Here is a 248,022-nt window from a genome sequence, read left to right on the forward strand (position 1 = left end):
GCTAGGTAAATTATGGATATCTTACTGACAAGTGAATGATAGAGAGACTAACTAATGCCTTGTCTCTTATCGACAAAAATCCCGTTAGGCTTACACCAGCATCATATGTTTTTTTAAAGGTGTACCTCAAGGAGGCATCATAGGGCCTCAATTTTACCTTGTCATCCCAAACATAAATATGACCCATAACGATACAATCACAATAATCGGATAAAATGGAATGACTATGAAGTTATACTCGCCATAGAAATTAAGTTTGTGCTTAAGAAATTAAATATAAAAACTATTGTTAACATTCACGGTAGTTTTGCACACATGTATATAATTATTAAATCTTATGGGAGTCTATTGTTCCGTTATCTATTTAAGTTCGAGTAGATTTTTAAACGTTTATATTTGCCATTTAAAACCTTCGAGACATAAGGTACCAAACACGGACGATGTCTTAATTAATACTAAATGCAGCTATTTTAGAATAATAAAACTTGTAACAAAAGTCTGTAGCGAGAATTAAGTAGCTATATGACTTCAGTCGGTGGTACTTTTACATCTAGAATATTTTATAGTCACGAGCGTTACACTGACGTACAAAAACAATATTTACATATCCAAGTCTCATCTGAAAGTGGATATTCCACCAAGCACCCTGCAAGGTATACTGACAGAGGTATCTATTGCATATAAGAGCGATACAGAGGCAGATAACGAAAATTTGTTTTTCGTTTTCGTGGTAGACCCTCAGGGCTCGGTAGTAAGACCCTGTTGCAAGAAAATGTTCTCGTTTTTTGCTAAATCACCTGATAATAAGATAGGGTCCCTAAATAGTATATATGTAGTATAACACCTCTAAATGTAAACAATGATTCGTATGATATTTAGGTCATACAATTTCATATTGAACAACAGACTCCGTGTAAAGTAAAATGTTAGGAAAAGCGCATTTCATATTTAACACTTCAGTTCAGTCTTAACAATAAATTAATAAAAATTATATTGCGAAATGTCTTTTTAATTAAAAATAATAAAATGTACTTAATCTAAAAAAATCCCGAAATTGACTGTGCCGTTCATGTTTTAATCTCAAAAAGTATTAAGTAGCTAGTTTTACTATTCATGATTTATACTCATTCTTTGTCAAAAAAACCACTCATAGAATTTCTAAGATTGGTTTTAATATTCCAGCAAATTTCGAATAAAGTATTTTATTTTAATTATAATTATAGCAATAAATCAACCTGAGTGTTTATGGTCCTATTTCTATATTAACAATTCATTTAAAAAAATGCTTGTTTAATGTCTCAGGAAAGGAACAATTATTTGCAACATCCTCTTACCAATAATGGCAAGATTGGAGATCAAAATAATCGCCTATAACCTATTGAGACAAGCTTTCCATCTGCTGGATGTATAGCCGGTCAAACAAGTTTGTCAGTAGGAAAAGGCGCGAAATTCAAATTTTCTATGGGACATTTACCCTTCGCTCCTACATTTTTTTAATTTGCCGCTCTTTTCTACTGACGGAAATTGCTTGACAGAGTATAGTTTCAACAGGTGGCGTTACTAAAGTATTATATTGCTATACTATTTGACACTGGCGCCACCAACCACCAAAACACTCAACGTATATACAGTATACGTAGTGGCATAAGAATTGGCTATGGAATTTAGTTATTTGACAGAAACGAGTAACTAAAATTTATAACAATTAAAATCTCCACTGAATTTGCCACGGATCCTAGAGCATATTTCTAACTTCTTGCAAGTTGCAACACAATATAATTATGTCAGCATACGGATATAAAGATATAATATGTTCTTCCACAAATCAAGTGACACTAAAGCATTAATTAACATTTTTATTAATTTGTCATTGGTAATAAAATAATACCTAAGTGAAAATATTTTTTTCCCAAAATCAATGTTTTATTACCGGTAAAATGTTTACTAGTGAAGAAAAAAGGCACTTTCCAAAGGCCAGGTACTTAATTAAGGCACAGTTCAAATATAAGTAATTAGGTACATTCGTCTGTATTGCAAAACAATTTCACATACCTATGTGTACATCATTAAATTACCTACTCGTGAAATTATCTAATTTAAAAATTAATACATATTGTTTTAACCTAGTGATTAATTTATTTTATTCTAAATTGCAGCAGATCATGTAATTCGTATTCTGTATTGTTTCTGTAAATAATAATATGGCTATTTCAAAATAGTGGATCAGGGCGGCAAAAATATTGTTAGATTTTTTTTTACTATTTTTTATCAAAGCATATCCGTTTGACACACTAGGGTTCTGTTGCACCAACCACATTTGACAGACTGATCAACATCACTCGACAGAGAACTATTCCTATACAATAAAAGATTTGCAAACGCTTTAACGGTGACAGGCCCTAGGTAAGTAATGGCTACAAATATAATGACCACCAAAAAATACTTTGGTACCCTAAATAAAAAAATCATGCTTACCAAAAAAAATTACTGAACACCAGAAAAATAAGGCCTAAAAATACAAAAGTACCACCATTTTAATTACGACTGCACTTCAAATTGTATTCAAATACCAAATATATTGAATGATCACCAAAAATCATTAATGATCACCAAATCTTGAAGACCAAATTAATGCGATATTTTCACCTAAATAAACCACTATGATTACCAAAAAATGTATACATATTACCAAATAAAGTAAACTGATGCCAAAATTACTAGCCCCTCCCGCTCAACCCCCCGTTTGCCCGCACCGCATATCTACCTAACCTAATCTACTTTTCTAGTAGCATTTCGTTATGCTACTAGAAAAGTAAGTTAAACTGCTATCAGTTAAGTGGGTTAGGTTAGGTTAGCACTGCGACCCTTACAGAAACGAAATGGTACTAGAAAAGTAGGTTAGGTTAAGTTTCTACTGCTACCCATACAGATACGAAATGCTACTAGAAAAGTGGGTTAGGTTAGGTTTGAACTGCGACCCTTACAGAAAAGAAATGCTACTAGAAAAGTGGGTTAGGTTAGGTTTGAACTGCGACCCATACAGAAACAAAATGCTACTAGAAAAGTGGGTTAGGTTAGGTTAGAACTGCGACTGTTACAGAAATAAAATGCTACTAGAAAAAGGTGACGAAGTGGATTAATTAATTTAATAGGATAACGATATATTAAATATTTGCACATTTTTAATTAAAATGTGGTTACAATTTTTGTGATCATTTACTATTTTTGCGTTTACAATGATTATTTTGGAGTCATTTGCTTTAATAGGATAGCAAGATTTAAAAATTTGGTTATCATTTTACATTAAAATGTAGTTCTAATTTTGGTGGTCAGTTACTATTTTTGGGTTTACAATGATTATTTTGTTGTCATTTTCTTTAATAGGATAGTAAGATGTATAAATTTGGTTATCATTTCACATTAAAATGGGGTTTGAAATTTGGTAATCATTGACTATTTTTGGGTTAATAATGATTAGTTTGGTGTCATTTCCTTTAAAAGGATAGTAAAATGTAATAAAATTGGTTATCATTTCACATTAAAATGGTGTTATAATTTTGGTGATCATTCATAATTTTAGGGTGGTAAAATAGATTTTTTTGGTATTAAATTTTACTAAATCTGGTGATCAGTTAAATAGCAGCCGTAAGTAATATGTAATTATATATATGGTAATTTGATGTAGTACTCAAATGCCATATGAAATAAAAGAATGTCGAAAGTCATGCATTTCTAATACAATATGACAAAATTTAAAAACGCCGCCCTTCTCGTTTCATATAATTATTTTATTGTAATAATTTTACTACGCTATGGGTGCAACTGTTTTCACTTTGAGTGAAATGTTAAAACTATACGTAGGAATGGTACGTACAATCTCAAAAAGATAAAATACTACAGATATTTTTGAGACGATCGTCTTTACTGGACGAGTGTACCAAATAATTTTAAATATTTTAACGAAATACATGTCAGTGGTATAAAATTGGGACCTAGAAACTATGTATACCTATTTAGTTCGTTCATATTCCACTAGAAGCGCTACTATCGCTACCTACTCGTACATTATTTAGTTTTAACTTTAAGTAGGTATATTAAAGTGGTCCTTAAAAGAGATCGTCTGAAAAATATCCATAAATACAATTTGTTAAACCTATTTTAAATTCAGTTATATACACATTAAATTTAATGGGAATGTTAGTTAAGGAATGGATTGCGAACTTCGAGCAACACGGAAGGGAGGTGGCATTCGCACTATTTCCCCTCTGCCGAGGTACAAGATTAGCGCGTCAATCTAATCTAGCGCGGGTAATAAAACTAGTTGCACTTGGATTTTTCACTAGACCGAGTCCAGACGCGCGCGGGAACACTGCTGCACAAAAATGCCTGTTTGCTCGGTTTTTTGTTATAAAAAGAGGTCGGGGACATCAAATTTACAAAAAGAAAGTGTTACATTTCAGATGTAATATTTTTTTTTACATATCATACGTTTAATTACATTCAAACACAATTATTATATTTTAGTCTCATGTAATTGTTGGATTTATCGATTTTGCTCGCTCAGTACAAATTGCGGATCGGTCGAGCGACAAATCCGACTTCTCATCTCTCAGAATACAATAACATACTTCAACGAAAATGTGTTAGTGTGCGTGTTGTGACACTTGTCACTCGTCCGTACACAAAAAGAGATCGAGGTTTGCAAGATTTGTCTTTGACGTGTGTCATTTTCTATGTATTTGTGTCGTCATTACAGATTGGATTTTGTATGTAAGTGTGTGAGAAGTGCGACTGTGTGCACCTTTCCCCCCGCGAAAAATGGCAGAAAGATTTGTACGGTGAGATATCGCTTGGGCCCCTCCCTTCCGACGTGTCGGAAGCCGGTGTTGCTCGAAGATTGCGAACGAATGGCGAATTAAGGTATTAAATAAATATTGTAAATTTAAGTAAAAAGTGATACTTTTGAAATGCATTAAGCGACATGATTTTCTTACTTAAAATTGTCATTACTGGACAATCTTGGAAAGGCAAATCAAACGCTGTGTAATAAAGGTATTGTAAAAAAAAAACAAGCAGATATGTGAAGTCAAGTGGAGGTTACTGAAGATCGAAATGATTAGAAATTGAAATTATTTTAATGATACTACTATTACTAGTAAATTATTTTATACGGACGTAAAGATGTCAATTCTCTTGGTTCAGTCCGTATTCAGTTGAATCTGTTGTACCAAAACCGCCTACCATTCCAAAACTCACATCCGATTCGCTAAGAAATAATACAGCATGTCGTTTATAAATAAAATCATTGCATTAACGTGCAAATATACTCTACACTCGGTAATTTAAAAATAATGTGTACAGTTATAATTAAAAACCTAATTAAGACACTAACTATCACTGCCATGGTGTACACATCACACGGTTTGGAAAATAAAATCAGAACGCACCCTAAGAATTCTAAAATGGCGCCACGATTCAAGATGGCGGCGAGGATGACAATCAAATTTCTGTCGTAAAAAGTCAGGCCGAAAGCGGCGATGAAATTAAATGTAAAGGGGTCGTATTGTTGAACGATTAACAGTGTGATAGTTGATATGGTTTTGTCTATGGCTAGAGGCCCCAAGAGCGTGCAACAGATCACCGTTGAAAAAATCCGAGGAGGCGCGAGGCGCGCGTCGGCGCCGGCGGCTCCGGCAGCTTGCGGCGCTTCTCGGACGTCAGCTTGTGCTTCATCTGCTCGTCGATCAGCTCTTGCATGTCCATCTGTAATTATTTGTGGTTTTATAGAATCAAGTGTTTATAGGCGTTTAAGTTCTTGTGAAACTAAAGCGTTAGAGTTAGACCAAGAAAAATCTGCAGCGATTTTGATAGCCCACGCAGTGCAAGACTCAAGTGTTATTTATACGTCATAATTTTAATTTCATAGACGTTTGACGTTTAGAATTACACTTGCACTGCGTGGGCTATCAATATCGCTGCAGGCTTTTCTTGGTCTAACTCTAGCTTGCAAAAATGTATTTAGTTGAATTGGCTTTGCTTTGCTTTTAGTATCTATTCTAAGATGAATAGTTAGAAAATTATGCACCGGAATCATTGTTGCTATAATCATTTAACCATCTATAAGCGGTACTTTACAATATGTTCTCGGCATCCATTAATGGCTATCTTGGCTTGGGGATGTTATCTACAGTGATTTATTCACACATTAAACTAAATTATATCCAGGGCTATGAACAAAATGTTCACGTCTGAAAATTGTCGGCCGAAAGCTATAAATGGATTCTCAATCCTCAATCAACAGATCTGATATCAGTTTAGATGACGGGCTGGCGGGATAACGCCACAGCGGGCCTAAAATGGTTGCGCTTTTATTAATTTTTTTATTTAGTTTAAAAATTTAAATCAGGCAACAAGGCCCATATTACAAATACCTTACAGACTAACATACATATGTATTTTATAAACTTAAAACTAAACACTATTTAGTCGACAAAACGGCGTGGCTTCGTTGCATCGGCTGCTCTTGCGTTTATGTTTGCGCTAACTGATTCTAACTATTAACTAATGGCAGGCGTGGCTCACTCCGCGATTTAGTCGCTTTGCAACAGGTAGCTACAAGTACATCCGTGTCCTAATCGTAACAGACGCGTTTTGTTAGAGAGTGAATATCCTGTACCTAGTACTAGTATTTATTCTATGCTAATGGTTGCAATTTATGTTGTTATACTGACCTGCCACTGTTCCAGCTGCTGACCCAAGTCCACCTTCTGCCGCACCGCCTCGTACAGCTGGCTGTTGGCCTGCATCAGCTCCACTCGGGTCTTGGCGAGCGATACCTGAAACAACACACATGAAATGATTAGCAGATTCCTTTTGGTTCAAACCTGGTAATTTGTTTTACTACAGACTGACCAATTGACCCTAGTTTGTCCTGAAGACCTGAACTGAAGACAGACTAAAATATGTAGCTCACTTATTCAGAAATTAAAGCATTGGTTTAAAAATACCGAAACCGTATTAGTGAGGGAGTACTTGTGCTGTTTGTGAATGGTTAGGTATATTTCCAAAATCACATTTTTGTTTTAATGTTCGAAATAAGAAGCATATTTTTTGGTTTTCGGTTTTTTAAAAGTCACGTGAACAGTTCAGGAGTTCGGCGGTTGTTCGAAGATTACCCAAATAATTAAGTACATAAGTGCTTGACATTATGTAACAAAATGTTACTTACTACTCGTATTCTTTAATAAAATTATTTATAGACAAATAGGTAAGTAGCTTACTATGTCCGACATAACAGATAGACACGACAAATATAACTCTGTGGGTGACAGGAAGTCTCTAGCCCCACCCTGAAGGTTTTGGAGTCCTTCTTAAAGGCTTGTCTCTCCATGTAGTTTTATTTGATCAAGTGGTTACCTCAGCTGTCTTCTTCCTCTCTATCGCCTCGTCCCTCTCCCGCCTGGCCTGAGTGACGGCCTCGTCGTTCTGGAGGCTGCTGTAGTTGGCGTCGTTGAGCAGTTTGTCTCTCTCTTCAGCCGCAGCGCGCAGCTCTACTTCTGCCACGGATAACTGAAATCAAACAGAATTGCCAGTTAGCTCGATATCTCATAATTCGTAATAGATAGTTCAAGAGATTTTTGCGGATTAAATAGTTTTATTTTCGGTATAAGTAGTGCCCGAACAAACGCCGCACACGAACAAGAACCAATCATCATCATCTTCCACGCGTTATCCCGGCATTTTGCCACGGCTCGTGGGAGTCTGGGGTCCGCTTGGAAATTAATCCCGAGAATTGGAGTAGGCACTAATTTTTACGAAAGCGACTGCCATCTGACCTTCCAACCCAGAGGGTAAACTAGGCCTTATTGGGATTAGTCCGGTTTCCTCACGATGTTTTCCTTCACCGAAAAGCAACTGGTAAATATCAAATTATATTTCGTACATAAGTTCCAAAAAACTCATTAGTACGAGCCGGGGTTTGAACCCGCAACCTCCGGATTGAAAGTCGCACGCTCTTACCGCTAGGCTACCAGCGCTTATTGCTTACCAATATCACCAAAATTTCGACGGGTACCTTTTTCGCAGGCCACAAAAGTTTGGGCACACGTCGCGAAATCGAGGTGTGAAAAATGTGTGCATCGGCTTCGCCCTTACGGTTCTCAGCTTCGTGAGCAAATTTACGTTTTGGCATGTTTTTAATTTTGGAGAAACAAAGAAGAAGTAAATACTTTTTTTATCATCAATATTCAGTCTTATATGCTTAGTTTGAGGTTGAGACATGTCATCGCCACGATAACAAAGCGTGTTACTAACAAGCATTCAATAATTGCCTGCAAAAACTATTACATTCGATGCACAAAGTCTCACGCAAGAAATAAAAACCAATCGTCGTTCGCAGAAACAACTTCATTCCGCGTTGGGTGACCCAATTACTATTGTAAGGTGTGCCGCATATTTACTTGCTATTGTTTAGTGCGATTGTCTTGAGAATAACTAGTGCTTCATTCCGAAAATAAATTTTACTTCCTACTTAATCCTTTTTTGTACCTATAATCATCATCATCATAGGCCTTTTCGTCTATTGCAGACGATTTATGGTGTAACACCGGAGAAACACCGTTTTTGGTGGCTGAATAGACCGATGCGAGGCGAGACCGAGATGGTCTACCACAGGTCTGACAAGAGAAGTTTGCGGAAACCGGTACTGAGACACCTTTTCATCGTTTTTGCCTCTTGTCAGCGAGTGCGGCGAACCAGGTCTCATCACAAAACTGCGACCCTCCACAACACGTTTGCGCCATTCCGTTCGCTGTTCTGCGAGCCTCTCCCAGTCTCGGTGGTCGATATGGAAGGCAATCATGTCTCTCTTTGCACAATCTTCAAAGAAATGGGCTCCCAACGTTACCTACCGTGTACACCTATAAGGATTGTTGATAATGTTGATACAATAAATTGACTTATTGCCGTGCAAGAATCCGTTACCATTAAGTTACTGCCTTTCAGACCTTGAGTTCCACATGAGCTCCATGTTGCTCATCTTAGCACTTTCTCAGTCAAACCTAGGGATTAACCCGACTAATAAGACTTCCGAACTCTTCTCAGCTCTTTCATTTACTTTTCGTATTAGGAACGGAGTTAATTCCGGTTTTAGTTTCTTGATTCCCGTTTATCTCTAGGCTAGGGGTTTACAAATAAAATATTAGATAAACTGCTTACAAAGTTAATTGCCATTGCGTCAAAGGAATCTGAGTGGAACTGCTTTTAAATACCTATACCAGGTTAATGTGTGTGTTTATTAAACATTGCAAAACCCCTATTTAAAAACAATGAAGATTATGCGACCTTATTTGAGACGTAACAAACACTGTTCATACTTTCCTTTCCTCTGCGGAAGTAAGATCGTGAGAAATAAAAAGATATTCTTATTGTCAATTAAGTAGTTTATGGTAGTTATATCTCGTGCGAGATCCGCCTTTTAATATTGTTTTAATTTCAATGTTGCCAGTTGCGAATGATCGTTAATTTTTATTTCACATTGTACAGTTGATTTTATTGTAATTGTTTTAGGTTAATGCTTATAGAATGTAAGGATGCGATGACAATCTTAAAAATCTGTAGTTATAGTAAAATATGTCCTTTAATTTGATTTTAAATAACTATAGCCGGTCAACAACTTTGTCACTAGAACAAAGCGGGAAATTAAAATTTTCTATGGAACGATAAGCCTAAATTTTTTAAATTTGCCGCTCTTTTCTACTGACGGAAATGGCTTGACAGACTATATTACATTAATGGATATTCAAAAATTATGTTCTCTGAGAGTGTGTGTTTTAAGAATGTACCTATATTTTATTATCTAATTCGACTTAAATAATATTATGGAAATATTACTTCTGGAATAAATTAATCATGTACTTACATACATTCATTAATATTTAAATGTTGTTACACTTATTTAAACATTATTAATTACAAAAACATCTTCAATTACGATTACATTTATTTTAGTTCACATTTGCGTAAGTTTGTAAATGAGAATGGGAGAAAAATTGCAATAACTCGTGATAAATTAAATATAATACATTCTTAGAGCATTTAATAACTGGGGTCTCCTTTAAGAGCTTACGCCTCTGTCGAAAAACTTGCACAATTGTGCAAACTTTTGTATGCACTGACATGTCATGTAGAGATAGAAAAGAAAAGAAAACATTTATTAGTAACATCGTTACAAGTCGGTTTGTAAATTTACATTTAAAGCAATACATTTGTCGTCTCCTCCCTCGCAAAAATCGGCAGACTACTGTTTCGTACAGAAAATGACAGCCATGACGTCTACAGTTACTAAATGCTCTAAGAATACATTCGATTCAGAAGTTAAACAGTAGTATAATAGAATTTCGGCCAGATTCGAATTTTAAAATACGTCAGTTAATAGATCTAGAAACGATATGGATTAGATATGTCAGTGTAAAATGTGACGTTACTTCAAACAAAAACGCCACTTTTGACACTGACACATCTAATCCATATCGTTTCTAGATCTATTAATTGACCTATCTCATAGTTCGAATCGGGCAGATGTCTGCCGTCTGTGGTCTAATAGGTCAACCATAACAAATTCTCTAATCAAAAATTCCTTTCCATCATGCACACCTAATGACCTTTCACATGCAGCAATCTTTTAGTCAGATCGGTGCCCAGAGTCGCGGAAAGAAAAAGAAAGTAGAGCGTTGCGTGCTCTATGCCCGTTGAGCATTGTAAACGACTAATGTGAGAACTCTATGCTCGATTAAAATAAAAAGTGAACCTAGTTTTTTAGGCTATTTTGACGCTCAATTATGATGACGCGATTTCTAAGCAGTTTCATAAATATAGTTGGTCAAACTAATTTGTCAGTCAGTAAGAACCAGGAAAACTATATACTCATCCTTTTCTTTTGGGTGCTAGTACTAGTGTAAGACAAATATAGTATGATTCTCCCTGTCTATGATTGAAATGAGACAGTCCTTTGACAAACTATTAGCATTATGTATTTTTACTTGCTAAGCTTAGCGAGAATACTCGCATTGTTGTTATGTTAACTCCTTTTATTTGATTTCCATAAAATACATGAAAGCGAAAGAGGTATGTCAAGATCGTAGAACGAGGGTCAAACAAAGATTCTGTACCATCGTCGACTCGACATACATAATGGACCACTTGTAAACTTTATTGCAATGAGATAAGGTCTACTATCGGTTAAGTGTTACTGTTAGTACATTAAACCAGTAACCGTGCAAGGGTTGCATGACCCGCGTGACGTAACACGGCACTCCGCCCAGATTAATGACCTGCACTGTACCTGCTTAGTATTCGCTACGTGATTCACTCACTTGAAATTAAATAAAACAGGGCTTCCATGCGAGAAGATACTTACATTCGGCAAAACTATTAGCTTGGCACTGCTGTAGAGTCCGTCTAAGCCAGGGGTCTCCAAACTTTTTTACCTGAGCGCCTCAGAACTTTCGCGCGGGCCACCGTCGGCACCGCGGGGGGAGGAAGGTGCTGTATCTGGTTGCTGTTGTTAGGGTTGAACCCCTGGAGCCGGGCTCCCGCGGGCCGGATTGGAACACTGTCGGCGGGCCGGATTAGAACGCTTTGCGGACCGAATTTGGCCCGCGGGCCGGGGTTTGGGGAGCCCTGGTCTAAGCTAACTCTGCAGTCTTTGCACAGACTGAACAGAACAAGTGGTACCGTAAAACGGGGTGAAAAGACACGATTTACAACTTCAAGGACGATTTTCGCCAATAATCCAAATGATAAAAGTAATAATTTTGATATCTTGAGTCTTGGTTAGTTCTTCAATTTTGCATTTGTGAAATAAATTTTTACCAACCCAGTTCAGAGAAAATCAAAGAAAACTACCTGTTTTCTCCATATCCTTAAAACGGGGTCGATAGACACAAGAAAGGGGTGAATAGAAATATGTCGGCATCGAATTTGGTCATTATTATGTGGATACTCTATTGGCAAATAGTATATATGTATATCTGTTAAACAGCTATTTGACACAAAATTATTTTTTCGTGTCTTTTAACCCCCAAGGCGTGTCTTTACACCCCTTTGTTGTATCTAATCACCCCCTATGGCGTAACTGTTCACCCCATATGCGTGTCCATTGACCCCTTTATCACGTAAATTTGCTTGTTATTGGTTTATTGCAAAAAAATGCTTTATTATAGAGAAAATTAGTGATATTATTTATTATTTAGGTAGGTACTAAAGATACTATATTATCAGGTTAGCTAACTTTTACTTAGTTAATGTCAAAACATTTACCGCTAGAACAAAGTTCAGACAGGCTTCATTTCTTACCTCGGCGAGACCTTACTTTAGAGTAAAAAAAACCCCGCGATTTCTGTTGACCCCGTTTTACGGTATGCAGAATAATTACGAGTAGAGCAAACTGATATTTACGAATATGTATAGTTTGTCAAAGGACTGTCTCATTTCTATCATAGACAGAGATAAACATACTGTCTTTGTCTTACACTAGTACAGTCAACAACAGAGCTATGAATACAGGCAGTGTCAAAAATATGTATCCAGTACTTTATTGCCTGTACATTAAGGTCGTGTATACATATTTTTGGCACTTTGCCTGTATTCATAGCTCTGTAGTTGACTGTACTGTACTAGCACCCAAAAGAAAAGGATAAGTATAGTTTTCCTTTACCTGAGAGGGGGTTCTTGCTTAATTCACGTAGTAAAAAAAAAAAAAACAAATAACAACATGTACCTAACATAAGTGACCAAATATTTACTTAAATTTGACTATTTGAAAAATGAAACAAATTGTATTGCAGATTTTATTTATGTTTGACATTGTAATATGCAAGAAATAAAAGGCTTTTTTATTTTTTATTTATTTTATAGTTTTCCTGGTTCTTACTGACTGACAAACTGGTTTGACTAACTATATGTAAAAAATATCGAGATTACCGCGTTAGGTTTTAAATCCGTCTAAGCTAGCTTAATTAGTTAGCAAAGTCATTACAAACGAAACGTCATATTTTTATATAAATTTGACATTAACTTCGAGCAACACCGGCTTCCGACACATCGGAAGGGAGGGGCCCAAGCGATATCTCACCGTACAAATCTTTCTGCTATTTTTCGCGGGGGGAAAGGTGCACACAGTCGCACTTCTCACACACTTACATACAAAATCCAATCTGTAATGACGACACAAATACATAGAAAATGACACACGTCAAAGACAAATCTTGCAAACCTCGATCTCTTTTTGTGTACGGACGAGTGACAAGTGTCACAAAACGCACACTAACACATTTTCGTTGAAGTATGTTATCGTATTCTGAGAGATGAGAAGTCGGATTTGTCGCTCGACCGATCCGCAATTTGTACTGAGCGAGCAAAATCGATAAATCCAACAATTACATGAGACTAAAATATAATAATTGTGTTTGAATGTAATTAAACGTATGATATGTAAAAAAAATATTACAAATGTAACACTTTCTTTTTGTAAATTTGATGTCCCCGACCTCTTTTTATAACAAAAAACCGAGCAAACAGGCATTTTTGTGCAGCAGTGTTCACGCGCGCGTCTGGACTCGGTTTAGTGAAAAATCCAAGTGCAACTAGTTTTATTACCCGCGCTAGATTAGATTGACGCGCTAATCTTGTACCTCGGCAGAGGGGAAATAGTGCGAATGCCGCCTCCCTTCCGTGTTGCTCGAAGGACATTAATGATGACATTGGCTCACTTTGTCACTGCAAATGCCATGAGAATTAGCATAGTTCGACTCTACACCATTTTCCATATTGACATACAGTCTTTATTCAGAACAAACACAAAGAAAGTTGTAATATAAGAAACAAAAGCCGTTCCCAATGACATAATCCCGGGGTCACCCATCCGCTTTCACCCCGAATGGCAAGCGACCCGTGCTCTTACCAACCAGAGCGATACGATCCGTCAGTTGAATCGATAATGGAATTAATCGATAACCGTAGGACGTCTCTATGATAAACAAATAAAAATTATCGGTATTCGGTGGTCTATGACCAAAATAAGTTGTTTGGACTCGATTCCCTTTGCCAGTTGCATGAAAAAAAATGCATAAACCTATTAGTGATAATTAACTTAATTATGAAGCAATTATTTAACTAAATAGTTAGTTTTCGGAATTATTAATATAGCCGGTCAAACAAGTTATACGAATAACTCACATTCGAGTTGGTCAAGCAGATCTTGTCAGTAGAAAAAGGCGGCAAATTTTAAAAATGTAGGTGCGAAGGGATATCGTCTCATAGAAAATTTGAATTTCGCGCCTTTTTCTACTGACAAGATTTGCTTGACCATCTATACATAATTGTATAATAAAAAAATATAAAATTGGCATTCCGGCTCTATGACCTGAACGTCAATTTTCCCGCCGTTTTTTACTTTTTCTAATCATCTTATAATCGGCCAGCATTTGCGTGAAAGTTACAACCTTGTAATGTGGTACTTTAACCTTGTGTCACCAACCAAGGCTAATCGTCTGAACTCTGCAGTTAGTACATTTTTTTACTCAGTTCATCAGATAAGAATCTTATTTTGTAATAGTTTAGGTTAAAACTACAACTTAAACATAAAGAATATACTAAATTGGCCATAATGGATGTAGATGGGATTCAAGCTGGTAAATTTAAAAAGGTAACCTCGAAAGAAGTGAGGGCGTTTTTTCACGTTTAAGGCTTCGCCCTTGGCGGTTTCGTTCTATTGTATTTATAGTTAGTCCAATAATAGTGACGCGTGGAGAAAGATCCTATTTGTGTAACTAGCTTGGATTTAAAAGTTTTGAATTGAAAAAACAACTGAATATTCCTTTATACTTTATATTTGTCAATAATCAAAATTAAGTACCTAGTAGGTGCGGTACGTTATACGTACCTAGTACCATTGAATAGGGCTTGTGGTTCAAAATTAATTCCAACAACGAATTATATAAAAGGTATATCCTTTTATATAATTCGTTGTTGGTGAAATGACCGATGAGTATTTAGTAGGTACATAATTCCAGTTTGCTACAATGACATCTAATAGTAATAACACTTGTAATTCATTCTGTAATAACTTTATTGGCTACTGTAGATTGGCAATTAGAATAGAATAGAATAGAATAGAATAGTTTTTTATTCGTAAACACACAGACAACAGACATACATTGAAAAAACATAGTGAAAAATAAAGTGTCACGAAATGGTCCCATCTCAGCATGTTGCTGGCGACTTCCAGCGCTGATCTTCCGATTAGACCATCAAGTGAGAAATAATCACGGAAGGTAACAGACAAAAAAATAAGTAAAGAAACATAAAATAAACCGAAAAATAGATTACACACATTTTACACAGCTAATACAAAAAAGAGATGAATTAAATACACGGATTAACCGATCGAACTTGTACCATCCGGTCGGGTCACATCGTGGCGCGGCATTAGGCGCGCATAACTAGCGCCAGCGGTAGCTACACGAAATTAAATTCGATTCAATTCAATTGTTATTGTGATTGTTTTATGAGGATCGCAGATGTCGGTCTCGCATCGGTCTTTTTAGCCATCAAAAACGGTGTCTCTCCGGTGTTACACCATAAATCGTTTGCAATAATCGTTTTTGTTATAAGGCCGATGATGATGAGATTGATGAGGATCGTAATCAAGCGTTGTTTTAAAAAACCGGCCAAGTGCGAGTCGGACTCGCGTTTCTAGGGTTCCGTACATAAGTCCGACATTTCTAATAGGTTTTCCTGTCATCTATAATAGGTAAAGAACTATTTTGTGTATTTTTTTCAAAATTTTAGACCCAGTAGTTTCGGAGATAAAGGGGGGGGGGGAATGGTAATTTTTTGGCTATTTTCTTAAATAACTTCGAATAACTATGTATTTTAAAATTATAAAATAACATGTTCATCTTTGGGTCACTAATTTACATATGTGTACCAAATTTCAACTTAATTGGTCCAGTAGTTTCCGAGAAAATAGGCTGTGACAGACGTACAGACAGACAGACGCACGAGTGATCCTATAAGGATTCCGGTTTTTCCTTTTGAGGTACGGAACCCTAAAAAGTAACCAAGTTATAAAGTAAATGCTTGCAATTATTGTTACAAAGTAACGAAACTTTGTCAGAAAACTGCGAAAATTCGACTGATTTCTACGTGAGGCAAAAACTTGTACTGACGGTACATATTATGAAGATAAAAAGGCGGCTTTGTTCTCTAGTTTATGATTTATGATCTTTAGTAGTTTATGAAGTTTTCAGTCATTAAATTCAGCTACAGTAAAGTTGTTCATCAAAACACGTCAATAATAAACTTTGACGTCACAGCTCCCATTTTGAATGAAGAAACAACCCCGGTGATAAAGGAAGCGTTTAAATTTGTTCCCAGCCGTTTGCTATATCCAACGAGGTTTAATAGCGACGTTAACTTCCTTTACGGCTGTTTAATATGGCTTCTAGAATAGGAGAAACGTCTGTCGATACCTACTTTAAATAACTATGTAACATAGCATTGAATAGTATTTCATAGAATAAGTATATACAGAATGCACACTTTCTTTCGACAGGACATAATCTCAGTTCAATTATTCATCGATCGAAGAATTGAGTGCTCATACTTCGGATAATCGAGGTTCTACTGTCTACAGCTACACTGTTAACAGACAATTAGTAAAGGATTCGTAACTGGACTACAAAAAAAATGTTATGCTAAGCAGAAAAATCAGATAATGAACAAGTGTAACGTAACCCTTACTGACCTGACTGCATCGTGCCAAAAATGTTTATATTTGCCACTTTTTCTACTGACGGAAATGGCTGGACAGACTATAGAACGCACCTCTCACCAGCCTTTGTTCGGTTTCCATAGTCTATGGTCAAATATGGCGGGCAGTCGTTATATTATAGTGACCATGATGGTGACCAGAACGGAGGCGGCGTGGGAGAAGCTGAGTCAGCCTTTATAACCCGATTCGGCAAAACACGGTTGTTATGTTACTAGAGTGTTTTTTTGTGACATTCTAAAACAAACGCGTCCTTACTGGCGTAAATACAAGTTAAGTACTTACTGTAATTTCTTTTAAATAGATACACTTTATAACTGACTGTGCTTCCTGCCTTTCGCACGGATATCATGTACATATTTCTCGAGAGTATATTTGTAGTATTCAAGGCCATCACCTTCTAATCGCATCATCAGATCAGCTCCTTGTTAGTCATCAAAATTGCGAAACTTTAGGTGTACTTTAGGTTAGGTGTAACTACCTACCTGTGATGTAGCACAGAAAATGTGTTCAATAAAACTATTAGTAATGCCAGTGGTAACCTTAATTAATATAATTTCTGAAACCAATAAATTACGTGAAATTCCCTGCGCTACGCTCCGAATACTCACTAGTTCGTGGTGCTATGAAACTTTATGGACATAAATTGCCAGCGTTTCGTTTCGGCAAATATTCGACACTAATATGTAGTAGCAACGCGTTTCGGTGATAACATCAGTAATTTAGTTTATGGCCATGGAATTATATTGGTCAGCGTAAGAACATGTGGTATTGTATAAGCTCTAACACGCCTCTTACACTTGAATTCATCTGACTTTACAAAAATCTGGAACGCTTTGAACTCTTCAGTGTACCAGTAGGTATATATTTCAATTTCAATTCTTTATAGATAAAATAACAATTTTACATGTTTAATACCTAAGTACAGTGCTGAGTGCTAAGTCTTATAATTAATTAATTACATATTAAATTTACATAATTGGACAGGCAGGGCCGAGCCCGCGAACCGGTTGTTTATTTTTATTTGATGAATAAATATGTATATATAGTTTTACTTAGGAACTTGTTACAGTGTTAGGTCTCGAAAAAGGCATCCATTGAGTAGTACCTACGCGTCAGACTCCAGTTTAGATTTAAGATTTTTATTGAAACATTCGTCGCTAGTGGTTTCATTCAACTCTAGCGGGATTTTGTTATCTTCTTTAGGTCCTAAAATTATATTGAAAATGATATTTCTGAGCTTTATTATATCTAAGTTTTAACATTATGAGGGATAGAACACACTGCAAGAGTCCTAGTTGACTGCCTTGATTTTGTTTTTTGTTAAATGTGACTGCTCACGTGTCACAATGTTTCCCTAATACGGATTATCCGGACAGCCAGATTAACAAAGATCGACTGCGTAATCTCCTTAATCTGTGGCTCACGTTTTGCGAATTTGCCAGTTCACCTTGCAGACCAAAATTGAAGCGAGACCATTATATTTTTTAAAGTCACTGTAAAAAATAACTTCATATGTTGAAAATAGAGCCCAAATTAAACTTGAACGTAGGTATTACAAGTGGATAGCTAAAGTAGGATATAAAGTTGCGAGTCAACAATGAAAGTTTTATTGAACTGCTGTTTAAATGTATGAGACTGCCCATTCATTACCCACGGCATTGTTAATATTGTTATGAGTATTTGTAACAAAAATATCAATTCATAGGTTTTGTTTGTATGTCATTGTTACAATGTACTATTGTTCTGTCATTACATGCAATAACATTGTATGTATTGTTCGATTGAGCGTTTATCTGCCTTAGGTTGCAGGTCAAAAGACACGGCTTGTAAACCACCTTATTTCATTGCAATAAGTGTAAAAAAGTATACCTACAGAAATTAAGTAGCTACAGGAATGATACCTATGTAGTCATACTTATTTGTAAATAAAAACAGTTTTGATTTAGATTCCAGTTTTTTGGCAATAGGTATTATAATATAAATATAATATTAATATATAATATATAATATAAATTGAAGAATATCTTTGTCTTAAGTGAGCAAGATTTTGTTTATTGGTAGGTAATAGAGACCACGGAAAAAGCTTTAATGATTTCGACATAATTTGTTACAGGAGGTACCATAAATACAATGGAAAGACCTAGAAACGGAACGATGTTAGGATGATAATGTTAAATACAATGTGGTTATCATTATTGGAAAACTCATTTAAAATTTTCTGTCTAGTATTAACCGGCAATGTGTGAAAGGTCAAACTATATTGCCCCTAAAATGTTAGCCAGACGCCTTACCTACAGCAAACGCATTAAATGTCAAGTTAGTACTAGAACTCGGTTTCCGCGGTGCTTGAAACATCGTTAGCAATCGCAATCGATTCGACACCGAGTCGATAAGAAACGTTGGACTCTCGTTAATTTTCACACGGTGGCGACGGTCTTGACATCAGATCAAATCAGATTTATTTGCAACGTGACATCGATGATGTAACCGATCGTAAAAATCGAATGAAACAATGCATTTGCAATATTGTATATTAAACTTAGATTATTACACTGTTATTCAACTCTTGTTAAGGTTGAATTGTAGTTGAATGAGTTTTAGATACCTACAGTGAGAGTGACTTAGCTCTAGCCAGGAAAAGCATTCAAGTATCATGAATTCGCAATTGAAACGCACATGCATATATCGTACATAGTGGCGCATATATCATATTGGCCGGCAAGCCAGGGTGAATGCCGTCAATTAAGGAACGGTATGAAAGTCAGCCCTTACTCACCTTTAGTTAATGACCGATTACTTTTTAGGCTCGCTCTCTACACGAGCGGAATTGACGAAGACAAATATCAATGAAATCTCAATGAAAACTGACATCTTTTCATCGATCTGACTCTCTATTTTTCAAACGCTCTATACGCATGCGCGGCAATGGAGTCGCGCACTCTAGATCCTTAACAGCGTTGCGTACGCGGCGACGGTGTCCGCACTGACTTTCTGAGTCATGTAGCCGTCGAGGAAAGATATGGAAAAGCCCTTTCCTACAGTTAATTATCCGTTATTTTACAATGAAGACTCACCTTAGACGATAGATCCGCGATCACTTCGTTCTTCTCATCAATCTGCCTCTCTCTGTCTAACGCTCTACGCGCATGCGCGGCGATGGAGTCGCGCACTCTAGATCCCTCCAACGTTGCGTACGCGGCCACCGCGTCCGCGCAGGCGGCGAGTAGGGCGCCGCGGCGGAGGGTCGAGGCTTCGTCGCCGTCGAGAGACGAGATGGATAGGTCGGAGTGTAGGCCTGCGGAAGACAGAAATGTCATTTTAGAAAACTTTTTACAAAGGTGGTGTCTTGCAGGGAGTAAACAAAAAAAAAGTTGGTGTCTAACCGGTAGTATGGTGCACACTGTTAACTATTTGTAATCGCAAAGATATTGATAAGACCCAGCGATAGTCAGTCGAAAGTTCTGATGTTAGCGGACAAACTTGTGGTTTGCGTGCAATAACGAGTAGAAGTGGTACCCGCATACTATCTGTACTAATCTGTACATCAAAGTATCCAAACCTAACCTATAGTCTATATCTTTAGGTATTTAAAAAAGAGTAAACAATATCTACCCTCAAATGGCTTCTTAAGCCAGTTGAGGATAGATGAAAACATTATATACATGATCAAATAATGTAGGTTAAAGTCAGGTCGTTCATTGACAAATCCAGGTGGTTTTGTATTTGGTTGGTTAATCAATAAATGTTATAACTACCCGACAATGTACAAATTATTCGTTTACTATTTAAGTAGCTAACGACACAGAGTACGATACGAGATACGGTGTAGAGTAGAGTAGTAGAATTAACATTTCCTAAAGAACTTATTGACCCAACTACTTAACGATTATTTCCACTTGATCTCTCCCGATAATTGCCAACGTCACTGTTGGTTCAGTTTCGCCATAGTGATTAGCTCTAAACATGGGAATGTGGCGAAACAATGAACAATTAGCACTCAGGCTTGACCGACTTAAAACAACGAGGTTATGGTGTTTTACGGGATAACTGGCTTGTGTGGAAAGTGAATTAATACGTATGTTGTATGTTGTTAGTGCTGCGTCATTGAGCAAGTGATTCTTTGTACGTTAATCATCAAGGAAAGATGTAGCTTACCGTATCAATACCAGTAACGTGATACATTTAACCTTTTGGACGCCAATGACCGATATATCCGCACCGCAGGTCCAACGCCAAAGACCGATTAATCGGTCACAGACCACAGAGCAACATAGACCTACGTGCATATGCATAAAGTTCAATTTCAGTTTTGACACTTCGGTGATGTGGCGTTCGAGTGACAGCTTTTGTGTTTGACACGGCGTCGAAAAGGTTAACTATATTTAGGTACCTATACAAACGATGGAAGCTTATTTTCGACTTTATTTTTTACATAATAGCGACCCACCCCGGCTTCGCACGGGTAAACCTTAGCAAATTATACACCTAAACCTTCCTCAAGAATCACTCTATTGATAGGTGAAAACCGCATGAAAATCCGTTCAGTAGTTTATAAAGTTTACCGCGAACATACAAACACACAAACAGACAGACGCGGCGGGAGACATTGTCTTATAAGATGTATAGATAGATACATGAAACCTAAATAGTTTCTTAAAGTACTTTTAAATGCACACGGAACTAAATGTTTTAACTCATCCTTATTTTGCAGCCGGATTAGCCCCATCGTATTAAATGCATAAACCGCACAATGACTGCATTACCGCTGTTGCATAACGCCGTCCAGTGTTGCAACTGATAATGCATTGTGATGCAAGTGATAAACGTGGAGCGAACGTGTATAGAAGCCAGGAATTGCTTAGTTGCGTTTAAACATAGGTAATAGGTACCTACCTATTGTTTATTTATTATATACTAGCTTCTTCCCGTGACTTCGTGACGATTGATGTAAACTATCCTATGTTCTTCCTCGGGCCTCAAACTATCTCCATACCAAATTTCATCAAATTCGGTTCAGCAGTTTAAGTGTAAAGAGGTAACAGACAGACAGGCAGATATAATTACTTTCGCATTTATAATATTATATTAGTACCTAAGGATTCTTCTTCGTCTTCCTCCTAGTTGCCACTGTAATGGGAGGCTGGGATACGCATGGAAACTAATTTTAAGAATTAGCGCAGGCACTAGTTTTTACGAAAGCGACTGCCATCTGACCTTCGGGTTTGTCACGATATTTTCCGTCTCCGAAAAGCGACTGGTATGATACTTTTCGACAAATGTTCCGAAAAACTCACTTAAAATATATTCCATATAAAATGGCTTCTCTTTTTGGCAACGGTGCGGTGTTAATAAACCCAAACACCTGGCACATAGATTAGTCACAAGTACGTCAACTGCTTAACTAATCCTTACTAGGTATCTCATCTCTATTCACCCCGCGCACGGCCCATAACCTGCGCTGTCCATCTCGCCCCCGATTAGGTGCGATTGCGACGATATCTGCATTCGATGGTCGTCGCGAAAATGGACACGAGAAAGTTTATATTAAACTAATGCGTGTGTAGAAAATTCTTACAAATATTGTGTATACCTATGCAAGAGGATGGTAATTTTACAGATGTTATGCTTTAAATACCGAGACTTTGTGCCGGAGAAGTGTCCGAGGTTCGAGGAGGAATCGAACCAGCATTAATATTTACTCGTGAGTCGAAATTTAATAATCGTTTGTCCCTTTCATCATTTCGACATTTACTTTTCTTCACATTAATAACAACTAATGATCTATTAGGTACCCCATAACATAACTCTTAATGTAAACCATTTTCATCGTGTTGTCTAATTTATATTTTTAAGCACTAAGAACTGGTAACCAGTCGACGTAGAAGCGGGCTTCTACTTTCCGCTCTAAAGATCTGGTTTCCTAGGATAGCGGTGCGTCATATAGCGACCTCCATACAAAATACTACTACATCCATATTTAGCCGTATTATATATTTTGTATGGAAACGGCCGCTATATAGCGGCACCGCTATACTAGGAATACAGAGCTTATAGGGACAAAATGTGCCTAGAGAACCTAATCTAGGTGACAGTACCTACCTCGGTCGCACGGTTTATGTGTTTTAATGCCCCCGGGGTTTCTCGGTTAAACCGTTAACCCAGTGTCAAATTGTACTGGTAACCATGGTAACGCCAGGTTTAACCCGTTAGTCTCGTGTTAATTAGTGGGATGGTGCAAGTGGTGCTAAGGAGATAATTTACTAGTTTACAAAATGGCCAACGGGTTCACACATCGTTGATTAATGTCGAATAAAAGAAACCTCACACGCACCCAGATCCGCGTCGAGATGAAACCGAACCGCGACCGCAACCGCAAGGGCGTCGCATGCGCATTGTGCAACGCGGTTTCTTTCCCGTATCGAGTAATATTTATGTGACGTAAGCTGAGGTCATGGTAGGTATAGTCATACTTAATAGTAGTTTGTGTTACAAGGGATCAAAATGATATGTTTCCGTCAAGGGCGTACATTGAATCCTGAGCGTAATGAGGGATTCAAGTGTTAACGCCAAAGACGAAATAATTTTGATACCGTGTGACACATACTGCTTTTCACATCAAGTATGAGGAGAATAAAAAGGTATATATATTCCTTCCACTGGCTTAAGGAGCCATTTGAAGGTAGATTTTGTCTAATTTTATTTAAATACCTAAAGAAAAGATACAGACTAACATACATAGGTAGAAAAAACTCACGCACCACCAAAAAAATATTGCGTTTATAAAACTTAATTACGTGTTGAAGTTGAGGGTCATAGTTGTAGGTACTGGATTATAAGTAAGTGGTTTTACGGAATATGTTTTTTATAAAATTGTTCAACGTCCACGCATAGCCTTTCTCCCCAAACAAGTAACAATAAACACAATATCAAATGTAGGACAGCGGCTAACAACCAACAACAAACTCCTTACAAGGCTAGTAGGACACACTTAACACACTTTACTTTACCTGTTTCTGAGTAAACATATCGGAATGCTTATCGTATAACAAATGCAAGTTGTAGGCAGGTATGTGACGACCAACACAATACTTGGGAAAGTGTTCAGGAAGAATATGTGTAAACACTACCCCCTTATAAAACTTAGCAAACATCTGTTTATTTTTTTCCCTGTCTAACAAAAACAAATGCCAACATCGACGGATAAGGACAAACGATTTCCAATGGGACTTAATATTTAGGCGTTTATGAATAACTCCATAGGCATATTCTACCACGTCTTTCAATACTCTTAGAGCGATTAATTTTCCACGACCTTGTACAGAACGGAACAGGAACCACAATTCATTGTACTAACCCTTCCTACAACGAACAAAGTTCCAACACATTTACATGTTTACCAACATCGACTGTACCACCGCGAGCCATCTCCGATACCATCGCATGGCATTCTGTACATTTCGGCACCACGAAAAACATGCCCACGGAAACGGGGCAGGTCACGAGTTGAGGGTCATGTTTTTACTACCAAAAATATTGACACGACTGAAAATTATATGGAAAAATTTACCGAATCGAGCGAGATTCAAATTCGTGACCTTTTGGAAATTGTCGGGTCAATAGCTCTAACCAACGGAGAGACATCCGGTGAGTTATTTCTTCCTCTTGTGTTAAAGGCAGCTATCTGTTAGATTGTGGTGGTAATTGGTAAGTAACACTTAGTTGCCTTCCATTCTTGCAGGACTTTGAGTCCTGCAAGAGCGGAAGGCAACTAAGTGCAGTATCATGACTACTGAATTCTAGGAAAATATTACAATAACAAATTGCGAAATTGGTGACAATATTGCTGTCAGAACGTACAACTACACTGAAATCAGTACCAATCAACAAACGCAACAACCATTCAGGAAGAAGCGATATATCCCAAATCTAAACCGTTTTGTAACGCAAAGATTAGATCACTGTCGTGCCGCGTCACACTTTATCGTGTTATAGTCTAAGGTGCTATAACGCCAAAGGTCGCAAATCTATTTGGATCACGTCATAGCTTTAGTACCCTACTCACTCACGCAACTATAGCGGAAGCCACTTGATTAAAGCATTTATATTTTATACTATACGCAACGTGTGTTTTAATTATTTTTAATATTTTCTAGCTAATCTTAGGAAATCTTGGATTGAAGAGCTGTTAATAAAAGGGCAATATGATATTGCAATATCGCAAAAAGACATGGGTTAATTCCCACTTTAAATAGTTAGTGTAGCGGATAGACTTTGAGCATGCTGAAAACTGTTTTGACAAATGTCTTTATTGTTCCTATTCAACTCAAGAAGTAGTGAACCATGTCTTGTTTTAGTAATTAAACCAGTTTCACCACATCTCGAGAAGTTGAAATTAAGTACCTACCTATATTTGACCGAGTGTTAGCGAATTTATTTAGTTTTAAGTTATGATCGCGAGGTCTACCTCACAGAGCCACTAAGTTAGTTATTTGAGTGTTACACTGTTTGACGTCACAATGTTACAGCCATGGAAAAGTACGATACCATATTATCCAACTGCACATTAAGGAAGTGAACTTTGTAGTATTTGCTTGCTCCGTAACCGGGTTCTTTCGGCAATCGATAGGAAACACAATAAGTGTGAAATGGTTGGTAGGCATGCCATATTTAAACTATACCTAGTGTTGAAACGCAACACTAAAAGTTTATAGGCAAAATAATAATGTGGGACTATGTGGTGATGCTCTGCAAAATTCTAAAGCAAAATATACGATAAAAAAAAAACAAATGCTGTGTGTTATATATGAAAGTATACTTTAGAAGGAATTTTTAATTTTGGCCTACAATATATCAGGCATTTAATGCGGTAATTCTCTTAGTTATTATTTCCTTTCGGGACTCGCTGATCCCTTATTGAACCAGACACCCAAAAACCCGTGTCGTTTTAAAAAATGATTTTAAATTAAAATTGATTTTATGGACAGCCTATGGGAACCAGCGGCGGTATCATGATCGCATTTTTATCACTTGTCATGTCACGCGTCACTTTCGCACTTACATACTTGTTAGAACGTGACAGACATGATGACAGATTATAAAAAAACCGACCATATTAGCCCTACAGAAAGGTCTCAAAAGGTGGTAAAATTTCAAAAAATGTTTTGTGGTGCAGTTATATCAAAATAACTGTACATATGTAGGTATATGACTAACAACAGTGACAACAGTCCTAATACCCAGCTACATTGTCGTACATGATACCATTTACCAAAACATCGATAAATTAACAGCGACAGTAAGACCACCTCGAGTAAACAAAACCCTAATAACAACGCAACCGTACAATTTTAAAACGTATGAAGTACAGTCGCCATCAGATATATCGGAGCGGCCAAGGTGTTCACAATACCTGAACACGCGCTCTAACGCCCTGACAATAGAGGCGTGTTCCGATATTTGTGAGCACCTTGGCCGCTCCGATATATCTGATGGCGACTGTACATTCCACATTCATAGTTTAACGACTTTTAAATTTTGTGCTAGTATACAAAACAATGGAATACGTACTTGAAAGAACTAACAATACAACAGCTGTTCACACTGGTACGCTACGTCAGGCTGCATTCGGCAAAACAACAGAAATACGTAAATGGTAAAACTCTCAGGCTTGCCGAAAGAAAATGAGCAAGGAATTTTTTTGGACAACAAATTAAAAAAAAAATCTATATAAACCATACGAACATTAAGTTGGTAAATTTGTAGACGTTTGTAATTAGGTAAAGACATTATTTAATTGTCTTTTATAACTGCATACAGCGTATACAGCCCATTCATACACCTCCTAATAGTTATAGTATTAAAAATAGACAGTAACTGCTAAATGATGCCGGATCCCGGATTTCTTAATCTTGTGGTATCTAAGCTATTATTGTATAAATGTATAAATATATTTTATATTAATAATGCTGTTTCAAAAGTGATTGCCATTCGCAATAAATACGAGTTTATGACTAATCAAGGTTCCTCGAGTGCGATTTTCATTGTCCGTGGAATCGCCGACCGTTGCTCAATGCTAGTAATGCTACCGAATTATCGGAATTAAAGTTTTGCAAGCTGTAACGATATTGTGTTTAATGCCATTTAATTTTGGGTTTTACATCCCTACAAGATAGGATGAGAAAGAAAGGAGTGCTGAGGTGACGAAAGACAGAGGAGAATGGAAGAGAAAAACATGTTGTGCCGATCCCACATAACGTGGGATAAGGGCAGAAGAAGGAGAAGAAGAAGAAAAGATGGTAGGAGCAGAGGCAGACCAAAAAGCAGTTGGAATATCGACTTCGACACATATAGCAAAGGCTGGCGGGATTATGCTCTCCACAGAGGCGAATTTCAGGAAAAGGGAAGCTCTTGTTCAGCAGTCGAACACTAAAATAGGCTATATTCAGTTTTAAAATTCAAATTAGAAATATGCCTGCGTCTGTAATGGCGGACATTGTGTGAATCTATAATGTTACACACGTGGTAATATCTAGTAATAATATCTAAGGTCTAGTTTCAGTATTTAGTCGAGAGGTTTGGTTAGATTCAATCAGCTTCATAAAATATCACGCCTACGCGATCTGCGTATGAAAAATGTATTTAAAATTTACTAGGCAGTCTAACCAGACTAAATAGATGGGTTACAACCGCTACAGCTAGGAAAATAGCTACTTTAATACAGGTAGGAGGTACAGTCAGCAGCAGAAGTTGCTAAGCGGGCGAGGTGTTCAAAATGATCTTGACGCGACTTAATTGTTAAGAGAATAAGAGCGTCTCAAGGTAATTTTGAACACCTCTCCCGCTTAGCAACTTCTGCTGCTGACTGTACATCTCTCAAAGATTCAACACACTTCACTATTGACAGATCAATACGAAAGCATTATCGTACATAATACTGCGCAATCGTTACAAAATCGAACAGTTTCCACGTAACGCAGTGGCGTGTCAGTACGGCGTGTATCAGCAACACTGACTATAGATATACCTTATCGCTTGGTAATAAGGTTTACGGCTGGTAAGTAACAGTGTGGACGATGGTAACAACAACATAATTAATAGCCCATTAATAGACTTTATGTGATAGGAGTAAGGTTCACGAATGGAACTGTGGTGACGATGGCAGTATGGGTCGATGGCGTGACGTCGGTGGTAGGCTGTTATTGGGGCTGAATTTTAACATCGAGGACAGCTTATGCGTGCTAATTACTTGATTGAAAATTATTAACGACGAAATAACTCTTTTGGTATAAAATTAGATAAGAAACAAAACGGAGCACATTTTTCGTTTAGTTACGGCAGGTTACGGTAAGAGGAAAGTTAATGGATACCATCGTCCACTCTATTAATAGTAAAGTAGGAAGCCTTATTGAGGAAAGAAAGGAAGAAAATACAGTTATTGCAAATACATAAGGTTCACCTGCGGCCAGAAAAAAGTTTTGCTGTTAAGTAGACTCATTCTGTAACGCAGACCGACCACGTTGGATCTTTTCTATTCTAACCTGATTTACAAATAAGGGTATAGAGGCGCTCTCATTAATTCAGCGGAAAATGTAACATATAAGTAGGTAAAGTTTTGTAGGTGGCTTGTTTATTTTTTAATCCCTGCGAGTGCTCAGACAACCTACTTTGTACTAAAATTATTTCGGCGTCTTCTTTTACAGAAAGGCTTACGTCTTTTTTGCAATGGTTTCTTAACAACAATCTTGTGTTAAATTCGCACAACCTTGAAACACCTAACCTGAATATGGAAGTGTAAACATCGTATTTCTTACCTGAATCATCATCATGCCCCGTATTCAACTGCAGCGACAGCGACCTCAACTGCTTATAAACCTGCACCGCCTCCTTCCTTAGCCACCCATCATCATCATCATCGTCTGGCTCAGTTTCCATCTCAGCATGTAGGGATCTGGCTGATTCAGTGACATCTGTGGCGTCTGGGGTGCCGATCCTCTCGGCTAAGGTGTCGTGCGAGCGTTGGAGGCGTTCGAGCTCTTTGAGGGTGTTGTGGTAGAGGTGTTCCTGGGAGAAACAGTTGGGTTAGTAGAAGTTTAACATGATACTCAAACCATAAGCCGGAATGATCCATACGCGAAATCAAAACTGCGATAAAAGGATTTTGACGGTATTACCCCTACATGATATCGAAAAACAGTAAATTGTTTAAAGTTAAAACAAAACAACTGGTTGCACTCCGGGAGTGCCGTCAGAAGTGAAAACTCAATGACTAGTCCAAAATGTCTGCAGCACTATGTATAATTGACCCATCCTCCTTTCTATTGAAAAACTTTAGTTCCGAAATTGCTGGCCAGTGAGCTTAAATTTGTAGCGTTAATTGTTTAAAATTCGAATAGAAATTGTAAAGTTACCTTGCAGACCTCGCATTTAAATATATTTGGTCATGATATTTTGAGTTTTATTCACCAGTACTAGAGTTCACTTTTATTAGCGATTTCATCAAGATGTAGCTTTATTGAATTATATTGGAGTATCGTATCGTATTTCGTATTTCAGCCCGTACAAGATTAGAACATTGAGCTTTATTGATTAATATTAAAGTCCAGTTTTAAATAATTTACCTGATTATGATACGTTATGACTAAAATTCTTTGGTGAATAACATTGTCCGTCACACATAACATAACGTCACGCAAGCGCCCTGCGCCGCCTAAATGAAACAGCAGGCTCAGGCATACATTTTCGTCGTGCGGTAGAAAGAGAGGAGAGACGCCTTACGCGTTACGCTGTCTCGAGTTTATAATTTTTTCCCCATCTCAAAAAGTGCTCAGCACCGCTAAAGAAGTTTTCACTTCAATAACATGTGTATATTACGTATAAGTGCTGGATTTCTTTATATTTTCATACAGGTACAGTATTAAATTATCTATAAAAATAGAAAGATGTTTCCAATAGTAAAAATCAATCAAGGTAAAGCAAAGATTGCGAGTTACAATTTGAAGAATGATAAACCAAATTCCGGTCAAGGCAACGCTCAAGTTTCAGCTCCCAACCAATCAGATAACGAACTGCATAACAGCTATTAACCACAATTTCAGATCAGATTTTAAATTAAAAAGGACCTTATTACAATGGAAACAAAATTGCTTTTAAAATGGCATGATAAAGACGGTTTTAGAGTAAAGTAAGGCATAATGACGTCATTGCTTAATGTACTGTAATGTTGTAGATGAGGTTTTAATTGCAAAAAGATGGTTCTAGCGTTTTTGTTATTTTTCTTAGATAAGCAAACATAAAGAAGTGATATATAGAGAAAAAATATAATGTTTTTTTTTGTAAATTATAGTGAAAGAGAAAGTGGTAACTATAGAAAAGTTTTTTAATAATACAGAGCACATAAAACTCAACGAAGAATAAAAGAATAACCGTATAAAGCTTGAAGATGATTACTGATACTGTTTTATAAAGGTAAACACATTAATGCAAATGATAGTAAAGTAAATTACAGTCACGCACGTAGATTTTATTTATGTATTTGAAAGGTGCGATATGTCTCTGATTGTAATGCTCATCAGAACTGTGATGTTGCGGTTTTTAATAAGAATGAGCGTCCTTCACATTACAATAGGCCTATTGCAAGTAACAAAGAATCATGGAAATAATGGTTTCAACGAAACATATATGTTAATATGATTCTAAAAAATGGCCCAATCTCAGTATAAACTCAAGGATTATTAATATATTCAATAAAATAAAAGTGCAAAATTCTCCAATCGGCCATTTTTACTGAAACGCCAATCAGAAACGTTCTAAACAGTGACGTCATCAATCCATAACATATTTCTTAGAGCAACATAGACAACCTCATTGACCGAAATCTATACGTGGGCACCAAAGAGTTCGAAAGGTGCAAAAAAATGTTATTTCGCCACTAAACATTTATTACGTCCAAAAAATATTATTACACGATATAAAGTAGATATCTATTTGCTATTATTTAAATAAAATGCTATATAATACGATATTTCAACAACAAACTTTTTTAATTATTTGGCTGAATGGAACTATCATTGCCATGTTGGCTGTCGTAACTAGAAAAAATGAAAAATTAAAAAGTAAAACCGGCGTTCGGTGATTTTCACTCAAAATTTACATTTTATATAAAATATCATAGCATGTATCTAAATAATTCATCTTAAACTGCAACCGTGTGAGAGTTTTTGTGTAAAATTAGTTATTGTGATAAATTTTTGTAATGTATTTATCATCCCTAATCGTAATATATGGTGCTAAATTAACAATATCATTCGGATTCAAGGGAAATTCGTAACTGTAAGTATGTAAACAATATCTACCACCCTACCACCAACTAAATGATGACGTCACAAATAGCATGGGAGGCGTTTTCGCGCGAAGTTTAAACTAGCTATAATAAAATGCAATTATCTATGTTAAATCTTATGAGTATAACTGAAATATAGTGTTTTTCGGAACTAATACAAGTGTACCGACGATATTAAAAGGGTTTTCAAAATTTGTCATCAGGCCTATTATGAAATATCTAGAAAGCCAAATGCAAAATTCAATTTCGAACCAACATGTGCTGTATACGATGACATGTCATTTTGAAATTGAAGAGCGATTTTTAACCAAAGATGATGCTGTGATCTCAATACTCTACATCACGATAAACAGTCATTGTATAATAAATACTGTACTTATTGGTTTCGTAATATCCTCACTAAATCAACAGTATCTTATCAGATCTCGTCTGACAGTTCGACCGTGGCTCTCCGTGGCTGGATCTCGAGATAAACGTTATGTTATCAGATCATACGCTATACAAATGTCAACAATTTGCAACGTATATGATTGTATTTTAATTTCTTAATCAACACCATGGACACAAAGAATAAATCATAATGTTTAATGAATTTCATAAATAAAATCAGCACGAGGTACTTCTAAATCGCCTTCCAAAGTTTTATTCGAAAAATCTTTTATCACGGAGTTCCTATGGCCTCCTCCTGTGTCCATCATCAGATCAGTTCGATGGTACCATAATATTGCATTGTCACCCAACTTACATATTTATATTGTGAGGTTTCAGCTCAATCGAATTGGGAAATGGGTCTAATTTAGCTTGAAAGATTTAACCCGAACATGCTTGCAAGATTTGACAAAACATTGCAAGGTAATAAAAGCTTGTAAAAAGCGTTAAACGATACCTGTTCCTTGAGTTGCCTCTTGAGAGCCACGATCCTGTCGTGGGCTTCTTCTAACTGCTGCATGAGGTTTTCCTTGTCCTGCAAGGACCCCGTCAGTGTCCGCTCCGAATCCTCACCAGATCCAGCTTTGTCTTAAGGGACAACAGGCTTTGCACATGATCCTATGGAGGAATGTTTAGTGTTTCAAGCCATACCTGTTCTTTGAGTTGCCTCTCGAGAGCCACGATCCTGTCGTGGGCTTCTTCTAACTGCTGCGTGAGGTTTTCCTTGTCCTGCAAGGACCCCGTCAATCTCCGCTCCAGGTCGGCCTTCTTGTCGCTCACCAGAGCCAGCTCTGCTTTGAGGGATGACAGGCTGTGTACGTGGTCCTGTTGAGAAGGACAACCTTAACGTAATAATACTGGATCGTAAGCCAATAAGCTTTAAAATATGGCTCCTAAGAACTCTACACTGTGATCTGAGTTTTAAATTCTAGTGAAGCTTGAAGAATGCTATTTTAGCGTTGGGATGAGGTAGGAAAGACGTTCCCGAGAAGAAGTTTCGAGAGGAAATTTCTTGCGCATCAGAGAATAAAACAAAAATACCTATCAGAAGTTGTCAGCAGGTAAATACATTATACAGTTTGTGTGATGTTTTTAGAACAGTTAAAATAATAAAGTGGAACATGACCAAACATGGCATTGACGAGAAGATAACCTACTTATACCGAGGATACTTTGTAGTGCTGGTATTTGCTTAGGCTTTGATTTGGTTATGTTTTCTTGCTCACCTGCAGACTTGTCTTCCTCATGGAACACTGATCCTTCAGGCCCTCCAGCTGTGCCATCAACTGCGCCTCCGTTGCAGAAGATTCCTTCAGCTGTGCGGTCAGCCGCGAGTTCTGTGCCGTCAGATCCGCAATAAGGCTGGCTTTCTCTTCATCGCGCTGTTAAAAAGAGATAGAATTACAATTTAATATTTTGTCATAATAATCATCAGTCTTTTTACGTCTAACAAACACAGGCCCATCACTATCGTCATTTCTACCTCTTTTCGGCCAATGCTGACCATTGTACGCTTTTGTCCTATAGTGCCATCGCTTGACACAATGACAGTCGGTAGACCTTATCTCGTAGCAGTATAGTTTACAAATAATTAGCTCATTGTGTCGACGAGGGTATTTGCTAGGTGATATGGAATAGCAACAAAAACTAATAAACCTAAGGTAATAATAATGTTTTATTTTACGCTTACGTTTTAATGTCCTAGATTATTCTACTTTGAACTTGCAACAGTCTTCTAAAATATCTATGTAGATTAGAAAACTCGAACGACTATAAACTAATATACAAATTTGAATAACTAATCAATATTAACAGGTTCAATCGACGAAAGTTCAAAGCCAAGGCTGCCTTAAAATAAAAGTTTGGCGGTGACTCGCGATCATTAAAATTTTACGCTTCATGTCTATAAAAATCACCATATGCCAACATTGCCAACAAGGCATCATAAACTTACATAATATAATGCATATGCTAACGACGGTATTCATAACTGCATAACTATAATAAATTGCTTAATTGTTAGTGGGTAACTTTAAATAAGGTGTTGACGGCTACGAAAGCAAAGATAAACTTACCTAAATAATCATACCATCATCTACAATTGCTTTTCTTTAACCTGTATATTTTTACTGTACCTACGAAAGATAGATAGAAAGAGTGTTATATCGAAGTATTTATCTTTCATACCTACTGAATAATATACTTATTTTGAAACAACTGACCATTAATTTGATAAATATAGATGGTCAAGCAAATCTTGTCAGTAGAAAAAGGCGCGAAATTCAAATTTTCTATGAGACGATATCCCTTCACGCCTACATTTTTCAAATTTGCCGCCTTTTTCTACTGACAAGATCTGCTTGACCAAGTATAGGTATTAGTATTATGCTATTATGTAGGTATATTGGCAAATTATCTCAAATATTATAAAAATACATTACATCATTTGAAGAACTGGAAAAAATTGCTAATACATATGACGGTTAATTAGAGGTGTACCTCAACTCAAGGTAGCATGCTCGGACCTAATATTTAAAAATTATAGCCCGCGAAAAACTGTCGGAATATCCCATTAAGCTTCCGTAAATGTTTCTTATTGCCCAATTTAAGACGGCGTAGACTGTTTAAAGATTTCTAATAACAGCCCTTGGTTTCAAAACATGGTTTATGCAAGCCCATCCGAGATCCGAACCTTAAAATCTTGATCTAAACATCAAGCGTGGTTAATCGTATTAATGGGTGTAACTAATTTTGCGTTATCCGCCAGGGGAATGTAGCTTTAAAGTTCTTGCTGATAATGTTGACTTTGCTATGAATTTGTTTTGCGAAAGAGTTTTTTAACAAGACGGTCTGGAGGACGTCGCAAGCCGTGACGGGTTGCGACATTGTCGGCACAAGATATAGACGAATTGCATAATGAGGTAAACAAATATTGTCAACGTGATAGTTTTAATTGGGATCAGGTATGTTCTGTTGACATACATCATTACTACCATTAGGCTACTTGAGGTCACACTTTCAATCGTAGTCGTAGTGATAGTGACATGAGCTAATACACTTAAGGGGCCCACTGATTAACAGTCCGCCGGACGGTATCGGGCTGTCAGTTGTTCGGAATTGTCAAAATTTTGTTCTAACTGACAGGCCGATACCGTCCGGCGGACTGTTAATCAGTGGGTCCCTTTATAATCAACGAATTCAAACCAGAAAGTAATGAGTTTAAGGCCGATAGTGCGTCTAAAATGCAGGTCACTATAGAAGGACAATAGGTCTTGATCATGTCTTAAATATGTGAAATAATCCAACGACTCCTTCAAATCCGTCAAATTTTAGAGCAGAGAGAGAGATTGCAGAGCATCTTTAAAATAAAATAGTGCAACATGAAATAGTAGAAATAAAATAAAATGGAACTAAAAAAATCATTACTAAATTGTTGCCATTTTTAAGCATTTTACGTCAAAAATGTGACAGTTACGTAGGTAGTGGCGCCCTCAATAATTTTCTCCAATTTCTTGTCGGATTATAGACATACTTCTCCTGAGAAGTAGGAACTCTACCTTTTTCAAAAGTAAATTGAAGCAACCGAATCTACAACAACTAATTAATTATAGTCCAACATAAAGAGTAAAGTAAGTAAATATTCAACATTCAAAAAGGTCCCAGTGAAATAACGTCAAATCTCTGTCGCCCATAGTTTAAAACAAATACCGGTAGCTGTAATGATTAAGGATGTATTTACAGACGGAAAACAAATGTTCTGGCATCCTCTGTTGATTGTTGACTAGCAGGGACAGTACGGTTGTTTCGACATCCAACTTGTCAATTTAATAATGTTCATGCTACTCGGCAATCAATGTTGACTGAGAAGGTTGTCGCAGAGATATGGCAACACCTGATGCTGCAATTTAAAGTAAATAGTGGACATTGTAATAGAAGTTTAGTAGGTAAGTATTATCCGTTAAAACCCAACTAATAATCAACAATGTGTTTAACTATGACACTCCAAATACTGACACATTTATGTAATGAGTGATTGCCTTAGAAACCATTCTCATTCTCAAGCACTTTAGAGTCTAAAGTTTAGACAAACGTGGAAATCGGTAGGTAGATAAAGTCTAAACGATTTAATTGCCACTTAATTTGTCACTGCTAATCGAAACAAACATAAAATACCTATTAAGCATTTCATTATAATTCCCAATAGTGCTGTTAGATCCAGCAAGTCCATTATAAGCTAATTTATGGGTGTGTAACATTGACCGTGTGTTTTTGGGACGAATACGTGGAAATTACGCAATTTGAGTTATGAGGCTTGCCCTTGACTGAAACTGTATGTCACCTTGCGTGGAAAATGTTCACGGAAGGTACATCATAAATATTAGTTCATACGCGCATTTCTATTTTTAAGCCTGGCAAATATAACTAATTACTAAGTGATTGTTTTCCTTTTTTTGATTGTCAATACGATTTCCTTTGTCTTTTTCATTCTGTCTAATACTATTTTATAATACAGCCTTGTGTGCTGATAAAACGAGACTTTCATTCATCGAAACCCATTGTCCGAAACGTGTAAACAAGTTTGGCTTCACTTCAGCAACCCCCTCAACTGCTACAAATCGGATTACAGTCACCGAAATGTTAATTACCTGGAAAAGTGGACTTTTGAAGGGTTTCTCCGAGAATCTACTTATATTATTGTAATCCCTTTCTAGAATCTTTGTTAACACTTGAACCCTTATCTACATGTGAATAGCCATCTAATAAGCTTTCCTATCTATAAGTAGATTTCAGAGGTCGCCGGACTTTGATTGCGATGAGCTTTGTTATTTTTGATTGTCTTATTAAATCTGTTTCAAACTTATGACTCAAACAAACTAGCAATGTTGAAAGTTTAATAGATCATGTAAAATAAGTTTTTGTCAAAAATGTAGTTTCTTAAAACTACATTTGACTGTCCTTTACGCCCCCAAATATTGGTCATATATCAAATCAAAATGAACCCAGTGAGACAAAAGGAGGGGTTTATTTCCAACAACTTCTGGCTCCATGATCAGCTAGATGATACCAATGTATTGCCATCTGGTTTGATAGGTAGGTACTCGCAAAGTTTCATTTCCATACAAATATTAATCTTTACAATTAAAATATAATACTTACAGTTTAAAATTTACATGCATGATTTTATGATATTGTTAGTTCAATACTCAGTTACAAATAAAGATTGCAAGTATCCTTTGTAACACGTTACGTCGTGTATTTACCCCTTCAAGTACTCTTTTCATTATTAAAGTCCTATACAAGTGATACAACTAACCAAAACACATAACCTCGTTTTGATATTGTCCGAACCCGACAATGCCTGGCCTTGGCTCGGTTCGCGCGATATGGCCGGCCCACGATGCTAATCACATTTAGCTTTTTGTCGATTCAAGGGCCAAGGATAGAGGTACATTGTTTTGGCGGGTTTCGGACAAATTAGGGGTTATTGTAGTCTGGTCTTTGTTTAGAATCTGTCTATTGGACGACTAAAATTACCGTCAAAAGAGTAAATTCACTATTAAAATTTGTCAGTCGTCATCTGTTTATTTAGTAATTTTAGTTAATTTAGTATTAATTATCTCACTGGGTCAGCCGCCTCCGGGAACCAAAAAATCACAGCTTTCTTATGGATTAGGTTGAAAACAAACGATTGCCGAGTTTCTGCGTATAACTAGTAGTTGCTGCATTAACTACCGCACCTACATAACAGTCAGCAGCAGAAGTTGCTAATCGGGCCAGGTGTTCAAAATGATCTTGCCGCGACTTTATTGTTAAGAGAATAAGAGCGTGTCAAGGTAATTTTGAACACCTCGCCCGCTTAGCAATTTCTGTTGCTGACTGTTCCTATACTTTTACAATTAAGTTTACGAATTGCCAGTTAACCGTGTGGATGGTATATAATCTTTTCACTATAAGTACATGTATACACTCGTTTATAACTTATTATATTATGTACTGATAAGTAATTGAATATCGGACATAAAGTCTGCACTGTAACAAGTGACGTCCAGACGTAACAATGTGCAATAGATGCTCATTTTAAACGGTATACCTGTACCTATGAATAACATAAAAAATTTAAAATCGCGTGTATATAATCAGTCTGCATCTAAGCTATAGTATAGTGGTATTACCGTGTAGGGTTAGTAGACTAAGTGAATCATATAAAGATAGAAATCATAGACACTACCAAAGTTTGCACGAAATGCATCTTGCAATCAAGAATTGTGGTTTACGTTGCAAAAGCAGATGCAAAAAAGGAGAGAAGGGAACGCATGAAAATGGAGGCTTCGTAAATGTGTTTTACCTAATCTTGGTTTATTTAAAATGTACTCATATTGGAACATCGTAGTTATCCGGCTAGATGATGTTCATTATTATTTTGTTTTATTTACATCATGAACGTAAATGATCGGATTCCTAACGTCCGATACAATGATTGAAAAATCTGTGTTTTAAGTCCATTTTTGAATGTCTAAAACTTAAAACCACTTTCTGACCCATTGGTCTATGAAATTTGAAATTCTACGCTACTACTTACTGAGTTTTACTTAATAAAATATTACTCTGACTAATTTAATAAATAACCGCGCAATATTCGTAATATACCGGAAGTTAGCACTTAAATTCTAAAATAACTTCATTCCCATCCCTATTTGTTGTGATTTTAAGCCTTAAACATATTACGATAAGATTGACTTCACATTACATTCATTCTCCTTTTACTTCTTTTAGTTGCAGACGATTTTTGTCTAAGAAAGTTTCAACCGCAAAGTAAAACCGAATCAATTTCTTCGACCTATGACCCCACTACTATTGCGTTAAATAGCCGCACGTAATAAGAGTATCACAAAAAACTGGAAGAATTCGCTTTTTAGTTACAGTCCGCATGGTCTTCTCTATATAAAGAAAGACTTTAGTAAAAAAGGTTTGGTTTTGACAACGTTTGCGCTTTAATTTTTTGTTATAGGTACCTAAGAAACGTTATTTTTATGCAATTTTGTACTAGTTATAAACGAGACAGAATAGAGATCGGTATTATGTACAAAAACACCATTGGAGCTTGTTCAAGCAGGAAATCTACTAATCCATGGCGACCAAAGACGCACAGTAGATTTTTGCACTTACTCGTAGTAGGTAAGACACATAACAGATGCCGAATGGTACTTAGATAACCCATCTGCCAAGTTGTATCTTACGTTACCTATCTCTAATTATAACTTATTATAAGCCAGCTTTTAGAGAAAAACTTCCCTTAATAATTAGTTACATATTAGGTGTTGATTCACATATGTTATGTAACCGAAAGGTCACAAATCGGCGCCTGTTTTAAGCGATGTAAGTCACAACCAGAAATTAAGCTTCAGAATCTTTAACTTTCGAGTAGGTACAGAAAGCGTATTTTCGGTCTATGCATGACCCGGCTGGTCACTGATCACCTGCTACAACCTTTCGGCTGCTGTACCTGATGTAATGTATGGTTAAATATGTAGGTAGATGTGCATATTCTTGCGACAGTCAGTCGAAACAAATCTGTAAACCTAACGGACGTTTCCTTTAGCCACAAATCCCAAAACATTGGCGACGAGGATGGGACCGAATCGCTCATATTTCGAAGCAGTTAAAAGTACTGTACCTGTTTGACCGAAGTGTCCCTTGAGCCGATCTTGGTGGTGAGCTCCCGAATGTCATTCTGCAGTTCCAGTATGCGCGCCTCATATTCGCCCTGTGTCGTGTCCAGCCGACATCTCAGCAGGTGCTTCTCTTGCTCCAACTCCTGTGAAGAAAAATATATGGTTAATATCATATCAAGCGAGATATAATACCCTTGGCCCGTGGGGTCCTAATGCAACAACTTTTTGGAGTCCTATCAAAAAGACTAATCGACTTCACTGGTGACTGAAGAGCTGGCAGCTTTCTCGCATAACGTATTAGCATCGCGATACAGCGGGGAAATGCCGCCAGCGTCCTCGGCACCATGCCAAAGGGGCCCAATTTATTAGATATATTTTAATTTTATTTAGCGATATTAATTTTTAGGGGAGGCATAGAATAAAAAAAGAAATTTAATAAAATGCGTTTGTGATGCATGTTTAGTTAGACTGGCTTAATTTGTTATTTCTGATTTGGACAAGCCTCTATAACATATCTGGCATTGTCTATAATCTTTACAATTTAAATTTAAATTATTTTTGTTATAGTAATGTGCTAATAACTGTTTGATCATTTATTGAATGCATCAGCCTTTTATATTGTATGGATATTACATAAAAAGTGATGAGTTGTCCTTGCTTTCGAATGTATATTACTTATGTCATTTACATCCATAACATTTTGTTTTGCCACCGCAAAAAAACAAAGACAATCGCTAGAAATCACCGCATATCAATGGCACATTGTGACATTGTCACCAATGCCAACATTAATGACATTCCTGAACACCATAACTAGAACCTTTCCACCATAGACAATAGCCGGGAAATGTACAAAGAAGTTACTTCCTCTGCCGGTGCCGGTTTTTTGCTGGCAATCAATTGACGATTTGATCTGATGAGCATTTGTTTTGCGGGGAAAACTAATTAAATTAAAGTTCGCTTAGCGACTGAGGCTATTTAACCTTTTCGACGTCATGTCAATGCAGTCTCATCATTACCAAGAAGCAACAAAGTTAACGTAAGTTGACTAATTCAATGGCGGTGAAAAGGTTAATCTTTAATAAAGCTGTTTAAAAAGCGCCTCTACTTTACGTAAAAATGACCTATCTTCGCAAGTTTCAGGTATTGGTTTTATTAAAAAACATTGGGAATATTTACGGAAAATAATATTACAAAAAATCTTAGTGGCTTAGGAAATAACAATTTACCTACCGGACAAAGCCTGCGTTGCGGATTTCTTATTGCAAACATATGTAAGTACATTAAGTTAAATAAGCTTGATATGTTCTAAATAAAATATTAACTTTTTTTATTTACCTACTTCAGTTTGAACTTTCAACATATTTATAATGATTAAATCGATTAAAGCTAGTAGGTATTGTACAAGCGCGTAGGCTCGTATACTATCAATATGTACGAGTATGCTAGATGCTGGATGTATTTCAGACTATGCAGAGTAAGTCACGACTTGTCAGGAGTACATGTCAAAAATAACTGATTTTAATGAATGAGTATGAACTTTTAAACAGCACTGTACCATTTTAGTACCAGCGGCCTTCACTTGGTATTTACCACCATCTCACACTTCTAAAACACACGCCAACGTCATTAATCAAATCGTATAAGAAAGAAGAGTAGCTTTGGGAAACTATCAAAGCAATTAAGTTAGCTTAGATTAGATCATTCGTTAACAAGTAGCAGTTATAAATTACCGTATGCAATTACCTCACTTGAGACAAACTGGTCGTGTGATTAGTTGCGCGAGCGCAGACATTCGTAGTTTAAATATCTGATCTTGAGTTGACATTACTCGCAGTGCATCGGGTGCCTAGGCAAGACGCCAATCGTTTGCGCTACGGCAACGAAACGCTATCTGTCTCCCTATCGCACTAATATGTAAGAGGTATAGAGAAACAGAAAGCGCTTCGTTGTCGTAGCGCAAACGATTGGCTTCTTGGCGACGCCCCCTGACCCTTATTAGGCCAAGAAAGGTACGCTCGGCTAGTATGGCGGAATGGAAATAATTAGTAATAGCTGAAATTTTCGGTGTATGGGACAGATAATAAATCTAGTGATTACGTCGACACATAATCCAAATAGATATATTACATTTAGGTATTTAAAAAAAAATGTAAAAATATAAAAAATCACAGAAAGTTTGTAAAAAATATTAATAACATTTTTTAAATTTATACTCATAGAGAAATATTTGCTTTATGACATTAAGCATGAATCACACAAAAAATAATTCTGTATCCTACATTTAAAGTAAGTAACCTACGGTTATTATTAAATTCAGTATATTTCCGTCCTCAAAAATGGTAATAGGCTATTTTTTCTCTCATTATTTCCAAATTACAATAAGTACAAGCGTTGCAATTTAATCGTACACTAAATAATACCGTATGGGAGGTTTTATGGGGTTGTGCATTAATTGCCTGGTTAAAAATGGTAATAGATCAATATCATATAGGATTTTTATTATGAGTTCTCCTTCATCGAATACTGTAAAAATCGGCTTGAAATATGATTTGTAACACAAAAAACCATCAAAAACGTTATCGTTGCTTTAAAGTTGCCGCGCACGAGCCAGCGAGCTAACGCGATTGGTCGTTGCATGGAGCGGGGCGACGGAACGATGAAACTTCCATCGCCCCGAGCGCGAATATTTAAAAAAGTATTTAGTATATTTACTATTTACTCGGTCAAAACATATGTACCAGTGAACGTAAAAAATATGGGAGACTAGATTCGAACTAATTATCAGCTTTAATCTGGGCAAGAGTGCTGTAAATAAGAAAGTAAATTTTACGTAATTGCAGACTTTCCGTCTTTGCGTGCGCGTTAAATTTAATACAATAATAGGCCAATTATATAGGGCTATTATACTGACACACACCCAATTTGATAGCAGAAAAAGACGCGAAATTAAAATTTTCTTAGGGAAATCAAATCTTCGCGCCTATAAGTTTAAACTTTAGGTTTCAATAGCGGTCATTTAAGTACCACCCCTCACCACTAAAATGTAATTATCAAAAACGACAGTTGCTAATGTTCCCCAAAGTAAGCATTTCTAGTTAATGCTGCAATACAGTGGTACCGGGCACCTTGCGACGCAAGGCCGAGCAGGAATCGCAAACCTTAAAATATTTGCACTAATTAATTGAGTTAGGATTTTGTTAGTACTCTTTAATTGAATAGCAAAAAATATAAGTTATGCATTAGAAATACCGTTTTTATTCGATTTTTAATTAAGTAATTATTGTTAAACTTATTTTTACCGTGTGGTGTCGGTTAAAATTTCACTAGTAACATCATTTGGCGACTAGGGCAATAAAAGTCGACACCACAACCAACAAATTAACAAACAACAATAACCAACAAATTAACAAACAACAATAACCAACAAATTAACAAACAACAAAAATTTGCAGTAATATTCCAAAACTCGACTGAACGCAAGCGCACCGAACCGTGTCGCTCCCCTGACGCGACTCAGTGTCATAAAACGTAAGGCCGTGGTATTAACGACAGCGGATAGCTGAGCGGCGAGCGGTGACTGCAGGCGGCAATAAGGTGTTCAGTTAATGTTTTTATAATTTGAAATGACTTCGTTTCCATGTAGAAATAACCAAACAGACTTTAGAAGCATTTAATATTTTATTTGTGGCCGTATAAATTATGTTTTATTGGTAAATTAACTACAATTATTCATATTTGTGGATAAAACAATATACATACTATAATTAATACTAAATTAACATTAAATAAATACATTATTTATGACATAAAAATACATTGCGCGTATTTAACTACTTAGCACTGTTTAATTACGATACTTGCAAGCAAGTAGTAAAGTATATGGCTCCATCCTATCCTGTACCACGATATACAAGCGATAACATTTTTGCGACAGTTTTGTATAAATAATGGATTTGTCGCTAGAAAATTACGATATCGAGATAAAAGTCAGGTCTCTGAGCGCTATTGAAACCTAACGCTATACATGTTTTAAATTTGCCGCGCTTTTTCTAGTCAAGCTGAATGTGTTTCACTATAGAATAGTAATCGAATTGGTTCAGATTTAACGTTTAATGCATATAAATAACATAATTAGTAAATAACATAATTAGTAAATAACATAATTTTGGACTAAGTACATTATACATACCTACATGACATCAGGCTATGGTTTGGCGCACCGTGACCCTGAACGGCGCGGTAATGTGTTACGGCTGTTAAGTGAAGTCCAGACGGGATGATCAAATCGACCGATTTGATCAGAAATGAAATTGGGGTCAATCTCCAAATTAAGCAACAATTAAACAACTGTACCGATATTTGGAACCTCAGAATAATATACCCGGCCGGATACCGGATAGTAACTTTGCTTGATTTCAGAGTAAACAAATTGGATTTAAGAAACAGTCACGGTCATATTGTACATTACTCGTTTATTATTTCAAAACAATTTAAACATCCACTCACTTGCACGCGTAGGTACCTACTCATTTCGAACATAGAAATGAGTCCGCGCCAATGTTCACCACGAAACAGGTTAAAACCTGCACAATGCGCACCTAAAAACCGAAATGTAGGTATTGTTAAATTTAGTTTGTAGTTAATTAGTTTTTTGGTGTAAGTGTATGAACCAAGGTCTGAAATAAATGATTTTTTATTTTTTTTATTGTTCCGCCGGCCGAAGATTCGGCGGTCGGATACCGAATATTTGGCCGACGGTCGGGCCGAATATCCGGTATCCGACCAAACAACTATCCATTGCATTTCTAATTGAGAGTGGCAACACTATCGTAGGTCGTATTGCCCTTTTCTAGCATATACGTCCCTCGCTCCTACACTCCCACCACACAGGCAGGTTGCTTTGTCAGTTATACAAGGCAAATTTTCAAGTCATTGGCATGCTGTTTTTCCATCTGGAAGGTCGTGAAGCTAAACTGCTGGTGAGTTTTTGAATTTGTACCTCAGTTTAGCTGACTATATTGAAATAGTTATTTGTACAACAAGAGATCAAAGTTTGATATTTCTTCGAGTGCTTATTTTGAGTCCCGTGCAAGCGAAAGATTCTATAATAGATTCACGAGCGTAGCGAGTGAATCTAATTTAGAATCTTGAGCGTAGTAAGGGATTTAAAAGCGCACGAGATGTAAATAACTTTGATCTCGTGTAGTACACAATATTTTTCACCCTAAGCAGTGAGAACATACCTAGAGGGACAGAGATAATAGAACCCAAGTATATCGAACTTGTATTAGACCCCGCATGTTGAAATGACATTTGACTATAAAGGTCACTTGAATGTCATTTTGTCTCACTCAGTGAGCAAAATCGCATTTTGTTCACTGTTTTTAAGAAGCAAAATACCCTTGTTCGAGCTGCTGAGGTGAAATAGTTATTTATTTTACAAGGGGGCAAAGTTGTTGTTTAACCGCTCGTGCTAATATTGATACTTGAGCAAGTAAAACATTCGAAACATGGAATCTTGAGCATTGCGAGGGTTAAACAAAATTTGCCCCAAGTGAAACACAAAATGTTTCACCACACCAACCCGAAGCAAATATTAAATGTAAAAATATCATACAAAATCAAATACAAATGAATTTTATTAAATATTTATGATTTAAAAGTCAATTCTACCAGCAAACATAAGAAAACAACTCAAAATTTGCATTTGATTCCTTTGCCTCACTTGTGAATAAAATGAAACTTTGCTCTCAGTCTTTGAAGTGCAAAGTAAGCCTTTCCGAGCTGGTGTGAAATAAATAATTAAATTTTTCACGCCACTGTTCGGAAATGTGGCAATAGATGGTCTAAAACCAAGCTGGAAAGTAGGCAATAGCTGTAGCACTTGAACCACCACTACTACACTCGCGTGCAAAAGTATTGCATCACTTTGCATTTTTTCGTCCGCACCCAATATCTTTGTAATTCTATACCCGATTCTGAAAATTTTGGTATCAACTGAAAGCTTATAATGTAACGCATTAGAAAAATGGTAAATTCAATGAAATTTCGAATCTGAAGACTATAAAAAATCATAAAACTGAAAGTAGTCGCATAATGCTCCAAAAATAAATCCGGAAACTTGAGAATAAAAGTCATTTTTTTAATACAATATCGTTTATTATTATTAAATTAATACTTGGTATTGCCACCTACAGGCCTCCTTTCACAAACCAAGTGGTTTTTCATAGACGTAATTAATTTTCTAATGTGATCATGAGGAATAGCGTCCCACTCCTCCAGCAAGGCTCCCTTCAACTCCTCAACATTGACCAGGGCAGGATTCCGCTTTCGAACCCGCCTTTTTAGGTAGTCCCACACGTGTTCAATGGGGTTAAGGTCCGGGCTCATCGCTGGCCAGTCCATTGTGTCGATGCCCACTTCGAGAAGGTAGGCTGCGGTGGCCCTAGCGGTATGACACGGGACATTATCCTGCATTAGGATGAACCCCTCATCAAAAATACCGGCATAAGGAACAACATGTTCCTCCAGGATATCAGTGATGTACTTGGCAGCGGTCAATCCACTGTCACGGCCCCCGCCAGGCACGAAAACCAGTTCTGTCCGCCCGTCGTAGGAAATGCCGCCCCAGAACATTACGGATCCACCGCCATAGGCGACCCTTTCGGAGAAGAAACATTGAGCGAACTGTTCTTCTGGCCTTCTGTAGACTCTTCCTTTTCGGTCACATCCATTCAAACATATTCTGCACTCTTTCAAGAAGAGAACTGGGGTTCATTGCTCAATGGTCCAGTCCTTGTGATTTTCAGTAAACTCTCTTTAGGCTGTACGGTGTCGCGCCAGCAATCTGGGCACCGCTGCGGGCCTCCTGGGTGTCAAGTTCGCTTTCTTAAGTCTTCTTCTTATTGTCTACTCACTGGCAGCCACTCCTCGTACCTCACGCAGACGCTGCTGGATGGCAATGCTGGTCTGGTGTCGATCTCGGAGAGATGTTGTGACAAAGAAGCGGTCGTCCCTCTCTGATGTACACTCTCTGCGGCCGCTTCTTGGTCTTGAAGTAAAGGATCCAGTCCCCTGGAACCTCTGGTAAACTCTGCAAACTGCAGATTGGCTTAAATTCAGCTCGGCAGCTACTGAACGTTGGCTACGCCCCGCTTGCAGGGGCTGGATGATTTGGCGGACTTCAGCTTCAGTGGTTTCCATTTTTCCAGGTCTTTTTCACGGGAAAATACGCGGAGATATGTAACGATCGACTTCTGATAAGTGACTGATAACAACCCCTTCTCTACCCCCGTTTTATAAGGGTCAAGGGTAACGCAACTCGTGCGCGTGATAACGTGAAACCGCTCACAAATCGGGAAAATGCCGATAATTTGAAAAATACTGGGCCGATTTCCATGTTTTTTTACTTTTCGTAAAGCTAAAACTTCAAGGAACATGATTACATTAAAATAATTTAGAGAAATTAACCAGTTTACAAATATATTGGATGCGGACGAAAAAATGCAAAGTGATGCAATACTTTTGCACGCGAGTGTACAATGTTTCATTATTATCATCATCTGTCATTGGTGACAGTTCGCTACAGCAATGAGTATAATTTAAAACATAAAAATCAATAAAAGGTCTTTTTTGGCGCAACTTTTTCCTTCAAAAATAAATTTAGGTTATTTATAGGACCAATTTCTTGTTTAAAAAAAACGAAATGTCAAACTATTCATTCATTCAGTCAGTTCATTCGATTCACGCTTAAGGCGTTTTTTACTTTTGTAGCTGTTTGTGGTTTTTTTAGCAAAAACGCTTCTAAGTTTAGAGTCCGTTTGAAGCAAACAACATAAAAACGCCTCTTAAATGTGATAAAAAAGAAAAAAGGCGGGATCGGAAAATTCTCACTGAATTGGATAGTACTATAAAATATAAGAAACACGTAACTATGCTCGCTATAAAAATGAGTTCTTCTAGTGAAGAAAATTATATTCTTACGCTGACGCCTACCGAAATTCAAGAGACAGCAGAGGCAGTGGCTAGTAATTTGCTACCAGAGAAATCGCGGGCTAGTACTTATAGTTATCCAAATGTTTCCTTATTTCCTCGCAGTAGTCGTGAAAAGCACTATGTAATGCCTCGGCCGGAAACGCTAAAGATGGAGTCGTATTATTCGAGGGCCTCCACCAACGTGTCGGCCCTCAAACTCACTCGTCCATCTTTTAGCGGTTTTCCGTCCTCTCCTACAATGTACTATAGTTGTCCGTTAAATTATCTAGCAAATAAAAACGATCCGGAATAGTGATGTGAAAGTGCAAGAGGATATTAGAAAGAGAGATGCCTAAGAGTAGCATACCATAATGAATACATGTGTCTTAGCTGTATATTGTATTGTTATAAATAATGTTAAAAATGCTTTATGTTGTTAATGTGTTCCAAATTGTGCTGCTTTGGCATTAGCTGTAAGGTGCAATTTGTTATTTGAATTAATAAATAAATACAATAAATGTTAATTTTACAAAATGTACCTATTAAATTGTATACTTTACTAAATATCTCTCTCCTCACAGGTGTTACAATAAAGGGTGTACGTACTACATTATTAATTAAACACTCATAATATAATTATATTACATACACATAATAAGTATATCATAGGATATGTATAATCACATTGGTTTGGCGTCTTCCCACCACCAGGCGATAACAAACATGTTTCAATATTCGCTCCTTGAGAAACACAGTGTCATTAAGCGAAAAACGTGTTTTTTGGGTACAGAGCTTTAAAATTTTCGAAATCTTCAAACGTCTAAAACTGCCGTACTAGAGATAAAAGTAAGAGTTTTTTGCTATATTTTGTTAGATTTTAAACTAATCTTGTGAGTCATTTGAGTAAACTGTGTTTTTTTTGTTTAATTTCTAAGATAAATCAATTAATAGAAAATTGTAATGTCACTATTCCGTTTAGTTTTGCTTAATGTCACATGACGACTTCGCAATATTGATTCAATTTATGGAACAGTGACACTATATCCAGTTATTTGATATAACTTAACGTTTATTTCAAAGAAAAAGCGCAATTAGAATCATTTTACATGGATGTTAATCAATATTTACTAAAGTAAGCGTCTTTCAGTCTTAAAAAATTAGCAAATAAGACTAGTTTTTCTTTAAAACTAGAGTATTCTTAGCTTGTTTTGTTTGGCTATATTTTTACGATCAAAAATTACCAAAGTAAATAAACAAAGGGGAGGATAATAATTGGGGGATGCGATGTAAGGGGCCCGAATGTCATGTAACGGACCCCAGACCAGCCTCTCCTGCACGTGGTCACCCTGTGGAATACCAAACAAGCCTCTGGCGATCCACCAACCCACACTGAACCAGCATGGTGGGCTTATGGCCCAATCTCATTTGACATGTACGACTCCTCGTTACGGCGCTAAGTACCCTGTAAAAGTGGTGCTAAGAATCCCCGGGCGGAAGATACCCACGTCATCATCATACTGCTAGGCCTTGTTCTCATTTACTTGGTGTCGGCCTTCCCTGTTCTTTTCCTCCATTCTGCGCGATTGAGTGCAACGTCGGCGTCTATATTGAGGTCTTTCAGGTTTCGCTGAACCGTCGTCAGCCAGGTGGCGGGTGGTCTTCGACGTCCTCGCTTCGTCGTTGAAATATCGAGCGCTACCTTAACCATGTAGTCTACAGGACGCCTCTGCGGCGGAAGATACCCACACGCTTTGTCGTCAAAAAGAAGTGGCAGGACAACATTGTCGGATTATCAAATTACTCCGACAAGGTGGCTGAGTTGACGTTAAGCATATCCCAAATCCCAAAGCTATATACCTACCTTAACCGCAATCAAAGCCTACGCATCAACATCTACACATTGCAATGATAAGATTGAAGAGTATTGCGAGATTATGACCCTCTAAATAAATCTACTGATGAAAAGCAGGAAACATGGACCATTGTCCTTGGTGAAGTCAGATCAAGCACACATACATAGTTGGACCACATATGGCCTTGGCAGCAGAAACGACCGTAGTTCTAGGTCTATTCCATTTGCCTTTGGTCGAAACATGAACGTAGATAAGTAATTCCTTCTTTCTCAAAAAAACTTCAAAGTCGCTGGACCTGGACTTCGCCTGGCGGAATATCACACACGAAATTGACTACTTATATATATAATAATATTTTCATCTGACAAAAGTTTAATTAGATATTTATTTATGTAGGTACATCAATAGGTTTAAATTTAGTTCCGATCACAGACCCGTGAGAGCAAAAATAAAGTTTAAGACTTAAATCCACCGTAAGCAATTAATTCATAAATAGGCAAAACACCTAAACAGAAACACACTCTTATTTGTAACCACGATCAGTTTAACTTAGAATTACGAAGTAATTTTGACACCTTACAAGAAGAGATACCACAAATACACATTCAGAAGTTCAAATTCAAAATAACAACATTATAAATACTTTAGAAACAGCCAGTAGCAAAATTAAACCAACCCGGAAAAACAACAAAAAACTCACAAGCGACACATTACGTTATTAGAACTAGCTCTTCTGAAGGAGGTACGAATTCTTCATCATCATAAGTATTAACTTTATTAACAGTTTCAACTAAAACAGTAGTATTAACTTTATTAAAATTGGTTTATACTTTTTTGTCATTCAAGACACATTGAGACATTTTCTACTGTAAGAGAACAATAGTTTTATGGGTAATTAATAGGTAAGTACCTACCTAGTGATAATAATAATTAATGTGTGTTTTGTGTCACCTTGTCAGAAATAAAATTGGAACATAACAGGCATCACAAAAATAACTTGCTAATTTTGATGAATGAAAAAGTATCACACAACACATAAATAATATTATAATTATTATAATTAATAAATATGGGAATCTTACACATACCAACCTAGTTCCACAGTTAGATCAATAGGGCTCGTAATGTGGCTATATCTATCTAATTATAAATAGTCGTCTAGCTAGTAGGTACCCATAATACAACTCTATTATGAACCTTATAGAAAAAATACAACACAGTGACATTAAACAACGAGTGACATTCATTAACCACACCGTTATAAGCGTTCTGTACTAGTTGTAGTGGCTTTAAGCTTAAAACGACATTTTTAACTTAAGCATGCCAACTGTCGCTATGGTAAATTAAGCTAGCATATTGACACTACACAGATAATGACGATCGACCTGCTAAAACTTCTGTCAGCTTCTTAAAATCACAATGTCACTTAAAGTAAAAGAACAGTACATTTTTATTTTTAGTCAGCATTATGGCTTTAAGTTTTAAGCAAAACCGTCATTATAGGTATAATGTCACTTTACTTATTTCAAAACGTTATTCTATTCAATTAAATTCAAAAGTACAAGTGTCCTTAAAGGGAAAAGTACGATATTGCTTTAAATTGAGTTTTGATTTTGATACCATATTATAAGTTTAAAGTGACATAGTACGTATAGATACACTATTTCTTATGTAAATTGACGTACTTACCATTGAATCTCATAGAAAACCGTCACTAAGCAAAAAAATACAATTTACTTCCCTTTAATGACATTGTTCCTATGAGACAGGCACCTATTCCCTCTATTCGCCATAACGACATTAGCGCCCTCTGGCGGTTCTAATAGAGCTAGGGCGATAGGTGTCTTCGTATTGCGTGCGTTACGATCATACGAGCTAGATGGCGTTATTAACTCAAAAACCCCATTTTTTGGATAATGACGTTATGTTTCTCAAGGAGCGATATTATTCTTAGGTTCCGAATATCGGTACAGCTGTTTAATGACAGCATTTACACAAAAATAAAACGCTAATTAAATAACTTATCATATTCGGAACTACAGATGCAACGGATAGTTGTTTGGCCGCATACAGGATACGGGAGGTACGGCCTGACCATAGGCCGATTATTCAGTATTCAGCCGCCGAATATTCGGCCGGCGGAAATATTCAGGTTTTTCAGGTGCGCATTGTGGAAGTTTTGGCCTGTTTCGTAATGAACTTTCGCGCGGTATATAGGTCTATCACTAGGTACGAAATTAGTGCGCGAGCTAGTGAATGGAACGTTTAAATTGTTTTAAAATAATAATCGAGTACGATTATATTCCGATATCAAGCATAGTTATTTAGTACCCTTATTTTAGTATCCGGTATCCGTCCGGATATTAAAATAAGGGCGAGATAGGATACCGGATAGTAACCGAATATCCGGTGCATCTCTATTCGGAACTTAAATTTTTAATCCTGCATGGTGCAAGTATGTATAATATTGAGACAATGACTTGAAAATTTGTCTTGTATAACTGACAAAGCAACCTGCCTGTGTGGTAGGAGTGTGGGGTAGAGAGGGAGGTATATGCTAGAAAAAGACAATACGACCTAGGGGCTGTCCATACATGACGTCATCTATTTTTGACGATTTTTGTCGCCCCCCCCCCCCCCCCCCATAAAATCATCAAAAAATCATGCTTCGAATGACACCGTTTCCACCTGCGTCATGCTACCATCATCCGATGTCCAGACCCCCCCCCCCCAAATTTGAAATGACTTAAAGTTATGAATAGCCCCCTACGACAGTGTTGCCACTCTCAATATTATTTATTCTTAGGTTCCGAATATGGTAAGTTATTTAATTAGCGTTTTATTTTTGTGTAAAACGCTGTCATTTTAAAGCCGTACTTTTCGCCTTATTGCAAAGGAGTAAGGTGCAAAAGTGTAAACATATATTTCACGTCGACTCTTATTATACTATGTTATACTTATTATGGAACTTACTATGTTATACTTATTATGGAACGTAAACTATGAATTGAAAGAGCACGAAATAGTCAATATAATACGTTTGTTGAAAAAAAAAAGTCTACAGACGCTTAGGCGCGAAGGGTTATTGTCTCATAGAAAATTTGAATTTCGCGCCTTTTTCTACTGACAAAGTTGTTGGATAGACGTTAATATCAAATTAAAGAGTGGGCCTACACACTTCGCTGTGACAGAATGTGAAAGTGTCACCAAAACTGTCAAATGACTACGATAATAAGTATTCCTTTTATAATGCCACTCCACACTATGCCATTCTGAAATTAAATAAGAACGATAGATAGTCATGCGCAATTTTTATTTTTGTAGTGGGTCATAATTGACGTATATAATTACGAATATAATTTGAACATCAACCAATAATATTGGATATGATATCAGTTATTTTTAATCAGCTATCATTCACGCGCGCGTTCATTTTGCTCAGACTTGGCCGCACAAATATTTGGTGCGAGCGAGACGCCCGCGCACGTTCGAATTGGCCTGTCACTTGTAGCAACTTGTAGGTAAGTACATACTTACCTACATACTATCCACGCGTCCTTGGCACGAACTCCCGCCACCGCCCGCATTGAAACTGTCCCCGCGCGCCGCAAGGAAATGTAATCCTTAGCATTAGCGCAAAGAGTTCAAATTTGGTAGTTTCATTTAGCGAATTTGATAAAATGCACATATTTATTACATTGACCATATTTTTGTGTGATTATGTATTGAATATCACTTTGAACGTTATCAGAACAAAGTCTGCAAGAAATTATATCTATAACCATTTTTTCTAGCATGTTTAAGGCGTAAATATATATACAAGTGATACAAATAATATTGATGTCGGATTCTCGGATAAATAGCTTAATGAGGTAGTTTTATGGTAATTCAATCAAAGACCTAATTATTACTTTTTTTTTATATCAAGTCACGACGTATATCCGTGAGGCCCCGCCATTTATTGAATGAGTTATTTTCCGTGTTAATATTTTGACTGATTCCATTGTCGACTCATTATAAATATTATTTTCGTCACGTTTACGAACTAAAAATACTATTACTATTTTTAACAAACAAGAACGGCTCTTTTTTTTAACTATTTTTTTTTACCTACTTCCGGACAGAAAGTTTTTTGGATTCGAAAATAAAGTATCTTAAAATGATCTAAAGAACAGGAATAAATAAAAAATTGCCTATTACTAATTAATGTTTAACGTAAGCGTATCTTTACTGGAGTATATACTTACTATACTTAGTATGTACCATGTATTACTACCTAACTTACTTAAAGTTGGTAAGTTTATTGCACAAAACATGTAGATAGCAGTGTTGGCCGAAAGTTAATGCCAATTGAAAATGTTGGCCATTAACCATTATAAATTGAACCTTAAACCGTAACGGACGATTACAGATTACGGTTCAATTTATAATGGTTAATGGCCAGCATTTTCAATTTGGATTAACTTTCGGCCAACACTGGTAGATAGGTTACGGCTGTCTGGTCTGGTCTGGGCTGACGACGCCCAGACTGCCAAGTGCCGCAAATACGCGTTGCTGAAAAATAATTACGAATTTGCGGCACTGGCGGTCGAGACTTTTGGGCCTTGGTCGACACGTCAGACACCAAAACCTTAATAAAGTAATAATAATCCCGAAAACTTGTTGGGGTATCTAGCGACCTACGAGCAGGGTCATATTCAAAGGCTCAGCTTAACCATACAGCGGGGAACTGCGGCCAGTGTCCTGGAGACTATGCCCCAGGTGACATTAGGTTTCGTCGAAAATTGATGAAGTACTTACCTATGTAAATATTGTAAATATATATTATAATTAATTTTATATTAATAAAATAAATACAAAGCAAAAAAATAGCGAGCGCGAAATGCACTGCAAGTACTGGTAAATTGAAATCAAATCAAGATCAGATTCTGGAAATTCGAATGCTGCACAAGGAGAATCGGGAGTCAAGATCCGATCCGATACACATAGACAAGATTATTGATGGTATTTTCTATGATACTGCACTGATTGCTGAACATATTACCAACAGACTTCGTTCTTAAGGCGTTTTGCTTGTGACTATTTCTGTTGTAAATAGCGAATTTAATTAAAGATACTTTACTTGTAAAATATTATTATTTTTTTTTTTTTTTATGAAATAGGAGGCAAACGAGCAGACGGATCACCTGATGGTAAGCGATTACCGCCGCCCATGGACACCCACACACCCAGACCACACACACCAGAAGGGTTGCAAGCGCGTTGCCGGCCTTTAAGATGGGAGTACGCTCTTTTCTTGAAGGTTTGTAGGTCGTATCGGTCCGGAAATACCGCTGGCGACAGTTCATTCCACAGTTTGGCTGTGCGAGGCAGGAAGTTTCTGGAGAAACGCACAGTTGAGGACTGCCAACCATCCAAGTGATGAAGATGGTAATGTTGTCGCGTAGGGCGATGGCGAAAAGAAGCGGCAGGGATTAATCCGAACAATTCCTCGGAGCACTCCCCGTTATACATGCGATAGAAAATGCAGAGCGAGGCTACATCTCTACGCAGCGCCAAGGAGTCAAGCCGTTCCGAAAGACGCTGGCAGTCAACAATTCGAGCCGCTCTTCGTTGGATGCGGTCCAGAGGGAGAAGCTGGTATTGGGGTGCCCCTGCCCACAGATGAGAGCAGTATTCCATGTGTGGGCGAACCTGCGCCTTATAAAGCTGTAGGCGCTGGGCCGGTGTGAAATACCGTCTCGATCTGTTGAGCACATCACCGAGCTTCTTGGAGGCTAATTTAGCCTTACCCTCTAGATGACCGCGGAACTGGACTTCACTCGAAATGTCGACACCAAGGATTCCGATACTGGCTGCGGCACTCAGGGGAGTGCTCTCAAAACGAGGTGACGCGACAAACTCTAACTTTTTTGCGGTAAACGCGCAAACTTGTGTCTTGCTAGGGTTAAAACGGACTAAGTTAAGTCGACCCCATTCAGAGACTTCCTTTAGGGAAGTCTCAATTTCAGACACAAGTTTGTTCCGGCTCTCGATGACGTTTTCCCGAGAAATATTGGTGCGGCCGGTGTAAAAGGCATCACCTGTACTATCATCAGCATAACAATGAATGCCGCTGATTTGCAGCATGTCATTGATATGCAGAAGGAATAGCGTGGGTGATAGCACACAGCCTTGGGGGACACCAGCATTCACAGACATGAGACATGGGTTCTGAGCATTCACCGTCAACTACGACCTTTATGCTTCTGTCTGCTAGAAAGCTACTGACCCATACACATAATTTCTCGGGAAGCCCATAGGATGGTAGCTTCGAAAGAAGTGCTTTGTGCCAAACGCGATCGAAGGCCTTCGCAATATCCAAGCTAACAGCCAATGCTTCACCCTTTGTCTCGATCGCCTGTGCCCAACGATGTGTCAAGTAGACTAGAAGATCACCAGCCGAGCGGCCTCTACGGAAACCGTATTGTCGGTCACTAAGCAACTGGTGATCCTCTAGGTACCGAAGGAGCTGGCAGTTGATAATGGACTCCATTATCTTCGAGAAAAGGGAGGTTATAGCTAACAAGTTACGTAACTAATGTTACGTAACTTGCCACCGTTTCTATTAAAATAAATAAAACTATTTTTAATATTGTCTTTCAATACCGCGATAATTACTCATCATGAAATAAGACTATGTATGTAAGGGCCACTTGTACGTTCTAGGGTTAGCCAACTAACTTGGAGTTAACCGTTCAAGGATTAAACTGTACTGTTAACTCCGAGTTAGTTGGCTAACCCCTGGAACACGTAAGTGGCCCTATTAAGCGGAATTACATCGCGTATGCGTATTTTAAATTCATTATACGCGATATAATTAGTTTAAGTACATAGTTTTATATCACAAAACCATTTTACTTTACAAAACATACTACGCACAATGTAGGTACATAATGTAGAGTAAAATATGTTAAAACTTTTAAACAACTTACAAATTGTAGGTAGTTCAGTAAACAGCTGGTTTCGATACCAAACAAAAGAACATACGTCATTGTCTATGTTTGCCAACAATGCATTTGAGTAAACGTTTAGAGTCGGACCAAGAAAAGTCTGCAGCGATTTTGATAGCCCACGCATTGCAAGTGTTATTTTAACCGTCAAACTTCGATGAAATTATGACGTATAATTAACACCTGCACTGCGTGGGCTATAAAAATCGCTGCAGACTTTTCTTGGTCCAACTTTAGGAAATAGGTAAATGAGCATGTACATGTTCATGTATGCTGTTAAGTGTAATGCACCTTGCAATATTTTCTGCCATTCTGATGTCAAGTTTACAACACAACAATACTTTCAAACGCCCAACATCCGTCAATCAACCAGATACAATAATAACCCCAATAACAATAATATTATGTCTTCAAATTCCTTGACACGTCAGTTCTCATCCCGAGTTGACATTCGAACAAAAAAGCGTATTGTTATGAGTAAAAGTAACAGACAAGACTTGTGAAAACGTCCTAGTTTTGTACAGTCGACGTCAAACACATGTTTACATCTTATTCCAAAGGAGTAAGGTGCAAAAGCGTAAACATATTTTTGACTTCGACTGTACTTAGATCTGTCACTCTGGTTAACCTTAAAAATACCAGCATAAGTAAGAGCTCCTGCCAAGCAGACTTTTTACGGATGTGGAGGTCTAATTATATTGGTTTTTAAATGAGAATAGTTAGTTTCTGGTCCGGATCTTCACATAAGTTGATAATGCAAGAATGTAAGTGGGCCGTCTCTCAAGCGTAAGATGATAAGGCAAATTTCTAATGTCAAATTTTCTATTTTCTAATTGTTTTGTTAACCATTGTTCTTGTATCATATTGTAAAGTAACGTGACTGTGTTATTTTGAATAACTTTTGCCTTTTGTTCATTATGGTTCACATGTCATAAGTTACAAGTATGTTCCTATTGCTTATTAATCTTATTATGCCGAGAAATTCTAAGTTTCACACTGATGAATTAGCCTGCCTCTCCTAATGTAAGTATTAAGTACTTATAACAATTGCACCAAAGGAAGAGGCCACGCACACAACAATTCAAAAAGACAAAAAAACTGCAGAAGTTGCAGAAGTCAATGACATATTCAGTTTCCTTTCATTTGTTTGGGTCCAGACAGACAGACAGACAGTATAGGTCAGTTAGAATAGTGAAAGTGCTCGCGATAGTCCGGTGCCCATGTGTGGTGCGCATTAACATACAACTGCGCGCGCAGGGACGGACTGTGTGAAACGGTGGAAACTACCGGTCTGGCCTAGTGGGTATAGTGACCCTGTCTGTGAAGCCGCTGGTCCTGGGTTCGAATCCCGGTAAGGGCATTTATTTGTGTGATGATATCGCCCATCGTATAAGTGGTCGAACTATAAATTCAAAATCTTCCATCGATCGATATTATAAGGACACGTCAACTAAGTTGGTCTCTGAGTTTTTTTTATGTATGGATCGTGGACATCTTAGAGCAACTTAATACAATCTGAACCATCCCAAAATTATATACCTAACTACGTGTATATATTTGCATAAGCATATAAAATTTTACTCTTCATTAGACTAATCAGTACATTTCAGTTCTGCAACTATTTTAAAAGGCTTTTTTTTTATTTATTAAACTTTACTTACACACGTTAACAGTATTACACCAAAGCACTTGTGTGGTATACATAAGGCTTGCTCGATAATAAGTGGTACCTATAGAAAATTTTCCTTACGAGTTTCGTTTCGTTCTTTAGTTTAAACAAGGATTAAAGTCGTATGTGTAAACGATTAACCTAAAATTAAAAAAAAAAATAGAGATATAAAGCCTGACCAGTAATATATGATCATTGTCAAGAGGGCGCTGTTATTCTCATGTGTAGGGTGACAGTTCAGTATAGTATGAAAAAACCGGGCAAGTGCGAGTTGGACTCGCGCACGAAGGGTTCCGTACCATAATGCAAAAAAAAAACAAAAAAAAAAAAGCAAAAAAAAAACGGTCACCCATCCAAGTACTGACCACTCCCGACGTTGCTTAACTTTGGTCAAAAATCACGTTTGTTGTATGGGAGCCCCATTTAAATCTTTATTTTATTCTGTTTTTAGTATTTGTTGTTATAGCGGCAACAGAAATACATCATCTGTGAAAATTTCAACTGTCTAGCTATCACGGTTCGTGAGATACAGCCTGGTGACAGACGGACGGACGGACGGACGGACGGACAGCGAAGTCTTAGTAATAGGGTCCCGTTTTACCCTTTGGGTACGGAACCCTAAAAAATAGTTCCAGTGAAATGCCGCAACATGGCGCGTGATCATATATTTCTGGTCAGGCTTTACAATTGCATGAATTTTTAAAACGTGTTCCGACAGCGACAGTCGTGCACCACCCTATAGTCTGTATCTTTAGGTATTTAAAAAAGAGTAAACATAATCTACCCTCAAATGGCTTCTTAAGCCAGTTGAGGGTAGATGAAAACAACACATGATCAAATAATGTGGGTTAAAGTCAGGTCGTTCAGTGACAGATCCAGGCGGTTTTGTATTTGGTTGGTTAATCAATAAATATTATAACTACGCGAAAATGTACAAATGATTTGCTTGCTTTTATATAAGTAAGTACTTAAAGATACAGAGTATAGTCCGTGCCTGCGCGCATTAGGCGCAATCGTGACAGACTCTTGCGCATGGCATTGTGCGCATCCTAATCGATCATGTGCGCTCGTTTGTACACAGTATAAATATTATATCAGTGGTTTAAGTTCATCAGACATGCCAAATTTATTGATTGAATTCATTGAAATAAATAAAAAAATCAGCGTTTAGGTAAATTGTGTAACTTTTGACTACGGTCGCAGAAGCCAAGAGGACAACCGTCAACCGAAAATTTAAAACAAACATAAATGACAGGTTTTTAAACGAAAATTGATGTCTGATCATTTCCAAGTTTCGACTAGCAATTGTTATCTTTGGTATGCCAATATTTCTACAAAACAAGTAATTATTAAGATGTAGAATCTAAAAAAATAACAAATTTTAGTGAAAAAATAAAACACGATTAACTTCACAGTCATTATTATGCGCGTTCCATGCAAAATAGCCACCTGACAAATACATACGTCGCTGGTCAGCACATATCAATATACTGTATTCAATATTTCTATTGTGCCTACGCTACGTAGGTCATTACGTAGCCTAATGTCTACTAACATTTAAGGACCTTTTGATGTGACGCTCGAGGACAAGTGATAGCCATAATGATATGTGGCATCTATAGACAAATGACGGACATTATTTAGATTGTGTAATAAATGATGGACCTTAGTAAATACGTAGATGATCAGCACTAGCACAGAATAAATAATAGTACCTACATGCTAGGTACAGAAGACTCACTCTCTAACAAAACGCGTCTGTTACGATCAGGACAGATATGGCCGCTAGGTGGCGACAGCGCCACGCGCGGTTTATGGCTAGCCACCAAAATTGGTGTGGAACGGATGTACTTTTAGCTACCTGTAGCAAAGCGACGAAATCGCGGAGTGAGCCACGCCTGGCACTAGTCGCAAATGTATGCTGCGAGAAACCAAAAATATTTAGAAACAAACAAAAAGTGGAAAATTTCACTGTCTTGGGCGTATTGGGTAAGGTCTTGGTTAGCTCAGATGGAAGAGCATCATCGGCCTCGCGATCCGGTGGTCGTAGGTTCAAGTCCCACCCAAGACAATTTTTCCACTTTAAATTTATTTCTAAGCTTAATAGCATCGTTCGCAGACGTTTCAGCTTGATACAAAATTAATTCAATAATGTTTAACCTCAAGAAATGTTTGTTACAAATATTCGGTTCATGAAACTACTGGTTACCTAACCCAAGAAATAAAAAATAAATTAATTAAAAATTAAAAAACACGCCTGTGAAAAAGCGAACTGAAACGACAAAAATAATTTTTAGTTGTGTTAGTTTAGTTGAGTAACTTAATGAATGTAAAAAATAATTAGAATATGAGTGTTTAGTGAAGGTTATAAACAACAAACGCAAAAGTTTTATGCTCATTTAGGATCGTGACTGTACCTGTGTATTTTATTTCAATTGCAGTCGGGAACCTATTAAATGGGAAAATGACAATACATCAAGGTCCCCGACTGCAATTGAAATAAAATACACAGGTACAGTCACGATCCTAAATGAGCATAAAACTTTTGCGTTTGTTGTTTATAACCTTCACTAAACACTCATATTCTAATTATTTTTTACATTCATTAAGTTACTCAACTAAACTAACACAACTAAAAATTATTTTTGTCGTTTCATTTCTCTTTTTCACAGGCGTGTTTTTTAATTTTTAATTAATTTATTTTATTTTATACTTTTTAGAATTTTTACATTCATTAAGTTGAGTAACTAACACAACTAAAAAATATTTTCATCTTTTCAGTTCGCTTTCTCGAAGTCGTGTTTTTTAATTTTAATTATTTAATTAACTTTGGGGTCATGATTTCGTTACTAACCATTTGAAGTCACTTTATATTACTTTTGCGAGGGCGTCCTCAGTACAGAAAGGCACGCAGAGCGCCTCATATATCGGGCTACGCCCGACTCCTTTGGAACGCGTACAGTGCGCCACGAACGTCGGGCTACGCCCGACGCTTTGAGTGAGAGGGCACTGAAGGCGTCTTGGTAAGCGTACAGCGTGTCACGTACGTGGGCCTACGCCCCCGACACTTGGTATGAGAGAGTCGAAGGCGCCTGGCTTTGGACCGAGTGCAGCGCGCCACGTACGTCGGGCTACATCCGACTCTTTTACTATTAGGGCGCCGAAGGCGCCCGGCCTTAGAACGCGTACAACGCGCCTCGTACACGCCCGACGCTTTGAGTAAGAGGGCGCCGAAGGCGCCCGGCTTTGGTATGCGTACAGCGTGTCACGTACGTCGGACTACGCCCGACACTTTTAGTATGAGGGCGCCGAAGGCGCCCGGCTTTGGAACGCGTACAGCGCGCCACGTACGTCGGGCTACGCCCGACGCTTTGAGTATGAGGCCGGCTTTGGTAATCATACAGCGTGTCACGCTACGCCCGATACTTTTAATATGAGAGATTTGAAGGTGCCTGGCTTTGGACCGCGTGCAGCGCGCCACGAACATCGGGCTACGCCAGAACCTTTAAGTGTGAGGGCGCCGAAGGTGCCCGGCTTTGGTATGCATACAGAGTGTCACGTACGTCGGACTACGCCCGACACTTTTAGTATGAGAAAGTAGAAGTCGCCTGGCTTTGGACCGCGCGCAGTGCGCCACGTATGTACGTCGGGCTACGCCCGACTCTTTTAGTATGAGGGCGCCGAAGGCGCCCGGCTTTGGAACGCGTACAACGCGCCACGTACGTCGGGCTACACTCGACGCTTTGAGTATGAGGGCGCCGAAGGCGCCCGGCTTTGGTAAGAGTATAGCGTGTCACGTACGTCGGGCTACGCCAGACCCTTTTAGTGTGGGGGCGCCTTTGGCGCCTGGCTTTGGACCGAGTGCATATACTTGGACAAGTTGCAGGAAGCGCACATCTTTCTTACGCTCTGAGTAATGTCATCATCATAAATGTTAAAATTAAATTAAACCATACGGTTATAATGATACTTTCACGATTTGTTCTGCCAAAGTCGGTGCAGAGTTAGCTTAGACGGACTCTGCATCGTATCGATTAATAAATAGAAGTTATATTTTAAACTTTCCGATTCCATTAGCGCAATTACGAACATGTTTTAAAAACTATGAGTAGTATGTACCTAATATAATATAATTATATTTTTTTATACTACTACTTTACTAGAAAGTCTTCGACCAGTGTGTGTTGCCAGTGATGACATATGGAACTGAAACGTGGCCGCTTACTGTGTGCCTCATAAGAAGGCTCAAAGTCACCCAAAGTGCAATGGAGAGGGCTATGCTTGGAGTCTCTCTGCGTGATCGCATCAGAAATGAGGCCATCCGCAGCAGAACCAAAGTAACCGATGTAGCCCTCCGAATCGCTAAACTTAAGTGGCAGTGGGCGGGGCACATTGCCCGTAGAACCGATGGCCGTTGGGGCGGAAAGGTTCTCGAGTGGCGACCACGTACCGGAAGGCGCAACGTGGGTAGACCCCCCACAAGGTGGACTGACGACCTGGTAAAGGTCGCGGGAGTCCGCTGGATGCGGGTGGCGCAAGACCGGTCATTGTGGCACTCTTTGGGGGAGGCCTATGTCCAGCAGTGGACGTCCTCTGGCTGATATGATGATGATAATGATGATATTTTTTTATGATCAGCGGTCAAACTCTTTCCTTTTATTTTAATAAGTATCCCATTCAATAATAATATTTGGTTTTATGAGATTAGCTTCTCTTAACATATTTTGTCAATTCTTACTTTCTCAAAATGAAACTTAAACCCACATGTTGCATATATTTTGTCAATTGGCTTTCAAAGCCCTTCATTTTGATACCCTACTCGATAGGTTTGCACGATATTTTTTTCTAAAGGTTGCGTAATATGGCGCATTAAGTCCGCCATATTGTTTTTATAATGACGTCATATAGCCTATGTTAGCCGGGATGACGTAAGGATTCTAATGATGTATCATACGTCTAAATCGGTTAAGGCATTCAGAAGTTAAGGTGGAATAAAGAAACTCACATACATACAAACATGAACGCTGAAAACAATACACTCTTTTTGTTTGGGCAGTCGTGTAAAAATAAGTCTGCAACAACAGGTAAAAACGTGGATGTTGCTGAATTTGTTTCTACGTATAACTCAAAAAAAAATACAAAATAATAGGGCATACAAGTGGACGTGAACTTACCACGAGAAAGCACCTCTCCAGGTAAACTAATGAGCAATAACCCGAATAGTAGTGCCAGCTAAACGATAAACTTTAGACATATATTACAACCATGACAAACAGACTGATATACGACAGACACATTAGATATGCACCGTAGAAACGCGCTAGAAAGTTGCACAAATGTTGAATCGAAAGCAATTGCAGTAGCATCCGAGGCATTACACTATCTACCATGTAATCTCTTTACAGCATGCACGGCTCAGTTTGTATAGGTACATTTATTACAGGGATCCCCACTTAAATTAGATTTATTTCATAAATAAAATAACACATAATCCAAACATAAAACTAATTAAAAACTAAACTTAAATATAAATATAAACTAAATAATAATGACAAACCAAAAAAAAAACTAATAACTAAACATTTGTTTTCTGTGAAAAATATTTAGACTATTATTTCGAATTTAGGATTATATCTCATATCGAAAAAAATTGAAATAATATAATTGAAAACATTGTAACATAGGTTGAATGTCTCAAAGTATGTTAGACTGTTGTTGAATAATAATTTAGTCAATGACAAGCATATGTAGGTATATTGTATAGAGGCACAATTGCACATCGTTGTCATACTTGTAAAATTGTGAATACCTAAAAAAAATATCTTTACTTTGTAGATTACCTATTGTATGCGAAGATAACTTAAATCTTCTTATTGCTACAGAAAGATCATATGTAAATAAATGTATAATATTAACTTGAGGTGGAATGTGCAAATATCTTTAACATGAAATTAAACAACAAATGACGCTTTTATATCACTAATTTATACTGCAATGTTACAGTAAAGATTTTATTATCCATTTTATTATAAAAAACACAACATAAATTGAAATAATAACATTAATACCAAATACCTAAAAGACCGCTAATAAAGCTTTAATGGGACTGGGCGGGACATGTCTGCCGCATGCACCCTGAAAGGTGGGCCAAGCCAAAATAGTTACCGAGTGAGACCCACGGAACACCATAGATGGTGCAGGCCGGGGTTCAGGCAGACCAAAAAGGAGATGGCGGGACGACTTCCCAGACAAATGAAAAACCGCGAAAATTAAACCCATCCTTAAACCTGGAGGAAACTCGCAAGACCCCAGCCAGTATAGACCCATAGCGATTATACCGGCTATATCTAAAGTGTATGAGAAAATAATGTCAAATCGCTTATATAGTTTCTTTGAAAAATATAATGTCTTGGATCCCAGTCAACACGGCTTTAGAAAAAATCATTCAACCACGCTAGCAGTTTACAAATTTATACAGGAAATCCTAGACTTTATAAATCAAAAAAGATACGGAGTAAGCTTACTACTAGATATGACCAAAGCATACGATAGGGTGTCCCATAAAATATTGCTTTCAAAATTATATAATATGGGGATACGTGGAAAAGCACACAACTGGCTTAAATCTTATTTAGAAAACCGCGAACAATGTGTGCAAATAGAATACTTTAACCACGCAACAGGGGAAGTAGAAGAAGTAAGATCCAAAATGCGACGTACCACGTGCTCCATACCACAGGGAAGCGTTTTGGGATGTATACTATTTATTGCATATATAAACGATCTACCAAAGGCCATAAACGATAGATGCATACTTTTCGCGGACGATATATCCATACTATTTGATACTACCAGCGACCAGGAATGTAATACTCGCCTAAAAACTATATTAGAGTCCGTTTCAAATTGGCTAAGTAATCATAACCTTGAAATTAATTATAAAAAAACCAAGGTCATCCAGTTTAAACCTTTTCAGAAGAAACCTCTCAATATTGACTTATCCATAAATAATAATCATATCGATATAGTTAGCGACTTTACCCTTCTCGGTTTAACAATAGATACACATATAAACTGGAAAGACCACATTAGTAACGTAAAGACAAAACTTTCAAAATTTATTTACGCATTGTGTGCAATAAAACGAACTACGGATTTAAACTGCGCTCTATCTGTTTATTATGCGTATGCCTACTCATGGCTACGATACGGTGTGCCACTATGGGGAGCCAGCGTAGATGTCGACGACCTCTTCAAAATGCAAAAAAAGTGTATTCGCATCCTTGCAAACATACGAGTACCAGAAAGCTCCCGCCCATTCTTTTCAAAATTTAAATTACTAACCCTACCATGTATATACATATTGGAAACAACCATGTTTGTAAGAAAACACTTACACCTATATGAAATGCGCAAAAACCTAGTAACTGGCAATACGAGATGTAAAAACTTACTAGCTATCCCGACGTGCAATTTGGTAATGTATCAAAACAGCCCCCATGTAAGAGCCATTAAAATATATAATAAATTACCCCACAGTATAACGACCGAGATTAGAGATAGCGTATTCAAGAAAAAGCTTGTAGACCTACTGACAAAAAAATGCTACTATAGTATAGACGAATTCCTTAATGACAAAGATTTAAATTGACTAGACACTTAATTAGATGTGACAACTACTATTATAATTAATGAGACTAAATTTAAATTTAAATGTATGTAATTAAACTGTATAATACCATTATTCATTAATCTTTAGTACTACATATAAGATGTTACTAATATAACATAAGTATAGAAATAAGTCATTGTAATGCCCTCACAGGGTAGCATGTACTATTCCTAAGATATATAATTAACACCATGTATTCTTATGCATCATTGTACTGTACATGTATACAATAAAATAAATACAAATACAAATACAAGACTTGGATGCATTTTATCCGGATTGGCGGGAACGTACAAACGACAGGGTTGAGTGGAGGAAAGGAGGGGAGGCCTTTGCACAGCAGTGGGACACTAAACTAGGCTAACGAAAAAAAACTAAATTGTAAAAATGTAAATATTTCATACACAGTCATAATCATAACTATGTCTCCAAACAACAATGAAATTACAAAACAAGCTGATGAAAGTGATGAAACTCACAAAGTCACAATAAATGTGACTGCAACCTGAAGATGACATCCAAAACGGTGTTCTGACAATATTACATAATGGGCATATTGTTTTGTAATACGGTCACGAATTACGAACATAGTTAACGAGATCTATCTTGTAAACAAATCTTTGCGACTGCATTTTGTCTGTCATTTAAAATGAGCCTCATTTTAACAATCTGCACAACGTGAACTGTACACGTAATCAGTTTAAACATGTTTCACTGACAGATTTTGTCAGATATTTGACAGATAGTGAGGTGAACACTCAAAGCAAGAATAGTATTGTTGCTCTGAGGTTGACAAGAACAATGCAATCTTGAAATTACAAGCAACCGTCGAGTTTGGGAATCCCTGTTGGGATGACACATATGAACCCTTAGAGTTAGAGTTAGACCAAGAGAAATCTGCAGCGATTTTGATAGCCCACGCAGTGCAAGTGTTATTTTACGTCATAATTTCATAGAAGTTTGACGTTTAAAATAACACTTGCTCTGCGTGGGCTATCAAAATCTCTGCAGACTTTTCTTGTTCGAACTCTAGTTTCTTTCATTCTAGATTTCATGGTAAGTAAATGCATAGTCAAATAAATATAGTCGATTTTTGAAGTGAAAACTTCTTTAGCGGCGCTGAGCACTTTTTGAGATGGGGAAAAAATGATAAACTCGATTCAGACGCGTAACGTAACGGTGACGTCATGTCGTGTCACGGACAATGTTATTCACAAAAGAACTTTAGTCATAACGTATCATAATCAGGTCAATTATTTAAAACTGGACTTTTATATTAAGCAATAAAGCTCAATGTTCTAATCTTGTACGGGCTGAAATACGAGGATCTCACAGTTACATAACTTTATATCACTCCAATATATTAATTCAATAAAGCTACATCTTGATGAAATCGCTAATAACAGTGAACTCTAGTACTGGTGAATAAAACTCAAAATATCATGACCAAATATATTTAGATGCGAGGTCTGCAAGGTAACTTTACAATTTCTATTCGAATTTTAAACAATTAACGCTACAGTTTTAAGCTCACTGGCCAGCAATTTCGGAACTAAAGTTTTTCAATAGAAAGGATGGGTCAATTATACATAGTGCTGCAGTCATTTTGGACTAGTCATTGAGTTTTCACTTCTGTCGGCACTCCCGGAGTGCAACCCGTTGTTTTTTTTTATAAAGGTTCATACGATTAGGGGTCGTTATCGATATCGCGATTATCTTGTTCTTTTCTGAGCCGCATTTCAACCTTTTAATTTGATCTCATTGACATTATTTAAATCGTTTCTCGCTTCCATCAAACATGTAGGCCTTATAAGAGCCAGATGTGAGTGATATCAAAATAAGATCAGATTTACGATCGTATGCCATGAAATACTAATTATCTCTTCGGGGTTTGTGTGTTTTAAACAACTTACAGCAACACTTTGACTGGCCATATTATGTTTTCAATATGTATTACATATTGAAGTTGAAGCAAAGAGGAAGAAGGTAAGACCAAGGAGAGAGTACATGAATTAAATAAAGGAAATAAACAACGATGTTTCATATCAGGCTGTCAAAGAGAAGGCAGAGGACCGCCAAACACGGAAATTGCTCCACCGACAAGAGTCATACTCTTAAATATATGATGATGATTACATATTGTTGTTTAACAGTGTTGATGATTTTTTTTAACGGACATTTTTTCCGCCTGTTACTTCACACTACGCTGCCTGCAATACACATGTCACCAGTGTCACCACCACCCATTAATCTTCATAGCGGTTCACCTGTTATCGCAGAATCGCAACATTGATATACAGTACGATTGACTCCGCCAATATGTTCGATGTCACAATTAGACCTTAATGCAAAGACATAAAGTCTATAAAAGATCAATTAATCGCGTTGCTTTTTGTACCATCGTCCAGCCATACAGTTAAATGATTGTGAATCTTATTGCAAAGGAGTAAGGTCTACGATATGTCAGTTAATTCGTTGTCAGTTCGCTACGCAACTGGTTTTGCATAGTGCCAGGACAGGAAGGCAAATCAGACGGATCCTGCGCCGGTTTCCTTTCATTTCCCCTTGACCATATTATTTGTAAAAAACAAGGTAAAAAATAAGTATTAAAATGCAATTTTTTTGTCATGCTTTAAATTTTGGCTGTTTCTTGGAGTTATTGAAAATTTTTATTTATCCATGAGATACTTGTTTCAAAACATTTCAATTAGTTTCTCATAAAGAACCCATAATACCTACTCTTAAGATAACTAACATTTCGAGTAGGTTTGGGTTCTTTATGCTTAGCTCTATGTAAAAAAAAAATAGAAATCTTAACACCTTCATACGGTGCATTGGAAAAACAAAACAAAAAATATCAGCAAACAAATTGAAAGAAACAGGAAAAGAAAGTAATCACACAGCAGAATTTATAAAAGTCACATGCATTCGGTTTATCTTACACGATTTAGGACTCAGATTTTATTACTTTACTAACTACTAATTATAATCACACAGAATTTGTAAAAACACTCGCACATCAAGCATCATCGGCCAAAAAACAATTGAAAATAAAATCTAATCCAATTAGTTAAATATGTCATAGTTATTAGTCGTGGGTAAAAGAATGTTTAACTCGAAACAATTGTCTGAGATCATGGTGCTTTCGTTGAGGCAACAATGACACGTTCTAGTGCTCTTCATATTAGTTTAATTGCATCTTAAAATTAAGGCCGAAATAAAGATTTTATCTTGTCGATATAATGTTTGGGGGTTTAAATCAAAAGAAAATAGCGAGTGACGGAAGAATTCATGAATGTAATTTAGGAAGATACGATAGTAGCGAACCAAAGATGTTACCGCATATTAGGTAATATAATAAGTGGGCAGGTTAGGCAAGTAGAAAATATTGAAAAACTACAAAAAACTGGCCACACTTATATTTTCTTTACCAAGTAACGTACACAGTGCAACTTGTTAACGCCTTCAAGATTTGGCTCTGTTAACGGATCCAAGGCTTTGTGTGTTTTTGAATATCGTTACATTCGACCATCGGTTTCAAATTTGTTGTTTGTTATTAGTACTCATCCTCTTTACTCATTCTCACTTAAAGAGATATCTCTAGGTATATGAATCGCTCCTGGGTTAATATCACAAGCGTTTTGAATGCCTCATTTCATTGAACACATTTTTGAAGAAAATGTTTGGTAGTAGTCAGGGACAAAAACATCAAAACGTCGAAACACTTGGTCAAAATTTTCCATCCAAAGTAATTAGCCGTACAAAAACGCTCTGTGACAGAGTTTCTCGCTGCCTCCCCTGCCTCGGCCCATGCCCCAAAGGTCGCACGCCCCGCTTGAGCAACGATTTCCGCAAAAAGTGCGCATTGTCGCATTTCGCCATGCGCAGGAGTTCAATTCCAACTAACATTCCGATACCAATATGATATCATTTCACTCGTACTTGTTCGTACATGTATTTGGCGCGTATGATAACAAAATGACATCATTTTGATATCAGAATGTAATTCGAATTAGGCTATAGGAGTTTGTTTTGTGCCGATGAGAATGACTGGGTACTAAATCGTCAAGAGACGAAGAAATGAACTGTTTCAATAGCTGTTACATGGTGTGATATATTATGTGATTGGTTTTTAGACTATGTTTCTCATAGGTGTTAACCTGTTGTTGTAATCTGTTAAACAATCGATAATTTAAATTTTAACAAGCAGAAACGTCTGCGAACGATATGCTGGCTATGAATGAGGTCTCGGTGGCTCAGATGGCAGAGCGCTGGAGTATCGATCCGGAGGCCGTGAGTTCAAGTCTCACCCAAGACAATAATATTTCCACTTTTATAAATCGATAATCATTATTGAATGTAGACTATCATAGCATAAATATAATCGTTCGTAGTAATAGTTCGTTCGTAGTTTATAGATATAGATGTAATATTAATTCGTAGGTTTAAGTACCAATAATTAAGAATTACTTTTTACTAACCAAGATATGAGTGTAACTTACTCGAAATAAATTATATATTATTATAAAGTATGACCTGAGTTTTCTAATACTTTATCCACATCATTCGAAGCGAGAGGTTAATCTCTTGAGAAAAATAGGTAGGTTTAATTAGTGTGACAAAAGAATTTTCCTAATTACATAGTTACGTTCAGAGGCGCTACCGCGAAAACCGAAATTCGCAAATTGCGGGGATCTGTCTCTTTTACTCCAATGAAGGCGTAATTAGAGTGACAGAGAAAAATGCCCGCAATTTGCGAACTTCGATTTTCGCGGTAGCCCCTCAGTATTAGCTAATAATTATGTCTAACGATAGTTAGGGAGGCGAATAGGGGAATTTTCGGCAATACTCGAGCGTGGCAGTTTAAGATATGAGAGATACCTTAGACCTAATAGAACAACCTTGTAAAGTATTTAGCTCTATATGTAGTGACGCGCGCCTAGGATAGACGATCAGATTAGTAAAAAAAAATGGATAGTCTGAAATACTCGAGCGCCTCAGATTAAGATATTGGGGGTTGATTTTAGTGTTTAAAGACTAAATTTAACTAATCTGACGATAAGTCCTTGACGCCGCCGAGTTATAGGGTCGCGAACTTGTAAAAAAAAAACGTTAATCCGGCATTCTCGAGCGCGATTTTTTTATTTTTTATTTTGAAGAATATAATCTAAAACTTACTAAAAATACAAAATCTGCCGGTTTCCGCATGACCGGAAGTGTGGAGGAGCCATTTCGTCTTCCTAAGAACGCGTTGCGGCATATAAGTCGCGAACGATACATTTTACAAAAAAAAAGTTGAAATAAACAAAAAAGGTAATTTTATTGTCATTCTTAAATTCCCCGTTTTATCAAGGAGAAAGAAAGGAAAAAAAAAACCAAAAAACCTTTTTCGGTCAGATTAAGAGAACCCACCAACATTTTTGTCAGATTAAAAAAATATGCTTTCAGGATACCGAGATAAACCTCCCCTATTAAAATCTGACGCGCTCGAGTATTTCAAAAAAACTTATTTTTTTTGCATTTTCAAAAATTCATCGTAACTTATCGTCACGCCGAAATCGTCAGTTTTTTTAAAGGAAGCTTCCTTGGGGCCTACTTAACACCCCTTCCGAAAATCTGACGCGCTCGAGTAAATTTTTTTTTTTTGCATTTTTGACTACTTTATATGCCTACCCCCACCACGCAAACCGGCAGATTAGTATACCGTTGTTATCAGAGGCACTCGGGGCATACGTAGTATGAATATCTGACGCGCTCGAGAATGCCCAAGTAACTGTTTTTTTTAACATTTTTGAAAAACCGTACACGCCAAACCCACCGCTAAAATGGTTTTTGCCATACGAGCTTTTCTTTTCGAAATTATTTTATCTTTCGATTTTGATAGGTCTCGACGGCGCCGTTGAATTACGCCATTTAGCTACCTCGCCTCCCTAACTACGAGTAACGAGCTCGTTTACATAAAGCCGACAAAACCTCGACAAAACGCTAACGGCATATTGTTTATCAGCAATGTTACATTTCCCATGATTTTCTCACTTTCCACGAATCATTATGAGCGCGCGGAACAAAGAAATAATTAATGATCTCGGAACATTTCTAATGCGCGACTTATGAGGTTGCGTGTAAACATTCCAAAAAGTAAGAAAAGATAATCCCTGGGAAACTTCCAAAGAAAAAAGTTTACGATTTGGATATTTCCGAGATTTTTCCATGTCAAAAGTTTTTGATTCTGAATTGAGATGAAAAATATACACGGGAGTATTATATACACGCTTAGAGCATTTAGTAACTGGAGACGTCATGGCTGTCATTTTTTGTACGAAACAGTCTGCCGATTTTTGCGGGGGAGGGGAGTCAGGGGACGTCAAATGTATTGCTATTTCTACATGATTTGTACGTAACGTACAAATAGCCATGTCAGTCCATACAAAAGTTTTCACAATTGTGCAAGTTTTTCGGCAGAGGGGTAAGCTCTTAAAGGCGACTCCAGTTATTAAATGCTCTAAGATTATACGGTATTATTATACTGTATTGTACTGAGTGAGGGCTTTAAATGGAGCAAAAATGTAACCCTTTGTTAGACTATCAGGGCCCCGTTTCGTTTCACAACTGTCACTGTGACAATTGTCGCCCGTCAATGACATCAGCAGGAGTAATTTAAAAATTCTCCAATAATGAAGAAATCTCTCTAAGGCCATTCATTGTTTACTGAAGTTTGTACTGAAGGTTTATACTTCGTTTTCTTTTGGTTATAGTTAAAATAGCGTAAAATAGCTAAGTTTTATACAGTCAACTGTAAAAATATGGGTGTAGACAACTTACTCAAATATATGTCCCATAGTGCTTAATTCGCTGACATAAGAGCTATGGGACATATTTTTTGATTAGATTTGTGCACCCATATTTTTACACTTGACTGTACGGAGCACTATTGTGTTGTATTTTCTTATTACTTTTAAATACCAGATATTTCTATTCCTTAATTGTCGCCATGCTTCAATAATAAAGTACCTGTCTATAGCTACAATGCAAAGCAATGGAATCTGGTCATTTTGCGAAAAGTTTACCCGTTTTTATCATTTTTGATTGTATACCTACAAACTGTAGTACCGACCATACATTTCGTAGCATGAAACACGCTTTCACATATATAAACATTATGAGTAGGTATAAAAATTAGCAATTCAATGCTACCGTGGCTTAGTTCACATTATGCGTTAATTAATATAATTATACTTGAAATAAGCCTCTAGGTTGTTATAATAGCCGAGTGCAATGCCGAAAAGTTATAACTTCTTGCGTCATTATTTAAATAATGATATTAATGATTTAGGGTTCTGATGTTGTGTGCAGTGTGTGGCGATGGAAATTGTCTAAAATTTTAAAAGTTTTGCAGAAAGAAATTTCCTATTTCCAAAATGAAAACTTCGTCCATTTCCAGTAATATTCTCTACACTTTTTTCTGGAACTTTGAAAGCTTAGTTTAAATTTTTGGTTTCAATTTTAAAAATAAATCTGACAATCTCTCTCAAAGCAATAGTTTTAGTACCTACCACGAAATTTACATTTAAATTTAAATGTATTTATTTATACATGTGTTGGGTCATTCTCTGAGAACTGCCCGGTTCGAACTTTAAGATTCGTCAAATATTACGTCTAGATTAGGTCTAGATACGATATGGATTGGATGTCAGTGTCAAAAGTGCCTTTTTTGTTTGAAGAAACGTCACTTTTGACACTGACATTTAATATTTGACGTATCTTAAAGTTCGAATCGGGCCGAATGTCTGCGGCTGCGTCTAATTGCCACGACTCTTTTCATACATTTTGTATGGGTCGGGGCAATTTTATTAGACCGCAGACATATTTTTAAATCTTAAAGTTAAGGACTAAAACGCATCTTTCTGCCTAAAATTATTACTTAAATGAAGACAAGATGTTAAACTTAAGTGTATTAGGTGCATATTAGTATAACCACTGATAGTAAAAAAACTTTACTTTCACTGTAATTGTGAGTATATTTTAATAATGGCATAGATCGGAACCCTTTTTACTCATCACGATTATGTTTTAGTTAATTAATATTTCAGTTACGTACTAACAGCCATAATTCACAGTTCACAAATTCGAAAAGCATTAAGTCAACTCAATTGCATTAACTCACTTAGAACTTTATGCAGTCGGGTTAAGGTTTTTAATAAGTGATGTCTGTAGTAAATTTAAAGTTAATGTTTTAATTCCACACGCTTCTGTATTGTCAGTTGTGTTTGTAAAGGGTCGAATAAAAAAGAGAATTATTCAGATAATATTTTATTCGTGATATAAAATGAATGATCATGATCACGCATGATTCCACTAATTAGGAGATTATTTCGACATTGAAAGGAATCATTAAAAAATAAAAAAGATTCCGTAAGTACAAAAATAACTTTTAGAGCTCGTTCCCACTATGTCGGATGTCGTGGCGATTTTTAATCGTACGTTCCACTGGCAGAACATTTTATATGAAGCTGTTCACACTCGTCCGACAACGATTTTGTGTCGGATACGACATAAAATGTCGTGCGTTTTGCCAGCCCTCCCAGCCCGGAAAAAAATCGTGTCGTGTCTCGCTCGCGTACGAGTGAATATAGCGCTGTACGGTTACCATCAGTTTGTCACTGACATAAACGCCATCGAGAACGTAATTTACTTTCTATACGTCCCGTTTGCACTAATATGCGAGTGCGAGCGAGATGTATAGAAAGTAAATTACGTTCTCGACGGCGTTTATGTCAGTGACAAACTGATGGTAACCGTACTGTTCACATTTTGTCGGACGTCGGAACGATTTCGCCCGCGCCGCCCGCGCGGCACCCCCTCACACACCCGCGCGTCGCTGCCGCGTCGTTGCGATCGCTCGCATTGCGCAAACATATTTTGGCGCGGAAGGAGAGTATTGTGTTTTTATGCTGCAAAATTGTAATAATGGCTGTACTTAATATAAATTCTGAAGATTCTATAAATTCTGAATGTACTTATAGACATTCTAAAATAATTGAAAAATTTCACTTCATCACTTCTTAATTCAGCTATCAAATTCTGAAATATTCCTAAGGTAAATCTTTCCTGAGAATTGGGTGTACCCAATATCTCCTTTTTTTAACTGCCTCTAATCGTTTCTTTCGCAAATAATACAAAACCACAAACATTTCGTCGACGTTCATCTTGTACTAAGCCTCGCTACCCACTCGAAAAATACACGCCAGCTGCGATCGTGCACGACAGACGACTAGTGGGAACAGTACCGCCGACACCCGATTGAAATCCGGATCCGACATCCGACATAGTGAGAACAGCGGCAACGACACACGATTAAAAATCGCCACGACATCCGACATAGTGGGAACGAGCTCTTACATTCCCACACATACCTATATAAAGGGTGGGCGAATAAACTGACTAACTTTAAATATGTTCTCATTTCTGATTTCTGATTACAATTTTTTGTGTCAATCACAATTGGACGTACAGCGACTGGACATTCGGGGAATTGGACGTAAAGGGATTGGACGTTTGGGGAACTGGACGTACAGGGACTGGACATGGGGAAATGGACATTCAAGGCCACATTGAACGATTGAGTCTGTGTGGAAAGAGAAGAGTCGTAAAATGGAAGGGAACCCATACATTCCGCGACTCTTTTCTTTCCACACAGTTCTATCAATTTATTATTTATTGGAATAAAATGCATAAGACTTCCTAGAAATATGTATGTTCATTAACTCTAGTCTCTAAACTAGATGTGGTTTATTACTTGCATGTCTGACAACTTTAATCGGTATATTAAATTTTAATGATCCAAGCGTTTCACGACTTAGTCTTAACGACACTTTAAAAACGTCTTAATGACATTTGTAACCACAGCCACCACATTCTATCTTCTACTCTATCGCTATCGTTATAAAGTTGAAATTTTATTAACAGAGTATTAAACTTAAACGATATTGCTTAAAACTTAATAAGGCAAATTTGACTAACATATTACTCTATTAGCAGGTAATCTGCGAAGGAGAATTAACTTTAAGTAATCACTTTCAAGGTCCTTTTTTGCTTGCTTTATTAGCTGAGATTAATGAGACCCGGAACAAAAGCAAGAGTTTCCGGCAGCCACATAACTGGTATTGTTGATAGGTTGCGCTTGACATTTTGTGTGGGATTTGTTTTCAAAATATTTTGCACTAGCGACCCGCCCCGGCTTCGCACGGGTTAAGAAATTAATACACAACCCTTCCTCAAGAATCACTCTATCAGTGACCATCAAAAATATCCGCAATATAAAACCTGGTCAAACATTACGCTATACGCACTATAATTCTTTGATAATGGAGTTTTGTTCAAAGTAACACTATCGTCATACCATTAAAATTTATTTGAAAAGTAAAAACTAAAAACAGACCAGATTTTTTATATTTACTCGATTTAAGCAGTAGGTAACCACGCTTTTACCAGCGAGATACGTTTGCAAGCTATACAACGTTAAAAAAAGGAAAAAAAAATGGAAAATAAATAGGTAGGATTCGGTAGCTCAGTGGTAGCGAGGTAGGTCCAAAAGGTCGCAAGGTAGAGTCTTGCCCGAAGCGGTGAACTTTTCCTTTTCGTAATTTATAAATTAACCTCTTTTCACTTATACAATTAGTTAGGTAGTTAAGTTACACTTATGTTTTCCGTACTTGCACAAAAATTACTTTAACTAACTTAATATTACTGTATAACACGCACGCTTACATAAATGAACTCTAAAAATAACATTATAAAACTATAAAAATATAATTAGCAGTCAAAGTTTAAGCGGCCAGCCATAGAAGATATGTTTGCGCAACAATATAAAAATGTTACGATTTTACGACCATACTTACTTTTACACGAATTCTTCAGTTATGTCATACTCGTAAAATCAATAAACTGATAAGAAAACTGGTAAAAAACTTTGTAACTGGAGGTCAATTAGTCAATTAGATCAGAGAGCTGGCAGTTACCTCGCTCAACGCATCAGTCTGGCAGTTCAGCGGGATAACGCAGCCAGTATCTTTGGGACCTTGCCGAAGGGGCCTTTTTGAAGTGAAAACTTCTTTAGCGGCGCTGTGCACTTTTTGTGATGGGGAAAAAATGTTAAACTCACGAGAGGTCACGTGACCGTAAGATTCGTAAGACGTAAGACGGACACGTGACCTGATCGAAAAACTGTTACAATGTCATTGAGTTTACACTTCTGCCGGCACTCCCGGAGTGCAACCCGTTGTCTCTGGCAGTTTACGAGTTTTTTTTTATTTAGTTTAGTTTAGTTTTATTATAGAACAGTATGTATTTAGATTAATTGTAATTCAAGTCAAGTTGTTCTTGCCATGTTTTTGTACCTTAATATATGGATAAAAACATTGGTTTTTAATGAAATTGGCACTAAAATAAGATGCGCTAAATATACCTATACTTGTACCTAGGGTTGCCAGATGGTCGGGATTTGGCGGGATTCTCCCGATTTTTAGCATGTGTTCCCGATTCCCGACAAAGTGAAATCTGTCCCGAAAAACAGCTTCACCATATAAAACAATAATTTCATGTTCCGAACTGTCGTCGAGCGAGCGAGCGACCCGCGTTGATAATTAGTTTGTTCAAGATCTCAAAGAATTTAGGTATACTATTTTTATATAAAAACGTCTATGGGCAGAGCAGCAGACGTAGTGCCAATAATGTAAAATATCGTTGTTTTTAATACAATTACTTTAATATGAATGTTTTTTTCCCGACTTAAGTCCCAAAATCCCGAAAAATTTATATTTTATCCCGATAACAGCGCCTTTCGATCTGGCAACCCTACTTGTACCGTACCTATCCACTATAAAATGTCTTCGAAATTAAACTATTGTATAATAGAATTTCGTGATATACCTAACAGACAATAATACCCCTTTATTTAACTTTTTCCTATACTTCTTATTTTTATTTCTACCGACGTAAATATAGAGGTAGGTTTTTACAAATATAATGGTAGGTTACAGTTTTAAAGTAACACTTGCAGTAAAATAATATCATTATGGATTATTAAATAAATAAGACATACAACAAGGTTACTAATGACAAATAAATAATGACTTATGAAACGCCCCTTAGGCTGTAATGTCTTATACTTATCTCGACAATAATTTAATTGTCAAATCGAATATTTCATTAGATCACACACAATGTCGAAAACAAATATCGTGACAATTAAAAAAGTCGTGTTGTAAATGGCTCTAACTGTGATTATTGCATGATATCGTCCACATTAAACTCTTCGACCGCCAGACGTCAACTGACGCGCGCGGCTACAGCAATATCAACCTTCGTGCATTACGATAAGGTTCACGATGCACACAATAGGCTTGGCATTCAAAGGGTACTGAAGTGGGTCATTATGTCTTGTTCCCACAGATGGGCAGGTCGGTGACATGTTATGACATATGTGGATTATAGTGGCCGAGTTGTGCGCTACATTAGTGATGGGAGGTGTAATGGCTCTTGGAATAAATGATTGTGGAGGTGAGGTTTGTTTCCAAAGAAAATTGTACAGTCACCACACGGGATTGTTATGCCATTTAGGGTTCTTGCTAAATTGGAAATTCTATAGCGTAAGTATTGAACAACCAATTTAGCTAGGACCGTAAATGGCGCAACAATCGCGGAGCGTGGTACCTACGTAACATATCACAACTTTGTTTTTGCGTACAAGGAACTGAAAAAGCTAAAAAATATGAACATCCAAAGTCTTTTCTATACGACTTAACCTTTTTTTTAAATTACCGTAAAAGAGTAAAACTTTGCCCTTTAACATAACTTTGCCCACTGCGTCACAGTTCAATAAAAGCGAAGTAACTTAAAACTTACAACAATTTTTAAGTTATTTCGTTTTTACTGAACTGTGACGCGGTGGGCAAAGTTATGTTAAAGGGCAAAGTTTTAGACTTTTACGGTATGTAATATAATTTACTTTGAGTACAATGACGTAATTTTAATACTTATTTTTCACCCCGTATAAAGTGATGACGTATCCATACGTAGTACCTAATCTTATGGACAAACATGTCAAGAGTGCAAGCCTGCTAGGGGTGATGGTTGCTAAATATATCCTATCATTTATCACGACTTATGTTTCGGTAACAAATTGTCAGTATTACTTCCCTGCACGTCAGTAAAATTGCAAGTGCTCAAACAGCTTTCTAAACCCTTATTGCAGCTAATATTTAGGCTTCGTCTAGTTGGTACTCTATCATTCGAATATGCTAGAGCGATAGAGAGGCAAATAGAGAAGAAACGAAGCGGTTCGTAGAATAGTAATCGTCCTTTTTACGCTACTTAAAACTTAAAACATTCCAAGTAACTAAATTATATTAGCCTCTCAAATGTAGCATTAAGTTTAAAGCAAAGTTATAAGAGAAATTTAAGTAATAGGGAATATTACGCGAAACTCTGCGTAGGGGGCGCCACTACCACAATCCATCAGAATCTGGGGGCCTACCGCAAAACAAGAAAATCTAAATTTCGTTATCTAACCTCTCTATCACTTGCATATTCGAGTGATAAAGAGGCAGATAACTAAATTTCGATTTTCGTGTTTCCCGGTAGGCCCTTGTTAACAAACCGCCTTGACGCATCAATGTCATATTTTATTGTCTGTGAAAACTTTCCAAAAAACAGTTTGAGACACAGTATGTATAAGTTACTCTATGATTTACTAGAGGCGGTAGTGCTGCACTCTGGCGGCAGAACATTGCAGTAATATCCCCTATTAGTACGTTGCACTAACGGTACTGTTCGGAACCAGTACCTATTGCATAGACATCTTTACGGCTACCACCAGTTTTGACATTGACATATTAGCTCGCGTCTACGTAAATTACTTTCTATACATCTTGCTTGCACTAATATGCGAGTACGAGCGAGATGCATAGAAATTAAATTACGTAGACGTGAGTGACTATGTCAATGTCAAAACTTGTGGTAGTGGTACTTGTCTAATAAAATAAGTAACAAATGTTATAAAAAACTTCGCTCTTTCACGAGGACAAGCTATAATAAGCAATCTAATTGAAAATCACAAATTAAAGGCACTAAGAAGTGGATAGTTTGGTAATACTTGTAAAGCTAAGTTGAAAGCCAATCTAGATGGAATTTTGAGCTCAAAACTTGCCTATTCATTGCCAATTTGCTATTCAACTCCCACCGAAATGATGTTACAAAACCAGACAGAAAGGGAAATCGGGTTAAATTTAATTTTATAACTGAACGTTTGTACACTGGCTCACATTCCAAAGCATAGATCCTTCCTCTTAACAACTGAATACCAACTTTAAATCTTACTGCTTTCGGTCTAAATTTAGTTGAAGCTGTGATGGATATAGGATGTTTAGGATGGGTGTGCACATCACAGTTGTGGTCTGCGGTAGAGCTGAAGTGTTCAAGACCTAACTTCCATCTGGGTAATGTGACACATGTTCTGATGGATTGCCAGTTAGGCTAACCGTGTTGTCGTCTAGGAAACTAAATACAGTTAGTGCTAGAACGGGTATCGTGTCCCTAGTTGTTTATTTCATACAAGTTTACATGAAGGCATTTGAGAATACTCGCCTAGTTAGTGCGTAATCGAGTCTCTTGTAAAGCGAGGTAGTCTGTTCTGAAAGAGAAGAGTCGTGGAATGTATTGGGTCCCACCCATTTCACGACTCTTCTCTTTCCGCACACTTCTCTATATGACTGCTTTTCAATGTTATAACATTTATAGAAAAGAAAGCAAGTACAGTCAGCAGCAAAAGTTGCTAAGCGGGCCAGGTGTTCAAAATGATCTTGACGCGACATTATTGACAAGAGAATAAGAGCGTGTCAAGGTAATTTTGAACACGACCGGTCTGGCCTAGTGGGTAGTGACCCTGCTTATGAAGCCGATGGTCCCGGGTTCGAATCCTGGTAAGGGTATTTATTTGTATGATGATACAGATATTTGTTCCTGAGTCATGGTTGTTTTCTATGTATTTATGTAAGTATTTATATATTATATATATCGTTGTCTGAGTACCCACAACACAAGCTTTCTTGAGCTTACCGTCTGGGGCTTAGTCAATTTGAGTAAAAAATGTCCTTAATATTTATTTATTTATTATTTATTATTATTTAGCAACTTCTGCTGCTGACTGTACATCGAAGAGGTTGCCATAAAAATAAGTGCGAGTATTGGGCGAATTCCCTAAATTATGACTGTCTGACTTATTATAATAACACTATAGTAGTCCCATTCAGTGTAGTTATTATCCGGGATAGAAACGAATGGATTATGGCATACAAGTGCTAAGGTGGTAGTACTATTGCTCGACACGCTAATGCCCAAAAGATGACACCTGCTGTCACCTCTATTGAAAATTACTTAAGTTTCAAGATGACATGTACTGGGACCGCGTCGAGCACCAGTACCACCACCTTATTCTTTAAAATATTTTCCAATACTCATAGCAAGTCAACACCGAAGAGGATGTTGCCAGTTGCCACAAAACTGCAAGTCCCGTAAGGTCGTGGCTCGGCGCGCGTGACGCTTGTGGATGGTCTCAGATCAGCGCTGCACGACGTAAAGACGTGCACCGGATTATGACATTTGTGACTTATTGTTACACTAACATTAGTGCAGTTTTTATTAACAGAATTAGAAAAAAAAAATACTTTTATCCTTTAAATTTTAAAAATGTTTGCAAGTTTTTATTTTCACATTCTGTCTAAATTTACAAGATGACAAGCAAAAACATTAAAAACCTATCGTCCCCAGGAGGCTTGCTGCGTTTCCCCGCTGTATTGGTGTATTGTCAGATTTAGCCGCTAAGTGAAAGATAATGTTTGGATTAAAAAATATGATAATTAAATATGCTTTGAATTACCAGGCAAATATTATTAGACATGACGAGCTTGATGATGGACACGGCAATTGATAACGATGATAACGCCATGATAGAACTAAAATTCAAGGTATTTTACTTTTTGACTCAAGACAACCTGCAAACTTTGTTTGTTTCGTGTCAAAAAGTTTGTAGTATAAGACTGCTATAAGAACCAATAGAATTACTACACACGAATGCGAGGAAAACAAATGAAGTGATTTTACTGGTTTTTATAAAACACATCCCTCGCTACGCATCTTCGCTCATCTCTCAAACGCAGCCTAAAGACTGATAGAATCGGCGATTTCTCGCATTGCAGGATGCTGCAGCAAACTAAGCAATGCTTTCTAAAACGAAGTGACCTTTACATTCCTAATCAATCAGAGTATACAAATAGCCATTAAATCATTGTCGTCTACATGTTTCCAAACAAAAGCTGTAGCACAACTGATAAGGTTTTAACAAGCCGGTTTCCATCACGTTTTACGATTCACGTGATTTTAACAGTTTTCTAACGAACTACGATTATTTCATCACGTTTTGATATACCTATTGATTTAACATTGGTTTTATTATGGCTCTTTTAAATATTAGCGAAAAGTTACTTTTTATGGAATTTCCTTCCTGTTAATTTCCTTGATAAAATGAGTGACGTTCGCTGCCGCATTACTGCCGCGATTATAGCTTTCAGTTTGTCACAAATTTTATCAAGGAAGTTGATAGATATTGCCGCGGCATCAACGCTGCTGCCGCAGTTATGCAGCTGTAGTTGACATCCGAATGTCACCTTTAGCCTAGTCGGAGTCTAGGACCGAGTATTGTTTTTAGGGTTCCGTACCCAAAGGGTAAAACGGGACCCTATTACTAAGACTCCGCTGTCCGTCCGTCCGTCCGTCTGTCTGTCACCAGGCTGTATCTCACGAACCGTGATAGCTACACAGTTGAAATTTTCACAGATGATGTATTTCTGTTGCCGCTATAACAACAAATACTAAAAACAGAATAAAATAAAGATTTAAGTGGGGCTCCCATCCCATACAACAAACGTGATTTTTGACCGAAGTTAAGCAACGTCGGGCGGGGTCAGTACTTGGATGGGTGACCGTTTTTATAGATAATGGTACGGAACCCTTCGTTTGCGAGTCCGACTCGCACTTGGCCGGTTTTTTTAAAGTTTTTTTCTTCAGCAGAAAATAGTGTTCTAAATTCTAAAAATACAGACATTGACATTGTATTTATATAATTAGAATACAACGTTTAAACATGCCCATGACTGCCAACATTTCCACCGCTTTATAACACCGCCATAACACACGCGATAATCTCTCTAACAGCATTATAATTGTTTAATTGCTCAGAAACCAACTTTCCATCCTGCTGCGATCTTTCCTTCCTGCCCTTGTGCGAAAATGATAACTCGTTGAACTTGTCTTGTACGTGCGTTATTAGCGTTTAGCGCACTTGGGAAGTTACATGAAATCATGACGCGTACAAAGGGTAAAATGATAGTGAGAGAACTTTGGACTTTGGGTTATTGTGGGATTAGGGAATGCAAATCGGTTATAACCGTAACCGACTTAATCGGTTATAACCGAATATTTTGACAAAATTTCATAACCGAATATTGGAAACTCGAATAACCGGTTACGGTTATTTTCGGTTATTTATTTATGACTTAAATTCTATGTTTTTATCATCTAATGACTACAAAATCCTGTCTTTTTTGGCTGTGACGCCGGTGACTATATTTTTTGTCATTCGTGTACTTTAATAATGAAAATATACCAATTTTACTTCCCTTATTTATGAAATATTTTTATTGAATATTGTATCACGTCCAAGGTCATATTTTACTTTTACTGTATTTTGTGTGTTTTATTAAAAAACGAAGACTTATACTCACATTCCCTAATACTGTACCTTTATTTTCGTAATTTTTTAATGACTTCATTGTAAATTTATCATTTTTTGTTGAAAATAACCGTAACCGATTATAACCGATATTCGGTTATTTTTCGGGCATAACCGTAACCGAAACCGGTTATGAAGTTCGGCCGGTTATTGCATTCCCTATGTGGGATATCCTGCCTCCTGCATCGTATTTCGGGGTTTGATTGCGGGGATTTTGGAGCCTTAATCGCGTATAATTAAGTTTAAAAATTACTTCCGACGTAACGAGGACGACATTGTTCCCGTGGTCTCGTAGAATACAGATATAGTGCATAATTGTTTTCCATCGTATTTTCTCGAAAACGTTCGTATTTGTCAGGCTACTTCAGTCAACCTCAGTGCTTTTTGTATCGAGACTGACAGAAATAGCAAGACACGTTCGTGAAAACAAGATGAAAAATAATTATGCTCTACATCTGTACGCACTGTTGAAGTGGTAATATATCCTGCATCTTATCACGATTAAAGATTTACACATTTTCGTTTCGGTGCCATCTTGTATTGTGGTAATACTTCTGAACCGCAATTTCCTGAACCACAGTGTAGAAATAACTAAATTACAGGCAGATACCACCAGCATCGGGACAACTATTTACAAACCATTACTTAACCTTGATGTAATCCAATTCTGTAATTTATATTACAGCAGTTTCCTTATACCTGATCGATGGAAGGCCGATCTAGTAATTGTTTAACCAATTTAGGCCAATTACGGCAATTTTCTAGTCAATAATATTGAGACTGTGGGCAGCTGTGGGAGTGCTGGGTAAGGTTTATTTTGTAAACAAAAGAATTGTAGCCGGTGATTTAATTTTGTAATGTTATGAGTAGTAGCCTATTTTTACGGCGCGCGGCGTGAGAATGTAGTTACGCATCGTCCTACCGGGCCTGTGAGGTGGGCCCATTTTGGGGAGGGGTATGTGGGACTCTCACCGGCTCTTTCTACTGAGAAAAAGGGGGAAGAACGTACCCACTAAATCCACAACTACGTTTCTTACAATGTGCCGTCAAGAACACAAGCCTAATTGAGCTTATTGTGGGACTTAGTCAATCCGGTAATATAATGTCAAACGATAAACTGTATTATGGGATTTCCGTAATATCAGCAGTCATGGCACACGATTTTCCAGATTACAAGTACATACTTATCTCAAAAATATTGTAGAAATACACAAAAGTATGCTGAAATAACCATTTAAAGTTAAGAGGCATGTGAATTTGTTGACCGACTTTCTTTTAGCGAGGTTCTGTTGATCTGATTTATCCTACGTCGCGATATAGATAGCCCACATATTACTTACAAGCTTACAAGCTAGGTGAACCTAATGTACTCTAGTGAGAGTTGAACAATGGTTGGAGAAACCAGCGCATTAACTTAGTAGGTACAGTCGAGGACATAAATATGTATACATTTCTTCACCTTAACCCATTGAAATAAGGTGAAAAAATGTATACATATTTATGTACTCGACTGTACTAACGAGACAGTTTTATAAAACTTAGAAAAGAAAAGGTTTTCTACGGGAAGAAGTGATTTTTTTAGTCTAAGGCAAATCGTCAAGTATATGCATCGCACGGGTGCAATATGTTGCGAATCTTGCATTAATTTTCACGACTTCATTAAATAAGCGTTAACGTACCTACGGCCCGTCCTGAGATTAGGGTTGCCAACTTTTTTTTGGTGGAATATAGTATTTTCCAGAATAAGGCATCAAAAATATAGTACATTTCAAAAAAATATAGTACTTTTAGATAAAATACTAAACGTGTGTCTAATATACGTTTAATCGGAAATATAGTATTTTAGCGTACTATATATTTTTCCAAAAGTATATAGTACAGAGAGCCAAAATATAGTACAATACTATATAATATAGTACGGTTGGCAACCCTACCTGAGATATAAGTCAATGAGCTTACTAAAAAATCCAGTTACTAACTTACTAGACACCACCTACTACAACGTGCTGGACACCAAAGTCATTTACCTGTAACAAAAAATAAATTCAGACTATCAGTAAAAATATGCACTTTTACCATCACATGTTTACCCGTAATTTACTTCATGAAGCCTATAAACTAAACAGCCCATAATCCGTATTAAATAACTGGGCAGTAATACGCATTGGGTTGTGTAATGTCTCGCTATATTGTCTTACGGAACCGCTCGGGTTTCGTATGTAGGAAATGCTGTGGGAATAGTTTTTACTGCATGAAAAGTTATATCCTACAAGTCACTATTTAATCTTTTTGAAATTCAAATAAGGTGCAGCGGTGTGTTGTGTGTAACTTTAGTTAATAATGTAAAACATGGAAGATATTTCGATTAGTTGAAATTACCCCGCAGTCGAAATTGTCCCGCTGCACCTTATGATAATTCTGAGCGAAACAGATGTGATTTATCTGTGTCTTGTGAACATTAGAGCCTAAAATATAGTTCCTTAGAGCCGATCTATTAAAAAGTAAATAAAAAAAACGAATCTCCTTTTCTCTTTCGATATTACAGCATTCGAGTGAAAGGCCAATAATACTGCATTGTATCCTGGATTAGCCAGAATGACATAGTTATAAAGGCTTCAAGATAAGATAAGATAAAGATAGTTTATTATTCAAGTAGGCATATTACAATGCGCTTATGAACGTCAAATAAAGCTAATATACCGGCTCCAATCCTACACCTCTGCCTCGAGAAGATTTAAGTCCCCCCTCAATTGGAGGAGGGTATCCCAATTTACGGGACCGGCAACAAGCATTCTTACTGTATTTTTTTGTAAAAAGATCCTGTAAGTACCATCTATTTTTATTTGACTCGGCAGACTCGGCGTTCAGTCAATACATAGTCAATACTAAAGGCATCTTGAAATTCCGTGCATTGACTATGACATTTATTTACAAAACCTGACGCTCTCATTATCAATATTAAGACAAGGAAAACCCCAGCACAATGTGACTAATTAAGAGTCATATTTGAAGACGGAAACCTCCACAACGATAAGATCCGCGAAATATAACAATAGGAGGACGTTTATTTTAGCATTGTCTTATAACATAACTATTATTTTAGAACATCTTTTTTGACGCAACAGTCGCAATACATAATGAGATGAATAAGTTCCAAGGTTCTGTCTGAGTCATTGTACTTTCAAAGTAATTTTCGTTAAGAAATATGAAGATGATGTGGTGGCAAATCAACGCCCGGATTGTCTAATGGCAACTATAACTACGCTAACCCTCTGAAACATGTTCAAAATAATTAGGTAACAACATTAAAAACATACGAATTAAATAACCCTTTTTTCATAATTATTTAAAACTATGTACCTATAATAATAATAGGTATAGCCCCTCAGAAAATCTTAAATAAGGAGTCGTGGTTGCCACTCAAAACTATTATGGTATCCCGCACCATATAGCTCTCAATTCACCGTTAAAATCAAAACCAGGCCATCAAGTCTAACCTAGCCGGTTTGGTCTAGCAATTCTAGCATGCCCTAATACAGTCTAAACTGAGGAAGCCAACTTCCGAACAGGTTTTTAGACTAGATTTCTAGAACTATGAAATTAGCTGCCTTATAAGGGATGATGATGGTGCTATGCCGAACTTGATTTAGCTGGTTAATTAGTACTTGGCTTCTTAAAATACCATCACGACTTTTTACTACGTAAGTAAAAGGTAAATACGGGTAAGCATGGCTGCGGGCTAAGTGTGTGAGTGGACCTTCACATTGATGCTAATTCAAGAATAAGACATTCATAAAATAAAGCCTTAAATAGTTCGCGTAGGTACTTTAAGAGGCCGGTAACGATTTTAGAGCAGAAATGTGTAATTGATAGATGAGGGTCAGTTGCACCAAACTGTTCGTATCGTTAAAGAGTTCGCAAAATTTTTATGTATGGAAAGTTTCATAGTAAAGTGCCGGGGGACGCCGGGGGACGCCGGCTGACGTTGAGCAGTCTGTCAAATGTGGTTGGTGCAACTGGCCCTTAGTAGTTGAAATTGTACACCTATTGTTACTTAATATCTAAATAACAAGTATTGGTTTCTATTAGCACGTCTTCTAATCTGGGCTTTTAATAATGAGGTCGCGAGCGTGCGTCACCGGTAATATATGAAGAGAAGGGGCAGTTTTTAAAAATTCATCAAAAAATTATGGTGGTAAATTATACTAAATGACGTATAAGAACAGTTTCAGGAAATGTTGTCAATTGTTTAAGTGCCAAAATTACGTTGAAATTAAGTCCATTTTCAGAGATTGTCACTTGTTTTGAAGTAATTTCTGGAGAAAATTGATTTCGTCTAACTTTCATTTACACTACTTCAAAGTCATAATAACAAAAATGTAGTCTATTAAAGTTGGAGTACAGGATATGTGTAATACAAAATTACCATTTTTAGCAGTCCAAACTTTACGAAATTTACAAATAAGATCGACAAAATCAGTGCTTTACGCGCATTTACCTAAACGTCCATCAGAAAAAAAACCCATTCCTAATTTAGTGAGTCTGTTTTCAAAAAAATTATGTGTATAAGTGCAAGATAAGAAGACGTGCTAATAGAAACCATGACTTGTTATTTCTATTACGTAACAAAAGGTGTACAATTTCATCGACGAAATCTATCAATTTTAAATTTTTGCGACTAAAATCGATACCGGCCTCTAATCATAAAACAACTATTTTTTAATGACTCGTTATTAAAACTGTATCAATCGTCCATTTCCAATCGGCTTGCAAGAGAATGCCGATACATAATAACCCTCTAATTATAAATAAATGCCAACAAACGGACCTAGGTTGGCATTTACTTGACGCAGCGAGTGGCATTTAGGATGACTTTTCCTTTTACGGACACAAAGGACAGTAAAGGCTGTTTTACACGGTCTGACCGTTTAAACGGTCGGACTGATAATGTGGACCATCCGCAGCTATCTGATCGGACCAGTAATAATATATTGTCATTGTCAAGAGGGCGCTGTTATTCTCATGTATAGGATGACAGTTCGGTAATAGTATGAAAAAAAGTGAAAGTGAAATTCCGCAATATGGCGCGTGACCATATATTCCTGGCCAGGCTTTACCTAAATTTTTTATCCATTTTACCATTTTAATAAATTCACGGCACGGCAGGCACGCAATTTTGTACAAAAGCTCACTCGTTAGTTTTTTTCCTGTATCTTCTAAGTAGATCTTGCGCAGTGTCATCTAAAGAAACGTCCAGACTTTGTCAGTACCAATTGTGTGAATGACGTGCTATAAGGAATATTAGGATCCCTTCTCTGAAAGATCATAGGAGGTGTCTTTGTTATACTTAGCAATTGAACTTTCACACCCATAACATAACTTTGATTCGCTATGACACAAAATTGCAACAGCACATAACCACAACAAAACGCCAATCAACACAAAATTTAAATTTCGAAATCGTGGCTTCTCGCTCACGCATTCCAATTTGATCCGCCCATCAAACTTGACGCAACAAGACCTTTATTTTTTGCCGCATAAGAAACAAAATCAAATAAAGAATGGTTGGAAAAACATTAGACAATAAGACCAAAAAAGTAGAGCAGAAGGCGAAAGTGGATTAATCCGAAATTAAGTTTGGATTATTGAAATCTATGATACCTATATGCTTTTCGGCTTTTCGTTTTTAGGGTTCCGTACCCAAAGGGTAAAAACTGGACCCTATTACTAAGACTCCGCTGTCCGTCCGTCCGTCCGTATGTCTGTCACCAGGCTGTAACTCATGAACCGTGATAGCTAGACAATTGAAATTTTCACAGATGATGTATTTGTGTTGTCGCTATAACAACAAATACTAAAAACAAAATAAAATAAATATTTAAGTGGGGCTCCCATACAAGAAACGTGATTTTTTTGCCGTGTTTTGCGTAATGGTAGGGAACCCTTCGTGCGCGAGTCCGACTCGACACGTGCGTATTAGATATGTTTACCGTAAATATAGATATCAATGTCACAAATAAACACATCATCTTTTAACATACCTAGTCCTAAAAATTCGAAGTTAAAAAACCAAAAATATGATTTTTAGTGGGGTAATTTTTGTCTTACATATTGTAGATTACGCGCTATATGTAAAGAGTCAGTTAGGATAATTGGACCTAGAGGGCAATGTGTATTCGGATTATTTATTCGTATCTGACTGTCTTTTGTAACTAAGCATATTTATTATGAACTATGGACGTTCAAGTCCGTTCTAACGTTCCCTTTTTCACGGAATGACGCATGTGGGTATCGTCCATTAAGCTAAACGACCTTGTCCTACAGTCTTTTATATCTATACTTCAACAATACACGTGATGCAATCCGTTGCAAAATCGAGCCTATTGTGTGAAGCTAAGAGTGCATTTTGCAAGGGTTAATGGAGTTTATAATTGTTCCGTATATGACTCGGCCCATTTACTTTGATGTAAAATGTATGAGTGAAGTACTTTGTAATTACAGTATAGTAATGGAGAATCGCTCAAGATACTGTGTTTGGTCCAAGTAATGAAATGTAAGCGAGCTGACATTTAAAGGGGGCTATTCATAAATTACGTCATTTCAAATTAGTCTGGACATCGGATGACGGTAGCATGAAGTAGGAGAAAATGGGGTCATTTGAAGCATGATTTTTGGATGATTATAGGGGGGGGGGGGGGTCAAAAATCGATGACGTAATTTATGGACAGCCCCGGCAAACTTCGCTGTGGTTTCTGCGTAAAAGTTTTTGGCATCCTCCATCATCAGATCAGATTGACATTACCATATTATTGTATTGTCATCAGAACTACATACAGCTGCCAATTTTCATGACGCTACGATCCTTGGAAGATGGTTAAATTAGTTACCTTAGATTCCATTACATAGTTAGTTACATCCAGGTCGACCTAATAAAAGCTTGTTAAAAAGATCCAACACGAACATTTTGGCAAATAGGGCGAGTTATGTTTATGGGAAATAACATGGTAAGTAATATAAATAAGTTTAGCTTGATAATATTGAAAAGAGTTAATCGTTTCCAAAAAAATTATGCTTATTGCATTCGGATATACAGAGAAGAATGGTACATTTTGCACATTTTTAGAGTAACATTATTATTTCTACAACGACTTACAATTTACAACTCCTTTTTCTAGGAATCTCTGTTTGTTGTTGTCAACTCTGATCAATATTTGACTAGTCTATTAGACGTGAATCGTCCGACCTTTCCCGTCAGCGTGCCCTCTCTGTGTAAAACTTGAATGCAACAAAATAAAATCGCTATTTACTTCAATCTCAGACCACACTGACAGATTACTTACAGTAGTAAATAAGCCACTGTAACCTGACATTATCACATTAACTTTACCGCATGAGTGGATGACTAACCGATGATGTAAACGTACTCATACTTACTTAGCTCGCGACATTACCTTTTTGTCGTTAAGTATTACGTTTTGTTTGAATTGCTTTGTAACGATTATCTTGAAAAGATGTTATGAGACCCTATTATTAACTAATCATTATGTTTTAGAGTTTATTGAATAATCACACGTGTACAAAATGTTTCAAATAATCTTCGAACGAAAGTAGAAATAGTTTTAATTTTGAGGAGTTACTCATGCCTACTCGTATTCAGGCGAAATCATCAAACGTTACTCTAAAGTTAATTCATTATTACTTCCATAAATTGATATAAGTAGGTCAGATGGAATATTGTCAAAAACATAAGTGTTCCTCTTGCCCCATTGTTCTCTTTACCCGACTGACCTTATTATAGAAAATATTGTAAGTAACTAGACAAAACAAACTTTTCGATTAGACCTCAAAAGCTCTTTCAAAAACAAATTTAATAAACACAGTAAAGTAACTTGTATCTTTCTTCATGCCCTTCAAAACAGTAATAAATATCCAAAAACCAGGATTCATTCAACCCATACGGCCTCAAATGTCTGTACTTTGTACAAGGAACCTGCGCTGCGACCGGTAAAACCGCTCGGCAAGGCACTCCTGCGCCGATTCAGCGCGTTGATGTCATTATGACTCACTGGACTGAGGCTGTATGGGTCAGTTTGTAGTAACAGTTTCAAAACAGTATATATAATACAAGTATTTTGCCTCGAGTTATCACCAATTTGCTTGGTCTTTTATACAGAAATAAATTTACCGGGTTACCAAGACGCCTAATACATTCGCTTTTGGGCCTTCTAGGTGTTTAACCCCTTCATTGATCGATCCTGCTCATTTTAGAACTTAAAAAATATATACCCCTCACGACGACGAACGACGCTTTGACCTGACTTCATTTAAATTACAATATAGTTATAACAAATTTACTCGCGGAACAAACTATATACTTATCGAAAATAAAAAAAAAAACTTCGAAATGCTGGTATGTGCTCCTAGCCAGCTGCGTTCCAAGTTGAATGTGAGAACTTTTTTGCGTTTCGCCGTTTCGCTCGCTCGTTCGATTAACAATGTTACTGTTGTTTACACATATACTGTGTTCTTAAGTTAACGGCCTAGTTTGCAAACCGGACCTGCCCGGCGGCTCAAAATCGACACTCGTGCGCATCACCCTTCCTTGTTTACACTACAAGTGCGAAAGAGACAGAACACCGCACCAAATCGGACATTGAATGAGTATTTGAATTTAAAACAACTTGCCAATATGTGGGTGTAAGTTAATAGCTCTTATAGTTTATCTGCTTTTAAAAGTTAAATTTGTGAAGTAGATTTCCGTCACTTTTTATAGTCAAGTGTAAATAATGATTTAATGATTGTCCAAACTGATATGCAAAATAAAATAATGATGCCAATGACCATAAGAACACGGAAGGTTATTTATTATTGTGTCCGCTTACAAATATTATGAGGTCAATGTGAGTCATGTATAGGTGATGTATGACTGTCTAAAAAAGCACTCAACACACCATATTATTATGTATTTATAAAATAGTGGAAAAGAAGAGAGGGAACTTTTATCCAGCACTAAAGACGATTCACGCTAGACCGGGCCGGAGCCGGGTCGGAGCTTCTGGCGCTTCGTTTAGTTTGTTTTCTATGGAATGCACCACGTGATCACCGATTAGCCGTCATAGAAAATGACATGTCGGACGCCACGACCCGGGCCCGGCCCGGTCTAGAGCAAGTCATCCTCTATGGTAGGATTGGTTAGGTACTACGTTTCTGAGTATTTTATATTTTCTACCTCACTCAGCCGTATATCCGTTTTAGGTTCACCTCCCCTACAGTATTGTTACCGAAATATTCAAAATATCGTGATTTCAACTCTAAACTCTATAGAGACAAATACTGTCTGTCGAATCTGTCAGTCATGTTTCTCATATCAAATTCACGTTCATTATATGGAGGCACAATTCTTTTGTAAATACAGAGGAACCTTGAAATCTGGGGTTTAGTCAGTCGACCTTCGTTCAATCGAGATCCGGTGTCGTTGCATATTGGCGTATTCTATTTCAGTTTGATGAAGGAATTTTACACTTAATGCCAAGGTCTCAAAATATAGGTTCAATTTAAGGACTAAACTGCTTAGCGTGAAATTTTAATTAATATTGTCTCACACGTAGGTAAGTAGGTAATCTATGTATGAGACAATATTAATAAAAAATTCAGTTCAGTATTTTTAAATTTCCGTGTCCACGTTGACCTAGGCTTCCATTTTGCTGAGTTGCAGGTACCATCATTGGCATCAGTCGTAAAAGTGCATGGCGACTTGGCGACATTATCAATGAATACATTCATAATTTCTCCATGCAATTTCGCAGCTCACTGTACCTACGACTGGGGCCCGTTTCTCAAAAGCTTGTAAGTAACTTGTAATACAAGAGGATGTCACTTTTTGACAGCTGTTGTTAGAAAAGGACTTCCACTTGTATTACAAGTTACAAGCTTTTGAGAAACGGGCCTCTGATCGTCAAGTTTATCATAAGGTTTGAGCATTCAAGTTTAAACAACAATACATTTTGCATAGGTACTTACATGTTTCATAACCGCAAAAATGTAACCGGTAATCGTACGGTTAATCCTAACAATTATGTTGTACTTAAGGCCGATGGTCACTTAAGGGCTTGCATTATCCAGATGATCGAACACATGTCCTGATAAAAACCTAATTGTGGCAGATGTGACACGCGCCAAGCTGCGGTCCTGACATTTCATCTTAACTTATGGAAAAACGTCTTAACAGTCAATACCGGTAACCTATTTACAGCTTTTTTGGGTAACATTTTTCTTATTGATTAAAGTAGTAAGCGCCGCATTACTCAAGTGTATTTGTCGTTTTGGTATGAAGTTGGATGCAGATGCAGACTCTCTCAGCTGTTGGTTTTTAATTATATTGTGCATGTGGACAAAGACGGCTTTTACCGTTTTTAGGGCAGACTTATTCTTATCGAATTTCCTTCCATGGGGTGTGGGATGCGATATCGTTTTTTGATAAAATACGAAGTGAAAAAATACAATGAGTTCTTTTGAAGCAAAGTAATTGGAATAGTTAGAAGCCGAATGAAGGTTAGACAGGGTAAAAGAAACTATGGGGCAAGGGAAACACTTGTAGGGAATCCTCATGTTCACTGTTTTCCTTGTCCCGCATGATTTTACCTATACTATACATGTTAGTTTATCTTTGATTGTCTTGTAAGTGTCAAGCAATTAAAGTACCTACACGGTACATTTATTTCTATAAGTTTTCATCATCATCATCTATTTAAGAGTTAGACTCTTGTCGGTGGAGCGATTTCCATGCATGTCGGTCCTCTGCCTTCTCCTTGACAGCCTGATACGACACGACGTTGAGCTTTTCCTTTACTTGATCTATGTACGTTCTCCTTGGTCTCCCCCTCCGCCTCGTTAGAACTGCGACCATTGTAAAAACGAACTGCTGTTAAAACTAGGTTAGGTTAGAACTATGATCCTTGCAAAAACGAACTGCTGCCACAAAAGTGGGTTAGGTTAGAACTGCGATCCTTGCAACAACGACCTGCTGCCACAAAAGTGGGTTAGGTTCGGTTAGAACTGCGATCCTTGCAAAAAAGAACTGTTGCCATAAAAGTGGGTTAGGTTAGAACAAAAAAATCGGCCATTCCATAATAGGGCAATCAAAATTAGGGCATACGAGTGTTAGGGTCAAGCAACGATAGGCTAAGTAAAATTAGGTAACATGATGGTTAGGATATATAATTTTTAGGCCTAACAATAATTAGGCAAAAAAAGAATTATGCTACATAACATTAGGATAAATACTCAATACGGAAAGTGCCGTTAGGGAAAAACATATTAGGACAAAAAAAAATCGGCCATTCGATAATAGGGAAACCAAAATTAGGGTATACGAGTGTTAGGACAACTGATCATTATGACAAACAATATTAGGGAATCCAAAGATAGGAGAAAAAACTTTAGGGATTCAGATATAGATCCTTCTCAACAAACTCCTCTTCTCTCCTACCATGCGTAAAACCTCTTCGTTTGTTTTCTTCTCCGTCCAACTGACCTTTGCCATTCGACGCCAGCACCACATCTCAAAAGCCTCCAGCCTTTCTCTATCACGTTGCCTCATTGTCCACGTTTCGCTTCCGTACAGTGCTATGCTCCAGATGTACACTTTTATGAGCCTCTTTCGTATATTGCCTGCTATTCGAGCTTTAAATAGGCACTTTTTTGTGTTAAAAGCTTTTTTAGCCATCGCTATTCTGGTAGTTATATCCTGTGTACATCTGGAGCCACTAGTAATTATGCTGCCTAAATATTTAAATGATTTGACCTGTTCTATGGTACTATTATTTAAATTATCGGGTTTTGTCTTTGCTCTGTACTTGAGGTATTTTTCGAAGTCTGTTTTGAAGTCATAAGTATCTTAGTTTTATTTATGTTAATTTTTAGGCCAAACTCGTCAAAAACTGTGTTCATTTCATTGAGTAATTCTATAAGTTTTAATTAAATATAAAATACTAATAAAATAAAGAAAAATAACAATGTGCAAAACATATCCGACCTACATGCAAATTAAGTAACTTTACATAGGTAGGTACTCGCAATAGTCGTTATATTATAATATGTCGCTATAATCATAGAAATGTGTTTGTTATCCACGCATGCATGAACCGGCATTTCATTTCAATATCTATCTTTTGACTAAAACATTAGCAAAAAGCTTGACAAATTGACACAACACTTCGGATTAGTGTCACGTTTAGCATACGAAATAACGAATCTAATAGTGAGGGTATACATATATGTGTGTCGTTCTGGTAAAAAGGGGCCACGGAAAGTCAGCGCGCCGCTTACGCTAGTTTTGATTGAATGCTCTAAAATAAATTACTGCTGTCGCGACTTAAAATGTCTTTTAAACAAGCTACATGTAACATGCAGTTTTCAAGCAGAGTACCATTTGCCTTTTTACAAGTTACAACTCGTAGGTCTCACATGCTGGCAGTTTCGCCTTCGAAATCATCCAGGATTCAACGACAATCTTCGTTCTCTGTGCCTCTTCCCATTACATTTGGGTTCGGCCCTCTGAATATGCATTCGCCATTTGGCTCTGTCATAGTAGCTCAGGCTCCAACGACAATGTGGAACCTTTTGTCAGAAAACGTCACATAACGCACGCATTCGGTCAATGTAAACTAGAAGGCACTTAAATAAATTAAGCCCGACACTATGATATATCTAATGTGTGTGTTGCGCTTGACATAGATTTGTAGCTAATTGTATGCTAATATGTTATCTCAGTTATCTGTGCAGAATAACAAAGATTTTTGTAGCCATACTTTTGTGTTCGCCGATATTTTAATTTTAGTTAGATATTTTAGAGTGTTAAATAAACTCTAAACTCTAAGTTTTGGAGACAATATGAAATATATTATGTTAGTCTTGCCCCTATGTTATTGTTACCCCACCGACCTTTTAGTGTAGGTAGACCAATATAAAACAGAATTTTAATACAAAACCAACTGCTGTTTTTATAACAACTATTTGAACACATTTTCAATAATAAACGAATTGTTTCTAACGTAGAAAAAGCACTCAAACAAAATTACAAGATCTGTAATCCAGTTTAGCCCCTTATCAACATTCTTGTGAAGTATCACTAATAAGATATATGTATCTTATGATAACACTTCGAACGTACGAGAATAACTATTACTTCCCCTCTTCGTACCCTTGGTTTCAACATTTTTCACAACATTAGTAAGACAATCAAAAATAACCCTTAATACCATGCCTCAAGGCCCTCAAGTAATGTGGTTGATGTAGTATATCACTCACCCTCATCCTAAATAGTTCTTCAGTTCCATCTCAAGATTAGAACATTTGAACTGTATATTTGTTTAGGTACCCATATTATTTTTGGGTGTGGTAGGTCGGGGCTAAAATCCGCAGGTAAAAAGGCCTAGAGTATTACTGTTATGTTATTATTGTCGTAGTAATGGAATAGTACATTATTGTCGAGGCTCGGAAGTAGCTACTTGCAGGCTGAGGATTCGTTTTAAACGGACGACCTTGGGAGTCCGTTTAATTGAATCCGAAGCCAGCAAGTAGCCTTCCAGCCGAGACATATATATATAGTGCTTTTCTCAAAAATGGTGCAAGAAATATAAATATCATAGAAATATTTTACAAAAGCAACGTTCTTAGGTATATATTTTCACAGAGAAAAGTAGAAACAATTGAAAAAATTAGCTATGCCGCCTTTTTATTTTTTTTAATAAAAAGGTAGAAGTGTATTTTTCTGCCGAAAATACGCCAACCTATTTGAGACAGGTAAATAGTCGCGGTACTAATCATCTGTTTGGCTGTTTAATGGGCCTGTGCCTTCATTTGATATGGCCATTTCAACTTTTAAAAAGTTTGGAACTCGACAAATAATGGAATTTGTATGCAACATTGCAGTCCCAAAATCGAGACTGCAATGTTTTTAACTTTTTAATTTTTGACTGACCATAAACTACGCGCTTCGCGACCTATTTTTTAAACGGCAAAGTCGACTTTGCCGTCCATTTTTGAGAAAAGATATAAAACGACCTAGCCGTAGTTGGTATGTAGTAACCCTGCCCATGAAGCTGGAAGTTCTGGGTTTGAATCCTTAAATTGAATATGTTAATTGCATGAAAACGGCTTTTATGTCCTGTCCTAGCCACCGTCTGATTAGGCTTCTGTACGACTCGTAAGACTGGATTGACTGTTGTAATTCAATTTCACGGGTTGAATAAGTCACCTCTACTTTAATGACCGTTTGGAGTTCTTCTATTTAGCTGAACCACCATTCGGCCTCTGGGTCAAGCTCACAATCACGCCTCACCACCTAAAACCAAATTTAAAAGTCTGCTTTGCTTTTATAATACGCTCCACCCCAGCTAACCATTACCTACGTGCAATGTACTCGTCTCCATTTTTTGGCACGAGCCCCAGTACATTGAACTCAACTTCATTAAGATAAAAGCTCTTGAACATCTTCCGGCTTCCGCAAGCTGCTCTGATAAATAGAGGAAGCTTAAAAAGCTCAACAGCTGTGGCTTTTCAACCAAAAAGGACTTAAGTCTTTGTAAACTTTAACGCAATGAAATAAGGGCTATTTTATCTTCGAATGTGTGAGTGATTTTGAGCTAAGATATTAATTACTTAAGTACCTCTTGAAATTTGATGATTAAGTTTACAACTTCCGTTTTGAGGGTGGAATTAAGACGGTATGTTTGTACATCTGTCTTTTAACTTTTTAAAGACACAAACTATACATAAGGTTCAGAAACAAATATAGGACTCTCTGCCCGATTCGAACTTTAAGATACGTCAATTAATAGATCTAGAAACGATATAGATTAGATGTGTCACTGTCAAAAGTGACGTTTTTGTTTTTGTTTCAGATTTTACATATTGATTTGAATTTGAAATCTTTCACATACATCTCAATGTATGTCACTCACGATTAAATATGTGTGTGTGATGTTAAAATATGATCAGTCTGTAAAGTTGGTCGAATACTTACCCCCTTATTATTCATAAAACTTTACGGGCCTGATTTAGTTAAATTATGTTTTGTCCCTTTCTTACAAATACATAAGTCAAAATGACAGATAAAGACAATCTATTATTAGCTAATTGAGGTTTGTAGCGCGTTTATGAATGGGGTTAGTGTGTGCTATTTAATGCTTAGTTTTTAGCTAAAAAGCAGTACCTAATTTAAATGAAAATTGCAAACATGTACTTTTAAATCTTAATCTGAAAATTCAATTTATAAAGTTCATTTATTTTTGCGATACCGCCTTTTAGCCTAGGAGGACAAAAATATAGTTCGTCTTAAATTGATGCATGCATGTTCAGATATATTTGAGCACCTGGCCGCTGCGATATATCTGATGTTGTCTGTACTTTATAAAATAACAAAACAACAAAAGGCCTAAACTGTTTTCACTTTCAAATTTCACTAAAACCAAGCAATTATACTCATCCTACGCATCAATTGAGTTGAGTCCAATTTCCCTAGAAAAGTGGTCACCTTCTAAAAGGTCGAAGTTCCACCTTCGTAAGAAATCGATACAGTTCACTGCTCTCTTACTTACTGTATACTTGCTGTATACTGACCACTATGGATACACACGAAAACAGTTCTTAAGACGATTCACGTGATAAACCATAAAAAAAAAGTTTTAACGCTTACGGTCAAGAAACAAATTACTCCTATGTTACTTCGAACATTGTCACTGTGATACTTATGTGAGATCCCTATTGGCGCTATCCCCTTTCATAATTATTAACAATGCAAGTATACATATACATACCTACACAAATGTAAAATGTTACCACCAATAAAGCTCCTTTTTAGGGTTCCGTACCCAAAGGGTAAAACGGGACCCTATTATTAGGGTTCCGTACCCAAAGGGTAAAACGGGACCCTATTACTAAGACTTCGCTGTCCGTCCGTCCGTCCGTCCGTCCGTCTGTCACCAGGCTGTATCTCACGAACCGTGATAGCTAGACAGTTGAAATTTTCACAGATGATGTATTTCTGTTGCCGCTATAACAACAAATACTAAAAACAGAATAAAATAAAGATTTAAATGGGGCTCCCATACAACAAACGTGATTTTTGACCAAAGTTAAGCAACGTCGGGAGTGGTCAGTATTTGGATGGGTGACCGTTTTTTTTTTTGCTTTTTTTTTGTTTTTTTTTTTTTGCATTATGGTACGGAACCCTTCGTGCGCGAGTCCGACTCGCACTTGCCCGGTTTTTTTTAATTTTTATTTGTAAATCGTCCATTTACAAGGGTGGTGCCCGAGCCTCCCGTCTGCCCAATGGTCCCCTACCTCCCCTATGTATACCTTAAGATGCTTCACATTATTATCATTTATCACAATGAAGCATCTTAATTCAAAGCGTTAAAGGCTATATTCCTTTGCGCGATAATGTTACTTTTAACATGGAATCTTTAGCATCAAGTGAGAATGGGGGCTACGGATGCTACGGTACTTAGATCAACATAATTTAACAGAAGAATAGTAAACCTTATCACTTTGCAATACGGTTTACAATTGTACCTACAGTTTTCTGTGTTTTTGCTGGGTCTCTATTGTTTCCCATATACAGGGTGATTCAGGAGACGTGAGCAGGACTAACAACTGCGCATATCGTTAATTATAAGCAACTGTTTCGTATCAGTATTAGTGAGGTTAACGTTAATTTTCTAGTCGTGTTATTAATTTTTTTACGTCATGCATGGTCACCCTAAAATTAGAATTCTAAACTACCGATATTCTGTGTCAAAGCGAATGTCATCACTGTCATCACGGTCTGGTTACTTTTGAAAACTCGTATCTCACTCAAGTTTGACAGTTTATTTTCTTCGTAATCAAAATGCCATTACGGTTAAAGAGGTTTTATGTTGATTAATTAGGTCCTGTAGGGTGACACCATGATTGTTGAGAATTAAATTTGCCGTCACCAAAAAGTTAAAAAATAGGAAAAAGTGTTGTTGTTTCTCCTAAATACGACGGTGATCGATCAATTATCAGTTACTGAGTGTGCAGGATTAGTCCTGCTCACGTCTCATGAATCATCCTGTAGTTTTAAGTCATAATGTATTGTTTGTCCGCATTATCGTTAGTCATAATCTCATAATTTATTTGGTTCAGAAACGCGTAACTATTTAGGATTGGCTTAAAACAAACCCAACCTAACCTATCTATAGGACAAACCTTACGAAAATCCTGAAAGTTTAAGGGTTTCAGAATTATGACTAATGATAATCTGACAATCAGTGAATAGAATCAGGCGTTACTTTGCGGAAATCCATATTAATTAAAACGAAAATATTACTTTGCTAATCCGCGAAAAGATAACGTGCTAGTCAATCAGTGCTAACCCGTTATACTTACTTGCGTATTTTTACATGCAATTAATATTCCCACCCTCCCACCGCAAAAATAAATACGCAAATAAATATAACAAACCACATAACAAACGGAAAACCCGATTCCGTTGCCGGGCGTCAGACCGTCAACAACTCCTGAGGATGCCTCGTAGAGAGGCGAAACACGTGTCGAGGATTATTCTTTTGGTGGTGGTTTGTTATATTTATTTGCGTATTTATTTTTGCGGTGGGAGGGTGGGAATATTAATTGCATGTAAAAATACGCAAGTAAGTATAACGGGTTAGCACTGATTGACTAGCACGTTATCTTTTCGCGGATTAGCAAAGTAATATTTTCGTTTTAATTAATCTGACAATCATTATATTATGACTTTCAATAATGAAGTCAAACAAAGGGACCCCGTCTATGCTGGTATATCACTGCAACACTCTTAATTAACCGTTGATGAACCTTGAACCTTATATCATTGTAATAAGGTTTACGATTACGACAGTCAGTTAAAACAGTGTCGATGGTACTTACTGATGTAGTTCATACGGGCATGTGGCATATTTACCTGAAAATAAAATATATCGTTAGTAAATGCATTTGTACTTAATTTGGGAACAATTATGAAAAAGAATAGAATTAATAATTGAATAGAAGAAATTGAAGCTATATTTCAGAGTCTATACATTTCCTACTACGAACGCACGCATTTTTGCAAATGAAAAGCCGGGTAAGAAACATTCAAGTTTGCCAAAGTTTATTTTAGGTAGGTATATGTTGGCAAACCTACCAACAGGTGCAATACAAAAATAATTACTTATTAATAACAAGTTATAAAATAATATTGCTTGAGTATCTTCACAATTACAGGCACACACGGCATGCATGTAACAGTTATTGCTTCCATATGTCTACCTAAATATTACAAATTGGACATGTTTGCGTTCTAATAGAGTAAACTACAATAACCAAGTAACTTTTTTAATTATATCTATGGGGCATGAACCTTAGTTCTCTGTTAGTAAAAAAACTATGTTCCTACTTATAATCGTTTTTTTTTGCCCGTAATAATCGGCTCGATTCGGAAAATGAATTAGATTTCTACTAGACTTCAACAAGTTACGATATGGATAATTTAAAGATATTTGTAAGATAGATATGTCAAATTTGACGTTTCCGCGATTCTGGAGGTCCTCTTGAACGATTTCGACAAGTTATGACTTAGATATCCAAGTCACATCTAGTCGATATCTAATGTAGATCTAGTTGATCTCTAAATCGTCTCAAGATCTTGTGATTATCTCGAAATCCGAATAGGCCTGATAGTATTCTTATTGCCCCGATGTTCTTCTTACCCCCCATTGGGTTCTCATTACGGTTAGGTATTAAAATAATTTAAGTATGAAGTTTTCACTATAGCAAAATTAAATTATTACATTTACTATCACAACTTTTCCTTTCCCACTACACAATGCACGTACTGCCATAAATTAGTTGTTATCGACTCACTTTCACTCACACGAAAGCGACGAGACAATACCAAATGTCAATCCAATTAACTAATATCCATACGTAGACACAAATATATGAACATACACGTTTTTATATGAACATACGATTAGCTAATCTCCATACGTACTCACAAATATATGAACATACACGTTTTTCACGTGCGCTAGTGTGGGAAACGTGGTTGAAATTTACGTTTAGTCGTGTAAAAAAAACACATCAGTCGCAATTCACAATCGTTTGACGCCGTTGCACCAGGTAGATAATTATGTTTCTTAAGTAACCCATTTGCAAAATTTATGACATTTATCATACGTTTTGTAACATCGAAAGAAATACTCGTACACACAGACGAGCAAGTTTTGACAATTTTTTGTGATAAGCTTCAAGTTCCCAAATGAAAAGATTTTTTTAAAATTGTAACTAAACGAAAACTCATTCATGACATTCATCATTCACTAGGAACCATTTTCCTTCACTGCCGTCTGCGTACTTCGCGTGTTTAACCTCGTAATATGAATTAATTAGGTAGGCTCTAACTAAAATTTTAGATCCACTCCTACCTAAAATAATACCTATCGACCTTCTTCGTTCAAAATCTATACAAATTACTTGATTACAACACATTTAGATGAATAGACCGCGAGCTCTTGATCTATATCTAATACAATTAATGCCTCTGATTGAATCTATCGCTTCGCAACGATTGCTCAAACGTCACGAAGGCAAATGAAATCTATCGAAGCTCGAAGTGAGAATGTGGGTAATGTAATACTGACATTATATCCAATCCGATAGACCACATTGATACATACTTGTGAAATCGATACCGATTTTCACTTTCCGTCGATATTTTGTATGGCACGTACAGGTTGGTGTTTAGTGAGATTTAATGGCGAAAATTGATGATAATGGTTTCTTATTGGGTTACATTTGGAGTCATTATTTTAATGTCGATCGGACGTGATTATAAATCTACGCTGTAAGTAGCCCAACTGGACAAGTTAGAATCTAAATAGCGAAGAGTCGTGCCGTTACCTGGACTGTACTTACCATAAATACAAGAGGTATAAAAGAAATGGATTCATTTTCGATTTGCCACGGATATACATATACAACAAGCGTAAACATGAAGGGTGCTTAAAAGGTACCAACTGAGAGACGTCCTTCTATCATCCGATGGCAGGGTCAGCCAAGCCAATGAAAATTGCATCCCATATTGGATCCAAAAAAAGCGCCATGCATTAATCGAACTATGAAAACAATTAGGTACAGTCAACTGTAAAAATATGGGTGTAGCCAACTTATTCAAAAATATGTCCCATAGTTCTTAATTCGCTTGACATAAGAGCTATGGGACATATTTTTGAGATGATTTGTGCACCCATATTTTTACAGTTGACTGTACCATCGCCCACACTATTAACTGACAGTTCGTAAACCTTATTACAAAAGCATAAGGCCCACCTATGGACAGTTAAGAGTGTTGCTTTTTGTATTCGACAGCGCTGTGGTACCAGAATAGTAATGCAAGCCTAATATCGGTTCTTTAGAGTCAGCAAAAAGCACCTATCCTTCTATTAAGACATTCTAGAATTTGGGATGGCTGCTGTCGTGACCGGCTTGCTGAAAACTGGCAAGACTTCAGTTCAAATTTGGCCTCGAGCACTGGAGGCGTTGGTCACTTGTGTTTTTGCTGTTTCCGGACATACAATGACCGAAAAGGGCAACATTCTGAATATTCTGCGTATGACAAAGCTGTCACGGTCAGCAGCGGACTGGAACGATCATAATGCACCATATTATTGGCCATTCACTGGCCTCGGGCGACACGTGCGTTCCGACCGGGTGTAAATGCTATAAATGGTTTATGGTCGTCATGGAACAAGAAACAAGTGAACCGAATGTTATATTCGCTAAATAAAAAGGCTTTAATACAACTCCCTTTTATGTCGGACACTCTGTTGAGAGGAGCGAGAAAGGTATGGTATGTATATGTGTTTTTCTTGTCCCTATTAACAAAACGTGGCAGAAAGTGGCCTGCAAACAGGAGTATGTATATGTAATGACTCCTTCTTTTTTGTCGGTATACTCTTAGCAGAGTGTCGTGGTCAACTGCTGACATCAGGCACAGATGTTCCTTGCCGTACGATTTCTCGCCATTTTTCGCTGTTGTAGGTATTTCTGGAAAATGCGTTCAGGGGTCCTTCCATGGCAGTTTTGATTTGGTTAGTTCATCGAGGTGGCATTTTACACCTATAGGTAATATAAATCGAAATCGTGTTCTATAGGCGACCCGCCACTGTTGAATAGAAAGCACTGCACAAGACGACACGTTTTGTATGGAATTTTGTATAAAACGTGACCTATTTTCAATGCACTTAAGTGTTCAACTAAATAAAATAGCAAAACGTATTAGTTCCATAAATAGAGTATTCGTAGAACAGGAATCGAGTGAATTGAATGGTCACGAAATGAGTCAAATCTAGGTGACTAGCAGTTTTGGTTCGAAGCTAGCAAAAACACGGTCAATGATTGCTACTGCTAAATACTGAATAGCATGTACTAAGTAAATACTGTATAGGTATTTACAGTCAGCGGCAAAAGTATGTACCTAAACGGGTGAGGAAACCAAAGTTATCTTTGACATTTTCCTACTTACTTCCCTCCACATTTATTAGTAATTACCTTTCTCGTCACATAACTTTCATCCCATCGCATCACATGCCCGTACCACGCTAACTAGAAGATTTGCCCTTACTTTTTCTACAGCTGACTTCTGCTGAGTACAGGATAAGTCTAGAAGGTCTAAGTAAACTAACTTGTTTGCTAAATAACTTTGATTGAGTTTCTGGATATACAATGGCTAGTTGCCAAGGATGTAAGTTATATGAAATATCTTAGCCTCCATCTGAAGTTCTATCGACGATTAATGATACTTATCCTGCAAGTAGGCAAAGAAAAAGTTTTATAACAACTACACTTTTCATACAAAATTAGTTTTTAAGACAAAAAATAAGCTCTATTTATAATGGATCTAACGCCTTACGCCTTTAATCTCGCCGATAGATAATCTATTTCTAGCTAATATCCAAGAAATTGACTAAATTTAAAAATACTGCCACAAAACGTCAAGTCATGAACCGCCTAGGCCAGCGCCCTCCCCAACTGAAACTAGAGCAACTACATTCATCAGCCCATTCAATTTTTTACTTTATTTTTATAACAGCAAGGTACACAATTCATTGATGTTTTGAGAACAGTTAATCAACGCCAAAAGGTCGTATGTAAGTTGAGAGTAGTATTGAAAGGTGTCGTTTTGGGTTGTTGTGGATAGATGGCGTTGACCTCGTGCGCACGCGCGCAAATCGCACGATCGGTTGACGTGAGGACAGAGTTGAGGTTAGGTTTGGTTGCGATTTACAAAAAAATTGGTCAAGAGCGATTATCAACACAATATACTTTATAAAGAGTTGAAGGGCCGGACATTGTATGTCGTCCGAACCAGTAAATGATGTGGTAAAATCAGCTTGATGACAAATTTGACAGCTCTTTATGGGATGATAAGTTGATAACGCCGTCCGCGCGCCTTTTTAACCTGCATGTAATTCTATAGAACTGCATGGATTTATTACTAGAAGAAATGTATTTACGTGCTTATGTCTAGTTGATTTTTCATAGATTTCGCAGAGCATTAACCTAATTATTCGCCATAAATCACAAATTATAGGTACGAGTATACTAAGGAAGTTTACTTGATTAAACGTTTCGAAATATAGGTAGGTAAGTACTTATTATCTATATAACAACTGAAACTGAAATTAAGTTGTTCGCAGAAATCGCGAAGCGTCTGGTTGACGTAACTGGTGACCGAAGAGCTGGCGGCTACCTCGCACAACGTATCAGCATTGCGATACAGCGAGGAAATGCCGCCAGCATCCTTGGTACAATGCCTCAAGGGCCTATTTTAGATTTAAGCTAGTTATTAATTTCGTTTAGTAGTACCACTGTATATATTTTGTATGTAAATAAATGTTTTAATTATAACATTGAATTTCCTTAAATACCTACATTAAAAAAGCTGTACACTCTAAAAAATGAAGACCAACTAAGAGCAGTTTTCTCTTAGTTGACGTTAAGTTAATTACAACAATAACGATCTTATATAAATCAAAGAAAGCTGATTACTTAAAACAATAAGTGTATCTGTGATTGAACTAATAAAGTAGGTATGTTATTAATCCTAACAATTGTATACTTTGCATCTATTATTAACTCGTTGGCATAATTATGTAACGTAGGTTAATTCAATCCTTAACAAATTAATTAAAACAGATAAATATGTTAATAGTTATGAACATTTTAATAGTTTATTTGATTATATTGTCTTTGTTGATTTACATAAGATTTGGTAGTTCAATCAACTAAACATGTAATATTTAGAACAACGAAGATAAAACATTCAATCCCATTATGATCAAATTATTGTATTAATTACGAAACTAATATTCCATTCTACTAAGAATTATTTGTTAAATCGATTTTCTTAATAATTAAATTAAATAATCGGTTAATCCGATCAATCAAAAGATAAGCGGGGGGAGCGCCTGTACACCCGCTCTCCGCCCCGCCCGCGCCCCTCTCGCGGCGTGTGCCACCGTGCGAGCGAGCAGTCGAGTCTCAGTAGCATGCAGTTGCGTTAAGCTCATTCAATTACTTATTCCTCTGGAAAAACCTGGTGTGTACAAAGTTGAGTGCAGATGTGGTAGTTCGCACATTGGGCAGACCTAACGCACTATTGCCTGCAGAATTAAAGAACACATCGCTGCGGTCAAGAACAATGACGCTCGCAAGTCAGCTATTGCCCAGCGTCTCCTTGAGTCGGGTACAATAATCACTGGATCGAGTTGCATAGTCCCAAGGTCATTTCGACCCCACTATATACCAAGATTGGTAAGAGAAGCCATTGAAATTCACAAATATAAAAATTTCAATCGTGAAGATCGGGTTTTAAACTGTCAAATGTGTGGAATCCTGTGATTTGTTTGTCTAAAAATAACCAGTGAAATCCGAATCAAACTCGCGTAGTAACACTGTGAGTGTAGTGTACTTTCAAAATGTTTAAATTAATAAATAACATCTTATTATAATATTTTTTTGTTTTATTTATTTACCCCCTTTTCATAAAACTTTACGGGCCTGATTTAGTTTAATTATGTTTTATCCCTTTCTTTGTTGTTATATTTTATTAACTACTTATTCGTTTAAATTTGATAAATTTCCTTTGTGCTAGTTTTTATACGCGCCGTGCTGAATAAATGCTGGTCCTCGTACTCGTATTATACTCAAGGCATCAGTCTTAAATACTACGTAGGTAATACAGATTACAGATATATTTCAGATTTTTTTGAGGATCGGCCTAGACCGGTATGGCTTCTCATTTCACAAGCACGCCTCCTCCCGTGTTTGTAAAGCTAAACCGGTCTAGGCCGATCGCCAAAAAGATCTGAAATAAATGTATATCTTAGTAGGGGAGACCGAGGTGAGTTGTGACAGAGGAGAGTTGTGACATTGTCGATTTTTTGGAATCTATTAACTAAAAACTAGGTCCCAATAGCGCGCGTTTGTTAGTTCAAGTTGCGAGCTAACAAACGCGCGCTATTGCGACCTTGTTTTTAGTTTATGGATTCCAAAAAATCGACAATGTCACAACTCTCCTCTGTCACAACTCACCTCAGTCTCCCCTATTTAAGACTAATGCCTTGAGTATAATAACGAAGACCATCAGCATTATTCAGCACGGCGCGTATAAAAACTAGAGATCTGAAAGAAATGTATTAGCATGTATTATTAAATGAGACAAAGTAAGTCATAGTACAATTGAACAAGAATGGTATTGTACTAAACAAGCTTCATAGTTGAAATGATTAAACAATTAAGATTCAAATTGAACAATATCTTAGTTCAGGCTAATAAAATGCATAAGTCGGTGTAATCATGTTCTTAGTTGAACTTATTTGGGTCAAATAGTTAATACAGTAATTCTTCATGTTAACATTGATTTACTTCTTAGTTAAACTAACTTGTTTGTTTTAGTTGGTACAGTTACGTATCATGATAATAATTATCAAGCCCTTAGTTAGTATAATTATTTTTCATGTAAATATTGAACAAGATCTTAATTGGTTCAGTTACATAACAATAGTAATAGCAATCAGAATTACCTTGTTTGATGTGTCTAAATTCTTGTTAGGCTCGTATGGAATCAAGATGCTTGATTACGACTATCAAGATATTGATAGGGCCAACCAAATTTTTTTTAGAGTGTACACGCAATCAAATGCAAGGCTATAATTGTGATAAATATCGTTACTGCGTAGTTTACATAAAAAAAATGTCCACATAAATATTGTGTAGGTATCATGTGTTTATAAATTACTTCCAGTGCATGAAGTTATTTTATTAATTCACTATTCAGTGAATTATCACTACAGGTATCGACTTGAAGATATCTATATGTGTTAAATGAGATAGATAGGTCTGATCATTGGATATATTATAGGTACCTGAATTTGTATGAGTAATGATGGGGACTGCTAAATTATGATCTCTATATAAGTGTTACATATTATGATATTAGGTTTAGGGAATTCCACAAAAAGGTCTACTTTGTCAGGGACATGACGCGTATTGGCAGCTACCTACCTTTTTTTTTTTTTGGGAGGTAAATCCGTTATGGATACCTCCGCACAATAATAACCTACAATAATCCGTATAATTATACTGCTGAATTACAATAATCCGTATAATTATACTGTTGAATTACAATAATCCGTATAATTATACTGTTGAATTTAAAGCCAAATATCAATGTAAAAAAAGGGGCACGTACCCAACACTTTCCTGGAATGCCCCTTAGTCTTTCGCAAAACGATTTTTTCATGTTTTTATTTTATTTTTAATTGTTCTAAAATCAAAAATTGTTAGCAGTAGTTTAGTGGTGCATAATATGAATTAATGATGTCAGAAAAGTTGTTTAAAATGAATGTTTATAAATAAGTTTAACCCTAATAAAGCTAAGTTCTCAAGGTGAGATCGTGACTCGGATCAGAGTCGGAGTCAGTGATCAGCGAACATGATCACGTCATGATCGACGTGAGATCATCTGCGGTTGCGATTATCTATAAATGCTTAGATCAATAGATTAATAATTGATAAACAGAAATGTTACTAAGTAAATACCAGTATTTAATGCATATTTTTTTTATTCTGACTATCCATACTTGACGGGTGTATGTGTAATTATGTATTGAACAACTAATAACAACTTTTACTACGGGTCCAAGCAAAATTCTCGAAGAAAAAAAGGCTGTTTCATCGGAAAAATATTCGCCGAAATGTATGAAACTGCTGATTTTTATTAGTATTTTCGAGGTTGGATTCATAGTTTTGTTCAGTCATCATCTTATTAACGTTTTCCAGCATTTTGCTGTGGCTCATTTTACTTGGGGAGCTTGGGATGGGAGCCTCTCGGTAACTTAAAAACTGTTCAGTATGACGTATTCGCGTCCCAGGGTATGGTCAGCCTTATAGGGTGGATTTCAACACCAAAAATTTCACCATACAAAAAAATATTTTTTTTAAATGTTTAATTTAACACGATTCTAGCTGGGTAAAGTAATAGGGGGCTGTATATTGAGGATATCTATGGTATTTATACAATCATTTGTGGCTTATATTTGAAGTTATCGCTTTCGGAAAATAAAAACGCAAGATGGTGATGACAATCATGGTATGGTAATGACTCTTTTATAGACGGTAATGACACTGCATGTACGGTAATGACGATTTGGGAACTAATTTATATATGTATTAAAAACGTATTAAAAAAACAAAACTTTTTTTAATTGTAAGGCTTTAGAACTTTAATAAACATTACAAATAACATGTTTTTGAACATAAGACTAGCTACATAAATTATTTTTAGAAAATTATAAAAAATACATTTTTCATATAAATAAATATATAACAAGTATTTTTATTGTATAATTTTAAATAATTTATATTCCGAAATAGGCAATTTATGTATTCATTTATTTTTTTGGGTTTTTTCAATGTTAAATCATATTAACAATATTGTACTCTTATTATCAGTTTAAACCCGCATCTTCTTTTATCTACTGCATAATTTGGTATTTATATCATATTATAAAATTGCTGGCTTACCAGTGAGCTTAATTTTTATGATATATTACTTTTTTTTGATAATTTGATTCATTGCATAAGTTTGTATTTTTGTTGTTTTATAAATTAACTTTAAAAATAGCTATAATGATTTAAATCCATATATATATATTGTTTAATAGCTAAACATTAATATATAATCAGTGTTTTATAAGTTGCAAGACCCCTACTTGTAATGCATGTCATAAGATACAAAATGTTAGGTATTGGGTCCGGTGACTACCCAATGGTATAATTATTAATTGCTGTAATTATATACATCAATGAATATAATATTATCAAAAAACATAAGGCCATTACGATAGTGAGCCAGTACCGTAGCCTATGGTCGCTTAAAACTTAATATATGTTGCTTGTTTAAATACTTTGTTTTAACACGACTAACATGCAATTACAGACTCTAAGTTGCACGATTTACATTATTAGATAATAAAAAATAAACATTTGTATGTTCTAAGTTCTAAGTGACCTAAATTTTGCCTACTTCAGTCAAAATGTTATTTAAAACTAACCATCCTCTAGTGTGAAAAAAATAGTCATATCTTCTTCTACATTTATAAGGTAGACATTATATAGTGTTAGAAGACATAGAGAACGTTTTTCAAACATACAGCTTAATTTCATAATGAATTATAGCAAAATAACTAGAAAAGTTTCTGAGAACCGTCATCACCATACACATGAAATCATCACCGGTCGTCATTTTTTCCCGGTGATGATGGGTATGGTGTTGACGATTTGAGAGTTTCTTGTTTTTATTTCTAGAATACGAATAATAGTAGTTAATGTCTATGCTACACAATAAACTTCATGTAGTTTGCCATTCATTTCAATAATTATTTCTAATCTATCATTTGTAACTTTTTTAAACCAAAGCATAACGGTGATGATGCTCTGTTGTGACAAACTACGTTTTACAAATTTGTTCGTAATATTTCTCACGATTCAATGATGTGACTTTATAGTGAAATCATTTTTGGCATTCTATATTAAAGTGAAAAATAGGGCAAGGACCTTTAGCGGTATTTCGTTGTTCATACACGGAGATAAGCTCACATTGACATTACCATGACGGTGTTGACGAATGTTCGTGACAAAATTTTAAATATTTTTAAATGTACTTTCTCGGTGAAGGAATTATTGCATATTTTCCCATGTGTTAAACAACAACATGGAAAAGATATAAGTAAAAGAAAAATCGCAATCGTACGATAGGTATGCTATAATTTTCACTGCAAACAATAAGGTTCAGGTTTTTCCGGTAGACGGTGATGATTTTAGACACATAAAACATTTTATATAAAAAAAACTATTAAGTTATTGGAGATGGTAATTGAAGGAACATGAAGATAATAGTTCTTAAAAACATATAAAAAAGTTGCAACTCGCACAACCTACTAGTTTTTTTTATAAAGACCGAACCATAAGTTTTCGCAGGATTTTGAAATCCACCCTATACCAAAATTGTATATTTTAATAAGTTAATCAACTATTTTCATGCTTTAGTTTGTTGGCCCTAATCTCTTTGATTTATAGTTTATTACTTTTATAAAGCAATTCTATTTTTTATATATTTAAAAATAAAATGAAATTTACTTTACTGTCTGAAATAAAGGATTTTATTACTTTTATTAGATTATGGTGTTGATAATTACATCGATAACTATATTTTAGCAGGCTCAAAAGCTCTCCAATGCGCTTTAACAGTGTTATTTTCCACCACCGTTGGCAGTTAACACCGTTGACAAGGTCAGGGGCTAATGAAAATGTATTCCGAAGGCCGAGGGTGCGATAGTCATTAGTCGTGAAATATAGTGAAGTACGACAAGGCAGTTAAGGGTGCACTTTAATTTCAATCACTTACATAATCACGCATACCTAGACAAAAACACGTAAAGTAATGCAAAATATTGTAGCTGAAATATTTACCTACACCAAGTTATCACAATACAGCGGTAAGGCACATTTTCATCACACTTGCTAAGGCGAGGCGGTCGGTAAATCCTAAATTTCGACCTAGTAATGTACTACATACGAAATTAGGCAAGTTTTATTTATTTCCTATTTTTCCACAAGAGTGTGATGAAAAACATTGTATGTGCCACGGGCGGTATAGGAATTACGAACTGGTGTTAATAAAGCCCTCGCCTTCGGGCTTCAATTCTCACTCGTTCTTAAATTCTTGTTTACCGCCTTTATGTACTATTGAGGCTGTAATATTTTGCAACTCCTCCGATACAAAGATGTTCAGAAACGGCACATGAAAAGATGCAACATCGAGCCCTCTCAGTGGGAAGGTTTGGCAGTACAGCGTCCTGAGTGGCGCAGGCTGGTGCATGACAAAGTGCGCGATTTCGAGGAGCAACGTAAAGTTGACCTCGACGTTAAACGCGATGAGCTGAAAGCACGCCAGCCTGCTTCCATTCACTACCACCATGTGGCTGGTGTTCTCACGTGCCCTCAATGTGCGCGGGGGTTCACCTTAAAGATCGGCTACGTCAGCCATATTCGGGCGCACGAGCGCCGAGCTAACTAGGAGTCGAAGTGGTCGCCTTGGTCGAAACCGGCCGGAAGGATCGTCATCATTTTGCATTACTTTATGCTTCTTAGTATTCCTTTGGCTTTGGTTTTAAATCGAAACATCGTAGTACCAATTTTCTTGTAAAGGTCGCACTTTGCCTACAAAGAAGGCTACCTATATGTCAACACCAGTATGCAGAGCTTTTAGGAGTGCTATTAAATCGTCATAGCGTTCTATACAGACCGAGACGGATCTGGTGTGAGTCACGGTGAAATCACCTTTTCAAATGCCACACGGTAGATATGATGTCAGTGCATAAAAACCTGTCATATTGGTCCTTGAATATCATCTTAGGTCACTTTAACACTAAAGGAGACGATTAACCTGAGGTATACACTTTCGAGCAATAAAAACCGGTCAATTTAGAGGAAATTCTATAATAACGTGTATAGAATTTTCTCTAGAAATTTAACCATCACGATTGCTTTTGTCTAGAGTGTATAAAGTATATGGATGGAAATGAACCTCCTGCTGAGCCTCAATTTTAGCACATATTCCACAATCTATTTTGAATATACATAGTAGAGTAACTAGCAATTCCAAATTCAAAAACAGCGAGATCGTTAATATTAAGATTAACAGAGCAGTACAGGTATACTGATTCATTTGTCCTTGTCCGATTTCCAAGCATTGTTTCGACACGCAGCCCTTCCGTCCGTCGGAAATGAAAAACTCTTGAGATTAACTTCAATGCCGTCCAAATTATACGGCGTATCGCATCATGTTTAGACGACCAATACGCATATTATGTACCATAGGTCTACCGCTTAACCCTGATGGGAGCAGGTGCCATACGCCAGGAGTGTCTAAAAAGGACCAAAAAGTCTGATTTTCCGTAGCAAGTCAGACTTTTTGGTCCTTTTTAAACATGTTGGTGAACCTGATACGACACGATACTTACATAAAGTCTATACCTAAGTAATTGAAGGGAAAATAGAAAAAGAGAGGCAGAGGAAGACCGAGACGTGCGTTTTTGGACCAAGCGAAAGAGAAAATCAACGTAGTGACGTATCAGGAGCTCAAAACAGTGGCAGAGAGAAGAATGGAATGTCGATTACTCCACCGACAAGAGCCAGTAGGCTCTTAAAATTATGATGATGATACGCTGTCAAATTAACAAAGTGCCAGCGTAAAGAATATGCTAGTCAGTTAATAATACCTAACAGATCTCTGCGTGTCCAAGAAGAGATCGGACACGATACACGGAGATGTATTTATTATCACATTAACAACAATGTGTTAACCGTTTATGAAACTAGCAATTACTTACTTTAACAGTAATGTTCGGATAGCGGTTTATTCATACCTAGCTTTAAGAAGATGTCTACAATTTGCTCGTAATTTTTCGAGGCGATATTGTTACGTTGCACTGCCAGCGTATACATTTTAAACGCCCTGTTCTAGTGTATACTCCGTCTCCCAAGTCAAAGTTCACTTATATTATATACCTACTTACTAAATTATAATGTAAGCGTTCAATAAAGGGATTCGTGAAAAACCCGATAACCGAGCGTACCACGGTTCAGAGCCGAGAAAATTTTGAATCAAATAAATCCAATGAATATCTTCCCATAATGTAATGACCGAATCCAAGAATTACGCAAAAAACGCAGTAAAACCCCGGAACATCGTGAGCTATCCGTGCCCGCGTACGAGTAGGTATGTATAGCTATTACGAGTTACGAGTATGTATGAGCGCAAGTGCAGCAGAGCGTGCATGAACGTCCATTTTCCACGTTCTGGGGCCATTGTGCTGCTAAAACTGTGTTTTGTGAGCCCTTTCCAAAGTATTTAGATTAGATGCACCTTTTGATTGTTTTGCTCAATTTTTACTTCGGATGTAAAACTATTGTACATTTTTGTATAAACTCGTACTCGTAACTATTGTATTACATTAAGATTTGGCTTGGTTATCGATGTTAGCATTATGCTTGGTAAAATACAACTTGCTAAAAATATGATTTAGCACTGAATGCCAACTAGTCAATTACCTCAGTGTGCTAAAAATTCTAGTTAACAAGCATATATTTATGCTTGGATAATCATTTTAGTTTATGACGTTAGTGCGGTACACATTTGCATGGTGCAAATCCAGAAGTACGCCAAAATACAAAATTTGTGTTAGGGCTATGAAAATAATAATACAAAATAAATTTCGACGTGTATACTCAAACGCTCAAAGTTTCTCTCAATCATCATGTATAGTATGGATTTTCTCAAATGATCTTTACGCCTAAGACCCTAATCTGTTAAACAAAAGTTGTTCCTTTGTTTCATTGTTTCTTCTATGACGAGCCCAAAGCTTCCAACTTTGGCGCGTGGCAAAGCAACAATGCCGTTTAAAAAGCAACTGTATCGTGATATCGTGATATAAGTATTTGTTGATTTTTATGTCTAACATGGACCATGGGCAACTTTGTATGGAGCCTGGACCCAACGCCAACAGAAATGAAAGTAAGGTCATTAGATAGGTATTTCTATGTACTTCATTTTGTTCTATGGGCACCAAGCGGAATTCCATTGCAGAACTGAGATATTGGTAGTTTAGAGTAAGTAAATTAATTGCTGCAGGGTAGATGTTCGCGCACCGCCGCGCGCCGGGCAAGCACACCGAATGATTTGCCGCGCTCGCCCGGCGGTGGACTCTTATTGTCTAGGTAATAAGGGTGACGACATTTTGACTAAATTCCCAATTACTCACTTCTGCAATGGAATTCCGCTTTGTGCCCATAGAACGAAATAAAGTACAGAGAAATAACTATCTAATGACCTAACTCTCAACTCTGTTGGTTTTGGGGCAATTTTGACGCATAGTCCTTAATTTATTAAGGGCTACAAATATAATGACCACCAAAAAATACTTTGGTACCCTAAATAAAAAAATCATGCTTACCAAAAAAAATCACTGAACACCAAAAAAATAAGGCCTAAAAATACAAAAGTACCACCATTTTAATTACGACTGCACTTCAAATTGTATTCAAATACCAAATATATTGAATGATCACCAAAAATCATTAATGATCACCAAATCTTGAAGACCAAATTAATGCGATATTTTCACCTTAATAAACCACTATGATTACCAAAAAATGTATACATATTACCAAATAAAGTAAACTGATGCCAAAAGTACTAGCCCCTCCCGCTGAAACCCCCGTACCCCGCACCGCATACCTACCTTACCTAATCTACTTTTCTAGTAGCATTTCGTTATGCTACTAGAAAAGTAAGTCAAACTGCTATCAGTTAAGTTAGCACTGCGACCCTTACAGAAACGAAATGGTACTAGAAAAGTAGGTTAGGTTAGGTTTGAACTGCGACCTTTACAGAAACGAAATGCTAGTATAAAAGTGGGTTAGGTTAGGTTAGAACTGCGATCCTCACAGAACCGAAATGCTACTAAAAAAGTGGGCTAGGTTAAGTTTCAACTGTTACCCATACAGATACGAAATGCTACTAGAAAAGTGGGTTAGGTTAGGTTTGAACTGCGACCCATGCAGAAACGAAATGCTACTAGAAAAGTGGGTTAGGTTTGCTATCCTATTAAAGCACATGACTCCAAAATAATAATTATTCTAGAAACGAAATGCGACTAGAAAAGTGGGATAGGTTAGGTTTGAACTGCGCCCCATACAGAACCAAACTGCTATCAGAAAAGTGGGTTAGGTTAGGTTTGAACTGCGAACCTTACAGAAACCAAATGCTACTAGAAAAATGGGTTAGGTTAGGTTTGAACTGCGACCCTTACAGAAAAGAAATGCTACTAGAAAAGTGGGTTAGGTTAGGTTTGAACTGCGACCCTTACAGAAAAGAAATGCTACTAGAAAAGTGGGATAGGTTAGGTTTGAACTGCAACCCTTACAGAAAAGAAATGCTACTAGAAAAGTGGGTTAGGTTAGGTTTGAACTGCGACCCTTGCAGAAAAGAAATGCTACTAGAAAAGTGGGTTAGGTTAGGTTTGAACTGGGACCCTTACAGAAACGAAATGCTACTAGAAAAGTGGGTTAGGTTAGGTTTGAACTGCGAACCTTGCAGAAAAGAAATGCTACTAGAAAAGTGGGTTAGGTTAGGTTTGAACTGCGAACCTTGCAGAAAAGAAATGCTACTAGAAAAGTGGGTTAGGTTAGGTTAGGTTTGAACTGCGACCCTTACAGAAACGAAATGCTACTAGAAAAGTGGGTTAGGTTAGAACTGCGACCAAATAAAGTAAACTGATGCCAAAATTACTAGCCCCTCCCGCTGAACCCCCCGTACCCCGCACCGCATACCTACCTTACCTAATCTACTTTTCTAGTAGCATTTCGTTATGCTACTAGAAAAGTAAGTCAAACTGCTATCAGTTAAGTTAGCACTGCGACCCTCACAGAAACGAAATGGTACTAGAAAAGTAGGTTAGGTTAGGTTTGAACTGCAACCTTTACAGAAACGAAATGCTAGTATAAAAGTGGGTTAGGTTAGGTTAGAACTGCGATCCTCACAGAACCGAAATGCTACTAAAAAAGTGGGCTAGGTTAAGTTTCAACTGTTACCCATACAGATACGAAATGCTACTAGAAAAGTGGGTTAGGTTAGGTTTGAACTGCGACCCATACAGAAACGAAATGCTACTAGAAAAGTGGGTTAGGTTTGCTATCCTATTAAAGCACATGACTCCAAAATAATAATTATTCTAGAAACGAAATGCTACTAGAAAAGTGGGTTAGGTTAGGTTTGAACTGCGCCCCATACAGAACCAAACTGCTATCAGAAAAGTGGGTTAGGTTAGGTTTGAACTGCGACCCTTACAGAAACCAAATGCTACTAGAAAAATGGGTTAGGTTAGGTTTGAACTGCGACCCTTACAGAAACGAAATACTACTAGAAAAGTGGGTTAGGTTAGAACTGCGACTGTTACAGAAATAAAATGCTACTAGAAAAAGGTGACGAAGTGGATTAATTAATTTAATAGGATAACGATAATTATATTTAACATTTGCACATTTTTAATTAAAATGTGGTTACAAATTTTGGTGGTCATTTACTATTTTTGGGTTTACAATGATTATTTTGGAGTCATTTGCTTTAATATGATATCAAGAATATCAAGATTTAAAAATTTGGTTATAATTTTACATTAAAATGGAGTTCTAATTTTGGTGGTCATTTACTATTTTTGGGTTTACAATGATTATTTTGGTGTAATTTTCTTTAATAGGATAGAAAGATGTAATAATTTGGTTATCATTTCACATTAAAATGGGGTTTGAAATTTGGTAATCATATACTATTTTTGGGTTAATAATGATTAGTTTGGTGTCATTTCCTTTAAAAGGATAGTAAAATGTAATAAAATTGGTAATCATTTCACATTAAAATGGTGTTATAATTTTGGTGATCATTCATTATTTTAGGGTGGTAAAATAGATTTTTTTGGTATTAAATTTTACTAAATCTGGTGATCAGTTAAATAGCAGCCTTTATTAAGTGTTCATTTTAGCATCCCAACTCAAAGCGTAATGTAAACTTGCTACGGTAACAAGTAACAACGTCCAATGCAGTGGATTTATCATGTGTATCATATTTGTATTATTATATGTACTTAGTTACCTATCTTAGATCATCAATTTTGTGCAAGTAAGTATGAACGTTTGCGTTTAACAAGAACAAAAAGAAAAGTAAATATTTGTAAAATTAACATTTAAAGTGTGTTGATGATACTTATCGGATAATAAATAGGTTTGTAAAAGAAACCGGCCAAGTGCCAGTCGGACTAGCCCACCGAGGGTTCCGTACAAATTTAACTATTTTTAATTATTTTTATTTTTTAAAACGTATACGTAGTTTTCTGATTTTTCTCTGTACTTGTAGTGTAAGACGATATTACTTGCCAAATTTCATAGTTCTAGGTTACATACTTTACTCTTTGGTTCTAGGTCAACTCTATGAATTTTGATTCCCTTGATATACTTAAGTACGTTTTTTTGCGGCATAAACAGCCATATCTTTTTTTACGTTAACTTAGAAGTGTGATTTTTTTACAGCTTCAAGGGGCTGTAGACCTGAGTATATGTTGATCACTGGATTATCAAACGTCAAACTTTGGCAATTATATACCTAGTTACCACAAAATGTACCTACGGAGCCGTATAATGCTGTCAAAAGTAACACTAACAATATTTTTCAGACTTTACAACTTTTCTACAAATAATAACTCTTTGTTACAGATAAACAGAAGTCTTGTAATCCTTTACATCAAAAACATTCATGGTTATGGCAATGCGCACATTTCTCCATAAAGATCAAAGCAGATGGCGGTTCCGCGCCGGCGCGTGCGCTTGCACCGATAGAAACCGAAATGACCTGAGTGCTTTGAAAGTTTAAAGGCGTATGCGACGTTTTGGTATGATGGGCTTTAACGGTATACATCTGTTTCCGTCATATGCCACCCTCGCGTTTTTGGCGACGTTTTTAACCAGGCTGTAATGGTATAATAGAACAATTAGGGGTTGTAACTTTGGTTTCGGCCTTCACTGAATTTGAGTCGAAAAGAAGTAGGTAAGGTAATAAACCCTTTGCTCTCCTCGAATTGATCAATAAATAGGTATTTGCTTTACAAGGTTGAAGGCAAAGTTATTGTTAAACCCCTAGTGCTAATATTGATTCCCGAGTTAGTGAAATTTTCCAAAAATCAACCACAAGCGTAGTAAGAGTTTAGGGCGATCCGAAAAAAATCAACACACAATCAGATCCGACAGAATTTGAATTGAATACCAAAAAGCCGCATATTTTATTCACACGAAAGAATTAATAGATACCTCTAATTAAAGACCTTTGAAACGCCCAAATTCGTGAAACAAAGAAACCGCGCATTGCCCACAAACCATGTAGAATAGTAATAAATCGTTTCTATAACGGAAGTGTAATGATCATTGTTAAAGGTCTATGACATGACATGGGGTTTGTTAACGCGCGACGAGAGCGTGCCAAAATGATCGTTGGCCTGATATACATATATTGCCGGTTTCATGGGAAATAATAGATAATGGGTTATGGGGAAATTAACTTTTAATATATATTTCTGTTAGCTTTTGCACATGGGATTTGGATGAAAGTATGACAGAAAACTGGTTGATCGAGGATAAAAACAGGACACGCAAAAGCACATCTTTTCAGAAATTTACGTTCTAACAGCAACTCCTGCTACTCCTGACAAGAGTGTCTGGAAGTTAATTGAGTGAGTGTGAAAATGGTAATGGTATAAGTAATTTCACAAATTTCTAGCTTAAATGAGTGTTTCATCACTTGTGCAATGGACTGTTTCTTGAAGAATTGTTTGAACCTATGATGCCCACTTTCCACCGCCGCGCTGTCGTCAGCAGGGCGTTAATTCTCATAGGATGGAACTTAAATACATAGTCGGGCATTAATATTGTTTTCGATTTAAAAGTGTTTCTTGTAAGGTGGTGGTACTGGTGCTCGATGCGGTCCCAGTACATGTCATCATGAAACTTAAGTCATTGTCAATAGAGGTGACAGCAGGGTGTCATCTATTGGGCATTAGCATGTCGAGCACTGGTACCACCACTACCACCACCTTAGGCCTACTTGGAAAAATAATATTTTGACTTTGATTTTAGTATGCGGTTTCAGAGAATTTTCCTTTTTCTGTCTGTGCTGTCCGGCTATGGAATGAGCCCCTTGCCAAAAAATGCCATTTCAAGTACCTATCATTCATTCGTGCCATTTCAGGGGTCAACTGAAACCCAATGATGAAAGTCAATTGTGCAAATCGGATATAAGTATTTCATGCGCGCGAGTGCGAAACTTTTCAGTCTACTACGCTGACACACAATACAAGTCATACATGTATTACTGGAGCGTGGCTATTGTATGATTTGGAGTAGTTCACCTAATTGTTGGCAGGCAACGGTACTGCGTATGAGTCAGGCGTTGCAATGAAGTTGGTAATCAATTTATTTTGGTTACAGACCCAAATTTGTTGCATCGTGAGTGAACTGGTGCTTTCAACAACAATGAATAATAGTGTTTTGGTCTGCCTTGTCTCCTTGTGAGTTAAGACGAATATACTTATCTACGTATGGGACTGGGTTCTCGCCATTTCAAAATGTATATTTTCTCTCCTTACCTTTTTATATCCTTGAGTGCAATAAGTCAGCCATTTTATTTTAAATTTGCTATGATCTAAATATATCTAAAAATTTGCTTTCCCCTCCGGTACTCTGTAAAGGTGCCGACTGATTAACAGTCCGCCGGACGGTATCGGCCTGTCAGTTAGAACAAAATTTTGACATTTACGAACAACTGACAGGCCGATACCGTCCGGCGGACTGTTAATCTGTGGGCCCCTTAAGTCCTAATATGTATGTAGGGTTAAATTTATGATTTCTATTACACATTAATACATAACAAAGAGATGTTCCACAAGGCCAGAACACTTCCTAAAGCGTCGTGTGCGCAGATTTCACGAGACGGCCTTACCCAAAGGTTGAATTATTCCGTAATGAAGGTGAAGCTCATGAGAACTCTGTCAAATGCTAATTTGTGGGTATTTGCATGCACGAAGTGCTTTAACTTACTTCACCACGACGTAATTATACCACAGTATGTTTTTTAAAGAGTTTTGTTCCAATTTGTGGTTGATCTGTCAGCAGATATACTTACTAAGTATAGTAAGTATGTCTCTTTTAACCCAAAAACCGGCCAAGTGCGAGTCGGACTCGCGTTTCAAGGGTTGCGTACATTAAGTTCGACTCACGCTTCACTGCACATTTGTAATAGGTTTTCCTGTCTTATATAGGTAAAGAACTATTTTGTGTAATTTTTTTTTTTAATATATTTGAAATTGCTTTTGAGGTACGGAACCCTAAAAATGAAGCTTTTATTGCAATGTTTGTTTGTTTGTTCGGGTCAAATCTTGCAAGCTAAATTAAACCCACTTTCCATTATTCATTGAGCTGAAACTTCACATACACATATGTTGGGTGAATATGCAATATTATGGTACAAGTGGAAGACGGAAGGTGGTCATGGGAATTCTGTAATAAAAGAACGCAACCTAATTGTGTTTGACAACACGGTGTTGTGAATATGTACAAAAATTGTACCGGGGGTCTCAGGAGGTTAAGGCGGTTATTAATTACTGTCGACGCATCCAGAAATCGCATCGTGTGACTACCACCTAACACAATCCGTGACACTCTATTTACTTTCTCACAGAAAACGCCAAGGCGTGTGAAGAATATAACGTTCATTAAGCTGTCAACAAATCGTTATAAATATTAACACATGTGAGAACTACTGCAGTTGGAAGTGTCAGTATAATTATGGTAACCACCCGTCACTAGAAAAACAATATGTATATGCATAAATTTACCATTATCGTGGTAAAAAAATGACGTAAGGTTTTTAACTTACCCCTCATGAAAAAACCCTTCAATCTTACCCCGCTTCTTCTTCCTCGCGTTATCCCGGCATTTTGCCACGGCTCATGAGAGCCTGATGGGGTCCGCTTGACAACTAATCCCAAGAATTGACGTAGGCGCTCGTTTTTACGAAAGCGACTGCCATCTGACCTTCCAACCCAGAGGGGAAACTAGGCCTTATTGGGATTAGTCCGGTTTCAATCCTTCCCCCAATCCCTTCCATCTTACCCCAACGCACTTAAGGTACATTCAATCTCTAAATGTAAAAAGCTCAAATACCTGAACTATACGAAAACCAAAGTCAAAGAAATGACAAACAAAATGGTGTTAATGGGAAAATCAATAGAATACCCAGGTGGGTGTTAAAGCATAACAAATTTAAAGCGTTGACAGGTTAGTCCAAACTAGTCTTTACGTGGATGTGATAAGGGTTTTACTGTTTGTTTGATAAATTGGTCACTAGGGACCAGTGACGTCAGTTGTCTGTCAACAGTTGGCTGATAGACGGTCAGGTGATTGCTTTCCTAAATTAACCCTGACATATACGGATTGTTTGTAAGTGAAACTGTGGTATTTATAAGACTTTAATATTGATAAGGGTTCGTACATTTTCGTAAATTCGTCATCCTACAATGCTGTTTTGCTAATAAGCTAATCTTACAAGATTTTTTAACGTAGATTTCATGAACGCTCGATATTGGTTTGGTCTGACATTGCTTTTTAGTTAGTGTAGCCACCGTTGGCGCTAGTAGTATATACAGCTGTAATGCTCAGCCAAGATATGGTCGGACCGGATCGATACAGCGATTTAGAGCACGATGCTTGTTTTTGTATTAATTAATCTTAATTGTAAATAGTCGTTATGTTGTATCTTCTTGCTGTGTAACTTTTTTCTTATTCAACTAACTGTTTACTGTATGTTATTTCTGTCTTTTTTCTTCTTGTCTGTTACCTTCCGTGATTCTTCTCACTTGATGGTCTCATCGGAAGATCAGCGCTGGAAGCCACCAGCAACATGCTGAGATGGGGCCATTTCGTGGCACTTTAATCTTATTTTGTGTTTTCTTTTATGTACTGTTCCGATTGTTTGTGCTTACGAATAAATCTATTCTATTCTATTCTATTCTATTCTATTCTATTGTATGCATGTTAGAGAGAGAGAAATTGTTACAATATCATTGAGTTTTCACTTCTGCCGGCACTCCCGGAGTGCAACCCGTTGTTTTTTAAATAAATAAATAAATAAAATACCAATACTATTAGTTTAACGTACGACGTACGACGAAAACACGGAACCCTTATCACTTTGTTGTCCCTCCGTTCGTCTGTCTGTCAAGACCCTTTATCTCGGAAACGCCTGGAGGTATCGAGTTGAAATTAAAACCATATACTCAGGTCTACAGCCCCTTGAAGCTGTGAAAAAATGAAACTTCTAAGTTAACGTAAAAAAACTATAACTTCTCAGTTTGACAAATTTGACATTTCATACTGTAGGTGTTTCTAAATACATGTTACATACATGCTGGCAAATATACTACTATATACCTATAGGTACGTAACTGTTGCACTCATGTTTTATTATACATCATGTTACCTTATATCAAAACTAAAAATAAAACCAAAACATTTAAGAGCGCACTTGAGCCTCGGAGGCCGATTGTGTTTTATCGATTTTATACGGTCATCATTTTATTTTGACATGACTTTGAGTCGTGTTATCAGGCATCATAATTGGTGCTCACTGGTTGGTGCTGACAAGACGTAATCAGGAGTGGCCTCATAAGTATTTCTCTCGCTATTTTTGTATTCTCTCTATTTTGATATTCGGCGCCCCGGGCCAATAAGTTTCGCCGCCCCAAAAGTCAAGGAAGAAAAACAAAAAGCAAGACGGATTGGCGCCCCGGGCCATGGCCCGGATGGCCCTAGGGTGATTATTGGTGCGCAGCCAACGTGCCAATCGTTAATCCTCCGTAACGTAGCGTAGTCAGCATCTCTATCACTCTTCCATATTATTTAGTGCGACAGTGACTGTTGCGTTTCGTTCGCTACGGAGCGTTAACGATTGGCACGTTGGCTACGCATCCAGCAGGCGTATTATGGATGGTTTTATCCACGTCATAAAATAACTGTCACGTTTTAATACCGCGGGATACAAAAGTGACAGACACCGTTTTATCACGCTGTCACATAGACAAGAACGACCATCATATCCGTACTGATAACATAACACGACTCAAGGTCGTAAAATGAGATGAAAATATCAAACTGTTGTAACAGAAGCAGCGAAGTATAATTACTATTTAAAGAAACAAACATCGAACGGAAATACCAATTGAATATTTAAGTGTGCGTGCCTGTAGTTTCCTCTCGGAGAGCCATCATTATGTAATTACCTACATGCAGCGAACTGACTATTAACGTATCAATACTTGAATGAGCAGAAATTAGATTGTAGTAAGTTAAGGTTAGTATATTTTAGGAGCGCTAGTAGTTGAACAGACGCCAACGCCACACAACACCATAACGTCAGAGACAAACGCCACATTGCAGGCTAGCATGCACTGGGCCCAAGACAGAGCGGCTTGGAGAGCACTGGTGAAAAGTGTCCACATTCGTCACGTCCCTCAGCCATGAGGATACGAGAAGGAAGAAGAAGTACTTGAGCAAATCGGTCGGACATCCATCAATATTTTTTGCGCTGGGCCCGTAAAGCTGGGATACATTTTTTTACCTGCTTTAGACTCAAATAACAAAAGTTATCAAATAACGGACGATTACAGTTTACGATTCAATTTATAATGGTTAATGGCCAGCATTTTCAATTTGCATTAACTTTCGGCCAACACTGAACAAAACCGTTACATTACATATATATCACCTCCTGGGTCGTTAACTTTTATTGTATAGTCCACAGAAGAGGCTTTTTCTGAAATGTGTTTGACCTTTAAAGGAACCAGGGGCCAAATTCGACATGTACGATTGTCAGATTTCGCATCCACGTCAAATCAACAATTGATTTTATTGCATGTTGCATTGTTGATTCTATCAAGTGTTGATTCGGTCCACTGTGGATAATATCATTTGGTACAACCAAAACTCAACTCTAAGCTCGGGGTAGTTCGGTTTGGTTTGGTTGTCACCTAACTGTGGATTGCTAACGTCAAATTTTGACATTGTACGTATTCGAGAACTTATGATTTTTAACCGACTTCCATTTCATAGAAGGAGGAGGTTCTGTATTCGGTTGTGGCTATGTTTTTTTTTTTTTTACCACATCAACGGGACCACGATACGTCAAACGTCGCTTGTCGAATATTTATTTAGGCAGAAAGAAGCCTATGATAAGAAGTATCAAAATATAAGTATAAAATATATAACTACAAGTAGATATAAGTGTAAACATCATTGTTCTCACTTCTGGTCGAGTTGAGACATTATATATAATACTAACAACATTATGTTACTGTGCGTCTGTGGGAAGCACCGGCACCGCAAGGGTGGGAATGTGGATGGAACATAATACAGCGAAGGTTAATGATACATAATCCGCTTAAATCGTAATTATTATAGATAATTAGATCGATATAATTGCTAAGATTGATGATCCTTCTGTACTCCATATAGTTTTTTTGAAAAAAGATATATTTTGTATCTCTGTGAACCGATACAGTATACCAAAGAGAATTCAGTATAGAGGCGTATTGACAAAGTAAAATTTAATCAATAGTCACAATTAATTTACTGCCATTTTTCGACACTGGATTAAAAAACTAAGTTCGCCATTTGACTTTGATCCTTGGTCTTTCACTGATATGTGTTAAAATTGTTAAACAACAAACGGTGTCGCCACCTACACAAGCATAGGCCAAAGGTATGGCGCCATCTTTTCGAGCATATTTTTTTCTTGATTTTCGGAGGCACGTTTTTTTCTTATTTATTTATCTTATACGGAGTTATATATATCTTTGATACATAAACGCAAATATTATGCTTAAGCTTTTCGTCGACATTTCGTGCCCCACACGCCACGACTTGATATTCGGGTTGTCTACGCAGTTTTCGACATGGCAGTTAGGTTAGGTTTAGGTTAATCATAAATTCATGCGATTGGACTATGACAATGTCGAAATATTTAGCCAAATGAAAGCGCATGCATTTATCATATTTCATATGCAAACAAACACTGAGTGCATGACGATTGCATATTGCATGTCCTCACGATAGACCGTCGCCGTCGACATTATGAAAACGGTTACATAAGAGGGTCGTTCACATCATGGCCGCATTGCAAATGCAAACTAGCCTAATATTAAACCTGCATATCCTTCGGACTGAAATATGACTCACTTATTGCGATAATTCCACACGCATTTGAAAAAAAAAACAATTTTTTATTACTTATGAATTTTACAGCGGTGGCGGTGTAGGATTCGGTCTATTTAATATACTTCCCCGTATAATATGTAAATAAACTACTTATTATATTAATTCTTAGGTCTCAAGTTTACTAACTTAAAAAAATCATAAAATCGGTTCAATAACTTCGCCATAAAAAGGTAACAGATGAACAAAGTTATTTATTTCATATTTTTTATGTTTTAATTTCAGTACTATATTTTTTAATATATTTTAATTTACATTTTAGACTAAGCCACCCATATAACCATTCCAGTCGCAGAATCACAAAGTGGTAACTAAATGTCAGATGTGTCGTAACAGAGTCCACACAATGTGTCTAGAATTGTTTCGAAACAAAGTGTCGTCGCCGTGTCTACACTTTTCCGTAACAAGGTGTCGACACATTTGTGTGCACTTTGCGTGCGGTTTGCGACTAAATCTGACAGCAAATTTGTGACAGCAAATGTCAATATAAAATACCTCTTGAAAACCAAGGTTTGTCAAACTACTATTAGTGTCTCGTGTGCTCGTAATTCTAGTAAGTCATCATGGGCAATGCAAATGATAATAATCGACCGAAACCATATAAACACCCAACACCCGTCAACCTTTTACAGAAAAGTTTTTAAAGAAATTCAATAAGCTACTTAGGTCAGGCAACGAATGCTCCAAAAGTTGTAGAGGGAAATGCTCGGAACACAATTTTTGACTCCGTAACTTGGTTTGACAAGTTAGGAGGTGAACATATCAAAAGTCCCCGGCCGTAGCCATTGAGCGGGAGGGAGAGAGGGGGCTTTGAAGGTCCCATTTTCCCGGTTTTCGATTATATCTCGGAAACTATGCATCTCAGCGACATGGCCACTTATACAAAATGAAAGTTAATTTAATTTGTTACAAGTTTATTCAGTCAATTTTTTCGATATGTTGAATAGTTTTTGAGATATCCGCTCTTGAAAGTTTATTTAGGGCTCTCAATTTTATCTTGATATATCTATATCAGTGAAGGTGCTAGGCCGTGTTTGGTATCGTTTTCGTATAAATCTGGGGTGCTGAATCCATTTAAGATATCACATTGACACCATTCCACAAAATAAAAATAAATCTTTTTAGGGTTCCGTACCTCAAAAGGAAAAAACGGAACCCTTATAGGATCACTCGTGCGTCTGTATGTATGTCCGTCTGAATACACAAAATAGTTCTTTACCTATAGACGACAGGAAAACCTATTAGAAATGTGCAGTCAAGCGCGAGTCGGACTTAATGTACGGAACCCTTAATACGCGAGTCCGACTCGCACTTGGCCGGTTTTTTGAAACTCTTCTTGACGCTTAACCGCTGAACCGATTTCGTTGAAATTTGGTATAGAAATAGTTTGCGTCCCGGAACAGGACATAGGATAGATCTTATAACCAAAATCATCTTTTGAAGGTGTGAAAAGTGGCGTGGAAATTTGTACGGGAAATCAATAACCGCTGAACCGATTTATATGAAATTTGGGATGGTCTACATCTTTGATTTAGTTAAAAATGATGAAAAAACATGACTTCAAACCTAAACTTAAACAGTATTAACTTCAAGAAGTCAATTCTGAATTCCCCCCTACACCTCATTTCACACCTTTAAAGGATGATTTTTGAGATAACTTATTTTATCCTGTCTCGGGACTCAAAATATATGTGTACCAAATTTAAATTAAAACTGTTCAGCAGTTTAAGCGTGAAGAGGAGTTTAAAAGAAAGTATTTTAATAAGTTTATATGTTTTTACTTCGGAATGGTGTCAATGTGATACCTTAACTAAATTTGGTACTGCGAATTTATACGAAAACGATACCAAACATGGCCTCGTAGCTTTACTGTTGTAGAAGTCAAAATAAAATTGAGAGCCCTAAATTCTTATTACTTGGCCAAACTTGTGTAGAAGGAAAAGGCAAAATAAAAGTCTTCGGCAGGAATATAAGACACAAATATATTTTTTTTTGCGTTACTATTTCATTCATCAAATATAAACATACCTTGATTATACTATTCTAGTGAGATCCTCATAGATAAACAAAACATTTACTTAAAAAATTACAAGGTCGAAATGTCACGGAACTTGTGAGAGTAATATGTGAAATAAAAAAAATTTATGACAAAAAAAAACTGGACACAATTTAAGAATCACCCAATTGCGTCGAGGAATCATCTGTATTTTTGCTTGTTTCATTACCTCCTCGCTTCTTTTTTGTCCTTTGTATTCTGTAGCAATTTGTTAGATCTGAAAATAAAGATAACTTGCGTCGTCACGGATGTCGATTTATAGGTTTTAGGGAGTGCAGAATTCGAAAACGATGATCATTTTATAATCCAAGATGGCGGCTACGTATTTTGTCATAAAAGTGGAATCCAAAATGGTTATCATTTTCTAAATCTGCGCCCCCCAAAACCTATAAAACGACACCCATGACGACTTTTATGACATAGTGCATGGCCGCCATTTTGGATTTCAAAATGGTCATCATTTTCGAAATCTGCGCCCCCTAAAACCTATAAAACGACACCCATGACGACTTTTATGGCATAGTGCATGGCCGCCATTTTGGATTTCAAAATGGTCATCATTTTCAAAATTGGGGCCCCCTAAAACGTATAAAACGACATTCATGACGACTTTTATGACACAGTGCATGGCCGCCATTTCGGATTCCAAAATGGTCATTATTTTCGAAATCGGCACTCCCTAAAACCTATATATCGACACCCATCTCGACTTTTATGACAAAGTGTTTTGCTACCATCTGCATGCAAGACATTTCTATTATTTTTACGTACAAAAATGGCCCCCTGTCAACTTTCAATCGAGATTTAATCGATAATTTATTCGATTAATATTCAGATTAATTCAATTTCAATCTATGTTAGGTCGACTAAACTAATCGCGATTAAAATTTGAGAATTAACTTTTTTTATTCCATTAATTAGTCGAATAAACAGTTAATCGATTAATGCCCATCTCTGACCACGGAATTTTTACACTTTGAGAATATCTGAAAACAAATCAACACAAGGAGCCATTTTGCAAATCCAGTAACATACCAGTAACTTTGTTATTACTTTTGACAGCGCGTGTCATGTGTCAACACAGAGTCGACACAAAGTCGAAACATTGCAACTACTTTGTGACTGCAATATTTCTCAGCCTTAAACCATATTTATACATCATAATTAACAAGTTTCGTAGTATGTAAAGCGTTATTTCTGTTATTTAAGTATAGTATACGCATCGAAGTACTAAAAATGCTTCAAATAATATAGTTATGAACACAGGCACTGAGAAGTAAACAATTTCATTTCCAGCTAAACTAAAACAATGTGGTGGCGCGTTGATTATATTACACTTAGTTTATCAAATCACTCGAGCAGTTTAATTCCCCATAATAATTTAAGTCCTATTGTAATATAAATGCAAACAATATATAATTACGTCTTGTAATCCGTTTTAGAGATGGCGTATTAATGTCACTTATTTTTATTTAATTATTTTTCCATCTGACAGTTTCCATTTGACAGGAACAAAATGAACGAATGAACGAATGATTTTGGCATAAAGTAGTCGCAAACCCGAAACAATGTGTGCACACGGCGACCACACTTTATGTCACTTTGTGTCATGTGTCGACCCTTCCCCATTTCTGGTAACTGTGTCGACACGGCGACGACTCTGCGACTGGAATTGTGACCGAAACAGACGGTGTCGACACAAGATGTGTCAACACCGCGTCGTAACGGCGACTGGAAATGGTTGTATGGGCAGCCTTGGATACCACCTATAAAATTCCGATTTTTCATTGTCCTTTTCAGGTAAGTATGTATTCAAAACACCTCTAGTAATACCATATCAATGCATGCGGGCCTTACGGGCAATATGTTTTATCAACTGTATGTGTGTGCAGTGAACACAAAAACGTCCAAATAAAAAAAAAAATTAAAAAAAAAATCATTTATTCAGATGAAATAAACCCTATTAAGTATACAGATTTTTTTTCTTCTGCCAAACTGCAGGGCAGTTTGTTGGCAGAGGGAACTCCCTTAAAACATAGATGGGTAGACTTAGCTAATTGCCTAATTAATTGTTAACTTATATACATCTTATTGCTTATGCTGGTAACTTTATCTTAATTTTGTTTTTAATTTTGTTTAATAGAAACATTTTCATTTTAAATTTAAACATCCTAACTGATTTACATTCCCTTATATCATACGGTATTTCATTATACAATTTTGGGATCAAGTACTTCCTACTCCTTTTTCCATAATTATTTTTACCACCTGACGGAACTTCTAACATTAAGGTACAGTCATTCTATCAAATTGACACGAACGTTGACGTAGTTCAATCCGGCAGATTGTGAGTGTACCTATGTAGGCTAATGGCCTCTGATGTTACATTACGGTCCGAAATACTTTACGATGTGGCCGACTTCACGCCTGTCAAATTACCTGAATAAAGTGATTTATCAAAAAACTACATAAGTAGGTATATCCAAATGTATTTAAATCTGTATAACTACTTACATTATAGAATCGTAAACTTTATCAACATTGCCTAATAATTAAGATAAACATTGCGTGCTTTTGAAACAAATATTTTTAAGCGAAAATATCGAAGTAATATCAAACATTTATCTAAAATAATAAAAATAAATGAAATTATTATGATAATTATTTATATTAATAATAATTAAAGTGATCTGTGTCATATTTACGTATAAAATATGGATCTCATGGTCTGAAATAAACATTTTTTTTTTCATAGGGGCTATTCATAAATTACGCGTCATTTCAAATTAGGGGGGGGGGGGTCTGGACATCGGATGACGGTAGCATGACGTAGGAGGACACGGGGTCATTCGAAGCATGATTTTTGGATGATTTTAGGGGGGGGGTGTCAAAAACCGTCAAAAATCGATGACGTAATTTATGGACAGCCCCATAGTAGTGCATCGATACAAACAATTTTAGGTATTCTAGAATTGCTACCGTCTCTTCTTACACACATCTAAAGTACTTTGATAAGAAAATATAGTCAATATTATCGTCGCATTGCCAAAAAATGTCACCAGACTATCAAGATGTTCTGAATGTCTTCGATATCATTATCAATGTTAAAAAGAATGTACGATACTACATTGTGTGTCAAGAGCCTTCATTCTTGATTGCAAGTTTTACAAAACAAAATTATATCGCAAATGTATTGCATGCACTATTTTTACAGCCTAATTTTCTTCTTCATTATAATGAGGTCACTTCGGGAAGCCTTCGCATACAACAGGGTATCCTTGGCTATACCTCTAGCTTGTTAACTTTTCACGTAAATACGTACATTAGTCTGGGTGATAATTAACGACCTAAGTTAAGCGAGGAAGTCGAAGCCCATGCACTCTCTCTATTCTCTAGCTAGTCTGTTTTCCCATTTGCCCATTGGAAATAAAAATTGTGGATAAATGACAATTCGTCACGGATAAGAAGAACAGTTCTAAGATGTTAAATAGCTTAGTTACTATAGCGTTTAACTCTGTCCGATTTTGCTCTACCCAATGACATTTAACCTCTAATGCGCACTTGCACCATCCCACTAAAGCGGGGTTAAGCGGTTAAACCGTTAACCCAGTGTCAAATTGTACTGGTAACCATGGTAACTGCAGGTTTAACCGGTTAACCCCGGGTGAGTGGAATGGTGCAAGAGCCGCTAAGGATAATATGGACGGTTTCACAGAATTCAAAAACGCCTGTTTCACGTGCGTTAATGTATGTGTTCTTCTTCAGCGTGTGTTCGCCCACCGTTGGGCATACGCCTCTCCAATCTCTCTCCATTTTGAGCGGTTGTTAGTCTCCCTACTGACTGGTCCTGCAGTCTCCTTTATGTCATTGGACCAACGGGCGGGTGGTCTGCCTACACTTCTTCTGCCTAGCCGGGGTCTCCACTGCAAAACGCACTTGCTCCCATGATGCGTATACCTAGTATGCAGGGTTGGGCAAAATACTGGCTTCCACGTATTTCAAATACAAATTACAAAATACTTTTTTAAAAGTATTTGAAATACCAAATACAAATTACTTTGGTGACGGGTATTTGAAATACAAAATACAAACTACAGTGTTTAAAATAATGTATTTCAAATACAAAATACAAAATACCTTTAAATTTTTTTGTTTAATCATTTAGTTTTTTTAACGAATATCCTTTCCTAAAAACTTATAGGTTCATTGCGCAAGTTTTCGTCCAGCTCTAGTTTTCGTCCACTTGACGAAATTTGAATATAATAAACCTACATTGCTGCACAAATTTGGACTGATTTCAATCCTTAATGTCGAAACAATATATACAGGGTGACCTTAGCCATTGGACTAACCCTGAAATCCCACGTACGGTTACTTCTCAGAAATGCTCTAACGGCAATATTATTTTTATTAGAACAAAAGATATAAAAATAAATTATCAAACAAAAGTTATTTCCAATAATCGACAACAAAAAGAAACATACTGTATTAATCATTGGCAGTGCTTTTGACAATTTGTTTGAAAATGTGCGGCAATGATGACATTTGTCAAAAGACAGAATCTTATTAATGTCATAAATAAAAAAAACGTAATTTGTTAATTTCTTCGTAACCGCTACACCGATTGTTATGATACTTTGTATACTGGTACTGGTACTGGTTCTAAATACCCTAATGCATATGTACATTTCGGCTTTGTCCAATGGCTAGAACACCCTGTATATCTGTCTACATATTAAAATTATATTTCGCAAGTAGTAAATTAAAAATGAAATATATTATTTGCTAATCCGTCAAGTGGTCTAAAACTAGAGCATGGACGGAAACTACTGCAATGACCCTATACCCTGGCTGTTGACGAAAAGTTCCGCGCAGAATAGCTCGCGCATTGTATTTGCCCTCGTACAAGTCGTACATTATATTTAAATAAACGTTCCATTTTAGGATTATAGAATTTAATAAAATGTATTTTGTAGAAATGTATTTTGATGCTTGAAGTACTCGTATTTGAAATACAAAATACAAAATACATGTGAGTGCAGTATTTGAAATACCAAATACAAAATACTTTTCCAGGTAGTATTTGAAATACAAATACAAAATACAAAAATGTATTTCAAATACGTATTTCAAATACATGTAATTGAAATACTGCCCAACCCTGCTAGTATGTAAGTATTATTGTATTGGTATTAGCTACACATTTCCGAACACGGTTGCAGATCGTGTAGAAACGTGTAAGACTCGTACATAGCTCATGCTTCGTTCGGTTCTCGATTGGAATTCCTAATACGCATCATGCGATTGTAATTTTTATTAGACCAACGTTTTTTGAATACGTATTGTGAAGAAATTAAACAGAATTTTTACACTTGTACATACCAAAGTCAGTTTGTAGCTGTTATTAGTTAGCCAACTCACGAAAAGAGTATTTTTTTCGGTGATGTCTTTATATGTTAGTAAAAATATCTGGGAGACTGAGCATTGCTTGGAAAGTGTATAAAAACTCAAAAATGCGCGTTTTCCCAGAGATAACACCTAGCAAGATCGATTTTTCACCCCCGAATGGAATGCTATATGGGTTATATAGCAAATTTCATCGAAATCGTTAGTGCTTAGTTAGTGTTCTAATTTCGATGCACTGCTGTGTCCGAGATCCCCGAAATATATAAATAAATAAAAAGACAAGAATTGGTCGTTTAAACTTTAAACGACCAATTCTTGTCTTTTTATTTATATCTTTAAACTTTAAAGGTATAAGATTGGAAGAATGACTCAATTTTAATAATATTATTTACACAAATTATCCGTATATCTGAAACTGTTTCGTCACAAATCTCACATTGGTATCGCTTTTGTAAGAATTTCATATATGCTGATACTTAATACGTAACCAGAAATGAAGCATAGAGTCAGACCAAACTAAGTTGGCAGCGACTTTGATAGCCCAGACTGTGCAAGTGTTATTTTAAACGTCAAACGTCTATGAAATTATGACGTTTACTTAACACTTGCACAGTCTTCTTATCTTAGCTTGGTCTGACTCTAACAGCTTTTAACAGCGAATGAATTATAATTTGTAGTCAAAATTTATTAAAACATTAATCACATTCGTATAAATAGCGTGACAAACAGACACTATGGACAGTTTTAACTTCGTGCAAACTGTCAACCAATTCATCATAGCAACATTAGCAACAATTAACATAGTACATATGCATAATTCTAATCTCTTTCATTATATAAAGAAGCCCCTAACGGCATGCATATTGATTTCAGTTCCTTGTATACAATACACACATAGTCCTCATACATAACTGACAATTCATAAACCCTATTACCAAGACATAAGATCTATCATTGGTCAGGTGTTGCCAGTACAGTTTATGAAGTACATGCCATCAAATATGTAGGTAGGTAGGTACGACCTTGATATGACCGCCATCGTTTATTTAATCAATGGAAATCGATTTTCTATGGTCGATGGTAATGGTGGCCTCAGGCAAACGATTAGAATCATAAAACTGGAGTTCTTATTTCGTATAAATATGTGTACTAACACATTCACTGCCAAGAACACGTATGTATGTTCATTTTGTACTGGAAACGGGGCGCCCGGCACCGAAAGTGTTAATACGGAACTTCGGGCTAGTTTCAGAAAATATATATAGGGCACACAAAAGACAAGAGATACTCAAAAATAGGTCCCAATGTATGTAAACTTCTATAAAAAATACTCCGATACCTAATAAAGAACAGCGAAAACACTCTTGAGTCTATTTATTTGGGACTGATCGCCTTGGAGCTAAATTGGAAGCGGCGGCAGCAAGTTTTTCCTGGAATCCAGAGGAAAATCTTTGTACTACCATCACTTCAAATGTGATATCTACTCTTGAAATATTGAGTACATGAAGAGGGAATTATTTAAAAGCTTTTCCAAGTAGTCTTTTCACTGTTTTCTATGTGAGCTTGGATATTATAGCTATGATCAGAGGCTAACCGAGTCGGGGTTGAAGCAATATGTCACTGTCAACACCCCAGCCTTGACCAAGGGTGTGCGAGCAAGGCTGCACAATAAAAAAATACCTACAGATGTAGTGTTTTACTAATTATTTTCCATCGTATTTTCACGGAAACGTACGAACGTGTCTTGCCATTTCAGTTAGTCTCGGTACAACAAGTACTGAGGTTGACTGAAGTAGCATAACAAGTACGAACGGTTCCGAAAAATTACGATGGAAAATAATTAAGCATCTGTACATAGTACCGTGCTTCCTTTCTAGATCTTTAGTTTTAAGAGCATTTAGGCTTCGCTCGTCATCTGAATATCCTATTACAATATTAAGCACACGGAAAGAACAAAATAGTAGCACACGTCTGCTTGGAATATTGCTAACGATTCTTCTTCTATCACCAATACAATAAATATATAGAGAAAACCGTCATATTGACCTGTCTGGATGCCAAATAGCGGATAGAGACAAAGATCTCGATCCCGCGCGATTATCTTAAATGTGTGCATGGTAGCTAAATAAACCAATGCCAAACCCTGACAGCAAATGAACGTACTTACCCAGATTCTAAGGATTCTGTTACTGTTTCACCTTGTCAACTTAACCAGGCAGCAGTGCTCCCACTATGTGAGTTCTAATCCCGACAAACCAATGCCAATCAGTGCTAGCAAATGAACGTATCGGGTAGTAGTAACGCGATTATCGCGACGACCTAGAGTTAGGTAAGCCACTAATTGGATGCGGCGGACCGGCACTTCCTTCCGATGAGAGTACAAATACTCGTATTGGAAAGATACAATGTGTAGTACCAGTTATACGTCCTATCACACCAGTAGGTTCAGGACAGGAGACTCAATGTCAAGAGACTTGAACCAATTGTCACTATTCAAATAAAAAGCGATAAAAAACGATGATGCACTGGGTCGAATAAGGTGCGCGTAATGTCATTCTGGGTTTTGAACAATGGTACAATTCTGCTATCACAATTCTGCCATCAAGGTAGATTTGGGTCACTAGTTTAAGGTTCAAAACATTGAAAGATCTGCTCAAAAAGTGTTAGTGTTAAAGTTTTCTTCGTTTTATCACTGATAAACACGCCTATGATAAGCTTTAACAATAGTGGACCAAGGAAATACCTTCACTATTATGCCACAGCGTTAAAACTTACCGTGAGTTGGAATATTTGGAATCCAAATCGCAGCTGACCTAGATTATTGCCATAAATTTAGGCCAACACCGCAAGTTTTCAAACATACCGGATATAAGCTCACCATAAAACCACGGGCCAACCCAGCCAACCAACGACCGAACCAAAATATTAAACTAATTTTGGGTATAAGTACAAATAGGGCTGGCCACGAGGCGTTTACAGTTTTGTATCCCACAGAACCGGATTTGATTGCTCATCGAACAAGTTTTCTCAAAGTTATGGCGGATACCATTTCACAGACTATAAGTATACCTAACCATTGTAAAATGTGAACATTATTAACATGTGACCTTCAAGTAGGTACACCAGACCAGATCAGAGCTAATCTTATCCAGAAAGAAGGTTTCCACATGACTACATAACAGTCTCCCCATGACTAGAGACTGTGCGGAAAGAGAAGAGTCATATCAGTCATAGAATGTGTGGGTTCTCTTACATTCCACGACTCTTCTCTTTCCGCACAGACTCTAGGTACATGTTGGTTTCTACATACATGAACTACTCTTTGGTCTCCACGTGAACTACGTGTTGTGGTCTCCACATGTCTACATGACTCCGCTGACTTCGCTGACCCACTGGCCCGCAAATCATCGGGTGCCCGCGCGCAAGGTCGCGGCCCCGATCGCGTTTTGGTGCGCCTACACTCTCACTCCGCTAAACGCAAGTGTGGTAAGACGGTATCTTCAAAAATTAAGTATTTAGGTACGCTGAAATTCAGTCGTTATTGTGAGCGTACTACGCTCACAATAACGACTGAATTTGTTTACTCCAGCTTTATTGGACCAACCATTGGGCGGTTTACCACACTGTATTTTAGCTAGCTAATCACAAGGAACTCCTTGAGATTTCAAAAAAACTTCATTGCCATGTTTAAGTTCCCCTGGACCACTACACACCTCTAACTTTAAATATGATATTTAAAATTATTATTCATACATTTTCTGAACTGTACACTTTTGCACCTTACCCTTGTAATAAGGCGAAAAATTTAAACATATATTTAAGTCGACTGTACCATCTTTGTCCCTTGGACAACGGAACAGAATAACAACACAATCTTTTTAGTAATTCATAAACTTACGCGTAAATTTTAGTTAATCTAAGTTAATAATTATAAGTTAGTCTATTTTTATTGCACCCTCAGATTATTCACGCAATACCTCGTTGACTCATTAGCTAATGCCAGTAATGCCCATAATCAGGTGCAAACCCGTACATTTTATTCGTTCCCAACTATTGCGAAATACGTTACGCGCATGGCGTTGCCATAATTTGCTATAATTTAACGAGATCTAATCGGACCGGTGATACCAGTGAGCTCTGTTATGCCATCAGAACATTAGCAAAGATAGCACCTGCATTACACACGTCATTACACAAAGCATATTACATGCACGTGATACAATCTTGATATAGAAAAAAAGAAATGCTGTTGTTTACAAAAGTGATATAGAATTTAAATACACAGTTTCAAATATAGAACATCAACTTGGGTATACAGACGTAGACGTTACTTCTAAGTGCAGACGATCTCATTTGAGTATTTTGATGTAGAGATATAGCGCAAGGAAGATGAAGGGAGGAAGGGAGGGAGGAAGATTACATAGTACATACATAATTGACATAAAATTTACACTTCAAACTTGGAAACCAATTTAAAATACAACTACAAATAGGTTTGTTAGGTTGGGATTTGGAAATGAGGATACATATCTGGGACGAATATATTTTTGTGTCAGAAAAATCATGTTACCATTTCGGATAGAGAAAAAACCGTCTGTGCTCGTAAAAGCAATATTCTGACTTATGTTATTTTGCCGTTAAGTGTACGAATAGTGCGAATGATTAAAGAATTTGGAACAATTGCGCTGTTAGATTTCTATTTATGTCGTGATTGATTGGTTGATAAAGTCGAGATGCGTGTAGTCAAAGTCATACACAATTTCAATTTCGATCTGCTCAGTTGATCGGTGAAACGAAAAACGATGAAAATGTAGGGCATCGATTAAAAGCTTGGCTTGTTTTTATTGTAATTTAGAGTAGGAGTTTCACTTTCAGATGAAACTTATAATTTCGGTACTTCACTAATATTGAAATGAAAGTGACAATTGTTTATAGACTAGCTAGATTTCTATGCTTATTAAAACTAATGTATTGAGAGTAAAAGTTTATTTTTTCCTTTTTAACCCCTTACCGCATACGAAGCCATATATGGCCGATATGATATTTAACTCTATTGACAGCTATTAAAGTTCAAATTTCAACAAATATTTTTTATTATATGCAGTAAGGGGTTAATTAACTACTAAGTAGCAACTGGTAAATATCAAATGATAGTTCCAAATCCAAGACAGTCGGGGTTCGAACTCACGAATACTCGCCGCAATTCTCACTGCTCAGTTACCAGCGCATCCTTCTTTTCAGAAACCCAAACAATACCTATAAGATTTTGTATATTGGATCAACTTAAATGACTAGTACTTATACTTTCACATAATCAAATCTCAAAGATCAATCGCTCATTTAAAATAGGAATGGCATTCAAGATTGGCATAAAAGATGTGCCACAGATGCCGATACCGATACCGCAGCCCAGTTTTATGCGCCTGCGGCGGTGACCTCCAACTGGTTTCGGTGGCTTCCGCGAATGCCGCGAATGTATTAAGAGGGAGGTATTAATGCTGTAGAGTGGTTTTAAATTGCTGTTGAAATTGTTGAGAGTTTTAAATGATGAGTCAATAAATATCTGCAATTATACGTCCGTCGTCATAAAAATGTGAGGCATTAGGAAAATGTAACAATAATTGATATTGATCATTGGTATGGAATATTTTGGTAAAAATCCGAATAACAATTTTGATCTTGAATCTTTCGTCTTAAATAAAATGATTAGTCATATTTTTCCTATGGCTTTTTGTGAAGTGTTGATGTTTTAATGTTGAGTTCTTTTCTATAATATTTAAACATTATATTTTCCACTTCAACTGTTTATTTTTCCCACTTCTGTTTAGTTAGTTTAGTTAGTTTCCATTTAAATGTGCTTTAAAAAAATGAACTGATAGATAGATAGATAGATAGAGACTTTCATGAGACCAATCATTCATTAAACTTGTAAGACCAATTCATTAAAGCATCGTCATAATGTTTAAACGCTACAAGACTAGCCAAGGAAGCCAGGATAATTGCGAGAACCGGTCCGACCGGCCCCGGTCAACTCCCTCGAGTAACGTACCCATTGTTTTGCTTGTCTTTAAAGTTTAGTTGTACTATATTCGACAGTTTGATCGTGAACCTTATTGTAAAGGGATACGGTTTATCTAAGGTCAGTTTATTGTGTTGCTGTTATACGTAATGTGAATTATATGCAAGAATCTTTGCTGGCTGTTTGGATTGTCATGGCCGTGGCAAAATGGACAGGTTTCTAAGAAGCTAAAGGTACTTTAACTATTTTTTTATTTTAATCTGTATTTTACTTTTGTTTATATAATTTTAATTATGGGTATTACTTAAAATGAAATGATGGACTTTGGAATCAACTAGTAACTAATTATTTTATATTGTATACTTAGACCTATGTAATGTTATGCTGTAGTCAATATTTTATTTGCAAGCTTCGCTTAATTTTGCACTACGCTACATTTTTATAAAGTTACACGAGTCACCAGGATTGTAAGGTTTTTGGGTCATTTTTAATTTAGCAGTATAGACGTACCTACTGAAGTTTCAAGAATGTATTGAGGTGTCGAAATAACCGTAAGGCATTTTAGTAGGTGTTTGATTGCATTCAATGGACCAGACCAGACGATTCAAGTTTCATCGGAGCCACACCGTTTTGTCGCCTAAACCGTATTTTGTCGAAAGGGAATTTATTTCATAAAATTTTGCTCGTACACAGTGCACACTATGGATGCCTAATAAATAATCAGCTTGTGAAACACAATACACATAATAAGTAGTGTCCGACCGAAGGTTCGGTTTCGGTTTCGGTTTCGGCCAGTTTCGGCCAAAAAATCATGTTTCGGCTGTAGTTTCGGTTTCGGCCAAAAAACGGCCGAACCTTTCGGCCGGGCCGAAACTAACGAAATGGTACTTCGTACTATGAAACTAAACTATGTGACAAAGACCAAAAGTTGGGGAAAAAGTAGGACGACAATATTTATTAATATGTACCTACATATACTGATTCATGTATAGGTACAGAAATTAATAGGTTTATTATAAAACACAATTCCACTAATGAGGGCGCCACTAGACGGTTGACGCAGTCTTAAGAGGCTGTTAATACCTATAACGCGCACACTGTCTAATTGTAACTATCGGAGTAAATGAGAATTAGGACTGTCGCATGTTACTGGGCCTGGGCAAAGGAATAATAAGAAAACTCATCATCTTCTTCGCGTAATCCCGGAATTTTTGCCACGACTCATGGGAGCCTGGGGTCCAATTGACAACTAATCCCAAGAATTGTCGTAGGCACTAGTTTTTACGAAAGCGACTGCCATCAGACTGATCTTCGAACCCAGAGAATAAACTAGGCCTTATCCGGACTAGTCCGGCTTCCTCACGATGTTTTTCCTTCACCGAAATGCAAATAGTAGGTAAATATTAAAATTATATTTAGTATAAAAGTTCCGAAAAATTCATTGGTACGAGTACGTCAAGAGTACGTGGCCGGGGTTTGTACCTTGCGACCTTCGGATTTAAAGTCGCACCAGCGCTCAAGGAAATATCTCGCTTTTTAATACAATGTAAGTACATTGCTTGGAGTCTGTGCTCAACTACTTATCCTGAAGCCTGAAGCACGGCTTTGACTTCGCATGAAAGTTCGCCTCACTGGGGCACTTCGGACGTTTAGGCCCAGGTGAAGATCGGTACCCGGCCTTGCGATATTGTCAACGAAAAATTCGTGTTGTTTCACCCTGTATCTACAATCATGTTGGCTTGACTGGTGAATGAATAGAGTTAAACCAAGAAAATTCTGCAATTATTTTGATAGCATACGCAGTGCAACTAGTGCAAATGTTATTTATACGTCATAATTTCATAGAAGTTTTGACGTTTAAAATAACACTTGCACTGCGTCTGTTATCAAAATCGTTGCAGAATTATCTTGGTCTAACTCTAGTAATTTTCTGAAAAAAACTGCTTAAGTAACATGAATTTCAAGGGCATTGGGTGTTGACAGCCCCATAATATGTGTGTAAAAGCGGTTTTATGATATTTTTCAACGATTTTAACAAGTCTACAAAAGGTTCGGTTTCGGTTTCGGTTTCGGCCGAAACTAGAGCCAAAGCCGAACATTCGGTTTCGGTTTCGGTTTCGGCAAAAAAACATGTTTCGGTCGGACACTAATAATAAGTCACACCTGTCCATTTAACAACAACACCCTGAGGTAAGTAATTGAGACATACATGACAAAAGACCACTTACGAACGCATGTTGAATTCAACGACAATACTTCAATCGAGAGCGAAACCGCCTTATACCGTTACTTAGATGAATCACATCTGCTACTTTACTCACTCAAAAACTGGCACGATGGACGTCAGAGATATGTATACAGTTTTGGGTCTTATTGCGATGGAGTTAGGTGCAAGAATGTAAACATATCTTTGACGAGAGTAGCAATGCTAGTTCTGCCTTTGGCCAGCTTGCCTGATGTTTTTATTGCACGAACATCCAACCTAGACGAACCAATGTAACTCTGACTCCAGGATGAGTAAACACTATGAGTAATCGAAGATCACACTGTACTGGTCTATTCTATACCAAGTGTTCTAGCAATGGAAATCATACCAGAACAAAGGTTCATGTTTCGTCTCCAGGTAGCAAGGGTATTGTAAACGCGTAGCGAGAGTCAAGTCGAATCTTTAGACGACCCAGACGGGCCAGTTTCACCAACTGCAAAAAGATGGCTGAAAAGAAATCCATCGTAGCTATTTGTAAAGTCCAGCTACGGCAGATATTACTTTATTATAAGCAACTAACGATCATCGTCATTGCTCTAGAAGTACACTTTTAACATTGGCGAAATCATCATATATTTGCCATGAAGCCAATATTTGAACGGAGTTAACTAAGTCCGTCTCTCGAGATACATCGGTTCGCCTCAGGGCACGACTCTGAGTTCCGAAGGGCATTTAAGTAGAAATGAACGGCCAGGATGGTCATTCATAATTAACACATGTTGCTTGCCCCAATTTTTTTCAGTGTTGTCAATTTTTTGCCGCCTACAAAATGTGCTGTTAATGCTTTTATAAGATTTATGAGATAGTCTGTGTGGGCATTTCTCGGAGAGAACTGATTTATGTAGTTGATAATATTTTGCGAATATGTTCCTCTTTTGGTGTATATGTAGGAAATATGAGCAGTTTTCTATGATAGTGGCTCTTTATTTAAAGAAATTTCAATTTTTTTTTAATTCCCTAGATAGAAATTAATGCATCTTTGTAATTGGATCCTAACTGAATCAAATCTTTCGTAACTCTTTATGGATTGGATTATTTATCGTGTCAAGCTCCATATTTGTTTTTAGGCGTCGCTTTACTACGTTATTCAAATAGTGAATAAATCCTTGATAATTTATTACAAACCATGAACAACCTTCAAGTAATTAGATTGGATATTTATTTTAAATATTATTGTAAACTTTGTACACAATACTCCTATCAACCGCTTTCTCAACAGAACAATGATCTCTTTAGCAATCAGCAAAGAAATCATTACTATTCAAAGTACAGGTTTGAACCGAACTTAGTATGCGCCTGGGCAACCATGACGTACGTCTCTAAGGCAACGCGAAGGCCTCTGCGTACGAATTAGTCACTCAGTGTAACTACAGTACATAATAATAAGTTGTCCATACTGTTCTGATCAATAATAAATCATCTTTATCTGAAAGTCCTAACTCTGAAATATCCAATAATTCTACAAGAAGGCTACAAGGCACAAAAATGTCTTAGTTAAGAAAAGATCTAAATGGCAACGAGTAAATGGTTGACTAGTTTTGACAGATAATGTTATTCGTTGTTTTATTTTGTGTAATAAACAAAGGGATGGTCGCTTATATGTACCTACACCTACAAGTAAAAATTCAAAACGAATATCTAAATTTATGAAAAAATTATCAAACTGCACAACGGGACTTAATCGCGTATTTAAGTTTTAAGATTTACCTCCGACGTCCGACGAGTGCGGGTAGTTCGAAAAACTCGCGCGGCTAGAAGATGTTGATGTCAACTTGAGCCAGTCTTCTCCGAGACCACGGGGACAACGCCGTCCTCGAAACGTCGGAGGTAAATCTTAAAACTTAAATACGCGATTAAGTCCCGTTGTGCAGTTTGATAATGTTTAATAATCGTGAAAGTTTAAATCAGTGTTTTATGAAAAAATGTTTGAATTCCCACATTTTATGATACGCTGTGATTTGAAATTGATGTAATTAAAACTTGAATTATTTTTAATTTCAAGGTATAAAACTACTACTACTACTACTTTTCCGCCTCTTTTTGTGCGACAGAAAAACCGAATGGTACCCATTTTTTTTTCTAATGCCAGATGCACGGCCGGAACTATTATGCCAGCTGTGTAAGCTAATATCGAGTCCATGCCTAACACATTAAGTGATAATAAACCATATTTCTGAAGGGGCCCACAGATTACCAGTTCGCTTGACTATATCAGCCTGTCAGTTAATCGCAAAAGGTGACAGTTCCGAACGACTGACAGGCTGATATCGTCCGGCGAACTGGTAATTTGTGGGCCCCTTAAGAAATAAAATCCATTGATGGTAATTTAAGTTATCTGTACAGCTGATTGTATTTATTAGGTTTATTGTAGTAATAAGATAATGATAAATTGCAAATCAAACCATTAATGAATCATGAAGTAATCAGTAAAAACCAGATAAAGGATGAGTAACGAAACGAAAGCAATTATTATAATCAAAATAATCATTAGATAAACACACCTTCGGTAATGAATTAATGTTTATCTTTATCGATAGTGATACCGGATAGTATAGTTGACAAAGACAATGAAATAGTAAAAGGTATTACACAAGATATTCATATCGGATCAATGTAGATAAATATTGATTCCGTGATTAATGATTTACTCAATTTAATAGTACTATGTAATTAATCATTGTCATTTTATCAGAGTAGTGAGTGCCTAAACAATATAATTCAGATAAAATATAAAGTTAGTTAGTACTATTTTAGTTTAAAATAGTATTTCTATTGTTGTTTAAAATAATAGGTACATTATTTTAAACAACAATAGAAACATTAGCAAACAGTCCCAACAATCTAGAAATTGAAAATGGAATCCTTTGAAAAATTACTTTTTTATAAATATATTTTATAAATACTTAGCAACTAAAGAAACATCCGTTGTTCACGAGTTGCATGATCTTTGAAAAGATATACATATAGACATAATAAAATTTAGAACTAACACACTTTCTTAATGGAAGAATAGTTAATTAATGTAGTTAAATTGTAACACTCGTGTTATGAAAAGGTTTTCCCTATTGATTTGAAGATTAAATGACAATCCCTGCCAAAAAACAAGTGAGCATCATTTCCAGCTAACTGGCCTAGTAGGCTATATAGTCCTATCCCTATCGAAGAACAGAAAATAGAAGTGGAAATAAACTACAAATAATTAATTAAACTGTTTTTTAATGGTCAAATGTCAAATCTAAACAAAATAGCGTTATAAATACAGTCAAAGCAAGCACGAACAAATATTCCATAGCCAACCGATTAGCGGCTCGCTGTCGCAACGTCGTCACTTCGTCAGTATCGAATTATCACGTTTCTTGCAGCCGCGTCACGGCTGTTTTGTCACACGATTGTTTGGAGTATCGTTTCGGGTGGATTTATTGAAAAATAGTAAGTGAGAAGTTAAGCCGCAAAACTGAATACATATAAAACGAATAAATATTTAGAAAAGTACAATTTACAACATATTAAATACTTAGCATAATCTACATTTTGAGAGATTATTAGCTAAATGAATAGTTGTTAAATGAAAAATATTCTTATCCTCTAGCTAGCCAGTCTTGTAACTGAGGCCACTGAGGCCACTGAACGCCAATCCATACCATTGTATTTTGAATCTGTTTTAGCAAAATCTAAATTGCATCTTGTAGTTCCAAACAAAAGCAATGGTTAATCATAAGATTAACCCATAAGAGTACCTTAAACCTTATGCAATTTTCGGTGAATGGATTTAAAAAGTATGTAAGTATTATTCTATTGCAACATCGTCGTTAGATGATAACAATAAATTGCATATAGACTAGCTAGACTAGAGTAAAGGTACTACTTTACAGTACCTCCATTACAAGATATTAATTAATTTTTCATGTAGTTAATTTGGCTATTGTTTGGTAATGGGATGTTTTTTTTAATATTATGAATAAATTCGTAATTATTTACCATTAAAATTAAAGATTCAAAACCTACTGTTTAAAATTTAAACATAAATACCCGCATAAATGACGATAGCAATATATACAAAGTCACAAAAACTTAAAATAAGAAAGTTCACGAAATAAAAAATCGAACAATCCCAAATCTGACGAAACCTTTTGAAAAGCCTACCGCGATTACCGGCGCCATCATAATCCTTAAGAAAGAAACGGACGCAACGAAGAAAACAGTTTTTGCAGCCTAAGCCCTATTGTTATGGGATTTCATCACTTTCCAACTGCCGTTGAATTCCTCGCAAACGGTATTTAAACATTTTAAACTGACACGTCTGCGGTTTTGTTAAAAAAATCGAATAGGCCAATTCGAGTTTCATTCATTCATTCTTTTTAAATTATGTCTTCAGTCCAGTGGGACTATTTCGCCAGTATCAAGGTAATAGGTAATTCGAGTTTTAGTTATTCATTCTGTTTCCGATAATTATAATACTGATCTGTCAGTGTCAAAAGTGACGTTTTTGGTTGAAGAAATGTCACTTTTGGCCTGGTAGTTTAAGGATCCAAACCGTTAAACAGTTTTTGAAAATGGATCCATGGATCCTATTTGGTTAACATAAAAAAAATCTTAATTTATTTTTTGTTATTGTTTATAGAAAAGTGCGTTAGTTTAGGTTTTGTTTTTCACTCGACTACACATTCATAATGATTTCTTTATTTCTTCTAAGTAGGTACTTTAATGTTTTATTTTATTGATTATGGAGTAATGCTAGTTTCAAGGTAGCTGCTTGATAACAAAGTTAGCTGATAAAAAACAATACTTCATTTCATACCAGCTACCACCCATGAAAATGTATGTTATGCTTATAGCATAAAATGTAACTAACCAAACGTTTAAATGAACAGCGCAAAAGTAACCAGCAGTTCAATATAAGTATTTAGTTTTTGGGGTTTCATCGTGAGGAAACCTGCATACATCTGCGAAGAAATTCAAAAGGTGTATGTGAAGTCCCCAATCCGCATTGGGCTAGCGTGGGGACTATAGCCCAAGCCCTCTCGCGCATGAGAGGGGGAGAGGACGTATATAGGCTGAATTATTATTATTATATTTGAATATTTGACTAACCTACATTTGCTAGTACCTATAAAATTATAAGCTTCCGTTTAAATGTAGGTAAGTCAAAATACTTAATGTCCCTCATGGCTACAAATGTGTGGAGTGTTAATTTGCTTTGTCTAAACCTAATCTAGTGATTGCCATCAGCAAATACATCTCATCGAGATGACATAAAACGTTTTCCGTAAAACAAATTCCATAGAAGCGTTATCACAAGTGCAGCGATAACGATAAGCGATAAGATACGTCACCTCTCGCGTGTTGTTTCATGGTGGAAAACATTTGATAAGCTGTAATGGTTGGCTGTTTTCATAATTCGCCGAGGGCAATAACTCAGACTGAGTACATTACTAGGATAAATCATCAATATCATCAACAAATACCTTTATACGTATTAAATGTTCTACTGCTGGGTAGTGTGCACACTTGTCAGTCATTATACAAGAGAGTTTCTGTTACGACAATAGTGGTATTGTATTCACACAACCCTTTTAAATTTCTCTTATATGTATATTCACAAAAATATATTTACATAGTTGGATGTAAAACAATTAGTTGCAGATACTTTTTAACGCGAACTATAGATGACACCCTGTTTGTATAAATTATACGAGTGTGACTGTTGGTGTTGTCTGTAGTCTGTATGTACGTTAACACATTATTGTACACAAGACAAGTATCATCACAAAATAAATACAATGTAATTTACTGCGAAATTATCCCCGTAAGGCAAGGGAAGGAACTGGTCATACGGATATCAATGTCTTACATAAAAGGTATATTTAGCTTGTCTGTACTGTAACCGACTGTAATAAGGGCCGATATGGCTATTGGATTATAGAAGATTTTAATAAAAACAAGCTATGAGTCAGGATACTCACTTTATTTAGTAGAGTGGATATTTGTATAGGTACCAGTACCAATGATGTTACTCTATGTATAAGTAGATCTATATGTAATGCTTATATATGTTAAGAATGTATTAAGCATTATTAGGATAGATACAACGACAGTACACTTACTACAAAGTACAAACATCATTATCATATCAATCGAGAAGCACCCAAAAAGTTTTACAACAACCTGTCATGGTCTTACAACTATTTCCTGCGATCTTGACCACGTCCACCTTTTTGGTGGCTTTTTTAGCCACCGGAAAGGCAGCGCGCTGTGCTTTCCGGTAAGTGGTCACCATTCGAACATTTCGAACCTTTCCATACAAACGAAACCGCTCAAATCAGACAAATAGGTACAGATATCAGTTATCAATGTTACCATCTACTCTACCGTTAGTTACGCTATCAATAAAATAGCAATTCGGATCGCAAAAACTCAACAATACACAACTGTTCACACAGGAGGCGTATTCGACTTAAAAAAACATTATTCCAACAGGATAAATTCTGGGCATTCGCTCACGCTATCATACCTAAGTATGATTGCGAACGAGACGCACCGTGATTTATATGTTGGTATCGCGTTTTAAAATATCTGAATATAATATGCTTTCAATCTGTGAAGGCAAATTTAATTAGTTTGCCATACAATTCATTGCGCTGATGATTAAATGCTTTAGGTACTAGCAATGTGTAAACAAATTTAATAATTGATTGTAAATACACACACGAACTATAAACAACTAGCTATAAGTATCGGTTAAAAATATGCCATCATAAATCCTAATAAACACATGCGATTATTTAAATGTGCTTGCAATTTTTAAGTAGCTAAGTAAATAGTTTTTTTTAATACGATATTCATTTGTCATTTTAGTGTCACTAACATTTCTTTTTTGCAGCTGCAATATTTGCTTCGTAAACAGATAATATTTACAAATACATAAGTACTACCTAAATATAAGTATGTACGTCATGATAATACCTGTTTATTATATTACATTTTCAACATATTTACGTAAACTCCAGATTAAACGTAGTTTAACGAAATGGATCCAGATCCAACCCTTATAATTTCGGATCCAATTTCAAAATTTACGATACCACGGATTTTATTAGATCCATACGAATTGTATACGAAAATAATGAAAGAACCTTGTTAAAAGTATTCGTATCTAAATACCGGCAACGCAATAAATGAGCGAAAGTCGGATTAGCGGGAACTCTTCATTGTTTATGCAAATTTCTTCATCTACCTAGTTTTTTAAAGCGATTTCGCGCGTGGCATTTCTTTGTATAAGTATCGTGATTGTGACGAAGGTTTTACCTTTATTTATACAGGTATGTAAAACGAATATTTCCTTTATAAGGCTGAGTCAGAATGCCCTTTCAAGTCCGCCTTTACGTACGTTTCTTTGTGCAAAGATTAATAAGTCGGAAACCAAGAAAAAATGCAGATTTTATGAACTATTTATCTGTAAATTACCTTCCTCCTGTTTCTTTTAAAGTTTTAACGCGGTTAAGGTTATTTTTAACAATTAATATATAAAACATTCGGGATAGTTACTGTCCAAAAAAAATATTCATTGATTGGACTATTTCACCTTTTTTTGTAAATATTTCCCTTGAAAACTAGATAAAACCTTAACCCCCTTATTCATAAACGCGCTACAAACCTCAATTAGCTAATAATCGTTTGTCTTTATCTGTCATTTTGACTTATGTATTTGTAAGAAAGGGATAAAACATAATCCATACAGTGTGTCTGTCTGTCTGTTACCTCTTCACGCTTTTAAACCGCTAAACCGATTTAGTTGAAATTTGGTATGGAGATAGTTTGAGTCCCGAGGAAGGACATAGGGTAGTTTTTATCACAGAAATCACCCTTTAAGAGGGTGAAAAGGGGGGTGGAAGTTTGTATGGGGAATCGATAAAAAGCAGATTAGATAAAAAATAAGCTACCCAAATTACTAACTCCACGCAGACGAAGTCGCGGGCAAAAGCTAGTTTAGTTTAGCCGTAAAGTTTTATGAATGGGGGTTAAAATTTACTTAACTTTCACATAGACCTAATTACATTGAATTTATAACAATCCGTTCTTTGTTCATAATTTTAAGTAGAAATTTCACGACCGTTGCGCCAATACGGAAACAACACCACTAACAATTAATCAAACGATCTAACAACCTTATTACATGGACATAAAGTCTAAATTCCTTTGATTTATAGTTTGACAGGTGTACCGAAAAATGGAATGGATTTGAAAATGCAGAAGCGCATTTGAAATTTCAGTTTTTAAGCGATAATAATCATAGTTTTATGCAGGATACAGTAATTTTTAGTAATCTAACTAATTATATGCATGAACGGTTATTTTATGGCAGTTTTAAAACTATCAAAGTACCCCGAAAATTTCCTAAAGTCATCCCATTTTACCGGTAAATAAAAAGTTGTACTCACCTCAAGTTTTTTGGAGTATTCCTCTGTAATCCTCTCCTGCTCCTTTTTCAACTCCTCATTTTTATCCAAAAGTGCTTTCCCCAACTCTGCTGCCAGCAGCAAATCGGACTCTTTCTGCTGCAGCTGAGTCCACACGTCTGGTTCCATATTTTCTGTTGTATTCGTCATTTCTTTCACGTAATCTTCGAGGTCTTGGTAAAAATGTTCGTCGGACAAACTTAACGCTGAAGGTGTCAAACGGTTTGCGCTTCTACTTCTACTCCTTCTATGTTTTGTGTGTGTATGATCACCTTTGCCTATAAACTCTGTCTCTGTTGTAATAAAATGGGGTTTGCTTTCAACACTGTCACCAGCCATACTAACTTTGCACTATTTTGGTGTAGCTATTCTTTTTGAACAGCCTGTCGAACGCTTGTTGTAATTTCACCGATTTAGGTAGTTTCACTTTGAAAATGTTTCTTGGCAGGTCGAAATCCTTTTTTAAGGCCATGGTACCATTGGTAGCACTGCACTCGCGAACGCGGCGCACGAAACTGGCGAACGAACGAGATTCGTTCAACGAGTGAACTAAGCGGCGCGTGGTTGCGTGGCAACGGATCGGACACAACAGAGCGAGTGCGATGCGGTGCCGTGACTGCCGTGGCGCGGTGCGAACGGCAAAGATTAAGGGGAGAGAAGGGGAGATAGGTAGAATGTGATGCCAGGTGTTTTGTAGTTTTAAATTTACGCAGAATTTAAATTTACACACTACACCGTATTTTTTCTTATTTCCGTTAATTTAAGGGTGCATTCCTGAGCTTAAATCAAGTAAGTAACTTTCTCAACGACACCGGTATTCTAATTAACTCCATTTTAGTGATAGGTAATCAATATATTTTTATTTTTTCTGATAAGGCCCCTACGAGTAGGGAATGCAATCTCGCATCAAGATTGGCGATTCGATTTCTCGCACGAAAAATCTGAATCGAGATTGGGTGTTTCGAGATCTCGACCATCAGACTTTCGAAATCGAGATTTGATAAAGTAATTAATAATGTGTTATATCGATCGAACATCTATGCGTTTAGAACGTGAAGCTGTTTGTGTGTTTGTTTGACTGTTTGTATGCTTTAAAACGCAAATGATTTTTTTTTTCTAATAATTTGGCAGGAAACTAAATTTACATTTTTGCGGTAAGGCCGTTCCCTGAGCCAGAAATGTAAAAATACCCCAATAATTATCCTATTTTTCTAAGAAACGGTGATATTTGTAGACGTGGGAAAAATAAATATAATTCTTGATTATATTATCTTTAATAACACAGCTTTCGATACACGATTCATAACACTTCGCTCGATACAATTTATTCCCAAAGTAACCTCCAATTCGAATTTTTACTCCAACTTTACTCGTTTCTTTACTATGTGACACTATGAAACAAAAAAAGGAGAAAAATCAATCATAAGTATAACAGTAATTTGACAGCTTTAGAAAAACGATAATTAGAGGCAATATTTTTAAAATAAATAAACATCAACTAATTCTATCGTAACAAAATATCGACTCCGGCCTGCATGCTCTATCTCCGTCCGTCTTTCGAAATGAGACAGTGATGGCTGAGCGCTCGTGCCAGACGGACCTGTACTAGGTGTCCCCAAAACAAATATAAGATTTACTTATAAAAACTGTGCTGTGTTGTGTGTCCTAGTGATATACCGTGTGCACCAAAACCTTTAAGTTATAATGGGTAACAAGCAATTGAATAAAAAGAAGACATCTCGAAAAAGACAACTCGGAAGATTCCAACAAACAATGGAACTAACGTAAGTAAAAATGTATATTTATTACACAGTGAAATACGTAATTATTACTTAATTTAATATATACTTGATCGTACTAATTAGTAATCCATATAACTTGAAACATTCTAAAAATTAATAATCGCTCCATCTACCGGTAAACATTGTCATCATCTAAATAGCTTAAAAGGATATCGCGATTCGCGACGAAGTTTACACCACGCGGCACTAGCGCCGTTGCCTTGCACGGCAAAGACAGAAAACATTGCCGTCTATGTGTGCGTCTCCGTGAGTCGTAGTTGGTCGTAGTTACGCGGTTGCGGTGTAGTGGGCCTTCCTATAAATACGAGCACACAGTGATACATGTAACGCACACAATTAGACGCATAAAGCGTTCTTTTAGCAATCCATCCACCTATCGAGGGTTCGAACCTCAGCTCGTGATTTGTCATGCGTCTAAACTTTTTACTTTTTTGTCTTTCTAGGAAAAGAAGAAAATTGGATAATTTCACAGCCGAACATGATACTATATCTTTAGACTACATCGAGTGAGTATAATTATTTGACTTGTGCTTTTTAGCCCTACCTACGTAACACAATACACTACTACAATTTATCTTTATTTACAGACTGCAAAATATGGAAATGGAATCTCCGATTTCATCAACCACTGACATTCCAAGTAACGAGTAAGTTCTAATTCTAATTGTGGCATTATCTATGAAAAGGGACCTTATTGTCTATGGCGCTTACGACGCACTGCGTCGCACGGCGTGGTATTTATATCAGAGCATCGTTAATAATGGCGGAAGCGCCATCGACAATAAGGTCCCTTTTCATAGATAACGTCACAAATACCTACCTACTCAAGTACTCACAGCGGCGGCGTACGAAAAGACCTTAGTTAGATTTAGATACCTACTGTTTTCCTATCAGTGCAGATGCTTATATCTTTTTATGAATTGAATTGATATTCTCAATTATTTGGACATATTTTGTACTTATTTTCCTAGATGGCTATTAGTAGTATTAGTACTACCTACTTAGCAAATGTTCGCCGAAAACTAAATAAAATGTCGCCAATCAATAATATCGTACGAGATACATTGCCCTCATCAGTTATTTGATATTCTCCAAGAGGTACTTAATTTAAAAAAACCGGCCAAGTGCAAGTTGGATTCGCACACGCAGGGTTCCGTACCATTATGCAAAAAACGGCAAAAATCACGTTTGTTGTATAACTATTTATTTTATTCTGTTTTTAGTATTTGTTGTTATAGCGGCGATAGAAATTCAATCATCTGTGAAATTTTAAACTGTCTAGCTACCACGGTTCATGAGATACAGCCTGATGACAGACGGACAGACGGACGGACGGACAGCGAAGTCTTAGTAATAGGGTCCCGTTTTTACCCTTTGGGTACGGAACCCTAAAAATGTACACTGATAGAATGTAATAGGGTTGCCTGAGTAAGTCCCGGAAATTAAAATCCCGGGATTTACCGATTGTCCGTACTTTCGTTATTCTTTTACGTATTTTTTAATGAACTGGTAGTTATTTTATATTATACCTACCCTACACAATAGTAAATGATTTCCTTTTCTTGAGCGTGTTGACCGATTTTTTATTTTAATAAAACTAATAATCTTGGGCAATTATTTCCATTTTCAATTTCTCATTTACCTGTGATAGAGCATTTTTAGGGTTCTGTAGCCAAATGGCAAAAAACGGAACCCTTAAGGATTCGTCATGTCTGTCTGTCTGTCCGTCCGTATATACAGCCACTTTTTTCTGAAACTATAAGAACTATAGGTACTGTTGAAACTTGGATTTTCCAACAAAAATAGAAAAAAACAATACATTTTGGGGGTTCCCCATACTTATAACTGAAACTCAACATTTTTTTTTGCATCAATCCCATACGTGTGGGGTATTTATGGATAGGTCTTCAAAAAATATATTGAGGTTTTTGATATAATTTTTTTCTAAACTCAATAGTTTGCGCGAGAGACCACCTCCAAAGTGGTAAAATGTGTGTCCTTTAACTTATAAAATAAGAGAATGATAAAACAAAAAATATATATATGATGTACATTACCATGCAGACTTCCACCGAAAATTGGTTTGAACGAGATCTAGTAAGCAGTTTTTTTAATACTTACGTCATAAACCGCAATTTTATTATGTTACTTGCTAGATGTTACTATTTGGCTACTTTGTTGCTACAAAGTATTTGACGCCGACTGTACCTGTAACCAGCACAATGGTTTATTTACTTTCAAGTAGTTTTCTCCGTTGTCATCACTTGTTATAATATAGGTACCTACATAAAAATTTTGAAATTAGTCTGTCTCACTTTTCGAAATAACTGCATTTCTGGAATGCTGCGTTTTGCGGGTCCATGATCAATTTATGAAATAGTAATGGACTAATTTATAAATTGAGTGATGTTGTAAAGAAATGACTGGCTGCTACAATTCTTCGACCGACAGATTTGTCCGGATGCTTAATGAGAGGCAAAATGTGGCTGTTATTGTTCATCATCACTTGATGATAAAAAATAGTGCGAAAAATAGTTGACATGAGTTGCGTATTACCTATTCTCACATGTATCGTACAACGTTTTACAGTACATATAGCCCTATAGGTTAACTGGAAGAGATCCCTCAAAGGGATAAGTTCGCCTTTGTACTTCTTGCTAATTGTATGTTATTTTTAATATGTCTTTTTGTACAATAAAGAGTTTACTACTACTACTAGCCCTTTAAATATTTGACATAGTTACGTAATGTGTGTGTGCATTATCGCACTAGTGCGGTAAAGTCCATATGTGCTGTAAAACATCATACATTTATTTAATTTTGGTTTTGACAGTGAGGCGACCGGCTGAAACATTTTGAACCCACGCATTGCACAGGTGGATGACACTTATCGGGTTCCTAGTATATTAGAGGAAGAAGATACCCATGAGGTAGGTGATTCATGCTAATTATGCTTATTGATTGTAGAGCAGAGAACAATTTTACCTTTTGTACTAACTACCTAGCTAGAATAACATTGTTTCAACTTCGTGTGCCAGAACTCCATCGTAAATTGATTTATCACACGATTCGTAGTCATTATACAGGGTCTTACTTTTATTTCTCTCGTTGGTTCTTTACCACCGGTGCTTTATATGTACAGTCGACGTCAAATATATGTATACATTTTTCACCTTATTACAAAGGAGTATGCTGCAATAGGTACATATCTTTGACGTCGACTGTACATGATGTGACAAATTGTAAATGCTAACACATACAATATATTTTATTTTCAGTTACAAATATCGTTCAATGTGGAAGAAGAGCTTCCTGACAAAACCGTCGGTCGAAGAATTGTCGCAGTTAGTTACCATTCGATTCGATTCCTCGCATTTTATCCAATAAAAGATTGTATGGAAACTATATACATAAACACAATATTTCACCGACAAAATCGCAATTTTCTTGTTTTGTTCATACTTCAAGATGGACTCTTTGTGACCTTGACGTCACGGTCACATATCGTTTTGTTCGGGGCGTTTCGCGAGTGAAGTACGACTGTCGGACTTTGACTATCATTTCTGACTTTTGTATTCCTTTAATGCAATGGATCCCATATAGACTTTTGATCCTAAAGACAAACCTGATCGATTGATACCATAAATGAAAATTAGTCATCTATTATCGATAAGTATATATGTTTTTCTTCATCAAATTATCAATAATTTTCATTTTTTAGATTGTTCCCTCTATAAACTCCTAATAGTCTACCTTGGTGCCAAATAGGGAATGCAAATCAGTTATTTTTTGTATGGAAATAATCGGTTATTAACCGAAACCGCGGTTATTTCCATACAAAAAATAACCGATTTGCATTCCTTAGTGCCAAATTTCAAGTTTCTAGGTCAGCTCGAAGTGGGTTAGGTTTTTGATCTATTAGTCAGTCAGTCACAAAAATGCCAGTTTTAAAACGTTAATTTATGAATAACTGTTAGAGCTACGTTTACGAAATTTTGTATTCTAGACAAGATAAGGGGCTTGAATAAATGTGCAAAATTGCATGTGAGTAGGTAAAAATGGTAATAAAATTATCAATAGGAACGATCAAGAAGTTGTTGCAGCCAGAATTAAGAATTTACCAAGGAGAGGACATGTCACTATCATATTTTAATTCATTTTAAAATGTCATTCAGATTATCAATAAGAGTTTCTTATACCGTATTCGAATTAAAAGAAATATTTTATTAATAACACAATTCTCTCTAGTTTTTGCTCGTATTTAGTATACAACTAACTAATTATTCGTATAAAATTATTTATCGTAGAAACACTCGTATAGTTTCAAAATAAGCTATTTTATTTTGTTGGCATTGTCAAACCCATTGACTATTTTTGTTTTGCTTTAATATATGGTCAGTCGTAAAAGTATTAGCGTCAGCAATGGATTTATATAATGTATTTCTTTAAAAAACATGATATTTCATGCTAAGTAACAGAAAACAGTCAAATATTGTACCGGAAATATTAGTCCCGAAAATCCCGAAAGTACCGGGAATTTAATTTTGAAATCCCGGTTCTTTGCTTGGCTCTAAATCCCGGGAATTCCCGGTACTTTCGGTACCGGTATTTCCCGGGAGCAAACCCTAGTATGTAGGACTGTAGGTACTGTAAAACGTTGTACGATACATGTGCCAATAGGTAATTCGCAACTCGTGTCGATTCAAAACACTCCCTTCGGTCGTGTTCGAATTTATCGCCACTCGTTTCGATTTTCCTATTTGCCGCACTTGTAAACGTAATGTAGGTAAGTACTATTACAATATGGTGCTACTTTACCGCATTAGTGCGATAATTAGCACATTACGTAACTATGTCGAAAATTTAAAGGGCCATGTTATGTACTGTAAAACGTTGTATGATACATGTGCGAATTACCTATTTTTCGCACTTGTACCGGTATGCCCTAATTAGGGTTCCGTACCCAAAGAGTAAAACGGGACCCTATTACTAAGACTTCGCTGTCCGTCCGTCCGTCCGTCCGTCCGTCCGTCTGTCACCAGGCTGTATCTCACGAACCGTGATAGCTAGACAGTTGAAATTTTCACAGATGATGTATTTCTGTTGCCGCTATAACAACAAATACTAAAAACAGAATAAAATAAAGATTTAAATGGGGCTCCCATACAACAAACGTGATTTTTGACCAAAGTTAAGCAACGTCGGGAGTGGTCAGTATTTGGATGGGTGACCGTTTTTTTTTTTGCTTTTTTTTTGTTTTTTTTTTTTTTTTTGCATTATGGTACGGAACCCTTCGTGCGCGAGTCCGACTCGCACTTGCCCGGTTTTTTTTTAATAAATATCGATGATATACCTGCACAGTATACCTAATAAATAATGATATTATAGAAAACTTGCAGTCATTAATTTGTTTAAATATAAACTGTATTTACACCCTCATAATTAAATATTATTGAAATAAGAGTTGACTTCATTAAAATGAATATTTAATTTGCACTATGTTTCATTTATTTTTCCAATTTAACTTTAACGCCATCTATGAGATGCAGCATGCTTTTTTCAGTATTTAGTAATACGTTTTACAAATCAGTGTCCTGTTAGTTCATTTAAGTCGCTACTTCTTGCGTGGCGCTGTTGTATCGTCATTGTATCTAGGGGCGGGATGGGTGGCGTGAGGGGAGGCTCGATTGTAGATTTCATTTGGGTACGGGAACGGCCTTGGGAGGACCAAAATTCAGGCTATTTGGCCTTTTAAATTGTAGATCTCTTCATACTAGCGTGACGTAGCAGAGAAACTCCAAGAATGTCGCCTCAGGTGGCTCGGCCACGTTTGTCGCAGGCCAGCTGACTATGTAGGAAACATATGCCTTAACCTAGCCCTTGACGGCGCCGACCCCAAGGCAGACCAAAAAAGCGATGGCTCAAATGTCGTGATGAAAGCAGATATGAGCGTGAACGGGTTAACACGAGACGACGCCCAGGATCGCGCAAAGTGGAGGAAAGCAAGTAGGAAAGCGGACCCTGGCAAAGGCCGGGATAACGCTAGGTAGAAGAAGTACCCGAATTTCTTTTTTTTATTGAATGGTCATCTATCAATTTATCAATTGGCGTCTTTATTTAAAACCATAAACATAATTACTTAATATCAAACTTACAATAAAAACTATAAAAAGTAACCTAAAATTAAAACTACCTACTATAGGGTGATTCACTTTTGTATGGAGAAAAAAAAGTTGTAATATTTTTCCTGACTTTGCTCACCAATGGAGTCTCCCCACACTAAAAACTATCTATTTCAATTTTCGAAAGAATCGAATAACGTTTAGAGGTTGCACAAGTTGAAAAGGTAGAGTAAGAACCCCATACATTGCATGAAAATGAACTATGTTCTAAAATGACGAAATATAATGAACTGATACTAAAATCGAATGAGAAAACTGAATTTTGCGTCTAAAACACGATAATAGCACTTTTCCTTTGGAAACAGGTGGAAAAACTGAAAAATCTTAATTAGAACAATTATCGAGTAACCAAAATCCAAGTTTACTACTAATTTTAAAATTTATGTATATGTAGAAGGTTCAGTATCACACTACTCTCCGCTTGGATGGTATCCGCTTAAACCATTTTCTACCCTCCGATGTAGAGTCGTTGGTTATTTGAAAAATCTTTGTTGATGTTGTGCAACCTCTAAATGTTGACCGATTTTAATTTATTTTAACGTATAATATTATTTTATCAGTTAGAACAAGAATTCGAGCAAAGTCAGATGAAAATCGAAAATTCGGAAAAATGAAACACCCTAACCTACTACCTAACTTTTATTAAATTAAATTAAAACTTATTTATTACGAAGTAACTATGATATTGATCATTCAATAGCGTGCATGTACTTGGAACATTTGCACGCATATTTTAACGATATAGGTACCTACCAAAAGAAACCCAATGGGTAATTTTCATATACATATGTACAAGTGTAATTTGACATTATTGTAGTTGAGAGATCAGGCCTACCTATCAAATAAGTTTTTGGCAAAAATTTCATTTTTGGTACAAGCTTTTATCGCTGACTGTACTTTTCTTACAACAGATAACTAATACTCATCGAGACAATTCTAAAAAGCCCTAACACAATTAGGTTGCGTTGTTTCATCACAGAGTTCCTATGGCCACCTCCTGTCTCCATCATCAGATCAGCTCGATGGTACCATAATATTGCATTGTCATCCGATTTATACATGCTTGCAAAATTTCAGCTCATTCGGAAACCGGGAAGTGGATCAAATTTAACATGCAAGATTTGATTACAGACCGACAGACAGACAACGGGACAGGTGAAAGTAAATAAAAGCTTGTAAAAAAGTATAGTATACATTTGTACTAAATTGGTCTATGAAACGATGTATCTATGGGCCTTCGTTACCTGAAAATTGATGAATTGATTTTGATTAGTCCATCGAGCCTAGTCCATGTAGCAGTAGACTACAATAAGGCGACTAACGAAAATAATATTGAACAATTATTACAGCCTGTTCATTGGTGTATTATTAGATTTAAGCCCGTAAAACCTAATTACTTGCCTACACGTAACAACACGGTTTTATGAACTTCCACATCTGTTACTATTCAGCTCTTTGTTCCTAAATAAACACGTGCATCGGAGTGAAACGGAAACAACAGGTAGGTAAATCCACAGACGGTGCGTTAGAAAGAGACCACTATAGACACTCAAGGTCATCCGAAGAGAGTGGTCAAAAATGGCGAAACAATTATTTTATTGTTGGTAAACTGCTTCGTTACAAAATAATTTTTACCGGTGACCAAATATGGAACTAAAATTTTCATATACAAAATCTATATCTTTCATATGAAGTGGCGCCAATGTTGTTGGCAAAATAACTTTGTTAATTTGAACACTGTTGGTTACTTTCTAATCCTCGTATTCTGTTTTTTGTGTCGGCTTAAAAAGAACTTTATAAATAAACTATCAAGGTCGTTTCTTGAAAGTTAAGTTTTTTTTTCATATGTATTGGGTTAAGTTCGAAGTTATTATAGGAAGTGATATCATTTTCTGTTATAAAATCCTTTTTAACCCATTCCACAAAAAAACAACCTTGATATTTTCATGATTTGTACACCTATGTTTATTACATAACTAATAGTCTGTTTTTAGTTATTAGTTAAACAGTCTATTGTTCGTAATTCGTATATTGGCAAAAAAATAATAATAGTTGAATTTTTGTTTCAAATTTGAATGCATATTCTATTCAACGACTTCTGGTTTACTTAATCGTATTTTTTGTACGAATTCATGAATCTAAAATAATGTATGAGTGGTAATGAATAATGGTTAAGTCATAAACTAATATAAAATGAGCAAAAGCGTTTTTGCGCGTTGGCGCGAACAAAAGACATAAACGAACGCGTGAACCCTAAGGTCCGTACTACGGACTCCGTAGCAGTGTGGTTTTGGTAAGAAAACTGATGTATGGAGTTAGCACTCTTTATTTAGTTATTTACTTTATGGAACGTACATTGATATCAGAATGACATCTACTAAGGGCTCATTTAGACGATGCGAGAACTCGTATGCGAGTTTCATTACATTGCGGGTTTTGATCGGTCTGTTGAATTGGACGTAACCAACAGTCCGCAATGTAACTAAAATCGCATGCGAGTTCGCGCGCCGTCTAAATCAGCTCTAATGGCTCCTCTACACGATGGGCCAGCGCCGGCCACTCCAAGGGACGCAGCCATGCGGTAGAATGAGATCCCTCTAACCTAACACATACTTGCGTCCTGGCGCTGGCCCATCGTGTAGAGGAGCCATAATCATCGTGCATTTCGCACGTAGGTACTTGTCCGTACATGTATTGGCGAGGGCGATACGCAAACATGATTCAAATATCATTCTGATGTCAGTGTACGTTCGAATTGGCCTGAGGGCACAGAATAAATAATAGTACTAGGTACAGCAGACTCACTCTCTAACAAAACGCGTCTGTTACGATCAGGACAGACATGGCCGCTAGGTGGCGACAGCGCCACGCGCGGCTTATGGCTAGCCACCAAAATTGGTGTGGAACGGATGTACTTGTAGCTACCTGTAGCAAAGCGACGAAATCGCGGAGTGAGCCACGCCTGCTGAAGGTTAGTACAGTCGCCATCAGATATATCGGAGCGGCCAAGGTGTTCACAATATCTGAACACGCGTTCTAACGCCCTGACGATAGAGGCGTGTTCCGATATTTGTGAGCACCTTGGCCGCTCCGATATATCTGATGGCGACTGTACGTAGTTACGCCTTTATTGATTTAACAACAATAATCGACTGTTTCTTCAAGACAACGCTCGTAGCTTGGATTGTTTGTCACCGTAAAATTGTAAACACTCGTCAGTTTATAATATCGCTAGTTAAATTATAAACTGACGGTAGGGAGATTACAATCTAACCTAACCTAACCTACGTTAGATTGTAAACTAACGGGTTAAATTGGGAATCAAACCGAGCGAAGCGAGGTGGGTCAGAATCCAGAAATTTTGACCTACTGTTGTATTCATCGTTGTTAATGGCGTAACCGCCATCGAAAATAAGGTCCCTTTTAAAAGAAAACACCACATTTTGTTGGGGTAAGTTTTTTAAAATAAATAGGTAATAAGTAGGTAAGTTGTTTCTTGTCAAAGGCGAATTTATGCCTAGAAGAGATCTCTTTCAGCTAACCTAATCTAGCTAATAGCTAGTTATAATTTGTTGTAAAATTACATCTTTAACTTTTTTTTTGGCCATTTGTAGTTAGTTACCTTTGTTTTCAAAAAGATGTACATTACATGCATCAATATTCAAAATACGATAGGTAACTTAACAACTACAAAACGATATGTTAAATACACGGTGACTAAAAAATAACTGCGTTCCCGTTGCCAGGAAGGTTTTGGGATTATACTGAGCAACTTTTACTATGGGACCAACCCCGCAACCGCTAAAATAAATTTACCCTCTCATAGAAAATAGACCAGCCAAAATGTATGAAACAGCCAAATTTTTTTTTCGCGTTTTCGGGGTAGGCCCCATTGTAAAAATTGCTCAGTATAATCCCAAAAAAAGTGTGTAATTTTATTTTTTTGTAAGAAATATAAGGCTTGTTTATTTTATTTATTTATTTAATCCCAAACCTCCCTGGCAACGGGAATGCAGTTATTTTTTGGCCACCCTGTACGTAACACTAAATTTTCATGCACTAATCATATTAGAAGTATCTTCCAGAAACCTCTGCCTGGTGCAAGATGTCGATCCCAGAGGATATGGAGATGGAGAAGATCGCAGAAGATGAGCTGTCCAAACTGCAGAGACAGGTCAGGACGTTATTTATTCATTATAAACACTAGCAATACGAATTAATAATAAACCCTGATCACGCTTACTTTGCACAAACTTTGGCAGTATGACTCTCCATACAAAATACTACTCCATCCATATTTTGTATGGAGATGGCCGCCAAATGACTACTCCCACTAAATACACACACCTTATTACTTTATTATATCTATGACGGCACCACTATTCTAGGAAAACCGAGCTTTAGTGACAATACGCAAATGTCAAAGTCAAAATTAATAGAGTTGTTAAGATTATTGTAATATTTACCAAATTTGTATATAATTATTGGTAATTATGTAGTTGCACCATACATACTTACATATGTAGGTACAAGGAGAGCATAAACCTTAATATTAGAAACATGTAAAATGCTGAACCTTATAAACTTTTCAATAAGAAGACGATAAGTCGATAACAAAACCATACATCTATGACAAAAACCACCAAATTCCTAATTCCAGTTCCGAGTGATGGAGATAGACCGTATGTCTGTGATGACCAGCGTGCAACCAACACTCCGAGTTCAGAGGAACATGATCCGCACCCTGAACAACGACCTGGACAAGATCATGCTGGAGTTAAAGGTAAGGTAGGTTCCGAGTGATGGAGATAGATCGTATGTCTGTGATGACCAGCGTGCAACCAACACTCCGAGTTCAGAGGAACATGATCCGCACCCTGAACAACGACCTGGACAAGATCATGCTGGAGTTAAAGGTAAGGCAGGTTCCGAGTGATGGAGATAGACCGTATGTCTGTGATGACCAGCGTGCAACCAACACTCCGAGTTCAGAGGAACATGATCCGCACCCTGAACAACGACCTGGACAAGATCATGCTGGAGTTAAAGGTAAGGTAGGTTCCGAGTGATGGAGATAGACCGTATGTCTGTGATGACCAGCGTGCAACCAACACTCCGAGTTCAGAGGAACATGATCCGCACCCTGAACAACGACCTGGACAAGATCATGCTGGAGTTAAAGGTAAGGTAGGTTCCGAGTGATGGAGATAGACCGTATGTCTGTGATGACCAGCGTGCAACCAACACTCCGAGTTCAGAGGAACATGATCCGCACCCTGAACAACGACCTGGACAAGATCATGCTGGAGTTTAAGGTAAGGCGTATCCAGACTAGTCAATTTTTCGATCTGATTAAATTGCCCGATCGAATCAGGACGTGCGGACGCAAACGCCAATTTGGCTCGCCGAATTCAACCGCCGATGATGACCGATATTACCGATAAATTGAGGTGGGGATGAAAGCATACCAATTAGTGACGCCAGTATTTTCGTTCTGGGGCATTTTGCAATTTAGAGGGCTCTAATATCACAATAATACGGTTCCGCAGAAAATTTTAAGTGTCCTGCCTCCGTCAGAGCCTGTTATGAGTTATAAAAGACTGACTTTTTATTCATAGCAACTTGTAGTCACAATAAGTGATTTTGATTTAAAATACTCTTTAGTTCCCCTCTCCTTAGTCCCTTGTACGAGACAAGGGTCTGCACTATGGATCTGAAATGTATGGGAAGATGTGCGGGTCTGGATAATTTCATACATTTCGGATCCGGATTGCAAACCCTACACGAGACAAATGGACGACAAAAAATGTAGTGGGATATTGATTGCGAAATTCTACAGAAATTGGCAATAATAAAACGATAAGTAAGTAATACAAGTATGAGTCAGTCAGATCAGGTCAGTCTCATATCATCATATGGAAGGCTGCATTAATTAACAAGATCATCGTTTCACTATCTCATCGAAAAAATAAAAAAAGAGTAAGGTGCAATCGAAATATCTTCCATGTTTTACATTATTAACTAGAGTCACACACAACACATCTGTTTCGCTATCTGGACATATATGGCACTCTAGTTAATAATGAAAAACATGGAAGATATTTCGATTAGTTTAACCCTTTAACCGCCAGAGTCTGATATTATGATGAGTGTATATCATAGTTTCGGACACGTACTCTCGGAGTATCCTGCTGTCGAATGTTCGTTGATTCGAATGTTGCTGGATCGAATGTTCACTGGGTCGAAATACTTGTGGCCGAATTATGCATAATCGAAAAATCGTATATCTAGAATTGTATGGGTTCGATTTGTTGTGTATCGAATGTTCGTTGATTCGAATGTTGCTGGATCGAATGTTCGCTGGGTCGAAATACTTGTGGCCGAATTATGCATAATCGAAAAATCGTAATCTAGAATTGTATGGGTTCGATTTGTTGTGTATCGAATATTCGTTGATTCGCATGTTGCTGCGCGCGCGAATTTTTGAGTGCACTGGCATATTTAACTTATATGAGAATTAGGTGAAAACATTGTACAATATTGCCATTCTTTTTTTTATATTGTATTAGTGCAATTGAGTAATTTAGTTTTTGAGTAGTTCCTTCTAGTATGGCATAGTAAATTTAAAATGATTGAGTAATCAAGAGTTTTATTTTATCATCCTTTAATACTTCTAATGATTTTTAGTGTCATGTTCAGATTAAAAAACAAAGCTACATTTATACTAATATTAAAGAGAAAACATTTGTATTTTAGGAATTTTTTTTTGTAACGAATGAACTCCAAAATGACTGGACCGATTAAAAAAAACGTTTTTACCTTAGGGTCTAACCGAAAAAAAATTACCCCCTCTTCATATGTTCGGGAGGTACTCTGAAAAAAAAAATTTTTCTACGTTTTCGACCCAGCGAACATTCGATCCAGCGACAGTCGAATCAACGAACATTCGTACCCGAGATCTTCTATGGGATGACAATCGAAACCTCAAATTCGATTCTACAATTGATTATTTCTACGCTTTTCGACCCAGCGAACATTCGATCCAACGACAGTCGAATCAACGAACATTCGACAGCAGGATAGGTACTCCGAGAGTACGTGTCCGAAACTATGATAACACTCCTGCTGATATATAAGACATTACATATCCAGCTCATTTCGCCACAGTCTGATAAATTAAGACAAAGATCTGATTTGGTTTTTACAGCACATTTATAACTCCCGTAACTATGCCAACCTTACTCTGCGTGGTACAATTACTGTCGGTGGCGACACGAGCACGCTCGATCAAAAATTGCTGGCGGTTAAAAGGTTAAAGTACCCCGCAATCTAAATTGCCCCGCTGCACCTTGAAGAGAATAAAATTTTCCTATTTTTATCAGCTAACAAAAAGCACCTCCAACGTGATGGAGAGCACCAAGGCCCGAGACAAGTTGGTCTCTCTTCTGAAAGACCACGAGCGCTGCTCAAGCGAAGTCCGTGAGCATCGCAGCACCATTCATGAGCTGGACTTTCTTCTCAAGCAAGTGCAGAAGGAGATAAAAGCGCTGAGGATCAAAGGCAGTGGTGCTGAAGAGGTATTTATTTTATACTAACCTGGTAATAAAGAAAGCACCTAATCTTTCTGAGAGACCACGACAGGTTCGGCTTTATGGGGTCGTCCAGAAATCATGTGATCGTTTAGAGGGGGGTGGGGGTAAGAAAAATATCACGAACGATCACGATACGATGGGGAGGGGGGCTCAGAGATGACATCACGTGTAATTTTATTTTTCAAAGCGGGAAAGACAAAAACAACAATATTACTCAAACATTTAATTAGATCAAATAATCCGCTGTATTTTATATACGTATTTACCCAATAAAAAACATCATAATTATCACGTGATCTTGTGGCAAGGAGGGGGGGGTTAAAAATAGGCCAAATATGATCACATGATTTCTGGGACGACCCCTAACGAGTGTGCAAAGTATATGAGAAACACCACAATGGTAGAACACCACTCGTAAGCTGTATTTTTTTTATTGTAACAATGCAGGAGACAAAATCATTCCGTACCGAAAAAGGCTCATCCTCAATCAAGCAAAGCCTGGCGAGATTTTTTGCATTTTTGGCATGAATGGTTTAACAACACCTTCTTTCAGACAGCGCATGTGTGTCGTTATCTATGAAAAGGAACCTTATAGCCGATGGCGCTTACGCCATTAATAACGATGTTCCGATATAAATACAATGCCGCGCGACATTGTGCGGCGTAAGCGCCATCGACAATAAGGTCCTTCTTCATAGATAATGCCCCATATGCGTTGTCTCAAAGAAGGTGTAGAAAACCATTAATGCCAAGCCACGTAGTGAAAAATTCTCTTCATCAGGCTTTGCTTGATTAAGGAGCCTATTTCCCCTGTGTTTCTAATGTACTACGCGTACTTGTTTCATGTAGCCACTTTCTACTTTTTACTTTATGGTGAACAACGGTTGCGGTAGAATTTTGTTAGGTAGATTTATTGTAAGAATCATTGATTATTAGACTATGTTTTTGTGTCAAGGTATGGATGCTAATTACCTGACTAATTTTCAGGAATACGCCAAGTCCCTAACAGACCAGACCATGATAAGCCAGCTTGAAAACCGGCTAAGTACCGCCATGAAGCGCTTCAACACAGTCAACAGCGAAAACTACAAGATGAGGCTGGAGATTGACCGGCTACTTAGAGACAGGTGAATTCACCAACGGTTGCATTTTAAGATTTGTCGGTACATTTGTCGAAAACTGTAGGTAGGTATATTGTAGACTCGATTATGTCAAATTCCACCAAGCAGCCGCTTTGGGAACAGAGTAGGTATGCTAAGGAAATAGGGAGTCATTCAAACATTTTTAAATAAATCCTCTCTCTAAATTCGGGCAATCCAATCCAGCTTTTGATAAACTGACTCATCTTGATATGAATATTTGTTAAGGTGGTTCGCTTTCCATACAAAAAAAAACGTTTTATTTTGACCAAAATAACTTTTTTTGCGTGATTTCTGTATAAAACAAACATTAACTATTAATTTAGCGCAAATATACATTCGAAAGTAGATAGATGCGCACATATATTATTTATGTAGTAATAACGTGTAATTACTTAATATAGAAACTTACTTAAGAAATGACAAAAAAAGGAGAGTTATCAAAGTAGACGATGTGAAGAAAAAAGCTCGGCCGCTTAAGTGGCAATGGGCAGGCCACATATGTAGGATGGAGGATAACAGGTGGACCAAACGGCTGACAGAATGGTTTCCGTATGATGGTAGTAGAAATAAAGGACATCCGAGAAAAAGATGGAGGGATATATTTAACGAAACAGTTGGCGACAACTGGATGCAAAAGGCCCGCGATAGAGATATGTGGAGATGCATGGGGGAGGCCTACGCCACAGAGGCGACTACTATTATAAATAATGCTTAAAGTTTAGTTTAATTGAATAATATGTATAAGTAATTAAAACTGTTTAAGGATAAAGTAATAACTAAATACTAGATTGTAAATTGTAAGTCAAGTTATTGTAAGGTAATAGTAGAAATAAAGGCTATTTTTATTTTTATTTTATTTTATTTTACTTAATATAACGCAATTGTTTTTTGTATGTTGTATCAAATGTTGAATTCCAGGCAATCGTTCAACGGCGTGTGGAAGACCCAGATCAAGCGTCTCCTGGACGGGAAGGCAGCTATTTTGGAGCTGGTGGAACAGGCTATTGCAGCATATGACCAGAGGGAGGAATGGTGTTCGAAGCTGGATGGCATGAAGGAGCGCGCGGCTGTTGACTACAGGAAACACTGTCTGGTAACCCATTTTGGTGTTAAACAATGGTGTCCATTTCAAAGCATACATTATCTTTGACCTTACAATGGGGAAGTCCGATAAAACCTCGCTCGAGACTATAGTACCTACCTACCTTCCTTCTAGTGCCTTTCCCGTTGCTTCAAGTGTTGCAGTTTTGTACAAGTGTAGCTCTTTATGTTGTACAGTCACCTGCAATAATATGTTACACAACCAAGGCCGTAAAAATACCTAACACGATCTTATTTGTAGAACCATAAGAGCGTGTAGCGTGTCACATATTTTTGCGGCCTTCGAAAAATAATATATGTATTATTGCAGATCACTATACTTAATTCTTGGTTCAAAATCTATAACTGATCCAATCCAGGTACCACAAAACGTTGAGGCAGTACAGCGGCATCTACTGCTGACCAATAATACTTTTCGCGTTTTATTCTATTCCTGCTTATGCTTTGCTTAATGTAACTTACTCGTACCAATCGAGATGCACATTGGGAAGGTCTTTATTTTCACTGTGCAGGAGGTCCGTGAGCTCCAAAGGCAGCTGGACCACAGCATGAAGCTCGAAGACTTCCTTCGGACCAAGGGAACCGTCAGACTGACTGCGGCAGACGCCAAGGCGGAAGCCAAGCGGCTTGAGCAACAAGAGGAAGAGATGAGGACCTATAACAACTATGTCAACATCTTAGATGCTATACGGGTGCGTAACACCATAATTATTATCACCAAAGGTCTTCTTGAGGTAAATTCATATACATAGTTTATAGTTTATACAAAGAAGTAGAAATCGTTCCTTGCTGAAAAAGCATAATATTATTCAGTAACGGATTTTCTCACTGACAGTTTTGTTAAATAAGTTAGTTAATAGTAAATAAGTAAGTTTTGATCCCACTCCATACTCCAAGAGCTCGGCATCAAGCAGCGTCTATCCTCCATCGTTCAAGCTCGCATCCTCACCTTCTTTGGACACGTTTCTCGACGTGGAGATGTATCCATAGAGCGACTGGTGGTGCAGGGCAGAGTAGAAGGTACCCGAGCGCGAGGAAGGTCGCCCATGAGGTGGACGGACCAAATAAAGGCAGCAATGGACGGCCCCTTGCACGAATGCGCTAAACGCGCAGCCGTCAGGGAGGAGTGGAGGCGAGCCGTCAAATGTGTCACAAAGGGAGACTTCCAATGATGACCACGACCGCTCTGTCAAGAGTGTCCCGATCAAGAAGAAGTTTTGATCTCCTAAAATTATAAAGTTAGTTTTTGGTTTTTATTTGTTCTTAATATGTACAGTCACCTGCAATAATATGTTACTCTTCAAAGGCTGCAAAAATATGTGACAAGCTCTTATAGCTCTACAAATAAGATCTTGTCAGATATTTTTGCGGCCTTCGTTGTGTAACATATTATTGCAGGTGACTGTACCTACTTATATTAAGGAAATGTTTGCCATACCCTATTAGGGTCCATGAGATACCATTATTTTGTAACAGCTTGTTTTTACCATGGTGCAATAAACGATATTCTATTCTAAAAAAAAGTCAAGATAATTCCGCCATTGCCGGCTGGGACTCCCAGATCCCCAATTCGAGTATTCGATATGTTCTAATCCGTAAAAATTTTTCCCAATTATTTTAGCACCCATGTCTGGACATTACCATCTTAATCCTACTTTGACTTGGTCGCCTTTCGAACTACTATAACTTTGGCTTTTTACTTGAATTAAGTACTACTGAGGCTTTCCGGACTCCTTCTATCACCTAATACGAGTCGTATGCTACGCTCCATATCTTGTTGGCAAAACCACACCGACCACCACCACCACCACTTTAGATGGACACGATAGAAAAAGATTAGGTACATGAAGTGCAGGCTTAAACCACATACCTAACTAACGTACCTATCATTTATAGTTTCTGTTCTTCCCCTATTTCGAATGAACACCCTGTATAAAACGCTGCCTTAAAAATCCTTGTTTCATCAACAGGAGTTCGCAGGAGAAGATGACGTGGACAAACTTATCCAGGAGTTCAACAGAAGAGAAGAAGAGAACTACGCGCTGTTCAACTACATCAACGAGGTCAACACAGAGCTCAAGAACCTGCATGACAACGTGCGATCACTCAGGACAACTATAGGTTTGTAGCACTCTATCTAACAAATACCTATCATCATCTCCATCAGCACCAGCCTATATAAGTCCCCACAAAAAAAATTCATCACAGAAATATTATAGCTAGCATCAAATAGATAGTGACGGCCAAAGTTGCCTGTGTATGATAAGGACAGACTGAATTTTTAGTCATCTTTTAGCATTGCATTTGCGATTTTTACTGCTCTATAGCACAACCGAGGTTTGAACCCACGATTTATACCCACCACAATTACCACACACATAAATATGAAAGATTAAGAAAGTTTGAGCTACACTCCCCAGTCTCCAACGCGGATCGAATGATTTACATAAACACTAGTAGGTATCTCCTCGCTGCCGGGCTAGAACATGATTGGTGCTACAGTATCTCGCCCGCGAGATAGACTACCGTCCCTCTTTAATTGATACAATTAGAAAGAGACGAGTACGTAGTCTACGAGTATATCGCACCAATCATGTGCTAGGCCTACTGGTGAATAGGGAGCGTGCGTGAACTGTAGGCAGCACGGGAGCCCCCTGGCGCGAAGTTTCAACGTCAAGTTTAAGTTTCTGATCTAGTCCACAGGATGACAGTTGGAAGGACTGTTTGGAGCATTTGTTAACTGCAGAGAGGTACTTGTTTATTGGCGTGAACTGTAAAAGTTCTCGATTTTATGCAGACCCTTCAACGCATACAGTCCTTGTTAACCTTAACAAAGAACGAAGACTGCCTTACAAACATTAAGACCGAGTTGTCTCAGCGCACACTACGAATTTGTATCTTTCGGCGTCGAGACACTAGGTTCGTGGGGTAGGGGGGCTCGGGGGCTCCACAAGGCGCTCAGCAAACGCCTAAGGGAGGCCACAGGTAACCCTCGCGCAGGCAGCTTTCTCGCGCAAAGAAAGCAATCCAGCGCGGGAACGCTACCTGCATTACCAAGGGCGCAAAATTTTGATAGGTATTTTTACACTCTAAAAAAAATTTGGTTGGCCCTATCAATATTTTGATAGTCGTAATCAAGCATCTTGATTCCAAACGAGCCTAACAAGGACTTCGACATTTCAAATAAGGTAATTCTGATTGATCTTACTATTGCTATGTAACTGAGCCAACTAAGATCTTGTTCAATATATACATGAAAAAGAATTATGCTAACTAATTGACCCTAGTAAGATCAACTAAGCTTGATATTTATTGAATCAACCTACGTTACATAATTATGTCAACAAGTTAATCATAGATGCAAGGTATACAATTGTTAGGATTAATCAATACCTACTTTATTAGTTCAATCACAGATACACTTATTGTTTTAAGTAATCGGCTTTCATTGATTTATATAAGATCGTAATTGTTGTAATTAACTTAACGTCAACTAAGAAGAAACTGCTCTTAGTTGGTCTTCATTTTTTAGAGTGTAATTTTTTAGCTTTTGTTATCTTAATTGTAGTTAATTTTAGTTTTATATTCATTTTATAACACTTATTATATAATAAATGAGTTTCGACCTTAAGACATATCCTCATGGTGTTTCCTTCACCGATAAACTCGGATGAAGTTCCTAGCTGTAAGTAGCTAGTGTTAAAAAAAATCGCTATCCTGCAGACGATGAACACGCCAAACACCAAGCCAAGCTATCCAAGCAACAGGACAGCATCGAATCCCTTCGAACAACGCTGGACGAGAAAAAACAAGCCACAGCCAAACTGAGAGAAGAATATGGTCGCAGTGATGCGGTGCTGAACAGTTTATTGCAGCAAATACAGCAGCTGGCACAGTGAGTACCTATACCTTACCTAAGGGCATTGACTTATATGTACTTATTACGTAGGTACCCTAAGGGGGTGATGAGAGCAAATGTGAAACTTTACGAGTAAGAGGTTGCTAAATTAGTTTTAGGTTTTGTCTAGAGATAAGAAAACCGGCCAAGTGCGAGTCGGACTCGCACACGAAGGGTTCTGTAACATTACGCAAAAAAACGCCAAAAAAATCACGTTTATTGTATGGGAACCCCACTTAAATATGTATTTATTTTATTATGTTTTTAGTATTTGTTGTTATAGCGGCAACAGAGATACATCATCTGTGAAAATTTTAACTGTTTAGCTATCAGGGTTCATGAGATACAGCCTGGTGACAGACAGACAGAGGAGTCTTAGTAATAGTGTCCCGTTTTTACTCTTTGGATACGGAAATTCAAGGGTTTTCAGCTGGGAATTAAAGAAAATCGTAATTTTGTCTCATTAAACGGTGCAAATCATTATTTTAGCGAATGGATACCGGTAGAATTTTGTCGGGGCCGCTATAGCCGCGTTATTTGTGGTATAGGTACCTACAGTGTTCTAAGATAGACATGTCATGGTAGGTCATGAAACTCATGAAGTTAAATTTCTGCTTAGTCTATGAAAGAATAGGTAACTATTTACCTAACCTAACGGCTCGGCCACGACATTGCGCGATTGGCGACGGCGGCGGCGGCAACCATAGGTTGGAGCGAGACACAGCGGTCGGAACTTTCGTTCCCACCAATGGTTGCCGCCGCCACCCTCGCCAGTCGCGCAAGTCGTGGCCGAGCTGTAAGTGTAATGAGGTGTTTCTCTTGCTTCCAGTGCCTCCGATTGTAACTCCTTGCCGCTCTTGAAGTTACTAGGGAAGTCCGTGAACGTGAACGTGTCCAACGCGCGTCTTTACATCAAGAGTTTGGAGAAGAAGATTACGGAGATCGTGGAAATCATCAAGATAGACGAGGTGACGAGAAGTAGTTTTTTACTATGAGCCTCATGCTAAGTTTGTATCCCTGGTGCTATGTAAAGTATGTATGGGATATGTATGAATTGTCTTTGCCAAGGTGATGCACATTTAGCGTGGTCGGAGTTTTTTTTATTTGTTTCCTTTTTAGGTACTAACGTCGAATGTGATATATTTTACAGGCGCTGCAGCGTGCTGCGGAGAGCAAAGAGCGAACGCCGCCATCTTCCCGGCGCCGGCGCCGCGCGCCGCCCCCGCCCTCCCCGCGCCCGGCCGGCAACCCGCACCCCCCGAGGCCACAACCCGCGCATGCGTAATAGCCAGTCGGTCGGTCAGTTTGATCAGAAAAAATAGTTATTTGTACAACAAGAGATCAAAGTTTGATATTTCTTCGAGTGCTTATCTTGAGCGTAGTAAGGGACTCAAAAGCGCACGAGATCTAAATAACTTTGATCTCGTGTAGTACACAAAGTTTTTCACCTGAGCAGTGAGAACATACCAATAGGAGATATTACTGCAATGTTCTGCCGCCAGAGTGCAGCACTACCGACTCAGTAAATTCATAGACTAACTTATACATACTGTGCCTTAAACTGTTTTTTGACAAGTTTTCACAGACAATAAAATATGACATTGATGCATCAAGGCGGTTTGTTAACAAGGGCCTACCGGTAAACGAGAAAATAGAAATTTAGATATTTGCCTCTTTATCGCTCGAATATGCAAGAGTGATAGAGAGATTAGATAACAAAATTTCGATTTTCTTGTTTCGCGGTAGGCCATGTGATTGACGTGACGTGTGATGTGTCAATGTGGTTTGTTTACTGTATGTGCCACAAAGGTGCCACCTACGCAGAGCTTTGCCTAATATTCCCTATTAGACAACTTGAAAAATGTAATCCTTCTTCATCACTTAATACCTGCACTCATGTTTTCTTAAGATATACAAACAATTAAGTTTATAACCGCAATCGAACACAAAAACAAAACGTAATAATAAATTTCAGTAAAATAATATAGAAATAACGAACATCAACTGACACTTCAATCGACAACTTTTTTTTTGTAAAAAAAAACTTTGTAAGATACGGTCCGAATTGCGGATACGTACTATTTGTCAAGTATGGTAGAAATTCTTAAAAGTAAAATAATTAATTTTGCGTGATAATCTGTATATTTTTTGAGTTCATTATTTTAATTGTACAATAAAATACCTAAAATATAGTATTTTATCAGTTTTTATCAAATATTAAACTTTATTTTTATTAATTAATTATTAAGAATTCATACTCGTACGTGGTTTGGAACGATGCGGTCTGAAGTTTTCGGGAGTCTATTATAAACCCTCAATATACCGTTGAATGTCGTTTTAACTTTTTTTGTCCGTTTCTTTTTGCTAACAGTGTGAAAGGGACAGAGATAATAGAACCCAAGTATTTCAAACTTGTATTAGACCCCGCATGTTGAAATGACATTTGACTATAAAGGTTCCTTGAATGTCATTTTGTCTCACTCAGTGAGCAAAATCGCATTTTGCTCACTGTTTTTAAGAAGCAAAGTACCCTTGAGCTGGTGAGGTGAAAAACAAATTATACGCCGTACGCCTGCAAGTTTCCCGGCACCCTTAGTCGTCCTACCCCGTCGCCCCCGTACCGCGCAGGCGAGGACTCATATAAGCGGTCGGTCTATAGCGTCTATCTTATTTAGCGTCCACACGTACACAATTTTAGATTTACGGGTAACATTAAAGCGCTCTAAATTAAAAATAAAGCCCCCTAACGCGCATACTAGCGTCACAAATTGGTATTCTTGCGTCCGCACCTTAATTTTATCGGTCATAATCTTACAAAAGAATAAACATAAAACATTTATTTTAAAACATTTATTTAGAGTGAAAAAATGATGTATGAAGAAAAATTTACAAAAAATACCATTTCGTCCTCCCCCCTTTCATGGGAAGTTTATTTATTATAACGTGTATTGTATTCTTACTGTCTCTACTATGCACTTTGCACATACCTAACCAATAGAATCATATGATGATATTATGTATGATTACATGTATTGTGTCCACAAAATAAACACGAAATGTATTTATATAGTTTTATTACTCTACAACTTATATACAACTATATACAGTACTATTATGCATGATGACGTGAATCCTGCACCATTTTAACCTGAAAAGAAACATTGAAAAATAAATGCTTAGGATTTATGACAAATAATGACAAAAAAATTAATGAAGGCTTAGTGGATTAAAAAACCCGTACATTTTATTGTTTTAAACATGGAAACCATTTTTCATCGTAAAAGGTATTTCAAACGTAATAAAGATTAGGTATCTCCGGGGGCATATGATAGACACAGTATTTGACTCGATAAGAAGGATAATGCATCTGTCTCATTATATCAAGAGGTGTCAATAAGTAAGGCTTGTTAATGTCTGTGTGAGGTTTCTCCGATGTGAGGACGGTTCCCGTTCAATATTCGCCAGGGCTCAAGGCAACATACGCTTGACCGTACATCAGAGTATCCGTATGGGCAGGCCTCGCGCCACCATGCTGCTGGCGATCATCACGAAGTTGGAGGACCCACGAGCTCGCGACACGGCGCGGAGCAAGTCCGGTTCCGGGGTGAATGGCAGCTTCTGTTCCACATTCGTATCTGTGAACACGAAAACTAATCGATATTTACAGTGAAAAAATGATTCGACTCATAACATAATTCCATCATTATTTATTATAAGATAAGTACTTTCCGAGAGCAATGTGCCTATTATATTTGTCCCTCGATTTTTTCCAGTCCCATTATCAGATTCTGACGTTAATGTCTACTGCATTGTAACTCTCGTATGTAGATGTTTATTCTTCTTCCATTTATGACTCCAAAAGATGATTTTCAGTTTTATGTGTTTTTGGTGCCGTGACCAGGATTTTATCTTTTATACTCAGTTTTTTTATTTGAATTTTTATAAAATATAACCTCAAATGTTTCTTAACAATAAATAACCTAACCTTACGTTACGTACCTAACTTCTTAACCTTTTCTTCCCAAATGCTAGGGCTCCTATGATATCTAATATCGCGGTACAATAATAAGTAAAGACTCTATAATTCAGTGCATAATTACTCAGATTTAATTTTGGAGGAAAAGGTTACCAATACTTATGAAATTATACAATTTCTAATCTGAAAAAGAACGGGGTATAGTTTATTACTTACTGTTGACTTTTTGGCTTCTCTGATCATAGTCTTAGCATTTATTGTAAACTAAGAGTATGTGAGGTGTGCAATAAAGAGTATTGTATTGTAGCCCTGACCTAGGGCCGGTACAGACAGACTTCACGTGTTATTAATTACTTACCAAGTTCTCCTTTGCTCCAATTGGTCTTGCCGACACTAGGCCACGGAACGGGTGCGTCGGAGGGCACGTAGAGCGACACCAGCGTGCTGACCATCTTGTCCACTTCCAGGTCAGTTACCTCCCACAGCATGCCGACTACCATTGGGCTGGAATTATAAAAAAGAAATCAGAAAAATATCATTACGAAACGACGCGTATTGAATCGTAATTGCATCATAGAAGGTAGGATCGTATAGAAGTGGTGTACGCGTGCCTCCGTGAGGGACAAAACATACGCAAATGCGACACTGTGATTGGTCGAATTCATTTGTTGCCCACCATAATCCATACTAAATAAACGGTGGGGAACAAAAATATGTGAGACTGTGACAAGGACAAACAATAATAGTGCTTTCGCTGCTACTCCTACTGAAAGTTACATAAGACTATCCCGTTCTGGCAGTTATCCCCACCCTCATGCCAGATCCATTTTTAATACTAGATTCATGAATTGCATATACCAATATGCCCTAGAGCTTAGAAAAAAAAAAGAAGTGGAAAAATGTCTATAGATCACTACCACATAAATCCCTAAATCATGGATTTCTGAGGCGCATATGGGGGAAATATTCGCTATTCTCGAGTGAAGTCTCGGTAGCTCAGTTGGCGATGGGTTAGTTATCCACCAGAGTCGCGAGCCCGAGACAATGAATATTTCCACAGGTAATTTATTTCCAGATGAGTATTGAATTCATGCATAAAGTATATTTTCCAACCTTTCGAAGAGGATATATGGGAAGTTTTTCAATGATGTTGAAACCTATGTTTGAATAGAATCACAGTTGGCATTTGGCAACTCAGGTCGTACATGGGCCATTTTATTTAAAGTTGTCCCCTACACTTTTTTTTTTCAAAATTGGGATTTTAAAAGAGCTCATGATTCTGAGTAGAAATAACATAAAAAAAAACAATTTTGAAAAAAAAGTGTAGAGGACAACTTTAAATAAAATGGCCCACGTGGCGTGCTTCTATCACCTTCTACCCCTGTCGGCGACGAGTTGCAACCGCAAAGAGCCGCAGCCAGACAACAAGGCGTATACCTCTAGCTTTTACTTTTATGACAAACCCCCCACGTTCAAAGACAGACAGTAACAGGAATTATTAAGTTATTGTATGTACCTTCCAGCTACTCTCAAATGATGATGAGCAGCCATGGGCGGTCCACGGCCGGCTCCATGCTGCAGCCTCACAGAGCCACATCCAGAGAGTAACGCAGCACAACGCGTGCCCGTAGCCCCTTCCACGCCGCAGCCGGCGCCGCCGTTGCCGAATTGACAGCCGTCACCGTGACCGCAGTACCTGGAATGATACGGATTTACCATGTTACATCGTCACTACTAAATTCTGAATATTTCATTAGACTTATATCAAGCGGGATATGGACCAAATAAAAGGTAATCACGGTCCATATCCCGGCCGATACTAGTCTAGTGAAATTAAGCGTGAATTATTCAAAACTGTTTCCGAATATTGGTCGCATTTGGCCACACGTAAGCTGTAAGTCCTATCATCATACGTCAAAGAAAAACTTTTGTAGATAATTTTATACGTAGTTTTGCTTGTTTTTCTAGAACAAAAGCTAACACTGAAAATTGGGTCACAAAAGTGTGGGGAAGATACGGAAACTACATATAGAGTTATTTCCACTTCTACTTTTTTTTATAAGCTACGCTTGCCAAGTTTCATGTTTCTCCCAAATGAAACTATGTTTGCCGTTGTATAGCGAAGTTTATGATCTAGACATCTAGACAAACAACTAGTTAATAGACTTACAGGAAAACGTCGGAGGTGGTGAGATGGTTTATGAACTGGTCGGGTGGCGGCGGCTGCAACACGTGCCCGCTCCAGGACCGGCACCAGTACTGAATGAAAGAACTCATGCGTTTCTCCATTCGTTCCTGATATACAGACAGACAGACTTACAGGAAAACGTCGGAGGTGGTGAGATGGTTTATGAACTGGTCGGGTGGCGGCGGCTGCAACACGTGCCCGCTCCAGGACCGGCACCAGTACTGAATGAAAGAACTCATGCGTTTTTCCATTCGTTCCTGATATACAGACAGACAGACTTACAGGAAAACGTCGGAGGTGGTGAGATGGTTTATGAACTGGTCTGGTGGCGGCGGCTGCGACACGTGCCCGCTCCAGGACCGACACCAGTACTGAATGAAAGAACTCATGCGTTTCTCCATTCGTTCCTGATATACAGACAGACAGACTTACAGGAAAACGTCGGAGGTGGTGAGATGGTTTATGAACTGGTCGGGTGGCGGCGGCTGCGACACGTGTCCGCTCCAGGACCGACACCAGTACTGAATGAAAGAACTCATGCGTTTCTCCATTCGTTCCTGATATACAGACAGACAGACTTACAGGAAAACGTTGGAGGTGGTGAGATGGTTTATGAACTGGTCGGGTGGCGGCGGCTGCGACACGTGTCCGCTCCAGGACCGACACCAGTACTGGATGAAGGAGCTCATGCGTTTCTCCATTCGTTCCTGATATACAGACAGACAGATAGACTTACAGGAAAACGTCGGAGGTGGTGAGATGGTTTATGAACTGGTCGGGTGGCGGCGGCTGCGACACGTGCCCGCTCCAGGACCGGCACCAGTACTGAATGAAAGAACTCATGCGTTTCTCCATTCGTTCCTGATATACAGACAGACAGACTTACAGGAAAACGTCGGAGGTGGTGAGATGGTTTATGAACTGGTCGGGTGGCGGCGGCTGCGACACGTGCCCGCTCCAGGACCGGCACCAGTACTGAATGAAAGAACTCATGCGTTTCTCCATTCGTTTCTGATATATAGACAGACAGACTTACAGGAAAACGTCGGAGGTGGTGAGATGGTTTATGAACTGGTCGGGTGGCGGCGGCTGCGACACGTGCCCGCTCCAGGACCGGCACCAGTACTGAATGAAAGAACTCATGCGTTTCTCCATTCGTTCCTGATATACAGACAGACAGACTTACAGGAAAACGTCGGAGGTGGTGAGATGGTTTATGAACTGGTCGGGTGGCGGCGGCTGCGACACGTGTCCGCTCCAGGACCGACACCAGTACTGAATGAAAGAACTCATGCGTTTCTCCATTCGTTCCTGATATACAGACAGACAGACTTACAGGAAAACGTTGGAGGTGGTGAGATGGTTTATGAACTGGTCGGGTGGCGGCGGCTGCGACACGTGTCCGCTCCAGGACCGACACCAGTACTGGATGAAGGAGCTCATGCGTTTCTCCATTCGTTCCTGATATACAGACAGACAGATAGACTTACAGGAAAACGTCGGAGGTGGTGAGATGGTTTATGAACTGGTCGGGTGGCGGCGGCTGCGACACGTGTCCGCTCCAGGACCGACACCAGTACTGAATGAAGGAGCTCATGCGTTTCTCCATTCGTTCCTGATATACAGACAGACAGACAGACTTACAGGAAAACGTCGGAGGTGGTGAGATGGTTTATGAACTGGTCGGGTGGCGGCGGCTGCGACACGTGCCCGCTCCAGGACCGACACCAGTACTGAATGAAGGAGCTCATGCGTTTCTCCATTCGTTCCTGATATACAGACAGACAGACAGACTTACAGGAAAACATCGGAGGTGGTGAGATGGTTTATGAACTGGTCGGGTGGCGGCGGCTGCGACACGTGTCCGCTCCAGGACCGACACCAGTACTGAATGAAGGAGCTCATGCGTTTCTCCATTCGTTCCTGATATACAGACAGACAGACAGACTTACAGGAAAACGTCGGAGGTGGTGAGATGGTTTATGAACTGGTCTGGTGGCGGCGGCTGCGACACGTGTCCGCTCCAGGACCGACACCAGTACTGAATGAAGGAGCTCATGCGTTTCTCCATTCGTTCCTGATATACAGACAGACAGACAGACTTACAGGAAAACGTCGGAGGTGGTGAGATGGTTTATGAACTGGTCTGGTGGCGGCGGCTGCGACACGTGTCCGCTCCAGGACCGACACCAGTACTGAATGAAGGAGCTCATGCGTTTCTCCATTCGTTCCTGATATACAGACAGACAGACAGACTTACAGGAAAACGTCGGAGGTGGTGAGATGGTTTATGAACTGGTCGGGTGGCGGCGGCTGCGACACGTGTCCGCTCCAGGACCGACACCAGTACTGGATGAAGGAGCTCATGCGTTTCTCCATTCGTTCTAAATTGTTTTCTGCAAGAAAAAAACAAACACATGATTACATTGATTATCTTCTTCTTTTCGTGTCGAGGTTCCTTTTCTTTTACGATGTCGCCCAGTAGGCAGCGGTGTTGACAGCCCTGGCTGTCGCGTCCCTAAGATCCAGCTCCGAGCATATTGATTATACTTCATAGTTAAATAAGGTTTTTGTCTAAAAATTCATTTTTGATACAAGCTTTTATCGCTGAATGTACTTTTTTTTCGACAGTATTGCCATTGCCATTTTACATTTTTTCTCCTTTTTGTCAGACTGTAATACTCATCGAGACAATTCTAACAAATCCATACACAATGAGGTTGCATTGTTTTATCAATGTCATAGAATTTTATTAATATCCTATAGCCATCTCCGGTGTCCATCATCAGATCAGCTCGATGATATCATAATATTGCATAGTCACCCAATTTCCTTATGTTTATTATAGTTTCAGCTTAATCTAATAATGGGAATTAGGTCTAAGTTAGCTTGCAAGATAAAAATAAAACATTATACAATACATACATTGCAAGTTAAATAATAGTACATTACGATATAAGTGCGAAATTCGCAAAGAATGGCGAATTTTAAAACACGTCGAAGGGAGTGTTTTAAATCTACACGAGTTGCGAATTACCTTTTCGCACGTGTATTGTATAACGTATTACAGTAGGTACATATGGCCCTTTAAATTATCGACATACGCACGTATAGTGCTAAATAGTTACCGCACTAGGGTGGTAAATAAGCACCATATGTATTGTAAAACCTTGTAAAAACGTGAAATTTATATGTATTAGACTCGACCCGCCCCGGCTTCGCACAGGTTAACAAATTATACACGTAAACCTTCCTCAGTAATCACACTATTGATAGGTGAAAACCGCATGAAAATCCGTCCATTCATTTTTGAGTTTATCGCGAGCATACAAACACACAAACAGACTGACGCGGCGGGAGACTTTGTTTTATAAGATGTAGTGATGTTGAAGGAATTGAAGATTAACAACATACCTGGATTGATGACATATCTTCCGATATCGCTCTTGGCTGCATAGTAACCGTCTACAATCTTGTCCTGGTGAAGCTTGTACAGACTGTACAGGAAGTGGATGTTTTCTATCCTGGACACCGGATGTTGGGACAGGATCGGCAGGCTCTCCCATGGGAACGTGTCCAGCATCTGAATAAGGAAACATGTTTTACACTACCAGGGGTGCGAAACCCCTCCCTTCGGGCCACAAACAAGACATCCTCGAGACTGAGCATAGTAGCTCTACCCCGTCTGCCACAAATACGGTAGTTTTACTCCATTTTCGAGTCGAAAGTGTCTTTGTGTGACGTCCGTGTCTTTGAACGGACCAATCACGACACGGGACCTCGCTCACCTCGTCCCCCGCACCGCCGTATTTTTGACAGCATCGGTTTCATGAAATAATTGATCTAAACTCCGTCTAGAGGATTCCTTCGGGCAAACTCGGCTCCGTTCGGCTCAGCATTGCTCCTAGCAATTATTAGAGTTGACACAACTTGACGTCCCTTTGCGTGTACGACCACAGATAAGATAATGGCTTGAATTTTGACAACCCAAAATAGCCGAAAGGGATAGTGCCATATATTAGAAAGTGAAAGCATGATTCTACCCTGAACCGCTGTCAAACTTCGGTTTTGTAGGAAGTTTCCTTTCTGTACGGTAGTACTATTATTTATTCTGTGACACGGCCAAGCAAAATGGCCACAAGTGGGCCACTACCCCATTTTATAAAGGTAGGTACAAGATAAGTTATTGATTATGGAAAAGGTGTATAGTAGGGTGGGCTGATCATGTATGAAGATTTTTTTTTTCTTGCGTATCGTAACGTAAGAGGTGTCAAAAGTTGCGGCTTGTAATGCTGATTGTAATGGTATATTTAGTTTTAAATTAATTCAGTATCTTGAGCCCTCTACCGTCTGTCAAAGAATTCACTTCTAGTTAGTTTTCCACTCATATTCAGCCCCTCATTATAATGACTATTGATGCAGTTGTGAATGTTATTTTAGCACTAGGGTAGAAATAGAAGCATGTTTAATGTTAGAGAAATGAATTTTATTGTCGTTTTCCAAGCTAAGCATAAAATCAATGGAATGAAATACGTAGAACATTTTTAGTTTTGGACATATTTAAACTCTTTTTTTTTAAATCAAATTTCGGCATTACTGTACGAGATTTTAGCGTGTTTTTAATTAAACCATATCTAGCAGATTGTCCAATAACACTTTCAGAAGCTTCAGTCACTAGTTTCACAGATCTTTCGACGGCTTGGGTGTGGCATGGAAATTCACAGGGCGGAAGTCGATTTGTATCTTCTATCATCATTTGCAGTTCTTCATTACTATAATGTGAAAGAGCTGGAGGAGGGGTTATACATATATTTTGCCAATATACTAAATCAATATAATCTTCCGCTAAAAAGTTAAGTGGTGGCGGCTGGAAAGTGCGATTTTTTTTGGATGTGCCGCTTGTAGTCCTGGCTTCAACAATCCGCTCAACGGCGAGCTTCTGAACGTGATTTCTTGAGTCGTATAACATTGCCAGCAATAAATTTTCTGGATGTCCAAAATAGGCATTTCTCTGTATCACTGGATCAATCACACTTTTCACATTTTCAGGCAGGTCTCGAGAAAGTTTAATCATCATAAAAAGGTGGTGTGGTCCATCTTTCAATGTTGATTTAACTTTAATCAAAACCATACAGGAGCGTAAACTGTCACGATGTATTTCACCATAGCTTTTAGATTTTTAGGTCTGGTCTGGTCTGCTAAGAACGGGATTTCTTTTACGGGAACCTTTCTTTCTTTCGGGCAGTTACACTTCTCGTCACATTTGCAGGAACTTATGTCGAATAATGTAATCAAACAGTAAGATTTAAAATCATTCCATTTTTGTTCAAAAGCTTCATTTTTTTTAGAATCAGGGTACCTTATTAATGAATTGTATTTATCTAAATGCAATTTCAGTAGCTGTTTTATACGGTTTTCAGAAACTGTCGGTAAAGGAGCTGCTTCCCAAATAAGATTGATTTCTTGAGTTACCAATTGAAAAATATCGGAGTTGGAAGGTTGTTTCCCGTTGTTTTGTTTTTTTAGTTCATGTCTCTTTAATAATATAAACTTAATAACATCAGCTATTGTCGGAAGCTGCCTGTGATTGAGCTCTGCGAATGATCCAAACATGGGGCAGACGGTTTCACTTCGTCGTCCCCCCGCGAATCCAAACAAGGGCTCCGTGTTCATTTTTATCCGAACTCCAGCACTAATGCGATGTTAAAAATTTACAAATTAACTTCAAATACTATCTTTGCAATCAAAACACTTTCTAATCGCAAGAAACGATACTTATCTGTTCACCAGTTTAAAGTAACACGATGTACTCGTACCTTAACTGGTGTTTTCGAGGCTCAAATCACGTTCGAACAAGTATAGTTTATTATTTATTAACAGGTCGAAACTTACTACAGTATAACAAATCAGTAAGTAGAATACAAGAGAGAGTAGGAATAGTCATGAAATGTTTACAAATATTTGTTTTATTCATAAAACATGAACTTAAAATTAAACCGATTTATATTTTATTTTTTTAATTTCAAACCTCGGTAGAGGGCTCAATATAGTATGAAGGATTTTTTGTTTTATTTTTCATAGAATACGCTATTTTTTCGGCAACTTTTGAGGGGTCTTACGATGCGAAATTCGAAAAAAAATTAAATCGGCCCACCCTAGTGTATAGTGTAAAAAAAACATGCCTCCAAATTAGACTGCCGAACTAGATGGCGCTTTAGGGCGACATAGGTTTAATGGTAACTGAATAGTCAAACGTTAACTTTTGACAATCAGGATTACCGCGTACTGTACAGGACATCTACTTCAGCTGTCAAATTCTGAGCGTTCACCTCCTCTGTTAAAAACTTCGCATTTATTCTTCGTAATTCTGAGAAGAGCCCACGAAAACGTGGCACTTTCTCTTTTTCCTCTTATATGTGTATTAGCGACCCGCCCCGACGTCGCACGGGTTAACAAATTATACATCTAAACCTTTCTCAAGAATCATTCTATTGATAGGTGAAAACCGCATGAAAATCTGTTCAGTAGTTTTTGAGTTTACCGCGAACATACAAACACACAAATAGACAGAGGCGGGGGACTTTGTTTAATATAAAATTTTTACCTTCCAATAAAATTGTTACAAGATCTCGGACGTAGAACGGAATAAGTACATAATAAAGTGTAGTGATGTGTTTACGATAAAGTATTTCTATTTAGACATAAAGAAGAAGTGGTGGAGTATGTACACCAGAAGACCGGTTACAGTGTAACCGTTACACGCTGAGGGTGTTCCAGCTTCGATCGCGCCACTACGTGCACTTCAACTCGTATGTGGTGCGCGTGCCGCGACCGCTGCAGGGGACCATCGAGTGCGCCGACTTCTGGCCGAAAGGTGTCGTGTTTCGGAGGTTACGGGGCAAACTGCCGAATCCGACACAAGAGCAGCCGATGCAACGGAGCCACGCCGTTTTGTCGACTAAATAGTGTTTAGTTTTAAGTTTATAAAATACATTATGTATGTTAGTCTGTAACTCGGAGTAAATATCTATGGAGTAGAGACGCGCACTAATTTCTATCTGAAAAATTCTGTCGTTTTTGGCGCGGGGGACGAGGTAACGCACACAAATAATGTTAACACTAATGCATTTTTAGCATGCGTCGCTACACACGCACACGACAAAATTATCAAACACTAGCAAAAACTATATTCACACAAGTACAAGAACAAACACAGACAACCCTGTCCGTGAACGAGATGACGTCAGTTGTAAGTAAACCTAGATAGTGCGAGGGACGCGCCGATAATATTGTCGATAAAATTGACAATGAATTTTAATTTCTGATTTTATCAATTATAATAATAATACAAGCCCCGCTGCCGGCGGCACCCTAGGTTAGGTTTTTTATAATGTGTTTATATGTATTTTTTATTGTTTTGTAAGTGTTTTTATATTTTACTTTTATATTCATATTATAACAAACCTAACTTAAGACGAAAAATAAATAAAGAGAATACAATATCAAGTCTTCGTACCAGCATTTTACTAACTTTGAATTTTTGTATTGTTTAGATGTTATTTCTAATAGTTTGTCAATTTGTTTAGGGCGAATCTTGCAAGCTGATATAGAATGTTTTTTTATCAGTTCATTAGTTAATATTTTACATGTTGGTTTACTTCTGAAAGCAATGCAATATACTATCGAGCATGCAGATCTGATGACAGAGATGGAACGCGGCCATAGGATGTCATTTAAGGGATATTGAGTAGGGGATAATTAGTATATATATCGGCAGTAGATCGTAAAATCGGGCATATCGAGATATTCCTAGGCATATCATGAAACGCCGCCATTTAATAATCTGCCTTTTGCATTTTTTGCCACGGCTAGTGCTGCATTCTATGTGGCATTTGGAGCAGAATGCGTAGGTACTAGGTAGGTACTAAAATCATACGCTACCCGAACACGTACTATAAGTAGGCTGTCAAGCCATTTCAATGGTTATCATTTGCTAAAATTAGGACATCCTACTTATTCGATATGCCTAAATGTTGAGGTTTGAACGGTATGGCTGGTGGTCACTAGTCAGATCATGACATGCCGGCGTTTCACGATCTGCTTAGGAATATCACACCTTGAAGTTAGCACGATATGGCTGGTGGTCACTAGGCAGATCATCATCTGCCTAGGAATATCACTCCTTGAGGTTTGTACGATATGGCTGGTGTTCGCTAGGCATCATGACCATCTGTATATTATTCATTATGTTTATATCGATTTTACCGATATTGGTTTTTATGGTGTCCCATCACTAATATTGGTACGGAGATACCAGAGTAATAAATTAAAAGTGCCTATTTATGGAAAGTGACAGCCGTAAATACCTTAAATTAATAAAATATTTGACATGTTAAATAAAAATATATAGCTGGTCAAGCAAATCTTGTCAGTAAAAAAGGCGCGAAATTCAAATGTTCTATGGGACGATATCCCTTCCCGCCTACATTTTTCAAATTTGCCGCCTTTTTCTACTGGCAAGATCTGCTTGACCAGCTACCTATATGTAGAAACTAAAGGAAAAATTAATTTAAAAAAAAGAGTCTATCGGTAATTTTACGTTATTTAGGGGTTGTGCACAAATCACGCGAGATGTTTTCGAATACTTTTTGATCCCCCGTCCCCCTTTTCTTTATTCTTATAGATATATTTATTTGATTAAATAGATTAGGTTGATATGAAACTAAGGTGTTATATAAAAATAATGTGTTACATAAATTATATGTGACGTCCCACGGGTAAAGCTACCTTATGGGGGTTGGCGCTTACGCTATTATTAACGCCGCTCCAATATTATTGCGGCGCCATGCGACGTAAGCGCCGGCCGCCATAAGGTACCTTTTTCCATGGAACGTCACATATAACAAAAAGTAACGCAAATAGGGCATATCACTGCAATGTTCTGCCGCCAGAGTGTAGCACTAAGCTAGCTAGTAAATTTTCTCTTTTCTCTTTATCGCTCAAATATGCAATAGTGATAGAGAGGTTAGATAACGAAATTTAAATTTTCTTGTTCCGCGGCGGACCCCCAGATTGTGATGGATTGTGGTAGTCGCGCCCCCTACGCAGAGTTTCGCATAATATTTCCTATTAGAAATTCTACTCGTACCTAATTAATATTTAGAAAGTCTTCTTTAGAATTACCCTAAATTAGATCTAATATCATATCACTGGTATCACTGTCAGATTGACAATGTTTTTTAGTTATTTGCAAAGTTAATGCACTATTTAATAATATTTAGATGTAATAGTACTTACATATGATAAGAAACGTGTTCTTTTTGTAGACTAGACGTTTCCGATCTCATTTTGCACGAGAAAACACTGCAATTCGGCATTTTCGGCTCCTATCATTCCGCTTAGACTGACGTTTGCTGAATGGCGTATGACGTGTGGCAACTAGTTTTATATAACCTCCTTGACCGGCGGCCGCGATCTTTTTGCAGAGGGGAACGCCTGTTAATGGCCGCTCCATAGATATTTACTCCGAGGTCTGTAAGGTATTTGTTGTATGGGCCTTGTTGCCTGATTTAAATTTCTAAATAAATAAATAAAGATACCTCGTCTACGATCAAGATGACCGGATGTCGTTTGGCCTTCTTCAATGCTGCCCACTCGTCACCATCTTTCACTTTCGTTACAGCTTGAGGAAACGCTCTGATACCATCCACTAGGGCCTTCGAAACAATTCATCAGGCATTTCAGGCACACCTATGTACCCATAATTTGTTGCAAATAAAAACTGCCAAAACTCCAAAACTTCTCGAGAGACTACAGTATGGAGTCCTTCGAAAAAAAACATACCGATTTTTTTTGCAATAGCAAATGAAGTGGCAAGCTTTTCACCACTTCAACTGGTTACCATAAGGCGGTCTGCCTTATTTGCCATCGGCATGGTAAAAAATACTAACCTCATCTACGATCAAGATGACAGGATGCCGCTTAGCCTTCTTCAATGCTGCCCACTCCTCGCCATCTTTCACCTTGGTCACAGCTTGCGAGAACGCTCTGATGCCGTCGACTAGGGCGAACTTGTGGACGCCTTCGAAACACTTCATAAGGCATTTCAGGCACAGCTCGCTGGTAATCTGAAATTCAATTCCGTCTTAGGGTGGTATTCCACCTGTCTGTCCAATGTCATTGCGTCTCACTCTGTCATTAAGCAAAATGTGAGACGCAATACACATTGGACAAAGAAATTGGATAGGTGGAAATGGAATACCATCCTTAGTAAACTGGAGTCTATTATGGACGATTTTGTATGTGGATTTTTAACAGACTTATGAAGATGGTCTGATCATCATCATCATCAGTCGTTCCCTCAATGCTGAGGATCGTGACATCATGTCCTAATGTTGCTGACCAGTCTCTTCCATAGGCTTCTGTCACTCGCCATATGCACGATGCAGGTGTAGATGCAACGGTGCAGTAACTTAAATATGCACTCCATCTAGCGGGTGGTCTGCCGCGAGTCCTCTGGCCCTCAACTTTGCCCGTCATAGTCGCCATTTCTAGGCTATCAGGAAAGGGGCCTGATAATGGAGATCAAAAATAACAATCGCCTGGCAAATGTTGTTGTCCTCAGGGATGCCATGCTTAGTCAAAATCCATCCAAAGCTAACTTTACGAAATTTTTGCTGACAATCAATTTCCTTCCTTAAAGTCCTTGCTGCAAGACTGACAATCGCCCGGCAGATGTTGCCTGATGTCCTCGGGGATACCATGCTCAGTCGAAATTCTTCCAAAGCAGATTTTACGAAAATTCTGCCGACTATTTCCTACCTTTTTTTTTTTTTTTTTTTTTTTTTTTTCTGGCTTACTCCCTGGAATTTTGCACAGGGTGGATTTGCCAATGTCGGTGTTGACTTTCACACGTGAGGAGAATGTTCGGTATAATAATTTTGCATTTTTGGGAGGATGTAGTCGGGGAAACCTAAAAACAAATAATTGTTATGAACATCACAGACAAACACATGACGAATACAACGATTAGCAAAAAAGCGGGAAGCGGATGACAGAACGTTAGTAGTGCCAACATGAAGGAAGTGGAAGAGAAGAAAACGATATATATAATATAGAAATATAGAGTTTAGAATAAAACGAGTATAGATTGACATGAATTATACGCATTAAATTAGAAGAGATAAGACAATATTTAGAGTTTTATGTTATTTGTTTGTAAATATTTAATTAGAATAGAAGTTAGCTTAGTATCCATGTGGCAAAGAAGCGAGCTAAAGCATATAGGTCGTGGAACATTTTCGGGTAGTACATCGTATAGTGAGTAGCTACATTTTGTACAAGCAAAGAAGATGTGGTCCAAGTTGCCCTCATCCAACCCACATTCACACAATGAGTTCGCACGGACACCAATCATAGCCAGAAATAACGGAGTACATACTTTGCCTAAGCGTAAACGGCAAATGGTGGATATTACCCACTTTGGAGAAGTACGGAATCGATAGAACCATGGTTTTCGAGTAATTCGAGGTTGTACACAGCCATAATGTTTACCAGTCTCCAATCTAGAGATATCCCATTGCCTCTGCCATGTATTAAACATATCAGATAGTGCACAACTCAACAGGTCAGTACTGTAAGTTTCCCGTTTTAGTGAACCAATCTCAATCGCCCGTTTTGCCCATATATCAGCCACCTCATTGCCTCTAATACCACAGTGGCTTGGAACCCATCCGAGAACAATATGTAGGCCCCTCGATTCACACCTACGTAGCACAGCTTTAATTTCAAGAATCAAAGGAAATTTGGCTTTAAATTTTAATTGATTGCCTACTATTGCCTGCAGGCAACTCCTACTGTCAGAAAAGATAATTGTTTTTTTAATGTTATGTGTGTCTGCATATTTGACAGCCTCAAGAATAGCAACTGCCTCACCTGTGAAAATGGACGCTTGAGGAGGACATTTAAATGGAAGGACGATATTGTACCGTGGAATCCACACCGCTGCTCCCACACATCTTGCAGGATCCACCTTAGAAGCGTCAGTAAAAACCGGTAAGTAATCTTGCCATTTATCTAAAAATTTATTAAATTTATTGTTTGCTCCTGGATCATCTTTGAAAATTCCTATGTCTAATATGACCTTTGGTGAGTAAATTAGGGTCTCAAACGCCACTTCAAATAATGGGTTAGCACCAGATTGATATAAAGTGGGGTGGATATTAATTAATTTTGAAAAAGAAATTACTATTCTGGGAAAGGCTTTATATGTCCAATATCTACTTTCAGTGACCTCCAGTGCCAGCGCCTGCAAGCGTGGGAGCAGCAAGTGGTTGTTGTAAGAGCTGGCTTTGATCAAGAACCTGTCGGCGAGGTATTGTCTGCGTAGAGCCAACGGCGGTTCAACACCTTCCACCTGCATGCCATTTTTGGGAGAGGGAAGCATAGCACCTAGTATGATCCTTAAACATTTAGCCTGTATAAGATCTAATTTATCTAGACCATCCTTATTACAGGGTTCCATTAAAAATGCCCCATAGTCTATATGGCTACGTATGATGGCATTGTATAGTAGCTTCTGGCAATAAGGATGGGAACCCCACCAGACACCCGACAATGCTCGAAGAATATTAATATTTTTCTCACATTTACCCAGTACATATTTGTGGTGTGAGGTGCCAGACATTTTATGATCTAAAATAACACCTAGAAATTTTACTGACTCTTTATTTGGAATCATCACACCACCATAACGGACATCTGCGTCAGGCATGGTCCTTCTGCGACTGAAAGTCACTACACAGCTTTTTGTTGGCGATAGGGTCAAACCATGTTCATCAAGCCAATCCTTGAGGTAACCCAAAGCTGTATTAAGACTAGCAGTGGCTTTGTCCATTGACTTTGCTGAGGTGTATAAGACTAGGTCATCAGCATACTGCAAGATATTACAGAAGGATAGGACAGATTGCTCCAAGTCGTAGGTGTAGATACTGTAAAGCAGGGGGCTGAGTACCGATCCTTGCGGGAGACCACGCCACAAAGTTCGAGGTGGGTAATAGGAATTACCATTCCTAATTTTAATTGACCTACCCATGAACAATTTGGTGACAATATGTACAATCTTCGCGGGAATGCTCAGATGTAGCATTTTTGCCCTGAGCACCGGAAGAAGGACATTGTCGTAGGCCGCAGAGATATCTAGAAAACATCCCAGCAGATATTCGTTTTTTGAAAGGGTTAGTCGGATATCAGTTGCTAAGATATTTAAGCTGTCCATTGTACTACGACCCTTTCGGAAGCCAAACTGCGTGTCAGCTAGAATACCCTTGTTTTCCACAAACCATTCCAATCTATTTTTAACCAGATGCTCTAATATCTTTCCCATTGTCGCGGAAAGAGCAATCGGGCGATATGAGCTAGCTTCGTCTGGGTTTTTAGACGGTTTTAGGATTGGGATAATAACTTGGGTCTTCCAGTCAACTGGGATCTCTCCCGTGTCAAAGGCATGGTTTAGAATACCGAGCAGATACTCCTGTGAAGATGAATTGAGCTTAGACAGGAAACAGTATGGTATGCCATCCTCTCCAGGTGTAGTATTTCTCAATCCACTAAGCACTAGACTGAGTTCTGAATATGAGAAAGGCATGTCCAGTGAGCTCAAGGTGCCTGACAGCGGGGGAAGTAACAAGCAGGATGCTTCAGGGACAGTTGACGGGGCAAGTCTATCTGCAAAGTCGGCCAGCCAAGGAGCATCTGTGGTGGGCATAGACTCTGGATGAAATGAACCCCTGAACCTCTTTATGTTCCGCCATACAAGTGATGGAGGGGTTCTAGGAGATAAGCTCTCACAGAATCCCTTCCATCCCCCCTTTTTAGCCTTTGCTAGGAAGCGCTTTGTACGTGCCGAGATTTTTTTAAAAGAAATGTAATCATCTAAATTTCCGGAATTGTTAAAAGTTTTTTCAGCGGCATCCCTTTCCTTAACGGCTGCCGTACAGTCTGCGTTCCACCACGGGGGTGAAGGGATTTTAAGTCTAGCAGGTTTCTTTTTTGGTATAAATTTATCGGCGGACTCTATTAACACATTTTTAAATTTTAAATATTTTTCATCTTGACCCATTTCGCTCGTGTCCCACTCTTTCATACTTTCCTCTACAAATAATGCGTAATTGGGCCAGTCTGCTGATTGAATTTTGTGTTTTAAAAGAGGTTCAGGGGACGGAATTGGAAGAATAGAAGAAGGCTTCGTGATAATAATTGGGAAATGGTCACTGCCGAACGACTGGCGTAATACCCTCCAGGATAATAAAGAAGACAAACTAGGAGAACACACAGATAGATCGAGGACTGACTGGGGGTTCTGTCCTGGGTATACCCGATGCGTGGGAGTACCGTCATTAATAACTCCCACATTGATTTCATCGAATAAATCCAACAGGGCTGATGAAAATGCATCCGAATGGTATGACCCCCATGACATATTGTGACAATTGAAGTCCCCTAAAATCATAAGAGGAGGTGGAACCGATTTGAGAATAGATTTTAATTCATATATATCAACTACTTCAGGATGGGGAATGTATATAGAGATGAAATTAATGCCCATAACCTTGGCAGCTACGGCATTAATCCCATCCGAATGAGGGGGAATAGAAATTTGGGCGAAAGGGTAACCGCGTTTGATGAACAACGCACATCCGGCGCGTCCATCATTGCGGTCTTCCCGGAGACATGAGAAGCCCGGCACTCTGAAAAAGGAGCCTGGGCGTAACCATGTCTCCGAAATGGCCGCAACAGTCACAGCATGATTGTTGATGAGCTGAATAAGGTCAGGTTTCTTTGGTATAATGCTTCGACTATTCCACTGAAGAAATGTGACCGGGGGGGCCGTTATGGAATGTAAGTCTTTCCGCGAGTGTGATCATTAAGGGTGCAACGTCGTCTGGTAGGCAATCGCTCCACTTAGCGATTATGTTTGTCAAGAATTTTAGACAGAGCTCCATTAGGTCTTCATTAGGAGTGATTCTATTGTAAGCAGAAGAATCTTTCAGAGCTTGGCCATTGGGCAGTTGAGGTGGGGGAGTTCGGACAATATTGTTGTGAGCTACTCTATCATAACCGGGGGAGAGGGAGACCCTCGTCCGGGGCGCTCGATATACGGTCTTACGATATGAAGTGGTGGGCGGAGGGGTTGGCATGAAAGTATCAGGGTGGCATGGGGACTGGGAAGATCGTGAAGAGTCTGTAACCGGCTCAAACATGACTCTTGCTACATCTGAATATGGCCTGCGAACCGCTGAGAACTGTGCTGCTGCTTCTGCGTATGAGATATTCTGTTCAGACATGGCAAGTTTAATGGCCTTTTGTCGACCATATTCATTGCATACTTTTTCTGTAGCAAAGTGTCTGCCGGAACAAAATATACATGTCACATGTTCTGGAGCTACATTGCATCCATCACCGGGGTGTTTTTGTGCACACTTATAGCATCTGGCATCAGACCGGCACTGTGTTTGAATATGTCCGAACCTAAGGCACTTCCTACATTGAATAATTGGCAGTTGATACACTTCTACAACTAGTGAGGTGTAGTATGCGAAGATTTTTGATGGTAAAGATTGCCCTTCAAAAGTAACCACCACTGACTGGGTTGGTACCCAGGATGAGGAGCCATCATCTTTTGTCACCCTTCGTTGCAGTCGTCGAGCCTTAAGGATTTTTCCTTTACCTTCTTTGAGGTTTGTGCCGTTGACTAACTCCTCCATCGACCAATCCGAAGGAACTCCTCGCACAACTCCCATACGCGACACATGGTATGAAGGAATATCAGCTATAAACTTATGTTTGTCTAGTAGCGGGTGTTTTAGGAAACTATTTGCATCAGCTGCTGTGGAGAAAGTTACTGCTACTCTGTTGCGACCTACTGATTTAATACCACCTTCTTTCTGGATATTATGAACATTTGCTTGAGTAAGCAAAAGGCCTACATTGATGGGTTTTAGAGAGGCATTGGAAGATGGTGCAGACTCTCTAGAGACATGAACTATAAATGGTCCATCATCTTCGGCATTGTACTCTCGGTGTTTGCTGTCTAGACTGGGGTGTTTGTATAAATGTGGGTTGAACTCATCTGAATTATTTTTGTTTAAATCAACTGTATTAATTTGACTTGTCTCGGCTGGATCATTTTTGTTTAACTCAACCACAATACTGTTGTTCGACTCCACTGTATTAATTGTATTACCCGATTGATTGGCGACCTCTGACGGGTCGATTACAATTTTTTTAGGAGAAGGCTCCAGCTTGGTCGGTGACAAATCCAAGTTACGTTTACGTGAGACTATCTCCCAGTTCATGTCATTATCAGCCTCGTCTGGAGGCTTCTCCTTCTCGTTACCATCCATCTAAACGCCTATAGGATTAACCTACAGTATTATATTTAAATATACCACCACCTGATTAGTAAACAAGGAAAGTTGTTTTATTTAAGGAAATATAACCTAAAAACGAACCACTCACTCAACGCGCTACTCCTCAAAAAAAAAAAAAAAACATTTCCTACCTTAAAGTCCTTGTTGCAAGTCTGACAATCGCCTGGCAGATGTTGCCTAATGTCCTCAGGGTTGCCATGCTCGGTCAAAATTCTTCGGAATTAAGCTGTTGCTGTAATATTTCAGCTGTCAGACGATTTCCTACCTTAAAGTCTTTGCTGCAAGTCTGACAATCGCCTGGCAGATGTTGCCTAATGTCCTCAGGGTTGCCATGCTCGGTCAAAATTCTTCTAATGCAAGGCTTGATCTGTTGCGAAGAGAGGCACGGGCTGGAGTCTATCAGGTTGTAGAGCAGGACGCGCTGCTTTAATGTTAGTCTTATGAATCTGTAAAAATAATAAGTTTAGTTAAGGGTGGTATTCCACCTGTCCAATTTCTTATGTGTATTTTGTATCACATTTTGCTTAATGAGAGATTGAGACGCAATGACATTGGACAAAGATATTTAACAGATGGAATACCACCCTAAGAAAATGAATGGGAAAGCTTGTATGTTTGGAGGACTAGATGTTTGAATGTTTAGTTTACTTGTTTGTACCTCCTTGTTGCCGTTGCCAATTAAGTAAGCTGAGAGAATGTGATAAGAATATGGTGAGTTGTGGAACTAAAAAAACCGGACAACTCGGACTCGCCCACCGAGGGTTGCGTACCGGGTTTAGAAAATATTTGTTGTTATAGCGGCAACAGAAATACATCATCTGTGAAAATTTCAACTGTCTAGCTATCACAGTTCATGAGATACAGCCTGGTGATAGACAGACAGACAGTGGAGTCTTAGTAAGAAGGTCCCGTTTTTACCCTTTGAATACAAAACCCTAAAAACTGCATGGCCATGCATCATCTACAAATAGCTGGAAGTTATATGAAATAAACCTTCTAGTAACTTCATAAGCATTATTTATTTACTTTTCTCTCTAATTGTTACGGAGCCCTAAAAATGATCATCATACTGACCCCCAATCATCAATGGTGTCGTCTACCAGCTTGATGATTTTATGCCTCAATTCGGAGTCGACCAGTTTCCCAGTCAGCAGGCAGCCCCAACCACCGAGCCACTCGCGATCCATCACGTACAGGACACTCTGAAACATATACTCTGTATCTTTAGCTATTTAAATAAAAGTAAACACAATCCCCATAAAGATGGCCTATGGGATCGAAAAGTGCTCGAGTGGAGACCACGGACTAGCAAGCGCAGCGTAGGACGTCCACCCACAAGATGGACAGACGACCTTGTTAAGGTCGCCGGAGGACGCTGGATGCGGGTCGCTGCCAACCGGTACGAATGGAGGTCCAAGGGGGAGGCCTATGTTCAGCAGTGGACGTCTTGTGGCTGAGATGATGATGATGATGATGAAACAAAATCTACCCTCAGTTAAGATTATACAAAATATGTAATAAAAGTAAACAAAATCCCCTCAAATGGCTCCTTAAGCCAGTTGAGGGTAGATGAGAACATTACATGACCAAATAATGTAGGTTAAAGTCAGGTCGTTCAGTGACTGATCCAGGCGATTTTATAATTGGTTGGTTAACCATTAAATGTTTTAACTACCCGAAAATGTACAAATTGTTTTACTTTTATTTAAATACCTAAAGATACAGAGTATAGGTAACATATAATTAACAATGAGCTCTAATCCACCGCCATACTGTCTGTAGGTACAGTCGATAGTATTAATTTAAAGACCCATTTCGTACCTTGTTACAGTGACAATCATAAAATTCGCTAGAGACCTCATACTATTGTCACTGTGACAAGGTACAAAATGGATCATGAATTAAAACTTTCGACCGTACCACCGCCCACACTGTTAACTGTCGGTGGACCTTTATATTTTATTTATAGACCGAGGTGAGTTGTGACAGAGGAGAGTTGTGACATCGTTGATTTTTTGGAATCTATTAACTAAAAACAAGGTCGCAATAGCGCGCGTTTGTTAGTTCAAGTTACGAGCTAACCAACCCACACTGTTGCGAGCTCGCTAACAGTCATTAGATTCCAAAAAATCGACAATGCCACAACTCTCCTCTGTCAAAACTCACCTCGGTCTCCCCACGCTAGGCGATTCGCTAACTTTTTCTACTATGGGTGCTTTCTGCTAAGTAAGACCCGTTAAATAAATATATAAATATGTAAAAATCATGAGTTAAATCAATGGACCTTCATCCGTAGATCTATGTCCTCTCTCCGACTCCAATAATTCTGGACTAGGCGTTTATTGTTCAACAGACGAGCGTTGTCGATGGTCTTGTAGTTTTCATCCAGAAGCGCATATAGCTCGGTGAACAGCGGTTTTACTCCTTCTGGAAATTATAAACTAGATTATTGTATTTATTATAATATTTATAATGACAAATGGGGGTAGACAAATTATTTCCCACCTTTTACCACCAATTGTTACTTTCATAGTATTTTACAAGGTACAAGCGAGCGCCTAAAAGTCAAAAGGATTTTGAAGCTTCTATAGTAAATTATTTTTTTATCAAACAGAAACGTCTGCCAACGATGCTATTAAGCTTAGAATAAATTTAGTGGAAAAATTCACTGTCTTAGGTGAGACTTGAACTCACGACCGCTGGCCGCCGCTAGCCCAGTGCCCTGCCATCTGAGGTAACCCAAGACAAGTACATTTTTCCACTTTTAAATTTATTCTAAGCTTAATATCTTTTATAGTTTCTATACCTCTTGACTTATGTATTTGTAAGAAAGGGTTAAAACATAATTTAACTAAATCAGGCCCGTAAAGTTTTATGAATAACGGAGTTTGACTATACATTAAAATAAAGCTACAGTATTTACTCACCACCTGGGACATTGGCCGGTATATTAACAGTAACCGGACCAAATTCACACTGCTCCGTGTAGTCATTAGTGAACATGCTCAAATACAGAGAGTCGATCTCGGTCTTGTATTCGTCAAATGGTTTCAAGTTCTCGTTGGGATTGTATGGCGCTGTCAGCTGGATTACTGTCCATTCTGAAATGTGGATGAGAGAAAGTGGGATGTATGCAATATCATGCAATATCTTACAATATTTTGCACGAATTTATGCGTCTTAGTATTCCTTTATTTATGCTTTGTATACATATACAGTCGCCATCATACATATTGGAGTGGCCAAGGTGCTCACAAATATCTGGACACGCCTCTATTGTCAAGGCGTTAGAGTGAGGCTGAAGATATCCAATGGCGACTGTACATACTTACTGACTGACTTTGACTTAATATCGGGACTCATTCTTTTTCACATCACCAATTCGAAAAAGGGGTTTTTCTTCCCCGCTAGGAGGGATCAAAGTGGCACTTTTCTTGCCTGCTAGGAGGGATCAAAGTTGTACTTTTCTGTTCTCGGACACGATTTTTTCTTTCTTGCATACTATTTTTTTTTGTTAAATAATACATATTTTAGAACATAACAATTTCCTCATAGTTGATGTGAAAAGCAGTAAGTGTCGCACGGTATCAAAATTATTTCGTCTTGGGCGTTAACACTTGAATCCCTCATTACGCATTCTACTTTAGAACCATTGTAGAATCCATCGCTTCATTCAGGATTCAAATAAATGCATTTTATTTTTATTTATTTATAATGAATAATTATGACAGAAAAGTTACCTTTAGGTAATTCTTTTAGAATCTTCTGAAAGTTGTCAACATTGTTTTCAGCACTGAACTTCAAGTATTTCCTATGGAATGGCTCTGGTTCCTCAATCTCGAAGACACTCAGTGCTTTGGTCACCTCCTCTGTATCCACTGATAGCAGATCAAATATTTTCTCATCTTCTTTGCTTCTGAAAAATTATAACAGAGAGTTTATTGATGTAAAGAAATTGAAGTAAAATTTTTTTGATGAATAAAAAGCCGTAACTACAGTCAGCACAATTTTTGCACGTTTTCATTACAAAGGCTCTGCTGAGTTTAAAAATTTATATAAGGTAAGGTGGGGTGAGACTAACATAGTTTATTTGGCTCGGAGCAAGACAAACAGTTTGAGGATTCCATACAAGGGATAGTCTTACTCCACCTTACCTTAGAACCTAAGTAAGGAGAGCTTAAAATTCAAAAAGGCTACGAAACATTTTGTAGCTGAATCAAAGCAAATTTGTTTTTGGTACCTCCTCTTTTTTTCTTAATTATCCTGTTGTTGATTATTTCCGACAACTCCCTGTAGAATGTGTCTGGCGAAGTGGGGCGTCGCCCTCTGCCTCGCATCCCAAGGGGGGCTCGCGCGAAACCCCTTCGGGCCCAGTGAAAGAAAAGCTGGCCTCGCAGATGCGACTTCGCCCACGGCTAGATTAGTTCATGCTACATCACCAACTTTTGGTCTGCCTTTACCGCGGTGTGGTAGTGGGCAGATTCATTGAACAAAAAATAAAGAATGAGTAAAACTTACATAGGACCAGACTCCATAATGTCTTTTATTGGTTTGATAAAACTGGTAATCTTGTGTTGTTTATTCTCTGTAAAACAAAATGTTGTCATATTAATTATTACATAAAAAAATTAAGGCTTCCACTTTGGTACAATTTTTTTTCCATCACTAAACAGTAGCAAACAAGTATACGTACTTGATGGTAAGTGGTTAACACAGCCTAAGTAGGCTTACAACTTCAGGGGAGTCAAATGTCTATTGCCAACCCTTTAAAACTAAAAATGAATACACTCTACTCTATTTTGAAGAAGTTGTGGTAATCTCTTGAGGGTTTTGGGAGTCCTATGTTCCTCATAATGGATAACAAAACACTATCATCATCCAATTAAAAATGCGCCAGGATCCGGAGAGACACAGAAACAGCCTCACTGAGGTGGAAGGCTCAGCGGGCACCGTCATTTTGGATTAGATACCCATTAGTATGATATAAGAACATAGCACCCTCACCACATCCTTTCAGCTGCTCATCTCTGTACAGCGCCAGGATCCGGAGAGACGCAGACACAGCCTCACTGAGGTGGAAGGCGCAGCGGGCATTATCGTTCTGCATGAGGTACTCCTCTGCCATCAGTTTATTGCCACCTGCAATGAAATAAAAATACATGTATAACTGCGACGGTGCATTGAACTGTTTAAGTAATTTTTAAGGATTTCTTTAACAACTTTGCTGCAGCATTCAGTTAAGTTGTAGTAAGAAATATATTAGTTTAACTTGTAGTTAGTAAACATTAAGAAGAGACCCCCGTTATAATATATTAATCATGCTGGTCAAAAACATACAAGATTAATATTAAAATAGATTCATCTTCAAGCTTAATTAATTTGTGTAAATTCATCATCAAGTAGACAATGATGGCCAAAGTGGCTAAATAAAGATCAGGACACATCCTTATGTCTATGGTAAAATAGGGTAATTGCGTCAGTTTACCGTCCGGTGTCAGTTTCCGTCCACTTGACAGATTAGCAAATAATACATTTCTTTATTTTATAATATGCTACTTGCGAAATATATTTTTTAGGTAGATAATAGATAAATTGTTTCGATATTAAGGATTGCAAAAGTCCAAATTTGTGCAGCAATGAAGGTTAATATTAAAATTTCGTCAAGTGGACGAAAACTAGCGCAATGACCCTAAGTGAGCTACAATATATAAGAGAAGAGCAGTACCTCTTAACACAGGTAATAATTTACTTAAAAAAAGGTACTTAATACAATAATGTTATCTGTAATTTACTCTTGATTGAATAAATAATTTTGAATTTTTGAATTTGAATATATTTGGCTACTTTGGTGCTACAATCTATTTGATGCTGACTGTACTAATCAATTTAAACCGGAGTTATTTGGACTACTAAAGTTATTTGTTACAAATGAATATGTGCCTTAAAGCAAGATTGCATCAACTTATACAACCACTTGGCATAGCGATTGCAGTCCCAGGTCCATGGGAAATTAAAAACAATCGGCACCGGCTAGCACGCTCACCGAATGCCTACGAGGCACCATCTTGTGAGTCAGTGAAACACGTTTGAAGAAACATGCTAGCACAGGCGCTTGTTACGTTTAAACTACATTACGTTGGTATTTTATTTAGAATGTGTCGCTACATTCATTGTTCCCACACATTGTTAGCGACAAATCCTAATGTAACAGATGACTGAATCAAACGTAACAATATCGTAATAACGCTAGCAATGGAAGTTGTAACTTACTTTGATAATTGGGTCCACTTGGCGTTACTGGTATTTCCTTTACATATTTGTTCAATACATCCTTGTAAAGCGGTCGAGTAAAGTTTGTTTCGTCAGAGAATATGTCGAAATCGTCCATTTTTAGCATGATATTTAGTGAAAACTTATTAAAAATAAACACTATAAACAGTAGGATTTGAACTTGATTTGAATGCAATCTGACAGCACTGTCGGTTACGCGTTTAGTTTCACTTTTCATCGTGCATAACCTTTCCTTAACGTACGCGTTTCGTTTCGTGCGCAAAATAATAATCACGGCTTGGAATTATTTTATTTTAAGTATAATATTTTTTTTGAGATTGGAAACTCATGAATCTTATGATGACTAAAATATTTTTTTTTTACTTACTAAAACTTTGATATAGTTTCCTAAGTAAAACAAATGCAATGTTCGTTCGGCATTCCCTTTTAATGGCGGCTCCATTGTTAATTACTCCGAGGGCATTCCACATAAAAAGGGACCTTAAGCCCCCTCCTCACTCGTGCGCGAATCGCGGCGCGAAGCCGCGAACGCGAGTGTGGCGTCGATTTTCGCAGACAGCGAAATCGACTCCACACTCACGTTCGCGGCTTCGCCCGCGATTCACGCGCATAGTCTGGAGGGGGCTTTAGCATAGTTAACGATTACATCATCGTCATTATAAACGAAGTTCTTGCTTCTGGCGCATCACGACGTAAGGCAGTCGTTACATTCGTCGGCACGCCGCTCCTGTGTTAGAGTAGGAGATCGCTATACTCTTGTATGGCGCTGTCTCGCTCACTCATCGAAGCGGCGTGCATTCGAAACAATGTGATAATAAACCGCGTATGCGCCAATGTTATAATAGGTATCATATTTTTATAGAGAACGTTCGACAATCATTAACCAAGTAAACTAATAATTTAAAAAGTAAGTACATTGAAACGTATACCACGTAATCCCGTTAAAATTTAAGAATGTCTAACAGGTGTTTTTCAAAACTAATTTACATAATTACAATGTCCGACGGGCGTGGCGTGGCAAGTTACCTGGCCTGATTAGTATTCTTATCAATATGGCCTTGCGTGGCTTGAGAAAACTACCAGAGCAAGATCAAATGCAACATCGCTATACTTTATCCTTATCTCCGTGTCTTTCGTGACAGTAAAATTAATTCTTGTTTCATCAATATTTCAAAATTAACAGCAAGAATTATTTTTATGAGTGGTAGCGTAAAAACTGCGGTAGGTAGGTATTTAGGACGCGTTGCGAACGTCGTAGTGGAATGAATATGGGACAGTGGGCGTGTCGCAACATTTACACTAGTAACTGTAACGCCTCGATTAATATGGAAGGTAAACATACTCTATTAATTGCAGTAATTATTGGATGTAGAATACCTACATATGATAACGGGTATTCCATTAAGCTGCTGAAGACAATCGTCATTCACCACGTATAGTACATTTTGGTCTCTGATTGTGTATAGTTATTATGAATCGAGAGCTCAAGTTATACAAGACATCGTGATAAAGACAAATGGTCTTACACATTTGAATTTCTATCTCAAGGCGAACTGCATTTTTTATTTTTTTATCTTCCTCGCGTTGTCCCGGCATTTTGCCACGGCTCATGGGAGCCTGGGGTCCGCTTGGCAACTAATCCCAAGAATTGGCGTAGGCACTAGTTTTTACGAAAGCGACTGCCATCTGACCTTCCAAAGTTCCAACCCGGACGGTAAACTAGACCTTATTGGGATTAGTCCGGTTTCCTCACGATGTTTTGCTTCACCGAAAAGCGACTGGTAAATATCACATGATATTTCGTATATAAGTTCCGAAAAATTCATTGGTACGAGCCGGGGTTTGAACCGCGACCTCCAGATTGAAAGTCGCACGCTCTTACCGCTAGGCCACCAGCGCTCCGCATAAAGTCGATATTTGAAATACGCTGCTAATTTGGTAATTTATACCTTTTTAATTTAATATCAACGGTATTAACCAAAGAAGTAAGGTACCCAACAAAGGCGTAGACTAACTTTGGTGACAATTAATCCGATACTTCAGTATGTAATAATTTGTTGCCAATTGGAGGCGAAGAAGCTGGATTTAATAAAAACGTTCAGCATGATTGAACCATCATAATTTTACCCCCGACTTCATATGTACCATGTTGTTACTATGTGTAGGCCTCTAGGGGCAACCAAAGGGTTATTAATTATTTTTGGCTAATTTGGCAAAGTAGTATAAGTAGAGTTAAATATGTGATTGAGTATGAATAATACGACATCTTTATGTTACAACTTTTTATTTATTAAACATGAACAGTGTGCAAATTAGTAAACTTGAATTTGCCACAAATTACAGAAACTGTCTGTTAACACAACTCTGTAATCACAAATACAAAATTCTTAACAATTCCTTTGTTAGAAATGGGAGATTGTTAGGCTTATGTTGACTAACAAAAAACTTAATAAAATACTTAGTGGCACTGAAAAAACACCTTACGAAACGATACAAAAATTTAAGTATGTAAATCTATATTTCTCTAACTTGTGCTGAGTCTAAGGCACGATTAAAATGAAAAAATGACTCTTGGAATAAATAAGGCAATTTCATAATGGTCTAAACATTCACCATAAAATTTAGTTCATATTATGCAATCAAATATTATGGCCGAAAATTAACGAATAAATTTTGATATGCAAGTACAAAGTACCTAACAATAATTTAAAAATAATTTATTTTATGTTTCTCTAAAATCGTCGCACAATCTTAGTAAATGCAAAATAATACGAGCCTAAGGATAATGCTATGATTCTACGATTTTTGAAACAATACTGATTATTATTAATACATGGAGGAGTAAAAAGAAATTGCGCTACTAAGCAGTAAGCATAAAATATCACTTATTCAACTTTTCATCGCAACAAAAATAAACTATTCGAAATGGTTTAACATGCTTAATACATTTGATTACAAGTTATCCCGTAAAAGGTATGATAGAAAGCATTAAATACCAGAGTACAATAGATCAAAATCTGCTACATTTTCTACAGATTTAAAAACTTCTTATTTGCTGTAAAATTTCCCTATCACAATATTCTAGTTAGTGTCTTGCTCGGAACTTTGTGTTACATTCAATTGAGGTATAAAAAGTACGTAAAAATTCACAAGGCAATCGTTGGATATGACTCGAAGGCACAAAGAATTACCTACTTTAAACAATGTTGATATCTACTTCAGTCCTCACTCACATAAATTAATTGTGAATATCTACAACGTTACTTCCTACTTGCGCCGATGCGCTCTGCTTCTAATTATTAAAATTAAGTTTTTCCAAGCACCACTCTCCGCACTACGTTATAAAATCTTCTTTAATAACACTAATCCCTAAACCTCTTCATTATATTTAAACACGGTTAAAATACTTAAATCTAAACAGTATTTCGAAGTATATTACAATATAGGGCTTTATTGTATAACTATTATTGCCATTTTTGATTTGATATAGATTTCTGTAACAACAAAGCTACTACGAAAACATTAGGTAAAGATGTAATAATAAATAACGTGTATGTACATATCGATCTATATCAGTGATCCATCATATCGTGCTGACGCATCGTGAAATTGATCTTATTTACAATTTAAATAGCTCGAAAACAAAAGGCCTTGAAATCTATCACATATAAGTTAGGTTCTTAACAGGCAATAGCCTGCATAAATAAAGAAATATAAAAAGGTAGCGTCCGAGATGGAGATGAGGCGTTAAGTAGCTGTTCTATTATGCGAATTACTGTTGCATTTATTCGAATGCACGTTCTCCGCTCAAATGAGCATCCAGCGTAGGCGGTCGCTCGCCCGGCGCGATGCGACCCACAACTATACTTAATTTATTCTACCTCGCACACTAGCGCGGCTACACCATAAATATAAATAACTTTCAAACTTAAACAACTACATACAAAATTGACGTGATCACAAGAAAATTCCGAAACACAAGTGGCACCAAATGGAAGTGCTGGGCTATCAGGACATGTTGATACCCCGTTTGCTGGCCGGGGACGCGTCCAGGATTCTCTCGTGCACCTTGTCCTCTTCCCTGAAGTGGATCCTCGTGATGACGATGTCTCCGGTGCTGAGGGTTTGAGAGCCAACCTCCGCCTTCTTAGTCTGGTTGAGATCATTACATTTGTCGTCGAAAGTGGAGTTATGGCATCTACATGAACAATTCTTCCTGTCCGGCTCCCCAATGTTCAAGATCTGGCTAAGATTGGACCAGTCTTTATTCTTGAGCAGTGGCAGTGTCTGTTCCATGGTTTGAGAGAATCTATCCTCTAACTCGCCACTCAGCGGCGCTACGGCAGATAAGATGGCCTCCAGGCGATTAATCTTTTCAACCTTGTCCATGTTAGTATCTGATAAAATTTCGTCCATCATTTGCATGGACTCCGTCAAGCTGGGAGGCTGAGTGGAGTGAGGAGATGAGATAGAATCAGAAGGGTTAGACTCTAGACTAGCCATTTCATTCTCTCTTTCATCATCTTCAGAATCAGAATCCTTTTCCTGCCCTATGGCCTCGAGTTTTTCTAGCTTTTTTGATATTTTATGACAACCTTTTAGTTTTTCTTTCTCTTCCTCAGTCAGCTCTAAATATCTTAATAATCTGATTTCTCGGTTACTGAGAACAATATTCTTAGTGGTCTCAGCAAGTTTTTGCTTCAACTCACCAACTTCAGTGTTGATTTTTCTTTGCCGTTTCCTCAATTTCACTTCTGTAGGTTGGATGTGCATGAAGACTTGCTCATTGCTCAGTTCATCAAAAAGCTGCTGGTTGTCGGACCGGATATTTGAGGACATGTATGCATAAATGGCAGGGTTTACCAGGGACAGAACATCAGAAGCGGCATAAATGATCATGTCTTTAGATAATGGACGCCTAGCCCAATAGCGCTGATCTCTGCGGTAAACATTCTTTAATTGTTCCTTCATCGGGTTCATTGGAGCATTATAGAGTTCACACAGAGCATTCAGAGACAGATTCTTAACTTTGTAAACAGGTACACATTGCTGTTGCAACTGCAGCACTGCATGAGCGGCCTGTGTATCAAAAACATTCTTCAAGGTGATCTCAAACTGATTGTGCAAATTGACCGAGTCATTCCTACAATCATGTATAATTTTGATTACATTTTCGCTTTCCAGAAGATCCTTGATTTTACCTTCAACAACCATGCCTGGGCAGGCCATTATGTCTAGAATGTATACTTCACCATTTATAGTAGCAATCTGACAGAGAGTCAACACACCTTTAAGTCCCAAGTTGATGCCTTCACAGTCAAACGAGACAATACTTTTTGTGGTGCGTTTAGGGTTCATGATACTGTCAATTAAAGTGGCACACTCTCTCACACTAGCTATAACTGTCGTACATTGAAGAACTTTCTGCCTCCAAGCTTCGCCCATCAGATTACTCCTTATGCTTGGAGTGCCATTAGTCTCTTCTGAACTGCGGGCATTTAAGTGATTATTCACTCTGTCCCGCACCATATTTTCTGCTAAATTCTTAATAACAATTGAATTTATCCTTTGCTTCAAAGTCTGGTTAGCAATGTTAGCTTGAGGCCCTCGGGGAGATTCAACAGGACTGAGTATTCTATTTGCAGGGCTCTGGTGGCCGTCTGAAGGGGTCGGACTCACTACAGTAGGCGGAGCAGGGGATACAGGCTTCTCCTCAGCCAAAGGCTTTGGTGATTCAGTCTTTGATTTTGCTTTTGCATTTAGATACATTACAGGTATTTTTGGTTTGCTAATTAATGTGACAAGGTTGGATTGCACATGGAAGCTATCAGAAAACAGTTTCAAAAAGGCATTTAAGTCTGCCGGCGATTTGAACACTTGATACCAGTATTCTTGCGGGAACCTTGATACAATAAGATGAAACAGTTGGTCCACCATAACTGGACCTTTAGCTTCAATACATTGAGCAACATAATCGAGCAACTGCTGCGCTGTGTCTGTGTTTATGTGAGCAACGGGTAAGTTGTGGAACTGCTCAGAGTTGCTGCAAGTGTTGCCGCGCCTGTGGTTCTCACTGACTAGAACGACGTTATCCTCAATGATCTGGAAGGTGTCCGGGTGCTTAAGCAAGAAGTCTTTGAACTCCTTGATGCGCTGCCCGGAGATGTGACGTACCTGTGGCGACGCCTGCGAGCGGTGCCCGAGCAGGCTCTTGATCGGCACCTCCGTACCCTCTCCGTACTGGATCATCTTACTGGCGAAGTACTCCTTCGCCTCCTCGATGTAGTCGTTGTTGGATCCCACGCCAGCCCCGCTCAGATGCTTCTGGAACGTGTTGATATCGACATAGTCCCCGTCTATGTTGAACAACGCCGGGTACTGAGCCAGGAACTTCTTTAGCCCCGACTGCGACCCGCCAGCTATCTGACGCATCTCCTTAGTGAACCCCTTGGCACCAAACTGACAGGACAGATCGTGCAACGTTCTCGGCTCGCCTTTATCGAGCAGGCGTTCCACGAAAAACAACAGAGTGAGGTTTCTGGCCAGCTCATATTCCATTGATTCCATTTTCCTGCAGTTGGTGCCAATCTTCTTACTCTAAACTTTTTCTACGTATATGTGTCACCCACAACACCATGAAATTTTTCTTTCTCGCGCAGGCAGGTCAACTATCCATAAACAATAGAGCGGAAAGAGAAGTCTCCGTCATTGCCATTCACTATTTGATGACTCCCCATTTATCGTTTTGGAAACTAATGGCGGCAAAGCAATGTAGGGAAATATAAATAATTGAAAATAAAACTAAATGAAAACTCACGTATACTTTATGTTATATGTAACAGTACCAAAACGTAACGTTTACTTGAGAAACGTTTTCTCTGAAAGGTAAATAAGTTAGAACTGTATAAACTATTATTGCTCTGCTAACTTTCTAAATTCAAATACATAATGCAAAACATTTTTCAATTCCAATAAGAATTTCATTTCACAATAATGATATCAGTTTTAATTACCCCCGTCATATTAATTAATACCCATTACTAATGGACTTTTTTCCCCTATAGCAACATTATAAGAATAGACAATAAGCAAATATTTTTCGTTTTTAAATCCCAGCGTTTAATTATAAACATTACTGAATTAAAATTGGTATATTTAATGATATATTATTTTTAATTTAATTAGTTATCTAAATATTTACTTTATTTAAATATTCACGAATATATACAAAAATTATTCTTGCTGTATTTTTTACTTCCAAAGTAACTTACGACGAACGAAACGCCAAACTAAATGAAATGTCAAAATTGTCAAATATACATCAATTTAGATTCATTCGCTTTCAGTGTTTTAAATTAAGATATAATAGTGTTATTCAACAATTTTATAGCTAATTAAGCGCAATCTCCCATTAGTAGTTTATTCCAGCTTATTCCTAAGCTATCAAAATGGTATGTTCACGTTTGCAAGGCTTTCTATCTGATACCCGTTTTTCTCTTATTTCTCAAAAATCTATGGCATTTACGAGTAAGTTTCTGGATATGCCGACTCAACATGGATGGTACTTACAGCTATAACACATAATCTTGGCGTAACATGTTTACTCCATGCTAAACAGTGACAGTGAATTGGGATACTATATAACATTTGTGGGCGGTATTGTCAACCGGAAAAATGTCTCTAGTTGATGTATTTTCTTAGAAACAACTCAAGCTGATATTTACTTTTAGATTAAAGTGTTTTCTTATGTATAATAATAGCCGGATCCACACAGAGCGAGCATACACGCGAGGCAATTTCCTCGCGCACAAAACGGCGTGTATAGATGTGGAAATTGCCTCGCGCGTATGCTTGCTCTGTGTGGACCCGGCTATTAAACATTGCATAGTACAAAATTAAATATGAAAAAAACAAAAATCAGTATCAAAGTATTTAATGTTTAAATTCCAGCTGGTCCTAGTCCTCGGTGACTTACACATCCCGCACCGCACCGGCAGCCTCCCGCCCAAGTTCAAGAAACTGCTGCTCCCGGGCCGCATCCAGCACATCCTGTGTACTGGCAACCTCTGCACTAAGGAGTCCTATGACTATTTGAAGACGCTGGCCAGTGATGTGCATGTGGTTAGAGGAGATTTTGATGAGGTAAATAAATGATTTTTGTTGTATAGAAAAGAAGAAACTCAACAAAAATCTGTTGCTAGAAGATTAACTTACCTAAGAAACAAAATTGACATGTCAGTTAAGTATAATTGCCAGTCAGTTTTTGGTTGTCATAGAATAAACAGTATTTAAAAAAGATTGTAAAATTCCAGAATTCCTGTAAGTTTTGTTTAGCCATTATCTTCAATATGTTATTAAATTTAATCATAAATTGTATATGAATTATCTTCAACACAAATTTTCCTCCGGTAAAAATTAACTCAACTTGCCAGTTACTCACTTACCAGTTATTTGTTCAGAAATTCATATTTTATCCACCATTTTCCAGAACTCCACCTACCCGGAACAAAAAGTCATTACCGTCGGCCAGTTCCGCATCGGCCTGGTCCACGGACATCAGGTGGTCCCCTGGGGAGACGAAGAGTCCCTTGCACTGGTACAGAGGCAGCTAGATGTGGACATCCTGATCTCTGGACACACACACCGGTTTGAGGCGTACGAGCATGAGAACAAGTTTTATATCAATCCGGGGTCTGCCACTGGAGCTTACAGTCCACTGTTCAGGTATTTTGGATGTTATATTTAATTTTTTGCTTATTTTAACAACAGAATACGTAATAGTACCATCGCCCACACTGTTAACTGTACATCGGGGGATCTTATGCCTTTTGTAATAAGGTCCACCGATGTACAGTTGACCATAGTTATGCAGAAAACAACCAACTCAATTTTTTTATCAATGCAGAAAGCGACCAAAGCTACTGAGTTAGGGTGTAAGTCACTTTGACAAAAATAAAAAGTTGGTCGCTTTCTACAGAACTACGGTCAGTTAGGAGTGTTGTTTGTACTGCAATGCAGAAGTTTTTGTAAGAGCTTAATGTCGATGTTTACCATGAATGATGGTAATTGCTTACCATCAGGCAATTCGTCTACTTGTTTGCCTTTGGACTAGCGCACGAAGGGTTCCGTACCATTACGCAAAAAACGGCAGAAAAATCACGTTTGTTGTATGGGAGCCCCACTTAAATAGTTATGTTATTTAGTTTTTAGTATTTGTTGTTATAGCGGCAACAGAAATACATCATCTGTGAAAATTTCAACTGTCTAGCTATCACGGTTCATGAGTTACAGCCTGGTGACAGACAGAGGGACAGACGAACAACGGAGTCTTAGTAATAGTGTCCCATTTTTACCCTTTGGGTACAGAACCCTAAAAACAGATTAAACAGAATGGCGCTGATTTTGTACTGACATGACTTAAGCCGACCACTGACTAACAGTCCGCCGGACAATATCGGCCGGTCAGTTGTTCGGAACTGTCAAATTTTTGTTCTAACTGACAGGCCGATATCGTCTGGCGGCCTGTTAGTCAGTGGTCGGCTTTAAATTAATTAGATGAATAATAGTTAACACATGAATCATGATTCGATTATTGTTACAGGAACCCAACGCCATCATTCGTGCTAATGGACATCCAGAGCTCCACAGTGGTCACATATGTCTACAAGCTGCTTGGCGATGAGGTGAAGGTCGAGAGGATTGAGTACAAGAAGGCGTAGTGTATAACTATAGATCTATTATAGGCTGTAATGTGTTAAGAGATACTATTCCATATGTATAAATGTCAGTATATCCCTTCGAAAGCTACGCCCACAGACAAGACGTCCTCCAGACTGAGCATAGTAGCGCTACCCCCTCTGCCACAAATATATGCTGAGTAAGACTACTCCATTTTCGAGTATCTTTGTGTGACGCCCGTGTCTTTGAACGGACCAATACCACCCCTGTATTTTTGGCTGCATCGGTTTCATGAAATAATTGCTCTAAGCTCCGTCTAGACTAGAGGATTCCTAGTCTATGACCACGCCTATCGTGCGCGGCGCGTCATCCTGAACCTTGTCCGAATGCACGAAGGTTGATATTGGGATACAGCCGCGCGCGTCAGTCGGATGCCTTTGGCGCCAAAGCGTTAAGCAGCTGGTTTAGTGAGCTGCATAATTGCATGGATACACTATGAATGAATCCATTCATAAAGTGGCCATGTAATTTTGCAGCTGCTTGCAGTTTTCTGTAAGGTATCTTTTCAGATTCTAGCGATTTCCAATACTGTCAAAATTTCATCCCAATATTAGCCTTTATTAATACTATACTCTGTATCTTTAGGTATTTAAATAAAAGTAAACAAAATCTACCCCCAAATGGCTCCTTAAGTAGGGTTACCAGATGACAGGAATTTTCCTGACATGTCAGGAATATAGGCCTTTTGTCAGGAATGGGGACGGAACACGAAAAAGTCAGGAATTTTTTGAACGGCTATCGGGTGGTCGCTAACGCCTAGACTAATCAGGAATTTTGTCAGGAAATTTTAAATGTGTATCTGGTATAAACCCTATCCTTAAGCCAGTTGAGGGTAGATATCATTATTTAATTTAAATTGATTGATTAAAGTCAAGTCGTTCAGTGACTGATCCAGACGGTTTTGTATTTGGTTGGTTAACCAATAAATGTTTTAACTACACGAAAATGTACAAATTGTTTGTTTACTTTTATTTAAATACCTAAAGATACAGAGTATAATGTTTACTAATACTAATGTATAGTGTTTTGGCGGTTTGTAAAACGCCTTGTGTTGCGAGTGTTGCGAGTGTTGCGACGAGGTATTGATGTGTAAATTGTTCTAAAATGATGCAGGCTGCATCAGTTTTATGTGTTAGGTACAGTCGCCATCATATATATCGGAGCGGCCGAGGTGCTCAATAATATCTGAACACGCACTCTAGTGCCTTGACAATATAGGCGTGTTCAGATATTTGTGAGCGCCTTAGCCGTTCCGATATATCTGATGGCGACTGTAAAACAGAATTCGGACATTTCTTATGTATTGTACTACCAATTTTTCAGTCAGTAAGAACCAGGAAAACTATAGGTACTCGTCCTTTTCTTTTGGATGCTAGTACTAGTGTAAGACAAAGATAGTCTATGATTGAAGTGAGACAGTCCTTTGACAAACTATACATTACCACATTAACATAAGGTGACCTACGGCAATTGTGAATCCTGTGTCATTCATTCTATACCATATCGAAACTAAAAATTCAAAATGGCGGTGAATTATTAGGATGTTACGCTTGTGCAAAACCTATACAAAATCAGACCCGGTCTAAATTGTTCTAATTGTTTATTTTTTACATCTTCGAAATATTTTTTTTATGGATTTTGTGTTCAGTTGTTTACAAAACAAACTTATACATATATAAAGAATAAAGGGCATCTAACTCTTTTAGTCCCTCGGATGTGTTAATCGCAAACACGATTTCATACAAAATGTATGAACATTTTAAAGGTCCTGGAGCTCAAAGCCCTGAAAGGTTTCATACATTGGCGAGACTGATGGAAATAGCAAGACACGTTCGTACGTTTCCGTGAAAATAACTATGCACTAGATCTGTGCAGTCGACGTCAAAGATATGTTTACATTTTTCGCCTTATTACAAAGGAGTAAGGTGCAAAAGTGTAAACATATATTTGACGTCGACTGTATATGTAATTTGGGATATGATATTCTGTTGATGATATCAAATTATACACCATTATTCTGTAGTATTGTTGTATTTATTTTTACTCAGATCTTTGTCCAAAACAGTGTTTGACTGGTTACATAGAAAGGTAAAATATTGTTTTTGGAGTTCCGTAGGAATAGGGAGTAACGCGTTGGTGGGTTAAATTATACAAGGTGTATGTATATACTCGTATGTAAGATTATTGTTTAACTTTGGATACTATCTACGTATGTTCATAATAAAATACATTTTAAAATAAGCATTATTTTATTTTGCTTTTGCAACCGAATTGTGTGTGACAGACGGACAGATAGGCACACAAGTGATCCTATAAGGGTCTTTTCCTTATGAGGCGTGGAACCCTAAAAAACTGAAATGAATCATTATTGTGCAAAATAGAACGTAACCGTTATTTTAACCGTTATGAGGCCGCGTTTATAATGATTTATGATATGTACCGTTTATTTCAAGCATGCTGCCCATATAAAAACTGCACTTAATTATGGGCATTTTGGCATATGTGACGTTCCACGGTAAAGTAACTTGTTAAAATTAAAACCAAAATATTACAACGCGAAAAGATAACGTGCTATATAGTCAATCAGTGCTAACCCGTTATACTTGTGTATTTATTACATGCAATTAATGTTCCACCGCAAAAATAAATACAAAATAACAAATTAATAATATATTAAAGTAACGCCGGATTCTATTCCTTACCTAAAGTAACTTGTGGCTTCTGGCGGCTGGCGCTTACGCTATTATTAACGACGTTCCAATACTAATGCGGTGCTAGGTACTTACGCGACGTAAGCGACAAACGCCATAAGGTACCTTTATCCGTGGAACTTCACATATACATGGTGTAACATGAGGAAACCAAATAATTTTAACAGCGTATTCCTCATCATATTTAGAGACAAAAATGTCCTATAAACTTTTTTGAAATTCGCCTAGTTTCAGAGATAATATTAACCCCTGGAACGCCGAACCGACAAACGTACTTGTATAGATATGAGCGCCGATAGGCATTTAGCCGGCGGCGGCGCGCCGGTCAAAATCGGTCGGCGGCGGCGGCGAATCGGCGGCGTGGCCTTGAAACACCTTTGATTAATGAAAAAATAATTAAAACCAAAATTTTACCGAATTTACACGTTTTTACTGTAAGAAAGTTATAAAATAAGTGCATTTTTGAATTGCAAGCAAAATTTATTGAATAAAGGTACGAAAAAAGTTTTATATAGTATAAACGGTATCGAGCGGCATCAGAGGCGGTCTTAATCTTGGCGAGGCCCTGGCCGGAAGATCTTTGCGAGGCCCTTATCTATTGTGCTAAGGGGTCATCCATTAATTACGTCACACGAATTTCTAGGTTTTTTTACCCCTCCCCCCTCCTTGTCACACTTGGTCACATTTGGCAAGCCCCTCCCCCCTGGTGTGACGTCACATTTCTTCAACGAAATCGGCAAATATTTATTTAATATTTTTGACAAAAGAAATATTAGTAATTTTATAACCCAAACTGATTAAGAAATATAAAAACGATTCTCGTTTCAAAAACTTGTTATTTAAATGTATATTAGCGTATAAAATAATTTAAATAAAGTTTCGATTACTGATGAAGTTAAAGTGACGTCACAAAGTTTGTGACTCCTCCTCCCCCTTGTCACACATGTCACATTTTCTTGACCCCCTCTCTCCCCCTAAACGTGTGATGTAATAAATGGATGACCCCTAAGTAAAAAGTAGCGGATTGACTGTATCAGGAAACATCTGGTCGACTGTCCAAAGAGCCGAAGTGAGGAAAATCAAGCTCCGTTATTAACCAATATCGACCCAACAAACCGGTTTATGTCAAAAAGTGAGGCCCAAGGCCGAGCTCCACCTAACACCGAAGACCAGATTCGGACGCCTTCTCATCCGAGGCCAGAGGCTGAGCTGCAGGTAAGCATACAGCTTAGAATCGAGCGCCAAGTGTGAGCTTGGCTGACGGCCGAATGCGCGGAGTGCCGATTACGCCGCGCTTCTGTGCGAGGACGAAGGCCAAGCTGCAAGAGGGCAGAGCTTGGAATTGGTCCAGTGTAAGCAAGACCGAAGGCCGATAAAGACCGTGGCCACAGTGTTAAAGACCTCTGGGGCTCTCCTGTAGCTGCATTCGTGGGAGGCCAAAGGCCGTGCTGCAGTGGAGCTAAGATTGGAGAAGAACCAAGCATTTTAAAGGCGAGGCCAAAAGTTACGCTCCAAACAGGGCCGAAAACTTGGAGGTTCAGATAGCGGCTTACTTCTATGCGAGCGATGCGAGGCCAAAGATTGGTCTGCGAGAGAGCAAAGCTTGAAATTTGAACAATGGCCAAGCTTAAAATGAGACCTGATTCCGTTTCCGATGCCTTCCGTGCAAAGCCAACGGCCGGACCTTTGGGCGTGAAAACGCTTAATATCTGAAATTAACCCCCTTTTACACCTTTTTAAGACATTTAAACCATGCTTGCAATAATTGAATTCGCGGTGAATGACGGATGAGCTAGCCAGCTGGCAAAATTAGTCATTTCGTTGCTCTAACACTAGTAGCGCGGTTACCAAACAGAAAAGTTTGAATTTACCATCGATATTTTAGAATTATATGGTCCTAAAATACCTTTTGAATGTCTATAAGCTATTCAGACTGGCGCCGTTAAAGATCTAAACTAGATAAAATATATATTATATGATTCTGAAAGTAGTAGTATCTAACAAGGTCACGCCGATGCCACGCCGATAGCGCAGCGTCGGCGGCGGCGGCGCGTAAATTTTGTCGGCGGCGGCGGCGCGCCGGCGCGGCGCTCATATCTGTCTTGTACCCGTCAGATGCCTAGTGCCGGATCCGTCCCATCCCCCTCAAATGCCGGATAGGCTCGCATACGTGCACCCGTCAACTGCCGCGATAAAAAAAAAGTGCTATAGTGCAAATGATATAAAACTCTATTTGTAAGTGTTTAGATCTCAAAATTTATTTATTTATTTATTTAAACTTTATTGCACAAAGTATATACAAAATGTACAAATGGCGGACTTAATGCCAAATGGCATTCTCTACCAGTCAACCATAGGGCCAAACAGACATCTACAATTGGTGCAGAGAGAGAAATATACCTATTCAGTGAATATAAAAAAAGCAAACTATACATAAAATTGTAAAAATATAATACAATAAATTTGGTGACTGATAAGGCACAAGGCAGTTGAGACACTTTGTACAGATCTGGGACTAGGCAGTTGACGGGTACAAAAATTGAAGACCCTCCGGCAGTTGACAGGACTGGTACGGATATGGCACTAGGCGTCCCAAGGGTTAATTAAAAAAAATAACAAGTTTTTATTTATACATAGTAGGCCCTTTTGATGGTGATGTTGCTGCTATGGGACGTAGTCTAAATATCCTTATTGATAGATGTCAAAAAGAGACAAGTAACACTTTGCAAAAAGTAGGTTTTACGAAAAAAAAAGTCAATTTTAAGTGACAAGTTTACCAATAACATTTATTTTTTATGTACAATTACATTCAAAAAATTGAAAAAACAAAACAAAAAAAAAAAAATATTTTGGCGAAATTGACCTAAACATATTACATTTTTTGCTTCTTTTGACCTCAGAAATGCGTGGTTAAAATTATTCGGTTTCCTCATGTTACACCGTGTATGTCAGTACTTATTACATTTAACTCTACACGAAAGTTAGATATGCACTAGAAATAAGTGGTTAAGACTAGGTATCAAAGACAAGTCTAAATAGATGTGACTTTGAGCTCTAATAGCGCAAGTAGGGTCCCGAATAGTCCCGATGATCGGTAATATCCGGCCATCACTCATTCAATTCAATTGACGAAAATATAACTGAAGATTTGGCTCCATAGATTTACCTACCCACCTAGAGTAAGGTTGCAAATTTAACCTAACCTAACCCAATAGTGTACATCCAACTAGCAAATTATGTCGTAAGAAAGGCAGCACGCTGCACCGTGAACGGTACTTTTTTCAAAAATAAAATATGGTTTTAAAAAAACTTAAAATTTGGCAAATGTTACATCGGACAAACATTTTTCTAAGTTGTAATAGGATAGGTACTATACTTAGCTCATCATCATCATTGCCCTTTTAGTCTACGAGAATATTAGACTATAAGCGCCACTTGCACCATCCCTCTACTCTAACCCGGGGTTTACCGGTTAAACCGTTAATCCAGTGTCAAATTGTACTGGTAATCATGGTAACTCCAAGTTTAACCGGTTAACCCCGGGTTAGTCAATGGTGCAAGTGGGCCGGAAGACAGCATTTGTGGTGGCTGAATAGGCCGATGCGAGACCGACATGGTCAACCGCAGGCCCGACAAAAGCGGCAGATGGTAAGGAAACGCCTTGGCGTTGTTTTTGTTTTCAGCGAGTGCGGCGGACCAGTGCGGTTATGATCGTTGCATTTGCCTACGTGACAACTTACCCGTCTCGCCTCTTTGCATCGATTGGTGTCAAAAAGTGACACTTATTTGGATACATTTTATCCACGTACCCAGGTGCATAAAATAAACCTAAACATAATTCGGCTCCAACGGCGGTATCATGGTCGCGTTTTTATCACTTGTCATGTCATGTCACCATGCCTGACTGCCTGTCACGTTCTAACAAGTATTATGTGACGCATTGACATGACAGGTGATAAAAACGCGACCATGATACCGCTGCAGATCTCATCGCAAACCTTGCGACCAGCGCATAAGTGCATACGTCTAGCTAAAACAGGTGTGGATGTTTTTTTTTGCTTGTAGGTATGTAAATTCCATGATCACGTGTAAAAGGTGCCCTTGTGGCCTATTTGCTGAATAAATGTTGAAGTTTGATACCTATTCCAAACAAGAAAAAAAATGAATCTGCAACGTCAGAAGAAGAAGCTTATGACAATGCAATATTTAGTACCGTTAGGAATAACGCTTGCATTCAAAAGTTAACAAAAAGTTTAGCCTTAAACTTATAACAGGAAAACTGTGCTAAATGTTATGCAGCCGCCTTCCTCAACGCAATGTTTGTAAAGAACGTTAAGTAATGGAAAAGGTTTCTGACCTTCTGCCGTTAATACAAGTATACATACACTACAGGTTCCATCTAAGGTCACACGTTTTAGTGTTACTGTAGCACTGGAACTTGAGTTTCGTCGCTTGAGGTTCTTTTAAATAGTTAGACGTACAGGTAAAAACGGTACCGTAACATATACGGTACCGTTTTTAGCAACCAGCGTAATTAGATCCTAACACATGATCATAATATCATCATCATCATGTATTTAAGAGCAATGGGCTCTTGTTGATGGAGTATTTCCAAGTACCTATCTCTATCCTGCGCCTTTGACCACTTAATACGACACGATTATTATTTTTTTATTTTCGGGATTGTCCATGTACTCAGGTATGTACATCATAGCTAGGTACATAATATTCATTGTCATTCCATAGGTACCTTCTACCTAACTACTTTCGTAAACCTCGACCACCACCAGATATATATGTATACCTATGTATAAAATAGACAGTAAAATCGATGATAATATACGATATGTATATTTATATTATGTATTTACAAAGGCAAATATAAAATGAATTTATCTATGCAATAACAACAAACGTGATTTTCCATTACTTACAAGAATTTAATTATTTATTTATGATTACTATGAAGCAAAGAGGTCAGATATTATTGAACTACAGGAAATATGTGATTCACTAACTAATCTTTGCAACAAATATTAGAGTAACCCAATTAGTATTATTTAGCACGCCTAGAACACGTCGAGACGAGTCGACGCGACGAGTAGGTCAGGTCGGCAAACCCGGAAACCATTGGATTTTGGAAACACTAACAATGAGTAATGACGATAACGTGGAAAGGAAAAACAAATAACCCAAAATAGGTCATTAAAGGCTTGCCCAAACATTTACTTATAACTTGCAGGTAGATTTAAAATCCTTAAATACAGTTAATTACTTAATAGGTAATTTGTGCTTAACATACAGTAGGTATCATTATAGTAATGGTCATCAAGGCGCCAAACCGTCTGTCACCGTTTAAGCGTTCGCTAAATTTTATTGTATTTATGGGAAGTTTTATACTTCACTGCTGAGTGATATTTTGATCAGTAAATGTGGTTGGTGCAACTGAGCCTAAGATTCATAAGTTAGCTACATCGAGCGACCGTGTTAGAGTGGTCGTTTTATATTTTCCAACGTGATATCTCCCATGTAAACTGACCGGAGATTGGATAGTACAGCTCCTGTTGAAAAATTAAATGTGCGACCAGCGAGCGAGCACGGTAGAGTAGCCGCGTTATACTTGTGGACGTGATACGATCCATGTTCGTATCAGACCAATACTACTGGAGATTGGTTAGCAGTTATTGTCAGTATAATTTAGGAGTAGCTATTGGTCCTTGTCTAGTAAAATGGTTAAGTAAATGTATGTGCAATGTTATGGAACTTTGACACCACACGGATACGAAAGGTTTATCTAAGCATACATATATGTATATAAATATGCGATGACACAACTGTTCATATGCCGTCAGTTACTATATTACCAAAGATAATTATGTATTTTTATTATCTTTGCTATTACTACGCGATAACTTATTTTTTTTGACAAAGTTAACTAAGTAACGTGCACGGACCTAGAGAGTAAACCGGATAGTGTACATTAGCCAAAAATTGTGTCCACATGAGAAGTCAAGGTGGGCCGTTGCATCTCTTTCTAATTAGGGTGACCATAAGTCATATGTATGTGGGATATTAGGATAACATTGAATATATAGTTTGGCCAGGATCTTTTCTTATTCATGCATAGTTATATCAGTTATAAAGAATCATACTGTCTTTTCGCTGTACTAGTATTATGGCCTAAAAAGGGATGGATATAGTTTTTTTTCTCTTCTGTACAACGCTTCACACAACCTTAGGTACTTAATTTAGTTGTTCTAAAAACTGTTATAGGCGTAGATGGGCGTTTTCAGAAATAAACATTGAAAACCTGATTCTTTCACATCTGGACGTTCTTGGGCTCATTCTACTCAGAATCGACAGCATTCTCCACCCCACCATTAAAAAAAGATGTCCCAAAATGTCCATTCCATTACGTCACGTTTTAGTATGAAAATTTTTTTCACTTGTATGTGCGTGACGTAGTGGAATGTACAATTTTCATACAAATTTTTGGGACATTTTATTTTATCATCATAATTGAATATGCTAGTGATTCTGAGTTGAAAGAACCCAAAAACACCGGGATCTGTGAGAATCGGGTTTTCGATATTTATTTCTGAAAACGCCCAGATGCTGGACCACGAACATGGTCGATCCTCAGGAAGGTGGTCCGCCGTAACGTCTGTCAAGAATACAGGTATGAGTGAGAGAGATAGAGAGACAGATATGCTGATAGAACCAGAGGGTCTACCGCGAACCGCGTTCGACGTGTCGCCCCTCTGTCACACTTACGTACGAAAGTGCTACAAAGAGGCAACACGTCGAAAGCGGCTCGGGGTAGGCTCTCAGGACACCCCCACTGTCCTGAGAGCTTTTTACAGTCTTTGCCGCGTTAGGTCCCAGGCCCTTCATAGCAAGCACTAGCCGCCCCTTTCTCAGCACCCATCATATACACTGCCGCTTAAAATATCTGGCCGCCCTAGGCCCGGGCCTACTCGGCCTTAGGGCAAATCCGCCACTGCCACAGGGTCGCGTGGGACCGCTACGCCCGTTTGCTATAGTTTTTAACTAGGACGCTTGTCACTGGAGCATAGACACCGAAGTTTGCATCGTTTGACGAGCATCTTTCTCTGTCTCTGTAATTACTCCTTTATAGGAGTAAAAGAGAAAGATGCCCGCAATTTGCGAACCTCGGTGTTCACGGTGGTAGGCCATCTGTGTGAAAAGAGAAGAGTCGTGAAATGTAAAGAAACTAGTGATGTGCCGTTCCCAGTAAATTTTCCAAAGAGGGTAAATTCCCAGTAACGTTTCTGGTATCGTCCGAAAAGTCAGTAAATTACCATAAAGTTTTATTTTTCTTTTATTATCAATGTGTTTTTTTATTATTATAACAATGTGTCTGTAATGTTTAAGGCCTTTAGATTTCAATTTTGGCAATTATTTATTCTGTATTGACTCTCATTTCACCAATTTAAACATGCCGAAATAAATACATACCTATTCATATAAACTTACTTTCCAGTACGTAATAAGAACTGTGTAACACCGATTCTCATCGTGCCGACATCATGGTCACCCTAATGAGTTTGACAATGTTGACTTGTATTTTTATCGCAAAATGTAATAATTGTGGCTTCCTTGTGAAACAATATTCCACAATTAGAAATTCTTCCACTCCTACAACCTTTAACGCAACATTTATTCACCATTTTTAAGAATTTTTTCATTCACGTGTTTTGATAACATGTCATCACACGTTAGGGATACCAATTAATATTCAAAGTTACTACAATGTCTACCATATCAAAATTAATGTTTTTTTTTTGTTGTGCACATGCTTGGTTAAATCAGTTAATAATATTGACATCATAATTATTTACAAATTTCTTAAAAGATATCAGAACCTTACTCTAAATATAGCACTTAAATAATATGAGAAGGTATTTAACTTTAGTAGTATATTGATATAAATACTACCACAATAGTATATTTTTAACATTGGCAACATGTGCGAGTGAGACACCGCGACCCACCTTTGCTATCTCAAGTGGACCGTTTTCTCTAGTCTGGTAAGAACGTCTTTCTGGCTCGGTGATAAGGTTAAATTTAGTATGGGAAAAAAAGTGACAGTTCACTCCATCTTATAACTTCATGGTAACATGTCAATAACACAAACAAGTGAGTAGGTTAGGTCACAAGATACACTTGCACCATCCCACTAACCCGGGGTTAACCGGTTAAATCGTTAACCCACTGTCAAATTGTACTGGTAACCATGGTAACTCCAGGTTTAACCGGTTAACCCCGGGTTAAATAGTGAATGGTGCAAGTGGCCCTTTTAGAATTTTTTAAATATTATTTAAGCAACTATTTAGGTATTTATGTATGTCTGTCAGAATCTATTTAAAGTATTTACGGAAGCGGAAGCATTTACTGGAAAGCTTAAGATATTTCAGATGTTGACAAACCACCTAACCAACCAACCAACCAAACCAAACCAAACCACCTCAACCACCAACCAAACCAACCAAACCACCAAACCAAACCCAAACCACAACCAAACCACAACCAAACCAAATAACCTTCTCAAATTGCAATGTTTACCAACTGACCTTATATGTAATAGATAACTCAGCTTCTATACGAGGAAAAAACAACATATATTTATATAATAATAGCGTACAAAAGTACTAGGCGAGCATAGACGCGAAGGCCCTCAGTTCATTGACTTGACCAGTTACGTAAACGTGTTGGGCAAAACTGTTAGCCCTTCACAAAACAACGTGTTTGTCTGTAGTCTAATGTCTATTATATCTTGACCCATAGATGTATAGGTAACTGCTTTATAAGGGTTCCATAGACGCATGCGATTATCTATAGACTGCGGCATTTAATCGACCAACTGTAGGTATTTATTTTGCACCTCGCGATTAGTGTCCGACAGAAACTGGATTTTTTACCGAAACCGTAACTGAAACCGAAGGTTCAGTTTTGCTCTAGTTTCGACCGAAACATGATATGCTGAAACCTGCCGAAACTGAAACTGCAACTTCGGTCGGACATTACCGAAAAATACAGTTTCGGCGCGACTAAAAAGGGTTCGACAGTTCTTTTGCCTAAACCGGACTTTCGCCCGAAACATGGTTTTTATGGCGAAACCTGCCGAAACCTATACTGAAACTCTACATGACACTACTTGGAATTCGTTGTGAGATCTATGGAGTCTTATAGAAAATTAGATCCATAGTGGTTAGATTTGCCGACTGGTCGGTTAATCGTTATGAATCACTCTGCTCGCGCTCGGTTAACAATACGTAATGCGATAACCTACACAGTTATGGGGCCCTAGTACAAATATAAGCAATATTATGTATAAGCAGTATATAATAAAATTATAATCTAATGTTTTATTATGGATTCGGATTTGTATAATGCGGTCGTTTGTACGACAGTAAGCAGAGTCAATGGTGTGTCTGTCTATACATATATATACATACTTAGTTGTGCTGTTCCCGAGAACGCACAACCAAGGCACAATTAAGTGTGGCCTGTGGGTGACTATGCCTTACTTATGGGAAACGGTCGAAGAGATAGTTCATAGCAAGTGCTACCAATTTTTAATATGTCGTTGGTAGAGATGGGTAACTACCCGGGTAAATACCCGAGAGCGGGTATTTACCCGGTAAATACCCGATATTTACCTACCCGCGGGTAAATACGCGGGTATTTTCGTTTTTCTTCTAAATTTGATGTGTTTAATGGTATGTGAGTATAAATAAGATTAATTTAAGTATTTTTTTATAATGTTACATAAAATGTATGTTCAAACTAATTACGAAAAGGTTGCTATGAGGTGAAGTTCGATTTTAACATATCAGTCCAATTATAAAAATCGTGTAAAATCATTCTCTGGCTTCCGGAAATGTTTTAAAATGCTTTTAATATACATTAGAAAGATGAAAATAAAGAATACTTATGAATGATAATAAAAAAAATTGTGCAGTATCCCAACTTGTGGAGCTTATAAGTCAAACACAGTTAGTTTTAGGACAAAAATGTGTCTACTTTAGTTTGTACATACAACACTTTTCGATATTAATGACAGATTCCAAGAAATATGAAAAAGTTCACTTTTGCCCCCCTCCCCCCAACCACACCCCCCGCCGACCGAAGTTGGAATGTGTATTATCAACGTATAAGTACGATAATTTACTCAAGTCTAAAAAAAATACTCTTATGACGGCCTTTTTTTAATATTTATCAAAATTGTACTAAAAATTCCTTAGTTACAACTGCAACTGCAACTAAACCATTTCATTTTAAATGACACACAATAATTACAACCATTAACTCGGTTTATATCTCCACTTTAACACAAATCGACATGTGCAACAAGAAATGAATCTACCCGTCCATTTGGGTAGATACGGGTAAATACCGGGTAGATGGGTATTTACCGGGTATTTACCTGGGTGGGTAAATTGGGTAAATACCCGCGACCCATCTCTACTCGTTGGGTGTCATATTGGGACCCTAAAACTGCCGGGAGCCAGTGGCGCAGGCTATTTACTCGTACCTACCTACTTTAGCGTAAGTCAGTACGTCTGCCTATCCAGTAAAGGAGTTCGGAGCCTCCTTATGCCTCGTTGCAAATACTGGAGACACTGTAATGTATAATATTGCACCGGTTACTGGCTCTAAACTATGTTCCCACTAGGGATAGCACTATAAGTATCTTCATTTTATTTTACATGACTTAAAAGGTATGTGGAAGTATTGATGATATAGATATGTACTCTCAACCCTATAGGCTGAGCCCCAAAAGTAATCATCATAGAACGCTTGGTGGAAATTAAAAACAGAACAGAGTTAGGTATAACGGTTTTAGTTAGTTAGATGACTACAATTTGTTTTGACACCAAACATTTAGAAATCGATGTTTGTTGGAAGTTGTAACACTTACCTATAAAGCTTCGTAAACACAATGATTAATAGGATACCGTAAAATGGGGTGAGTAGGGATGAAATCGAAGTTTAAACCTGGACAAAAGTTTATTTTTATATGTGGCACATTGATTTATGTATATACAAAAAAAGTGTTCCAGATGTATGAATTTTAGCTTGTCAATGATAATTTGTTGTTTCATTTCATAACTTTTAGAGATAAACACGAAATAGTAGGAAATCCCAGCTCACCCCGTAGTTGGGGTGACGAGGGATTTCCTACTAAGGTGAATTTTGAAAATTGTTGGATCGACACTTTGGGATTATGAACATTATAATAGCTTGATATTAGAATATAGAATTTACGTAGGTAGCCTGTAAAAACCAACTCACCCCTCTGTCATCCCTCCTCACCCCATTCATAACCCAACTGTCCTCGTAATCCCTACTCACCCCATTTTACGGTACCTACTCAAATAGGATAACCATTCAAACTAATAAAAATATAAAAGTCAAGTTAATATTTGAGTCGCTTAACTTCAAATTCGGGTAAATCCATCTGTCAGATTATGCGATTTTGGTATTAAGAAAATGCAATAGGGTAGATATTTGCTGAGAGGGTCGAATGGATTTACCCGAGTTTGAAGTTAAGCGACACATTTCTCATTTTCCTATCGCACATAAGAGATCTTTTCGCGACTTTTCGCTGTTTGTAACTTATTGAGGGTCTTCCTAAATCGGAAAATTTAAAATCGTTATAAGCGAGAGACAAGCAGATAAAAATTTTCGTTTTTTCGCAGGGTCGTAGGGTCGCGAAAAGTTTTCTCATAGGTTTCTGGAAAACTACGTTTGTATTGGAGAAGCGGTCATCCCCTTTCTACTCAAGTACTGAGTACTAAGGTTTTTTTTAAATTATGGCAATTGTCTTTAGACATTTCTGCCAGCTTCACGTTAGTATCAACAGGAAAAAATACGGAGAATTAATACGATTTAATGACCATAGGCGCACTCAGATCTGGGCTGAAAAAACAGTGGTTAATGTTATTGATTAGCTGATTATACTAAGGTTGACTGGTAGAGACTGCCTAATGGCGTCAAGTTCGCCTTTTGTACACTTTGTTTCTAAATAAATAAATTATTACCTAACTATTTAAAGTACCCACGTGCATCTAGGCACTGATATACTTTAATAGCTTATAATAATATAACTTAATTAGTAAATAAGGAAAACGAAGAGTAAACAAATATGAATAGCTTTAAATCTTATTGTTAAGGGTGTCGTTAACCCAAATCGCGCAGATAACAATTAAATATAACTTAACTGGCCTACGTGAATAAACGAACGTACGTAGGACAGGTTTAGACCAATCTATCGAATACTAGCGACCCGCCCCGGCTTCGCACGGGTTACACAATATCTTAATAAGTTAAGGTTTTGTGTAACGCTTACACACATAAACCTTCCTCAAGAATCACTCTGTTGTTAGGTGAAAACGGCATGAAAATCCGTTCAGTAGTTTTTGAGTTTATCGGGAAATTCGGGAACATACATACACACAGACAGACGCGGCGGGGGATTTTGTTTTATAATGTGTAGTGATTTACTAATAAGAAATATAAACAACTAAAAAGAAAATTTCATTAATTGACAGTACGTAGGTAGTGGCTGTTTGAAAAGGATTCAAGTCAGTTTTTTTTATTTTTTTTAAACAAAACAAGTGTAGCATCCAACAAACAAAAACACAAGCACATGTCGTTTTACAAACATATCTCTGCGTTCCTCTACTATTTATAAAACCTGTATCATAAAGTGTTAAGAGCTAGTTTTGATTAACTTATTAATTAACCAAGAGCATTAACTTAAAGTTACCGGTTGAAAACAAACCTTGTCCCCCCCACTAACCTCCCAGACGAATAAAACCAAACCGCCGTTCCAATTCCAGCCAGTACCCGTATAACTCTACGCGTGTGCGTGCGATATAAAAAGTTAATCTGTCAAACTTTTACTTTTAAAAACTTTATATGTGAATAGATACGTGGCGTGTTTTTTTTAAGATGGCGATCTCTTTAGTGAGATTTGGACTAAGGTCCGCTGTTTTCAACTTGGAAAGGAGTGCCGCGATTATATCAAGCCCCAGTGCCCAAAATCAATTGAAGGTACGTCCGTTTTCATTATTTTTTGTGGAGTCAATGACCATGTTCATAAGATGTAGCATGGTTGGCCGCCAACGCTTGGTTGGCAGCGGATTTAAAGAGAATTACTTACTAGTAAAGTCGCACATTTAAGAGGTTCGTGCCTTTTGCGACGTGTTCTCATAGATCAGCTTTCTACATAGGAAACCAAGTTTTAAATGTTTTTCTTAATCTAAACTGACTCAAACTCCCCAATTTGATGACTCTGAATTGATCCTTCTATTAACATGTCTTAATTGATAAGTTTACTTATGATACAACCGGCTTAAGTCCACAAAGCGGCATCACTTTTTTAATCTTTTGGTATTAAACTGACATGGTCCTTCGAACCGGATTTTTATCGATAATTTTGTGGCGCGTTGAAAGTGATACGAGTTTTGAAAGTGTATTTGCATAAAAAAATTATAATAACAATAAACAAACTCATAAACTCCTATAGTTATAATGTCAGGTTACACAGGTCTCCGTAGATCTCAATATAATAGTTTAAATCATTAATTAAATGCATTGACCAGTTATCTTAGTAACCAAAGAGACGTTACAATCATTAGTGTGTACTATAAATAACCAGATAACGTTATCTAGTAACAAAATTGACAATATTGTATACAAATTCATCATTATCTACATGTTTACAGTTAACATACAGTCTCATGTTAGTCTCGTGATAGACAGCAAACAATATTGTATCTATCTCATATTTATGGATACTTACAACAAGGAACAATATGAAACGTATGTGTAAGGTAAACGTCCTAGTGCTGGACATGCTAATGACCAATAGATGACACCCTGCTTTCACATTTCTGGACAATGATCAATGACAGTACATGGCATGTACTTCGACACCACACCACCCTTACCTGGCTTGAAAAAGCCCGAAGATGCAAATCTCAAATTCTTCATTGAATAAATGGAAGTCATACCTATACACTAAAATCGAACGATATTGACAAAGATTATCGTAACTTTTGATATGTAAGTATGTACCTATTTAATAAGTAGCGACCCAAAATCGTCGGGTGGCAAACAGATGTGATTGTTTGTATGATTATGTCATGACGTCTCTTTTATCAAATGACAAATCTACACATACTTTGCAGTGAGTGACAGTGCGGAAAAGTCGCCATAACAGGTCAAATTTCTATTAAAATTGCTTTCCACATATTGGACGCTTAGACGAATTCTGTAATTGTAGTAGTGCGAGAGAACTGTTGTACTAATAAGCCAGAACATATAAACGGTTTAAGCTAAAAAGTCGTAAAATTACCTAAATAAGTGTAGATTGTGTTAGGTTATGGTTTTGCTAGCTCAGGTTTCATTATATAACACACGTATACGAAATACGAAACTGGTGTGATCTGCACGACCATTCACGCTAATCTAGCAATAAAGGTTATGGCTATTAGCTTTATATTCGCGTATCAAATAAAATTGAAAAATAAAATATCATTTAAAAGTAGGTTTGATTATTACTTGAATATTATTATTTATTACTTAACTTGATTCGTTAATCAAAGTCAGTCAAGTCTACAATACAAATTTAGAATATGGCCACCTGATTGAGCCGATAGCCGCTTTTTATTAGTTTAAGTTTTATTAAATTTATTATTTGTATTAATTTAAGTAAATAAAAAGGTACTTTATAAAAAAGTCTATCGATTCAAAAAATTCCTGACATTTTCCTGTTCCGTCCCCATTCCTGACAAAAGGCCAAAATTTCTGACATGTCAGGAAAATTCCTGTCATCTGGTAACCGTAGTCAAGTCTATATTTATGCATATTTATTGATGAATTAATGTCGGTGCACAGCTCATCTAACTCCAAAGATGTTATTAGGTAAACAAATTCGAATGCTGTCTAGTCATTGTCAAAATATAATAGAGTAGGTATATGCGGAAATCTTTCCGCACAGACTCTATTGATAATTGCTGACGACATTACAAGATAATTACTTGAACTCGGCATGAACTTTAAGGTAGTTTATTTCTATTTTAACCTTTTATATGCGTGTGGTGCTCAAAAATCGTGGCTTGTATGTAAATTCAATATTGACGTGTGTATTTGCCTAATACATGTTGAAGTTGAAGTCAAACCTCGGTTGTGCTGTGCTGTAGTATAGCAGAAAAAATCGTTCTTAAAATAAATAAAATTCGGTCAGGATCCTTATCATACACAGACATAAAGTTAAAGCATTGGATTGATATTTAAAATACAGGGACAAAAATGTAAATACCTACATATGAAAAATTACGCAGAGTATATACATTATAACAATAAGTACATGTATTAAATGACCACCGCAGACAATTAACTACAAATAAATGTTGAGGAACGAACTGATAACCTGACCTCTTATCAGTCCCCTATCATATCCACTCAAATGCTGAAATTATTTCAGGCTTTAAAATTATAAAAAATAAGTGCTATTTTAGCTTGTTTAATTAAGCGGAGATGATACGATTTGGGCCTCTAGAGAACAGTCCAATTGTATGGTAATTGTGAATGTTTACGTAAAATTGATAGATGATTAACATTGGCAGTCTTGTACTTATTTGACTTTTAAAACACCTTTAAACCGGATTCCGGTACAAGGATATGTAACGTAAAATTGTAAAATTTAAGAAACTTAAAGAACCCAACTAATCAATTTAGGCATTTTTGAAATACCTACGTAACAAATTGAAAAGTAAATAGTCGAACAATTTTATTTATTAAAGGTATCAGTTTCCCGTGTGGATGTCCACAATCATCACTCGCCGTACAAAAGTTAAAAATTTTAACTCCAACATCAAGTCGGTCCTCCTGTATGGATGTGAGATATGACCCGTGAAAAACACCATAACAAATAGACTCCAGGTGTTTGTAAATAAATGCTTGCGGAGGATTCTGGGAATCTAATTTGGCCACGGACCATTTCTAATATAAGGTTATGGGAGCTGACTGGCCAAAATCCTATCGACAAGGAAATTCTCCTTAGGAAATGGCGCTGGACAGGTCACGTATTGTGAAGACCAGACAATCACCTGTCCAAACAAGGTCTGACGTGGCAAACCTCCGGAAAAAGAAGACCCGGTCGTCCACGTACCACCTGGAGGCGCACAGTCAACAAAAAGGTGGCATCCGCTGACCTCGACTGGAAGAAACTCGAAGAGACAGCGCAGGATCGACAACAGTGGAGAACCCTTCTGAGAGCCCTATGTCCCTGATGAGGGATAACAGGATACCATCATCAAAGGTATCAGTTTCACTAAATTCCTTGATTTCATAATGGTTACAGATAACACATATTTTATGTTGCTTTATTTTCGCAGTACAAATTTTAATTTATTAATCAATATTTTGACCACTAGCCTTATGACGATATTACTTATACTAAACCTTAGGTGTATTGTATTATTGTATGTATCGTGCATTGACTTCATAATGAGTCTAAGTACTTTAACGCCAAATTTCAACGCGGCAGTAGGTATTGAAGCCGTGAAGCATGGCCGCCATCTTACTTCGACGAGTGATTAACAAAAAATGGCCTTGACTACCACATCAAGGCAATGCCCTATATAACAATAGAATACTATAATGAAGGGACCATGTTGTTTAAAAGATTGTCTAAAACTAAGAGTTATAATTTGACTTTCCTACGTGTTCAAAGGTTAAGAAGATAAGCAGTTAGCATTGTCGTTAATTTGAACTTTATATTAAATTATTTAAAATTAAAATTGATAAGAGCTAAACCTAAGGCTCTTAATTACTCAAGGCCTTGTAAGACGTGTTTATCACACGTTAGATTATTGAAAACTTCCAACAACAAATACAACATGCATATTATAATAATTTAATGGATCGAGACCTTGACATCTATCTAATCTAAAACTAAAGTGCATCAGTAGACAGGTTTACTAATGATAGCTATAATAGTGTAAGATTACCTATATAGGTACCAGCTCTAGCTAGAACCAAGCCCCTTTTTCCCCTTCATCCACAGTTGACGCGGTACATCTCTACAAAATTACAAATTGAGGCCTCAGGGCTTTCCGTTTAGGGCACACACAATGAATACCCAATCGCGTAGGATGACTAAAGATATAGATTATCATCCACAAAAAGGATAAGTATTGTTAAGTGTTGTGTATGCGCACCGGTTTCACCGGTTTGGGGGATTGACTTAATTTCGCATAAAATATACCAAATGTTAAAGATGTAACGAGAACAAGTAATTTATCTTTTACCTAATTATAATATTAAATATCTTTTAGGTACTAAATATTTATATAGCAAGTCGTTGACGTAGGTACTGTTGAAACCTCTCATTAAGGGCTTTTTGTGCTAAAAAAATAGTCAGACTAATTCATTATTATCAATATTTAAATCGATATTACCATTTAAATTACCTATCATCAGACTTGTATATGTATAGAAACTTTATTCAGATCTAAAGAGTTTTTGAGGGTTTTAAACTATTTTCTTTGTATTACTTAAGTAGGTACCTAGTTTGAAATCAATATATCTAGTTTTATTCTAAATCGAACGTCACATTATCACCTGCGCTGACGTAAAATGTTAACCTTTGCATTATGCGGGTCGCAATCTGAGTCCGTAACCTTGCTCCACAACCTCGGGAATTCGGGATGCAGATGCAGTTCAGGGTTTTGCGAAACTGGGCATAAGTTTGAATAAATACATTCTTATCCTCCTAAAGCCCAAGGTCCTACCTATAGTACCTCTTCAGTTCGATGAAATTTAAACCATATTCAATTGGAACAGAGTTGCATTTCTTTTCATCATCATCATCATCATTTCAGCCTATATACGTCCCACTGCTGGGCACAGGCCTCCTCTCATGCGCGAGAGGGCTTGGGCTATAAAGTCCCCACGCTAGCCCAATGCGGATTGGGGACTTCACATACACCTTTGAATTTCTTCGCAGATGTATGCAGGTTTCCTCACGATGTTTTCCTTCACCGAAAAGCTAGTGGTAAATATCAAATGATATTTCGTACATAAGTTCCGAAAAACTCATTGGTACGAGCCAGGATTTGAACCCGCGACCTCCGGATTGAAAGTCGGACGTCATATCCACTCGGCCACCACCGCTATAATCCGCATTTCTTTTGCTTTGTTAAATTTTCTAACAATTAAAAATCAACATTCCCTGCACTATAGGTTCAAATGTCAGTGGCAAATTTTGGGTTTATCATTTGTATGCCTGGGCCTTGAGAGGTTATTTTACCTATACATGAGCGACACTTTTATTTTTATCTTTTAAAATTTTAACTGTTAAAAAAGACATGCTTAGACAGACCGACACACATCTTATTCTTTGTCATTAATGATTCACGCCTAAGCCAAAGTGAACTATGATTCTGAAATGATTAAAAATACAGATTTTAGAGCAAATAGGTAAACACCAATAAAACGGTTCTATGTTGATATGATGCTAGTGCTAGGTATATAGTAGGTATTCATGATGTAATGATGATATCATTAAAACCGATCGTATTATCAAAAGCGTAAATCTGTAAGCACTTTCCAACCAAGGTTAAAAAGGGTAACGCATGACAATGCAATTCAAGAGAAAATAGTATAAGACAAAACAATATTAACAATGTAGACATGACTTGGCAAGAAACAAAAGAAACATTTATGTAAATACATATTATATTATATGTAACAAAACATTTTGATGAGAATGGAATTGGAATTAAGTTGACTGTATCATTAAAACTTTTATCTAAACAAGTAACACACGTAGCGTTTACCTAATAATTTTTGTTAATAATTATTTATACAGCGTGGAACATTTCTAGAGACTGAGCTGAAAGGATAGTGTTATCTAAGTGATCTACAGTCGAGTTATTATAACCGTAAAGCTGGATTCAAAGGTAAAACAAAATCATTAAAATGAAATATTTTTATATCAGTGACAACTCCACAAAAGTTATTAACATTTTAAATTGACACATGTCATGTAATTAATAGGATCTATTTGTTAGGGATGAAACATACAGATTGTTGCAATAATGTTTAACAAACTGTATCTCGAAAACGGTTAGAAATATTAACGTGATTAATAAGTGAAAAATAAAGTACACAGCCTAAACAATTCCTAGTTTGCATAAAAGTCCCTCGTTCTGTTCCATATATCTAATTACAAAAAGAATTGGACATTGACTGAATGAATATGCAACTTAATTATAGCACGAGTACCTACGTACCTAAGTTAATTTAAAATGTAAATAACTGAATAAGTATTAGTTTTACGACCGTGTACACTGAGTTCAGATAATGGTTCACATTTTGTTTATCTGGTGAAGCCAGGTCAAGGTCCCTAATAATGAGCTGTAAAAAACAGTAGGTATTAGCTAAAACCAAACTCGTTTCATTGGAAGTAATTATGTTGTAGTATTTACAAGTAGGCATAGTCTAATAAAACATGGTCTTCCATTCCCAGAGTGACACGGGCCTACGTCACAACAACATGGCCGCTATATATAGCGCTATCGCATATTATCATATAGCGCTGTCGCATGATGACGTAGGCCCGTGTCAGTTAGGTGACCTAGAAAAGACGGGAATGGAGTACCAGGCGGAGTATATTATTATACCATGCAAGTAGGTACAAATTTCTTATTTTTATTTATCCAAATACGGCATATTACAATGGAAGAAGCAACTATAGTAGATAATAAAAGAACAAAATATATTTATTTCAGAAATTAATATACGTATTAAGTACAAGAGAGGCAGTACAGTGATCCCCACACTAGGCTGAGCCTGTAACGTGGGGATCTTAGCGAAATACAGAGTACCGACATGTCGCCGTTATTATTTTAACAGAATAAGTATATTATAATATTACATATTATAATTATTATTAAAGCTACTACATTAAAACTAAGAATTTTTATTAAATGACTGAGCAACTATCCAACTATATAAATACAAAGAAGTCCAATTAAGTCGGTTAAAATAAAAAGGTCATAGCAAGTTATAAGTTGTAATGAGTAAAGTGTGTTTATGTGAAGTTATGTGATTATATATAAAATAATTAGTTATGAGCGTGTGAATACCTACGAAATAAAAGCGTGAAAGAGATAAAACAGAAGAGTAGCCGTGCATGTTATTCATCTTTTGGGATCAGACGCAAAAGAATGTTGAAGGCTACTAATAATTAAAAGAAGTGGAATGCTGCAGGCATTATGGGGACTTTTGAGCCGGGTACGATGCAGGGTGGAGGCGCACATTAGACATTTAGTTTATTAATCGTTTTAAAAATTATGTTATTTTTTAAAAGAAAGGAAACTGTACTTAAGTGTCTTTGTATAGTTAACTTTTTTTAATCAATATAGTGACCTATTTAAAGTTTAAGTAACTTCCTAAATACATAGTTAAGACATATCAGATCAGAGAGACAGATCTTTTTGTGAAATGCATTCTATTTTGACGTGTGAAATTTAATGTATATTTACAACAAGAAATAAATGAATCTAATCTAATCTAATCTATCAACAATATCACTAAATATATCGTTATAATACTTATTTCACGTATGATATTTGCGGAATGCAATGCAACTTTAAAAATCCGGTTCGAAGGACCATGTTCATCTAAGCATTATAAGGCGAGAAGTTTATACGAAGATTTAAGCACAAATGACAAAGACAGTAGTAGACTTTCCTTGTCGCATTCCATGCCCCTTTGCCCTTTTAACGCTATCTCCATACTAAATAGTATGCCCCAACTGGCATATTGCTATGTTGCTATCCTTGGTGTGAGGTCTATTTATAGATTGCATCGCGTAACGGCATTGCAAGGATATCGCGTCTATCTCTTTGTTCGTGGGGTTTATCTTTTTTAAAGTCTCCTGGGCTACTCTTAAAAACTTAAAAGAAATGTAGAAGTAATATGAAAAAACATCAGTGTCTGCAAGACTAGCATGCGTAGGTAGTGCGTGGGTGAACTGTTACTTATTTTGTGTGCTTTTTGGACTCTAACGTCCCATTTAGAAACTGGTAGAATCGGATTACCTGACGTATGGAAAGTGATGAGGACAAAGCTTAAGATGAACCTTAAAAAGTTTGACTTTTGGCCTTGTACTGACAGTTAAGTACTTAACTCAACTTTTTTTGTAACTTAACTAAGCATTCGTACATAAGTTTCGAAAAACTCATTGGTATTCAACACTCAACTCATCAAACTCACGAGCCAGGATTTGAACCCGCGACCTCCGGATTGAAAGTCAGACGTCATATCCACTCGGCCACCACTGCTTATGTACGAAATATCATTTGATATTTACCACTAGCTTTTCGGTGAAGGAAAACATCGTGAGGAAACCTGCATACATCTGCGAAGAAATTCAAAGGTGTATGTGAAGTCCCCAATCCGCATTCGGCTAGCGTGGGGACTATAGCCCAAGCCCTCTCGCGCATGAGAGGAGGCCTGTGCCCAGCAGTGGGACGTATATGAAATGATGAAATGATGATGATGAACTAAGCATTAGTCACTATGCAGATCTGTTTGTATTTATGCACAATGCAATGCTAACATGTTTACCATTATGCGTGCGATAAAGTAAAGTGCATCGACCGAGCGACGCTGCCAACGCAAGCGCACGGTTAAACAAAATGGCGTATCTTTTCACAAAATGGCCGCCGTTTGTGTCCTTTTATACACGGAATAGCACTGTTAAAACCAAAACGTTGTATGTTACTATGAAACTGGTAATTAGATAAGACTTTTTGGAGGAAAGGAAGGGCATTAGAAGTCTGCAACGCATTAACTGCATTCTAAGCGATTTAACACATTAATCACATTCAATAAGACTCAATTTAGCTGTTGAAATGAGAATGATTGTTTTTGTATGTCGCTGTCTCTTTTCAGCTTGTGGTTTTACAAGAGAGAGAGGGCAGGATAGCCAAAAATGTTAAGCACATGCAAATGTTTGCCTGAATTAATAAGTGCAACTTGTAAGAGTTGCAAGTTAGGTCATGTTTATTTTGGTCGCGAGGAATGTTTTGATGATAAGGCGTAAAAAACTTTGAAAATATTGTCCGACTTCAAAGTAAAAGCACAGAATAAATAATAGTACTACCGTACAGAAAGGAAACTTCCTACAAAACCGAAGTTTGACAGCGGTTCAGGGTCGAATCATGCTTTCCCTTTCTAATATATGGCACTATCTTTATCGGCTATTTAGGGTTGTCAAAATTCAAGTGATTATCTTATCTGGTTGTCAAAATTCAAGTGATTATCTTATCTGTGGTCGTGCACGCAAAAGGAAGTCAAGTGATGCCAACCCTAATAATTGGTCGGAGCAATGCTGACTCGACCGGACCCGAGTTTGGCCGAAGTCAGGAGTTTCGCACCCCTGGTAAAAGGCCAAAAATAGTTTTGGTTTGATTGACAGTGTTAAATTTTTAAGCAAAGCCATGAAATAAGGTAAACGTACTGGAACTCGACGCGGTCCCAGACATGTCATCTTGAAACTTAAGTCATAGTCAATAGAGGTGACATCTATTGGGCATTAGCATGTCGAGCACTAGTACGTTTACCTAATCAAAAGACCAAAATCAAGGTTCAAAGCAATCAAAATATATTATTTTTATATTAAAATAGCGTTCGAAAGTGACTCATAGAGCGATAAACAATTAAATATCTTTGCTACCAATTGCATCAACTCACTGTAAGTAAATAAATATCGTCGGGTGACAAGCAAAAACTCACTAAGTACTATCAAAAATTAAAGTAGCAATGCACTTTATTACACTTGTAACACGGTTTATTGTCCAATAATTTCAATGATGTTAGTTAGTGACTTTTGCTTGTCACCCGACGATATGTGACTGTAGTGAGTATGCTGAATCTTTTGTTTTTAGGGTACAGTTGTGCAAACTAACCTTGAAGCCGGCTGGATAACTATGTGGTATACTTATTTACTGTATACACCGTGTTTTTTTTTATTTCCGTTAATTTCAAGGGTGCATTCCTGAGCTTAAATCAAGTAACTTTCTCAAAGACACCGATGTTCTAATTAAGTCCATTTCGGAGATAATCCATAATTTATTTTTTTACTATAAGGCCTCTACAAGCGTGTACACTTGCCTTAGGGCCGGCTTACATATTGATTAGTGTTTGGAATGAGTTCATACATTTGCTACTAAACTTAAGTACAATCTCGGTCGATTGATGTACGAAATGACATTGATATGTCACAGATTTCAATTGTTTGGTTGAGTTAAATGTAATGCCCGTGTTACAACAACGCTATATGCTACATTTAATTACTTTTTAAACAAAAAAAAAACAAAAAAGAAAACAAAAAAAAAATTTTTTTTTGAAAATTAACTATGCCATTTAGTTCTTATAAACGTACTTAACTATACCCCGAAGTTAACGGAATTCAATAAAAACACGGTGTATATGCGCAGAATTTAAAATGTCCCCCCGCATATTCTCACCCGTATCGTAGGTCAATTAAGTAACTAAATCAAAACTAACTTTTGTCGTCTTATACCTCCTCAGGGAATACATTTTGGGATAAACAGTACCTAATTAGATTCATCTAAATAATTTTTACCAGAAACGGTTCTGCGTTTGAGTAGGTAACAAACATCCAAAGTTTCCATTTGTAAAACCAAACTGACAGAAATATCATCGAAAATCATTAAAAATGTGTCCCCACATACGCCTATATTATTGACCCGGGTTTGTTATTAGTATACATTGAAAATTAGTTACGTAGGAGACAAAAAAACGCGGTATCTGATGATTTTCTTGTTGATCGATGAAATATTTAGGTGTAGACCTACATATCGGTGGCCCAATATTACAGGGTTCTGTTTCACTTTTATCGAACTGAAATTTGAACATTGTCATAGTGACATTAAGTCGAATTTCAACTATCTTGAAAATTCTATGTTACAGAACTTTGTAATATTGAGCCAGCGATATTGCGTTGTCAAAATATGTCATTCATTCATTTTTATTTCTATTCCAGCTAATTCACACAAAACCAATATGCAACGGCAGCGTTTGCTACCTTCAGGAGAAGCCGAGGGAGGAGCTAGTGGTAGAAAGCGCCATCAGGCGGTACAGCAAGCACCACGGCAGACCAGAGGAGAACAGGAGGAAACAGGACAGCGATAGCGACAGTGCCAGTGATTCTGATACTGAATGCAAGGGACATGACCGGGTGAGTTTCAAAGCTAATATGGCATCGGCAGCATTTGCTACCTTCAGGAGAAGCCGAGGGAGCAGCTAGTGGTGGAGAGCGCCATCAGGCGGTACAGCAAGCAGCACGGCAGGAGGAAACGGGACAGCGATAGCGACATTGCCAGTGATTCTGATACTGAATGCAAAGGACATGATCGGGTGAGTTTCAAAGCTAATATGGCAACGGCAGTGTATGCTACCTTCAGGAGAAGCCGAGGGAGGAGCTAGTCGTGGAGGCCATCAGGCGGTACAGCAAGCAGCACGGCAGGCCAGAGGAGAACAGGAAGAAACAGGACAGCGATAGCGACAGTGCCAGTGATTCTGATACTGAGTGCAAGGGACATGACCGGGTGAGTTTCAAAGCTAATATGGCATCGGCAGCATTTGCTACCTTGGTGGTGGAGTGGTGGAGAGCGCCATCAGGCGGTACAGCAAGCAGCACGGCATCAGGCCTGAGGAGAACAGGAGGAAACGGGACAGCGATAGCGACAGTGCCAGTGATTCTGATACTGAATGCAAAGGACATGATCGGGTGAGTTTCAAAGCTAATATGGCAACGGCAGTGTATGCTACCTTCAGGAGAAGCCCAGGGAGGAGCTGGCTGTGGAGGTCATCAGGCGGTACAGCAAGCACCACGGCAGACCTGAGGAGAACAGGAGGAAACGGGACAGCGATAGCGACAGTGCCAGTGATTCTGATACTGAGTGCAAGGGACATGACCGGGTGAGTTTCAAAGCTAATATGGCAACGGCACTGTTTGCTACCTTCAAGAGAAGCCGAGGGAGCAGCTAGTGGTGGAGAGCGCCATCAGGCGGTACAGCAAGCACCACGGCAGGCCTGAGGAGAACAGGAGGAAACGGGACAGCGATAGCGACAGTGCCAGTGATTCTGATACTGAATGCAAGGGACATGATCGGGTAAGTCACTAATTATTTATAGCATCAACTCTTCAATTGTCAAAAAATATTGAAGGTCCAAAATTCAAGCCATTTCGAACAAAAAACTACTTTCCCATAGCGTAGTTTCCCTCCAAAAATCTGATAAGAAATTAACATGGGTACCTACTTGAATAGTCAGAATAGTTGATATATACAGTCTAGACACTGTCAATAAGAATGACATTAATATTACTTATTGTCATTCCTTCATTAATAGTCAATAGATCGATATAGGCCTTGATTCAATTTAATCAGATTCAACTCAAGCCTCTTTTAACTAGTTTCGGACGTCAACAGATCTTCATAGAACTAGATTAATCTTAAATTGTATCGAGTATAGGTATTTACTAGTTTTTATCTGACTGCCTAAGTAAGTTCGTGTAACTGCAGTCAATTTGAGTTAGTAGGTACTTTGCCTTGATCTTTCTTGTCTGCATTTATCAAAACGCATGACAACCTAAATCTAAAGCCAAAACAAACGACCTTATTTTATCCAGTTAAGGTTCATAATCAAACAACAACCGTGAGTCAAGGAGCCAATCCAGACCGATTGCACTGCACCCCTGTAACGTCGATAATCGTTAGTAACCAGGTCACAGTTGATTGGCTCTGGCAGATAAATGATCGTCCGCTTCAAAGGCCATCGGAAGCAATGACTTCACGATGATCTACTTCATGAAAAAAACCGGACAAGTGCGAGTCGGACTCGCCCACTGAGGGTTCCGTACTTTTTAGTATTTGTTGTTATAGCGGCAACAGAAATACCTACATCATCTGTGAAAATTTTAACTGTCTAGTGTCTATCACGGTTCATGAGATACAGCCTGGTGACAGACAGACAGACAGACGGACAGTGGAGTCTTACTAATAGGGTCCCATTTTGAATCTTTGGGTACGGAACCCTAAAAACTCAGGAATGGTGACCGTGGATAGTATTCGTCATTAATGTCATTATTGACTGGAGACGGTGTTCTTTTGTTCGCCCTGTAGTTTTGAAGTCCAACTATGACGTGATGGCAATTAGGTGTGCTTACTAAAAGTTGGTCTTGATTAACTTTCTATACAGCTAGCTTGGCGACGTAAGCTGGGCCATTTACGAAGGTACTTAATAATGTTTTGGAAATAAGGTTTACTAAATAAATAAAATCTATACCAAGTTGACAGTGTTGACAATGGTAACTACTTGTAGTAGGTAGGTAGGTACAAGTTGTTATCACATACATAGGAGTTTATTGTAAGCCCTGGTAAAATTTTACACACTTTATGTACTTAACTAGTAAATTTGTTAAACAGTCAACTCTCTTTCCAAATTCCTAACGGGTTGGAATAACTTGTTCATAATCACGCCAATGCTAATTTGAATAGCTCATAAGAGTCATAAGTAATGGCATTATGTCGCCAAGTCTAACGTAACAATCTCGCTTGGCTCGTTATGCAAAACTGACCTACTTGACTCCTGTAGGTACAGATAAACTAATCAAGTCTATGTCGCTTTACGAGTGATTATACTTCTTATTATTGTAAATATTACGGCTTAGAATAGCGTGGACAATTCAAGTGGGCTAGGTTACTTTGGTGCTGTATCGGATTTGTAGATAATCAACATACTATATCTATGTTTATGAGCACTTAGTTATAGTACGTTGACTCCGCTAATCAGTATCCTATAACCTATAAAGCTATCTATTACGTTGGCCATTATTATACATAATTGATAAACATGATTAAGACAAGACATCTGAGTGTTTATCAAGTCGTCACTGTCCCAGTAGCTACACGTCATCTTTAAACTTATGTCATTAGCAATTAGTGATAGCAGGGTGTCAACTATTGGGCATTAGCATTTCGAGCGCTGCAAATTTTATGTGGGAAAATCAATAAGTAACCTAATGGCTAATATTAAACTAATAACTTAATAGATTTGAAGTACACACACCGAAACAACCAAATATGCTGAAAATTCATATCATTTTCAAATGTTGCGTTTGTTTTCTGTTGTTGTTTAAAAAAAATACGAATAGCAAAATCGAGCACCAATATATCGCCCATCGTTCTATTCGAACGCACAAAACAAATGTATTATTTAATGATTGTAGACGAAGTTAACTAGGTATTCTGGTATACTATATCTACTTACAACTTGAGAATCGCGTGCAATCAAGAAGCGAAACTTTGTTTTCGTTTCGCAAGAATGCTCTTGTTTATCTGTGTGTGTATCTGTTTAGCTTTTTCATATTAAAGAGTTAGACTCTTGTCGGTGGAGCGATTTCCATGCATGTCGGTCCTCTGCCTTCTCCTTGACATCCTGATACGACACGACGTTAAGCTTTTCCTTTACTTGATATATGTACGTTCTCCTTGGTCTCCCCCTCCGCCTCGTTGCCTCAACTATTTTTATATTTTTGATAAATTCGTCGTGTCGTATCAGGTGTCCAAGCATCTTTCCTCTTCTGTTTTCAATGGTTCTCAACAAACTCCTCTTCTCTCCTACCATGCGTAAAACCTCTTCGTTTGTTTTCTTCTCCGTCCAACTGACCTTTGCCATTCGACGCCAGCACCACATCTCAAAAGCCTCCAGCCTTTCTCTATCACGTTGCCTCATTGTCCACGTTTCGCTTCCGTACAGTGCTATGCTCCAGATGTACACTTTTATGAGCCTCTTTCGTATATTGCCTGCTATTCGAGCTTTAAATAGGCACTTTTTTGTGTTAAAAGCTTTTTTAGCCATCGCTATTCTGGTAGTTATATCCTGTGTACATCTGGAGTCACTAGTAATTATGCTGCCTAAATATTTAAATGATTTGACCTGTTCTATGGTACTATTATTTAAAATTATCGGGTTTTGTCTTTGCTCTGTACTTGAGGTATTTTTCGAAGTCTGTTTTGAAGTCATAAGTATCTTAGTTTTGTTTATGTTAATTTTTAGGCCAAACTCGTCAAAAACTGTGTTCATTTCAATTTCATTGAGTAATTCTTCAAGCTGCTTTGATGTAGATGCCAGTGCAGCGATGTCGTCAGCAAAACGAATAAACTGTATGTTTTTCCATTAAATTTAACTCCTCCTTTTCTAGACTCTACAAGTTTCCTAATAGCACACTCTATAAAAATATTAAAAATAAGCGGCGAAAGTGGACAACCTTGCCTTACCCCTTGCTTTTTGCTTTCCGTGTCTCCTCTCCTATTTCTATAGTACCTTCTTGATTTTTATAGAGTTCAAAAATTATTTTACGGTCTTTATAGTCTAGTCCAGCTTCTTTTAAAATTCTAAACATACTTTTCCAATTGACTTTGTCGAAGGCTTTTTCCAAATCTATAAATGCTATATATGTGTTCTGATTTAAGTCCATTCTTCTATCTGTAACCATTCTTAAGGCAAATATTGCTTTAGCTTGTTTGTTTTAGTTTAATTGTTTAGCTTTTTACTGATAACTAATTATGATTCCATCGTGCTGATCTGATAATAGGGAACGAAGGTGGCGGTGGCCTTAGGAACTCTTGTGATAAAATGGCACAGCCCCTATATGAACCAACCATGAGATTAGCTTGTTAGAATCGCCTCGATTGTTAAATGACAAGTACAATCGAGGCAGTCTACAAAAAGGTCTACTTTGTCAGGGACGTGAGGCGCATGACAGCTACCTTAATAACTTACAGAAATCTGTATTAAATACCATTTAAGGATGACTCACGTTAGACCGGGCCGGAGCTTCGTTTTCTATGGAAAGCACCACGTGATCATCGATCAGCCGTCATAGAAAATGACATGTCGGACGCTTCGGCCCGGTCTAGCGTGAGTCATCCCTTACTTTAAACAGTGGCGTATTTACCCTAGGGCCATCCGGGCCATGGCCCGGGGCGCCAAACACCGCCCCTGGCGGATAGCATATTGTTTTCCTTCCTTGACTTCTGGGGCGGTGAAACTTATTGGCCCGGGGCGCCAAATTTTAAAATACGCCCCTGACTTTAAAGCTAAGTTATCAAACCAAGTAGTATCATGCTAACTATCTGCTTCTTAGTGTTAAGAAATAGCGTTACTTACCGAGACTTTTCTGGAATTCCAAAATCGGCAATACAATAACGGCTTATAAAAATGATTTGTCTGACTCAAAACATTTTTTCTTTACAGTCCGAATTCTGGCGGCGCAAGATGCGCACAGTGCACAACATCCTCGACGTAGACAAGGACGGGCTGATCTCGTTCAACGACTTCAAACTGTTCGCGAACCGCTTCCAGAGCCTCGGCCATCTTGACGAGCAGCAGGCCAAGGAGTTCTCCGAGATTATTAAGGTACTATTCTAAACTATTTATATTCCACAAACATTATTGGTAGGTACATTCAAAGTCAATCTTAAAATGTACTTAACAATTTATATACACACTAAACTAAATGTCCTAACTTAAATTAAAATCTAAACACATTACTAATATACCGTCTTAATACTTACACTATCAGCCCCATTCCGACCCCGATCCAGCCCAAAAGTGCCAAAGATATTATAGCGGCATTACCGCGCTGGATAGCAAGTAATATCTGTTGTTGTTTATATTCTGGAAGTAAGGTATCGTTCATGACTTTATTTAAGCTTTTCGCGAATCGGTTCCACCGTTTAATGTTTTTGATGACATCACTTCAAAGAAAGAGAGTTTTTCTAGTCAATGTGACTAAATATTATAGGCCCCGTGCATAACATATGGGGGCAGCATAGGAGCCTTCAGATTTTTGGCGCGAGGCGTAAATGTGTCGTTTATGGTAGCAGAACCTACTATGCACAAGGAAACCGACAAGAACGGTAGATGGTTGCTTTGGCAATGAAAATGTGCACATTACGATTCAGGCCACAAGATGGCAGACCCTAACGCGCACGGTCCCTATACGCTGTTCTTTATATTGATGAGCGACTTTGAAACTTTTTTCAGCTTACATGGGAGGAGCAGTGGGGCGCCATCGACCCGTATAACTTCGTGACGGTGGAACAGTACTTAGAAGACATGCACCACGTGCTCAACGATAAAACGCTGAAGAAGAAGGCGCACCGCTGGCTGCCGTACCTCTTCAAGGTAAGATTTCCCCCTATTGCGTAAATACTTGAGAAATATCCGATTTAAATTACCCCTGCAAAGTAGTTGCAAGCATCTCTAAAGGGCTTGTTTTGCCGAGAAGAAGGAAATCAAAGGGCCTACCGCGAAAACCGAAATTCGCAACTTGCGGGGATCTTGCTCTTTTACTCCAATGAAGGCGTAATTAGAGTGACAGAGAAAGATGCCCGCAATTTGCGGACTAACGGTTATAGCCCAGGCCACTTGAGATTGTACACATCGATCGTGCTCGCGTATCGCGGGTCTACCTAATAGAATAGGTACGTAGCCTTTTTGCACGATGCACTTCTTCGATTTAGGGCCAGTTGCACCAACCATATTTGACAGACTGGTCAACGTCACTCAGCAGTGAACTATGAAACTTCCCATACAATAAAATTTAACACACGTTTTGACGGTGACAGGCGGTTTGGTGCAACTGGCATTTAGTTTTTTGTCTTCAACTACAAGTGGCAATCTGTTCTCAACGGAATTGGTCGGAGAATCTCGCCAAGTTTGCTGCTAGACAAAGCACAAAAAATAAGTTAGAAAAATTTTGTGTCTTCAAGCTAAGTATCAGTAGCAAATGTTGTATTACAATATTCAAGGTTTTGACTCACGTACTTATCACTCACTGACATGTTTTTGAGTCACTCACTGACATGTTTCGGAGAGCCTAAGTCTCCTTGGCTTTCTCAAGCACTAACAATGCGAGCAGCGTTCACAACGGCCGTGCTTCGCGTACTGCTGCGCGCCCGCCGCGTGCAAGTGACCTAAAACACATGAGTCTAAACCGTAATTTATACAGACACCTTGAATATTAGGTATATCAAGACTATAAAGAGTACTTTTTAATACAGAATGTAAATGGTTATTTCGGTATTTCAGGCGGTAGACAAGGACAAGTCCGGTTTCATCTCAGTGAAGGAGTTCAAGCTGTTCTTCCAGTGCTTGGGCTTGGACAACGAACATGCCGCTGTAGCTTTTGCCATCATCGATGTCAATGGGGTAAGGATATTAACTTTTCTATTGGTAATAATGAAATAGATGTCACCTAGCTACGAAAGAACAAGTGACCAAGGCCTCTAGTGACAAGGATTGAAGTTGAAACAGCGTCTTCTGAAATTTCAGATACCTATAACTCTAATTTGTATAAATATTTAGAAACCATCCTGAATAATTGGCATAAAATTGATATTATAATGGCTGAACAAATTTGATCGATCATTTTGGAAGCAAACAAAAAAAACAACCAAAATCTAGTCACTTTGTAGTGTGTAGACGTCTCGAGCGCTTACGTCATGGTGACGTCACTGACAGTTAGGGTCAGTCGATGTCAGACTGCGAACAGAGCCGGTCGTATCGCGTGATGTTTGTGTTGGCGAACCGTTGGAAATACATTATATCGTATGATTTATTGAGGTAAATACAGTAGGTACGTTACACACTTTATCAATGATAAATTTACCCTCATATTGTTGCCCACCACGGAAGTATTTTTTTTGTGACCCGTCAGATCAATACAATACAAACATGCGTCAGATAGTGACATTACATTAGGGTATACTGTATTTAAAATACATTATTTTACATCATGCATGAAATAAAGCACCAGATAATTATTAGAAAAACACAGATAGGAGTTATTTTTAAACACAAGTTCTATTTAATAAATCGGATAGAAATATAAAAAGTAGGTGAGTTGACCGTGACGTCACGATGAAATGTTTCATATAAATTCCATATTAGCAAATCGTTTTGACAGTTCTTGTAAAAGTAACTGATTTGACTAGTAGGAAAAAATACCATATTCAAGTAAAAGGTTTCAGATTTAATTTCGAAGCGGCGAGTCACAAAAGTACCTACAGCAGCAGAAATGTGTAAGCGGGTCAGATGCCCGCAATAATTTGCACACAATTTGTACCTACTTAAATACGCGGAGACTTTTTTCAAATTATTTCTATTGAAATTGTCTTCGGTTACCGCGATAGTTACTCATGAAATAAAACTATTGAAACCGATTATATCGCGTATATTGACTAGGAACGCTGTAAAAGGTTCGAAACGTCGGGATGTAGTATGAATTCAATATACGCGATATAATCCGTTTCAATAGTTTTATTTCATATTTCTATTGAATAAGGTGAAGAAACGCATGTAAATACCTCGTTTTGGTTACACTCCATTGGCATGTGGGATTGAAAAGATTACAATACTTTTCCAATATAAATTAATACTTCTTTCTTTGTCAACAGGACGGAAAACTTTCCCTAAAAGAGTTCGTGAAACTTGGCAAGGACTTTTTCTTCACCGAAAACGAAAAGCGAGTTTCCAAGATGTTCTGGGGCCCTCTAGTCGAAGTTTAAGGCGAAACCGACCTTAACTTAACGCTCTAAGAGTCATTTTAGCTTGTAAGTTAGGCGTCCATCTGAATATCTGAATGTACTGTTTGCATAGAACCATGTCGTATTGACAAATGGTAAGAGATTTCTTACAATTTGATTTGTAACGGTACTTTTACATAGTTCCATTGCAGAGGGTTAAAATTGTTTGTGTAAAATTTAAACTTTTATACAATATGATGTTTAGTGGATTGGTTTATATTATAATATAATATTATAAAATGTTTGCAAGGTTTAAAAAATCTTCAATTTTAATAAGACTAAAAATGAATTCATGAATGATGTTTATATATAGAAAATCTGATGAAATATGGGAATATTTTTAATGATTTGCTTAGAGATAGTATTCAATACTTGATTTAAAGCATTGTAAGATGTCAATATATGTTAAAATCAACCACAGTATAATTGAAAAAAAATATAATATCGCGTGATGTATGTTTGACAATTAAAATTCAATTGATTTTCTATGAAATATAAGTCAAAAGCATTTAAAGCAATAGATTTAATCAATATCTACATTAAAATAAAAGTCTGTAATGACGCTAAATTGAATGCAGAGCAGTCCGGGGTCATCCATTAATTACGTCACACGTTTAGGGGGAGGGAGGGGGTCAAGAAAATGTGACATATTGTGCCATGGGGGAGGGGGGAGACACAAACTTTGTGACGTCACTTTAACTTCATCAGTAACCGATTTTTTTTTTTAAATTATTTTATTCGCTGTACATTTAAATAACAAGTTTTTAAAACGATAATCGTTTTTATTCTTTTAATTTTCTTTCCTAAGCAGTTTTGGGTTATAAAATTACTAATATTTATATCGTCAAAAATATTTTGATAAAATATTAATAATACTTAGGTACTTACTTAATTCGATTTGGCGATTTCGTAGAAAAAATGTGACGTCACACTAGGGGGGAGGGGTTTGCCAAATGTGACCAAATGTGAGAAGGGGGGGGGGGGGTCAAAAAACCTAGAAATTCGTGTGACGTAATTAATGGATGACCCCTCACTATCAGTAATATTGACATTACATAATTATAAATAATGAAATTAATATAGCGTGTACAGTCAACAACAGAGCTATGAATACAGGCAAAGTGTCAAAAATATGTATACAGTATTTTATTGCCTGTACATTAAGGTCGTGTATACATATTTTTGGCACTTTGCCTGTATTCATAGCTCTGTTGT

General features: G+C 37.5%; 6 protein-coding genes and 2 long non-coding RNA genes across 9 annotated transcripts; 5 read left to right on the forward strand and 3 right to left on the reverse strand.

The window, feature by feature from the left end:
• Positions 1 to 5,508: 5,508 nt before the first annotated feature.
• LOC134800109 (bicaudal D-related protein homolog) lies at positions 5,509 to 151,585 on the reverse strand. The gene is made up of 9 exons (XM_063772584.1): positions 151,007 to 151,585; positions 39,277 to 39,417; positions 32,828 to 32,983; positions 32,253 to 32,426; positions 28,645 to 28,894; positions 19,909 to 20,129; positions 7,417 to 7,569; positions 6,732 to 6,836; positions 5,509 to 5,763 (listed from the first exon to the last, which is right to left on the reverse strand). Exons 1-9 carry the CDS (start codon positions 151,361 to 151,363, stop codon positions 5,638 to 5,640), a joined length of 1,683 nt encoding a protein of 560 aa, XP_063628654.1. The 5' UTR covers positions 151,364 to 151,585; the 3' UTR covers positions 5,509 to 5,637.
• Positions 151,586 to 152,227: 642 nt separating this feature from the next.
• Positions 152,228 to 153,463, forward strand: LOC134799814 (uncharacterized). The gene is made up of 3 exons (XR_010145470.1): positions 152,228 to 152,808; positions 153,270 to 153,332; positions 153,414 to 153,463. It is a non-coding gene; the product is annotated as an uncharacterized LOC134799814 (long non-coding RNA).
• A 9,617-nt stretch (positions 153,464 to 163,080) lies between these two features.
• LOC134800375 (coiled-coil domain-containing protein 63-like) lies at positions 163,081 to 174,026 on the forward strand. Its single transcript, XM_063772875.1, has 10 exons — positions 163,081 to 163,182; positions 163,669 to 163,791; positions 166,391 to 166,585; positions 167,588 to 167,727; positions 168,661 to 168,835; positions 169,356 to 169,535; positions 170,814 to 170,964; positions 172,567 to 172,738; positions 173,571 to 173,709; positions 173,892 to 174,026. The coding sequence occupies exons 1-10, from the start codon at positions 163,114 to 163,116 to the stop codon at positions 174,024 to 174,026; spliced, it is 1,479 nt and encodes a 492-aa protein (XP_063628945.1). The 5' UTR covers positions 163,081 to 163,113.
• Positions 174,027 to 176,226: 2,200 nt separating this feature from the next.
• LOC134800152 (separin) lies at positions 176,227 to 201,793 on the reverse strand. Its single transcript, XM_063772626.1, has 14 exons — positions 201,606 to 201,793; positions 200,340 to 200,474; positions 199,854 to 199,920; positions 199,076 to 199,251; positions 198,263 to 198,436; positions 197,620 to 197,762; positions 196,410 to 196,537; positions 195,601 to 195,781; positions 188,856 to 189,032; positions 182,320 to 182,488; positions 181,166 to 181,301; positions 178,234 to 178,413; positions 177,076 to 177,221; positions 176,227 to 176,376 (listed from the first exon to the last, which is right to left on the reverse strand). Exons 1-14 carry the CDS (start codon positions 201,730 to 201,732, stop codon positions 176,237 to 176,239), a joined length of 2,079 nt encoding a protein of 692 aa, XP_063628696.1. The 5' UTR covers positions 201,733 to 201,793; the 3' UTR covers positions 176,227 to 176,236.
• LOC134800155 (uncharacterized) lies at positions 190,231 to 193,955 on the forward strand. Its single transcript, XR_010145515.1, has 4 exons — positions 190,231 to 190,531; positions 190,816 to 190,959; positions 191,194 to 192,492; positions 193,112 to 193,955. It is a non-coding gene; the product is annotated as an uncharacterized LOC134800155 (long non-coding RNA).
• Positions 201,794 to 203,893: 2,100 nt separating the features above from the next.
• LOC134800130 (egalitarian protein homolog) lies at positions 203,894 to 208,314 on the reverse strand. The gene has a single exon (XM_063772593.1). It carries the CDS (start codon positions 208,191 to 208,193, stop codon positions 205,635 to 205,637), a length of 2,559 nt encoding a protein of 852 aa, XP_063628663.1. The 5' UTR covers positions 208,194 to 208,314; the 3' UTR covers positions 203,894 to 205,634.
• A 621-nt stretch (positions 208,315 to 208,935) lies between these two features.
• LOC134799815 (vacuolar protein sorting-associated protein 29) lies at positions 208,936 to 211,662 on the forward strand. The gene is made up of 4 exons (XM_063772218.1): positions 208,936 to 209,077; positions 209,577 to 209,768; positions 210,115 to 210,350; positions 211,228 to 211,662. The coding sequence occupies exons 1-4, from the start codon at positions 209,075 to 209,077 to the stop codon at positions 211,343 to 211,345; spliced, it is 549 nt and encodes a 182-aa protein (XP_063628288.1). The 5' UTR covers positions 208,936 to 209,074; the 3' UTR covers positions 211,346 to 211,662.
• Positions 211,663 to 226,726: 15,064 nt separating this feature from the next.
• On the forward strand, positions 226,727 to 247,115 carry LOC134800131 (sarcoplasmic calcium-binding protein). 2 transcript variants are annotated; one of them, XM_063772595.1, is made up of 7 exons: positions 226,727 to 227,158; positions 238,194 to 238,262; positions 238,633 to 238,758; positions 243,473 to 243,634; positions 244,265 to 244,405; positions 245,312 to 245,431; positions 246,679 to 247,115. In XM_063772595.1, the coding sequence occupies exons 1-7, from the start codon at positions 227,057 to 227,059 to the stop codon at positions 246,787 to 246,789; spliced, it is 831 nt and encodes a 276-aa protein (XP_063628665.1). In that variant the 5' UTR covers positions 226,727 to 227,056; the 3' UTR covers positions 246,790 to 247,115. The 2 variants fall into 2 exon arrangements, with proteins under 2 accessions (XP_063628665.1, XP_063628664.1); XM_063772594.1 differs by lacking the exon at positions 238,633 to 238,758 and having other exon boundaries at positions 226,729 to 227,158; positions 238,194 to 238,388; positions 246,679 to 247,039.
• Positions 247,116 to 248,022: the final 907 nt, after the last annotated feature.

This window comes from Cydia splendana, chromosome 19 (genome assembly GCF_910591565.1).
Source record: "Cydia splendana chromosome 19, ilCydSple1.2, whole genome shotgun sequence".
Classification (NCBI taxonomy): Eukaryota; Metazoa; Arthropoda; class Insecta; order Lepidoptera; family Tortricidae; genus Cydia; species Cydia splendana.

Coding starts and splice junctions, on each gene's coding strand:
- LOC134799815 (XM_063772218.1), top strand. Junction 209,769..210,114: donor TTAGAGGAGATTTTGATGAG/GTAAATAAATGA, acceptor ACCATTTTCCAG/AACTCCACCTACCCGGAACA. Junction 210,351..211,227: donor GCTTACAGTCCACTGTTCAG/GTATTTTGGATG, acceptor TTATTGTTACAG/GAACCCAACGCCATCATTCG.
- LOC134800130 (XM_063772593.1), bottom strand. CDS start 208,193: ATGGAATCAATGGAATATGAGCTGGCCAGAAACCTCACTCTGTTGTTT.
- LOC134800131 (XM_063772595.1), top strand. CDS start 227,057: ATGGCGATCTCTTTAGTGAGATTTGGACTAAGGTCCGCTGTTTTCAAC. Junction 227,159..238,193: donor GTGCCCAAAATCAATTGAAG/GTACGTCCGTTT, acceptor TTTCTATTCCAG/CTAATTCACACAAAACCAAT. Junction 245,432..246,678: donor CCATCATCGATGTCAATGGG/GTAAGGATATTA, acceptor CTTTGTCAACAG/GACGGAAAACTTTCCCTAAA.
- LOC134800375 (XM_063772875.1), top strand. CDS start 163,114: ATGTCGATCCCAGAGGATATGGAGATGGAGAAGATCGCAGAAGATGAG. Junction 169,536..170,813: donor ACATCTTAGATGCTATACGG/GTGCGTAACACC, acceptor TTTCATCAACAG/GAGTTCGCAGGAGAAGATGA. Junction 170,965..172,566: donor ATCACTCAGGACAACTATAG/GTTTGTAGCACT, acceptor GCTATCCTGCAG/ACGATGAACACGCCAAACAC.
- LOC134800109 (XM_063772584.1), bottom strand. CDS start 151,363: ATGGCTGGTGACAGTGTTGAAAGCAAACCCCATTTTATTACAACAGAG. Junction 39,418..151,006: donor AATACTCCAAAAAACTTGAG/GTGAGTACAACT, acceptor TTTTCTTCACAG/GAGTTGGAGCAAGAGAAGCA. Junction 6,837..7,416: donor AGAGGAAGAAGACAGCTGAG/GTAACCACTTGA, acceptor GTGTTGTTTCAG/GTATCGCTCGCCAAGACCCG.
- LOC134800152 (XM_063772626.1), bottom strand. CDS start 201,732: ATGCTAAAAATGGACGATTTCGACATATTCTCTGACGAAACAAACTTT. Junction 182,489..188,855: donor TCATCTTGATCGTAGATGAG/GTTAGTATTTTT, acceptor TTCCTTATTCAG/ATGCTGGACACGTTCCCATG. Junction 177,222..178,233: donor CATTTGAGAGTAGCTGGAAG/GTACATACAATA, acceptor TTATAATTCCAG/CCCAATGGTAGTCGGCATGC.